Source organism: Anser anser, assembly GCF_964211835.1.
Source record: "Anser anser genome assembly, chromosome: 1".
NCBI classification, from domain to species: Eukaryota; Metazoa; Chordata; class Aves; order Anseriformes; family Anatidae; genus Anser; species Anser anser.
In genome coordinates, this window is record NC_139720.1 from 200,214,053 (window position 1) to 200,461,169 (window position 247,117).

The 247,117-nt window shown below is 46.2% G+C and overlaps 2 protein-coding genes and 2 long non-coding RNA genes across 8 annotated transcripts in view; 3 read left to right on the top strand and 1 right to left on the bottom strand.

Moving 5' to 3' along the window:
• The window catches only part of LOC310892134, a 102,654-nt gene extending 101,365 nt beyond the window's left edge, over window positions 1-1,289 (bottom strand). For both annotated transcript variants that reach the window (XR_014577891.1, XR_014577892.1), the window contains exon 1: window positions 1,199-1,289. This is a non-coding gene — a long non-coding RNA (uncharacterized lncRNA). The remainder of the gene's footprint in view (window positions 1-1,198) is intronic.
• Window positions 1-15,867, top strand: part of CCDC82 (coiled-coil domain containing 82) — a 15,895-nt gene extending 28 nt beyond the window's left edge. Inside the window, exons 1-8 of one of the 4 annotated variants that reach the window (XM_083819485.1) lie at window positions 1-707; window positions 1,222-1,774; window positions 2,406-2,625; window positions 3,787-3,879; window positions 5,794-5,918; window positions 6,745-6,915; window positions 12,970-13,155; window positions 13,720-15,867. The exon at window positions 1-707 is cut by the window's left edge and continues 28 nt beyond it. In XM_083819485.1, coding sequence (XP_083675611.1) covers window positions 1,229-1,774; window positions 2,406-2,625; window positions 3,787-3,879; window positions 5,794-5,918; window positions 6,745-6,915; window positions 12,970-13,155; window positions 13,720-13,785 — 1,407 coding nt within the window. In that variant the 5' untranslated portion in view covers window positions 1-707; window positions 1,222-1,228 and the 3' untranslated portion in view covers window positions 13,786-15,867. The other 3 variants (XM_083819487.1, XM_083819486.1, XM_083819484.1) reach the window with 3 other exon arrangements.
• Window positions 15,868-20,977: 5,110 nt separating this feature from the next.
• Window positions 20,978-234,549, top strand: MAML2 (mastermind like transcriptional coactivator 2). Its single transcript, XM_083821031.1, has 5 exons — window positions 20,978-22,799; window positions 165,855-167,306; window positions 220,348-220,551; window positions 224,332-224,443; window positions 229,873-234,549. The coding sequence occupies exons 1-5, from the start codon at window positions 22,335-22,337 to the stop codon at window positions 230,850-230,852; spliced, it is 3,213 nt and encodes a 1,070-aa protein (XP_083677157.1). The 5' UTR covers window positions 20,978-22,334; the 3' UTR covers window positions 230,853-234,549.
• Window positions 37,510-41,601, top strand: LOC310892808. The gene is made up of 2 exons (XR_014578469.1): window positions 37,510-37,588; window positions 37,664-41,601. It is a non-coding gene; the product is annotated as an uncharacterized lncRNA (long non-coding RNA).
• Window positions 234,550-247,117: the final 12,568 nt, after the last annotated feature.

Here is a 247,117-nt window from a genome sequence, read left to right on the forward strand (position 1 = left end):
GGGATAGGACAAGGGGGAATGGCTTTAAACTAGAAAAGAGAAGATTTAGATTAGATATTCAGAAGAAATCCTTCCCTCAGAGGGTGGTGAGGCCCTGGCCCAGGCTGCCCAGAGAAGCTGTGGATGCCCCATCCCTGGAGGTGCTCAAGGCCAGGCTGGATGGGGCTTTGGGCAACCTGGTCTGGTGGGAGGTGTCCCTGCCCACGGCAGGGGGGTGGAATTAAATAATCCTTAAGGTCCCTTCCAACCCAAGCCATGCTGTGATCCTATATGAATCGTTCTACGACCTGCAGCCTCCAGTGGCCACCAGAATCCCCCTTACCCCATGCCTCACAAGCCCACAGAGCCTCAGGAACACAACTGTATCAGGCTGAAAGACGATCACAACCAAGCCATCGCAGCCCAGCGCTACCCCCGCCTGCCAGGCGGTGACCTGAGGGCCGGGAGGACGGCGGAGCCGTGCCCCGAGGCGGGGGCAGGACTCGAACCGGCGACCCCCCGATCTCCAGCACCGCGCGCCAACCTGCGAACCCCGTGCAAAGCACGTGACACCCCCGCCTCCCCAATGACCTGTCAGCACTTCCGTAAACAGCCCGGGGGCTGAGTGACAGGCCGCGGCAGCCAATCGCGGCGCGCGGAGCGCTGGGTGGGGCGGCAACCTGCCCTCGGCCGCTCGCGCGGGCGCTGGGGCGCGGGAAGCGCTCCCGGTAACTAACGGCGGGGCCGGGCGGCGACAGGGCGCGACACGCCGCGATACGTTGCGATATGGCGCGACAGAGCGCGACAGGGACCATCGGCCTGCGCCGTGGCGGCGGGGGGAGAGGGATGAGCCCCGTTGGGCCCGGCCCGGCTCCCGTCGGGGCGCCCCAGCCCCACCGGGGGGGCACAGGGCCCGGGGGGACACCGCGACAGGCCTGAGGTGGCCGGGCCCGAGCTCTCTGCCTCGGCAATGGGCGGTCGGTGTGGGAGGGGGTGACGGACTTAAAGGTTTTTCCCATTTATTCAGGCTGGGTGGGGGTATTTCTGCTCGTAAGCGTGTTTTGAGGAAGGCGTGCCCTCCTCAGAAGTCCCGAGTTTGGCGTGGTGATGTTCGCTGCGTGTCTCACTGAAGGGCGCGTTAAATATCGGACTTTTACGTGGTAAAATATGCCAGCTGTCCCTCCTTCTTTGGGATAACGTATTAGGTGCGTTGTCTTACCGGTGCGTGTTGTGTTGTCACAGCTTCCCGATGGAGGTAGGAGCAGGTGTGAGAAGGTACGAAACCAGAAATAAGACGGCAGGAGCGGAACTGTCGGCCAAATCCCGCGTGGACTGGAGACGCACTAAAAGGGAGCTCATACTGTTTGACAGCGATGACGAATCCTCGTTTGCCTCAGAGGAGGAAGAGTCCGCTGAATCCACCGTGTCAGAAGACGGAGTGGGTGAAAAAGATGAAACTGTTCTGAAGAATGGCTTTGCGGATCAGGAGGAGAAAATCCACAGTGGGGAAATAACAGATGATGAATGCGTTGTGCCTGGGAAGCGTAAGAGGTTGAACAGCTCGGTACTGCACGACAGTGATGAAAGCGAGGACAGTGATATCCTTGTTAGGAAAGTTTTTGCCAAACGCCATTGTATAATTAATGAAGATGAGAGTTCCCAAGAACAGCAGCCTGATAAAACGTGCCCTGCAGAAGACGTTTCTACTAATAGGAAACAGAAAGTATTGGCCAAATTGAAAGGTCTTGCAAGACAAAGAGCATCTCGGACATCCTGTAGGAGTGAAAATTGTGAGGTCTGAATTTTATCTTTGAGCTTCAGTTCCACCACTAAATATAGGGGAAGATGGCAATTAATAGATATTAATCAGTAGGATTTGTAAAAATTTGTTTTGGTTTTTATTCATGACAAATCAGTAATCCTATCACATTTCAACAGTTGTCACGTGAACTAAATAACAATATTGACTGCTGAAGACCTTTAGTTCTAATTTAATTTTCATTGCTGAGGATTTAAGAATTTCCCTTCATTTGCTCTTTCAGGCTTTCTGATGACTAAGCAGCTTAGAATGCACATATCTATATTCTCTATGTTGTCAGAAAGGGAAAAAATATCTTTAATATTCCTTTTTCCTTAGGCTATCAGATTACTCTTATCAAGAAACAAAGTGCCTGTTGAAGCACCTTAGAAATCTCATGTTACCTTAATTCCTATTCAGTCTGTTTGACTGAAGAGAGGTACATGGAGATCGCTGATTTAAAGCAGAAAGTAATCGTCATGTAGTACAGAACGATGGATTTTTTGAGATATATTATTTCTTGTTAACAATTGTGGTCATTAGAAGGTCCAGTAGATGTAGTATTTTGATAGTGCAGACACTGAAAATTCTTGATTTGCTTTTGAAATATATTTTTTAATTTAATTAGGATACCAATAGTGAAACAGAAATAGAAGAGGAACCATTCTGTTACCTCACACCAACAGAAGAAAGTGAAACTGACAGTGATAGCATGAAAGACTTTATAGTTAATGATGAGGAAGAAGAAAGTGGTGATGACGACACAGAGCAAGTAAAGAGTGAAAAAAAGCAACAAAAAGAACTAAATACATCAAATAGCGAATTGCTGGCATACTACATCCCACAGTGTAAGATCAAAATTAGTTACAATTCTATATTTATAACTTGTTTTTAGTGCTGCAATAAATATTTATGGGCCCTAAATACAAAATAAGACTGTGTAACGGGATATGATAGTTTAAAAGCAGAAATTCCTGAACGGCTTTCATTTGTGAAAGTGCTCGTGGTTTCCACAGTAAACTTTTACAGTCCTTCTGTATGTTATTAAAGGGAGGGTATAATTTGGAGAGAAGGACAAGGAGCTCCATTGCCCAGATTTATTTTTTTTTGTCAGTCTGCTGTAGAATGAGGCCACCTATGATGGAATCATTCCTTTTGAGACAGCTGTCATCCTCCATCTTGCGATGTACCCCAAGAGCAAGTACATTAATTCTGGATCAGTTCTGTTTTGGAGAATGACATAAGAGTCTTGCTGTGAGTTAGGCTTTTATATTGTGGGTTGTTTTTTGTTTGTTTTGTTTTTAATGTATTTTTATTTATGGCAGTGAGACTTGGAAGCACTGATCTGTAGGGGTTTCTGAATTCATACATCAGTTTTAGACAAGCTGCACAGAATCAGAACGCTTGTCGTGTTGCTCAGGTTCCTTTTGTGAAAACTGGTATCTGGATGGAGGAGAAACTTGAACCAGAAGTTTATGCTGGTTTTCTTCTTGCATACTTTGTTGTTAGAAGGAGGTGTGTACTGACAGGATAGGCAGTGCTAGTGTAGATGGTTACATGCATTTGTCGTATTTGTTCCCCAGTAAAGACATGAGCAGAATTATGTTTATTTGAAAGAAAGTTAGGAAAATAAAAATCATAAGCCTGACCTTCTGTTGTTTGCATTACTTCCTGCTATTCATAGAACAATTTATTTTCTTTAGTTTGTGTTTATAGCTCCTGTATTAGGCTCCTGATGAAAGGACATGTGTGACTTTAGGACACTCTAAAATTCATTAAGATTATTGGGATGAGAAGCACTATTTAAATGCAAGATCTTAAATAAGGGGTTTTGATGTGGGACATTTAACAGTATTTTTAAATTCATATTTAAATGACTTTAAAATTCTAAATTTACAATAATGGAAAAAAAATCTTCTTATATGACAGTCACATTTGCTTACACTTTCTTTTTTACTTTCTTTTTTTTTTTTTAAATTCTGCTTATTTTTCTGCTTATTTCTTTCCAGTATCTCGCTGTAGTCCTTATGTACACTTCCAAAGGATAGTAAAGGCTTTTCTGATAAATGCAATTGATGACACTTTCCTGAAGTCGTTGTATGGTAAGTAAATTACATTTAAAATGTAATAGTGCATGCAAAGACAAACAAAAGCATTTATTCTTGGAAAAGATGGTCTCCCGATTAGAGTATAAGTTTGTGAGTTGAAATCCCTGAGATCTGTTTGTAGTTTTTCTGCTTTATAACTTTAGGAAGTTAATCTATCTGAAACGAGTAGAGTAATCTTGGAAAAGTGTGTGGACTTCATTCTTTTAAGCCCATTAGGCATTCTGAGGTGTAAGGAAGCGTTTATGTGTTGCTGATCAGTAGTAATAGTTCCAGCATGAAAGTAAAATTAATTTCAAAATAAGCATCTCAACGGAAAGATTGCAAGGTCAGGTGATTTTTCAAAATGTCGTGTTTCATAGCTTTTTCTAGGAAATTTGATAGATGATAATTTTAGTTATGGTGATTATTCTGTGTCTGAATCTTTAACATTTGATCTTTGAGATAAAACAAATTTCAACTGCAGCCAGGACTTCTTGGCTTGTTTTTACTGAGGAAGTGGCTTTTGGGATTTGGCCTGGTGAACTTTAATGGCAGCTTCTGGTGTCACCAGGAGATCAGGGTGAATGGAGAAACTGAAATACACCACAGGCTTTAGAGTAAAGGTTGTGTATTCTTGCAACTAAAAATTTCTTTCAGCTACCACTGCTGGTCCTTTCAGGTATTGTTCTGTTTTACCAAGTGCAACAAGCTTATGAAGAGTAACAAGTAAATCTTGCCAGATTTATGCTATGTGACATTCCTTCTGTTTCATATTGTATCTGCTGTAGAAAATTATTAACTCCCTGCCAAGGTGCTAGTGGTATATCAGCTATGAAGGTAGGTTAAAGGATGTATTCCGAAGAATATTATATACTATGAGCATTACAACATTACCTAGCATTACAACACATTTTCAGAACACAGAATGGGTTTTTCTCAGTTCATGGAAGTTAACACAAGTTAACTAGTTTGAACTAAGAGCCGCTAGTTTAGTGGTAGACTTGCTTTTTATTGTGAAAAAAATTTAAAAGTCTAGCACGACCTCTTTAAAGCTTTCAGCGTAACTGATTTATTGAAAACATGTAAAGCATATGTGGAAGAACTATAGATAGTAATTATGATAGCTATAATGATAATGACAATTAACTGTTTTTATAGAAAAGGCTAGATAGCCAGCCATCCTTTGATAACAGCATCGCTAAAAGATTAGGAAAGGTAACTGCACAAATTAGTGTTTTTCTGTACGTGCTGAAGCCTGAGACGGTAAGAATTGGCCTGCACCAGTGAAACTCCTGGTTAATTCCTGGAATCTAGCACATATCTGGCAGATAATTGTGGAATACTCATATTTTACTCATCTTACGGGTTTATTTCTTTTGCTTGAGTAAATATTTGGAAATATTTATGCTGCTTAACTCACGGCATGTGACTGGGCTGCTGAAGGCTAAAGGTCAGTTTCTATGTGTTGCTTAGAAGTGGTGAAGGAGAAGAGAGCTGTCAAAATTTCTGCTGGGAAGCTACTCGACAGTTTGTTTTCGTGGATTACAACCTTCTCTTGTACATTATGAACTCCTCACATAAGCTGGGCAAAAAGCAAGACGTTTTTTTTTTTTCCTTTTCCATTCCTTTAAATGGCATTGAGTGAATAGTTCTACCTTTGGGTTGACAGCTTTCCACTTTAACCTGGCTTGTAGAGTTTATTCGTGTACCTCTTGTGATAATTACCTGTAAAATAATTAAATGTATTAGTTCATCAAAAATGCATGTATCACTTTTCTGGGTAACAGTAGTAAATGTACTCAGTAGTAGTTTATTACAATTATTCATGGTTCTTAGTATGCAGAAGCATAATGTCCTTGAAAATTTTATTTGAGGAAACTTGTACAACATATGATGGTCAGCAAATCAGTAATGACTCTTGCTGAACAGATGGAACAAGGCAAAAGAAGTATGCACAAGATATGTTGCTCTCCCTTCATTATTTGGATGACCGTTTCATTCAGCCTCGTCTTGACAACTTAATCTCCAGAAGTCGCTGGAAAGATCGGTACAAGGTATGTAGCTTCTACTTTAAATGGTTGTCTCCAAATTATATAGTTACTGACAGATTTTTTCAATAGTATAATTTTGAATAAAGGTACAATACTCACTATATATGTATATATATTTTTAAGAGACTCATTGCTCTTTACCATCTGTAACTAGTTTTGATACTTGCAAATATCAGAAATATTTGTGTTTATAAACACACAACAAACATTCAGATAAACGTTCAGATTTTGTTTCCTGTGACCTGAATGCTTCTCCAGCTAACTTTAGCAGATGCTATTTAGAGTATTTTTTGTCACTTGTTCAATGTTATAACAAAAATTTATCCCCCTACCACAAAAAAACAGTATGTTCATCATGAATATTCTGCTACTTCAAAAATATGAAGCCAAGATACAGTAGCCTAGTCAAAATCATTGTATGGGAAGTACTGGAATACTATGAGAGTTATAGCTGTGGTGACCTTGTAATCACTGCAATAGTTGAGTATAAGCAGTGGTGAGATACAGTGTATTTATTTGAGGTAGACGCACTGATACAGTTGCCCTGATCACCACCCCAGAAAAAATAAAAACAGAGGGAGAGATGAAAGAAAAATAACTGCCTGGATGCTGGAGTCATTCTTTAGACCTGAAGCTAAATGAAAGAAAACTGGGTAACATGTTAGAAAATGATTGAGAAGGTATATACATTTGCAACTGAATGCTAAAAAAACTTCACGTTTGAATCTCTTTGGTTTCTCTACTGCTAACTTTGTGCTAATAGAAGGTACTCAGCAGTCTGTTCAAGTTTATGGAGATTCTTTAATGCTAACAGAAAAATGTTTTTCAGGAGCGTGTTGATTGTTACCCAAATGTTCGCATCATCTTGAAAAATCCAACAAATAAGTTTTGTCAGGCCTGTGGATTGAATCGGTATTGTAAGTTTAATGTGCTACTATCTGGAAAGCTTTATAATAGCAGAACCTTGGAAGCAGATGACTTCATGTCAGATGACAAACAGGTAACTTCAAACAAGCACCTTATATAATTATTTTTAAGCTTTGTCTAGTGTTACGGAAACTCATACAACAAACAGAAATCCTGTCAGCACCTGTAACGTCTATAATACCAGAGGCAAGAGTTAAGTTGCTGTACTTTGCATCTGAACTCCTGTTCATTTTTAAAATGTGAGGACCATTTTGCAATCTTGAGGAGTATTGACATGGATCTAGCTAGGAGTTATGAAGGAAGTTTCTATGAAAATGAGGAGAAATAGATGCTTCCCTCCATACCCCTGGCCCTTTCTAACATCTTGGGAAAGAGGTCTTGAAAAATATCTTCCAAAAAAACAACACCTCTTATCAAGAAAATAAATCAGATGTTTTTCTATGACCTTTGATTTTGCCTGCATCTCAGTCATTGGTGTTCTGTTTCCTCCCCACCTTTACTACTTAGTAGTATTAGTACCTGTTACAGCACATGCACTTGCACTGCATGAACTACTACTAAGTATATCCAATTGTGAGCTGAACATCATGATAAAAAAGATAAAGTGTTCCGGGACATGTGACAGATTTCATTGAAAACTATTGCCTTCAACCCAAAATTAAGATTTGCTTCAATTTTTCTTCTGTTTCAAATCTCTGCAGTCTGAGTCATATCCAGAGCAGGAAGGAAATGCTCTAGGTACATGGTGTCCTCTGCATGCTTGTCTTTTGTGGTGCATGTGGAGGCTGTTTGAAATTGTGTGTCAACCAGGCTGAGAGCACACACGAAGATTCACATGCTAACTGAGGTACTAATACAAGCACTTATCAATTACTTGTAAAGTAGTTTTTTTTTGTTTTGGCAGAGGATGTTCAATAGAAGATTGAAAATCCTAAGCATATTATAAAGAAGGGAGAAACAGCTCTACTGGTAAAGAAACTATACAATTGAGTGTTGCTCTGAACATGTCTGGCATTCCTGGTTTTTACCAAGTACATAAGAAATACTGTGACTTTTTTTTTTAATCTTGAATAGATCCTATCTCCTTGTGCCAGGAGTCTGAGGCTTTAAATCAGGAGTGACATTTGCCTCAGAGTTACATCTGTTCTAAATATCAGAATGCCTTTTCACTGAAATTAGATCACTTGAAAGCCCTTTACCTTTTTGTGTGCCTGTAATGCCCTTAAGACCTTCCCAGCACAAGTCGTGCATTGATTAGCTTTCAGAAACTTTATAAAAGTAACTGTATGTGTAATGGACAATCATCTCGCTGGAATGACTGCTTTCTACTTTGTTGCCAGTAAGGTTTGTTCTGCCTTGGGTCTCTAGGTTTGCTAATTCTGTGCCTACTGCTTCAGCATTAGGAGCGTCCATGTGCATTCTTACTGCTCTTGTTTGCTGTAGGTCAGAACACTGAGTGAAATAGTGCCACTGTCATTCGAACAGCCCAAGTGCAGCCTAGTCAAGATTTACTGCTTCATTCTTCAGATGTTTTCACATCTGCTGTTTCCCATGTAGCTATTCACCCAGGACAAAGTATCTCGAGATCTCAGTTGAAATGACACTTGAAATTGTTTATCTCCTTTTGGGAAGACTTGTTCCCAACTACTTTGGTACATTCTAGTAGAACCTTTTTTTTTTCTTTCTTGCATTATCAGAACAATTTGTCCAAAGAAGAAAATATTTCCACTTAGGTAATCTTGTATCTTTTTCTCACCCAGCTGCCTTTACTAGGACATTTTGGATTAAATTGTATTTTTTGTATGAAACATGTCTTTCACGTTGTTACACACTGTTGCACTAGGCAGCCATTCTAGATGACTTGAGCAGTCAACTTGTATTGCACAGCTGAGACTTTGGAAGAGCTTGAATCTTAAGAACCTAGGTGTTCCCAGTATTTAGGCACCTTCACATAAAATTTACAGCTAACAGTAATTGTTATGATTATGTCTGCATGTGGCCTTCCTAAGTCGTGTAATTGATGACCTCTTATGATGAACTCAAAGCGTGATTTGTCAAGGATAAAATGTTGTTGCATTTTCGTACCAAGCTGTTATCCAGCTCCTGCCTTTCTTCTTACATCTCTTTCTTTCAGGAGATGTATTTCAGGAGAAGCTATATTCCTTTTCTTTGTGCATGTAAAAGAGTTTCTGAATACAGATGAAGTTCTTCACAGCGCTTGCTGAAAGAAGTGTCAGCACAAGATGTATTTACAACATGTTTTGAAAAAGGATATAATAGGATTTCTTACAGAAAAATAAAGTGAAGCCCTCAACGAACTGGAAGCTTACCTTACTGAAGCTCAAGCCTAGATAGTTTGCACCTCTGTAAATATTCTAATTTAGACATGTGAGGGACATCAGTGTGATTATCATTATGTCATCATAATGGGCTCTGCATGTGATGCAGAATCTAGGTAAATCTAGGTAACTGACGGGTTTTTTTTTGTTGAACAGATTACAGAACCTGCTGAACAGTAGCCATTAATACTGTTTTGATAAATACACGTGTGTATGATAATTAAGAGAGCTTGGCTTTTCCCCGATTTGTTGAAAGAAAATACTAAGTACTTAGGATGCAGGGAAGCAATCTTACTAGCACTGCTACTGCAGACCATAGTACAGTCATTATTCTACATTTAGAGACCCATATGTCAGGAAGATCACTAACTTAAATCAGTTTTGCATGGGAAACATGTGCCTTACCTACACAGAAATAAGTGAACTGCACAAGAATTTAATCTTTACTCAACTTCCAGTTTAACTGTGGAAGTAACAGTAGCAACCCCCTCACTGCTGGCCAAATGTTGTCCCACATTGGCTGTTTTTCACTTTGGAAAACACTTGAAATATCCTACTGAATATTAAACTAACTTGCTGGTTCATTTTTATCCTCTTCAGCTTAACAATAGAAGACGAGGGTTTTCTTTACCCTGCGTAGCCCAGCATCTGGTGAGATGGTTGCTACGTGCATGCTCAGTAGAGCTCAGGGGCTACAGAACAGACCTGGGAGAGCGAGTGATTGAGCGCTTTCCAGTAATTTTTACTAATGGCTTGCTAATGCAACATTCCTATTCCTATGGTGACCTTTAATTGAGACTGTTAAAGGTACTGTTCTCAAGTTGTCTTTGAAGTTCTCCTGGCAGTGCATTGATCAACTTGTCCTGCCAATTGAAGGAAAAGAAAGAACAGAAAGGGCACACAGAAAGACATAAAACTGGCACTGCAAGAAAAATAATTCACTGAAAGGAGGCAGATCAGCACTGGCAGATCAAATTGACTGGAAATACATATTTGGACTATTTCTAAAGTTTTATATGAAAATACCCAAGAAAAGTGGATGTGTAGAGAACAAAAACAGACCTCCAACCCTCCTCTTCTGCATAAAACTTTCCTTTTCTCTCATCTCCGAAGTATTCTGCTTTGCCAATAGGCCTGAAGAGAAACAGCTGTTCCAGTTTTGCTTAGGCTTGCAGTGATTGTTGTGAGTAGCTGCCAATTCCCATCCCTCCATGGTCAGGGAGAATCGAACAGTTTGGAGTTGTAGGTGTCCCTTACGCTTCTCTGCTCCTGCGTCACCTGCATTATGAACTGTTTTCTGCTCTCAGTCTTGGCGTTGTATTTCCATTTATATCTGTGCTGAGAGGACATGAATTCAGTCACTACGTGTTAGGCTGTTGTCAGGCTGTGCTCCTGCATTCCGTACAAAGTGATTTAACACCACTTTGGCTGATATGGCCAGCTTGAGCAGATAAGTTAAGCATTAGGATAGAGTCACTGAGAACTGTGAGGGGAAAAAATTAGAATGTGTACAGTGCTGAGATTCTTTCCAAAGCTGCATTTTGAAATAACACTGTATTTTTAGATGATCTTCCTTGCTTTAAAAACACAATGCGTAATGACATTATATGATATTTAACTATTTTCCTCTGGCACCTCTCCAGTCTGGGAATTCTTCACACCACACACATAAATAAACTATGAAGCTCTTTGCCACAGGGCACTTTGGAGGCAAAAACTGTAATTGGGTCCCAAAAGGGATTAGACAGGTTCTTGGGGAAGCTCCTTCCACGCTATGGAATGTGATAGCTGAGATGATGCAGAATGTCTTAACTGTTGACTATTACAAGTTGTATGATAATACCATAAACGTTATGGTGTAAGTCCCGTATATTATACTAACTTCCTAAACATTTCCTGGTAGCCGTTGTAACAGGGGAAGAACTGGGCCAGGCAGAGTTTCGATCTGAGGCAGAATGATATCTAATCAAACAGTGTTCCAGATACCACACTTCATTGCTTGGAATGCTTAAAAAGCTATGAAACCCTCAGTGAAACACCACATTGCATTCTTGATTGTCTCAGTGTTCGAAATGGTACTTCTGGAAGTTTGAGTCAGTCAAGGCTTTGCCTTGATTGGTAGGTCTTGCACTTTAGAAGCACCTATAGCACCCAACGTAAGCCTTACATTTTCAGTTCGGGATGTGAGTAGGAAGTGGAGCTGCTTATAGGTACATGAACATACATGATCAGTAGAGAATTGCACTATAGTAATAGCATTTTTTTGTCTCAAGCTGGTTACGTTTTCAGTTCATAGACATCTACGTAGGTCAAATCAAAAGTCCTTTCAAGTGAGTGTGCCTCCGTTGACTTCCGTGACCAGTTTATATCACCTGAGCTGTTGGTTAATAAATATATTTAAGAAATGAAGTGTATTTATGTATTTAATAAATTTAAATTTGCATTTATATTTATAAACATGAGCTAAATATGCTTTTCTATCACTCTCATTGTCAGTAGATGCTGCTAGAGCTAGGTTGTACAAGTAGGCCAGATGTTTTGGGAGACTGCTCACAGATGCAAACATTTGGTCATGCATTTAGGAAAGTTTGCTGAAAATGCAGGATGTAAGCATTGATTAAAACTTAACCTTCTAATACTTTAAAAGAGTAGTCAGATTATTACCAATGGCAGCAATGAAGAGCGTCACTGTTGTGGCTCAGAAGAGATCATTTTGCAGTAAATAATGCGGTCTGTTGAAATGTGTGCGTGTAATCTGAAATAGCAATACAATCACAGCTTTTATTATTGACGCAAAGAATTTTGACCTTTAGCCATTTATCTGCTTGTTACTCTCAAAGATGTGACAAAACATCAATCCAAAACAATGCTGCCCTTGAAGGATGTTTGTGGGGTTTTTGTAGTAATGCTCAATCGGTTTCTCCTGTGTGCATCAGGAGCTGAATTTCTTCATGCTTGTATTTATTTTCCTGCTTTGGAGGGTAGAAAACCTGACTCCAAAACCCAGCCAGATGTAGATTTCTTATTTGATAGTCTTTGTCTTCATGGGTTGAAATAGTAATTGGTGCACCAATTACTATTGTGGGATGTCCTGAAAGGTAGGTGAATTTTGACTCCATCTCCCTGTGCACACCCCTGATTTCACATACTCTTAGTCAAAGTTTGGGATTTCTGAAGATTCGTATAAGCAATCTATGTGCATTGTATAAAACCTGGGGTTTCAGATATTACTTTTTTGAAGTCTGTATGCATTTATTAAGTATATATGTCAGTGCACATACCTATTTGTATTAATATGTATATACTAAAGAAATACTGAATATTATTCAGTCTACAAAACGCTAGAACTGGTTATTCCTGTCCCTAGAAGTATACTACATTTTAAGCAAAAGTCATCAAATAGTTCCTCTTCCTCTGCTTTCACAGTATGATGGGTGTCTAAAATGCTAGTGATTTTGTAACAAAGCTCCCCCAGGAGACAACAAAGATGACAGTAGTTATAAACATGGCTGTGTACAGCTTTTGCAAGAAAACAGTGCTGATAAGCTGCCATTGCTTAGGCTTGCTGACTGCCTGCTTGCTCCAAAGTTGTTCTGCCGTCGTAGTGAAAACTACGTGGTTTTACTCTGATTTTATGCATGTAGTGTCATTTTATTTATTTCATTATTAAAAAAATGTTTCCAGATTGACTGATAAAATTTTATTAGGTAGGCTGAGTTGGCCATTCGTTATATTGTCGAGATGATGACTGTTCTCCCTGAGAAAATGATTTGTTTACTTTGGTCTAGGTTTTGAAGGTTGGTGTAGTGTGTGCAGATCGTACAAGAGTTTACCATAATTTGAAGCACTTCAAATACAAGTTGTATGTGGATTGCAGCTCCATTACCAAGTTGGATGGTGTTGAGGATGAATCAGTTAAAGACACAGTCGAACGGCTTTACAGTCACCTGGAAGACACTGAGTGGATTCAGAAGGTATGACTGAGTTAGATGATGTATCCTTTTTCAAGGAGAGAAAATAAAGCTGAGATAAAATGTTTCATTTAACTGTTAAGTTCTGAATTATTGGTCTTTGATAATAAGAATTTAGCTTAATCATTCATCTGCTTTTGCCGATCGAGTCTCTCAAACGGTATGCCTGCTGCTTTCACGTACGGTTTGTATCAGCTTCTGACATTAAGCTTTCTGGCAGCTGCATGATCTCTGGGCTGTGCTGGGCAGGCTCTTGTTTCATTTGAAAGCAGCAACACAACAAACTCAAGCTGTATGTAACTCATGAAGACTGGAAACACGTACATGAGGCACGGCAAGAATACTTTTCGCTTTACGTTCAGTACTTTGACTTTTTCAGAAACACTTTATGAACTATTTTAAGACAACTTGGAGTGCTGTTGCATTTAACAAGCTTTTAGATATCTTTGCTTCTGAATTGTTATTGGCATGCTTGTTAATGTATTGAAGAAAAACACAAAAAGCATTCTTTGTGTAATTCAGTTATTAAACCTTGATCAAATAATACAAGTTCTATTTGATTTGCAGAAATACAATGATCTTGAAAACTGCATGAATGATGCAGACAATTTCCAAGACGAAAAAATGGATTAAGTGGTCATATAGCTCTTTGAAAGACGTCCTGTAAAGAACTGAATGACCCGTTTTATCTGCGTGCACTTTATCTCTGCCTGGTCTTCAGTATTCCTTTTAGGCTGTATTATGCTTAAATCCATGTGTCTGTAAACCACTGTGTAAGAATATGCTGTATCTTCTTTTCATCTGTGTAAATAATAACCTGAAGTTTTACCAAATGGGTCTTTCCAGTCTTACCGCACAGGTCACTCTAAGTTTCCTCTTATTCTTAAGTAAACAGATACTGAGATGTTACTTTTGTGAAATAAAACTTCTGCCTACCTATGCTGAGCTGCATCACGGGGAAGGTGGGAGATGCTGAGACCTTTGGAAGTAGGGATATTTGGAAAGATGAGGCTATGTTACACAAGAACATATGACTTGCATCGTACTTTCCTTATAAATTTGCAAGCAAGTCCAATCATTTAGAATGATAGTTATGATGAAAAGGGCCCAAATGCAAAGATTTATTTCCCCTCTGAGGTATCACTATAGACTGTTGCAAGGCAACAGAGGAACTATTCTGCAGTTCTGACTACATTTCCAGCACAATAGTCATTCCTCTCTTTAGAGACTAGGTGATGAGTCACTTTATAGGCGTCATACCGACTGAGTCTGGCTTAGCCATCTAACTGAACACTTGGGCCCACAATGCTGTCTCTGATACACAACTGAGACAACTTACTGAGATTTAAAATGTCAAATTATGTTGTACAAACATAATGGCAACAACTTGCAGTAACTAAACAATTAAGAGAGTGGATTAGTGTGGCCATGCAAGCTAAGCAAGAATTCCTTCAGCATAATCCGACAACAGAAAGTAGGAGTTACTCAGAGTCATGATGCATGGCCTACCATGCGGCACGGGGAGTAGATTTTTGAAGAGCTGGGAAGGGTTAAGTACTGTATTGTCCCTTCTGTCCCTTTACTTTGTGCTGCATATAAAATTAATTGGACGTAGCCTAAGAGAAGGTGCAGGGCACAGGGTTTTGAATCCAGGTAGGGGCTGTTACATCCTTCTGTATGCACACACTCTTATTAGTCTGTTGTGGCTGAGCAGCTTGGTAAAATGGATGATATTGTTAACTCTCCAGATTTTTTAACAAGTTGCTTTCTCAGAAGTAAAACTAATGAAGCCTAATTTTTCAGGTATTTGTCCATCAGAACTCTTCCTGCTCAATATGCCGCTTTACTGGTAACATGCTGATTGGGTAGGCAACCACTGCCACGTCTATCATGTCATGGTCAGAATCTGTTGGCTTTTTTTCTGTAGGAACTGTAACTTAAATTTGCCCTTTAGTAGCTTTTCTCCAGCATTAATTGTAAGTAATGAAGTACTTTCATATCTTCAGGTGTTGAAATTCAGCAATGGGTTTAGGTGGTGGTAGAATGAGCCGATATTGTCAGTTCTCTATCATACCATGTAAGTAACAAGATTTACAAACCATGATGAAATATCCCAGTAAAGAGGATGAGACGTACCCTAAAGTAAACTTATACTTGAAGACATTATTTTCATACCTTAACTGTCAGTTAAATATGTAAATATTCTGAGATTTTATATATCATATTTATCTCCCTGGTTACCAGAGCTGAAGAAACTTGTGCTTTCTATTCTCTTTCCTTGTCCATCCTTGTTATTCTGGGACTGTTGGTGGGAACACACCCATCAACTTAAAATTACTGAGGAATCAATCTCAAGCATATCCCTTTTAGGAAAATCAATGCCAGTTGAAAACCTGACTTCTTTCTGGTAGCGAAATCTCTGTACACTTTTGTCGGTATCTCTAAAATAATGACATTTGTTTGGTGTAACGTTTTCTCATGAAGGAAAAATGTTTTGAAATTAATGGGGTTTGTACCATTTAATGGTGTGGGCTTTTGCAGCCCTTTCAGAATAGTCTTAAATTCTGCTGCCTTCCGAATTTTCTGAAAGCTCTAGAAAATGATTTTTATGTAAAAAAAAAAAAAAAAATGCTGTTAGAATTAATGGTCAGTTTCTCATTTTGCCACGTTTAAACTGAATGCTACCACAATAAATAAAAAAATAAGTTTGGGAAATTTTGTCTTTTTGAGTAATTATAATATTTCAATAACACCTACATTTAGATTGAAAATAGTCAACATATTCCAGTGATGAATTTTGCACATTCCGGGATTTCTGCATCATTGGCTCGTTGGTCTAGGGGTATGATTCTCGCTTAGGGTGCGAGAGGTCCCGGGTTCAAATCCCGGACGAGCCCTTCTTTTCCTCCCCAGCGCACAAACCGGGGGGTGGAATATTATTGGATGCGAGGGCGGTCTGGCTGTGCCGTCTGTCACCTCACTGATCACCAGGGCTGCTTCAGCTGATGTGGCAGGCTAGGGGGGTGTCCCCTTCCTCCCTCACCGCTCTGTGTGCGTCCCTCCCAACCTTCCCCGACAGAGACCCTACAGTTCATCAGGCAGGGGTACAGGGTAGCTGCGCTCCCCGCTAGAAACAGGCTCAACCATTCTGTGGTCCCAGATCATGTTTCTCACCTCCTCTTCATTTGCATAAAAAGTCTCTGAGCTACTTCTTTCTTTTTCCTGCAGGCAGTTGTTTTTTTTCCAGTCACGCAAAAGTTCTTGGAAGAAAGTGCCTCCGCAGGCTCACCGATTTTGCCTGTGACATCACTAGTTGGACTAAGAAAATGCTAGTTAGACTAAGAAAATGCCTCGAATTGACATCACTGATTTCTATTTCAGCAGGAAACTGATAACTTGAGCTGGCTTGGCACGGGGCTGACAAAATGTTTGTGTGTGTATAACCAGACTTCACTATTCCTCTCACTGAGATTAGAGGAAGTGATAATATTTTTGTGGCTGTTGTTTTACCTGAAGAGTTTCTACAAGGCAGAGAACGTGAAGTATCATGACATTGTGTTTACATTCGTCTTCACCACAGGAAATGAAAAAATTGTTTAGAAGAGACATTTCTGTGAAAATTCAGGTCAAATTATCCAGGACAGGCTGTATGTAAATGCTAGCACTTGTACAGCATGTTGTGCTAAGAGGGTTCCCCCCCCCGACGTTTTCGGGTCCAATTGCAGCAAGAATATTTGTAATAGAGAAATGCAAACGTCAGCTGATGGGGGAAGTCAGAAATCCAGCCAGTCTTTCATAGTTTCTGTTGTACTCCAGAGATTTTGAGTGGATTTAGAGGGTGAGAGGATATAATGCTTGTACTGAGAGGGCATTTTTAATTGTCTTCAGTGTGAGTTTTTGAAGTAGTAGCTCTAATTAAGATAAAGCACCTGTCTTAATGGAACAATGAAGAAAGATCAGTATGTGATTAGACTTGGAGCCGGTGATTAATGATCATACTTGGAAATTACTTTAGCTCCTGTAGTGTTTGAATAATCTGATCTAGCTGAAGTTCTGTAGCCCGGGACTATGATAATGATAAAATTCACACGCGATGCTTATGCATAGGATCAGCCGTACAAATGTGGTGTACTTTTGGGAAATGAGGCCCTTTATGGTCTATATTCTGTGTCCAGTTCTTGCAGGAAGTTTGAAAAGAAGTGGTTTTCCTCCCCTTGTCCCTCAGTTTTCAGAAAGAGAATCATTTGTGGATCAAGTAGGATGGCAAACTTCGCTATTAGCAGATAGCTGATACTGCCTTTTTCTTTCTTTTTTTTTTTTTTTTTTTTTTTAGACAGTGAAAGCTTCTGTTTTCCAAAAGCAGCTATTTCTAGTAGTTCAGCAGGCAATTACAGGCAATTCCCATGCTTAACTCCTCTAGTTTACTTTCATTTGGATAAATAAAGGCTTGTAGTTTTATCCTTCTTTAAGTCTTCCTGGATAAACAGAGTGGGTGTGTTAGATAAACACATGTACATACAGTACCACTCCAAGAGAAATACCCAGCACACATGAAATACATTTTATTAAGTCGACTTGCTGATTCTGCTTTGAGAAATAGTAAATATCAAGTTCTAATTTGAATTTAGAGGTGAGACAAAAGAATGTCAGAAAAGATGACTGACCAGCCAAGGAATAATGTGAGAAATAATGTGAAGTGGTGTTACAAGAACCTGATGATAATGCCCCCTTCGTGGGCTACACTTCCCGGAATAGTTTATGTGAATTTGCGTATTTTTCTAGGTAATAAGGGATGGTATGGGTTGTTTTTATTTTGTTTGTTTGTTTTCCCTCTTCTTTGTTAAATAACACGTAGACAGTTTCTTTAGATTTTTCTGGAAATTGTATTCTTAATTCAGAAAGGTGTGTGTGTTCAAGATGACTTACCTTACAGTTTACACAGAGCAGTACTGCATGAGCCTGTGCCCAAACTTTAAGGACAAGAAAAGTGACTCAGGTGCAGTCAGATTCTGCTCCAAAGTTTAGCAATTGAGCAGGCGAGCTGCACGGTGCATCCTAACAGCACGCCTAGCTGGAAGTACATTTATCACGTTATTTATAACAGTAGTCATTCAGAATGTCTAAGAACCCTCTGAAAAACAAATAATGGGAATGGCTGAAAATTTATAGCCCTAGTTAGTCTTCCACGGGACTGTTATTAAGCACGTGCCATTTTGGTGGAGTTAATACAACTTTGAAGGACTTTGATACATGATTTCTAAACAGAGATGAACGAGGTATGTGCCTAGATTTAGGCACGGACTCACGTTTTTAGGTGACGGAGGTTCAGCATAGTCATTTTGTTCAACTTTTGGAAAGTTATCAGCACAATGGGACTTCCACGGTGAGAATTCCTGGCTGAGAAGCCAGCACCAGGAAAGGCTTTGCTCACCCGGTAGGGGCTGCTGGCTTGGGAAACTCAGAGCTGCAGCAGCAGGAGCAAATTCACACGGAAAAATACTCAAGGATGACAGCTCACATGAGACTACAGTATCATTTCAAGAGGTCACAGATGTTGGCGTAGGGGATAAAAGTAATGAATTATTCAGGACCCATTATGTTAATGTTTCATCACGTGTGGTTTTATGAGGACGCATATGACACGATCGCAAGTGACGTTAGGGTGATGTTCAGAACCATCTGCTTTTAAGAAAACTGACAAGTAGCCGACCCCAAAAAGATACCTGTTTCCAGGAGCTGGTAGCATTCAGCAGCGTCTCCTGGACAAAAGTTGTAAAGCTGAAGGATGGGTTTAGGGTATTTCCTTCTCAGAAACACCAGGGGCAGTCTTTGCTGTGTATTGCGCGGCTGGGGACTCGCAGCCCTGCAACCAAACCTTCTCTCGCCCTGGAAGCGGTCTGTATTAAACCACAAAACACATCAGATGCTGCTTTGCAAAAAGTGAATCTTAGACATCCAAAGTTACAGCTCAAAAATCTTTGTTTTGAAAGACCGTTCTCTGAGTTCTGCAGAAGCTCATAAGAGAGAGGATTCCTGTAGCTACCCGGGTATCTCCCTGGGCAGCACCATCGGTTTCATGTGCCCACAGCAACTTTGAAACCCCCATCAAGATGTCATTTGAAGTGCCCTTGCTTATTTTCCACGAGATTTGTGTTCGTGTGACATGTACGGTCCGTGGCTGACCCTCCTAAACACAGCGGTGACATCTGAGCTGTAACGAACGAATAAAAGCCCCAGAGAGGCCTGAAGCAAAGGTAACATTGTCTATTATTTTACAAACAGAAAAATGTCCATTTTTCCCCCGTGCCAGCCCATTGTTCTCAACAGATGCAAGCTACCGTTACGTATCAAATAATAACCCACTCTTCCTCAGTTGTTCAAGGTTAAACAAAAAAAATCCCTTTTTCCTGTTAGCAATAATGCCTTCCTCTGAACGCAGCACATCCCCAAACCTGGCGCCCGCGGACACCAGCCCGCAGTTAGGAAGCAAAGTCTTTGCTGGGACAGACGTGGGCCCGAACGGCCAGGTCCTGGGAACCCCCATGGGTGTTTGGTGCAACCTGGAGGAGATGGGGGTCACACGAATGTTTCCCATACGTCCAGCGCTGTGTGTTGTTTGTGTGTTTGGGGCGAGTTTAAGGAATGTGTCGTTTCATCAATGGCATTCAAAGGGGTTGTGAGCGGGACTTCAGAAGGTGATAAAAACACCTGAAAGGGTCACCGTTAGTTCCTCCTCGTCCTCAGCTTGCTGCTCTCAGTATGGTGTAATGAAATTAGTGTTGTTTTCTGATGGGCCGACTCATCAAATGAGACAATGTGTCCTTGTGTTAGGGGCTGTGGGGTCCTGAAAGGTTTTGTGTTAGGACTGAAAGGTTGGCGCTTTTGCATCAGGCTTGTATCTTCGTATGCTTCGGGCCATTTTTATTCCCAAAGAGGTGTCCCCGTGGTAGCACAGTGGTGTGTAGCTTTAATGTAGCTGACCAGCTCCCAGCTATTCCTGCATCCTCCTTCATGGCTCACCTGCAGCAAAACAGGGAGCCTGGTGGCTGCTGGTTGCAGCCTGGACAGTGTCAGGGGCCAGGTCTCGCATTTGGCCAACCCTGATTTTAGTCTGGAGAAGAGGAGGCTCAGGAGAGACCTTATTGCTCTCTACAATTAGCTGAAAGGAAGGTGTGGGCAGCTGGGGGTCAGCCTCTTCTCACAGGTAACTAGTGATAGGACTGGAGGGAATGGCCTCAAGTTGTGCCAGGGGAGGTTCAGGTTGGAAATGAGGAGACAGAAAGAGCAGTCAGGCATTGGTCTGCCCAGGGAGGTGGTGGAGTCACTGTCCCTGGGGTTGTTCAAGGAGAGGTTGGACGTGGTGCTTAGGGATGTGGGTTAGTGGGTGACAATGGTGGTAGGGGGGTGGTTGGACCAGATGATCTCGGAGGGCTTTTCCAACCTTGATGAACCGAGGAGACAGCGAAGAGAAGCACCAAGGCTGTGACTTTCCCGGGAAGGAAGCAAAGTGCCAGACACCCAAGAAGCTCCCACCAGAGCCTCCCCCTCCCCAAACCTTCCCTCACCCCCTCCCCCCCCCCCCCCCCCATGCACGAAATCACCCTAGAAAACCCCCTTTCCCTCCCCACCCACCTTCCCGGAGCAAACCACCCTCTTCCAGCCCCCAGAGCCCCAACCCGGCAGCACGACTCCCCCCCCCCCCACCCCCCCTTCCCACCGCGGGCTGAGGCCGGCACGGCGACATTTCCCTCTCCTTCCCCGGCGGGGCGGCCGCCCGCCCGCCCGCCCGCCTCCCCTGCGCGGCCGCTGGGAGGCTCCGGCGCTCGGCCCCGGCCGCTCGGTGCCACCCGCCCCCCGCCCCCGCAGCGCCCCGCACCGCGGCCCCGCACGCACCGCGGGCCGCGGGCAGCGCCGGCTCCGGCAGCCGGAGGCGAGCGGAGGAGACAGCAAGCGGGGCAGCACCCACCGGCAACCCCCCCACCGCCCCCCCCTCCACCACCACCACCACCACCCCGGGCCGGGGATGGAATATACAAAAAAAAACACAAAGGAAAAGTGGCCGGAGCGTGCCGGGGGCAAAATGCTGGAAGTTTGTAAGTGCAACTCGCCGTTCGTGATCGCTGTTTGAAGGGTTGGTTGGTGGTTTTTTTTTTTCTTTTTTCTGTGCTTTTCTTTTTTTTTTTTTTCGTGCTTTTCTTGAAACTGTACTTGAAACTATTCGGTAGCCGGGAGTCTAAGGGAAAGTATGCGAAAGGAGTTCTTTGCCTTGGGTTGGCGGCTCGCTGCTTTATTGCTAAGGGGGGAAATAAGCGCTGAAAGCAAGACGGATTTTATCCAGCGGCTGGATTAAGCGGAGGCGAAGCGTGCTCTGGAAGTCCAGTGCCTGACATTGTTCCGGAGCGGGGATCCGTCCCTCTCGTTCCCGGAGGAGCTGCCCCTTCAGCTGCAGACACTTGGATCCTGCACGAAAACCCGAGAGCGGCCGGCGCGGAGCGAGCAGGAGAAACGGAGACCGCACAAAGACCAAACTAACCCGAGCCTCCTCCTCCTTCCCCGGCTATTTGCACATCTACTGAAGACTTTATAAAAATAATAATAACAAGCCAACGAGCGACCCGCTCCGCCAGCCCTTGGAAGATTTTGGAAGGGGGGGGGGGGGGGAGGTGTCGGCTCCGTGCCGCTGAGCCCCGCGACCCCTTTTTCCCTGCCTAAATTTCCCCCTGAAGGAACGACCCCCCCCCCAGCCCCCGAAATGAAATAAAACCAATAAACCTGCCAAGCCCCGCTCCTTCCCGAGGGGGACCTCCTTTCGGCCGGGGATCCCTTTTGGAGGCAGCGGGTTAATTTTTTAATTTTTTTCCCCCTCTCCCGTGTGCCACCCCCCCCCCCCACTCAAGACCCCCATCCCTTCCCTTTCACCCCCCCCCCCCCCTCGCGGGCTCAGCCCGTCCCCGACCCCCTCGGCCGATGGTGGCCCGTCCCTAGCAGCCCCCCCCACCCCCGTTTTTTCCCCGTTCCCCTCTTTTTTCCCCCCCAAAACACCCCCGGTCGGGGGGGGGGGGGGGGACGGGGAGGGGGGGTTCTCGGTGCCGTTGGCGGTGTGGGGTCGCGGGGCCTCCCCCCCCGCCTTCTCCCCTCCATGTGGCACTGAGGCGGCCGGCCACCAGCGGCGGGGGGCGGCGATGGGCGACACGGCTCCCCCCCAGGCCGCGGGGCTGGGGGCCGGGCTGCTGGGGGGCGGCGGGGGCGGCCCGGCGGCCCCCCGGGTCCACAGCGCCATCGTGGAGCGGCTGCGGGCCCGCATCGCCGTGTGCCGCCAGCACCACCTCAGCTGCGAGGGGCGCTACGAGCGGGGCCGCGCCGAGAGCTCCGACCGCGAGCGGGAGAGCACCTTGCAGCTCCTCCACCTCGTGCAGCAGGGGCAGGGGGCCCGCAAGGCCGCCAAGCACCCCAAGGCGGCCGCAGGAGGAGGAGGAGGAGGAGGAGGAGGTGGAGGAGGAGGAGGAGGAGGAGGAGGAGGAGGAGGAGCGGCCACCCCGTCCTCCGCCGCCGCCGCGCCCCCCGACTACCACCAGCACCTCCTCAGCAACGGCGGCGCCAACGGGGAGCAGGCGGCGGGGGAGCAGCGAGCCTCGGCCCTGCTGGCGGTGAGTCACGGCGCCCCCTGACGGGCGGCGGGGGGCGGGCGGCACGCGTGGGCCCCGCGGGGGCACCCCCGGCCCTGAGGCGAGGCGAGAAGGCGGGGCCGGGGCGCTGAGGGGAGGGCGCCGGGGCTGGCGGGGGACCGGTGGGAGAGGGGTGTGGGTGCTGGTGTCCTTCGTGCGCACTCGATGCTGGGGTGGTGGCAGCCCTAGGAAAGCCCCTCGAGTGTCCTCGTGATGTCCTGCCGTGAGGTGACACCTCGGGTGTGGGTTGCGGTCCTGAAAGTATCCTCGTGTGCCCTTGCCACCATGCTGGTGAGACCCCTGGAAAAGCCCCTCGAGTGCCCTCGTGATGTCCCACCAGGAGGTGACACCCCAGGTGCCACCATGGTGGTGACACCCCTGGAAAAGCCCCTCACATGCCCTCATGACGTCCCACCAGGAGGTGACACCACAAATGCCACCATGGCGGTGACACCCCCCGTGCCCGGAAGGTCTCTGGGGGCCACAAGCATCCTCGGCTCGTCCCCGAGCAGCGGTGTAAGGTGGCATTAAACTAGTCCATGCTCAGAGCCGTGCCCACGGTTTCGCACCTCAGGCTTTGCGCTCTCATTTTGTGCCTCCTGTGCTGCAGGTGGGCAGGCAGCGGCGAGCACCGCGTGCTGGTGCCCCTGGCATACATAGCTTTATGATCCCCGAGGTGGGCAAGTGCTTGCAGAAGCAGAGCTCCTGAAGCTCCGTCCCGCACCCGTGAGCCCCACTGGCGAGGGCTGGTTCATTACTGTCACCCAGCGCGTTTCCCAGGGAGAAGTTACAAGAGTTTTCCGCACCCTGCGGATGGCACGTTGACCTTTTCCAACTGGAAGTTGCTCCGGAGGTGTCTGGGAGGCAGAGCCCTGCCTCCTGTTACTCTATGACAAGCCATTCGTGTACCAGGCTTTCTGCCTTTCCCTCCAGCGTCCCACCAACATGTGTTCCCGGCACACACGCGAAATATTACGAGGAGCGACTGCCCCCTGACAGGCCCGTGGCTGCTATTCGAACGGCCCAAAATAGACTGCTCCCTCCCTTCCCGACATAAACCTGTCTCTCTCAGTGCTTGGCGTATTCTAAAACGGGACCCTGGTGGTTATTTTCTCCCCTCTCAGCCCTCCCGGCGCTGGGGGCTGCGGCACCGTTTGGGAGGGCGGCGATGTGAGGGGCTAACGCGATAACAGCGGGGCGCTTCGGCCTGACTCGGTGCTCAGAGCAAATCTCCCCGTGTTTCTCATCGCAATCAAGAAAGCCATTATCTTATTTTTCCAGTGTGTATTAATGAAACAGTTTGCGCTTGTCTCAAGGAAAAAAGAAAAAAGATTTTGCATAATAACGTACATCCCAGCAAACTCTGCTTTCTGAAGTCAGGGAACATCTGAAGTCAGGGAACAGGCCTGTGTGCTTTTTTTGGTTTGGGTTGGTTTGGTTCTTTACTAGTTGTTACTATTATTATGAAATAGCTGGAGGCAGCTGTTCGAAACGGCTAAATGAAACAACTCCAACGAAAATACCAAAAGGTTTTCGTCTTTGCAGTGCAGAGAGATTGTCCTTGTTTCGCTCGAGATCCTAAACCTGCTCTTTTGCTGGACACTGCCCCTGTTCCGCCTTGCACATTGCCTCACCTCCCCGACAGCTCCGCACGCGCGTGTCTTTGGCGAGGGAGCGAGCTGACAAAGTCCCCCTCGGTTTTGCATGCTCGCGCTCGGCAGTCCTGCTGACAAGGTACGTGACTTCACCGAACATGACGTCTGGGGCCCCGGACCGTGTTTTGACACTGAAGAAGTGCTGGCTCATGAAGCAGCGCTGTTGTAATGGTATCGCTGCACATCGCTGATCCTCCCACTCTGTGCTCGGCACAGACATTCTTCATTTGCTGCTTCGGTAGGGCTGCCTAATTAAGGAACAGAGAAAGGCATCGCTTCAAAGTCACGTCTCTGCGTGATGGAGGCACATGTTCCCCTTGCCGAGCACCCCTTAGAACATTGTTGCATGTGCTGAAAAGGAAAAGGAAACCACGCCATGTCTGAGTGGGATGAATTCGAGTGGTTGAGGGTCGGGCAGCAGGTAGCCCAGCGTTGTGCTCCTCTTTTTGAAAATTCAGAGGGCGGTGATGGGCCAGGATAATAACGGGGTCTTGCTTTGTTCTGGCTGTAGCCGGAGGAGGAATTTGCTCTGCCAGTTATCCCAAGGGCACTTGAAAGTGGAAGGATGAGGCAGAGTAAGTCAGTTGCCCTGTGCACTATAAATGTACAGGGAAGAGTCTAAGGCAGCAGAATCCATCCTCTGGGGGTGTTTCCCAAGGGGAAATCCAGCGGAAGACTTGCTTGCACCGGTGGTTATTCCTCTAATTTCAGACTTTTTGCTCGGAGCAGATGGCAGATCGGAGGTGCGTGGGGTCCTGGAACATAGCGGTTCTGAGCATCGGTCGTGGGAGGTACAGCTCTGGCACGAGGAGGCACAAGACGAGAGCGTTTGTGCGAGTCTCACAGTGAGGAAGTGAGATTTGACACATCTCTGACTCCACGGGGGGACTGTAAAGCTCCACCTGCCTTGCTGTAGCTCCACCAGTTTAAAAAGAGCTCCACACACAGACGAGCGTGAAGGCAGTCCTGGCTCTCTTCGGGGAGTTCTGGCTCTCAGGGCGCTCTTTGTTCTGCAAAATCCGAGATTGTCCCCACGCTTCCTCTGCTGAAAATAGTTGGGTCGTTTCCTTCTCTCTGCAGATCCCACTGCTCTTGTTAGGAGCGCGCCTGCCATGTTCAGTGGCATTGGATGGGTCGTTTGCTCAGTTGGACTCCAGAGTAAATATTTGACACTCGATAACATTTGAAACAGCGTTCACTTGAACGTATCAGAGGGCCTGAAGTGATAATCTGATGCTGTTGATACTATTATTTGATAATTATCTGTCCCCAGCGGGCAGTTTAAAACCGGCAGAAGAAAGAGTTTTCAGTGGGATTGGGTTTGGGCTCAATTTGGCAGCGTTACTTTGATTTTTTGAGCAAGCAGCTTTGGCAGCAGCATTTTCTCACTGGAGAGTGGAGACCAGATTTTTGAGCTGGACTGCTGGGTGTGGGTGCATGTGAAAGAGAAATTTATTCTTCTGGACACAGCTAGGAAAGCTTTTGTGCTTTCTGCCTCCCTGCATTTCCCATGAGCTGACGTGTGTTTATTTATCTGGTGGTGTTACTTTTCATGGTGCAGAGTGGAACAGAAAATATTCTGTCTTTTATACATATATCTGCATGTATATATGTGCCCTCCAGCACTTAGCTGTTTATATTATTTGTGTTATATGTAAACAGTCAGCTCTGGAGGGCATTCCTCAGCGGGTTAAGCGTTGAACCGGTGATACCAAAGTTCTTGCGCTGCAGTTGCAAATCCCCCGCGGCCCTTCCTTCCCTTCGTTCCTCTGCCACAGGCTGAGCAACGTTCATTTCGCTCTGTGCAAACGAGGAGCTCGCTTTCACAGGCATCGCTGTGTTATTCTGGTCAGGTTGTTCCGTTGCAGCCACCACCCTGGTGGCCGATGTCTTCCTCCGAGTGTGTTAAGTGCTGTTTGTCACCAGTCCCAGGTGACTCGTTCTGCTTTTATCCCTCTCCAAGTCGCGCTGAATTTATTGTTATAACGATTGTTATTATTTTCTGTGCTCAGAAGAATGACTGCGAATGCGGCCTGCTCCCCAGATGTAGTCTGCAAGCAGGTGAAAAAAAAAGAAGGGAAAACAGTCCCCCAAAGATGGTGTAGGCGAGGAAGAGAGAAAGGACTAATTCCCCCTGCTCCCCTAAATTCTCATCGACAGCAGTCCAAACCTGGAATAGGCATGGGTTTGTCTCAGTCCCCTGAGGACATCACTGGGAGACAGGGTTGCCCGGGTGGGGCCGAGAGCCAAGTTTTGCTTGTAAAACTTTGATTTAGGTGGTTGGTGTATGTGGAGATCCTTTAAATGAGCGTAGAAACCCTGGCATTGTTTCCTAATAACTTTTTTAATGATCTGTGCTGTACTTGCTGAGGTTTGGACTGCCCTGTGCTGGCATCAAAAATCTTCACGTATTTCAAGAGGAAGGGTTGTGCACTGGTATCTGTGGGCTGATTTTATACTTCCCCCATATCCCAGGTTTTTTGCCTTCTTTGCTACTGGCCTGCCAGGGTACCCTGCAAAGTAGTCGTGTTTTCTGGTGCTGGATGTACGTAGCTTTGGGAAGCTCTTTGAAAGCAAACAGGACAAGGCGACCAGCTACGAGGTGAGGTGGCGTTAGGGTGCGGTGAACAAGAGGGGACTGCAGCACGGACCGTTCCATGAAGGTGGGCTGGCATCTTTGGATGAGCAAAGTTTGGTGCCACGCGACGAAACGTTCTGTTTGTGAGGTGGCAGACCGCTGCCTGGGGCTTCTGTGGGAGCAAAGCTGGGTTGGATAGAGACAATTTCTGTAGCCGAGTCAGACAAAATGAGTCACGTTGCCTTTGTGGGTAGAAAACTTTGATTTGCTGTCGCGGGCCTTGCTGCCTGCCGGGAGCCGTTTGGGTAGGACGGACCTGGGCACCACTGAACGTCTCAGTTCCCCTTGGCTCCGAGAGCGTTCTCTGCACCGAAATCAAGGAGACTCCCTGGCGGCTGCGTAAAGGTTATCATTTAATGAAAAGTTCAGCCAGTGAACGTGTTAAGTGTCTGCTAGTTTAGGAGCCTTTTCAGCCCTAATTCTCCAGCCAAATCGCTTACTTTGAAGCTTTTTAACCTCCGAATGCATTTAATGAAAGTCTCCGCCATTCTGAAACTGTGTAACAGACTGTTTCCGCCACCGAAGTTTCTGTAGACAGTGAGCAGTGGGTCCCCAAGGCCAACCCGTGGCCAACCCCTTAACTTCCCCGACTAGTACAGCTCGTCCTCTGAGCCTGCTCTCGCATCCCCTGCAGTGCTCAAATTGGGTCCCCTGGGTGTAGCACCATGACGAAGGATGGTGAAGCAGCTTCTGTTTCTTCTCTGCTGAGAAATGTGACTCCGGCAAAAATGTTAGTCGCTCTGTGGGAAAATCTGAACCTTAGAAAGGTATGTCTGAGTCAGACCCAGAAGCTGCTTTGCTGAAACTTTGACTTATCTCACTCTTATTTCTTCTCTCCTGGCAATGAACGCTGCCTGCAGAAGGTGTATGTGGTCTTCGGTTAGCTTGCAGTGGCCAAAACACCCCACAACTAGGGTAGTCAGTTAGCAGGTTCAGAAAGACCATAACATGCTTCTCTTCCTCTTCTTAACTGCTGGCAACGGTCCTTTCTACCAAGATACCATCTTCAGAGGCCAGTTGTAGTCTGCCTTCCTTATCAAGTCTGCGAGCTTATGAAACTGAAACTTCACCCGTGTCTAATTGCTGAACAGAATGGCTCCACCACGGTCCCCTTGGCACCTTTGGGAGGGGTAATATCGCCATTGCCCCATGTATGCTGCACCTCAGATGTGGTGTAGGAGTTGCTGGAAGCTGGCAGCCTGCTCCAGCTGACAGAGCACTGGGACAGAGGTGGCAGCTCTGCCACCAAGCTTCTCTGGGACTTTGCACGTGTTCCCCGGGTGCCACTATTTCCCTTCCATGCTTTATTGAGGTCTTCAGGCAGCACCACGTCAGTGCCTAGCCCGTGGGACTCTGGTCTCTGCTGGGGGCCCAACTCTACACCACAGTGACTTTACACCATCACTCCTATGGGGTGCTGGAAGGTGATTAAAGAAACCGCTGTGCAGCACATTACGGGGCACACGGTCAGTTACGAGGTACGTGGAAGAGCTTTAGCCTTTTGGCTGCTCCAAAGAGAAGAAGAGGAACAAGGTCTTGGGTCCTTGGCCCCTCTGGTGTCTGCATGTCAGCAGCTCCCTGCGTGACCTACTCCCAGCAGCAGTAGGATGAAGCTGATGGGATTCGTGGCAGGTTGGTGTTTTCCACAACTCTGAGTCCATGGCTGTAAACCCAGCAAGGATCTTACCCATATCATGCTGCTACGGTTTGGAACAGCTTTGAGCAGTGAAAGAGGCAGTGGTCTTGGCTGCAGAAAAGAAGGTGTTGGTGCCAACTGAAATTTGGATCACTTTTTCAACTTAACAGTATTAAGAGACAATTTTTTTTATTTTTTTTATTTTCTTTACGTGAAGGCACAAACTATTTACACCCCAGATTTCCCGTGAAAAGCCTCCCATAGCCACTTGCGAGCCAGTCTGTGAATTTGTCATACCTTGTCAAGTTCTTCCAAAGCATTCGTAGATGCAGGTAGTTATCCATAACTGTACTGAAGTGCCAACACTAATACCTAACACAAAATACAACTCTCAAGCAAAAGTTCTTAGGTGAGCGCACTGTAAACTAAAACCCCAGTGTTTCTACTCTGACTCTAGGATCTGTTCAGCAGATTACTCCTGGTATTTCACTTCCATAAATCTCAGTTTCCTCTATGAAAAATACTATTTATCACCTTTGCAAAGCGCATTGAGATCTGATGGTGAGTTTTATGGCCTAGAAGCCAAATTCATTATTGATGGAGCCTGAGACGGGATATCTGAACGTTTGCTTTGGCAAAGCTGCAGGCAACGTATATGTGTTGATGGATTCTTCTTATTTGACTTTTGTGTTTTGAGCCTTTGAGGTGCACTCAAATCACCTTTTCAGCCTTTGTCCCACAGGTATGAGGACTGGAAACATAAACTCAAACGAGTCTTTTACATAATGATGTGACTCCCGGCTGGGTTTTTATTTGAGGCAGCGTGTAGCCCAAGATTCACAATGAAAGTGCAAGATGTGGCGGTGCCTCTTATGCTTCGTATTTTCTTGCTTCACTTGCTCTGCATTCTGCATCAGTTTGTACTCAAATTAGTCTCCCAATTAAGTCGGCTGCGTCCAAGCGCGGTGTGTATTTGACGCTCCAGCAGGCCGGGTGCAGAGTGGGACTGGAACTGAGAGCGTATACCGAAGTCATCTGCTTTCTGGTGAGGCTGCAGCTGCACCCCAGCAGTAAGTAGCAGGTGGGAGCTGCTTTGTCCTGCACATGTTGCCTGCCATTTGGTAGGAGAACAATCCTGTAGTAACAGGGGAAGGTTCATGTCTATGGCTCAGGGTGGGAGGAAGGCTCAGAAGTATTTCTTAATCGAATAATGTGAACAAGCACAAAATTCCAACACGCTTAGTGAGGAATTATATATAAATCAATTTAATTCGTAAATACATCATGCCCGTGGCTTCACACACAGGTGTTGCCATTTACCTGACAAAATCCCTTTAGTTCAGAAATGGCTCCTGTAGCTATTTTCATCTGTGCCACTCATTTGTTGTGATGTGCTTTTAAGTCCAGCTGAATCAAGGTGCAGAGAAATTAGAACCTATTAGAAATCGGCATGAAGGCACAGCAAGGAAGCAGCTCTTGCAAAGCCGTGTACCTGCTGCCTGAGCCTGAAGCGGACTGAAAGAGACGGTAAGGTCTTGGACGTGCAGATGAAACCCCAAGAAGTTTCATCTTGGCTACTCAGCTTTGAAACAAAACACGCCGTTGTGCAACAGCCGTCGCTGTGGTACCCTGGCTTTCTTACAGAGCTCTTCAGGCACCTCCCCACAGTAGGTGTTACACAAACACCCAGTGAGAACCGTGCCCTTCCCTGCATACCTTAGGGCCTCGGGAGACAAGATAGACAAAGAATGGAAAGAGGAACAGAAGCACAGAAAGGTCAAGTGTCTTGCCCAAGGTCAAACAGCAGGTCAGTGGCAGAGCTGGGAACAGAGCCCAGATTTCCTGACTCCTAGTCCAGCGCTCTATTAATCATCCCCTCGCTTTGTGTTCTGCGGCCTGTTACTGTCCATAGGAAATGTGAGGAAGACTTTCCGACAGCTTCAGAGTAACTTCTCAGTTTTGGAAACTATTGATCATCAACACACTATTGAGATAAAGAGGTCGTGTACGGGACATGGGCACTAGGGGATTCAGAACTGAGTGCTGTAGGTATTGATTTCATTCCAGGACGCTGGAAAGCCATAATTTCATAATCCCAAACATTTACTCAGATTTTTAAAGTCTTTTTCTCCTTACGTTGTGTACCAAGTGGTCTGTTTTACAGACTTACTCATCACAGTTAACTCCTACATTGGCGCTTACCCTATAAATCATTTCTTCCTTGAAAACGAGTTACAACAGTTATTTAGTTAGCAGGACTTTTCTCCTCTGTGGAATTTACCAATGAACTAACGAAATAGTGAGGAAAGCAGAGAGTCAACAGTGCAGAGTCACTTGCAATTCTTGCTTATTTTCATTCCTCACTATACGATGTGTTCAATTTTCAAAGTCTTTTAATGGAGTTATCTTGATCACAAAGTTAATTGTACCCATGAGATTTTTATTTTTTTTTCCTCCCCAAATTTTTGACTGGAGGCAAAACTCTGGCTAGGGTGGTAATGAGTTATCGAGAGTCTCTTGTAAACAATAGTATAATCACTTTCTTATAGTCATGGCAACAGTGTTTAAGCAATGAGCTTCCCGAACACAATGTGCACTGTCTCCACTGAATAGCTATTGCAGCGCTGAAGTGTATGCTGCTCATTTTCAGAGGTCTCAGGGATATAAATTATTCAGCAAAACAACGCTGCTTCAGCAGGCGTCTTTGAATTTGTTGTGTTTTGTACTAGCCAAAGACGGGTGCTTATCTGTGCGGATGGGGCTGTGTTTAATTCTGCTCCCGCTGAATTCAGGGGTGTCTGTCTCAACCCCTTCCAGCACCGTGCTACCTGTTGGCCGTAGTGTTTGCCATCCTGAGAAATCTCTAACGGGGAGGGCAGAAGGGCTCAGGAGGATGCGTGCTGTACGTATGTGTGGTGTGAGATGAGGTTGCTAGGTGCAGTATGATGAATTTCTTTTAATTGGCAAGGGGTTCGTTACAACAGGGCCAATGCCTTCCGTGACCCAGAGGGTCACCTGCGTTCCTGCTCAGCGGGCTGGGGAGGCTCCCTGGAGAGTGGATGGCTTCAGAGGAAGCTTCAGAGCTGAACCCCAAGACAAGGATTTGCCTCTGACTTTTCTGTTTATTTTGTTCTTTACAGCTCTCTCATTCAAATAGCTAGACCTGGAGGAAAGACCTTGTTGGCAACAGTTGTTGTTTTGAGATGAGTCATTCCACCAGATTTCAGAAATGCCACCCCAGTGACAGTTGGCGAAAATGCTGCATGGGCTGTTCAGTTTATGTTTTTCACTTTGGAAAATCAGACCATTTATTTAGGGTTCTGTTGCTTTAGAAACCATCTCCAGACACTCCCAATTTCCTTTCCTTTCCTTTCCTTTCCTTTCCTTTCCTTTCCTTTCCTTTCCTTTCCTTTCCTTTCCTTTCCTTTCCTTTCCTTTCCTTTCCTTTCCTTTCCTTTCCTTTCCTTTCCTTTCCTTTCCTTTCCTTTCCTTTCCTTTCCTTTCCTTTCCTTTCCTTTCCTTTCCTTTCCTTTCCTTTCCTTTCCTTTCCTTTCCTTTCCTTTCCTTTCCTTCTCTCCCCTTTCTTCCTGTTCCCTTTCCCTCACTGCTATAGTATCTCAACATCTGAGCTTTCCAATATTAATTCTGATCTGATTGGCCTCTCCTGAAACAGTTTGTGAGAAATAGTATGGATGTGGCACTGTGGAACATCAGCCTAATGCAGGATTATGCTCTTTATTTCTGTAGATTATGCCAGTTTGTAGTCAGTTATTCTGTTTTCCAAAGAAGTGCATTCACTCTGCTTCTCCAATAGCTTTTGATTCCGTGTCCTTCTAAGCTAGATACTCTTGGTCCTCAGCATTGGGCTGCTTACCTCTGTGGCCCGGTTCCCGGAAATAGTTATGCATGTGCCTAATTGTGCACACATGGGTAATCATGCTGAAATCAAGATGTGTAGAATTAAGCAAGTCTCGAAGTATTTCCAGGGTTTGGTCTTTGTTCAACAAACAGGCCTCAGCCTGACTGAAGCCCACTGTGTGCTACCAAAATAAAGCTGAATTCAAGAGTAAGTAGCATATTAATTATCAGTTGACTTATTTCCTCAACACAGTTAATTTTATACTTTTAAAAACTATTTTCCATTTTTCCTACAAATCCAGTTGCCTTTCCTTTCACGTTCATTTTTCCTCCTCACTGCACGGCTCCCAGCAGACCTGAGCTGCTGGCCACATGATCCGCTTCCGTAATGATTCGAGTTCCTATATTTCTTTTTTTCCTACCAACTTTGTGCATTACCATAATGGCTCCTAGGACAGATTTTGGCCAGCTTTTCGGGAGAGAGAGCGTCACGGTGTTTCAGACCTTCATTTCCAAGTGCAGTATTAAATATAATCCTTATAATTACAGCGCTGCCGCTTGGACCACTGTAGTTCAGGCTGTGTCAATATGTCATCAAAAGCTCTCTTTCTCGGGAGCTGGAACTCAGTCTTGTTGATTGAGTTGAAATCTGATGGCTGGCAGCTGCAAACACGCTCTGTCCCCATCCCCCTGCCTCCCCTGCTTTTTTTATCCTTTTACCACAAACTCCTCTTGCTTTCCGTCAAAGCCGTGAGTTTACAGACCCGAGATAATGACTGATTCCAGGCGAAGTTATTCGGAGCCACCCCTCTGGGGCCGTCTAGACCATCCTGCGAGTCGTGCCCTGCCTGGGGCAACCTGAAGGCACAGTCTGCTGTCGGTGCCCGTGCCGAACCTGAGAGCACACCGCGAGTGCCGTCCCCAGCCCATGCTCAGCCCTGGCTCTCGGAGCCCTTCGGATGCTGTTAGTGTCACACTCGGCAGCCAAAAAAAATCCGGTAGGCACACCTGGGCTGACATCTGTGAGGCTCTCGTGTAAGCAGGGCTGGGAGCGCTGCAGTCTCCCCTCGGTCGTGGCCTTGGCCGCTCGCCACGCAGACCTCGCTCTTCATCTGAGCAAAGGCCTCAGGAGCAGGGCGCTTCCCAGCAGCAGCTTGTACCAAAAGTTTAGCACACGCTCATTTAGCCCCAGGGGGCTGGGGGGAGCGGGAGGGAAACAGCTTTGGAAAAAAATAAAATAAAAATTGGCATCCAGCAGTTGCATAACACGATCCTGTCATTTCGGGTACTTAAAAAACAAAACAAAACCCCAGCATTCATGACCCGAGATATTCAGGTTTTGAAAAGCGCCACTTGCCAACGCGCAGTAACTGCTTTTCATAAGGCCTTTCAGTCCGTGTATTTACAGGTGGACCAGAATAGCTCCGCAGAAGTCAATCCGGTCCGTTGAGTAAACAGTAGGTACTTCTAAAAGTTTCTATATATACCAGCCGTGTGTAAGGCCTCTAACATACATCTGTACCGTACACAATGCATCTGAGGGGCCCTGGCAGAGCCAGGATGGCTACTGAGGTCGATAACCCCCTCAGTGCTGCCTTGGATGTGTGTGCGTTCTGCCAAACCCGTGAAGGGCGATTGCGTTTGGATGGCCGGTGTGTTACTGAAGCGGCCCTTTATGTGGTTCCCAGAGCCCTCTGAGGACGTACTGTCTGTGCTCGGGCCTCCCAGCCTGTCATCTACGCACAGCCTCTTCAGCACGGGTCAGGAGGACTCTTCAGCACGGCCTCACGCCGCTTGCTTTGGTCACAGGAGTCACACACATCCCCTTTCCCTAGCAAAGTCCTTCTCTGCCGCCCCCTCCTCCACTCCCCAGCCCTATTAGCCATTCCGCCTCGCTCTCACCTGGGTTAATCCCCCTCCCTTCTCTCCTTTCATGCTCCTGACTCTGCTTCGTGATGTTGTTTTCCTAGCGTGGAAGAAAGGGCCAGAGGGCCAGGCTAAGAGAGAGATGCTGAACACATGGCTTCCACATGTGCTCCTCGTCTTCCCTCGCACCGCCTCTCTAGCTGCCTCTCTCTTTGCTTCAGCTGGGGGTCTAATGACCACGAGTCTGCTCTCTCCTTAGGTTTCTAAAGGATGAGCTCAAAGCTCCTGCATCGTTGTCACAAGAGTCTTAGAGCAAAAATTTCTGTGAGCTGACAGCACGTTAGTGGGCTCTGTGGCCGGTCACTGCAGGCAGCGGGTGCTCGTACGCTGGGCGTGCGGTTGTGAATGCTCAGGCTCTCGTTCAGGAAAATACTTGAAGAAGATGCTTAAACATATGCTTAAATGCTTCTCAGTTTGAGTGCTGATTGCTGAACTGGGACCCCATATTGGGTCCACATCCCATATTGGGTCCACACCCCATATTGGGCCCACATCCTTAATGGCCTGCTTCAACGAGTAACTAAGAGTATACCAAACTTCTAAGAACAGAGGTATGTGAGCTGCTTCGTGTTCTTAATGCATCATAATGAACAGGACAGGGTGTTGTGGGCAAGGCAGGAAAAGTGGAGGCTCTCCTGGTCATCTCTTACATTTTGACTCATGCTCTGACTGTTTCTGAGCTCTAAATACATTTTGGTAGTGATGATGCCTACGTGCCGCTGCGATGTTTTGTAACATAATTCTGTTGCATGCTTATGTGAAGATTATTTAAGGAAATTAGAATTAAATGAAGAGCAATTAAACCTTAGACAGGAAACATTCATGCAAAGTTAACACTATTTCTTTGTGTTTGATGGTGAGTTGTACCCTTGGATTCCTCTCCTGCATCCAGCATTAGATCAGTCTGGGAGCAGCTTGGAGTCCAAATCTTTTTGGCTTATAGCATCTAGGTATCTAATCTTTCCTGTATTGAACTGATACCAGTGGGAACTGGGCACCTAATTGGATTTTTGGATCGCAGCCTAAAATCTCTGGAGTGCTTTGGAAAATTTATCCCTGGGAGACTTTGCTTGAGTCAAGAACACAGACGGGAGCCATTTCTCACCAAAAGCAACCGTGTGACATCAGTACCTCAGTGAGTCACCAGTCGGTTCCAGAGGTCAAAGTATTCCTCCTATTTGCCTAAGAAGTAGTTACCTATTTACTTTCTGAAATGTGGTACTAACGTGACGTTTTGGCCTGCCGTACAGCAAAGGCACTACTTTGAAATGCCTTGTATAAAGACAGGCCTTGTCATTTCTTTAGAAGTTAGAAATGCTAGGGAACAAATGTAAAAGGCCTGCTTCCCTCCTTGCTAGCGTGTGTGGTCTAGGAAAAATCCCAAGCTGTGCTGGTAAGAGACAGTCCAGTCTCTTTTCTTGCCAATGATGTAAGTACTGCTCCTTCAGTGAAGGCTGGGTCATTATTTTATCATTGCCGCCTTCTGATCTGTCACTGTTTCTGCTTTTCCTCTAATTTTTTTTCCTTATTTGCTGAACATACATTTAAAAAAAATGAAGGCAATCATGTATTTAAAAAGGATTTACCTGCACAGGACTCTAGGCATACCACACACAGGCAGGTCCCAGCCAGGAAACCCAGTGCTAATGCCCAAATTCATTCTCTCGGGCTGTTTCTCACCGATGCTTGGTCCTTGCTGGGTCCTGGGACACCTGGGCTTCCAGGCACATGTGGTAACCATCGGTCTCAGCTTCGTGTCAGAGGCCAGCACCACGAGCCGAGGGCAGAAGCAGAGCTGAAGGGCAAGGGAAGAGAGTGAAATTTTGCTGTCGGTGCCTGAATGTTTCTCTGTACAAGAATATGACGCGTTAGCAAAGGAAGCTTCAAAATTACTCTGGGACTAGGAAAGCAAATCAGTACAGGGCAGGGTAATGATCCTTTCAAGGAGGATTCCTTTTTCAAAAAAAAAAAAAAAGACACTGATCCAGTTTGTCCACGCTCCACAGCAGCAGTGAAACAAGCTCTGAGTGGCCCGATCTCGTGTTTTGTGAGCCCTAGTACAAAACATTCACGTGTCTAAAAGTTGCGGCCTTCCTCCTCCTATGACGCTTCATCTGCTCAGGTCAGGCTTGTTAATCTCTTTTTCCCCATCCCCTTTTCCTGCCTCCCAACCCTCGGTGTTCTCAGTTTGAGCTCCCGTTGACACCAACCAGCTTTGGGGGGAGGCCGGAGCTGTTGCATGGCATGGAGCTGCCTGCCAGGGCTCCCGAAACGGGCTGTGAGGGTGCGAGACTGCAGGAGCCATGCACCTGAAAGCAAAACAAAGCTGCCTGTAGCGAGACACAGTTACGTTCTGTGTGAACAACCGTGCTGGTCAGAGTCTCCCATGAGCCTCTCTTATCTAATCTACCATATCAGTATCCTTACTGCATTTATTACCTTGTTATCAAGGAGTGACAGGAAAGAGATTGGGGAATTGGTAAAAGCACAAGGCAGAGAGGCAAAGCTGAGAGTTAACGCTGAGCAAAGGTTAAAAGAGCTTGACCAGCAGGGCTCTGGGCGTTGCAAACAGCAAACCTCGTCTCTCTGTGTCCCGACGGCGTTGTGTGGTCGGGACCTGGTGGCTCAGCCTGCTTGGGGCTGGGGAGTGTGAGATCTGGAGCCCAGGAATGAGTCGTTGAAAGGTTTCCTGTGTCTTGCAGGGGATTCGCAGCAAAATGCGCATGCAAGGCCACGGGTGTCAGTAATACCTCCGGTAATTCTACGCAGGAGCACTATTAATGAGATTATCTTTCTGAATAAATCCTGTGGTTTCTGCACCCTTGGATTTCACTCGGTTTGCCTGGTGAGAGTGAGATGGAGTTACTGACAGTGCTTGTCTCCACTTAGTTTTGCTGGTGGCATCCCTCAGCAGACCATAGTTAGGATACCCTAGTTAATCCGATCTCCCTGCCTTTTTTTGTGTGTCTGCTTTTGCACCACAGAAATACTTCCAGCAATTCCTCCTGCTGCTGAGGCAAAGGGCTGCCTACTTACACTGCAGCAGAAACTCAAGTGGGTAAGTGCTGAGGAAGATGCTTTACACAACAAGTAATTCCCAAACAGCAAGTCAAAGGGGACACTGCCCTCCTAGGACACGGCGTCAGAAATGAGCAGTGGATCTACGGGAAGCCACGCAGAAAGCTCCCTGCCCTCACAGGTAGGGGATACTGCGGTGTCAAGTCTTCCTGCAGGAGCCAGGACGAGCCACGCAGCAGCAGGCACAGCGCCTTCCCCGCTCACGGCAGGCAAAAAGTGCGCTTATTCATGAGCAAGCGGGACCTGGGTTTGCTGTGGCTAGTGGCAAGGGACGCTTTCTGTGTGAGGTGACAGGTCCTGGAGTGGTTGGGTACAAAGCGGAAAGTGAACACGTAGACCTCTGGCTGGGGCAGGACCCTTCGGTTTTGTACGTGAGCTCATGATTTTTGGATGAGAGAAAGAAGAGAATCCGTACCAATAGCAACAAGGCTGAAATTTCAGCTGGTTAATAAGCCATTTGATCTTTGCTCTCGTGGAATCCAATCTGGTCTCCAGCTGAGGCATCCCCTCGGGGCTCACCTCCTGGTGCATGTCTGCAGCCACCGCCAGCGGCCCACGGAGGAGAGAGGAGGGAACGTCACAGCTCCCCTTAGGCTCCTGAGCCTACCGACAGGAACTCACCCGCAGCTGAGGCAGATTAACGCAAAGCTCCGTATTACTCTTCTGGGTCTGTAGGATTTGTAGGTTCTGAGGCTGCTGTGGAAGTGCATCACGCAGTTCCCAGAGTCCCAGGAGGGAGCTGAGTGTTGTGGTGTCTGCAGCAGGCCCTGTGGCTGAACTGATGACAGCTGTTCACAGAACAGACGGTGGTCGTGTGTCCACTGAAGAAACAAGAACCTGCACCGAGCCTAAAATGAAATTTTATGTTCTTAAGCTAAGGAAAAATCATATTGAAAACGATTTTCTCAGCAGAACTCAGCCTGGGTTGACTGGCTTTGTTCAGGTCATCAGTACATAAACAGAAGATAACCTCTCTTTTTTTTGCGTCCTTGTTCAAGTTAACACACAGAGACTTGTGTGCTAACCGCTGCTTCCACCACCACCAAACTCTAGAGGTCAGGGACCTCTAGAATTAAATTTATGAGCTATCATAGTGTGGGCTGCAGAACCAGCTTTTTTAGGGTAGCAGCTGAGAGACTCATTTCCTCTGTGGATGAGCCACAGAAACGAATGCACAACACACCCTGGCCAGCGGGTTGTATTTTGGCACCTGTGCTGTGCAGATGTCATCCAGCAGCCGGGGTGAAGCAATCTTGAGATGGCATCGGACATAGCAGTAGGACCTCATCACACTTCGGGCATCGTGCAAAGTAATGTTGATGTCAGGGAGAGTTAAACTTGGCGTTAGTTAAGGGTATCCAGCTTGTGGTAGTAGCTGCAGCTCCGACCTGAGCCGTGTGTAGAAAGCTCACCCTCTTGGTTAAAGCACTTGCTGTCCACATCAGAAAGTCTCTGACCGAGTCTCTTAACCTTCTGAGCAGGTTAAATCTGGCTGAGGGCGTCCTTTAGTGCAGTTCTGCACTCACTCGGACCAAAACCCGTGTAACTGAGGTGCTGCTGGTAATGCACCAAAATCCTTCCTGCGATTCCTGCTTGCACCGTTTGCCCCAAAGGATGGACAAATTCACCCACAGGTCGTCCTGAACCGAGGCAGCCTTCAAACCTTCTGTACAAGGGACTGTGGCCCGCGGTGCCTTAGTCACACGTGTGCCAGCAAAGAAAGAGGAACAGTGGTGGGATTTTGTCGTGGAGACTGACACCCTCGGGTCACTGGTCCAGGGGAAGGTCTGTACCTTCGGGCAGGCTCGCTCCGACACCAGGCGTGCTGGAAGCACGCTATTACCTAAGCCTCCACTTAAGCCTCAGTACTCGGTGTATTATTTGCATTTTGAACTTTTTCCAGAGAAATCATTTTTTCGAATGTTATAAAAATAGCTAAATAATTTTGTTAAGCCTGAAAGACTTTTTTTTTTCCTTTTTTCGCATCAGGATTTGAATTGGAAATGGCTGTTTTGGGGCCAATTTACCTTCGAAATTCTACTTTGTCCACAAAAGTGAGTCTGCCTGTGGTATTTCCAGCCTACAAAGCTTTTTACTTTAATGAGACCCTCAAAGCTAAACCAGCAAAAGCATATTCCAAACAAATTATAATATTCCTTAAGCCAGGAAAACTATATCCGCTCCTGAATTTGTGCTGGTGAGGTTTAATGGCAGCGAACTTCCCATAGTCACGCTGTTGTGCATACTCTCACATTATCCCATAACAGGGTAGCTTTCCTCGCATGGAGCAGGTTCTTGATATGTCTACGATGGGCTATAAAAGCGTGCCTGTGAACATGCCTTTCGGTCTTTTACAAATTGTAGGTCCTCTAAAAGTTCTCCAGTGCAGATGACGGTTTGCTTATAACTAGTTTAAGCCTCAAGGCCGTTGACTTCCTTTCCAGACTTAGCTTTCACAGACCCTTCAGAAGCAGTCCTCAAACCCTCGTGGGTCTGCAGACCACAGCTTGAAAACCACGAGCCCTCACTTTAAGTAAGGCTTTTGGGGCCTTCTGGGCTTCACTTTCTATTGCCTTGCAGCTTGTGAGGTCTTACGTAGCTGTTCGGAGGGAGTAAAACGCTACCAGATGGGGACGGTGGGGTTCAGTCCTGCTCCTGGCCCTTATTTGCACAGGTGTGGAGGATGCCAACGCGAAGCAGCGGCAAGTCAGGCCCCTGCACTGCTACTGCTCCTTCCCCGTGGGGATCATGAGCGGTGCTGGGGACGGTCCTGTCCGCGGCATCCTCAGGCTGCTGTCATCCCCAGAAAGCCAGGCCTGGCAGAAGACACGGCAAGGATCAGACCCTCGGACTCCTCGGAGCCTTGCTTTGTGATGCTGTTTGCACCCTGGGCAGGCTCAGCGATGCTCGCACGTTCTGGTTTTCACGTCTTGTACACGCAGCAACAACCTTTTCATTTAAGCAAAAGTACACCGAGTTACGCTGAGCATTTCGGTGCTTTTTCCTTTCGATCTCACCTAAAGCTCCGCGCAGAGGGGATCAGGATCTCGGCCGCTGTCTCCTTTCTCTCCTGATAATTAGCCCAGGTCCAGGGGCTGGGCGCAACGCTCTCCTTCTCCATGCTAAGAGGGGAGACGGGCAGGGGCTGCAGCAATTGTTTGCTGTGTTGATGACTGCGGGGTTGCCATGGAAAAGCTGGAGACTTCAGGGGAGTTTGTGTTGTGGTGGGCAGGGAGCCAGCCTGCTCTGACTTATTACAACTGTGCGAGTGAGTGAGCCGTGCAGAACTTTATCCCTCTGTAGCGATTCCAAGGCAGGAACAACAACAACAAAAAAAGGACGGGCCCGCTTTAACGAGCAGGAGTGCAGTGCACTTTGCTGAGGCTGATTGCATTAAATACAGGAGATGCAAAAAAAAAATCCTTTGCTATTTTCCATATTTTTTTCCTTTTTTTCCTTTTTTTTTTTTTTTTGGCAGAATGTGTCCACTCTCTTCTAAGGACTGAATTCAGAGCAGTGCAAATAATGAGATCTCAAGTAATCCTCCTGGAAGCCAACAGGGCTCTTTAATTGGCTGTATCTGTACAGAAAGGAGCATTTAGAGTTCTGCTGAGCCCGAGTCCATTAAAGCCTTTGATCTGTTCCAGAAACAAAAGTGGAAGCAGACTATACTGTTTTCATTATCTATCCTGAATGAAGTGCAAAAAGTAAATACATAGTGTAAACAGGGGAAAAAAATGAATCGAGGCCCGGATCCAGCACAAAACTATCCTCATGCTGAACTTCCCATACTCTGAGTAGTGCCATTATTCCCTGGAGGTGGAATTAATAGCAGTGCGTGCCTTTTACAAAGCACTTGCCATGGGCAGATCTCAAAGCAATTTATTCCCTCCGAGCGTACAGCGACTAGGTATAGGTTGTCAGGATTATTCTGAAGTATTGCAACACAGCTGCATTGTTTTATTTGTTGGAAGGGCGACTTTTCCCTGCAACCTTGGCTGCCATGCCGTGTTCTCATGTCATATTCAATTGATCCAGAAGCACGAGCCTCTTCCAGGAGTGTGTCTGAGCACAGGTGGGGAATGGCAGGGTTGTGCTCGGGAGTCTTCTTGCTGTCAGGGCTTCTTGACATTGACAAAAAATCATTTTCTGTAGCAAACTACTCTCGTGGAAGTAGTTCTCTGATTTTTCTCTTTTTAATCAGAATTTCCTGCCTAACTGTTCAGTGTTTTAACAGATGCATCTAGAAATGTTATTTTAAAACACAGTGCTCAGGGAAAGGTGTTGTAAATATTCACCATAAATTACCATCTTGCAAAGCTCCGATTTCTAGAAGAGCAGGGTAAAGCAAATGACTTTCTTTAGGGTGTGATCGGAGAACACCCAGGGAAATCTTGGCTCCCTGGCAGTCAGAGACAAACATCTGATGCTTGCAGTCCTCCTGTGATCTTACTCAGGAGGTGAATCCCGCAAAACTTCTGGCAATATGAGACTCCTTCTGAGCAGCAGCCAAGAGCATCACCTGTTTACTTTCAAAGATTAAAAAAAAAAACCACCTGTGTGTATTGTCACAGTCACTGATGTTAGGCTGGCTGGCATTATTTGGGGATAGAGCTGGGAGCTCTAACCAAGATGTCGGGAATGGGTCTTGCCGACATGGGAAGTGACAGAAACACCTATTGATTTCACTGGGATCGAGATAAGAGCTAAAGAGTAGATACCACCGTGGGATCCAGCCATGGTTTGTCTGTGAACCCCTTGCCCCCGTGCTGTATTTAACAGGATGTATCTTGGAAACTGATTTTCCAGATACTTTGGGGGCTGCAACATCTCCAAAGGTTTACCGCTGCTGCAAAGAGAAGCGGACTAACCTTCTGCCCCAAACACAGTGGGACAAAGCAATTGCTGCAAATAGCCAAGTCTGATAAAGCTGTGACAGTTTGCACCAGCAGAGGACTTCCCCAGGAGGTTGGGCAGTTGTTGCTTTAAAGCTACCGCCCTGCTCAGAAGGGTTGCTTTTATGCTGCATTATTATTTTTTTTTCTCTTTTGCTCTTCACTGCCAGTTGTTTTGTGACGTTGCTGGTTCAGTACCGAAGTTTGTGTCCTCCACACAGAGGTCTGGTAGCTACGTGTTAAGCGACACTCGTCTTAATGAGCTCTGCAACATCTTTAATGTTCCCTCGCAGCCTGCTGTGCTTGGGATGCAGTGTGTGATAAAGACCAAAAGTGAGGGACGCAAGAAGTGCGTTCACACAGGAAACTGAAACTGCTCTGTCATTCATTCCTGTAGTGCAAATAACCCTTTCTATAACCTCAGCTTCCTGATTCTCGTGTGGCTGGGGCCAGATTTGCCGCTGGTGCAAACTGGTACAGCACTACTGATATCAGCTGCAACGCACTGGTTTACCCCAGGGGGTAATTTCTTCCAAGTCTTTTCAGCAACAAAAGTAAGAAAACAACAGATGCAGATGGACCTAAAAGCGGTGAGGTATTATGAAATAAAGGGATTGTTTTTAGCAGTTGGTGAGCATGAAGGCTGAGCTTCTTACTGACACTTGGAACCAGCTGTACCACTGCCTTCCAAAGGAAAAGCTTCTACTGAGTGCACAGTGAAAGTATCCACAAATATGTTTATCCTTAAACTGAACCACATCTTGAAAATGCATAATCTTTTGTGTGCTGCTCCATCCAAAGGACTACTGATGTTTCTTGCTCCGAGAACCTTAACACTTCTCAGCTTTTCTCCCACTAGCCGGAGAGGAGCTGGCTGGTATGAGCTGCAGCAGCAATTTTCTGAGGTTATGCACGCTGTGGTGGCAGAGAAATTTGGGAAGTCAGTTTCCGGAGCTCCTGTTTTATTTTCCTTCCCCAAGGGAGAAATGGTTTTAGCAGCTATTGAGTCAGGCCCAGCTAAGGAAATGTCCAACAGCAGGGCCAGCTCTGTTAGCTTATACCATTTCCAAGCCCCAGATACCCGTATCAATGAGCCTTGTGTTCCTCTGCAGGTGTTAGGGAATGAAAGCTGGCAGGACTGGGGTAAGGTGGGCAGAGGAGGGCAGAAAACCTGTGTGTACTCCTTCCCTTGGTCCCAGGGTGCAGGATCTGTTTGCATCGGGCTCCCGTGAGCTGCAGGGCAGCGGCAGAGAGGCAGCTGGTGAGAAGCCGTAACCTCTCCTCAAACCTAGCTGCAACCTCCTCCTGATGGCTTTTTTAGTAGGCAGCAACGTATAAAGCTGCTCGTGTACACACCGAAGTCTTCTCAGGTCGTCTTGGTGGCGTCTTCTCCCTGATGCCTTACCTTCTGACAGGTAGCAGCACTTCAGGCTAGCTAAGTGAGAAGGAAAGGTCACAATTAGGAGATTAATTAAAGCCAAGGGTGGTGGCAATAGCATGGACAGCTGCGGAGATGAGGGATGAGCAGATATCCGTATTGCCCATCTCCTCCCCACAGAGCCTTGCTGTGAGCTCCTGCAGTATTTCTTTATTCCCAGCCGGGCAGAAGGTTTATGGACGCACAGGCAAACTGCTTCATGTGGCATGTCGACACAGCCGTGGGAGTGTGCCTTCCTTTTCCTGGAGCTGTGGAAGACAGGTTTTCCACTTCCTTCGGATCACCTCTAATGGGAACTAGACATCGAAGATAAGTTTGTGGAGTGGATATGCTGGAAGTTCCTGGGGGCCTGGGAACTGCTTTCTGCTGTGGTTGGTAGATGAGAAGCTTGACATGAGCTGTCAATGTGCACTTGCAGCCCAGAAAGCCAGCCGTATCCTGGGCTGCGTCAAAAGCAGTGTGGCCAGCAGGGTGAGGGAGGGGATTGTCCCCCTCTGCTCTGCTCTCCTGAGACCCCACCTGGAGCCCTGCGTTCAGCTCTAGGGCTCTCAGCACAAAAAGGACATGGATGTGTTAAAACAATTACAGAGGAGGTCCACAAAGATGATCAAGGTGCTGGAGCACCTCTCCTGCCAAGACAGGCTGAGGGAGTTGGGGTTGTTCAGCCTGGAGAAGAGAAGGCTCCGGGGAGACCTTACAGCGGCCTGCCAGTACCTAAAGGGGGCTACAGGAAAGCTGGGGAGGGACTCTGTGTCAGGGGGTGCGGTGATAGGACAAGGGGGAATGGCTTTAAACTAAAAGAGACTCAATTTAGATTATATTCAAGTTATATTCAGAAGAAATTCTTCCCTCAGAGGGTGGTGAGGCCCTGGCACAGGCTGCCCAGAGAAGCTGTGGATGCCCCATCCCTGGAGGTGCTCAAGGCCAGGCTGGATGGGGCTTTGGGCAACCTGGTCTGGTGGGAGGTGTCCCTGCCCATGGCAGGGGGGTGGAGCTGGGTGGGCTTTAAGGTCCCTTCCAACCCAAACCATGCTGTGGTTCTATGATTATTCGGTAGCACCACTGCTTAGAAATTGGCCCACACACATGTAACCGAAGGGATCTCCATCCTGCCACATTCTTCCTGGTATGGCAGAGACTGCCGAAGTCCGTGAGGGCATCACGAGGCCTGCATTTCTTGTGTGCTGAAAGTTGCACGCAGTTTGGGTGAACGTGGCCACGCTCCTTTACCTTGAATGAGTGCCTTTTTGTTCAGGGCTGGGCAGGAAGGGGCAAGGGCTGCCTGGGGTGCCGCAGCACACATGCCCAGGAACACCAGCTGCAGGTGCAGATGGACATGGAGCATGTAGGGAGCGGGAGGCGAGAGGAGAAGAAGAAGAGATCTCACTGTTGCAGTGCCCTGGGCTTCCCTGGCAAAATTGCAGAGGGCTTAAAAGGCGCCATAGACTAGGTGGAAGCAGCATTAAAAATAATTGCATTATGCTGCTTTGGTAATAACCCTCCCCTTGTTCATAACTCCATCCGCGCCTCGAGTGCCCTGCAGTAGCTGGGACGGGTGACAGCTCATAAATTCATTTATTGCGAGGGCTGTTTGTTTCAGCCCCAGAACTGAAAGTTCACCTGCAGGTGCAGCGGGGCTGCGCAGAGGAGCAGCATGCAGATTTACAGCTGTTGTGGCTTACTCCACTCTCTGCTACAACAAATCATTTTGTTAGGGAAAGAGGCTCTGCTGTTGGCCAACCAAGACGTGGTCAGGAATTTGAAACGCTGCTTTGTTAGTTTGAAAGAAAACATCGGCGGAGATGTCAGGGTGGGCGTTTTTTTGTGTTTTTTTTTTTAAAGATTTAGTGAAACCTGTCATAAATCAGACACCGATTAAAACCGAACAGAATGTGCCGTGTTTTTCGCCGTCGTTTGCTGTCTTCTTCCTTCGCCGTCGTGAGGGTGAATCAAGAGCAGGGTTTTAAAGTGCTCAGCTTCGCAGGCCAGTTATTACTTCCGCCTGTGATCCTGCCTGGTTTTCTGAAAATGAGTCAGGCCTTTTCTGCAAGGGTTTGGTGCAGGCTGAGCCTTTTCTCCGCGCTTCGCTCTGCAAGACAAAAAAACATATTGCTTCACAGGCAAAGCAAGTCTGCACAATAGAAGACTTCCTTACAACGAGGCTCTGCCAAGTCTGCTCTCAGCCCTGCACGGAGTCATGTTACTCCTCAGCAAGGTCATACAGGCCTAAAATGATCACTGATGTTTATCTTTCCCAGAGGATATTAAGCACCCCCAAACACCAAGGCAAGAAAATGTATGAATCAAAAAAGAAATAATAATAATTAAAAGCAGAGTTTGTACCTCGGCTGTCGGTAGGAGAAGAGCGCTGTGGCTTTGCCTGTTCCCATGAATATTTGGTGATCTCACGTGTGCGGGGCTGAGCTACGCCGGCAGTGGGGGAGGAACCGCGTTGCAATGTTTCATTGATGTTACGTCTCTCTATTTACTTCGAAGCAGGCTGTGTGCGTTTCTAATCATTAATGCTGCACCTTGGTGCGTGCTTTTCTTACGCCGCTTTTGTCGTAGGCAGAACCAGAGGGCAGCTTGGGGCTGTAATGTAGCCTGGACACTCGCCTAAAGGTGCATACCTGGCCGCTAGCTGCACGCTTTCTCGATCTACATCTCTGCAAACACCCTCGAGAAGGAGCAAAGCGCTGTCAGCCTGTTTCTGCAGACGGAGGAGGAGGAGGCTTGGGAGGAGCAGGGGCTGGCAGAGCCGTCTCCGCTCCCTGCCCGGCGCCGGTGGCTGTCACACCGCAGCTCCATCACCTCGCCGCTGCCTCGCCGGCTCCCGAGCGGGCTGGAGCAGCTCCAGCCGAGCCGAGAGGCTGCAGGAGGAGCTGGGAGCCAGGAAGAGAGAGTAAGAAGGGCTCGCCCTGAGTCAGACTTGCAGGGGAGAAGCAGGAGCCTACAACCCTGAGGCCCCCAAATCACTGGGGTTTTACCCCGTTCAAGGGTGCCTTGTTAACTACTTGCAGTGCAGGAAAGCAAATGTCCAGCCTGCAGCCCATAATCCCCCGCTTTTCACGCTGCACTTGAACAGCCATTTATTTCAGCCTTCTCTCCAACGCTCCTCCCATGCCTACATCCCCAAAATTCAGATTTCCCCCCCCCCAGCCAGCCGGCGAGCGAGAGACGTCTCCCTGCCGCCGCTGGTGGGATGATGCGCGTGCAGGGGGATGAAGCGGGCTCCTCGTATTTTGACAGACCTTGCTGGAGGATCTCGCTCCGACCGGAGGCAGTGGCGGTGCTGGCAGATGCTGTTCGAGCTTCCCACACAGCGCTGGCAGCGCCTGTGACCCGCCGCCACCGCCCCTCCCCGGCCCCCCCCTTCCCTCTCCCCTCCGAGCCCAGGCCAGAGTCTATCTTGAGCGGCGAGCGCTCCCCGTGCCAGATTGCGTGGTGGTTTTCTGATGTGAACAGATGGGACTAGGGGGGCAGGCTACATCTGCTCGCTGAATTCTTCCACCTTCGCAATTGTTTGCAAATGGGGGAGAGCTCGGGGAGGCAGGGAAGCTGCGGGTTCGGGCTGAAAACGCTCTTTTTCCTGTAACGTGCCCAAGGGTGAACCTGCGCTGCGTAATTAAAAGTTTCAGGCCGATCAGGAAAACACCTACTGGTGCGAAGAGCTTCCCTTTCTCCCTGCAGAAGCACAGATTCCCTGCAGGGCTACTGCTAATGCTTTCTTCGGTCCAACTTTAAAAGGCCCAAGCTATGAAACTTCCTCGGGATGCAGTCCCACAGCCTCGTGCATCACAGCATCAGGGTGTCTTTTCCCAGATTCGCATTCCTGTTTCCATCTCTCATTGCATTTACGTAAGTGATCTTCAGGAGGGCCCAGCTCTCCTTTCTCTGTGTGTACCAGACAAAGGCCGATGCAAATAGCTAAAGGAGGCTGAGCGCTTTGTGGAAGATGGGCCCTAAATTCTTTGCCTCCCAGTTTGTTTTTTATACCCTTCAAATATTTGCAGGTTGTTATCTCTGTTCTCTCATCCCACTTATTTCTTGCCAGACTGTCCATGCAGCTCCTCAGTTTTCCTCATAAATCACGGTTTTCTTGCCTTCTGGCCCCAATCCTACCTCATGCCGAGAGGAAGTTGGGAGGAGGTGGAAAAAAGGTGGGGTTTGGCCACTTTCCCCCCTTCTTCATCCCGGGCTTGCCGGGGGACGATCAGTCCCCATCCCTCTCACCCTCTCCAGCACAGCACCACCGTAACGGCTGCCCAAAGCCCTCAGGGCTGGAGCTGAGCCCCAGCAAACCCACCGCCCGCCAGCACAGCGAAGGGCAGCCCCGTTGGCTCGGCCTCGCTCATGGATTCCCTCCTGGGATCCCAGCACCGGTGGGATTCAAGCACTTCAACTCATTCCTTCTGTCCGTGCTCACTCCTCTTCTGCCTGTCTGGGTGGGTTGAAGACGGATGCCCTCTGCTTGGTGATGCTGTGCCATGAGTCTAAGTTCTTGGAAGGACAGAGGGAGCTACCTCCCGTAGAAATGAGTGCCAGCTGGCACCCTAAATACCTTTTAGGCTCCACATCTCCGAGTGTGCCTGTTTCGGGCACTCATTTGCCCATCCTTCATTATTTTCAGCCTCTTTTCAGAATCTGCACTTGGACTCCACCTTGCTGGGTGCACATAATCCGAGTAGTTATCTTCCACAAGAACAAGGTGCCGGTTTTATGCCTGAATTTAATTTCGGCTTCTTGCATTTTCTCACTGCGAGTTTATTTCTATTTGCAGTATTTCTCTGTTTTCATTGTTCCTTGCGGTTTCTCCCATTCTGTTCACAGTCGGCAATTTCATTCCAGAACTGTTTATTTCTCCTTTCAGGTCATTAATAAGTACTAAATAAAATCTACCTTAATACACTGATTCATGCGTTGCCTCACAGGGCAAAACTCATTACATTTACATGAGCACCAGCCTTCGGTTATGAACCTTCAGCCAGTTTTCAAACCACATCACAGTGGCCCTATTCTGGCATGCTGAATTATTTCTCCTTTTCGATTTTATCCATTGGCAACTGCGTGTTTTTAACAAAAAAGGAAACGCTCATTTTAAATCTATGCTGTCTATTATTTGGGTTTCCTTTCCCCTCTAGATGTTTAGCAAATTATTATGTCTTGACATCATTTTCATTACTTTACTGTGAAGAGCAGCCAGATAGAAAAGATTACGGTTACTACAGTCACTCCAGGATCAAAAAGTAGTACTGTGCCTCCTTTCCATTTTTTTTTTCCTTCCTCACCATTTTAAACTGACTTTTGGAATATTTTTGAGCAGGTTAGTAAGTCTTTGACCAAACGGCCAGTGCTTTATGATGCTGCTGAGCAAGGCAGTCAGCCCTGTGGTCGAGCCCAGCATTAGAGGATTCAGAACAACAACTGCCTTTCAGTCAAAGCCTGGCTTGGCATTCTCCCGGAGTATTGTGTAAGTTCTCCCTCTCTGGAAAGCAGGAGTATCAATATTTTGATCCTCTTGGTGACGTGGATTCCAGCTTTAGCCCTATCAGAATCAGTCCTTAGGCTTCCCACCTGGGTTGACCATTACGTTTGTTCCTAGACCTGAAGCAGACTGATGTGCTGAGGAAGCCAGGGTGATATTCTCATGTGAAATGTGCTCCCTAAGTTCAAAGGGCATCTTTAAAAACTTCCTTGGTAGTGCATACGGACAGGCTTTCAGCTGAGCTCGGTGCTGTTACGTGTGGTCACAGTCAGCACCCATAGTTGGAAATGTTCTCCTGTGCCTATTCGGGCTTCCCAGATGTGACACGGGCTACTTATTTCTGTAGAAAACTCCTACAAACATGAGCAAAATACCGAGGACAGCAAAGAGCAGAGGTTATAATAAAAATATCTGTGTCTTTTCACGAGGAAAAAACTACGGGCCCATAATTCATACAGCTATGGCCAAGTTCTCATTGGCTTTAGTCAACTCCTGTTAAGAGCTGGCTGGGGACAGCGGTTTTGATGTGGTCTGAGGAGTCCAAGAGGAGACACATGACGCTATAAATGACATTTTAGGCATAGTGCTGTTTTCTTGAGCACAGAAACAGTTTGTATCTGAGCTGGATGCAAACCTTACTTTGTTGGTGGTTACAGGCTTGGTTTTCCCCGTGGTTAGGGAGTGACTGGGGGCTTTGAATGATGATGTAGGAAACGGTCATCTCTCCTTGCTCCTTAAGGAGGCAGGTGCCAATCCTATCATATAACTGTGTAGGAGGTTTGGCTTAAATAAGTCTTAGTCTGCATGCAGCTATTGAGTCCTCCGGTGCCCTCCTCCAACAGGCATCTCAGGCATCTACAGCAGAGCTGATCTCCCTGGGTTCCTTCAGGGTCTGTGGAGAGGAATAAGGACACCTTGGGAAAGATTTGGTCTGCGAACATCCAAAATAGGTCAGAGAAAGCGTACCTTAGAAATACTCACTCTCTTCCACTATGTTATTTATTTATTTATTTATTAAAAAGGAGTTCAGGGTGAATAGCTCCTGCCTAGAGCTTTATAAACAGGTGAAATATGCCCTGCCCCTCAATGTTTGCTAGAGGAGAAAGGCAAACAAGGCTATTTTAGATAGAGGTAAAAGCTTTTGGGATACTTCCATGATACAGGTCCAACAGGCTCTAAGGCATCCCTTGAGGTTTATTCTCCATACTGACAGCAAGCTCACATGCAGGGCTTGGACCCAACCAGAATACATCCTCTGAAGCCTCGGAGATCTCACCTGCCTGGGCTTGCCCCATGGCTCAGCATGCCACCAGGCATGGCCAGACAAGCTCCGTGCCAACAGAAGGGACAGGAGGTGGCCATGGGCCATGGCACAGAGCACTTGGCACTGGAGACCACATGGAGACGTGGCATGGAGCTCTGTCTGCACGGCTGCTGGCCATAGGGAGAGGAGGCCACCACGTCCTGGACTCGGGATTTATCCCAGTGTCTTGGCATTGGGACGTGAATGTCCTCACATCCCAGCGGCACCTCCAGAAAGGTAGTGAAGGCTTCACAAAAATAGGTCTCCAGTGCAGTCTTGCTGTAGACAGCCATGCTGGTCAGCAGCGATGGTTTAATGAAATGAGTTTGATCCATATCAACTTCAATGCACGGGGCAGAGGTTGAAGGATAGGTTCTCTTGATGCACAAGGAGAGTTTGTTTAGAGCCTTTTTAACATCTCACTGTTTTTCCCTTCCTTGCCAGGCTTTTAACGGTACGAGAAAAGTATCATCCTTGCAGCGTTGCCAGCTCTGTGATTTTATCATGAGCCAGTGTTTGCTATTTTGCTTAAAACCCCAGCTCCTAGAAACAATGGATTATGTGAGAATCTCTCAGCTCTGATTTGAAAAACAAAGAAAATTTCTAGTCCTTCTGGTGTCAGAAAACTGGTTGAAACATGACCCCAGTTATATCCTAAGAAATCCAAAACCATATTTGGAATTGATTACGTTTTTATGTGTATGTTTTGAAGCCAACAGTCTGATTTTTCTTTTGGAGGGGGGCATCTGACTCATGATTTTTGAATGCTTGGGGAGTGGTGCTATTACATTGGAGATACCACTGGTGTTTGGTCCAACTCTGTTGAATGATTTCTGACATACAGAACTTTAGAGGATGAAAGTAAAGAAATGTTTTAAATTTGTAAAAAAGTGCAGGCCAGATCCTTCTTTTAAAATATTCAGATCACGCTCTTATTTTGTTTGTACTGAATAGCGAGGGCATTGAGCAGATCCCATTCATAGAATCAGAGAAGCATAGAATATCCTGAGTTGGAAGGGACCCATAGGGATCATCGAGTCCAACTCCTGGCACCACACAGGTCTACCCAAAATTTTCATTCAATCCCTAAAGCCCAATGGTAATCCTTTTTAGTGTGCGCAGAGTACCTGAGTTGACTACAACATAGGCTTGACCGAAAGGTCCCATCCTATGAACGTTCAGCCACTTTAGGGATGGTGCCTGGGGCTTTCATATTTCCCAAGCAGCCCCCTCTGTGCCTTTCAGAATTAGGCCATTTCATGACAACTGTGTAAATACTACTCTCAGGCAGCACAGTTCATGGTCACAGCTGGGCAGTACTGCCGTCTGGGGAAAGAGGTATAGCGTGAATTGCTGCCACAGGGTGCAGTGATTCACGTTTATGTGGCTTAGCTCTACCTGAGGCTGTGAGCCAAATGTTGGACCCCTGCCTCTGAAAGTCTCTGGCCAGCCCACAAGAGACTCCGTGAGTGCAGCGTTTGGGTGGGATGAGGATGGGGCTGAGCCTGTCGTGGTGCGTCAGGTGGCAGAAAGCAATACCAGCCTTGAGGGCAGCAAGAACAATTCTTTTTTTAGGGCTGCGTTTCTCAGTTTCTGGGTTTAAACAAAGGCAGATGAGAACACCAGAGGACATGGATAATGAACCTGCTCCCTCTGGGAGCCCTGTAACACACACAGTGCCAGCACCTGGTAGATGATGCCATTCACCGTGATGCCAGTGTTTGTCCAGAACACATGGTAGGTTTGGCATTGCTGCCATGCGTGCAAGCACCACAAAAAAGAGTCTTTTATTTATTCGGAACATATCCTCACTTGAGCAAAGCCCCTTCTGAATTACCCATAAGACAGGGCTAAAGAGCATTTTCGTTGCTGAGAACTCCACGGGCCTTTCAGATTTTTTTGGTGAGCCACGCGTTTGTAAAAACACTTCTTGGGTGTTTGCCAGTAATAATGTGAAAAATCACACGTGGGCTATAACGGTTCCAAAGGCCCAATATTCTTTCTCCCAATGTAATCAAGACACGGACTGAGCCCAGGAGCCAAACTGTGTCCCTGATTACTTAATTTGATGGGGTTATGTATATGGCCCTGTAATTAAATGAGGCTGGCAAGACTGGTGCTTGGCATAAAATTCATTACACTCTCGGAATGATTACACCTAGGGGGAGTTTGGACTGTGCACTCTCCACTCCTGTCCCCGTCTTCATGTACTTCTTTCATTATTTTTTACCTTTGTTGCTTTGAATAATAATTACCAGACGTTAATAACCAAGAGGCACAAATTAGCAGCACGACTGCCTGATCCATAATGGTGAGATCTGGGACGTTTAAATTTTGCAGTGCTGCCAGCAGGCGAGGTTCTGGTTTCTTAGCCCAGGGCAGAAGCAGATCTGCTGGAAATGGATTCCTGAAGACCCTGTGTGGTGGATGAGGGTCATGGCATGGTGTGAGGCACCCCTTCCTTCCCTGCACAGGGGTGAGAAGCGAGGTGAGAGTTGGGCAGTGGCACAAGGGCACCCACTGCCCTTGATCGGTGCGGGAGGCTCATGGGTCTAGAGGCCAGCTGGGGGTCTCCCATTTGGGCACCATTCTCTGGGGTGGTCTTGAGTCCTGATGGTCCTTTGCAGTGCTGGATTTACATGGACACAGCTGGTGTTGGGGAAACATCCCCTTGAAACACATCCCATTATTCTGTGGGCAAGTCGGGCCCGGCTGCCTTGAGTAGATTCACCGATGTTTATTAAGGAATCGGTCATCTTGCACCTTTGCCTTGGTGGGATCTTGAATATGCTTCTGCTTTCTCTTATCTATCTGCCTGTTGCATATAGTTACCTAAAACGGTTTCAGATTCATTGATATCTGAATGTTTGGGTTCAAACTGGCCAGCAAAGGTAAGAATTGCAGGTTAATGCTAGGCAGATGCAAGTACACATGGGACAGGATCATATGCACTTCTTTTCTTTAGAAAACCAAGAAAAAAAATAATCCCTCCCTAGTAAAAGAGGAGGCCGGGGAATACCACGATGTGCTGCGTAAGGAGAATTTGGTGGTGGGACCTTCAGGTGTGTGAGGGCCTCGTCCTGGCTTCCTACACACGCCACGATCAGAGCAAGCACCAGCGGTGACTCAGCTCCCGCACCGCTCGCTGCGGGCACTATCTGTGGTGAGTCTTCCCCACCCCCGGGTTCTTTTTCTTTTTTTTTTTTCAATTGCATTTTTTCTTCCTTAGCATTTGGTATAGTGGGCTACAGCAGACACTTGGATGTCGTGTCCTTTTTGGAGCATACCCAAGAACGCTTAAGCACCACATTTTTACCTGATGTGTCTCGAGTAGTCAGCTAGCACGCACAGTTTCCACGTTTGTAGCTGATGGTTGTACTATATTGCTTGAGCACCCTTTCATTTCAGCACCCAAGAAGAAAATCGTGCTCGTGCCTAGGATTGCAGTTAGCCATTTTGGAAGCCTGAATGCAATCAACAATCCCTGCCACAACTGCTGATTCTGGGCCAATATTTAAGAAGACAAGCCATTGATAAGGACTTAGTGCAGCAAAAGGTATGGTCTTCAGCCTGCACTGGGTGCCAGCACCGAGGAACAGACCATATTGTTTGTTTTCATTGACTTCTGTCACCAGAGGGACACAAAATATTTGGTAGGGATCCTGCAAAAATCAGGTAGGTAGCATAGATAGGCATCACTTTTAAAACAACACAGCCCTATCCAATTCCCACCTCCAAATTCTGTTCTAGCTTGCAGAGTTTTTAAGGATATATTTAAGGTAGTTTTTAAGACTGCTGTGTCAAAATGTGTTTTTTTTTTTTTCTGAATCAGAGGCAGGTCCTTTAAGAGTGCTGTCTTTCTGTGTGAGAGGCATATTCAAAGCTGCGAGTGAGAAATAACTTTCTAGTGCTATTGTTTTCGGAGAGATTCTGTTCCTCCTCTGACATTTTTGGTAACTTGCTGACAATTAGCAGCTGAGGTGTTTACTGTTTATTATGTTGCCTGCTTTTCCACTCTGTTAAAGAAATGATCCGAAGTTACCTTACAGATCACACCTCTTTGTTCGCCGTTGTTGATGGATCGTTTTCTACTCAGAATGGAAATGATTAAATCATATAAGAAAGGATCATGCTTGCTGCTTATTCTCTGGCATCATGTATGGAAAAATATTGCAGTTGGTTGAATTGTCTAGTCGAAATTAGCCTTTAAAGGAAAACAAAACAGAAGGGAATTGTGCAAGTGGGTTCATTAGGGCTTTATCAGAACAAGGAGTGAGTGGTGAAGAGGGAGAAAAGATGACGGAGTTCATGTTCCTGCAGATTAATTTATCAGTCTTTATGGGTACATGAAAAGAAAATTATGGCTACCTATAAAGGTCTAATTAGGGCATCTAGTGTAAATTCTCTGCAGCTAATCTGGTACAGTTCATAAAAAGCTAACAATAAAAACATAATGATGTGTTGCATTAAATGGGCAATCTTCAGCAAATGGGGCTAAATTAAAAAAAGGTCTATTGGAAAAGTAGACTCTTTACAGGCCTTAAACTGAGGATAACTCATTAAATACACAGCATGTTTTGCTGTTTAGCCCAACAGTGACTAATGTACACTAAATGTGCATTCCTGGGAATGTTTCTGGCCTTGGGAGCAAGTCAGAACTTCTGGTAAAACCAGTGCAAGTCACACCACAAGCACTTGGGGAATAGTTTCTTTTTTTAATGTTTCTTCACAGTTCTGAACTTCATTACGCAGCCCAAGTGCCGCCGGTGAGCGTTTCTTGGTGTGAGGGACCTAAACTGGAACAATTCTTTATTAAAATATTATGTTTTAATAGATAAACTGGGCAAGTGCTAGATGTGGCAATGTCTCATGTCATTTACTGTGAGGGCAGTGAGGCCCTGGCCCAGACTGCCCAGAGAAGCTGTGGATGCCCCATCCCTGGAGGTGTTCGAGGCCAGGCTGGATGGGGCTTTAGGCAACCTGGTCTGGTGGGAGGTGTCCCTGCCCATGGCAGGGGGTTGGAATTAGATGATCTGTAAGGTCCCTTCCAACCCAAACCATTTTGTGATTCTGTGATTCTGTAATTCCTGAGACCAGGCCTTCATATTTGGGCCTGGAGAGTGGGCATTTGAGAACTAGGCAGAGGTATGAGTTAAAAGGCTTGTGTAAAACTTCAGCTCTATCTGAAAGGAGCAATTCATCACTGTAATTTGAGAGTGCAGAAAGTGCACTCTGAAAAGCCATCTCTAGAAAGCCTCTAAATGGAAAAGCGGTGTGAACAGAAAGGAAAAGGAGTTTATTGCAACTGCTGTCAAAAAGATGTTTTTCTTCACTCATTGCTTTGACCAGACCACTGTTGTCTGGTCTCATGATTGGCTTCCCCTTCTCCCTGCCACTGGTTGTGAGCTGCATATCTCTGCTTCAGGGGCTCCCTGCTTCAGGGGCTCCCTGCTTCAGGGGCTCCCTGCTCCGTCCCCACCTGCTGTGATTCTGCTGCCCTGCCTTGGCATCCTTGGCCACTACTTGAACTTTCAAGGAAGCCTCTTTGCAGTTTGGGGAAGAATTTTTCAAATGCACCTAACATTGAGTAAATTTTTTGCCTCTACCTTCAAGTCCTCTGTAAAAATGTCATGGGCAGATGCTCAGGCACAGCTGAACAACCGTGAGGGTGGGGATGCTTTGGGGACTTAAGAACCACGAGTGCTGGGGCCTCTCTGAAACGCCCTGTGGGACCGGGGGCTCCAGTGCACACCTCCTCCTAGAAAAGCAGTTCAGCTACCTTTGAGAGAAGGCAGCTCCATTCCCATGTCCCCGAGCTGGACAGGAAGAGCATGGAAAACTGCAGAGGCCAGTCATACCTTACAGGTCATCGTTTCCTCCCCATACCTTTCACTGCATGCACAAATAGTGATCAGCTTGCTGCATAGCATACAATTAGTGGTGAGTAGATTTTTTTTTTTTTTAAAGTAGTAGAGTTTTGTGCATAAATTAACCAGATGTTATCCTTCTCACCGTAAAAGAAACAGATTTAGCAATTATGTTCACATCCACACGCTAGTAGGCCGTTTTAGCAGAGGTCCCTGCTTCCCTGGTGCGACTGCCAACAAAGAGAATTTTTAGGTTGCGGACAATTGGTCTAATTGGTTGTAAAATAAACTATTTCAAAGACCTGGCACTCCTTACATGCGCCGCTCTTGCTCTAAATGTGTTTGTGATGCATTTGCTGGTAGAGAAAAATGTTGCTGTACGCGTGTGAGCTGGAAAGCTGTAAATTGTTTTTCCTTTCTTTTGTTTCTATTTATCTGGGTTTGCAAATATTAAGCAGACGTAGTTCTCAATATGGACAAATGCACTGCAAAATGCCACTCAGCTGAGGAGATCGTAGCTGCTTTTCAATTATTAAAAGCATATGCAGAGGAATAAACTGCACAGCTAATTTCAGAATGAAAGCTTGCAGCAGATGCATAAGCCCTTGTGAGCAGAGGTTTAGGTACCAGAAATGCTGATGCCTTCGAATACATACAGCGAAATCCCCAGAGACAAGGAGGGCTGAAAGTTGGCACAATCATCAAAATAATACCCTGTGTTTCAGAGCGAGTGCCTGGTAAATGCCACATAGCCCAGCTCTTCCACTGCTGACAAGCATGGAGTTTCATGTGTGTTTGGGCTGGCCTGAAGAGAGAATATGTCCGTACAGGTCGTGACTGAGATGAACTCTGGGTAGCTTGATGAAAAGCGGTTTTTCTCTTCCTCTGCACATGCTCCTGTATGGGCTGGGCCTCCTTTTTTTCTTTCTTTTCTTTTTTAAGCCCAGAGGAAATGCAAATAATTCTGTGAATCTGGCACTTCTGCCAAAATTAAGCTCTGGAAGTAGGGCTGAGATAAGGGAAACGAGAAAAGACGCGGCTTCATTACCACCCTCCACCCCTGAATTTCTTTTTAACAGCCTCCCTGGGAGAAGGGAGAGGGATGAACCTCGGTAATCAACGTCTGCCTCAAAGCCAGCTCTTCCAGGAGCCCTCACCGGTGTCTGAGAGGCTGTAACTTTGGAATTTCAGCCATCAGTTGGGATGTTCAGAGCAGTTTCAGGGGGAGATGTCACGCACCCAGTTCTCTCTGCTCCTTGTGAAAATCTGGGCCTCTAACCCAGGAAAGTCTCACAGCTTCCAGTGAGCAATGAGAGCCCATGGGGCGCTTACCCACCCCAGGAGGAGAGGATGCCCAGGCTGTTCCTCTCACTGCAAGGCAGGGTGTGGTGGTTTTCCCCAGTGTACAGGGCTGGACCACGCACTTGGGTGGGGAACCTGCCCCATCTCTGTACCCAGGAACCCTCCACAGCTTGCTCATCGGTAGCAGTGGGGGCCTCTGAGCAGGGACTTTGGGTTATTTTGTTGGTTTAGGAGTCAAAATACACAAGTGACCTCCTTGAGCTGTGTGTCGGAAAGGACATGTTTGGGTTGGCTGAAAGGTGCAGCAATATCTATAAATTTCCTTTCTTTTGTCAGTTTGTGTCGCAACTTTCATGTTGTTTAAGTGTGCAGGAGGGTCCTTTTGTGTCTACCAGAGTCATTCGTAAGCATTTTTCTCCTCTTGTCCTTATCAATTATTTACAAAAGTAAAGCAGTTTAAGGACAGCCAAACTTCCAGGATATTCAAATCTTCTGGCACCATCCAATGGATAAAGTAAATATTTTTATACCTTATGAAATCAAGGGGGTCCTGGATCCTTTGTACTTGACGAGGTAGTGATATTCCCCTTACGTGCTTCTTGTAGTATGCTTGTTCCCAAACACGTCATCTTCAGGAAGGATCTCCAATATAGGTTTTAAGGCTTCCTGTAGGGGCAAAGTCCTTCCTTTTGCTTGTATGGCTTCGTGTGCTGGTGATACACGGTGGAGCAGGCAGGTGCACAGGCCTCTAGGGAGCTGCCCGTGCAGGACGAAGCTCCTTTCCTCGAGACGGGGCCTCCTGCGTGCTCGGGACTGAGCACACCTACTCCAGGTAGACCTGGGCCAGAGTCACCTCCTGCTTGGGCTTCAGCCCTTCCAGAGGGGCCTTACAAAGCCTCCACCAGTCACCGGCCTACTGCAACCTCAGGGAAGGTACACAACCACCATCCCAAGGCCTAGAGAAAAGATTGCTTTGATACATTTTTTCTACAAACTTTTCCAGCCCCAGCCTAACACTTAGGCCCAAATGCTGCTCTCAAGGTAATACAGACAGAATTCCAAGTATGCGAGACAATATTTTTCTCAAGCAAGTGCAGTCTTTTCACCTCTCTATCCATCTTTGCATGCCACTTGTACCAGAGATCCATGGAGGCTCGGAAATCAAAATTGACATGAAAAAAAAAAATCAAAATCAATAACAAGAAGGTAATAAAATGGACATCTCCAGGCTGTCTGCAACAGGCGCTTATCTTAGTTCTGATTCAAGCCACCTGCTACCCAGGGTTGGCTTACTCCAGCTCCCTGTACAGGCCATGGAGGGGAAGAGGAAAGCAGGAGACCAGTTGTGTTTTTTACCTTGTTTAAATGTCCCGATTACTTCTGGACAGCTTTATGCTTTCCCCACTCAAACCCTTGGACACCACCTGACTAAGTCCCTAGCACAAGTAGGTTTCTTAGTTTAGACGTGATGCCAGGTGAGCAGATTATGTATTGATTGCGCCCAGAGCCAGGCAATTTCCATATACATAAGCCCCTCTTTTGAACTTAGGTACCAAAGCAACATGGTGCTGTGTTAGATACCTAGAGGAGGCAGTCTGAGTAGAGCCCAAAATATTTACAAAGAAATGAGTACCTTTGTGATGGGAACGTCATGTACAAATACCAGAAGCTGCATTCCTTTCCCAGAGGATCTGCTGGAAGCTGTTGGCTGTGCTGTCCCATTTCCAGGACTGAGCAGGATTTGGGCTGCACAATTCACACCGGACACTGGTGTTCCCAAAGCCAGCCATCCTTCACACAGTGCCGCATTTATACGGGATGCTCCTTTGCTCTCACTTATAGTTCCACATCATCTTCACCAAAGACCATTCCTTCACAGACCGGAGTTATTCCAGCAAGCCGGGTTTTATTGTCTTGCTCACAGATCTTGTGGACAATTATTCACAGGGAAAATATTTATCTTGTTTTTCCCAATCTCATTTCTACACCTGCCAAATTGCCTCACCCTTTCCAACTCCTTCTAATGTCCATGAAGATCCCATTGTATGATTTTGGTCCGTTTCATCAGCCGAAGAATGTATTGGATTGGGCAGGTCTGGCTTCTTTGCCAGCTATGACAACTTATTTGAATGGCTGCTAGTATCCGTGGGACAATATAATGCTCTGATCTTAACCAGAATGGCATCAGACTTCTGGCACAACTCCATCATAGTCAATGTCATTATTAGCAAAACGATTCACCCCATAATGGTCAACTTCATTTGGTATGTGCAGTGAATTCATTCATTTGTGACAGCCAGTTCTAATCCGACTAACTCATTCATTTATTTATTTATTTTCAGCCCCTGATAGAAAGCGATAAAGTAAAAATTTTAAGCTTGTTCAAAACTATTTGACCCCATCATGGCTGTGTAGAAAAACATGTGAGCATTTGAGCAATGTCTTAACATTAACAATTTAGCTTCAGAAAGCTGGTAGTGAGTAAATGTTGTATTCTTTTCATTATTTGCTTTCTTAAATCTCCTGGATTGCTTTTTTAAGTCGGTCTCGTGATTTTGTGGTCCAACTCTTGCATTTTAAACCCTGGGGGTTTACAGTAATATATGTAACAAATTTTACGGCTTATTTTAAAACAAGTTTTATAAACTATGGATCTTAGGCCAGCTGCCAGATATTAGGAATATATGGTTACTTCCTGATAAAAACTTGCTGTCACTGAAGAAGATTTATGATTGCAACAAGATATGAACTGATAGCTGGGGTTTGAGTCCAGCCCATGCAATAGCAGAATTTATGTGCAGCTTCCTCCTCTTTAATGAGTAGGAATGTGATGCATTCGAACCAGTTGGTGCAAACTGTGCTTGTGGGAGTTACTTATTCGACATGACCGCGACTGGTTACGACCTTCACCTAAAGATTTCAGCTGGATGAGGCTCCACGGGGGATGAGGCTCCACGGACTAATCTTTGCCGAGTGCCCGCTCAGTTGCGGTGCTACTGTTTCCCACATACCTGGCCGTGGTGCCCCGGGATGCTGAGCCTCCTCAGTACCCACTGGCACGGTGCATGAAAGCACCCCAAACTAGGGCACGCGTTGACTGGCCTCCAGGCACAAAGCAGTTTGGGTCCCTGCCTGCGGTGCTCTGGATGTAACTGGGATGTGCTGGGAAGGAAAGGAGCCGAGCCAACGAGAGCAGGAATGCCAAAAGAGATCCAGCGGGTAGGGTCCAGTGTCCAAGCCCTTGTCCTGGGACAGTGGCACAAAATGATGAGGCTGCTGCACAGGGAGGCCGGCCTGAAGGAGGGACCGAATGGGATAAATAAAAGCCTGATGCGGGGTTGTGATGTATGGAGTGAATTCACGGGAGGAGCTCATGAAGCAAAAGCTGTGAATGAATGTAAGTGAAGCCCTTGACTTCTTTACAGAAAAGATAATTGATAAGTGTGTTGAGAACACGAGGTGAGATAACAAACAACCAAAAAAAGGGGAGGTGAGCTGGCCCTGGAGCCTGTCCATGACTCTGGCTGTGCCTTGCACTTTGCTCAGAGCAAGGCATATAAGGAAAAAGGGCAAAGAAGCTGAAAAACTAACACCTCTGGATGGATGTGCCAGAGGGAAAGGAGGCAGTGACCCTGCCTAGGTGACCCACACGGCGTTGGAGGGAGGGCAGGGAGAGCCACCTTTCCTCCGTATTCTAGGTTACACTTTGGGGTGCACCTGGTACACAGGTGATGGCAGGGAGAAGAGCAAGTGGCAGGGAAGGAAAGAAAAAAAGCTGAACCAGGAAGGGAAGGGAGAATGGAGAAAGCACAGCCACACAAACAGAATATTTTGTCTTCGGCAATGTTTGCTGCAGCACTCATTTGCTTGAAGTACAATAGAGAGGAAATCTCCGAGCTGTGTTATAAACACATCTCCCAGTGCTGGTTACACACACACGCAGAAAGGGCTCGGGTTTCACTCCTGCGAGTTATTATTGTAGCACCGCAACCTTGAACTGTATTTATAGTCTTGTAAGCTGCCGAATTGCAGACCTGCTCCTTGTTTTTTCCTGGTTGCAGGCGGCATGGCCTAGAGGGGTGAGCACAGCTGAGGGAGGCGGTGGCAGAGCTTGGAGCCTGGCCGCTCGGTCTCTGTGTGGCCGTGAGCAAATCCGTGGCTGTCCGTGCCTCAGTTTCCCCACTGCTACCAACAGCACGGGCTGTTATCCCCGAGGCAATTGTGGGCGCTTTATTAGAGCTTCTTGGATTTTGGTGTACCTGTGTCTTCGTGGAGCTCCGCACACCAGGGCCCTCTGTCCGCTGGGATTTCTGGAGGGAAGATGCAAAGGCTTGAGAGGCTCAGAGTGATGGCTAAGACACCATATCTGCCTGCTACAGGAAACCTCATTTTCTCACGGAGACAGGCACTAGAAGATTAATTATGTTAACCTTTTCTTTCCCAGCCTTCGGTTATAGGTAGGACAAGGCGAGAAGGTGCCCAAGAGGGAAGCAAAGGTCCCCAGGTCCCTGCTGGAGCTGCGGGTGCCCGAGGAGGTGGTGGCAGACACCGGAGCTAGCCCTGGGGTGGGGAGCTGTGCTGGTGAGGCCACCTGCAGTGTTCGCCACTTCTCATTAGTCATTTGAAGCCTAAAGTCTTAAAGACCACAACACAGCAGAGCTATAACTCCCAACTCCCAGGCTGTCCCTTCTATCGCCAGCTCCTTTATCTCTTCTGGATCTCCTCCCTCTAAATATGAAGCCCATGGAAACCGTTCTCCATATAATCCTTCTTATCAGGCTTGTGATGTGAGGAAAGGGTTTGCACGATTAGATTATTACACATGGATATATTCTGTTGATTTTTTTTTCTTTTAACTTTTTTTATAAACAAACAGCTAACTCTCTTTTTTAAATTTTCATTCTCCTCAAAGCCTCTGTCACATCCCCGACCTTAGGGGCTGCTCAGAAGTAGAGAGCGCTTTCCTTTTTCAGCACATTCCTGTCCTCCGCTGTGTTAAGTCCATGGGCCAAAAGATGATGTGATTCTGGCAGCCCCGTCTTCATGTTGAAAGTGTGCATTGTGCTAAGGCTCCTTCCCCCTGGAGTCCTCTTTATGCACTCCACGAAATGATGAAATCCGGGACTGTAACTCAGCAGCTAATTAGAAGGATGATAACACCTTACCCCCGGGGGCTTGCCAGCTCGCCCAGCAGTGGCAGCAGTCTCGCCTCGGAGGACGGTCTCACTTCAGTCTCCAGACCCTCTTGTGCCATGATTCCTCCAAAGGTGCCGGTCTCTCCCCAGGGCCCGTTCCGCCCCACAGCTGAGCCCCACAGGCTCCCTCCTGCTCTGAGATCCCTTCGGCAGGCACAGCACATCCCTGAAACAAGCTGTGATGTTGCATTGCTATGAGAGGGAGGATTTTAGGAGACACAGCCCTCACAGTGCTTCACTCAAGTCCCTTGAGCTACCGTGGCTCCTCCTAGGCCACATCATACGTTTGAAATGTAGATTTTCACGATTACTTAGTGAAAACTTCAGAGTTGGTCCTTTCAGGAGCAGAGAAGAGCTTGGAAAGATGAACATAGTGATTTCAAAGCTAGGAGTCCAATAAAACACTTCCCTCCTCTACTACTACTTGTTTTTCTGGGGGAAAAAACGAAATAAAATAAAATGAAATAAAAGAGGAGAGGAGAGGAGAGGAGAGGAGAGGAGAGGAGAGGAGAGGAGAGGAGAGGAGAGGAGAGGAGAGGAGAGGAGAGGAGAGGAGAGGAGAGGAGAGGAGAGGAGAGGAGAGGAGAGGAGAGGAGAGGAGAGGAGAGGAGAGGAGAGGAGAGGAGAGGAGAGGAGAGGAGAGGAGAGGAGAGGAGAAAGGAAGGAAAGAAGAGAAAGAAAGAGAAAGAAGAAAGAAAAGAAAGAAAGAAAGAAAGCAAAAGAAAAAGAAAGAGAAAGAAAGAAAGAAAGAAAGAAAGAAAGAAAGAGAAAGAAAGAAAGAAAGAAAGAAAGAAAGAAAGAAAGAAAGAAAGAAAGAAAGAAAGAAAGAAAAGAAAGAAAGAAAAAGAAAGAGAAAAGAAAAAAAAAACACTTTTTGAGTCAATTCCTGATTGTAATTTCTGGGGGTGGGACAGGAGAGGCTGAGTCACAATTCCTGAGCACTCAGCTCTTCCATACTGCTTCACCATCAAGGATCTTCCAGTGCTTTTGCTCTTTGAATGAGTTAAATTTCATCACTTCCACAGGTCAGGAAAGCCTTTGCTGGGTTCATTCGCAGATGAAATGGAGAAAACCTTTAGGTCCGAGCTTTCCAGCCTGGATACCACATTAGATACCAAAGTTAGAAAAAAAAACATTAAAATGTATTGGGTTAGAGTGCATTCATCCAGCCTTCTACTGTCAGAGGAACAAAGTATCACCTGGATTTATTTGGGGTTTAACCAGGACTGTAGCCTGCTACTGGTCTGCTAACACCAGCCACCTCCTCTGCCCCCATGGCTATGTCGATGACAGCCTGAAGGGGGGGATTCTCACAGCGCTACGCAGTAGCATCCTCCCTTCTTCCCTTTTTCCTTCCCTCCCTGTTGTCCTCTGTGTCCAGGACCGTGGCTCCTTGAGCTGCCTGTGTGGCGAGCCTGGGGGGGTGCTGACCTGCTGATCTTCACGGAGGTGTCAGGACTGCTCGCCTTGGCTGGAGATCTCCAAAGAGCTGGCACCATTTGTGCACCTCTAGCTTCCCTGCTTGGGCCTGCCCCAGCTCAGCTGGGGAGGAGCTCAGGTACCCCCTCAAAGACCAACAATGTCTGCCCTCAGAAACTTCAGAGGGGTCGCTCTGGGCACACAGGACCAGACACAAACCTTTGGCTGGGGTACAAGACCTCCTGAACGGGCTGTGTTCTCTTCTTTCAGCGCATGTCTTGCAGGCAGTGCTGCGCAAACTGGATTTTTGTCACACTGGCATAATACAACACAGTATCCTCAACCCGCAAGGCCCTGGGTTAAAGTCTGTTTTGCCTCTGTATCCTGTCTATCTGAGCAGAAAGACTGGCTTAGCTTGTAAATGTGACTTCATAGAAACATGGCAAAAGACAGAGATACCTTAAGCCAGTAAATGCTTCCAGATGGGGGCATTTCTGGTGAACTTTTTACTTCTGCCTCTAAATGAGGCACTGTAAGCATTTTACAAAGATTGAAAGGATTTGAGCTTTAGGGTTAAGTGGGGATGAGTTCTTTATCCTTTCCTTTCCTTTCCTTTCCTTTCCTTTCCTTTCCTTTCCTTTCCTTTCCTTTCCTTTCCTTTCCTTTCCTTTCCTTTCCTTTCCTTTCCTTTCCTTTCCTTTCCTTTCCTTTCCTTTCCTTTCCTTTCCTTTCCTTTCCTTTCCTTTCCTTTCCTTTCCTTTCCTTTCCTTTCCTTTCCTTTCCTTTCCTTTCCTTTCCTTTCCTTTCCTTTCCTTTCCTTTCCTTTCCTTTCCTTTCCTTTCCTTTCCCTCTTTCTCTCTCTCCCTCTTTCTCTCTCTCTCTTCCTTTCCTTCTTTTCTTTTTCTCTTTCTCTCCTTCCCTCCCTCCCTCCCTCCCTCCCTCCCTCCCTTCCCTCCTTCCTTCCTTCCTTCCTTCCTTCCTTCCTTCCTTCCTTCCTTCCTTCCTTCCTTCCTTCCTTCCTTCCTTCCTTCCTTCCTTCCTTCCTTCCTTCCTTCTTTCCTTCCTTCCCTCTTCCTTCCTTCCTTCCCTCTTCCTTTCTCCCTTTTTATTTCATTTTCCTCTTTCTCTCTCTTTTTTCTCTCTTTTCTCTTTCTCTCTTCCTTCCCCCCTCTCTCCTTTTTTGTAAAACAAGGCAGCTGAGAAGACAACAGGAAGGCCACAACAATGCCTTTTTTAAAAAATGCAGCTTAATATATTCCTAGAAGCCTGAAATCAGAGAGAGAACAGGCAAAAGAGGGAGAGCAAGCGAGTTTTGACAGTAATAGCGGAGAGCCAGTGGAACATCTTGAAAGGCACTCCTCGTGTCTTAGGAAATTAAAAAGACGTGTGTGTAGCTGCTAAAAAGCCTGAGAAAAGTGTCCGTGGCTCCCAAGTAAGGCGGCTGTGCAGAAGGAAGTTTACAAGAGCTAGGAGTAGCAGTATCCGTGCCTTTAATCTGGTCTTGGAAATTATTAGTTCTAAGTATGCTGGAAGGAATTAAGACCAAACAAGGGTTTTCGGTTTAGAATCTGAGTCTTTGATGCTTTAGGCAAGTAATTTGATTGCATCAAATGGGTCCCAGGGATAGGAACCTTAGTCCATAAATATCACCGATCCACATCATTAAAAAAACCTCAATCTGCACTTTTTTTTTCCCCCCTTCTTTTTGCAGTGCTAATATTCTTTAGACATAAGAGGCCCACAGCTGAATCAGCAGGGAGATTGATTTCTCTCTCTCCCTTTAAAAGAGAGAAAGAAGGTCCCTTTGGGTCAGGGTTAAGGGCTTGGAAGGGGCCTAATGGGAAAGTTCATCTCACAGCTGCCAGCGGTATATAGTACCAGGCCCATGGATAACAACAGGATGTGGGTTTTGAGCACTGTCAGCTCCTTCATGATATATTTCTTTTTAATTTTCTCCTTTTAAAATAATACACCAGCAAAGAACATTCTTTATTATCATAACAAAATCTCTGCTCCAGCGACTCTGAGACGTTCCTAATTGTTTTCAATCTGTCAGGAGCGCTTGCTGTTTGCATTTCTGCAACCACTCAAGACATTGCTGTAAAGAAAACAAAACAAAACAAAAAAAAACGGCCCGGGCTGACTCAGGGGCTGGGTAATGGGTTGCAGCGCTTTCACCTCTCACTCGCCGCCTGCATCGGGAGCTAAACGCTGAATTGCTCGGTACCGACTGCTCCGCGCCGCTCGAGCTTTGCGACAGCCGATTTGGAGCTGCTGTTGGTGCCTGAAGTCACCAGACACAGTGACAGCCAGTGAGCAGAAAATAAATTCTGGTGGTGGTGGAAGGAAACCACCCCAGTCAACCAAGGGAGGGGATGGAAAGGGGAGGGGAAGAGTGCCTGCAGCATGTCCCAGCATCATACTGCCAGTGCCCTGAATGACAAGCAGCAGTGCGCTTCCCTCCGAGAAAAACCCCTCTGATCTAACCTTTCGCACTGCTTTGTTAAGAGTGATCTCGTTAAGGTGAGAGCAGAACGGTTTCTGGGAATGGCCTTGTCCCGGCTGGTTGCTGTCGAGCCCGCAAGAGCAGGCACCACCGAGCAAACGTCCTCCTGCCTACGTCCCATGGAGGGCAGTGCCCAGGGGGCCCAGGGCCCCCCGCAGATCTCTGCTGGCAGGGCTGGGGCACGCAGGCCATGGGAGGAGCGCCGAGGAATGTTCCCAGCATCATTCCCCATGCGTGTGGGTGTTGCCTCCCACCGCGGGGCCGGCGTCCTGTTACGGTTTGGTATCACAGCGTGAGCTGAGGGGTCCCCGTTGTACCTCGGGCTGTATGGGACAGGTCCCATCCACCCTGAGGAGCTGCACAGCGAAGGTGGGAGGAGGAGCTGCCCCGTACAGCTAGCAGGACGGGCACTGGAGGCAGTGTTCACATCGCCCACTAGAAGTGCTCAACGTACGTATCGTGTCTGTCCCTCTCTGCTGGAGGTGTACTGGAATATATGATGGGCTGTCTGCAGGCAGGCTGGATCTCTTCTTGAGCTTGGTGATGAGACACGATGGTCATGATAGCGCTATGATATAGCCCATAGCCCTAGGGAAACCTGAATCCTGGCCTGGCGGACATGGAAGGCAACCAGAAAACAAAACAAAGCAAAACAAAACAAAAACAGAGGGGCTGTAGATCAATTCTGTTGAGGTCTATTCAGGATGACCCAGGAAGATGCAGACAGGACCGAGCGCTGAGCTCCTAAATCACGGTGCTGCAGCCGCGTGTCCCACTGGGACCGTCCTCCCGTGGCTCGCGCTGGCCATCCGGGCTCCAGATGTCTTTCAGAGGAGAAGGAGCTGAAGAAGAATCAGGGCTGGATTCGCGTGCATAAACAAAAAGCAGAACCACAGGAACTGCCTATCGGTGTGTTTGGAAGTCGCTCATCACCCTGGCATTTCGCATGCTCTGAGGTGCTGGCGGCTACCAGTACCGAGAAGTCCGCGTGGAGCTCAGGGCTCTGACCACCCCTGAGAAAGGTCTCGGTGAAGAGAGGGTCAGAGCAGAGCACCCGGAGAACAGGGTGAAGGGCAGGAAGGAGGGCCTGTGCCAGAAAGGACTTATCCTGCCAATTTGGAAGTCACGGCTCCTTTTCTTGCTCTGCCACGGACTCCCCGCAGGTTCCTTAGGCACATCCTTCAGCTCTCGATGGCTCCCTACCTGCCACATAAAATGGAGGTGCCTCACCCTGCCTCATCAGGCAGCAGTAAAAGATGCCGCACTTCCCATTTGCAGGGCTCTCGTGGTTGCACAAGTATCTTAAAAACTTGGAGCAAACCACCCCTGGGAATCCTGCTCTGTCTCAGCACTCGAGAGGGAGCTGAAGGCGAGAGAAAACATGAGATTCCAGCTCACCACTGCTGTACAGAGGGGGCCGAGGGGTCTTTTAGGAGGTTTCCCACCTGTTTTGCACCAGCGTGAGGAGCTCTGCTAAACGCAAGGCAGCAGTCAGGCCCCTGCCTTCCCACAGGAAGCGCTGGACGCAGAGATAAGCTCCTCCACGTTAACACACGGATAACAGCAAATCTCCAGCAACCAGGAACGTGGAGCGTGGCAGCCACGGTTGCTGCGGGCTACAGGGGGGCTCTGTGCCATATTTTATGAAGAAGCAGAATCGCCTTCCCCTCTCACCTTCTTGGGAAGGGAGAGACAGATCCTTGGCTCGCTTTGCTTGCCGGGAGGGCTTCTGCTGCTGCTCCCTGTCCTCCTCGCGCTCCCCGACCGCCTTCGCTCCCTGCGGAGACACGCGGAGTGGCCACGGACAGGAGGGGAGCAAACGAGCTCTAGAACAAACCAGAAAGTATGCTCTCATGCAGGCCTCATTAATAATGGAGAGCGAGGGGAAGAAACGCTGAATAGAAGTGATATTGCTGGTTGGGAAGGGAGGGAATACACTGCACCGCCGCAAAGAGGCAACAGGAAAGGTGAAACCTTTCAGAGCTTAGGTCACTCTCCCGTAAAACAAAATTGAGGTAATTTCTCAGTTGCTGCAAGGTGTAACCGGGCAGTGGGATGATAAATATCACTAATAAATAAACAAAGAAATCCCTCCTACATTGAAATTTTTACCGTCTCCGTCACTTTTCTCCCTTTTCAGCTCAAAATCTCCAATTTTGCCTCTCGCTGCTGCCCCTCCAGAGCATTCAAGTTCCTGCTGCCACGCTAACGTGTCCCCTCAGGTTAAGTGAACGCGGGCCACGGAGCGCCGCGCAGCGGGTGCGTGCCTCTCGGAGGCGTGCTGCCAGCAGTGGCTGGGGCTTAGCAAGTGCTATGGTTTAGTGAAGGACTTGTTAGTGTTAGGTCAGAGCTTGGACTGGGTGATCTTGGAGGTCTCTTCCAACCTAGACGATTCTGTGGTTCTGTGTAATTCCTCGTTCTGGGCCGCTGTGCTGCTGGCTGGCCCAGGGGCCCAGCGAGGTGCTTCAGAGCAGCAGGTAACTGCGTGTAGAGAGCACACGTTGCTCTGCCCATCGGTGTCTGCCATAACGTGACATAAAGACCTCTTCAGTTTGCCGTCCGGGCGTTCTTCCTCTTTTATGCTGGCCATTAATCTCAGAAATGCATACGAAATTGATTTCCTTTTTACAACATTGTTTTCAAATGACTCTTCTGTTTTCTGCTCGGTTTTTGGCAAGCTGAGCGGCTTGGGAGCTACAAGGAACACAGTTCAGAGCTTCTCCGAGTGTTTCAGTGCCTGTTGCTTTCTGTGTTTCATTGCTCGTGGGTGTACCAAGGAGCCCGCAAAGAACAGGAGCATCAGGCTGGTAAAACACTGCAAGAACTAAATACTTCCAAATCAGAAATGAGATCCTCCTGAGCTTCCAGAAGTAGATCCAAGAGCTTGGATCCTAAATCTGCTAGTCCTATGGGTGTTTTTTTTCTTTTTAAACTACAAAATCCAGAAGGAGAACCCAGAAGAGTCAATCGGTTTAATACGCACGGCGCTTCTGCAGAACAAAGTTCCCAGATAGTAAAGCTCCCCCAGCAGCTCTCCCTTCGGCTGCGAACAGCGAGCTTACATGCAGGGAGGGGGAAAAATGCAGCCACATTCCTTTCGCACTCCCACTCGCCTCTGAGGTTCTTCCACTTCCTTCCTATGGCTTTTTTTAGAACTGTAGTGTTTTTCTCACGTCCGGCAACAAAGGATGTTTTGTGCTGCTGCCGAGGTTGTTGGTTTCTTTTTCTTCTTTTTTTTTTTCTTTTTTTTTTTTTTTTCGTGTTAACTTCAGGCGCTGCTATCATGTTTGAAAATATCGCTCTTGTTTTGTGTGGGAGCGCAACATTTTTTTTTGGTCTCTGGTACCTTGCAAGCGTGATCAAATGCTGGGAATTTGTTTAGTTGGTTGAATTCTCCCACCAGAGTTGACATTTGTATTTTCCTGGAACGTTCTTGTTTACATAGAAAAACCGCTGTGTTGCAGCTCTGAAGGTAGAACAAAATCTGGGAGCTTGCAGGGATTTCTCTGCCCTGTTACCGAATGAGCAATGGCACGCCTCCCGAATTACCGTGCTGCAGCTGTGAGCAGAGCATGGTGCATAAAACGCATAGCTCATAAACACCCCTCCCTCCTCCCCAAAACTCCTGTGGTGTTTTCAGTAAGAAAAAAAAAAAAAAAAAAAAAAAAAGAATAATTAAATGAGGGAATAAGGAGGTGCTGATCAATAACAGGATCCCAGTCTCCAGCCTCTAGGGGCTAGAGCTCTCCCGTTTTCTGGTAGGGGAGAAATGCATCCAGGGTTAAACCTCTGGGGTTTGATATACCCTTGTCCCCAGTCACTATAGCTGGGTCTTTGTCGCGGTGATAAATCGACCGTGGTCACACGCATCGACATTACTCACTCTGAGAAGGGAAACTCCAACCATCACCCATCACTGTGTTAGGGACCCTGCGTATTGGCTATTCCGGTGTTCAGTGTTTCCAATTTATTATAATCTGTAGGCAGCTAGACAAGGTCGGGGGAAAGCCCAAAGACAGCCTGGAATTGTACCATAAATCTCCAAAAGCTTGAACATAATCTTTAAGCCTACCTTCAGATCCTCAGACAGGGAGCATGAGTTACAGAGTGGGCTTGATTGGGACCTTTTGCTCGGCAGTGCTGCACAGGTATTGTCACACCGTTGGCTTTGGCTTCTGCAGGAGGTGGTGCACGAGCATCTCGGAGACAGCATTCGGCTCAGGGGAAAAATATAAGAACTGCTATCTCAAGTGCCTGCTTCATCTCAATAGTCACGGCCAAGCAAAAACGAGAGGCTGTGATTCTCCGCTGCGCGATGTGGGAACTCCAGGGTTGTGCTGGTGAGGGTAGAGTGGGGTGCCACACTGAAGACACCCTTTATGCTGCATGGAACATAAGAAATATGCATACCCATTTCGCTTGCCGGGAGTTTTCCTGTATTTCAGAGCAATCCCAATACTAGCCTTCTGAAACATTGTCAGCAAAATTCAGGATCCTACTGGAGCTGTTAATCAGAGAGATCTGATTAAGAAAACTATTTGATTGCTGCTTTCATTGCGTGTCTGGCTTCCTAGGAAGGAGGAATTCTCCCCCATTAGGCTGCAGAAGCCTTGCAAGAGCACTGGAGCCCACTCTGGCTGATGTGAGCCCTTGGGTGTGCTCCAGGGCATCACAAGGCCATGCAGACAAATGGGGGTACCTGTGCAGAGCCTGGATGTCCCTGTGACCTCCCCACCACTCGACTGTTATCCTGCTGCTCATCTGCCACATAATACGAGGCCGAGCGGACAAGAAAGGTTGCTTGAGTCACCTTCTGAAAACCACCCTCACTCTCGAAGCCTGGCTCCAGGAACTTGCACCGCAGTGCTTTAAGATGTTGGTCCTTTTTTCCCTGCAGCTGTGCCTCCTCCCTTTTATCCTAGATTATCTTTCCCCAGCTCCCCGGACAGCAATACAACACAGGCCGCAAGCGTCCTAGCCCAGGACTGAGACTTAGCACGTGGAGGTTGTTTCATGCTAAGATGCCAGGCAGTGAACTGGGAAGCCCAGGGCACGTTTGCCTGTTTTCTCCTGCCAGTTCTGCTACGAGGGCTGTGACTCCAACAGAAGCGAACGCCTGGGGTGGTAATATCTTAAACAACCACAGCTGTTTACCAAAAGTGAGTCAGTCTGCCATCGGGTTTGGCTAACATGAGCTAGCAAACCTGATTTAACCTCAGCCTTTTCCTTGGTGTAGAGACAGCCATTTGCAGCTGCTTTTAGAGAGACGTTTGCGCTCGTGAGCGGCTGGGTAAGGATACCACCCACAGACAGGGCACGTCAGACGTCCCCAGCAAGACCTGGCCGCACCACAAAACCTCATCACCAGAAGCTGCGTGTGTCACTGCAGTGGGGCACGTCATAGCAGTCTGACGGAAAGTCCTGGCCAGCTTTGCTGCGACCCGAACAGACTCACAACCCTGAGCCATCAGAGGTGGTTTCCAGCCCAGCCAGCACCATTTTTTTAATGCCAGTCCCACTCCGCAGAAGGGAGGAGGTGGCACCCAGTGACAGCAGCCAACGTGCTGTGGGGCGGCAGCACAGCAAGATCGGCCGTGGGGATCCCAAAGCACTCACAGAAAAACTCAGCGCTGTCCGCACAGCCTGGGGAAACAACCTGCCAGCCTGTGGTCAGCTCGCTCCGCAGGTCACAAGAAATCAAAAAGCAGGGAAAGGTTGCTACTGTTTTAACTTACAGGACAGAAATACCCAAAACTACTTGCCCTAGTGGCACTTTGAACAAACAGCACCATGGAGGGAGATGCTGGGTTCGCTGTGGATGGCTTTACCCTGCTGCGCTGCCCTTGGCCGGGCATCACACCTGCCCTACTGCTACTCTTACTTGAATGTTGCTGGCTTGCATTTATTTCCATCCCATTAGAAAAAATACAGCTTAAATCTCCATCCCTAGAGGCGACTGAGATCCTTTTTCAGTAAAAAGAAGCAGGTGCTGCTGCCCCTAAATCTGGCTGGGACCTGCACTGCTTCCCTGCTGCTGGGACACCCCACCGCTGGGACACATCCCAGTGCTCAGAAGGGTGATGTCTTTATGGCCATGAAAGCCTGGCAGAAAGAAAGGAAATGCACCTTCTTTGCCCCTTCCAGTAAATGGACTTTATAGCAGAAAGGATCCACCTTCCAATGCCGGCAATTGCAGGAGGCAGAGCTGCGTCGAGCCCAGCCAAGGTAGCACCGAGGCTGCGGTGCTCAGTCCTGGATTCAGTGGAGCTGCAGCGAAAGGGAGGTCGGAGGTGTGTGAGCTGTGGCCTACCTTCACAGAGGCCCCCGGGCTCTCTGAGAGGTTGTTAGTGCCGATGCAAAGGGCCATGCCCCCAGGGAACTGCGCTCGGCAGAAAAACGCAACCCCTGGATCTACCCTGCAAATCCCGAGCAACCTCTGGGTAAATTTCAGCTGAAAACTGGCTCTTTCATGCCCATGATAACTGCACTTGACAGCCAAACAGAGACCCTTTCATATTTAAAAATAGAAAAAGCAATTAATTATTGGAGTCAATATAAGCCCGGAGCTGGCACAGGAGCAGAGCCGTGTCTGTAGTGATCTGACTGTACGAGAGACCACAGTGGCTTTGGAGCGTGCTCACCCATCAGCCCGGGGGGGACCCCCCTGGCATTTGGGCACAAAACAGATCCAAGCCACGTGGCAGCAGGGTCAACAAGCAGCAAAAAGGGAAGGCAGCCTCCTAACACCCCCCAGAGCTCGATGGAGTCAGGGCTACTTCGTCAAAGCCAGCCTGGCTCCGCATTCGGGCGCACTCGGGCCAAGCAGCTCTCGTGTCTCTGATTTCCTCTGCTCCAGCGGCTGCGTGCGGCAGTGCCGGTGAGTCAGAGGCAAGCCTTGGTTTCCTGTCTGGTGGTGCAAACGCCAGCCGTGAGGTTACCGAGCAAGCCCTGAGAGTCAGAGCCACGGACTTCTTCTTTCCCACAGCTGGATAACGTGGCTCAGTGGGGGAGAAGCGCCGCACACCAAAGCCAGGCTCATCTTCTGTCCTGGGACAGGCTGTGGGGTGAGGTGCTGGTGGGGACTCCTGGCTAGGTGGCACGAAGGATCTTGGTAGCGTTTGGCCCTCGCTGGGCTCTGAGTCCTTTGTACAGCAGTAAATGCTCCACAAGACAGCTTTCCTGGGCTTTTTTTTTTTTTTTTTTCTCTTTTTTTCTAGAAAGCCCAATTCTTGCCATTCGCTCGCGACAAACTGTCTCCTCAGATTAGCCACTCAGTGAGGTAATGAAATTCAGCTGCCTGAGACACTCCATTGTCTGCTGCGAGACACTTGCACACGTCTGAGCCCGCTGATGTTCAATGAGCCTAAACCCAGTGTAGAAACGAAAGGAGAAGCAGGTCCCGAGCCGGAGGAGACTGTGGTTAGGGAGCCGGGGCGGTGCTCCGACGAGAGCCGAGCAGAGACCTTTGAAGCGCAGTCTTTGGGCAGCTGCCTGGGCCTAAAGCAAACACCGCGCAGGACTTCCACTTTGCTAACGATAATGAAAGCAGTTCCTGGAATGATTTGCCTGTCCTGACAGCAGCCCAGTTTGGTTGAAATATGTACAGATTAAAAACAATGAATGAAAGAGGAACTTGTCAGAGAGGCCTGTTCCTCGGACCGGCTCGTCTCACAGCCTCCTTTCCCTGTCCAAACTGGCCTGTGGCTGCGCTTTCAGCATCATCAAAAGAATAATTTCACGGAGTGGAATCCTCCGAACACAAAAATAGTGTCTGATCCATGAAGGCTGTGCCGCATGCCTGCGGAGAGCCCCCATTTGCTCTGCAGACAGCAGCCCCAGGCTGCAGCCAGGGACGGATCCTGCCGGCCCCCACCAGCTCCTCCTCGGCTGATCTCCGCCGTACAAACCCGCTCGCTTCTGTAGGGCCAGGCCGAGCTGCTGGCAGATGGGAGATCCTTTACTTCTCTGTGTGCTCAGGGGAGAAGGGGGGGATTTCGCTGAAAAGCGACCGCTGCTCGCTTGGTTCATCCTGGAGTGGAAACGTTATTTATAGACGCCACAGCAGCAACAGGCACCCTGGGCCCTAGCAACAGCGAAGGGAGCTCCAGGGTTTCTTATGGGAAATACTGCGAAGTGCTGCAGGTTTCGTTCCTGGCTGCCCTCTCTGCGCCTGTCCCATCTCTTCCTGGAGCTGTGGGCCCGAAATCCAGACCTTTCTTCTTCCACTGTAGACGTTTCCCTTCCTTCCCCGCAGCTTCAGCATGGTGTGGTGCCACACGTTGCGAAGCTCAGCGGGACGCTGTGCTGGAGCCCTCCGGCCTACCCGCATCTGCTCTCCCCACACCACACAAGCTCAGGGCCATAGGAAATGGTGGAGCTGCTCACGTTCCCCTTCTCCTGCAGGCCATGCCAGAGCACACACTTGGAAGGCAGCAGGGCCAGTCCGCCCGTTATCACGTATATATGTCCTGCCTCATCCAAACTCTTCCTGACACGCCTCCTCACTTTTCATTCAAACACTTAGGATGAGCATCTGGGCCCAAGACTGCCCATGTAACTGATGCCTTACATAGTGAGAGGGAGTTTTGGAGTGGCCTTGAGCTCAAGTGAGTCACCCTCTGTACCTTTCTAAATGGAGTGTGTCAATGTACACAGTTGGCCCTAGCCTTTCGTTTTATCTCCTCCTCTCCGTTTGATCATTCCTTAAGCTAGCCACCAGCTCAGACGAGTACTGCGAAGATGCTGTTGGCTGCGTGGCGGCCCTCACTGGATCGTCTTTGTCAGTTTTTCATACCTCCTTCTACATGTGGCTGTAGATTATCTGGGTTGTTTTTGTTAATAGGAGACAGATGGGAATTGGGTGTCAAGTTGCGATTCTGAGGCGTAGGAGCTTCGTAGCCTTTTTTAAAATGCATGATATTAAAGATCATTTAGAATGAAATTAGTTTCTGGCATTTAACAATTGGTGAGACAAAATAGATATGTGTGCACAATAAAGAGGGCAGGAGGGGGGAATTCTGTGGTCTGGACCCCAGGCCGACATAATCACGTCTGGCACCAAAGGTCAGGTTCTTGCATGCGGTATGTCTCCCATGTTTGCTCTGGCACCGTGCAGCGCCCACTTTGCCTTGTTAAATCAGGTGATACATGCTGCAGGATCAGTAGGGAAAGAGATGGCTGGCAGAGATATATCTAGGACCTTGGACATTCGACAAATTGGATTTTGTGGAGCTTGCTTTGCTTGGGTCTATTAGTGGAGGGTTCAAAATCAAAAGCAAGAGGGTTTGCTTGGAGTAAGGCACACACAGTACTAACATGAGCGTCAGGACTTAAACCTAGCTGAAGAACAACCGTAGTGCATCTGAAAAGGATATGTTATGTCCAGGATCCTGTCCTGTTCTGGCCAGGATTGGATGCTAGACAAAAATATGTGAAAACAGACAAACCCAGCACAGCTCTTTTCCTGATGCTATCATAGGGCTGGGAGTTCCTGAACCAGGGACTATCCTTGTATGTAGTCATTCTAACGAAGTTTCCCTCCACAAGTTTGTTTAATTGCTTTTCTAACTTTTGGCCTCTCCAACAGCGGATGGCAATGAGTTCCACTGTTTAATTTGCACTGGATGGAAAAGTGCTTACTTTGGTTTGCTCGAAACCTGCTGCCTGCTAATTGCACTTAATGTCTTTTTTTTGGACAAAAAAGGCAGGGTTGGAGATTCCAAACTTGCTGGGTCACAAGACCCAGACACGTCTGCAGCTGTGTCACCTGCAATATCATTTTATTTGTCTCTTATTGTTGGTTCTAGCTTAAAGTCAAGTTGGTATGGGCTGGGATTTTTTCCTATGTATGCATCTGCACTCGGACACCCGCCCCATGCCCTTTGGAGGTCAAATAATGCAGAGGGCATGAAAATGGGATGCTTGAGAAGGGCCCCAGCTTGGGTCAACTGGAACAGAAGAATATTGCAGATCTTCAGTACCTGGTTTTCGGATGCCCGCCGAGTACCCATTAATTCACTACCGCAGTTGCATGGGCCGCCACAGAAATCTTAATGTGACCATGTGGGGATGTGCAGCAAAAGCTCTGACTGAGCTGACAGCAGCTGTCTGCTTATTTACTTACAGAAAATAATTTATGCTCCTACGTTCTCTGTCAGCTCTATTTTTTTCTTTCTTAATTTATATCCTTGGAGGCGTTCTTTTCTCGTGGACAAGGAGGAGAAACTACCCTCCCGATTCAGACCCCGAGGTTGAGCATCCAAAGTTGGCATCTCCCTGCTTGCCCTGCTCCTGTCTGGAAGGATGCACTCCCCCGCAGGTTTCACGCTGCGTCCAAGAGACGCTTGTAAGCCCCGGGAGGTTTTTTTATTGGGACAATAATACCATAAGATTACAGTAGCGAAGCAATCCTCATGTGGAGACATCCAGCAAAGCTGGACGGGTATTGTAAAACCATTTTTCACAAGCAAAACAAGGTGTACCAGTAGAAGCATGGCTTTGTCACTGTAGCTGTATCTACCCTAAAAACTGCCGGCTCAGGGCACGGTGGGAACAGGCTCCTGTCTCCTGTGATCTGGAAGAGAGGGTGGGTAGTGAGGTGGCAAAGTTTGCTCTTGATAATAAGCTATTAAAGGTAATAAAATGAAAGTTGGCTGAGAAGACTTCCAGACAGAACTCGCTATAGTTAGGAGGGATGCAATAAAAGAGCAGATGAGATTAATTTAGGAAAATGTGAAGTGTTGCACATGGGAAGAACTCTTAACTGTGGATGCCAAGTGATGGACTGTGAGTTAGCCGTTCCTCTTCAGCAAGGAGACCCTGGAGATGTCATGGTTATGTGAAAACCTCGGCTTGTTCCGTGATAGCAGTGCAAAGCATCTTATGAAGTTATTAGGAAAAGAGAGAAAAAAAACAGAGCCATGTGAATTTCCTAGTTTTGCCTTTGCTTCTCAGAAAAAAATATGCTAGAAATAAACAGGTATGGAAGTTACAAGGCTAACCCCAAGCAGAAGACCACTTCTAGACGACTGGGGCTCTCCTGTCCAGATGACTGGAGCGACTGAGAGGATATGACAGAGGTGCTGAAACTCCTGAATGCCCGACGGCGAGTGGACAGGAAGCAATTTGGGCTGTTTCTTTCAGTACAAAGCCTATGGGACATCCAGCGAGATGAGGCAGTGCCAGGCTGGAGACAGGCAGAAGGACTGCTTGGTGCTTCACGTGCACACAGCTAAACTGCAGCACTCCTTGCCGCGTGATGCTCGACGTGCTAAAAATTTGCAAAGTAAAAAGCAATTAACCGTATCTCAGGGAGAAAAGTCCATTGACAACTACAAAATGCCAACAGCCCAGCTCTGTCTCAGGAGATTCCTAAGCTGCAAACTACTGGCAACTGGTGGAAAATACAAAGGATTTATTCCTACGTGTTTACCCCACTCCCATCCTCTTCCCTGTGTTACTGCTGTCAGCCCAAGCTGGAGACAGAATGCCGCGACCTGTTGGACTGACCCATTGCAGGAATTAAGTTTAGGACAACCCTAATTCACATCACTTTTATTCAGATATAATGGTGGGATCATGAGGTGAAACTGCGATAGCAAAGAATCAAAGTAAGACGGGTGCTCCTGCAGGAAAAGTCATCTGCACTTCAAAAGCAATTACATTAAAATCAAAATAAGAAAGCGTACAGTGGAAAACTGAAAATTAAAAAAGTCATTTAAGCATTGGAAAAGCATCATGCAGGCATCCCTCATCGTTTTCTGCTCTCTTCTCTCCACAGCCTATTTCACGTGTGGTCTTAGCTTTCAGTCACTTGCAAAAATGCCTCATGTTTTGAAACCTTGCGTGATGCAAAAGATGTGAAAATTTGCAAACTGGACTGGCTCCTCTTTTTCCAGCTCCTCAGAATGGGGAAGCATAATTCGACTCCCCATTTTTGCAAGATAGTCATCTGCCCCTGGCATGATCGTTCAGTCCCACAGCATCACCCTCCCTCTGACGGCTGTAAGAGGAGGTGAGGGTTTGGCCCGTTGCGGGAGTGCTATTGCAGCCAGGCCCGTGGGGATCCTGCTGGTTCTCTCCAACACGGCTGCATCTTCCCTGGCCCTAAACTTTCCATCCTAACCCCTGAGCTGGGGTTTTCTGGGCACTACGATTTTGGGGGGTAATTCTTTGGCTTCCCCCCAGCGTGAGTTGCATTGAGACGCCAGGCAGTGGATCGCTACGATACACAGATTTCTTTCAGAACTACAGAAAGTAGGTAATTAATTATTAAGAATTAATTAGCAAAGAAAGAGGTTTACTTCAAAGTAGGGATTTAAAATTTCGCCAGAAGACTGGTGTTTTGGTTTTTTTTTCCTTTCTTTAGAAATTTGAAGTGCGGATAGAGCCAACCGTGCATACAAATACCCGGGTGCTGGCTGGGGATTTGGGAGAGCGCTCCGCACGTAAGGACGGCAGGAGGGGCCTGCACAGCTGATCCCCGTCACTTGCACAACCAGACAAATAAAAAGCCTAGATCCGAGACACCGAGCGGCCACAACTGCGAGTGCCGGCTCTGGAAAGGGCAAGTTAAGCGGGGATGCTCTCGGTTTCTCTCCTCGCCCTCACCACCTGGGCCAAGTGGAGTGGCGGCGCTTCCCGCAGCCCGTCGGAAGGAGCGAGGAGCTTCGAGGGACCCCTCCTGCGTCCCCCTGGCCCGGGATGCGGGCTGCCTGACCGCTCGGCCTCCTCGGAGAGGAAGCAGCTGCCATGTAGGGAGCCGGAGTGATTCTTGGCAGGGCCTGCGGCAAAACATCCCGAGCCATCCGGGTCCCGTGGGCAGAGAGGCCGGGGGCAGCGCGAGCGCGTTCCCGGGCTGGCGCTTCAGAAATGCCTGCTTTTGTCAGCTCGAGGTTTTCCAGAATTTCAAAGCGGAAAGAAAGAGAGGGGTACGAGGAAGCTATTAGAAATATATAACATAAACTCGGGGGGGGTGGGGGGGGGCAGCGTGTTTCGTTGAGGAACCGTGCACTTGGTTCGAGGGAAGGATCGGTGAATGCTTATTATTTTAACAAAGACTTTTTCTGTCGTGAACAAGAGAAGCAGATGTTTAAAAGACGGACAGGAAGCGGCTGTGACAAATGAAAGGATTTTTGATTGAATTCATGAGCTGTGTTTCCTGCCAGTAATTCATTCAACTCTGGGCTAGATCAAAACATAATATTATGGTTTAATCACCATGCTTTTTAACACAGAGCCAGAATATACAAGCTCTTGGTGCTACAGGTAAAAAGCCATTAGTACACTTGGCTCGGAGGCTTCTTTTTAATTCATTATTCATCCTTTTCCCTTAAAGCAAATACGTTGTCTATCAGCAAACACCTGAGAGCCTCCTAGAGAGCAGTGTTTGGGAATTTGCACAAGCAGGTGTAGAAAGGGTAAAGCACTTTCGGGGCACGGCGGCTGAAGCACGCTGCGTAGAAGCACAATCCAACTTCTGTTGGAGTCTGAGAAAGCTCGGCTTCCTACCGACTGCAGGGAGTATTAGATCAAGCTGCTTTTCCTTGGGGAAAAAAATAAAAAGAAAGAAAGAAAAAAAAAAAAGCCTGGCACGAGGATTTCTCTTTCTCAGCACCGTTGTGAAGAGCAGTGTGTGCACGCGCTGGACAAGCATGCGCGTGCGCGCATGTGTTAATTCTGATGTTTTCTGCTCCTCTTCCTTCCTCCTAATGAATTCTGTTTGTTTACAGCCTCAAGGAAAGCTTGTCACTAGAAATTTCCTTTTGAGTTTTCAGCTCCGAGATTTCACAACCACAGAGCCATTGCAACACAGTGATAAACAAGCTGAGGGAGGCAACTCTGGAGAATTGAGGCTTCTCTTTTTCACCATTTAGTTAAGTAAATAGCTACCAAATGTGCCGAGAGGTAGAGAACTTTATCCCTATCTGTAAGAAGTATTAGCAAAAGTGTTTTGTTTTGTTTTATTTTGATTTGATTTGTTTTGTTTTGTTTCTCCCAGTCAAACACTTAAGAGTAGGCACAGAAACCGTCGGGAGCAGCTTCTCCTTACACCACTGTCTGTCAGAAATGGTCGGATCCTGGCGTGGTACTCCTGGCACACAGCACCTGGCTGCTGCAGGCTGTGTGGCAACAGGAAAAACTGGAAAGAGAGGTGGCAAACGCTGCCTAAAGCTCAGTGTCACAGCCCTGGATTTGCACTTCCCAGGGCCGAAGCCTAGGAGCAAGAACCAGGACAGGGAACGGCCTCAAGTTGCGCCAGGGGAGGTTTAGGTTGGAAATGAGGAGACATTTCTTCTCAGAAAGAGCAGTCAGGCATTGGGACGGGTTGCACAGGGAGGTGGTGGGGTCACCGTCCCTGGGGGTGTTCAAGGAGAGGTTGGACGTGGTGCTGAGGGACATGGTTTAGTGGGTGACACTGGTGGTAGGGGGACAGTTGGACCAGATGATCTTGGAGGTCTTTTCCAACCCTAATGATGTGATGATTCTGTGATTCTATGTCCCATACACAGTCACCAGGTGCCCTGCACCCATCCCCCCATAAGATGTCCCTTCTGCAGCGCGGCTGCAGTGTGGGTCCTGTCCCGCATCGAGCATCTCCTTTGCAGGTCTTGGTCCTCAGATTAAGCACAACATGCACAGGGATCCACTGAGATAATCAGGTAGGCTTTCTCTGCTGCGTTTAATCCATTGTAAAGTTCCTGCAAGTTACCCTCTCATTATATAAACACGTTGAGGGAAGCCTTGCCGTCATCATTTCCAGGGTGCTCTGGGATAACGCAGATAAAGGCAGCGATCTGGAGGGTGGGATGAAATTCTAGGACAAGGAATTTCTTTGGTGAAGGAAAACAACAGCTTTGGATCAACCAATATTTTTTACCAATAGTTGTGAAATTTAGCAGGTGGCTTTGGCCATGCAGAGGCAGAAGAGAAATACCCTGACATTTTCCAAATAACTAAAAGTTTGTTTTTTCCAATGGGACTGAAAGTTTGTTTTGAAATTTGTCTCAGCTTTGTAATAATAAAAAACAGGATGAAAGAAAAATCCTTCCGAGGAAACAAAAATGTTTCTTTTTAAGTTGAATGAAGGTTTCTTCTGCTTGACCCAAATTGAATAGAATTTTTGCTTTTTTTTGAAGAAGAAGAAAAGGAAGGGCTTTGGACCACCAAAACCCAAAAGAGATGGTTAAGAAATAATTAAATATATATATAATTTGCTAATTTCTATTTATTTGGTTGTGCACTATAATTGCTGATACCAGGAAACATCCGATGCTGAGGGCCTGATCCTTCACCCATGCACAGAAAACACGGCACACATTTAAGGACCTAGACAGCAGACCAGTTGGGCTAAGGGATACAGATAAGGGAACTAAACACATCTCCCCCCTGTTTAGTAGTAGAGCAGCCGCCTCATCTGCCCAACTCACAACCTGATCCCGCATCAGAGCAGCTACAGGAGGTGCAGCAAGCTCTGCTGCCAGCCTGCTGCTTGGGCTCAGACAAATGGTTGGAGCTTTCCAGGCAAGGCAAGGCAAGGCGTGCGTTAATCCTGGCCGTGGTGTATCTGGGCAGGAGGCTCCCCGCTTCTTTTGTCCCGTGCTGCGTCTTCACTGCCAGCCTTGTGCCCAGTAAGTGGCTGCTCCTTGGTAAACAGCGTAATCGTTAAATGTCAGCTACTGCTTAGGGTTTAATTGCTTTTGAATTTTAGCGAGCAGCTCCTCATTCATAGCAAATTGGCATCTTGTACATTCAAGGCTGCGCTATTAGCTGCACAATAGAGAGGCTGGTTTTCTGTAAATATTGAGATTTGGTAATTATAACCCAGCAGTTATTAACATAGCACGGCAGATAAATGCTTCGGCTGCTGAATCTGCTGTGGGCAAACCTCCTTCCGGTAAGGAGCGCCTTATCAGCGCGTGGAGGAAGGCTCGAGCTGCCATGTTCCATTAACACCACGTTAATGAGCCAAGTGCCCACGCACCACGAGGAAAACATACCCTGAAGTGTAGCAGATGGGCTCGGAAGCCAAAGCCACACAATGGGGAAAACCTAGGAAATCATAGCTGAATTCAATAGAAAACAAAAGCTGGGCAGCTTGGCCCTCCTCGTAGTAAATATCCTGGAGCAGCAGGCATCCTTGGATCTCGCTGGGTGCAGTCGTGGGCTTTCCATTGACTTCAGGAGGACCCAGGTCTCATCTGGTTGCAGTCAGCATGTCAAAACCGATCCAGAAACCGCTGCTGATTGACCGAGCTCTGCGCCGGCATCTCCAGCGAAATCCTTCAGTGGTGCTCACGGAGGACTTGTGAGTCAGTCCTTCGGGTAACTGCGCTGCTAGCCCACAGCAGGCCTGCCTGCATCGTGCAGCTTAAAATGAAATAAACAAAAGCAAGCTGACAAACGTGACTGAATCAGTGTGGGGGGGAGCACCGGCGAGTTCATCGCCTAAATGCTCAACAACTGTCTTGTAGCCAGACGTGAATGACACGTCCCCACACGCTGGTGGAAGTGCTGCGGCGTCCTTCCCGACAGTGATGGTGTCAGAGCAAAAGAGCACTCAGATTTATTTGTTTGCTGGGAGGCAATGGCTGTTGCACATGGTTGTAGGAACATTTCTTCTGAAGGGCAGCCTAAGTCTGTTAACCCTCCCACGAGCGCTACATCACTGCGCCTCACTGTTAGTGGGGATGCTATGTACACGAAACACAACTGAAATTAAGCTAGCTTTTAGTTATACACGTCAGGCAGAGCAAATGCATCCCCGAAGTCCTCTGGTAAAGCTGTGCTTAACTACTGTTTTTCGGGTGCTGTGGTTTATAGGCAACAATACAAATATCACTGTGAGCATTCGTTATGTTAGCCTGGCAAAACTTCCCCTCTTTCTGTTTGGGAATGCAAAATGATTTCAACGTGGGGGAAGATGCTCCTTGTTTTCCAGAGTTTTTGTTACGGTCTGGAATTTTTGTTACGGTCTGAATTTTTGGACAAAATTCCTTGCCTGCAAGTTGTACAGCCATCGGTGCAGGTTTTGGCACAGCCATCATTAGGAAAAGGGTTTTAGACAAAAAATGCAATTTCCAGTCATATGGAGGGATGCACCAGCCCCAGGTGCAGGAGATCCAAGGTGCTGGTGTGACGTAACAAGGGGCTGGAGACGCCTTTCTTGCCTCTTCTGACGATGGCTGGTTGTGTTTTATGTCCCTGCCCTGGTCTCTGTGTCAGCGTGCCTGGGGAAAAGGCAACCGAGCCTCTGCACCATGGAGATCTTCAGCCTGCGCCTGCTTGGAAGGGGGAGCAGGCACATAAAAAAGATTATTAGAAACAGGTTAGGGAAGGGGTGAGGGCTCCAGCGTACATCTGGCCCCTCAACAGAGCTCAGCATGGGGCCGGGATGGCTCAGGAAAGGAAGGCACTTGGCTGGAGTTCATGGTGCAGGGGTTAGCGAGGTGGGAAGGCACCCTCAGACACATGCTTCCAGTTTCCAGCGGCCAAGAAGAGATTTTGGTTCATAACACACACAGAGGCCTGTATTAAATATATTAAAGCGATAGTTGGCTCTGTGACCTGCGTCAGACCTGCCAGAGAGCCACTGTAAGGCTCATTCCCTGTGCTGTTCCAACCCAGGATTTTGGCTGGGGTCGTTTCCTGATTAGACAAATTCTTGTTTCCCTCCCTCTGCTACAAAAACAGCTCGTCACCTTTTTCTCATCTGTTTTCATTATAGAGGGAAAGTAATTGGTACATCTGGGCATTATTGGAGAAATGGCTTGGCTGAAGCCATAATGTGGTAATTAGAGGCTAAGCTGAGCTATGCTGGTACATTGCAAATACATTTGCCTCTGAGTGCGGGGTATCATCGTGTGTCCATTCAGATGTCTTTTGGGAGAGGGAGGAGAGAGAGGGGCGGCGTGAAAAGCCGACCACGTCTTGCCTATCCTGGGCGTGTGTGGTAAACCTCTAAGCTGCAAAAACCCTACCATCACAGCAGGAAAACAGCAGCGTGCCCCGCTGTAGGACGGACCAACGGCTCGTTTTCCAAAGGGCTCGTTTTCCCGGGGATTCAATTATCCTGTGTACGACAACGGCTTCTGGTCTTCTGTAGCTGCAAGAAGACACCACACCGAAATAGCTCCTTTTCACTGCTTTGGTGGTGCTGCCTGCTAAATAGCAGCACATGGCTGCTGGTACACCGCAGAAGCCAGCAATCTAATGCAAAGCCTGACGGCAGGCTCCGGCAGCACCCCGCGCCCTCCGAAGGAGCAGGGAGGAGAGCACAGGGAACCAGAAACCTCAAATGGCCCTGTGGGTCTGTGTGTTTGTGTGGTTTTTTTGTTGTTGTTGTTGTTGCACGGGGCTCCTAGGCACATCTTCGCCAAGACCCAGCCCTCCCTCCTGGAGGTGACACCAAACTGTGCCGTGGGTGGTAGAGGGACTTGGGTCTTTGGTTGTCTCTCTGTATGCCATCGCTGTGCTGTAGGGTCAGAGAGCTATAGAATTTCAGAATAAAGGGGAAGGACAAGCCTTCTGGAGCTGGGCATGTTTCTGGGGTCACCGTGACCTCCAAAACAAATGGCTCAGTCTGAAAGTTTCCGTACATCCAGCCCCCGTGGCGGTGGCAAAATGCTCCATGGCCAGCAACCCGCGTCCCTTATGTAGCTCTGTTTCTGCCTTCCCAGTGGCACACCACGGGCAGGAAGGGTTTTTTCCCAGGGTGAGGCTCATCCTCCACAGCCCGTGGTGTGCCAAACCCTGCACTTCCTTCAAATGCATAAACTTAGCTGCGTATTTTTGGGGCAGCGGCAGTTTGTGTTCATACTCCTCCCTGCCCATGTGAAATTGGCACACCCCTGGTCTGTAGCGAGCAATATAGGATCAAAACTATTAAGGTAGATTGATGTAATGGTCTTATTCTGTACATACAGAAAAATCTGGAATGGGAATGGGGAATTTTATTCAGGGTACAGTGAAAGTGGCATTGGCAGAAAGCAGAAGATGGGGTCGCAGCCAAAGTAGAGCAGGGCAGCGCTGGGGCTGGACCTCTGCAAACTCCACACCAGTTGAATATCCAGCTTTATTTCCATAGCTACAGACTACCATTTCTATTTCTTTCTTTTTCTCGTTTTCTGATCAAGGAAAAAAAAATAATAATATATCCTTTTGGGCTTGACTAAAATGGAGCGATCTGTTCATTTAGCTGCTGAGAAGGGAAATTAACTTCATTCTTATCCGTCTACCTTATTAGCACAAATATTGCGTCTGCATTATCCTACCCCACATAAAGCCCTGTACAGTAGAGCCTTTTAATTGTCTGGCTAATTGTTTGGCCTCGGAGCTGTCTATTTCCGATTGTCTAATTCTCATTAGAATGCCAGCTGACACCGAGTCCTCCAAAGCTCCTTTTAGCTGCTTTTAACCACTTCTGGACTAATTTGGTGGTGTTGAAAGCACTTACAGAAAGGCAACCAACAATAAGAAACACAGCGCAAATGTTTCTCTTTTCTAATGCATTCAACATTTTAAATCTTGGCCATAAAAGAGTTTTGATGCTGGTTTAAATGCATGTATCCCTACGGAGTCACAGCATTGTTGTTGGTGTTCAGAAGCGTGTAAAATGCATGGACTGAAAATCTAGGCACAAATGCTTCAGTCCTTGATCTGAAATATCTCCTCCTGAAACCAATGTTGTGTGTTTTTTTTTTCGCTCCATGAATAAGGAATGAATCGTGATGGCAGGATGCAGGCCCTCGGCTAGAGAAAGGATCGGTCTGTATTACAGTGCTCTTTGTTAACCCTGCATTACGCACTTTTGAGGACAGCCTACAAAACCTGAGTGAGACAAAATCTTTGGTTCACACTCTAAATTCAGCACTGTTTATTATTGCCATGCAGCCCTTTTATCACTTCGTGAGACTTCAGTACCCAGAATTTAGCTTAGTCCATAGCCATAGTTTTTTTCTGGTGTCTGTTCCTTCGGTTATCTTCTTTGAACAGATCTCAGTAATCCAGTGGATCACATGAAATTGGAGCATGGCCATGGCCACAGCAGCGCCCATGTTGACATCAAACTGAACAAACACAGGCAGGTATGAAAACTCAACAGGGCAGGACCCCTGACGAGTCGCGTTCCCCACCACCACATCCTGGAGAGCAGGGAAAAAAAATGTGTTCTTGCCAGATTTCGAGTGACATTTGTTAACCTAAAACCTAGAGAGGTGTTAAAATGTGGCCAGCTACTGAAACTGAGGATATAGATCTGCTGTGGTTTCCTTATCAGTTTTAGCACTGGATTCCTTGATTGCAAATACAAGAGAAGAGAAGGAAAGGCTTCGGTGCTGCATGGAGGGTTTGCTGGCTTCCTGCAGATGGGGAAGATGGGTCCCTCTTGGGCGACGAGGGACCCTTGGCTATTGGGAGCCAGCAGAGCCAAGCTGCCTTTGCTGCATCCTACCGGCTCGTTAGGCAGAATGAAACGTTTGGGCAAGCCTTGGAGTCTGGGAGGCCGTCCAGCCCGGTGAGCAGATGCAGGAGGTGAAGGAACACAACAGCAGCAGGCACCGTCCAGGGCACAGGGACAGCCAGCAGCAGGTCAGCCACCCCCTGGCAGCCACGGCAGCGCGTTTCGGAAGCATCACTTGAAAGACAGGGAGACTGCCGCTTTGAGAAACTGTGGCATTCGGGGATTTCCCTCTCAGTTCTTCAAGGAAAAAAATAAATAAATTGAGGAGCCAGCTATGGAGTCGATGAAACTCTCGCACGTTCTCCCAGCCCGTCCTAGGACTCGTGTTGTGTTCCCCCTCCGAATATCTTGGCACCGCTGTCCCCCGAGATATGTTAACTGCGTATCGCAATGCTATCTACAGCCAAAGCTGTTAATGCTATTTCCTGCCAGCGAGGGCAGCTGAGCCGCTATGTCTGGCGTATACACAACTTCTGTTTATATCTTGTTCGGAAGATGTAGTGGCAAAATTTTATAGCAACAGTTTCTTCTTATGTGGAAGATAAAAGGGGGGAGGAGAATAAATCTTTTCTCTTCTTGCAACTTGGGATGTTTGGTCCAAAAACTGGTCCCGGAGACCACAACCAAAGTTATCACGATTCAAAGAGAATACAAGGCCACTGATTCAGCCTGGCAGCTCTTCTTCCCGTCCTGAGATGGGTTGTTTCCTACGTTTTTCCATTCAACTTCCACTGCTCTGGCAGGCTTCGTTTTCAACTCATCCTTTTAAAGAAATACTTGAGCTGCTTTTGCCACGGATTTCTCTTCCTCACTTTCTTACTTTCTAGAAAACTCTCGTGTTCTCCCTTGACATTTTTGCCTATCTGAAGGGAGAGGATACCGGCTTACTGGTGTCGCCTTCAGCTGTGAACACAGACGGAATGTATGGCTTTTGGGGTTGTATTTATAACTGTTTTAAAAGCATGGCAAATGTCATCTGCAAAAACTCCTGCTATGCTGTTTCTTCCCCCGGCACTGAACGCTCTGCAGCTTCTGCGGCACACGAGGCAGGGATCCTAGGCTTGGCATGAATTATTGATTTTCTAGCTACAGACGCTTCTTCGTGTTGTTCGGGGATTTACCTGAACGTAACACTTACTTGAATCGTACGCTTCATGGGAGCTGTGTGCTTCCCAGCTAGAGGAACTACCCACACTGCTGCTCTCCTGCCTCACACGGGGATAGGTTAAAATGGAAGAAAATGCCACATATTGTCTATTGTATTCTTTTTTTCAGGTCTGTGCCTGCATTTAAACCCCTAATTGCCTTTAGGTCTCATGGCCTTTGAAGTTTTTTTGGCTTCATCTTGTAGATTTGGGGGTGGGGGGTAGAGGATGAGAGGGTTATAACTCGATTCTCTAGCCTGATTTTTCCAGATATCCACAAGTATCTGATTCATTTTCCCTATTAGCTTGGGTTCCTAAGGAAACAAATCTTATCTAGTCACGTTTCTTGTCCATTATAACTTCCGTGCAAATCTTCAACCAGATTCGATAGAGGTGTAAAGGTCTTCATAAGATCCCGCAGTTTCCATGAAAATCAGCCTGGTTAGAGGAAGGAGGAGGAAATCAGACTGGCAGTGGAGGAAAGGCAGCTGTCACATAGTTTTCAACAGCAGCAGACAACTGCCCAGCCAGCATGCTGGCTCTGGCCACTGCGATTTGTCCCAGCAAACAGGCTGGGAGCACGGGAGGGGGCTGAGCTGAGTGCTGGTAGGCGGTGGGGTTTTGAGGACACCGGACAACCAGCCCTCAGACAGCAGAGTTTACCAGCTCCATTGCTCACGGGATGATGTTGTTAAATAGGAAGGCTAAACAAACATTTTCCTTCCTCCTGATTTTTGTGTCGTTTCTTTTCAAGACAACGCTGCTGAAAACAGGAGCCTAATGTTGCTACAGCTTCCCCAGAAGAGGTTTCCAAGACTCGGAGCTCCCAGCAGCTTGCACTGAAATTAATGGGAGCTGCCGGGGCTCGGTGCTTCCAAAAATAAAAGCGCTTTGCCAGTGGTACAGATGCAGATGTCTAAATTTAAGCTGTAGCTTTTGAGCATCTAGGGCCTAAATCCACGTCTGAGCACTTCAAAACAAGCGGTCTGACTTTTCTAGGTACTGAGCAGCTGTACTGAAGTCCGGGGAAGTCAAGGGGTTGATATAGGTAGCTGAAATTTAGGCACAGGAGTTGGAGCTCATGGGTCACACACCTGAGAGTGGGGGCTTTCAAAGCATTCAGCCCTGGTGTAAGCGATCTCATTGAAGTCACTGGGGTCCAGAGGGAAAGAGTTAAGTCAACACGGAGCACTTCAGACGGCTCCCGGCGCAGCATGTACATCTGTGTTTGAGAAGGATGCCGGAATAAAAAATACTTTGCAGGTGCAACACGGCCAAATCAGCGCGGTGGAAGAAACCGTAGATTTTAAAATCCTCGGGCTGAAGCAGTGGCTCTTCCAGCTTAATGCTACACGCATACCAGGGGCTTTTGGTATTTATTTTCCCTGTGTGCGTTGTTGTTTTAAGAAAAAGGAACAAATAGAGAGCAGTTGGCTCGCGGAGCCTGCGAACTCGGCGGGAGCTGCCAGTGGCCTTGCTAGCTCGTTGCGCTGAAAGGAGCGGGCTTGTGGAGTTACAGCCGCCCTGTGCACCGCTCTGCCCTGCTCCTGCCCCGCTTCAATGGGGCTTTGTGTGCAGGCAGGGGCTGCCCGGCCAGCCCTACTGATTCACTGCCTCGCCGGGCAGACAGGCTGCCTGTAACCCTTTCCTAGCTCGGCAGCAGGATTTTGATCAAAGCTCACTTTTTTGTTGTTGTTGTTGCTTTTGTTTTCCTTCTTTCCCCAGGAAGCAAAAAATAATAATAAAAATATATCGCATTCTTAAGGCCCTGATTCAGCACAAAGTAAACAAGCGGGAGTTTGGATGTTGCTGAAGAGGGAGCTGCTCCAGGAGCCCTGAGAAGGTCCCGTGGCCGCCGCAGCACCGCGGGGTAACGCGGGAGGAGCACCGCCGCTGAACCGAGGGAGGCAGGATTTATTTGATCAGAGGTGGATGATTGATCACCTTCCGCTTGACAGCTGCAGGATTAAATGTACTATTGAGTCAGAGGTGGCTGCCTATAAGGAGATTTACCTGTAAATGTGCCCCCAGAGTGGAGCAGTCTGGATTTAATAAAGATGCCAGATTTACCACAAGCAAATGAGAGGCTACGCAGGCCCGCGTGATTAAGTGACAAAATGGAGGTGGAAACTGGGAGGAAATGAGGTGAAACGCAAGGGAACGACAGCTCGAAAATAAGGACTGAAAAGCAGAGGAGGACAAAACACCTGGGTAGGAGACTTGAGAGGCTCTTAGGTGTAAAAAGGCAGCAGAAACACTGTTCAGATACCCTTATATAGCCTTGGCCTTGAGTCTTTGCTTGTCCTCCGCTGGAAAATGTGGCAAAACATTGCCAAAGGTTCCTAGTGCTATTTATGGAAATGAGATAAAATTGAAGCCAGGTTTGGGGGTAAGCAAAACCTCCTTGTTCCAGAGCTGTAAAACCAAAACCCTGGTTTGGATTAAGGGCCCGCAGGATCTGCATCTTCCGAGCTTGGGAGAGGGGAGCTCACGGGCAAGAAATCCCACCGGTGCGCCTTGGTAGCTGCTGGGAGCCGGCTGTCACGGCCGTGCGATACTGCAGAGCTCTGGTGCTCTGTGTATTTGTTTAAACTTGACAAAAACTCAGGCCTTTAATCTGCAGCAGTTTATTTGAACAGGCCTGGAAGACAAGGTTATTGTTGTTGTTGTTTGAAAACCCTGTAATTGAGAAGCTTATCCCGGAGATTTGTGGATGTGCGTCCACCTAAATATTTGAGGCTCTGCGTGTGGAGGGCCCAGCGTTCAGAAGCAAAAACTGCTTCCACATGGGGAAGAGCTGATCTCCAGGTCACAGTCCCAAAAAGAGGCACTGAGCAGTTCCCTGTTCACAGATGTGCCTGTCCCCATGTCCTGTATACGTGCATCCATTTCCCCTTTGCACATGCAGCTTGGGAGCAACCCGTCCCTTCAGGAGTTCACATGCATGCGCGCTCAGAGGACGCGTCTTTGGTGCTGCCTTCAAAAATCTGGCCCTAATTTTAGGCCAATTTACTATTCTGATGAAACAAACCTGCAGAACATGTGGCGCAAATAGCGTTCGCCTAAGTGGACTGCACGGTTCAGGTTTGATTCGTGATTTTTCTTTGCATTCCCATTCATGTGGGAGCCCGCGATAGGCCTTTAAACGGAACAAACCGGAGCCGTCCGCAGCTGCCTTTCATCACGGACACGGCTGCAGACAGGCTGCGGAGCAGAGAGCCTCTGTCTGGGGCAAGTGCTGGGACTACTGTGGAGGACGGCGCACGCCACAGGCAGCAGGAGCGCTGGGGAAGCACGCTGCGGGGTCGTCCTCGAGGCAGGAATCGCAGCCTGTTGGAAATTCAAGTGGAAATTCAGTCCGTACAGAGAGGGGGAGAACAGGAGAGAGAGAGGAGGGAGGAAGGAATCATAAAAAATAATAAAAAAAAACATACACGCGCCACAACGCTACGATGGAGATTTGGTAGTGGATTTTAAATCACATTTAGACATAAATCCTTTGAGTTCACAATTTCCATAGATTACTGGCATCTGTGGAGCCCAGATAGAGTGTAATCACTGAGATTGTTCTAATCTTCCTATGGGAGGTTTTCAAAGGAAGTATTGAATTACACCAATTCTTAGCAGGGCCGGGTTTTGACTTGCAAGAAAGTGCCTTAAACCTAAATGCATACATTAGTGCCAGGGCTACAAAGTGAGGGTATAATGCTTGTAACTTTCATACATCCTGATGTGTAATTCGTGATCCGGACAATAAAACTTCACAAGAGAGACGTGCGCTCAGCTGCGCCCAGTAGTAAGCATATTACAAACCACCAGGGCAGTGATGCCATCTCTGGACCTTCTGTGTCCCTCGCAGCATGTCTCTGCTCTTTGCAGAGCAGGGCACGGCTCCTGCACCAAGGCTGACACGTTGCTCCTTCACTGAGCCTAATGGGATCCTGCCGCAGTGTGACATTTCGTGCCATTGCCCTTTTTGCCTGCCCCTAAACCCAGCCCTCATCACAGTCTGATTGTAAAGAGATCTATTTGCTATGGAAAATACGGTGTAGAGGGAGGAAAGCTGTGGTGTCACTGCTCGTGACTGGTACATGCATAGGAAGACATGAGCAGAATAAACCTAATTCTGCCCACACCTGTATAAATGTATGCTGAGATTGTTTCTACTGAATGTGCTAAGTGGATGTGGGAAGCTGGTATGAGATGGAAATCCCGATTGCTGTGTCAGATTCATCACTGGGAAGCTAAAATGAATGGGGTTACACCAGGGATTATACTGTCCCTATACGGGTTTTTATGCCTGGTAACTCCTCGACTTTAATGGGTATCAAATTTGCGCCTGCTATACTGGGTGCCATGGCTGAATGCTTTTGCTCCAGTGCTCAGGGATTAAACAGACAATTGAGGTTTCTCAGAAAGGATGCAGGAAACGTAAATCAAAACGAGAGGCCCTGGCACCGGCTGCAGCGCTGACAGCCCTCACAATGCCAGCTGCCTCCGGCCGCTCGCAGTGACCAGCGGCGGCCGCGCCGGGCCATGGGAGCCCGTGTGTCCCCGCGGCCTGCTCCGAGGGATGTCACCTCCCCAGCTGGGCACGGCCTTCCCGTGAGGCCAGGATTGCTGGCCTGTGACCGGAGCTGGTGGCGTGGCCGTGCTGTGACCAGCAGTGTCACCGTCACGGCGTCACAGCTCGCTGGCTCTGCCCTATTCAGCACGGTGGTGCTCGCGAACCAGACGCCGGAGTGGGGAAGTGTTTGCCTTCGCTTTGCATTTCAGATGGCTCTGAAATGTTAGGGGCCTGTCAGGAGAGTTTGAAGGACTGTAAGGCAGTGCTGTATCTGCCCCGAGCAGGAAAGTGCTGAAGGGAAGGAGCTGACCTTGAGACTGGATTCATGCTGGGCTGTGGTACTTTGCAATCAGGATGATCTGATTTACCGGAGGGTAAACGTTTTTGGTACCTGCTTGGGAAGCAGTCAGCACTTTTTTTAATGACGATATGAGTTTCCAGTTTGAGGTTTACTTAAGAAGAAAAAAAAAAAAAAAAGACTTTTTGGTTTAATTCATTTTGGGGTTTTTGTTTGTTTTGGAATAGCACTGCTTCCCTGCAAGGCACCACAGAATTTCATTCTCCGCAGCTGTGTGAAAGCCACGCTGTGCAGAGAAAACCTGCTCCGAGCACTTGTTGATGTCCACATGGACTCCGTGTTGCGTGGTGGGACAAGTGGTGGCCATGACAGAAGGCTTTAAGCATAACTCGATGCCTGACGTGAGTGTGATGTTGTGACTGTGAGGCTGAGCTGGCTGCCTTGACAAGTAGAAGTAAAGAAGATACAGATGTTGTGTAAGGCAGTGCCAAGCACCACCACAGCATGCTCTGTGTAAGCAGCTCTTTGTTGTCTTCCATGGCACAGTGGTGTGAAATGCATCCCTGGGGTGACCTGTAGGGTGCAGAGGATGGTGTTGGGCAGCGTGGTGTGCAATGCCAAGGGTCCCGAGAAGAAGACGGTCACACTGCAGTGTGGTCTCACGAGCTCTGTGCAGTTTTGGCAGCCACACTTACTGAGCTGCCTTTCCTGTGTGAGGTTTACAAGGTGACAACCCCGTGCTGAGCTTGGCGTGGGCCTCCTCTCCATCACCTACCTCAAGGATCTGGGTGTCAGTGTGTGCATGAATGTGGGAAGGAGGCCGTAGCTTGAGTTGTGAGTGGGGTAGGCCTTGTGGTTTTCAGGGTTCTGGGAGTTTTTTCCCCTTTGTCTCCCCCCAAAAAAACGTTTGGGTTGATTTTGTGTGTGGAGCTTAGCCTGGTTTAATTCATGGCAAGCCATTTCCCAGGGTTCCTTAAACTACTTTAGCTCTGAGTGGCCTGCTCCGTCCTAAGTGTTCTCCAACCTTCATCCACTTTTCATGTGATCAGGTTGTGAACTGATACAGACTGCCTGCTGGCACGTATGTCCTGGCTTAACCAACTTGCCCTACAGGAGGATATAACCCACCTGTAGTGCATGGGTTGATTATCCGTGTTGCCTCCTTAGCTGAAGCAGTGCAACTCCTGTCCGTAGGTCAGCCCTCTTGGCTGGAAACTGCAGAAATGGCCTGCCGGGAGCGATGATAGGCCTTTGGGCTTCTTGAAAAGCAGTCAAACAGTTGAGGAGACACTGTATATCCCAGCTGGCTTAAGATGGGATTAGAATACAGGGCTGGTGGTGAGCTCAGTCCCTAGCTGGGTCTCCCCAGCTGTGCTATGGCAAAGTAGCTTGCTGCCTTTCCTGCACATATTCTTGTATTCTGCGTATCCATATTCTGCATGTCCTGCAGCACTCCCATCTTGGTGTTGGCCTCTCCAAGAGCACTACACGAACACAGGTCTGCAGGAGCCGATGTGCTCTGTGCAGGTGGTTTGTGTGGCTGGAGGACGGAGCAGGGGCTCATTGCAAGTGCAAGCACAGTCTGAGAGGTTGGATTCCTTCTCTAACACCTCCTTGCTCTGTGGGTCTTCTCCTTTTCACCTCCTGTTTATTTCCTCCATGCTGTCAGCAGATCAGCAGGACGCGTTAGCTGAAGCATAATTCTGCGCTAGAGCTGGCTGCCATCCACTCCTTTTGGAGTCGCCTCGCTTCACACAGCCATATATGCATGTCCAAAAACATTCTTTAACTGTACCAAAGACGTATGGAAGAGCGGCATATATACATGCAACAAGAGCAGTGCTAAGACTGATTGAGCTGCCTGAGTTGTCACAGGTTTTGTACAGACCTCTGTCTCTCAGATGGGACCGCATTCATGATGTAAATGGATGCTTTAAGTTGATTTACTGAAGGTTCACTTACAAATACAATAGGATTATGAAATACGGGTATCCTCGAGAAGATTATTCTTCACAGAGGGGTTATTTTCTCTGCCTCTTACCTTTCTGAGTTTAAAACCCAATGATTTAGTAGCTGAGAACTATCAGGGGAAGACAGCAGTCCTGATTTTTCTCTGACATATGCTACGGTGAATTAATAATAATTCTGTGGAAGGCAGTGAAATGGTAATAACCAGGATAAATCTTGGTGAGTAAGAAATGTACGAATGCGAGTCCCATTTATTTTCCATAACACTTAGGCAAAAACTTTACCCATTATGCATGGCAAGTTCCACTTGTATCCAGTTGGAAAGATGTTTCTTCTGTGGTCAGATTTAGGCCCAAACTACCATGACCGAAGCCACTACACCTTAGCCGAGGTGCGGAGTTCTCCATGTGCATACACACTCTTAGCCCGGGGCCAACATAAAGTACTTACACTTATTTCAATCCCACTTAATTACAGGCTGAAGTAGGACAAATTACCTTGCTCCAGGCTTCCAGTATGTGCAAAGTGAGTTACCATGGCTCAGCTGACACATGTGGTAGGAATCCAGATTGTAGACACATCAGTGTAGTGTCTGAGCTGCTTCTTTATCAATGGAGACCTAGGCAATTCATTCACTGGAGTCCTGGGAGCAATTAGACCGACCAAACATTACCTTTTCCTACCTGCAAGTAGAGTTGTATTCGCCCACCTCAGTGTGCTGTGCATGTTAGAGCATACCCAAACTCTGAGTTACCCGTTCATGGTGTGCAGCATGTTCCTTGACTTCCCCTGGGGCCATTTATGGAACAAGGCTTTATACATCCTGGATAAGGGTATCAAATACTTTGAGAGACTCATATATAAAGTACCATGTCAGGGCACGTCCTTACTTTTGTTTGAGCTGTTTCTGAAGGGCTGCATGCTGTCAGTGCTTTGCGGTTCTGTGGCCAAGACTGTAGGATGTGTAGCAGCCTGTGTTGACTCATTGGATAGAATAAATCAGAGGCGTGTTGGAAGAATGCAGCATGTAGTAAGATAACACCTGTATTGATCTTTCTTACTGTGATTATTTCCGTCACAAAGGTATCATCCTAACTCCATGCCATAGGGGCAGAACGGCTGTGATCCTTCATTTTCAAATGGGGTGCGGAGGGCCAGAGACCCAGCACTATAAAAGCGGTGGCACAATCATGTCCCAAAGGAGTAGGACATGATTGTTCACCTGTTTGAATGTCCCAAGATTGGTTTCTGTCTTGACAACTCAAGCTCTCCCAAACTTTTAACTGGCACATCTCACCACTCCCAGTAAGCAGTGTGAATGTGTATTCAGACCCTACTTGGGAAGCTAGAAGAGTGTAATAGTTTGGATGCGGTGTGTGGTGTGTTGTTGGTAGTGAACATTAGAGAACAACCAGCAGGTTAGTGTACATGACAACCAACTGAAGAGAGAGCAGAGCATGGCTTATATGGAAAAAGTCACAGCACCTCCTCTCCTTGGTGAGGAGTGCAGGGCAATGGTGCCCAGCGCAGTGAAGATCCATGCTAATGAGTCTTCATGGTGCAGCACAGAGCAGTGCTGGGAGCCATGAGAAAGCTATGGGAAACAAGTACGGAAAATGTGGTGTTTGACCTTTTCCATGTATTATTTTTCTAACAGAACATTGTCATTTTGCTTGGTGGAGTAGAACCATGATAGTCACAGACTTTCCATAGGCTTTGGTGATGCAAGATGATTCTCTGAGCTTGTCATTTGTTTTCCACACAGACAAATCATAACATTTCCCTGTTTACTGTGGAGAAATCCAGATAAAAACTACATGAGGAGAAAAACACAGTCCATCACCAAAGAGCTGTGCCACTTCTCTCCATTTGATGACTAATGGTGGAGTGCCTTAAACCTCATCCCTTCGTATCATTTGGATTCCTGACAACTCTACTCTCTCATGGGATGAGTAAATATCAGTCTGTTCCCAGGAAGATTAGCTAGTAAAATGATGGAGGGAAAAAACAAAACAAAACAAAACAAAACAAAACTTTTCAGCATGTTGCACTTAGTTTGCCCTCCAGACTTCAGGCTTTATTTTTAAGATGCTTTTACTTGCCTACATTCATAAAACCCTGGAGGTTTTTTTTGTTTGTTTGTTTTTGTTTTTAAGGCATATTTTTTCTTGCCAAAACAGCAAAGTTGAGGAGGGATTCAGCACTTTGAATAAAAACCTTTGGTCTGCTAGGGACAGAAGTTGGTAAAACTACAGTCGGTTATAAGGCCTGCTCACAGCAGCACAGAATGTGTCTTTCTTGACTTAAGTCAGAGCCCTCTGTACTTGAGGAGTTACCTCTGTAATGATGTGTGGAGCACCAGATGGGGATGAAAGCAATCCTGTCCCATTGCAACTCAGTGGAATTCAGTAAAGCCATATTTCCCCTCAGCATCCCTGGGAAGAAGGATTCACTGTATTTTAGTGATTAGAAACTTGGGCCTTTAGTCTCAGCTGCTTATCTAGACTCTCTCTACAGTCAGCAGAAAGAGATGGATGCCTTCAGAAAGCATCCATCCTGGCCACTCTCCTTTGGGTGAGTTGAATTGGCCTCAGTAGGTGCTTCTGTCCATGCTGACCAAGGGACTGTACTTCTGGGGCATGGAGGTTGAATCACGTGCTAGATGTCAGCACAGCCTGAAGGGCTGTTGAGCGATGGGAATAGGAACAGCAAAGCTTAACACAATCTTCATCACTGCCACCTTTTCTGTAGACCTCTCAAGGGTTCTTTGGAGCACAAGGCCTCAAAGCTGACTCCAGCTCTTCCCAGTGTCACAGGGAGGCCGGAATCATCCACCCCTGTTGAGGGGACGCTGGCCTTTCTCCTCCTCCAAGATCTGTTTTGTAGACAGGACTGGGGTGTGTATGTCCTGGGGCAGGGAGAGGCTGTGGCAGGTCATGGATGGCTGTCATGGACCTCTTCCGTGCAGTTACAACCTCTTGGTTACATGGTCAACCTGATGTCTCGCTGACTGGGCCTTTGCTCATGTGGTCTTTCCAAACTCTCCCAGACATTCAGAAACCAGGATCTCAGGCAGATATTTCACTTGGCTTTAAGACCCAGTTCACTGTTGCTGGTGCTATGGAGACATGAAGCACTAGTGAAGGGAAAGGCTTCATTTCACAGGCACTTGGCTTTCCCTTTGCGTTTGCAGCAAAGTATCAGGATCCAGCATTCTAAACTGAGTTTCTTAACTGCATTTCACCGAAGACAGATTAAAATAGACATCTCAAATACAGTCAAGTGATTTATAGCATCTGACTCTACAGGCTTCTGAGATCCAGTTTATATAACAGATGCTCTACATACACAAGCTAATCCCTGCCATTGACACCAGCTGAGGACTGTTGACTTCATTACTCAGACATGATAAACATATGCTGCCACTTCCCCAGGTCATTTTATCCAAGAAATACAAAGCTCTCTACTACTGTTAATGAGTTAATCAGTGTAACACCCCTCTGTAAGAGCAAGTTTGCCCAAGTGCCAAATGAAGCATTGAGAAACTAGAAGACCTGTGCACAGACAACCTGTGCAAATTGGGACAGAACTGGAAATGCCACCAACCTTGTCCCTAGTTGTTAGGAACTGCCTCACCTAAAGTAAGATAACTACACACAAAAAGGTAGCTATCCTTTTGTTGTTCTGTTGTTGTTGTTTTTGTTTGTTTTTAATTATAATGCTATTAATGTTTAGGAGGATCACTTTTCATCTACTAGGCTAGGTCTTTTGCAGTTGCAGCTAGCAATGACTTGGCTCACTGAGCACCAAACTGAGTCATTTCTTCTTAGGTTTCTGCTTGGGACGACATATGTAGTTTTGCTTTTGAGATGCATAAGCCACTCTGGGACTCAAGGCAGTGCTAGGCATTGAGGACAAAGGAGAGGAAAAAGAGGACTTGGGCTTTTTCTTGGGATCTAAGCTTCATGTCAGGTACGAAACAAATTTTGTGATTTCAGGAAATTCACAGGTTTAAGAAGGGGAGATTCAGGAGTTAAATTTGTACTTGTTAACTAAATGGAGCGTGCACATCTGCCTTTGAGAGTGGGTCAGGAACATGGGTGCTAATATTTTGCTTCCGTTCTTGCTTTTGTCCTCTCCGGTGCAGCTGATGGTTTAGAATCGTATGGTCAAAACTGAAACACACATCAACCTGGGTGATTCCTATCTGATCACAGGGAAGGTTTCTAACTCTGCAAGAAAGCTTTACGCCCTGTGCAACAGATGGAAATCTCTCTCTACCTGTTGTCTCTTCAGCAAGGAACAGCAGGCACAAGGAAGCCGCTCTCCCAGCAGCAGCTACCGTGCTTGACTTAGCTTGTGCCTTCTTCCTGCTGTGTAAGAGTTTGTATGTTAGAAAAACAAAGTGCATATCCTAAAGCCGTGAGCAATACTGCATCTGCTTTGCATTTCTGCACTAAGCTGGCAAAACACTTAAGCATATGCTTAACTTGAGCTGTGGCATGTGGGTTTTATCAGCCTAAATAGAGCTGCTCACCTACAATCGGAGAAGACAGGGTTGGAAGGGACTTCAAGAGGCCCAACTCCTACTTCTCCTGTCTTACCTCAAAGCAGGATCATCAATTTCTGAATTAGCTACCTGTATAGCCTATTCCTGCAAACTTCCAATGATGAGACTCCTCTTCCTCTGAAGACAGCCTCTCCTATGCACGTTTCAGTCCTTCGGCGGCTTAGGACCAGATTCAAAGAAATTATAGGATATTATATTTCAGAGAGTAACTTTATGTGTGGTTTTACTCATTTGCTTATTTCATATAGAAACATGGCTCTAAACATTGTTGATTCAGTTTTAGAGAGGTGTTTTTTTTCAGGGTATCCTGTGTTAACCTTTATCAGAGGGTAGGGTGCACGTTTGACAAAGTAGCATTGATATCTAAAGTGCTTGTGACAAATATAAGTGTAAACTTTGTAATGACGTCTCTCTGTGTCTGGTTATTTTCCACCAGCAGCTTCCTGGAATGTACTTGGAAATTAAGTAAATTTGAGGTAGTTTTAAAAATGGGTGTATTTAGTAAGAGGGTGCCTAATGGTTTTTAGTAAGTCTTTCAGGCAAGTATGCACATTCATTTTGCAAGAAAGCTAGTTGTGTGCAAGAGGTAGCAAATGCCGTTTTAAGCAGAAAGAGGTGTTATTTACTTCGAGTGAATTACTTTTCACATTATCCTGCCGCATAACACAGGTATTATTAGACACACACACAAATATATGCACAATCACAAGCAAACCTCTTTACACTGAGGTAGGCTGTGAGTTTGTTGATGCTCAGGAACACATGAGGGAGACCATGTCCCCTCCGGGCAGGACACTGGTCTGTATTTGTCATCAGGGATCCTTCTTAGCAAGTGACAGAGGAGAAGCAAAGCCAAATCTTTACCCTGTCCCTTCTCTTCAGCAGGGCAGTGAGGGCAGCCAGGCCTGTGGAGCACCGGCTACTTGCGGCCATGCTGCCACCAGGCCCTAAAAATGCAGCGCCTTCCTTGTGAAGTGGGGGCAGGCCTCGTGTCGGCCGTGGTGACAGGAGGGGTGCCACCCAGCCCTTCCTCAGGTGGCCCAGGGTTACAGCTACTCTCTCGGGTTGAGCAACGGCAGACAGTGGTTGATTTCGCTTCAGCTTCCAGTCAGCCTCTAGTCTACGTGGCCTAGATTTGGCTTTGACTGTAGACCCACAAGATGCAAATTTGGCCCTTGCAGGTTCGAGGATGCAGTCTTCATTCAGTAGGGAGCTGCTCTCTGTCCTCAACAGGTTGCAGCCAGCCCTCTGCTAGAGGGTGGTGGATGCCAGCGCAGATGGACCTGGAAAGGGCTCTGACATGGTGTTACCAGGATGCTCCATCTGTCCCATCCAGGTGCTGTACTCCTGGTGAGGGACACCCCAGTACCGCTCCTCCTGACCACAGGAGCAGGTCAGGCATGGCCAGGACAGCCATTTGGTTAATTGTCCTGAGGTAGGCTCTGGTGATCAGGTGCTGGGCTCTGTGTAAGGTCCTCCAAGCAGCATTCCTCATACACTTTGCATGCCTTAGGAAGCCTTTTCCCATTTCTTGACCCTACTTTTCCTCACCATTTTAACACCCTTTCTCCACCCAACCCTAACAACTTTTTCCATAGTTGGTTTTGGTGCTGGAGTGCACCAAGCTCTTGCACTCCCTAGCTCTTGCATGAAGCAGAAGCTCCCAGCTACCCCAGTCACCCTTCAAGAACAACATCAGGCAGAAAAAAAAAAAAGAAAAAAAAAAAAGTTTCTCCTAACAAAGACTGAGGTCCCTTCCTACAGGGACCAAGGTGCTTCATGGGCAGCCAAGGTCTGGAAATGGCACCAGTGCAAGGCTGCAAGCAGCACCATCTTTTGGATGCAGCAAGGCAGGCTTTGCTCGGTTCAGGATTTGTCAAAGCATCTAGAAAATGACTCATTTATTTTTTTCTACTCGTCTCGAGAACCCACTATTGGAATACATCCCTGTAACTGCTCTTGGCCAGGTCTTTCACAATGTTGTTTACAGTTCATTTTTAGGCTTGTTGCATGCCGTAAACTCTTGTGTCATTTCAGGCAGCAGCAGGTGAAATAGTGGGGAAGGAAAAAGATGAAAACTTCTGGAAGAGCACTCTGCCGCACTGTTGCTTAGCCATGCATGCGGTACATCTAAAAATAACAGCTAATGGAATGGGAAGCCAACAAGATCTGTTGATTTATAATGGCTTTTTTCCTGGTTTATTGCTTGAGTGCCCTGCCCACTGAAATTTGACATTGCAGCCAGACTGCCATTAGATAATAAACGAATGCTCTTCTCTTTGTTACTGTATAGCCCTCTGAATTTCTTGGCATGAGCCATTCTTTTCTAATATCATCCAGGCAAATTAGAAAGATGACTTCTAAACTAATTAAAGGATTTTGTTCCCTTGCAGTGATAGCTATTAGGAGATACGTGTAGGCTAAGAACCAGTACAAGAGATACACGTTTGTATCTGACCTGGATCTAAGAAATGCACTTTGGCTGGATTTATATTTAATTTTAAATATGTGCTTGTATCATTGGTTTGCATCGAGAAACACGGAGATAATAAAGTGTAGGTGTCCAGACTTTCTTCCTTTCTACTTTCAGAATTAATCCCCAAGTTGTCTTTAGAAAGAATTTTGTCACTAGTAAAACAAAAACATGTGAGACTATTGATCTCTTTGTATATTTTTATTTTTAAAGGCACAGTAGATCATGCACTGAGAAAGTAATGTTTTATATGGTTTGTAGAAAATAAATCTGTTTTATCACTGCAATAAAAAAGGAGCCAGATGTTTAGAGGAACATGTTCCATATGGAAGAGGCTTAAAGTTGTGGAACTTGCTAAAACCATGCAAAGCTGCAGTTATGGAGAAAACAGGAAGACAACTTCCTCCCTGAACGTGCACCATTTCCCAAGGAGGAAGCAGGCTTTTTTCTGCACTCTTTGTTGATTTTGAAGCCGAGAGACAACTATTAGGTCAGGACCATAAAAGGCTTATGTTGGCAATGACATCAGTGGTAAAACCGCCCCCTCCCCACCCCACAACAACTCTAACTACACTTTTAAGAGACTTCTGCTTCCCCTATAAAAAGGTGGAAGATGCATTGATTTCTCTGTTTTACAGCCAATGTGCTGTTTAATATGAGGATACCAGCACCGTCCATTTTATGAACACACTTCCAGCTTCGCAGAAAGCTAAGGTGCTTCCTAAATTTCCATGAAAGACAAAAAAGTGCCTCATTAATTAGCTAATTTGATTTCACTTTATGACCCAAAGCCCCACTGTGCCGTGGTGCGGCCTGCCACATCTCCAAGCGTGCCCAGCTGCCTGCTGGTCTCAGTGGAAGTCTGTGACAGGGAGACACCAAATGTTTACTGCCTAAAGCGTAGGCATGAATAAACATTTAGGCCGGGGAAAGCAGCAAGGTACGACGTGAAGCTCATGGAGATCTTATCATTGCATTTGTTTTTTAATGGAGGTTGAGGAAGGTCTATATGCTGCTTGAGGAGACTGGTGGTGATTCCACCGTGGCTTTCCAAGGACTTCTGCTCTCCTCTGATGCTACTGATGAGTGAGGTTGGGTGGTAATGTCAATGCTTGTGACTTAATCTTAAAGCCTAAACTCTAAATCCTGAAAACTGGAGCATTTTGTTCCGGTCCCTAAGGTGATTCCATGGGAAACTGAGGCTTTGAATTCTCAAATGCCCTGGTCACATCGCAGTGGTGAGCTCAGTGCTACACACACAGGGAGTGCTGCATCTTCATCTTACCTTTCAGTCAGCCTCTTGTTAGCGTAATACATCATTATCTAATCTGGAAGTGCCACAGGGAGGTGTGAGGAGCAAAGGAAGCCTTTTTTTTTTTTTCAAACCCAGGCTATCTAAACCGGAGTTAAAACTTGCATTTACAAAGTATGCAGTGAAGCATCTGATTTTTGCCTGTCATTGCAGTTGTAAGTTTTGAGTAGAGAAAGGAGGCAAAACATGAACTAAACTTGATCTTTGTACAAATATATCCCAGAAGGCCTAAAAAATAATAATAATAATAATAAATAATCCAAAGTCAGTTGTGCTGCAGGTACCTCTGGTTTGCTACGTATCTGGGGGGACTTTTGGGGTTTCATCCTTTGCCTTGTAAATGCTTGCAGTTGGCCATGCACTTCTTCTCCTGCATTCCAGCTGGGCAATTCTGAGTGTGTGTTTGCGAGAGGAAATATTTTATCTTTTTAACTCGTGCACTGGGTGTCTTTTCCCTTGTGATGGATTTCCTCGTCTTGCTGCTAGATGCTGCTTGTTCTTGATGCTGTATTTTATTTCTAACCCCGAGTCATTATCTGTCTGCTATACGGGTTTCTCTGCATTTTTTGAGTGCCGCAGGGACCACCTTGCACGCTGGTGACCACAGTGTGCATGTGACACTAGCAGAGATGAGGAGATTGATGAAAACGATACCATGATATCCAGAAAATGTTCCAGCTTGAGAAGGTACAAGTGGTCTTTTGAATCATGCAGTCATGAGGGAAGGCATCATTTCAGGAGTCCCCACCAGCAGCATGTGACTTGCCGCTGTCTTCCACCCGAGGCACAGGCTGCAGTCTCTCCCAAGGAGGACAATGCAGATTTGGTCCTGCTGAAATTTTGGGCTCACTGTAGGAGGATCTGGGCATTGATAAACCAGAAGATCAGACTAGGTAATTCAAGAGGCCTCTTTATAATCAACAGCGCTTGCAGGAAAGGGCGGTATGTTTGTGGCCTGGAAAGGGGCCAACACGAAGCGTCACCATCCTCAGCTCAATTTAACTAAGAGCATTTTTGTTTCTAGCTCGTTTTATCACACCAGACCAGTTACTTTCATGGGATTTGGAGTAAGTGCTGCCGCACTGTATTGGAAGTTTTGACAGTTCTTTTAGTACCCTCTAACAGGCTTAAGAGATAGGCCGGCAAGCAACCAGGATGACATCCTCTGGAGCACGGGGCTTCAAAGCAAAAAGCTTCCCCCTTCCCTCCTCCCCCTTGAAGCGCAGCACCTCGATGACTTTAGAGCTATACATTTTGCAGCTGCAGTGAAAAAAAAAATGCTGCAAGTTGTAAGGAAGCAAGAAGTATTTTTGAGATCAGAGCCAAGAGACTTATGAAACAGTAGAAGGAAAAGATGCAGCATCTTTAAATTCTCAGGCATGAATTTCTAGATTATAAAGCGCTTTTTTTGGTGGGGGAATCGTCTTTAAAATCCCCATCTTTTCTTCCTCCTGTGTGAGTCTCAATACAACTGAAGCAAATTCCATGCAGAGATTTTTTTTTCTTACCCCAGTGTCTCTGCCTTCCCCAGATACGTTTGAAAACTTTAGTTTTCCCTTCTTCAGCATTTTCATTTTTAAAACTTTAACATAGACTTAACTGTATAACTTTTATTCTTCGTATATTTTCCAGTATTAGCATAAATTAATTCCTGAGAGAGATTTCTTTCATAGCCAGCGATAGAAAGGAAGACACAACAATTTTGAGCTCATTTTGATTTTTTAAAAATAAATTTCATCTTATTTATTTTTTGATTGCGCTGGAAACTGGGCCTTGTTTATGAGCTAAAAGGATGTCATTATTAATGTTTACATGTAAGATAGAATGAGCTACAGTACCGGTCACAATCTTGATTTAAAACAGCAAGTAAATAACTTTAATTTAAATAATCCTTTTAAGTCTTGGTTCGCTCTGTATAATTTAGATATTTTCCAAAGGAAAAGTTGAAGTTAGTGTTTCACAGTGACTAAAATATATTGATTTGCTACTAAAATGGATTTTACACTAAATTTGGGGTGGTTTTAGTAATTATGAGGATATATAATATATGCTTATTGAAACCACAGCATAGTTAGACATATATATATTCAAATTATAATGTTATCAATTATAGTGTGAAACAAAGTCATTTTTATTAATGAGATTTTGCTAGTAATTTGTATCAAATTGCATGAGCATGGACTCAGAATACAACAATAAATTTAGAAGACCACGATATTAAGTTGCCTGCTGTTAACCAAATATGTTAGATATTTCAAGAAGAAGTACGTCAAAACTAATCTATATTTTAAAACTATTTGACATATTAAACAATAGGAGAAACATCTTTAGAAACGGAGCTGGACGGATTATTTCAGGCCATCTTGTCCTTCAGCTTCGAACTAGTGGGTGAAATCGTTGTGTGCAGTTTTTGTTCCTAGTCTAGAGAGGGAAACTTGGTCTGCTTTTGTTGTTGTTTTTTTCTAACTCTCAAGTGGTGTCTTAGCACTGAGTGAACCAAACTGACGGAACCAAGAGGAAGAAGAAGTGCTTTCTGCACCTGCAGAACAAGTTGCAGCTGTCAAGAGCTGGTTTATCACTTCAGCGAATTCTTGGTCCAGGTGCTCAGACAGTGAGTGACTTCCCCGAAGTCTGTTCTTTTACTTTCTTAAGACTTCAGAAGCAGCATGTGTTGCCTGATTATTATTTGCCTTTTATTTAAATTATAGGAATCGATTGCTTAAGCATCACATAAAAAATGTCAAGATTTTAAATATAATGTAAATAGGTTTATTTTTAAAGAAGAACAAATTGTATTTAAGTAACACTGATAGCTAAATAAACTGAATGATAAAGTCAAGAAAATCCTAAATAACCCACATATTCCCACAATTCTCCTTAGGAAAAAAAGAATGAAATAACATTTTTCTGGAAATTAACTTCAGAATGTAGTCCTTTTTTTGCTTAATTCAGTTGAAGAAATGTGCGAGTGACTGAAGATTTTTGTCTCTCCTGTGTTCTGTTTATTAATACATTACTGAAATTTTAATTCATTTTTTACAAACCCAGAGACATCTTGGCTATGACATGTAGGTAAAATAAAAAAACAAACTTGAAAAATATTATTTTCACCGGAAAGAGTTCAGATGGCAGTTTGCAGAACATTCCTCTCACTGCCTGTGCTAAAAATGAACCTTAAATTCAGATTTTTCTTTGATTTATTTATTTACATATGTACTTTTGGGAAGAAGCCATGATCTCATCAGAACAAGACAACATCTATTGGGGCTCACTTCACACTGCGTGTAAGGATATCCCTAGAGGTAGAAAGCAAAAAGCCCGTCTGCCTGTGCCTGGTAATGAGCAGGAGTGGCTGTTTAGACCAGGGTGTAGGAAACGAGATGCTCCTTTACCTGGTACACGCTCCCAGTTTGCAGTAGTCACCAGCTTAGCGAGACCAGATGCAGACACCGCTGAAGCAGTCCTCTATGAACTCATCTGTTTGCGTTTTGAACCCACTTCTCCTTTTGGCAGTCAGTTCCCACTACGTTACGCACACACAATTTAATTAGCTGGTGAGCAAGATGGTTAAATGGTGTAAAATAAACGTGACATATTTCTGCTTTTCACAGTGTCATTGAGGGGTTTGGGGATGTCTCCTCATTCCTGTTGATGGCGATCATAGCACGGAGTCTGAGAATGGCATTTGGCTGCCTGTGAGGATGGGTTCTTGTCCACTCCGGCAAGCCATGGTCACCTTGAAATTGTTCGGTAGGTGATGCCCTTCTCAAAGCGTGACTGGCAACTTTCCAGTGTTATTGCTGCCTTTGGAAGTGCTAAGTGGCATGTTGAGTACAGAGTGGGCTTTCAAAAGGACCCGGGAATGAATTTCCCACTTCTTCATGTATGAAAGGATTATGGCAAAAGAAGTCTTATTCCCCTGTGCTGTGAAACGTATAGACTACAGAGCGGCTCAAAGACCAAGATTTTGGACCACAATCTGAAATTTCCTCAAATCTGAACTTAAACCAGAGCTTTTGGTTTAGATTTACACTCTGTGTGCGGGTCTCTTGCTCCAAGAACTGTCAACACCCTACCCAGTAAGCAAAAGGCAGCAAGGAATAAGGGATCACCCGGCTTTTGCAGTGTAGTTAATTACTTGTATAATGTATAATGACTTCCTGAGAGAAGCAAGAAGGCCAAATGTAGCAACTACAGCTCAGTTCCCTGTAACTCCAGCTGACAGACAAATGCATCCCCCTCCAGCGGCTTTCTGGAGCAAACAGAATTTTGTCCATGCAATCTGAGGTGCTGGTCAGGATAAAACCACATCAAATGTAGACTCAAAGTTATCTTTGCTCAGATTCTCCAAAGGACCTAAGGAGCCAGCATGCGGTCCTGGCTCTCTAGGGGGACCTCTCTGGGGACAGCCTATTGTCTGACAGCAAGGTGGGGCATGATGCATGCCTTGGCTTTATCTCATTGTGATGTCAGGAGAGCCACAATGGTCATTCAGTGCTTGGAGGCACTCCTGGAGCTTCAGCTCTCTTCCCTTGGAGACTCCCACCCCTCAGTCATCTGAAATTATTCAACTTTTCTGAAACTCCTGGAAGGGACGGTAAGGCAATAGGACAGGCAGGCAGCACAGCCATGTAAGCATCATTCCAGCAGGAGACCAGGCTGAAGAAATGATTTTGGGGTGTCTTTGACTTAGATGAATAAACTGGTCATGCAAGAGCACTGGCATGAATAGATTTAAATGAACAGGAAAAAATTACCAACTAATATAAGGGTGAAAGGTGAGACCAATTATCCTTGAACCATAAGTGCCTAGTACTTACGGGCAGACTCTCAGCTTTGTACAAAGGAGAACATATTTTTCCAAAGAGTCAAATAATTTGCCTTTGCAGTCATGTACCAATGAACGCTGGGGGTAGCTGTGGGGAATGGGGGTTGCTGTCGGCCAGCCCACATGTGAAGGCCTTTTTTTTTTTTTTTAGCAGCTAAGGAAAATAAGTTTTACAGCCCAGGAACAACTCAACACTTCCTCCCCTGAAGCATTAAAACTTCACAGAAACCAGCGGGGCTTCTGGCTGGGAAGGGAGCAGGCTTCCTGGTGGAGCGCCTAGCCCCGTGCAGCGTGCTGGTGTGTGATGTGCTGCAGACCCACGCTTGGGCAGGCGAGGACGTGGAAGGGACTCTGCGGTGCACACGAAGATGTTGAACCTCGGCAGGTGGCATGTGGTGGTCCGTACGGATTGCTGGTATTGCCGTTGGTCTGGACCTGCGTTCCCACACTGGTGTCCCTCAGACACCGACTGTGGAGCACTGGCTGGCAGGGGAGCAGAGAGCTCCCCTTTCTGAGCCCAGAGACTCGGATTTCTCTCTGATTTCTGAGCCCATAGACTGAGAAACCACACACCAATTTACCAACCACTCCTGCCCGTGGAAGCATGCCCAGATTTCAGGTGCTGGCGCAGGAGCTCGCACCCTGGCCACGCAAGGCCCGAGGAGCAGCTCGGCCCGCGGCCTGCACGCTGCCCTCGGCACCCCGCCATCTCGCATCAGGCAGCACCGCGAGGCAGGCAACGCCAGTTTAGGAAGGAGAAAGGCAGCCAGAGGAAAGGCAAACTGACAGAAAGCCCTGAGGAAGCTTGCTGGGGCTTACGGTGAGGAACTGCCCCAGCTTTCAGCCAGGTGGAGGGAGCTTCACGGCAGTAAAAGGCGCCATGTGTACGTCTGCACGGCGCACGCTGTGGGATGCAAGGATGTGGCTGGATTCCAAAAAGGAGTTTGCTTTGTGGCTGTCGATACAGTCCCTTGATTCATGGCTGGGTTTTGTTTCTTTCTCGGCTTGTTGTTTGAAACACATGTGCAAACTGGCCAGAGTTTTGCTTTTCGTACTGTTCAAGGATGATCAGAACACAAAGTGCTGTCTCATGAGTTTTGCCGACCCGATTCCCTTCCAGAGAGTTGCTCACATCTGATTTTGTTTCCTCTGCCCACTCTCTGTAGACAACCAAGTTTCCAGTGTCGTTTACCTCCTACGCACGCTCATTAACCCATTTCCCTCCACCTCCGATCCTACAATGCCCATTTTATCCAATTAATGGTAGGAAATAAGTGGGGGTTTTATGACAAGGGTGTGAAGTTCCGTCTGACACTTTGCATCTTCCCAGAGAACAATGCTTTCTTAATAATTATGTTCAGATGACCATTAAGTTGGTGCTGCCACAGTTCTCCCTTCAGATTTAATGAATATAATAAACAGGAATGAACCTCTGCTATCTGCAGCTGCTGCCATTGTCTGTGAACCACGCGGTGCTTCAGAGAAGTTTATTTTAGCTTTAAACCTTTTTCAAACAATGTGCACGAGAGTGAAAAAAAAAAAAGAAAAAAAAAAAAGTTGGTGCTTCTTTGTCAGCTCTCTGCTTTCCCAGCTGTTTTTGGCATGACAAATGCTAGAGTGCAATTAAAAAGAAGCCTCATTTTCAGAAGTATTTGGGAAGCAGGACCCAATTAAAGTCCCAGGGGTCTGATAGCGCTCAGAAAATCATCTGCTGGGGTCTGAAGTCTCTCCTTGGTTATATGACTGTGCAAATCCCAGCTTTATCAGTGGTAGGGTATCAGTGTAACGCAGTGCAGGTTTTTCAGTCTTATTCAGACAGGGGAGAAAATCCTTGCCTGACAATCTCCTTGTTTTGGGGAAATCTCTTAAGCTTTTTAAAAATGTCTGTCTATCCCCATAATGCTTTGCACCTAGGACCTTTCCTGTGGGGGTTTCAGAGCACATCGTAATCATTTCCAGCACAGGGAACAGACCTGCATGAAACTGAGACGAAGACCCCAAGAGTTGTGGTACCTGGCCCTTGCTCTAAGCACTACCACTTAACCGGCAGCACCTTGCAGATGGAAAAATATTTGTTCCCAAATTGAGTTCTCACCCTATGTATTTTGACTTTTTTTTTTTTATTTTATTCTGTATTCAGAAGGAATCTGTGCTGTATATGCTACCTTTAGTCACCATATCCAAGTTAAGCTGCTGTTCCCTAAAAAATGTGTGTCAGCTGTGGTATCTGTAGGAGTCCTGAAAAGTTCCGAATGCTGGAAACATTTGCTTTAACATTATTATTATGCGCATACAGCTTTTGCAGCATTGTGATTAAAGTTGTGTCAGCAAGTAACATTTAAAAGCAAAGTTTAGGGACTTATAACTTGCTGAAGAAATTCACTTGGGGCTAAAAGTTGGCTTTTTGAGCAGTTCTGGGGGAGTTAGCCAATATCTTTGAATTTCTTGGCTTCTTTTGGCTCTGAGTCACAATGTTACTGAAACATGAGTTGCTTATTTTCTCTGTTTAAAAACTGATCCCTTGTCTTCCCACCCATAATATAAGGTAGCCCCAATTGTTAATGTTTGACCTAAAACTAGTTATGTGTTTCTTATTCAGGGGCAGAAAATTGGTCCACTGCAGATGGATTAACTAAATAACCAAACCCACATTGTGCACTGTTACTTGGGTTTATTTCCCATGAAAATGCCCAATACATCTCTTTGCTGTGACAATTCGTAATGCCATTTCCACAGGGCTGATCACGAACATTGTCAGGTATTTTGAGGATGCATTAACTCCCCGAAAGGGAAGTATACGTGCGTAGTGTTGTTATTTGTCTTCCACATGGGTGACAGAAAAAAATCCAAACAGTTTCACCTCCCAACGAAGGTGCTGGGTGAGGACTTTAACTACTATTTGGTGGATTGGCACTGTTGGTGGTTGGTTTTTTTGTTGTTGTTGTTGTTGTTTTTTCTTTACGCTTTTATGCCCAAAGGGCTTAAAACACTGTGAAGCCTCTTTCCTTCTTAGGTTAAATTAAGGCTTGCAACAGCCCTGGGAGGCAGATTTTCAAATCACCAATTTTAATGAAACATATGCTGATATTATCCCAAGAGTAGGTAGCTGTGTTTGCTGTGGCGACACTTACATTATTGTAGGGCTGTGCATAAAGTTATCTTAAATTACTGCTGTAGCGTTGTCTTTTGGAAACCTCACACTATTTTGCTTAGAACTAACATGAAAGCAGGTTCTGATTAGGACTGTATAGAGCTGTTCATTTTCCCTTCCTGGAGCTGTTTGAAATCCCTTTGGAGTTTGATGCGGAGGTGTTCAGAGCAGGATTCAGTTCTCTTGTGGTCTCAGAAATTTCAGGTTTATCCCCAGCCCCCTTCAGCAGCCTCTGATAGCATCTCTGTCTTTTTCATACAGCTCCCTGACTCACCCCTAGCCTCGCCGTGTCTGTAGGTTTGGTCACAAATGCTCTCCTCTTCAGGAACCCATCAGACACTTGCTCAGGAAACTGGGGACACATCCTCAGACAGCTGTGTTTCCATAGGAACTTGTGAAAGCAGGTTTGGGGTTGTGTCAGCTCTGGGGCTGGCAGTTATTCTCAGGACTCAAACTCCTACTTGACGGGCCCAAAGGGGTTTTTGGGCCAAAGTGGAAGTCTGGCATTTGTTAGAAATATCTTGAGGGGAGAATCTGTCTTTTGGGAATGGGACCTGTAAGAATTGGCAGTGGTGGGAAGGAGCTGCGGAGGATGTGGCTGGAGGTGGGATGGGGAAGCCCGCACCTCCTGAAGAGGAGGGTGCCAGGGAAGCTGGCGATTTCTGATGCTGTTGAAAGATGTACTCCTCGGTCCTCTCTTCAAAGCTGAAGAATGCAGGTTTCCTTCCTTTCCACATTCTTCTCCACCGTGTTTTCCTTTATATCTGCATGTCTGTTCATTCGTCTTCACCCTGCCCCTTCACGTAGGGAAAGGGGGTGACTTAAGTGAGATGTTACCTCTCCAAAGTAATCCGTGACTGTTCTGGTTGCACCACTTCTTGCAGTTGAAGGAGGGGACCGACTCAAAATGCCTTAACTTTTTAACATGGTTAGCTTAACTGTTGTGCAAAGATCGCCATAAGCATCACTGCTGTTCCACAAGCCCCAGCAGCACTCACAGCCTGAACCCAGCATAGTCCCAGGGGATGCTGGAGATCTATAGGGACTGCAAGGAAGTGCATGGTGTTTGTGGAGAGTGGGGAAAATCCCATGGATGGTGGTTACCTCCGCAGGTTCCTCCTTCCCGGACACCACAGGCGAAGAGGAGCTGCTTCTCGGAGAGCTGGGACGAGGCAAAATTGCTGAGTGACCCAGCTGACGTGCCCACTGCATGCAGCCAGGCCACCACGGCTCTCCCCACGGCCCCAAAGAAGGACCACAGCTGGCCCAGTTCTGGCACAGGGTGCTGACGGCGCTGTCCGGCTGACGAAAACTCAGCTTCGCAGTGCTCTGCTTGGGTGAAATGCTTACCCATGGCTATTTCCTGGGATTTTGAAAGAAGGCGGCCAGCAGTATTTGGTACCCACTAATTAGATGCAGTTTGAACTGTGTTGTGGTAATGTAGTGAAAATCTGGCCCCTGCTGTGACATCTGCAGCCAGACAAATGACACCACCCAGCCTCTGGTCAAAGCCTATGTTTTCAATTCAGCAAGAAAAAACAGCAAAAACGCTCTAGGAGCTCTTCAGAAAGGCAGACGCGTATAAAAGACCAGTTCCTGTTTCTTCCACAAGGTGCTAAACAGAGCAGGAAAAACGCATGCATTTTTTTTTTTTTTAGAAAAGTTCTTTCCAGATAGTAAATATTTTTAGTGATTTATTTATATTATCTTTCGAGGGGAAAAAAATAAAGTGCTACTAATTCTGTTGAGGAGTTCCATGGTTTAAAAAGAGAGAAACTTCCTTGTAGAAATTAGAAGATCTGAGTATGTGGGAGTCATTTGCTTTAGGGCATGTGAGCTCTTCTTCCTAGTGTACGTGTTATTTAATTAAAAAAGCCAACAGAAACCTTGCACATTATTCACTAAAACATTACAAAAAAAAGTAATTGAGGTTCACAAGTTGATTTCTTTTTTAAAGAAGCAGTGGTGCTGTCTCCCTCCAGCACAGCTTAGGGGATTTCAGATTCCTCAAATCCCAAGAAGGAGGACAAATGCCAAAAAGAGGAGGGATGTCGTGAAAGCTGCAGCAATATCAGAGGGAGTGAAATGACCTTCCTGCTGCCCGAGCTGAGATGAATCCCTCTGTGAGGGTGCAGGGCTGAAGATGTTACAAGGATTGGCCTGAGAATGGCAATGCAATGAAATGGATGCCATTCCTCATAGAGAAACCATACGTTTAGTAACAGGGAAATCTATCATAAATAGCATTTTAAGGCCCAAAGAGTTCTTGAAGGAGAGTTTAGCACCTGGTTGCATGATCCTTCAAGAACTCCCAGCTGCCCACTAGCTCGTTTTGGACCACAGCACAGAACCAGAGGCAAGCAGAAGAGCAGAGAGGATCAAGATTTCTTCAGCAAAGCGCCGTGGGCACCAAGGGGTCTGGGTACCAGCTGGCCTGGAGCTTGTGTAGAGCTTTCGTAAAGGCCGAGTGTGTTGGCACGGGGAAGGGAGCTGCTGGGCAGCCCAACGCACCGCTCACCATCGATTACCACCGCACAAACCATCAGCATTTACTTGTCAAAGCCGGACGGCCCTTTTGCAAAGGGGACCTCGGCTTCTGCAGCACTCAGCAGCCTTTATCACATTAAATTCCAGCACTCACCAAAGGGGTCCTACTCCCCTTAGCAGCAGCTTTTGACCTCCGTGGTCCTTGCCTAGCAGGGTCCTGCCATGGGAGCACGAAGCCGTGCACCCCTGTGGCCTGCTGATGCCTTCTGCAAGCCCGGTGCTGACTTGGGGCACGGAGGCGTTTCGGAGAGCAGCACGCAGGCAGGGCTCCGCGTCCATCGCCGCGTTACGAAGCTGGAAAGCACATGAAACCAAATTACTCAGATTTTCCCATCTGTGCACATGTGCTTAGCTGGTGTTAAATTATCAGTGTAAAGGCCTAGTAGCTTCGTAATGTACACACACACAAAGATTCCCACAGATTTTTCCCTTTTTTTTTTTTTCTTTTTTTTATTGAAGCCAGCTGAGTAAATTCATAGGAAGTTGTAACAGGACAAGTGAAATGTATACCCACATTCCCTGGGAATCCAAATGCCTTTAACACATACTGTATTTCATGTGAAATTTATTTTAGAAGACACCAGAACAACATAACTTTTTCATCACTGCGTTTTAAAGCTATCAGTTTTGAATGAAATAAGGTGACATGAAGGGAAAAAATAAATAAATAAATAAAGCGAAAATCCCAGGACTTGATACCCTCATCCCACACATTAAGAGAGGCGATTAACTTCTCTGTTTTTCTGGGTCACTTTTGAGTTTATTACTAATTACAGAATAACTTTAAAATGCAGCCCCAATTTAACCTACTGTGAGTGAGAAGCAGCTGAGCCTTAATTTACTTTGGAGCTGGGTGATGTCTTGCACTTATTCTCTATTGAGTCTCAGAAATGGTTGAATGCTTGCAATCCCATTTTGTTTAAACGGAAATGATTTCTGCCCACGGCAGGAAAGGGCTCGCTGGGCACCGTGCGAGCGGGACCACATCGGGGAGGACGGGGGGAGCTGTCATTTAATAACGCGTGGGTCGGTCAAGCCGTGGGAGTGGAACATCCGCGCCGATCTGCACGGGTCTAGCAGAGCTGGTGGTGGTCCCAGCGGCCGTGCTGATCTGCGTGGTCACGCTGGCAATCATCCTGATAGCTGCCAGCACCTCTCTGGTCCCAGTTTTTCCGGGCTGGTGGTGCCGTGCCAGCTTTCACCCAATTTCCATCTCGGCTTCGCTGCCTTTTGTGCTTAGCCTCATAAAAATCTGGGAGCCAGACCTCCAGCTTGTTCGAGTCAGGGGCTGATTTATGCTATCTGAGGGATCTGAAGGTCTCTGCAGTCGGTTCCTCATTTGTAAAATAAACTGAGCTGAGCTTAATGAGATTTTGCGAGATGGCTTTGGCGAGCTGCGTGCCGGGCGCAGCAGCGCTCAGCCTGCAGGAGCGAGGGCTGGGGCTGCCCGTGCTGCCTGCAATGCAAGGACGGGGCAGCAGGAGCCCAGGTGGGGGAGACGTGCAGAAACAGCACCTCCTGGCACCGGCACTGCCCGCTCGGATGGCTTGTGATGGGGATAAATGCTCAGGGAGGCATTATCCGCCTCCCGTTGCAGACACTGCAGTGACCTACACCAGGCTGGGTTTTCCAGAATCGAACAGTGTCTATGTTCGTTCTGAAATTAACTCAAGCTACACGATAACCTCATGATAACTGTAAGTGACATTTAATACTGCAGGAGCTGCTTCTGAAATATGTTGCCCCTGAGCGCTGCTGACCTGTGGGGAATTTCTTGCCTGAGCAAGCGCTGCAGGGCTGGGCTCCACGTGTTTTGCAGGGCAGCAACATTTCCAAAAGTGCACGTGCAATGGAAGGATGAGTCCCACTTTGTGCAGAAAGCTGGACCCACTCTTGTTGGGCTCCCGACCCCTTCCCCTGTTGACCTGGAGCAAGAATGAACTTTAGCCGTGCTGAGAGGTCAGGCTCTGAGCCCGGGAGGTACTCAGCAAATAGCTTTATTTGGCGTGTTCAGCAAACACAGATCCGACCCCTTCTCCCACACCTTGTCCTACATCAGTGCTGTTGCTTAATGTGAAGCCTGATTTTGAAATCACCCCTTTCCTCCAAATGAGCTCAGTCCCAGCACGCTGGTCATCACATACAAATCTACCACGGAGTCCCTGCTGCCTGTTGTTTAGCTTTCTGAAAATAAAAATCAACACATTTAAATGTGGAGAAAAGACAGTGATATGAAGTCTTTAATTGCAAAATAACTTGCTTTGCAGTAGCTGAGGTTGGTTTTTGGTGGCTAAGATAAAAGTTTGGGATTCTGGTAAGAGACCGAGCTGCCAGGGAGACGTGCACCATGGATCTGTGCTCTGGTGTTGTAAGGCTGGGGCTTGCACAAGGGCCACGGGGGATTAGTCCTTGAGTTCTCCCAGAGACTCCCGTCCCTCAGCCATTTAGCAGAGTGCAGGGTTTCTGTGCACGGCTGCGCTCATGGCCATGCGCAGAGTAAGGGTTTGCTGTTCATTGTACAACAAGTTTTGCTCCCTTGGGCAGCTTGTGGTGGTTGTTGGCATCGGCTGCATCCCCTGCGTTAGGACGGGATGAGCAAGGTCTTCAGTAATCTGGTTTTCCAGCAGGACAATTTATTTCTTCCCGTTGATTTTACCCCTGTGCCACCTCTTTCCCTCGTGCCCACGCCCTCCTCTTCACACACTCTCCTGGTAGGTTCTTCTGCACTATATTACCTTGGGCCCGGCTCGTGGGGACTTTCATCTTTGGGGAGGGGACTCAGCACTGGGCTGGATCAGGAGAAAACACAGGAAATGGTGCTTTTCTCGTGGGATTTGCTAATTCAGACGATCCTAGCTGCCTCACGGAGAGGCTGTGATTTTGGGGCAGTTCTGCTGGAGTGTGGCGCACTCCTGCCTTCTCCCCTTCCATTCCCCACTCCTGGATGGAGCCAGCTCTTCTGAGCTATCCGAGGTCGCGAAACCCAGCCAGCCCCACAGCCCAGCTCCAATCTCTTTCCTGGAGCATTTTTGAAGCATAGGGTATCCTTCTAAATCCCTCAAGAAAAAATAAATCCTAAGAGCAAGATCCTCCTTGAAGCTGCCCCTGCCCATCTTCTCACCACCCCTCGTAGGAGAGGTAAAGGGGATGCTGCTTCCTTCCTCTACATCATCCCTTTGCTGCTTCATCACCCCTCCTTGCAAAATAAAAGCTCTGGGGCCTTTTAGCTCTTCTCGTGGAAAGGTAGGCAGCTGCAGCCTTTCCCTGTTGGAAAAAAAAAAATAAAAAATTGAAATTTGGGGGCCTGGATGCATTTCCCCCTTCCTTCTTCTGCAAGGAGGAATTCCTTTCCCCTTCATCTTCTTGACCAAGGTGAGATGATAAGGGCCTTTTGGGCAAGAGTAAAAAATGGGCTGCGTGACCTCAAACTTGGGGTTCTTGCTTTTCTTTTTTTAACGAGACCACCTATTGTCCCACAGAGCTACCTGCTCATGTGCACGCTGAGCAGAGCATTAAGAGCATATCGGGTTTGGTTTTAGGGGTTTGCTTCTCCTGCACTGCTTTCTTCCCTTTGTCAAATGCTAGGAACTGAGAAGGTCACGGGGCTGATCATGTTGGCTACGTGCAGACAGTGCTCAGGCTTCCCAGCAGAGCTCTGTCAGTGCAGTTCAGGCCTGATCATACCCCCCTTGAGCTAAATCTGTCATTTATGCTTAGTTTTCTACCCATGAAAAATATTTACTAGGGCTTGAGTTGAAGTTGCCAGATAAAGCCTTTGTTGCACCCAACAGGCTGGTAGATGAGGAAGCTTCCTAGGATGCATGAGGTGCTCATCCTAATACATTCATGGCACTAAATAAAATAAAACCTCTCCTTAGAGCAGCTGAAATCCTCAGGTGCTCCCTGTCTAGCTTAATAACATCATCACTGGCTTTTCTTGGCTTGTCTTCTTGAAGTGCACCACGCCAAAATACTAATAACAAGGGATTTTTTAGAGCCCGTGATTTGTTACGCTGAAAAAAGGATGAGTGTGGAAGACAACAGTTTTGGAAAGCAGACACAGAGCACCAACCTCTCTCCAAGTTTTAGCTGAGACCTTGTGGATGCATACTGTCAAGGTTATCAGCACGTGGACAATAAACAGTTCAGGAATGCAAGGTTGTGTGGGGAAGATAGGGCTTTAAAATATTTGCTGGGAAGACCTTGGAGGAGGTTAGGTTTGAGACCTTCCAAAGATTAGCAGCCGTAGCAATATTTATTATTTGCATGTCGCTACCAACCCTCTTTCTTTTACAAGGGAGGAATCGCTCTGCAAGAATTTGAAATAAAAGCTCACGTCTAGCTGCTTCTGGTTAGGTTCTCACCGAGAACACCTGGCGGGTGGCCAGGCACTGACCCACGCTCCCACCCATCGCCGGTGCAGGGCGAGACCCCTCTCTGGCACCACCACCGCCAGGTTGCCCAGAGCCCCTCCGCCAGAGCCCTCAGAGCCCGTAGAAAAAGGACTGCAGAGACTTCTAGCTTGAAACAATTCCATTTCAACTCTTGTAAACCTACGCGTTGCACGTCAAAAGCCCTTTAAGAACATATAGAGGTTTTGGGGGTGTTTTTTCTCCTTTCTGTCTTTTGCTTTGTGACATGTTTGTTCTGAGATCACCTTCTAGGCATCTTCTATTAAAATATATGTGACAGGCACCAGATCCACTTTCATGCAGCTGTGCAGTGTGTTATTTTTCATGCTAATGCACTGTTACAATTCTACCGAGTACAGTTATCTGGAGATCAAATTCTCCACATGTGCCTTGTGTTCTTTGGCTACCAGGTCAAGAGCGGCGCGGAGAAGGAGGCGAAGCTCATGTGTTAACTGTTCGTGCTGCCTTCGTGAAACATGGGCTTCGTTCTCAGGGAGTCGGAGGAGCTTTTGCTTCTCCCACCTGCCCTCCTGGTTTTTGTTTTTCTTTTCTTTTTTTTTTTTTTTTTGACTACTTCATCGAGATTTAAGACTAACCGGACTGTTATTACACGAGACGGAGTCACTGTCTGCCACCGGGAGATGATTTAATGTTATGTGATACTCAACCTTACTCTATGCCCCCCTACTGTTTTCCACACAAAAATCATTCTCCAACTTGCTTTGCTGTCAGGTCGCACCTAGGAGAAAATTTGAGTCACTGACTACGGCAGTGGCAGCAACCAGAAGTAATGATTAAAGACCTCCTTGTCGGCGTTGTGCCAGGTAGTCGTGGGTGAAGCGGGCTTACGGAGACGCATCCACGTCCCATTTACCCCCAGCCCAGCAGCTGAATTCTGCCTGAGATAAGGACTGCATGCAGAAGGTGATAAAATAGCCCCAAATGTCCGCTTCTGCTGTTGAAACAAGGACGAAATGCTGGCTTCGGTGAAGGACTGGACACCACCATGGTCCCAGTCCCGCTTGCTGTTTCTTTCTAGGAATGCAGAGGATGCTTTTAGGGTTGCAAAAAGGGCTCAGAGCTACAACAAACAAACTATCCCTCATATATCTGATCCCTCTTACAGCTACTGGTTGCTTTCCTGCTGTCTGAGCTGAGACCTGCCACCACGCCTCGTGCCCTTTCTCTATCACAGGTTACTCAGCTTGTCTAAGTATGAGCCGCAGCTGGATGGGCTCCCTTGGAGAGAGAGATTTGAAGTCATATTTATCAATTTCTGCCTTTGAACAGGAATCATTTCTCCCTGGAGCCTGCCTCGTTGCCTTCTTCAGCAAAGAAGGAATCTGCAAACTTTCTCCATCTTCTGAGGGGAGATTTATCTTTTACGGCTTCCACTGCTTTGTTCTTTCTTCAGGTATCGGGAAGCACCTTGCCTGTTTTCCTTTCCTCCTTTTCTCATGGTCTGAGACTAATACACAATGACAGTGGAAACTATTTCCCAGACTTTGACTTCTGGATTGCTGCGTATACTAGAAGATGCCTTTTAAGTTTACACTTGATAAAAAATCATGTCTCGTTCATAAGTTAATTATATGAGAATGTCACAATAATAAACTTTGACTTCTTAACCTTTTCCAGAAATGATGCCAAGACCAAATCCTGAGGCTGCTTTCTAGCTACTGATTAGTAGCTAGAAATCTGACCTTTTCTGCCTATATAGAAAACAGAGGCAGCTATGCAGCTCTCCATGCTGTTGGAGTCAGCTCGGTCACAGCTCCACCTCTCTCTCTAACTAACATTAGCCCCTGGGTGTCCTCGTCTCCATTTTGTCTTTTGAAGAAAGACATGGACCTGAGCTAGACTCTGAAAACTTCAAAACGTCACTGCTGCTCGCAGATTTATTGGGCTCCGTCTTTGCCTCCCCTCACTTCTTACAAGTCTCGTGTTCCTTGCCGTCACATCTGACCACCTCTGAGTAGTGTAGTGCAGTGCACGAAGAGAACTGTGCCTTGGATGCACGCTGTTCTGTCAGCCTCTTCTCGGGGAAGTGTCAGTGGTTGAGAGCTTGGGAAGAAGTCTAATTACATGTTTGTTAAATGAACATGCCAAAATGTGCATTAAGCATCCTTCTGAGATCAGGCTGAAGAGCAGCATCCTGCCCTGGAGCAGGAGGTGGTGAGGTCTGTGGTACCCCATCATCGCTGTGAGAGCTTGTAGCGCCCCGTGGACCGGACCCGGCGCACATGCCATCTCCTGCTCAGATGAGCTTGTGTAAGCAGCTCCGTCTTGCAGAGGAATAAAGTTGTCAGAAGGATTCATTTTCACCGTAAGACCCACACTCCACGCAAAGCTGCTCTGCGGTGCAGAGCTGGCAGTGATGACTGTGCTGAAGAGCTTTGTTTATCACATTGTTGTGCTCTAATGATTACTCAGCCTCAAAATTATGTGCGCGACAGGAGTGATGGGTTTGGGGGCTGTCAGTCAAAATTTGTTATGATGAATGATGTTGTTTTCATCCCAGTTTAGCTAATGCCAGTGAGGATGTTCCAAAAATTGTTGTGTTTGTCATGTATGTTTTACAGTTTAGAGGTGATCTCCTTATGCTATTATCCCCCTTTCACTGTTGCAAAAATAGTGTCTTCTTTTTAAGGTGTTCAGAATCATCTCCCTAGCACTGAGCTGATAACAGCTTCTTATTTGTCTCTGGAGGTTGCCTGGAAGTTAACCCCCCGGTGTTTAGCTCATAGTGTGCCTTGTCAAAGCCTCTTCTTGGAGATGCCGGGTTTGGGTACAGCAGGGCTTGGTAGGGCTTTACCAAGGAGGCTGAAAGATGAAGGATGCCTTACCCAACATCAGCCACTCCCAGAGGCTGAGGTTTACAAGCCCAGAGGCTGAGATTTACAGAAGTCAAGGTGCTGGCAGACAAAACCCTGATCAAGTTTGCTGGAAAAGTTGCAGCATCTCCCATTTTCAGCTCTCTGCTTACTCCTGTCCTGGGACTCCATCTCAGCACAGGCAGGACAGAGCCTCCAGCTCAGCCTCTGCAGTGCTTCGTTCAGCACAGAGTGAGATCGTCTTTGATCTGTCCTTCAAACACCCGTCCTGCGGTCCTCCCTGCCAGCTTTGTGGTAGAGACGGTAGCATGTGGCTGAGGAAGGAGAAAAGCTGGTGGCAACATCCTGAAAGTGCCGCCGCTGTGTGCCGAGTGGCAGTGACTCAAAGCCTTTTGGCTCTGAAATTGCAAGCAACTGCACCTCGGTGGGCAGCGTGATTTCTCGAAGTGCTGAGCAGCTCCCCCTGACATCAGTGGAAACTCTCAGGGTTAGCATTTATCTGCACGAAACCAAAACAGGAGAGGGGCTGCTCTCTGAGCGCATCAAATGCAAAATTACTCACCAATTTTCACAACATAATTACTTCTCAGTTAATCAAGTCCCTTGGAAAGGCTCTGACCAATTTTTACAGCCGTAGCTAGTGAAGTCACTTTGTGTTACCAACAGCAATTTCGGTCCTTAATGCATGTTGATTGGGAGTAAACCCTCAAATGCTCTGTAAAATGAGAGCAATTTATGCAAACCTTTGGAATTTGGACCCAAAATATTTTTGCACCTGAGGTATAATGGAGTAAGTCCCCATTTAGTTCTGCATATAAGCAGAAAGTCTTTCAAGTCAGTTCTGTGCTGCAGAGGAAATCCATGAAGTTTTCCCTGTAATGTGAGTAATGAATCTTGGCTGGGATGAGCATTTCGGAGCCGTGGTTCTGCAAAAATTACAAATCCCTGAAGGAAGCACTGTAGCATGGAGGCCTGCAAATAATGGATTACAATAATCCCGCCAGGAAGTGATAATGGCATGTATAAATATTTGCCTTAGTTGATTGCAAATTATGTCAGCTACCTTCCCTCCTAAAAGATGTTTGTCACTGTTGTTAGCCATTAGCATTTCTAAATGCTTTACCAGCCGTGCTGTCGCTCACAATGAGGTCTTCATCTCTCCCAAACACCACCAAAGTGTCTGAATGGGATCAGATTATTTATTTTTTTTCCTAATGTTTTTATTCTGCTAATTAAAAACAAACCAAAAGCCTGTGTTGTCAATCTGGAATATTTTCCTGAACAAATCAGAGCATGCAAGCTATGGAGTGAAATCCTGGCCATGCAGAAGGCAGCATCTGCACAGGGGCTGCAATGGGTTTGGATTGGTATGCAAAGGGGGGGATTTGTTGCGTCACAAACTATCACCCGGTTTTGCAGCCGTGTGGCTCTGCAGAGTCCTGAGAAGGTGGGAATGGCTCCGAGGACTGGGAGCGACCTGGACCAGCAAACAGCTCTCGCGTTTCCCCAGTCGGAGCCCCGTCAAGCCGGGCTAACTCCCAGCATTTTACACCTCACAAATTCCAGGAGGGATTAAGTCTTCATTGTCAGTCTTGTGAAGCAGGTTGAAACTCAGCTGAAGTTTTAAAGAAAAAAAAAAAAAAAAGATCCAACAGTCTTTGACAGAGGCAGCAGACTAGGAGAGAATGGGATTTAGAACAGAAGCACAGCCAGGAATCAATGGAGCTTTTATGGCATTCCTCCTCATTTATCTATAAATCCCATTCTTTCAGCTATTTAGGCCTTATCTCCGCACAGAAGCTGAATTAGTTTTATTTTGTAAACCAATTTAGGAAAGCTAGAGCAAAGCCCTGTATAGACACCCGTATTTCGGTTTCAGAGTGGCTGCAGAGGTTTAGCTGGCACCTGAAACAAAACACGAGTTAAAGTGGTACCGCTTGGGCTTATCTGCATGGAAGATAAAGCGAAATAGCTAAAATGTGAATTTGAAGTGTTTGAGGTAAAACCTATTAAACCCCTGAGTGGATGCTTTCATTCAGACATAAAGGAGCCTTTAGTTTGCTTGATTCATTCCTAAAGCAAATTACAGTTGCGTTATTTCTGAATGAAACCTTCCATATAAGGAATTAATGTGCTTTAACTAATCTACTTTGAGTTCACATCTGTAATTTGACTTAGTTTCCTGTGTGTACAAACCCTTTGTGTGTCGTCCAGGCCTGATTTGCTGGAGGAGGAAGAGGAAGGCAGGAAGATTTCCTCACTAACCCCCTGTGATAATTAGGTACAAATTTCTCAGTAAAATGAAATAAAAGGCACGGGTAGCTCCAAAGCATCAGTCAGATGGGTTCTTGAAACCCCTCAGCTTACACCATTTGAGGATCAATCCCTTTGCCCATGGTTTGTACTGCTGCTCCCGGCTGGGGATGGCTTTGTGGGCCTTCTTGGAGAAGAGAAGCCGGCAGCCAAATCTGCTTTACGGATGTGCCGTCTCCATCTTTGTGGAGATCTGGGAAGACAAAACATATTTCTGAGATATTTCTTGTCCTTGGAAGTCTCGAAAACGCCTCGCTTGTCTTCTCCTGCGTTCGAGCCATCCCACCTGAGGGCAGCTTTGCTCTCGAGGTCCATAGGGCCGGGCACGTGGTGTAGGCCGCGCGGTGCTGCAGCTGCTCCTCTGCTCGGGGAACTTTCGCTTTCACCAGCTTCTCAATGACAGGATGTGGTTTTCTGTGTGAATGTAAATGAGAGAGAAGGATCTGGCCCAGTAGGTTTCTAACCCACGTCTAAAATACTCCAGGGTCTTTGGCCGCATAGTTTATCTGGCTTTTTTTCTGCTGCTGTCGTCCATGCTAGAGCTGTGGTGATGACTGAAAGCTCATCAGAACATTTCCTACTGCCTAGAAATTACCCTGCTGCTTCAGGGGAACGCTGATTTACCGAAACATCCTCTCCATGACACTGATTATTGGAGGCATTACAGGAAAAAGTGCAAACAAACAAACCAATAACCTTCAGGGTAGGCAGTTCTGGAAGAGCTTGCCAAGAGGTGCTTCGAGATGAGTGTTTAACGCGTACCTGAATTTATTCATGTGGCGGTGTCACAGCAGAGTTAAGCTGCTGAGTCAGTTGCTAGAGGAGATGCCACATACAGAGGTCTAAATACAAAGTCTAATTCTGCTTTTCTTCGCAAATTAAGGGAATTAAAATTTTAAAAGTAAGAAATAAAGTACTCTGAGAGGAGAATCAGGCCAGCATTTGGTATTTGTGTTCTAAGTGACAGGCATCAAACTTGTGTGAAGACCACGTATGAGAACTGGTGCTCATACTGCTGACATCTCTTCCCTCCTGTGGGCTGGCCAGGTAAAAGGCAGCCCGTGGCTGGAATCACACAGCTGTGTGCATCTCCAAATTGTCAGCGCAACAAATGGGCATAATTTTAAAATCTCCAAAACATGTAAAAATAGCTAGGGTTTGTTTTTCCTCTCCTCTCTCTTTCTGTCTTTCCTTCTCCCCATTTCATGTTTCCATGCTATACACCCTTTGTGATAATCTGATCACATTAAGTAATGACAATAACCTACGCAGCAGGTCACTGCTTCCTCCTTGAGCAATTAGTTATTTCATAATTTTTATATTTTTTTGGAGATACATTTTTTTCTGCTTAAAGGTGCATTTTTTTTCAGCACACACCTTTATCATAGGAAAGAGCAAAGGGACAAAGTGTTGGTGTTCAGAGATTCCAGAAAGCCCACACCACAAGCTTGGTCAATCCCGTGCCAAGTCCTGCATCTGGCACAGGCAGAGTTCACCCTTACCATGGGCACCTGCGTTGGCCTTGCTGGCTACTGCTCAGTGACCTTTCTGGGTTTCTGATCCATATTCATCGGGCACCTTATTCTTAGGGGCCAAGCCTGTGGTTTTGACTTTCAGGTCTCTGTGCAAGCTTGAAGCATTCTTTTCTTTCTCACTCCTGATTCCCATTTGGACGTGCTGTGCCCACGTGGCAGCTCTGGAAACTTATTGCACTAACAAATGTGCTCCCTCCTCTAAATCTCTTCAAACAGACCTACTGCAAAGGCAGTCTTAATGTGACTTCCCATGTAGCGTGAGTGGGTACTGCAGAAGTGAGAGTCAGTGCTGCAATCTCCGTAACAATCTGCACAGGCCGACGGGGGAGCCGGATCTCAGCTCTTCCAAAGGCTGCAGCAGAGTTGCCAGAGAGCATTGCGAGATCCTTTTGTAAGAAAGGCTGCTGTGCAATGGGCACAGCTACGTGTAGGTACGCATTGGGAGACTCTATCGACTCAAAGCCTACGTGCAGACCCTTGAAACGTAGGTATTTTCTCAGGGGAGAACAGCGTGAGTGAAACCTACAGCGAAACCCACAGCCGGAGTGCACCAATGGATGTCACCATCCCATGGCACATCGTGTTGGGGCAGATGGATCCCACCTTCAGAGTCAAAACTCTGGGGAACCCTTGCTTGCCCCACTCCAGTTCCCCCGTGCAGAAAGCGGGTTGCGAGGCGGGATTTGCGAGGTGGATTTCATCTTCAGAGAGCACGCTTCCAGTTCCTGGCCCCGGGAGGACTCCCATTGAGATCCGGGGAGGGATCAAAGGGCTGGGTTTTGCCCTAAGGCAGCCGTGGGGCAGCCCTGCTGTGGGTGATTTAACACCTGCAAATTCCCAGAGCTGGCAATCAAAGGCTGCGTGGCCCCCAGGTGCGAGTGTCTATTTTTTGTTGCCAAACTCGTAAGTTCAAATAGAGTTGGGGAGGTTGCTTTGGTTGTTTTTGTCTCTGATTTTTCTATAGATAACTTTTCTGGTTGTCTCAGTCACATGGATCATGACCTTTTCAGCCTCTAATTAAATCCAGGGGTTACAAAGTATACTGGGCAGGATTTGCAGGTGGTGTAAATCAGAGTAAGCCCACAGAGCCCAGTATCGTGCCCATCACACTTTTTAAAAAGGCAGATGCTTTTTTTTGTGTGTCAGGAAATAAGACCTAAAAGGTCCTGATTCACCATCACACTCCCCTAGGTTTAAGCCAGTACATTTCCGCTGCGATCAGCTACAGCCAAGTCACTGCACTGTCGGGGAGTTGGAGTAACACAGATGTACATCAGTTTTCTTCTGCATTGTCCCGTCCAACTTTAATGATACCCCAGGCATCATGGTTTGAGCCAAAAATGCACTCTTTTCATATGATCTCTAGTTGATGTAGGTTTTCAACATCCCAGTCTTTATACTGCAATATTTTAATTATTGTTTACTTTCTTTAATTACTGTTTTCCTTGCTAATTCTAAATATACATCTTTCCTCTCTCCTTCAAGGTTTTTGGGATTTTTCCAATCACTCCAGTATCAAAGAACGTTTACAGTCTCATGTTTAAGCTTCTCATGTTTGTACTAAAATCTACGCAGCCCCAAGGCCAACGCTCTGGCTGTGTGTTGTAGGTGGTAGGGTTTTTTTTAATGTATATGCTAATCTGTTAGGAAAAAGGTCCTTTGCAGAAGTGAAAATCTTATCAGAAAGTTTGATGTTTACATTTTCTGATTTGGATGAAAACATAAAAAGTGTGGAAAAAAAACTGAAGCTGATAAACGAAATTTCTTCATCTACTTTTTTCTTTCTTTTTTCCTCTTTGTTCTTTTTTTTCCCATGTTATCTCTATGAAAAGGGTGTGAGAAGAAACGTGTAAAAACCAAAGACCTTTCCATTTCATGTTGAAAGAAAAGAGGTTTGTTATTCTACTGAACAGAAGAACATTTGGGAGATTTCGGTTTCCTTTTGGACTAAATATGCATATATGTATCACGGAGGTGAGACGCCCCCAGGCTCCTGAGGCACTTGGGTACTAGTTGCACTCTTCCCATAATATTTTGCAGGGTGTCTTTTGGCTGAAGAACTCAAGGCACTTGCCATGAAGGAGATCTTTAACACCGTGTCTGGTGGGGAAGCGGTGTGCTAATTAAAGCCTGTGAAGTAAGGCAGAGAGAGGCAGCATCACCGAGATGCTCGCACGAGTAGACGTGGACCTGGTCATGCTATCGGCATGTATTAGCAAGAGGTCCTGTGGGTGCCAGGGCCTCTCTGTCTACACCATGTGTGTCGTGGGGTGTTTTGCTTTGGACTGATTTCCACACGGTTGCACTGGCTGGGCAACCTACTGGTGTTTGAACACGTGAGGTGTGTCTCAAGCACCGCTTCTGCATTCATTCCACTGGAAAGAACGGGTTTGTGTGCTGTGGGACTGCTCCGGGACGTGAAATAAAGTGTGGGAAGGGGGAGAAAAAAAAAAGAGATCGCACCGGGGAGTGATGGGCAGCTTTCAGGAACAGCAGAGCATGGAGTCAGTTCTGGCGATGCTGTAGCACTGAGCAGCACTTTGAAGGATGGGGTCAGAAATCTCTTGATAATAAACTTTCTCACGAGGTTTTTGGCAACCTTTGCGTCTGGTCCCAGCTGGAAATGCTATGAGAACATCTTTTCTCGGGGTATTTTGTCACTCCCAATTTCAGACGGAAAGTGGGAAAACATACTTCGGAGAGCTTCAGAAAATGGTCCGGTAAACTGAATCTACAACAGAAGGAAAATGCAGCGGCTTTTGTTCTCTTTAAACCAGTTCACCCAATGCTCCGCAGAAGGTCATCTGAAAGTTACAGAAATAAGAGTTGAAGAAAGCTGTCCAGGCCATGGGGACATCTAATTAATCTCCTTGCTCCTTCGGAGTTATTCCTTCTAGCATGCTGTCTTGTATTTTGTCAGTCTAGTTTTAAACAACCCAGGCAGTAAGCCTTCCGCTTCTTCCCAGAGACGCAACAATAAAACCCAGCAGATCTCACAATTAGGATTTCTTTTTGCTGATATCCAGAACTTTTTCTTCTATATTTTTTTGTTAACTCTTGGCCTCACAAACAAGTTACCCTCCCTGAGCCCTGCTGGTGTCCGTGTGCCCCCTCCTAGCAGGCAACAAATGCAGTTTGGCTTGAACCTTTTTCAGGATGGTGAGGGAAAAATGGACTTTGGGGCTAAAAGTGCCCAGGTAAGGAGTTACCACAGCTCTGCTGACACATGCTAACTTGCCAGCTGATGTATGCCATGTGCACGTCCAGGTTTTTAAATCCAACCCTGACGTTCCCTGGCTTCAAATGCCGCTGTAAATAACAGCTCTGCTCCCGAGGCATTTATATCAGCCGGGCACTTTAACTCAGTGCTCGGGCAGGCCGTACGTGGATAACTTTCTCATACATTGCACCTTCCACCTGCATCGTCACTTTGCTGCTGCCTTGTGGTTTCCCTGCAGGGTTTCCCTGTCCCTCGGGCACCAGCAGCACTGCTCCACGTGCTGCTGTCACAGCCCCTTATGAATGCATGGTAAACAGGAGTTCAGTTTTAGATATATCCATAGCTTTGGGTGACCTGAACGGTGCACTTTCCATACTTCCAGTACTGATTCCCCTAAGCTACTATTCCGAAGTAACACGTTGTGCATTGTTCTCCTGGTTTCCCCGTAGCCATTTAACAGCTGCCCTTTTCAGAAGGACACGCATCAAGCACGCTGTTATCTGCAGATCACTTATGATCAATGAAAAGCTCCTCTGCAAGCCTAACCCGGGATCTCACGATGCAACCAGGATCTTTTGGGCTCACAAATCATTCCCAGGAATCCTGTTTCAGACTGAGCTCTATTATCAATACAAGGGAGCTGAATTTGAGCTGGCGTGTAAAGTTTTCAACAGTTCTTTTACACGACCTTCGGGCTGGGTCTTATTTTCAAAAGTGACTTGGTGCATTTGGGAACCTAAGCAAATTGATTGTCTATCAGATGTGTGTTCCCTTATAATTTAAATGCTTTTGAAAAGGAAAGCTGGGGTTCCTGAGGCACTCCAGGCATTTCTGACAAGACTGCTAATGTTGTTTAGGCACAAATGCAGCACACCTCAGCTGGCGCAGGAGAAATGGGAAAGTACCAAGTTAGATTTTCAAATTGCAGTTTGAGTTTGAGGGGGGTAATGCTCAGGAAAAGTAAGCTGGAGACTAGGAAAATTTGATCCTGAAAGTAGTGAGCATAAATACGAAACCTTTAAGTTTGTTTCTTAACTGTAGTCTCCCTGTAAGAGCCTGAGACACATCATGGCAGCTGCTGTATATCCCCAGCCAGGGACACGCGTGGCAGTGTTGTGGTTTAACCCGGCTGGCAGCTAAACACCACACAGCCGTTCGCTCACCCTCCCCCCTCCCTCTCTGGGATGGGGGAGAGAAACGGGAAAGTGAAGCCTGTGAGTTGAGATAAAGACAGTTTATTAAGACAGGAAAATAATAATAACAATAATAATAATAATAGTGATAATGGTAATAGTATTAACAATAATAATGTGTAAGAAAACAAGTGATGCACAATGCAATTGCTCACCACCCGCTGACCGATGCCCAGCCTCTCCCCGAGCAGCCGGCCCCCCCACCCCGGCCAGCCACCCCTATATATTGTTTAGCATGACGTCAGATGGTATGGAATACCCCTTTGGCCAGTTTGGGTCAACTGTCCTGGGTCTGTCCCCTCCCAGCTCCTGCTGCACCCCCAGCCTGCTCGCTGGCAGGACAGAGCAAGAAGCCGAAAAGTCCTTGGCCTGGTGTAAACACTGCTCTGCAACAATTAAAACATCAGCATGTTATCAGCGCTCTTCTCATCCTAATCCAAAACATAGCACCCTACCAGCTACTATGAGGTACTTAACTCTGTCCTAACTGGAACCAGGACAGGCAGCTAAGGAAGGGCCGGGGCATGGTGACAAATAAGACACTCCATTATATTATGGCACATTTTACTTCAGCCTCTGGCTTTTGCTGTAATGGGCTATTCCTCCTGGTGGTTCCTAATGGGTTTTTATAAATTTGTCTAGTAAGAATGAAATCTTTAAAATATGCCAAAAATACAGCAGAGACATGAAGCTGCATTGTTCCATCTCGCTGTACTGATTTACTCCTCTTTGTCTTGAGTTTCGCCCGGGAATACTATTAAATGTCCTGAAATTGAGGTCAAGAAAGATTTCTGCTCCAAAGTTTTATACTATGTCAACTAAATAGACTCTGATCTTCAATCAAAATGCAATTTTAAATCATTTTCTGTTTCTCAGTTGTGTTCACTGTCGTTCTTCCTTGCTTATATTCTCTCATCAGGGAACGTTGCTCACAAATGGCTACTGAAATGCTGCTGGATAAAACACACAAAAAATACATCAGGAACAACCTTTAGCCCAACTGGGCAAATTAATCTCCCACAAAACACTGGTAATTCCCTTGGAGCTAGCACCGTGTTCATCAGTGTTATGTGTAATTGCCTTCAAGTGCGATTCACATCTGAACTCGCGGTGCACATTATCCTGCACTGCCAGAGAAAAGAAACAAGTCCAGTAGTGACCCCGTCCTACCTAGGAGAATGATATGAAGAAGTACGTCACTTTAACAGATTATTTTTTCCCTTTAGTTTCAAGGCTTTAATTACGCTCTCATCTCTGTGTCACTTTGCACATAGGGAGGAAGGAGCAGAGGCCCAGAACAGGAACGGCAGTGTCCGGGAGAACAAGCACTGCCGTACTTCTGTAGGCAAATGACCAAATCATTCAACTCGCGGTTCAAAACGAGAAATTTATTTTCAGGTTTCTCCATTTTTTGTGCTTAAACTTGCTTCTGATCTTGTGGGGTACTCGTTTCGCTGTGGTTGGACTGCTCCCAAAAGCTGGCGCGACGGCGGGAGCAGAAGCCACGCCGCTGCTGGGAGTTTGGTTGAGCACTGGGCGAGGGGTCTGTGAGCCGCAGCGGGACTGCACCAGCATCAGCAGCTCGTCCCCAGGTCTTTCGGGTTTCTACGTGTCCGATCTATGCGGTTCGATGGCGTTGGGATGCCAGCCCCTCAGCTGGGATGCGGGCATCGTTTGATTTTTCGGCGAGGTACATATTTCGAAGTGGTTCTCGGTGTGTTTTTGTAATTAGGCATATTTAACTGTGCCCTGTTTTACTGCTGTAGGAAGAATCTCATTTGTCAGCAGTTTTAAGCTTTGCCAAATAAAGGCTTATTGGCAAACTGCATTGAGCACTCTGATAATAACCCAACTTTAGAAAACACACACCCTGCTGTGTTGTATTCAAGCCATGGTGCTGTTGAAATTAAAAGGGGAGACAATGCCTGCTTTCAAAAACTAGAGGTTCTTTGTATTCTAATAAAAGCCTAAATTAATGTTTTAAAAGGTTATTGCTATTTTTTACCAGTTAGCTGGCACTGCGTATAAATCTTATTTAGGCAAGGTCCTACTTTATTTCACTGTTTTTAACACGTCAGCTAGTATCATACTGCCACGAATAATCAGTTCCTGAAATTCATTAGTCCAACCCGTTAAATCCCTTTTGTTTAGTTTTAATAGCAGGGTATTTCTGTGAATTCAGGAATCTAATATGTGATGTACGTTCTGACAACACCAGCAGGGACCACAAATATTTCTTACATAACCTAAAGGACATATGTTTGGCTTATGGCAAAAATAACCTCATCATTCCCGTGTTTCAGGTTGAGGTGTCCATGTGAGGTCCTTTTATAAGAGCAGAGTAATAGGAACTATGTATAATTTAATCTTGTTGGCTTTTAATACATTTCCTTCAGCTTTTAAAGAGTGCTCTAGGAAATGGAAAAACACACAGTCAGCTATGAAATTCTATGACACTGATGCAGTCAGGCTATAAAATATTCTTTGCATCTTAATTGCATTTTATATAGCCGTATAACCTTGTGTAATTCTTAACTCTATAAATCCTAGCTTTGCATCCCAATCTGGCAGCTCAGCAAGGGAGGCAGAGGAATGTTTCCCACAGTTCATTGTTCACTTGGATTGTGTGGGCAGAGCGCAAACGTCAGGGCTGTGCAGGGAACTTGCGCTGAACTTTTGAAAACTGCAATTTGCAGACAAAGAATTCCCCCCGTCCCTGCGGATGAACCTGATCCCGCACGCCGAGAGCCGTGTCGGAGCCCTCTCCAAAAGCAGTTGTGGTCTGACGGCCGTTCGAGCGACAGAGCCTGTTTTATGCAGCATGCATGAATTTAGAGGGCAGTCTGGGGGGAAAAATGAAGGTAGTTTTACTGGCGTATGACCGCCAGAACAAAGCAGAGTGCGTCAGAAGCGAAATACCTAGCAGGTGAGAAGTCACGCCAAAGCCGGACTCATTTTTCAGGCACCACCAGCCATGTGAAACATGGACACGGTGCGAGTGTGCCTGCACCGTGACAGATGCACTTGCTGGTACTCTCTGCCCTCTGACTGCCTTCCTTCGTTAAGAGCTGCCGTCTCAGCCTTGTGCTTGCTTCCCTGCTGTAAAATAGAGGCTGGGAACAAGAGACCCAAACGCAGAGAAGGGTCTGTGGCTTAGAAGTGAGGAAAACAGTGGGAGGATCATAAAGCTGTGATGGATGTGATCTGTTCAACTCTGTCACTAATTTCTAATAATAGAAGGTTTTTAGAATGGGTAGACAGAGACATAACAGGATCCAGTGGCTGCAAACTGAAGCTGGATAAATTTAGATTAGAAATAATGCTCTGTCTACACTGCAGCTTGCAGCGCCGCGTTGAGATACATAAACGTCAAATGAGCTAATTCAGATACCCAGCGCGGTCCAACGGCAGCAGGCAGGGAGATCCCGGGTTGATTTAGCTCAGCAGAATAATCGAGCCTGCCCGAGGTCCCTGCTGCTGCAGCACAGCATTCCCAGTGCTTTACCTGACCGAACATCCCAGTGCTTGACCTGCGGTCTGCAGGGGAGGCACAGAGTCCTCGGGAGCAGGCGTAGCTAATACTGCAGCATCTCACCGAGGAGTGCTGAAATTAGTGCGTGGCATGTTGTCTCACACTGCGCGTAGATGTAGACGGATTTTTCCTTGCGGTCCCCTCCTGGCTTTGAAACTTCCGCACTGCTGCATAAAGTGGCTGCTGCTGAGGACCCGTTGAGAAGGACTCAGGGAGGCCAAGCTGCGCACAGGGATGAAAGTTTCTGCTAAATCAGCTGAAACTCAGAATTTCTATGCCCTGGTGAATTTTGGTATTTTAATATTTGGCTTGATTTTAATTCAGAACTCTCTTCTGATTTCTTGTAGTGCTGAAATTCTATAATGCTTCTTGCTTTTGGAAGCACCAAATGTATTGGTTTTGATGAGTTGGTACGTCTGCAATGGAAAACCCTTTCTGACTAAAAATTTCCAGCTCCCCATCCCACAGTATGTATCGAACCTCACGGGTTAATCGCCACTAAGCTCTGTAGGACCACCCTCCACAGGAGGGACTTTTACAGCCTCTTCTAGAGAACAAAAATAAAGAGGAACTTACTTTGGCCTAGAGGGATTAATTGGTACCCTTATTTCACTAGGTTATTTAAAGCAAAGATCTCATTAAACTTTCATTGGAATAATGTTAGACAAAGTAAGTAAGCTGCAGCTGTTGGGGAGAAATAAGAGGTCAGCAAATTACCAGATGATAACAAAAAATAGTATTAAAGTCTGAGAGAGGGAGAATGGAGGGAGACTGAAGTGCAGACTGGAGATTTGGGACCTTTCAGTTCTCCAGTTTTGTACTTGTTGGGCACGTTGGAGCTGATGTGCCATTTGCTCTGTGCAAAATCTGTTGAGCTAAGGAGGCTTTCAGGGGCTGAGGAGACCTCACAAGCCCGCAGTGTCAAAATAAGACCTGGTTGTTCTTGTGGCTCATCACTGAGGCAGTTTGGATTTCTCTGGCCTAATTAGCTGCCGTGTCGGGGATGATTTATGTTCCTTCAGCTCACCCTGCTGAAACCGCTCCGCATCCATCGAGCAGCACTAATGGATTAGTCTTGGCGCCCCCAAAGGGGCCACATGCACGCTGGGGTAAGACCAGGACAGCCTGGCAGCACGGCGAGGAGAAGAGAATAAACCTCTACACCTCGTGTCTTGTCTCACCTGCAGCCTTTATGTTTCTGAAGCTGGGTTTTTGGGAGGTTTTTTTTGGTATTTATTTTGATTAGTCACCTGAAAACTCAATTAGGGAGCCTTTACGTTGGTTTAGCGTGAGGGAGGGGTGGATGATGGTTACCTCCTGTCACTGTCGGTTAGTTTGGGCCCACTTTCCCTGCTGCTTGGGTTGGTGTGACGTGGATTTTGGGTTGCAGGAGGTCAGACTCTGTACAAACAGCCTTCTGGGGTCTTCTCTTCAGTGGTCCAGCCTGTGCTCAGCCTCTCTCGGAGGGTTAAGCAAAGCCCTGGGCTCATCTGCTTGGGGTAGGGCACCCAAAGAGCTGCACACGTGGACTGTCCGCAGCTCTCTGCTGGGCTCTTCCCTGCACCACCCTGTTCCCAGAGGGCTTGCACAGATATGACCACCAGTTTGTGTTCATGAGGATTCAGGGAAGAGAAAGGTTCAAAACATTGTCCTGTTTCAGCCCCGTCTGCCAGCACTGCTTGCAGTACGCAAAGCGAAGTCGCTTATCGTCAAACAACTGGCTAGAAAGATCAGATCTGAAGCCTTAAGATGTAAAGTTGAATTCATTGTTCTTCCTTTGTGGGACAGGAATGCTAATGGTGTCATACTCTGATGCTGCTAAGCTTACTTAATGCTTAGCTGCTGCCAACAAGGAGGGCTCTGCTCCTTTCCCCTTCCCCTGCCTGAGCCCCCCGCCGCTCCCCTTCTGCTGGCACTGACAATTATCTGACCCCACCTGAAAACCTGTTCAGAAAGCTCAGTCAGCAGAACACTAACCCCACGGAAACGAGCAGAGAGCCAACTCAGATCTCCAACCCAGCTCACCCAAGGCCAGAAAAATGCCAATGCACAAGGGAGGGAGGGAGGAGAGGAGCAGGGCCACTTTCAGCGGCAGCTATCATTTAATTCAGAATAGTTTCTCTACAGAGCCACAACCTAAGGCCTGAAAAAGATTGGTATCCTACTCTTACTGAGCCTCCTAGGCTGTCCGGCAGTTCCCACCCTAGCAGCCTGGACACCCTACTTGCTCTTCTGCAAGCCCCTCGCCTGCCTGCAGCCACCAGCCCTTGCCACATCAGCAGATCGCTCCGCAAGGATTCTTGGCTGGGGGACCATCCCAATTTCTACTTGATTTTTTTGTACACCAGCATTGCATTGCAAATGCTGATTAAGTTTTTCCCTGAAGACTCTAAACCCTAACAAAGTCCACTGAAATCATCAGGCTCTTGCAGTCCCGGCCAAAAGAATTTTGTTATTTCTGTGAGTGAGGTTAAAATCCTTGCCTGAAATTTGGCAACTGCTGAAGACCTGCGTAGTATCACAGAAAAGGGAATAAAGTAGTCGTCGAGAAAAGGCAGGAAAATCTGACCTCTGTCAACCAACACCTCCTCTGCAGCCTGTACGTACGTGGAGCTCAGATTCTCGAGTAGGTTACCACAACTGCAGTAACTCTGCCCTTCTGATTGCCAGTAGCGACCGTTCATGTGCACACTCCTGGTTCCTGACAGATACATGGAAATGGGACTTAGCACACCCCGCCGTCATTGAAGTATAATTGAGTGTGAGATAACTTGAATTGCATCCCATTTGCTCAGGTCTGTGAACGCACAAACACGCACAGGCAGAGGTGCCGTGACTGAGCTGACACGTGCCGACGTGGCAAGCTGGGGTAGCTGAATTGAGTCTGAGGTCATACAGATATATCCTACTGGGCGAGAACTGAGTCTGAAGTCATACAGACGTATTGAGGTTGGACTAGGTGATCTCGGAGGTCTCTTCCAACCTAGATGATCCTGTGATTCTGTGATATCCTACTGGGCAAGAACTGAGTCTGAAGTCATATAGGTATATCCTACTGGGCAAGAACCAACATATCTGTAATTGGTTTAACACCGAAGAAACTGCTTTTGAATTGAATTTTGGTATCTTCTAGCTTAGTTTGTTTGTTTTATGAAGGAGAAGGGTGAGAACTGACTTTGTTAGTGGGCAGGTTGCTGCACAGGGCACAGCAGACGGGTAAGAAAGCGCCGCAGCCACGCAGGCAGAGCTAGAAAGGGCTTTCATGGCTGGAAGCTGAACTTAGCCAAATCAGTCTGCATGCCAACTGTGATATATATACACATATATATTGATCTTCATGAGTCTGCCAGTGAACTTACATCGATGGAGGCTCAAATTCTTAGTTGAATTATAATGAAGTGCAATTCCATTAACTTCAGCTGCTCTCTGACATATCTGCATCTCCCTCTCATGGCTGTTAATAGCTTGGTTCTTCAAGAACAGACTTGCTTACTCTGTTGCCTTTGAAAAACAATCCTTGTCCTTGATGTTAGCTCTGTTTCACCTGCAGCAAAGCAGTGGGATTTGCAGGCTAATGCAGTGTGTTCCCAGAAATGCGTATCTGCAGTGAATATGTGTGGAAGGTGGAAGGCTCACACAGCTCACTAGAAGACTTCTTCTTCTACCAATCCATCATATATGATCAATACTTGCCTCTCTTCCAGGTTTTGCATTATTCAGGGAGATAGTAAGAGATACTCTTAAAAAGTTTGGATAAATAGAAGTGGTTTCTGTCTTCTGCCTTTGGCCTTTACCTCAGAAAATGCGCACACAGCACTTGAGGTAGTCCAGCAAGAGAAGCAGAGATGCCTTTGTCCAAAGCTCCTTCGTGTTTGCACCTGTAGTGGTGACACAGCCAGAAGCACCATTTGGACAAGGCAGACCTTCGTTTTGGGTGTGGGTGGTGAACTGGCCGTCCTTGAAGGCCAAGTATGTGGATGACCTCCGTGGAGTCTCTCCAACCCTGGTCCCCTGTGCACCACACCGCGGGGCTTCAGCTGGCTCTGCACGCCGTGGGGAAGACAAACGGAGGGCGGCTCTGACATTTCCCTCTGCTGCTTTTTCCCTTGATTGAGAAAGCAGAGCATTCATGAGTCAGTTCCCGAGCGTTGCCAACCTCGGTCCTTCATAAATCATGAACTGGGCATGTAATATCATGACCTTCGGGGCTTGTAGGGCTCTTTTGGTTTTTAACTCTGCATCTTTTGCCTCCGTGATTGTAAGAGTTTGGGGTACCTTTGTTTCATCGTTACCCATTTAAACAGGCAGTGGTTCCACGCTCAGGAGCGGTCTCAGCTGGGATTGAATCTTCAAATGTAAGGCAGCAAATTGGAATATGTACACAGGCTGCAGTTTAGGATTTCTTCAGCCAGATTTTGGTCTCCTGGCTATTTTTCTAGTCCCAAGCCTGGCTTATGAAATGTTTGGGTTTATGACCAGCCTATAGACATTACAAAGGGACATCTTGTGCAGTTAATGCACTTTTTAATATGTTACAGTCAGTCAGGATTGCAAATACACAAAAAAACCCTACTTGCTGCATTCATAAATGCCATTAGAATTGTCATTTTACCATTTTGCCATTTTGCTATTATGAATCATTAGACTCTAACCATGTAATGCCCATTAGATCATCTAGTTCGTCTCCCAATCCGTGTCAGATTGTTCTCTACAAATATTTTCCTCGTACGAGGTCTTGCATTCAGTTTACTACGTCGTAGACTTTCCACTGCTTCCCTTGGAAAGGAGCGGATCAAGAATACTAGGAAACATCAAATCACATTGAATATGTCATTCCAGACTGTAAACAAACAAAGCTAAAAATAATTTGAGGACCACGTACAGCGGAAAACTTCCACTTCCAAAAAAACAACCAAACAGCTATTCTAAGGGAGCCCTTGCATATCCTTGTACAGTCATAGCCTTTTCTTTGTCAGAAATTTTTTATATAAAATGCAAGGGGAGAAGGAATATGCTAGAAGCTCAGAACATCGGTTTCTCTTGGAGAGACAGACAATGAAGCAGACTTGTAGTTCTGCTGCTTGTTTACATGTCATCCTCCCTTATTGGCAAATAATTGTAAGCAGAATCGAATGATATATATCTTCTGTGCTGAATTCCACTGATCTGATTTAGTTACACCAAGCATAGAGGTTTTGAGTCTGATTTTTAAAACTGTCAGGCGCCAAATGGCATGCTTCACATTAGCCTGCAGTTCTGTACCTAATTTGCATTCAGTTATGCAAATTAAACATTTGACTTGAGTAATCACACACAAATCAGCATGTCTGATGATTTGCACACATGCTTATTCACTTCATTTGCTCAAATAAAGTATATACTCAAACTAAGTAGACAGCTTAGTCCCCAACCATTTCAGCAACCGACCTCAGCCTGAAGCTGATAATGTTGTTTTTTAATAGAGCAGCTGCAAGCAGTTAATATTATGGGCATCCTTCAATAAAATTTCCACTGTGCATTTTTGCGTGCCTTCAGAATCTGCTAGTGATGTACCTGAGGTGCCTGAATGCGTGGAAAGTCAAACACATGGACGTTTGGTAAAGCTGACCTTCCATTGAATTCCTGAAGGTGTGTTAAATCAAGTGGGAGAAAATAACCCTGAGGACTGGTTAAAGATACCCACAGAACATAACCTGGTTTGTACAGATTAAGCAAAAAGTGCATTTACACATATGCTAGTTAGAAATGTGCAAATTTAGCATTTTACTGCAGTAAAGTAAGTTAAAAAAAATAAATAAATAAAATGACTTCTGTAGCTAAATATTCATTCTGTCAATAACATTCCTCTGTTCCAGGAGGTTGCAATAATATGGATTGCTATCTGATGAAAGAAGGTCAAATTTTGGAAGAAAAGTGAAATTATTTACCAAGTGAAGCAGAAAGTGGGGGTTCAAAATATTTTAAATACATTCAGTTCTTCAGGGAAAACTGGCTGTTGGCACAGGCGAAGAAAACTGCCTTGACACACTAATGCTCAACAAATACCTCGTCTGTGAAAAATGCATTTGATAAGCAATGTCTTTTGAAATTAAGATGGTTTTATTATTTCTTTGTGTCCAAAATTGGAATGTAACCAGTTCCTGTAAATTAGACAAATAAGCAGTTTAGGAAATAAACCTAAAAAAAGATTCAAAGAAAATAATATTATTCTCTTGAGGTCACCATAGCATTTAGTGCAGCTGCCCATTCAGGTGGTTTAGCACCAAAGCTGCTTGCCTGCATGGTGAACCCTGAAGGACTCTGGAGGTCTTTCACCACGGGCAGACCATTTTTTATATTACATTCAAAACTCTTCAGGCTTAAACAGGGCAGAGGGTAGGGGAGACCAGGGCCAAACCTGATGGGGAAGGCTCAAACACATTAAGAGAAAGGACATCTGTAGTGAACTGCAGGAAGTTAATTCCCTCCTAAGCTGTAATGGCACTGAGGTCCCTGCTTCTCTGTCTAAGCTAGGATGTATTGGGGCATATTCAGAAACTGAGGAAATGGGCTCTAACTAGTAGTAGCTGTAATTTTAGGGTACTATCATGAGTTAGGTGGTTGAGATAATCCGTCAGCATCCCTCTTGATCAGGTACGGTAAATCAGCAGTGGTCAACATGGCCTGACGATGGCCAAAATAATCCACCGTCAGGAAAAGAGCTACAGGTTTCTCTCCGGGTATACATAAGGCATCTTTATTCACAAACAGACCCTTTCTCAAAAAGTCCAAGATGGTCATGGAAGTGACAGATGGCCCAGGAACCAGGGCCATGTCCCCAGCACCCATCCACACCGTGCCACGCGCTCCCATGGAGGCTGCAAATATTGACGGCTGCAGGGAGCAGAGGAGCAGTAAACATGCAGAAGGCCTCAAATTAATAAAAACATACTATATTAAGCAAACCTGAAATGCAGTTTTTGTTGGCAGGAGTCACGGAGGCACTGAGCACTGCTTGACTCCGAAGGAGGCTGGGAGGCTGCCTGGCGAGAGGCTTGCCCCGTTACCTGTTTACCTCAGACATAACAGCCCCGTTACAAACAATGTGGGCGAGCGATAAGTTGGGCTTTGTTTTGGCCCCCACATTAATCGTGATTAAAAATAGAGCTCTCGGCGGCGGCAGCAGGGAGCAAAACAACAGCAGCATTGTTAGCTTTATCAGGGAAAACAGAGGGCGCGAAGGATGAAAACAGAAGGCGAGCGGAGGAACCGGGAGGAGAAAAACACAAGGGCTGGGGCTCGCTTGTCATGCGGAGGGTAGGGGAGACCAGGGCCAAGCCTGAAAGGTGGAGAAGTCAGACTGACTGACGGGAAGAAATGTGATCTTCAGCTCCAGTCCCGGCTGACACCAGCGGGGTATCGCAGCCAGTTTGCACCACAGGAAGGGTGGGAGATCTGGGGGGCAGCTCAGCCTTCAGTGCGACCACTGCCGTCACATGAAGCTGGCTAAAACCAGTGGGAAACCTCCCCTGACCTCACTTGTGTATACATCCTAAGCCTTTGCTTTCCTAAAGCAGGGTGTGCAAGTAGGAATGGGAGCAACAGCAGAAATGTGGCTTCTTAAACGCAAGTAGAGCACCAGCCTGTCCCGTTTTGGAGCCTCCCTAAAAGCGATTGTAGCTTTTGATCAGATGGTACAGAATAGGATTCTCCCGCTGCAGCCAAAGAGGTCGATCTGTGTGCTTATTTTTAGTGCAGAACAATAATATCTGTTTTTACCCGTGCTTCAAGTTTAAATGAAGGTTTTAACCTGTCGGTATTTAGTGACTGGAGATGACAAACCTGTTCTTAGATCACCCATTCCCTCCTTCCATTTCAGAATTACACAATTACAACTAAATCATTCGGTGTTTTCAAAAGTGAAGCGCTGGAAGTAAAATCTCATCCCCAGTGGGATTTCCAGTAACAACATATCCATCAGTTTCAATGGATTTCACCCAGGGGAAATGGCATTCCAGCTTATTCTGAAGGACGTGGCTGAGCTGATCTCTAAAACATGAAGACTGCAGCATCGTGAACTCAGTCTCAGATCCGTGCAGATGCTTCGGACAGACCAGAGCTTATGTCTTCTCGTGGTTTGTTTCAACACTGACACGAGATAATTTGGGCTTAGTAATGAGAGAGGAGTTTGGGAGCTTTCATGTAAACAGTATGGGACTGTGTATGTGCTAAGGTGACCTAAATTTGGTATCCTGTGCCTGTCTTGGGACATTTCTTAGGTCAAGTGTTTTACATGGCAGAGTCCAAACGTAGGCGTGTGAGGCCTTATTTTGGCATACAAGACCATTTCAAGCCAGTTAGATGTCTCTGATGTTCCAAAATGGGGGAAAGTTGTTGTCTTCATCTGGAGCTATTATTTTATGAAATGAAAGCACACCTCTCACTCATTGAAACAAAAATGTTCAAGGAAATGTAAATATCCACTAAGTTGCTCTGCTTTTGGAGTAAAATCACCCGTGTCTGCAGGAACAGATGCCTTCATTAATACTTATTAATGTTACACTTCACCAGAACCCAGTGGTCTTCACCAGGTGACAGCTCAGTTCTTCTGTCTCTGATATAAGCATATAATAAATGACATTTGCAGGTGAGAAGAGATGAGAACCCCAAAAATTTATTGTATTCCTTCCCAATGTATTTTCTAAATCTTCAACACCAAACTGAGAGCAGTTTGAAATGAACAGAGCTAGCAAAAAAAAGGGATTTTTCATTTCGTACGCAAATAAAAATATGTGACTTAAAAATTCAGAGTAATCACAAATTAGAAAGTAAGAAGTCTGGACCAGCTAAGAACAAAGGTTTGCCTGGTTCTGTATCCTGTCGCTCTTAGTGGTCATTAGTGGAAAAGCATAATAATCAGATGAGCATACATTACATTTCCCCAGGATGCTCTCCCAGCCTCCATCCATCTCTGGCTAAGCATCAATAAATGGTGTCTGTGCATTTAATAGCTTGAATGGATTTTTCTTCAATGAATTTGTCCAGTTGCTTTCTGAACCCATTTAAACTTCTAGCATGTATAACGTCTTGATAAATATGGCCCCATAGCTGTACTTCACATAAAGATCTCCTTGTTTGCTCTTACCTTGTCGTGTGTTCATTTTACGTGATGTCCTCCAGCTCTTGCATTGGAAGACTCATTGGTCATTGTTCACCTTCTCCACACAACACATTTTATATGCTTACATCATATTCGCCCTCAGTTTTTCCTTTCCTGGGCTGAAAAGTCTTAGTCTATTAAACTGATCCTTCTGTAGAACCCGGTGTTTTGATGTTGTTTTTGTTGTTGTTTGTTTCTTTGTTTTCCTTTGGCTGTCCTTTTTGTCCTTTTCTGCATATTTTTCATTCTACTATGTTCTTTTTGAGACAGGAGAATGAATTTTAACAGTGGCAGCACGATGTGACTTTGCTTTGCTCTCTGTTCCTTTGCTGGCATCTGGCTTGCTGTCTGGATACTTGCACTTGTGAGCGCTGTGAGATGGCCTTTATAGCACCGTCTACTCTGACCTTGGCTTCTCGTTCCCAGGAAGTAAGCCTGCGTGTGGAGCCCATCCCCGTAGGCAGAGTAAGGACAGTTTTCCATGTGTTGGATTTTATATTTGTCTACACTGAATATCATCTGTTCTTCTATCACCCAGTTGCTGGAAATCTGATAATTTCTTCGTATCCTTCCACTGCCTTTTAACCAATGTCGTATCGATGTGAAGACCTTCCCTCATACCCTACAACAGCTCAGTTTATTAAGCACCTCTAACAAGTGATCTTGCTGAGTGCCTTTGGGCACAAGCTTTCCAGTTAAGCTATGTCAACTGAATTCCCCGTGGCCACATGCTTGTTATCTCCTTCAGAAAACCTTACTAGAGTCATGAAGTACAACTTTCCTTTGCAAAAGCTGAGCTGGACTTCTGCAGTATATCCTATTTATCCAGGTGTCACCTTAAGCTACTCTTTAGTATTCTTTAAATTTTGTTATGTATAAAATTTGTTTGGTATAAGCATTTTCCCTAGTACTTTTTTTTTAAATGGATGCCATATTTGCCACCTTCTGATGCCAAACCATCTTCAGCCAAAAGCTGCACACTATAGTTAGCAGTTCAGCTAAATTGAGATAAAAGTAGAAAAATATAGATTTTTTTTTTCCTGGAAAAGAGTTTGGTTTTGCAAGATTCTGAATGATCTGGCATTTTAGTTTGCTTTTAATGCCAATCCATATAACATTTAGTGATTATCTGCTAGTTTATCTTTCTGCAGTTTGACAGATTTCATGATAAAGGAGCTTGGCCAGTCAAAGAGCAGAGAGGCTGACCTGTGCTGAGAGCACTGGCAAACCTGGAACGAAATGATGAACTCAAAAAGGAAGGGTACACTTGAAACAAAGTTAAATAAAAGCTAACAAGAAATAGAAAACTTGGAAAGAAGCAAAATAAAGCACTCAATTTCATTTTTGAGTTATTCTCAGCATTTTTCCATTTCAAAGAAGTCACTCAGTGAGAGCGCAACTTTGCCATAAATGTTTTTACCGCTGTTAGAACTGAGCTTGTAAGAAAGCCGCATGTTCAGCAGTATCTATTACTCATCAGGGATGTTGTATATTTAAACTGACGTAGGACTGTGCTACAGAGGCTGGAAACATTAAATAACATGCAAGTTTGCGTTTCCTTGTGAACATAATTGCCTGACCTCTACAGCAGATGCAATTTGCCAAGATTTTCTTAACAAAGGCAGTGACCTTAGTTTACTGCATCATATGAATGCATTGAAGCTTTGGCACTGACGTATGCTACATTCCCTTTCTTTCCTCTGCAGTTTTGCCTATTGTTTAAGTCACTCGATTTATGTGAAGCCCAAAAGAACCGGCACAAACTACCTGTTCCACCCGATGTACCACACACATTGATTCGGCTAATATTGAATTACAGTTCCTTATTTTAAGAAGCTTTGTCAGTGTGCAGTCCCGTGGCCGTGCCAGCTTCTCCTTCGGAGTGCTCTTTATGAAGTCAGGCTGCTATAAGGTCATACGACCAGCAGCCCCGTGGGACGGTAAATAGCACTGCAAACCGTATACTGTTAATTATTTAACATGTCTTCAGATGAGTGATTTGAACTGAACCGTCTCATCTTTCACAGCTAAATAGTGAAGATGACTCAAAAGCTTTTATGGCCCAAATCACCCAGGGTAATTTACCTCTGAAAACTGAGACAGTAAAGAAACAGAAAACGAAGCTGGGTTTCTTACAGATTTTAGTCCTTTGTCCCTTTGCATCCCCTCTTTTTACCAACCACGATGCACCTAGCTCCTTCTGTGTCCTGTAACATCCTCACCAGGCAGAAGATGTCAGATGCCAGCTGGGTCAATTTGTCACTGTGCCAGTCTCTGCTGAACAAACACGTCTGGGTTCAGACAGCATCTCCCAAGTCTGCATCCCAGGTTGTATTTTCTCCTCTTCCCAGCTGCTAATTCTCATGCAATGTGTAAGAGCCTTGTTTCTCTGAGACTTCTGCTGGTCTGTCACATCTGACTGGAATTGGCTCGGTGTTGTCAGGGCGAGGAGGGAAATGCTATGGAGGGCAGAGACCCTAAGCAACTAAAGCTCAAATAGCATGGTGAGCTTCCATGTTCATCATCTCGGGACATCAAATGTCCCCAGTTCTAATCATAGAGCCAGGAACACACTATTTTAATATAACAGTCATACATAAGAGTGGATGAAAGCATGGGTGCATCATGCAAGGGTTCACAAATTACAAACTTCACGTATAAGCTGCCCCTTAAAACTTGAGGGTAGTGAAGATCTGCCTCCACAATACAGAAAAACAACCTCTTGGGGCCTACCATGCTTTGTTCCTTCAGTTCATTCATTCTTCTTCAGTTCTCTGGGGTCTCGTTGCAGATCTCTGCCTTCAATGTTTTCTGTTTCTAATATGCCTCAAACTGAATTATACACCGTCTGTCACTGTCACTCACCTCTTCTTCATTCTCTCAGGTGGGTCATTTCCTTCTTTTCCCATATCCTTTAGAGTGTTTCTTTCCTTCCTCGTCCAACCTTCTCATCATCTTCTCTTTTTATCTACTAGCTTTTCTCCCCAAGGCGCGTCAACCATGTTGTTGGAAAGGCAAGTGGGACTGCTTGAGTGGGCACCTTTTAACTCAGCCTCAGATCTTCCAGAGGAGTTTAGACAGCTGCTCAGCTTTGATACTTAATCCCCACTGATTTTGAGTAGGATTTAGGGACCTAAATCCTCTGAATCTCTGGTCCCAGGTCACAAACATTGTCCATCCCATACTGGAGCAGCAAGACTCACTGATGTGATCTCGCAAAACTTACGCTGTTAATGACAGAGGTGGCCAGTGCATGTGGGCACTCTTCACTGTGCTCCTATCACCTGCTTCCTAATTAAATTGCAGTTGTGCTGATTGGCAGGGACGTGCTTGGGCCTGAAACCACGATAAAAAGCTGATGGGGGAAAAGGCTGAGAGGAGAGAAGGCAGAGTGATATGGAAACCTAGGCACTATGGGGATGTAGGACTGGCAGTTCGTGAGTTGCCCAAATTCGCTGGTTCTCAGGAGAATTAAGTCTCCACGCACATCCTTCTCCCCTGTGCTCTCTCCAATGCTACAGCTACTGAAGGAAACTGTGAGTAGGAACACAGATTTTCCAGTCCCCTTTGTAGGAATGACCCACTTAGCAGATGATACAATCAGGGTATTTACTCTTTCTTGCCACTTCCAGTAAAGGATGTTCAAAAGCGAAATGGCCATTCATTGAAATGCCCAGTGTCCAAATCACCCTGCACAAAGGAGCTCGTCTTGTCCTCAGCAATCCTATCTGCTCAGGTGCAAGGCTAGTGCCTGCAGCAGCTACCAGTCCAAATACAGATGTGGGGCCTAGGAAAGAAAGAAAGAAAAGAAGAAGAAAGAAAGAAAGAAGGCCATTTCAGACAAGCCATAATGAGCCCAAGCAAGTTTCAAGTAAATTAATTGTGGAATGACACAGTGTAAGATTTTGGCCTCCTAAAATGGAACATATTCCTTATAAAATGGGCATGCTGTGCAGCTCTCTGACATTTCCAAGTGAAACAATAGGACCACTAGAATGGAAAGTCTGCAGGAACGGCAGACAAGGAAAGGAAGTTTAGGTTGAACAAAGGTTTTGTTCATTTTTACAGCCCCTAGAGGAAGAGCAGTGCTGTACAGAAGCTGTTAATGATGGGCTGGATTGGACGGCCGAAACTGGTGCCAAGATCTAAATGTGTTTTTACTCCAAGCTCCTCCCCAGCTGTCCAGATACCCCGCAGAACTTCCAGCTGGTGTGAACCCCACGGGCTGCTTGGGCCAGCAAAAAGAAAGTGGGGGGGGGGGCAACCCTGCCCGCTGCTTGCACTCCTCCTCCTGGCTTGATAACTGCAGTTCTCTTGCATGAAATAGCAAATCGTTGAGCTTTGTCTGAAAAATTTGCAAGTTGACCTAAACTCTCAGGTTCTAGGAAGTAACTGTGCCTGCCGAGGGTTTGCACAGGTAACTATGGCAACTCTCCTTCTCCATTAGGCTTTGAACGAACTGTTCTTAAGTGAAAACAGCTTCAGCCTACCATTGCCGTTTAATAAATAATCCACCAGCCGAGGAGAATTCGGGCTCAGGAGAAGCTGTGCTCCCTTTCAACTAGGCACTACTAAGAGCTGGAAAAATGCAAAAGTGAAATTCAGCAAAGCCGTCTGCAGAATTTCCATGACATGACTTTGTTCCTGCGGCATGTAAACAAATCACTCACGCTCACCCCCCCCCCGGCTCCGCGGAGGGGCACGGGGCTCCGAGACGAGCTCCTGGCTGCTGCGTGCTGAGCAGGTAAATGCAGAATCAGAGCTCGTGATCTGCTTTTGCTCGTAATCTCCCTGCTGTACTTGAAGTCATTTCTAAGCCGTATGTCATCGTTTTAGGTCTTTGTATTAGGCAGGGAGAGAAGGAAACAGGAGAGAAAGCGGGCAGCTCGTTTTGAGATTTGTCATTCGGGACTGACAGCGCGAGGTTCAACCTGCTTAGTTCTGCGATATGTCAAAGTGCATCAGGGTCAGAAAATAACACTGCACAGTTCCTGAGTGGGGATGATGTTTACAGGCTTTTCTTTTACAAGTTTGAATTCTGCCAGGGACATTACACGAGAACTTACAATTTGTTCTTTATAACTAAGAGCCATTTTGAATAGTTGCCAGGCAGTCGGGGCCAGGTTCTTCTTTTAAGCTCTGAAGCAGTAAGGTCTGTCCTCGGGGCCTGATATGAGTTTTCCATTGACTTCAGTAAGGCTCTGGCCTACTAGGACCTCTCCAAGGCATAAAGGTGGGACACCTTGGTCAACAGAGGCCTCGTTTCTCCTGCCTGTCTCTGCGGTAGGGTGAAGGAGGGCTGGCAGCTTCTCCCAGCAGCTTGCCAGAGCATTTTGAAGCCTGAGGCACCTCTGTTCCAGCACACACGTTGTACATGGCTTTGAGAAGGCCATACGACCCCTACTTCACAAGGTAGGATGGGCAGAACAGTGTATCTAGAAGCGCTGTCAGATAAATAGAAGAAAACCTCTGGGGGCTGTGTTCCTGGCGGCAGCTGAGTACCCTCCATCGGGAGGGAACAGGCCTTGCAGATACCTGACAAAGATCTAAGTGTTTCAAAGCCTGCCTTCAGCCCAGTATCCTGACCTGCGAGGAGAGGCCTCACCCCACCTGTGACCTCCTTCCCCTCATGCTTTCTGCAAGGAAAACGAAGGCACTGAGGGCCACAGTGTGCCCTTTCTTCCCTCCCTGCCCTCTCCCTGTATGAATCCCATCCAAGTTTGCTTGCCAATATCCACTGGTTTCTGCCAGCACAAACAGTGGCAGAGGGCCACAGGGGCTGCAATTCCACTTATGAGGAGAGGAACAATAAGAGATCAGTTTGGTCCAGAAAGCACATGGAAGTGGCCAAAATGGAGGCGTGAGCAAAGTGAAGAGAAGACCTACAGAAACGCTACCTGCCTGGCCCCTCTGAAGTGCTGCAGAACCATGATAGGGCCTCCTCTGCCTTCCCCGGCTCCATAGTCTGGGTGGAGACGGGCAGCTCAGATCCTTTTCATTAGAAATTGTCATTAGGAAGATGTATTCCACCCTGTCACATCTCTGTTTTCGTGGGATCTGTGGGATCCTGAGATGAAGATCAAAGCTTGCAGGCTCATAGACGCTATCTGGTTATTGTCAGCGAGGCTGGGATGTGAAGTAATTAAAAATAACTCCTTTTGCCACTACCCAAATAACTCAGTAGGGTTGAGTGACTGTAACCCAACTTGGCCTTTTGTCATTCTAAGTGCCGCTATTACAAGGCTGCACTTTCACGATTTGTGGAGAGCAAATTCCCCTCCAAACAAAGGCCAAAACACAGCCAGGGCCTTGTGCACGTCTTGGGGAGAGCGGAGTGCGGTGGCCATGCCTGGTTCCTCTGCATTTCTGGGGGCCTCTCCCACCGGGGCCACCTGAGCACCTTCCACCCAGAGCCCGGCCTGCAGTAAAGGAGTGAAGATTTATCACTTCAAAATATCAACATTTGGGCAAAGTGTGTCTTTTTAGGTGGGAGATGTTTTTCAATCCTTACTAAAAAAAAAAAAAAAAAAGAGGAGGGGGAGGAAGGGGAAAGAGATTCAGAGTCTAAGAATCCAAACACTTATATGTCTTAATTAAAGGTAAACTTTTGCTTTGGGGTGGCTGTGGTTAGAGCAGCAGGCAGAGACCTGACAGCACAGACTAAACGGAAACAAAAAAGGCTCTTTTTTTTTTTCCCAAGCATTTTTTTTTTCCAAGGCCCCAGTCTGAAATGGCTTTGAAACTGCAGACACCTTCATGTAAATGTTCTTAATAAAGAAAAAAAAAAAAAGAAAGAAAAAAAGAAATCCACTGCAGGACATTTGTAATCCTTCTGATTTAGATGTTTTAATAATGTGAGAGTTTATCTTGGAAGATGGTGGCTGACCTGGAATTAAAGCTACGGCTTTGCCAACGTAAGACTAAAAGCTCAGACAGAAGACTTAAATATCATAGTGTAATATGCATCCGTTCATATACATACACATACACAGATGTATACACATATATGCATGTGCTACATAAACACATTTCTAAATAATCACCAGCTTCCTTTAAAAATTATTTCAACCCAAATTAAGGTGTAGACAAAATCTGATTGGCTCAGACACTACAGAGTGGTGCCCCCATGATATATTCATTTCCTATTCTGGTGTAGTTAATTGGGCATTTCGATTTAATTACCTCAGTCAATAACACTTTCGGTTGAGTGTCTTAAGTGTTCATTTAATTTACTGTAGATTTAATAAGGCAGCGGTTGTATGCTAAAGCTGTTAACCATCTGGATGGGCTGCAAAGCCCATCTCTTCTCTTGGGTAGCTGGGGCCTGATCCAAGACACACTGATGTCTACAACAGTCTTTCTGTTGACTTCAGGAGCTCCAGGCTAGGGCTCCTTGGGGAGTAGGGAGATGGGTTGCAAAGTATGTAGGCAAATGCCTTTGGCTGTGGGCTTCCTGGCTGGCATATGTGAGGGAGGTTTCAAGATGCCGTTTCTTTTCTGTAGACAATTTTATAAAGCAATGATAGCAGGAAGAGCAACCCATGACTTGGAGCTTGGTAATTGTTGACTGTGAGACAGATCCCTTCTGGTTTAGGACTGAAAGTGAAATTTCAAAATGTTCCTCAGCTTGGGAGAGGATACTATGAGCTGGGTCACACCTAGGAAAAGGTAAAATAAACACACCAGTTTGACAAGCCCCATCCAACTGAGTGATATATTTTACTCTTGCCGTGAGGTCTGGCAGAGCTGTTCACCCTCCCTCCACCTTGTATGAATCACAAGCTCATGCTCTGGGCCAGGAAATATGCAGGCCTGCATGTTTTCAGATCTCCAGTGTACTGGGGAGCAGAAAGAAGCAAACAGCATTAATCAGCACTGCCTCTCTTGATTTCAGAGGCTCTCTTAAATGGATGCATATTTAGTTTAGGCAAAGGATGATATAGTATAGGGTTGTGGTTGTAAGATCTGAGGACCGGCCTGTCTTGTCTGTCTGCACAGTCCTATGTACTAAGCAGGCTTTGGTAAAATGGTAAAATACCACAGTACTGGATGGTTTAGAGATATGATAGTGCCTAAAGATGCTGGTAGATATTTGGGGGAATTTCCTGGAACACCTGGGTTGGGAATGGCCAAACATCACATGTTCCAATATCTTCACAAGACCGAGAGCCTTGTGACACAAACTATGTGCCTTGGACAGATGAGAAGAACTAGAGAAAGAAGAGTGGAGTTTAGGCAGAGGATGAGTGCCACTAATCTGCCATGGGACAGGCAGTAAGACAGTGTTTTGGGGAATCCCAGAGTAGCCCATCCATGTGGGCCATGGTGTCCCTATTCCTTGTTTCTTCCTCCAGACCACGGTTGGGGTTATCCAGCAGCCATCAACACCTTACTGCCAGTTATATGGTGTTGTCCAGACCCAGGGCCATAGCTGACTGGCTTGCAACCTGCACATAGGAGCCATAGGTTGGCCACAGCTGTCATTATCCTTTCATGCTTTCCCAGTGATTTACTGCCTCCTGCCTCCTGGCACCCCACAGGTTTCTGCCTCCTTTCCAGACATCTCCTGCTTTTAGGGGCCACAGAATTCCGTGCACCCCAGGCCTGAAGCCAGGCTGTGTTTAAAAACAAAGCAGCAGAAACATCCGCATGAACAGGACTCCATGAAATTGAGTGGAGGGAAATTCTGCTGCTGCAGAAAGTAGGCAAAAGGCAACTGGAGATGAATAGGCTGCCTGACAGTTGGCAGACACGCAGGCTGTCTGCCATAGATGGTAATATAGGCACTGCAACAATTATGGCATCTAAAGTCAAAAAAGCAATAAAAAAGCTTTAACCTCTGCTATCCGGGAAAACAGGCTTTGGTTCCAGATGCATTTGGTAGGGAGAACCCTTTGCAATGTTTGTGACAGGCAAATGGTCTAGAAAGCTCTGCCAAGCTGTGTTAAGGGCGAGGAGTGCCTGGGTTCATCCTTTATTTGTACTAGTGACACATCAAGATTAAAAAATTATATTACTGCTATTATTATAATGATATTGTTATCACTACTGTTATTTTCTTAACACATCAATGGAGCCTGGGCAGCTGCTCTTTATTTCTTATGTGAATGCAATCTGCGTTTAGATTTTTGTGGAGATCAGACACCAGACACATTCCTACATTCTTGTCCGATGTTCAATATTTTTCCATGAGTCAAGGAGAACAAGAATGGGCATATTGTGTAAATGCAAAACTCTGCCTTTTTAAACTGACACGATGAATTTCAGCCCTGCCTCTTTGTCTCTCTCCTTGGAGCAGGGGCTTTTCAGCCTGCCAGATTTTGTTACTTACTATCTTTGAAAACAGAGGGAGGAAAAAGTCAGCCCTTGTTAATTCATTGTCCCAGACACCTAGCAGTGTGGTATCCTTAAGGACTGCTTTTTTTTTTTTTTTTTCTCCTGAGATGGTGAAGAGCTGTTGCTTTCCTGCCAGCTCCATTGTGTTCTCTTAGCAAAAGCCTGCAATACTAGAGGCACTTTAAAAATAAGCGAGGAGTCTGTTGCAATAGACATCCAACAAAAGTTCCTGCTGCAATCCACTCTTCCAGTAAATGCTGGTTCATAATCCAGATTTAGGGCTTTGGGACTGGTTCATTATAAAACACTATTACAGGTCAGTTTTTTGCATCTGTTACAGCAACACTTTTACATTGAGAAGGACATTTATGCAGACAAATACTAGTTTATAGGGGGTCCCTGGAATTTGAATTCCGCTTAGGAAAATAGGCAAAACACTCTTCTACCTCTATTTTTTTTAAAGTGCTAGTGAAAGGTACCTGTTTGATGGCTGAAAGACTTAGCTCATCTGTACCCACCAGAGCAACAACTGCCCTGGAGACTGCTCATATTTGGTCCACATCCCAGGCAAGTCTTCATGGCCTGCCTTTCTAAAGCCTTTTCCTAAGTACAGACCACCACAGAGAGAAGCATGTGTGCAAATTAAGATTTTTTTCCTAGAGATCTTTGAATTTTTTCAGATATTTTAATAGGCTACAAAATGCTTATTCCTGCAGAATAGATGCGAACAAATATGTCTCTACCAGAGCAAGTCTAGTCTAAGCAATACACAAGTGAAATTTCACTGAAGTGCTTCCATAACTCTGACTATTTGACTGGTCTTTCTGAGAGTGCTAAGTCACTGAGTGCCCTCTGAGCATGTTTGACCCAGAGCTTCCTAGCTAAGCTTTGGCTTTTCAAAGAAAGGGGAGCATATGAAGAGTGAAAGGAACTAATTAGCACCAAGAATGATGTGGTCATTTGTCCACTCTGAACCGGTCTGCTACCTCTGGAGTTTCATACACAGCAGTTTGCTGTGCAGCCTTTTGGCTGGAATGATTTCTAGTCACCATTAACTGGTGCTGTAAAGGTGAAAGGTTTCACATCAGTTATTAAAATGGAAAATTATTTTTTATCCAGTCTAGTGTTTTCTAAAGTATATTGGATGCCATATTTTGACATTTAAAGAGATATCTGCTTTTCAGAGGTGCTGAGTGTGCATTGATGTCTTTTGGAATTTAGCTGGAAAACAGGTCTCATTATTAACATGTTTGTCATTGTCTAAATGAATGAAGAAAGTTTTTCAGAAAAATATATCAAGTGCTTGTCATGGACCCTTATAGTCAAGGGGAGAAAGCCAAAGTTCAGCAAAGTCCATTTAAAAACTTAGATATTTCTATGGTCTTTAGATGGGGCTTAAAGAAAGTCATCATTTAGCAACTCTGCTTCATCTGATGTGGAATCAATTTGCTTGGTCAACCCTTCGATTTTTTGTTATCAGTTAAGAGCTACTGATCTGATGCTTTCTGTGAATGATTAAGACAGAACAGAAAGAATATCCCAAGCTGGAAGGGACCCACAAGGATCATCGAGTCCAACTCCTGGCTCCACACAGCACCACCCAAAAATCCGACCCTGTGTCTGAGAGCACTGTCCAAACACTTCGTGAACTCTGACAGGCTCGGTGCTGTGACCACTGCCCTGGGGAGCCTGTCCCAGTGCCCGACCACCCCTGGGTGCAGAACCTTTCCCTAACCCCCAGCCTGACCCTCCCCTGTCCCAGCTCCATGCCGTTCCCTCGGGTCCTGTCGCTGTCCCCAGAGAGCAGAGCTCAGCGCCTGCCCCTCCGCTCCCCTCGTGAGGGAGCTGCAGGCCGCCATGAGGCCTCCCCTCGGCCTGCTCTGCTCTGGGCTGAACAAACCAAGGGACCTCAGCCACTCCTCATGCATCTTGCCCTCCAGACCCTTCACCGTCTTTGTAGCCCTCCTTTGGACTCTCTCTAATAGCTTTTTGTCCTTCTTATATTGTAGCACCCAAAACTGCACACAGTACTCGAGGTGAGGCTGCACCAGCACAGAGCAGAAGGGGACACTCCCTTCCCTTCCCCAGCTAGCAGTGCTGTGCTTGATGCAGCCCAGGGTAGGGTTGGCTGTTTTGGCTGCCAGGACATGCTGCTGACTCATGTTCAACTTGCTATTGACCAAAATCCCCAGAGGATTCCTCAAAGGGTTCCTCAGGACCACTCTCCAGCCTCTCTTCCCTCAGTGTGTGCAGCATAATCCACAATTATGCTGTCCCAGGTGCAGAATCCGACACTTGCTCTTGTTAAACTTCATGTGCTTGGTGATTGCTCAGCCTTCTAATTTGTCAAGATCTCTCTGCAAGGCCTTTCTACCCTCGAGGATAGTGGTCTAATCTGTGAAGATTAGACTTTCTACCTTCGAGGGAGTCAACAGCTCCTACCAATTCAGTATTGTCCTGAAATTACTTAGTATGCATTTGACTCCTGTCTCCAGAACATTTATAAAAAACATTGAAGAGTACTGGCCCTAAAACTGAGTCTTGGGGAACCCCACTAGTGACTGGCCACCACCCTGCAATCTGCATACAGATCTGCACTTCTCAAGTGCATTGTCATTTATGGTTTTCACCTCCTCCTCCTCCCTCACCTTATGTGATCTGGAGACAATCACACTTATACATTTGCTCCATTCACACTACATTTAAAGTTTCTCAGTTACACGCTACCAGATAACATACGGATTTGTCTTAGAGATGAATAACAAAAAAATGATAAGCAGTGAACAAGAAGTTGCCAACTACACATAAGGTAAAAAACGGGAGCTGTCAAACACTGGAATGGGGCCTGGAGAAGTTATGGTGTCTTCATCCTTGCGGGTACTCAACATTCGCCTGGACGAGGTCCTGAAGGTATCTCTGCTTTCAGCAGGGCCTAGATGGCATGATCCAGAGGTCCCTTCACAGCTCTGTCATTTTATGATCTTAAATGCCTTCTAAGGAACTCTCCACTAATGCTATTGCCACAATGCTTGTATTTTCTTTCTGTGATTAGCATGGTAAATGAATAAGTAGCAAAAGAACTCTTTACTATATTAGTGGCCTACAGTGATGGAATTTAAGACACCCGGCTATGGAGCTATATCATTGCAGCGGGTTTCCTCTGCATGACTCTTGGTGGGGACTTACTCCAGGTGACTGGATTGCCTTATCAAAGCCAGCAGAGCCGCTGAACAGTTGTGCTTCTGCCCACACCTGGTGTATCGTGGAGGTGTAGGGTACAGAAGTGATGCAACAGCAAGCTCTGTGGTAGTCAAGGGATCCTTAGTGTTCTTGGCTGAGTCATTTTCACTGTGTAGCCAAAATAATGCTGGTTTTAGTGATGTTTGTGATACCTGTGTCCAGTGGGTTCTTTTGTCATGGCTGTATTGTTTCAGGAAAGCAATGCTATTCCGCTCAGCCACTGCTGAACAGGAAATTTTTCTCATTCTGATATTACAAAGCCAGGGATAACCATTTACTGTAGAAACAGGCCCATGGCTGCTGTGAAGGAAAAAAGGACTTCGAGAATGCCTGTTATCTTGGAGAGGCTCATTTTTCAGTGCTATTTCTGTTTGCATGAATTCACACAATACATGATTGCTTCACATAGGGAATAAGCCATATAGGAAGCATCAAGTGTTATGAATCCGCTTCCATCCCACTCACTGAAAACTATTATAGTAGCCAGAAATACCTGTAAGTATTTTGGTGTCCCTCTGTGGTTTACCACCACAGAAGATGTAATGCATAGCTTGCCCAGAACTACCAGGAGCATCCCACAGTGACTCCATGGAACTTAGTGCTGAGTCTAGGACCAACTATCCCCTTGAAGAAAGCTGTAGTCAGGAGAACAGCGTACAGTACAAAGGCTCCTTGGAGACTAGACAGCTGCAGAGACGTGAGCCTGTGCAGCAGGGGATTGCACTGACAGTCTCAGACACTGGCATCACTGCTCAGAGCCACAAACCACAGTGTGTGCTCAGCAGCAGGGTTTTGCGTCGGATGGGCAGGACGAAGGAGCTGAAAGGCTGCAGTGTGCAAACGGCATCACCTCATCACTGGGGAGGTTTGCAAATCCTGCCTCAGTGCTAACTCTTTGAGCGTCTCCTCAGTCCATTTGAGGGTTGTGCAGTACACTGTCATTGTGCCCGTCTCCTCCAGACAGGCCAAGGCACAGCTCTCATGTTCTTTCCCTCTTTCATCCCTTTCTTGCAACCAGATTTGATCTTCACATTATTTTCCTACCTATCAAGGAATCAGGGGAATGCTTGTCAATGTTGGATTTTAAACCATATGATGATGGCATCTGGTGCAGGATCAACAGCTCTTGAGATGCACGAACCCTATTGCAATGTCATCTTCTTTGTGAAATACCTGGTATTGTCCACAGGTATTTGCACATACAAAGCCCCTGGGCTTAGGCCTGTTAGGGTTGTTGGTGTATATTTCTGACACCACTGCTCTGCTCTTTTTTTCCAGAGGTTAAGAGCCCTTGTTTTTGCCAAATCAAATCTTTTTGCAAAAGCCAAGCTTTTGCTAGATGCTCTGTGCTATAGAATGTTCTCTTTGAGAGAAAAAGAAAGCCAGGAAACTTATTTTCACTTTATTCAGAGACATCTCTATACATTTGACTTGTCTATTTGTTGAAACATCTTTCAATTCTCATCTCCACTCCTCTTGATGTTTCTCACATTCCTTTTAAGCATCATCTTGTAAGCTTTCCAGTACCTGAAGGATCTGTTGTTATTTTTTGGTTTGGTTTGGCTTGATTTTTAGCTTGTAGGTACCTTTTTCATACCCCTGATTGTTCCTGAACCCCTCCATCTACTCTTACTTTTTCCAGCTCCTGGAATATTCCTTGCTCAATGGTTGCCCATTTCCAAGCCTTTCCTTCACCCTCTCTGGCCATTTGCTTGTGTTTGGATTATTTCAAACATCTCAGAAAGTATCATGAAGATGCTCCTCAAAGAAAGGCTAAATAATGAAAATGCAATGACATGGCAACATGTGCTAGTCCAAGAGAGTAAGGCATTTGGGGCTCCTGTAACCTGGTAATGATCTCCCATTGTCGCAGACTGATTTTTACGATTCATTCTTGTTCTGTTGTTCTGTTTGTGTTTTCAGGCTAAAACTGAAATTCAGGAGTACAACTGGTGGAAAATATTTAGATACTGGTCAAATGACTTCCATTGGACAGTTTTCTTCCAGACTTCTGAACAATTGGAAATACAGGAGCTGTGCGACATGAACAGACATGTCTTGTCTGAACCCCTACAGCATCTCATCAATAACAATGACAAATATTTCAGGGGAAAAATATATGATCATCTTGGTAGGCCTGCAAATGGTTTAACACTCTTCACCACCATGTCTTTTCCTCTCCTGCCCACCAAAACCCTAGCCGGTCTCTATGATCCATAAACTGGTTTGAACCTTGATGTTTAACATTTCACATCTTCTTTTGAATATTTTGTCATCAGCGTTCTTAAGTCAGTGTCTTCCATATTCCAATCAAATACCGAGTCCCTCTTTAAATCTTGCTGTATATTTCCTCAGACTCTATCCATGTTGGAAGAAAAAGGTTTTCATTTAATTGATATTTACAGTTGTACATCTTGTGAAATAACCTCTTGATCTGCAGTTACTCCTTAGACTCTTATTATATAAACTTTCATAATTTTCTCTTTTATTTGTCCCTTCTATTGTCTGTTCTCCTCGTAAGACTATCTTCTAAGCTCTTAAATCTTGTTACTTTTCTCCAAAATCCCCTGACATATTTGTCTATTCTGCTAATGTAGGTCAAACTCTTGATGGGGTGCACTTGGCCTGTCCTGACACTGCAGGTTTAAGCTGAAGGTTTTGGAAATGGCTGTTAGGTACTGCTGATACTTTATGTCCTTCTCACTGGGGGTGAACATGCACGCTGGGTAGAGGCAGGGGACAGATGCTAATACAGGTCAAACCAAGCCATGAAGGGAGTGCACCATCCTTGCTAGATATGTTCCCTTGCCACTGGCCTGCATTTGGTCCTGAATTCCTAAATTTCACTTCTCTTCTGAAGTTCTGGCAGAGGATCAGAACTCCTTCCTCCTAACAAGAAGCCATTTTGACCAGTTGTTTATTAGGAGTCTTAGATGAAGCAGTGATGGAAGGCACTTCTCACTCAAGCAGGTCCTCCTTGTCCTGGCTGGTGGATTCAGTGCTGGAAGCACAACTGGGTAATATGCTGAGGAGATTTTTTTCCCCAGTTGATGACTCTATCTCCCATGAACTGTAACTTATCCCACAGAAGGTCTCAAGGCCAAACAGTTGGTGTGAGTGCCATGTGACGCATTGATTTGCAGGAAGAGCAAAACAATCTAAATATTTCCTTATTTTTCCAAGGCTGTCTGGATGGCTGCTGTCTTCTTTCATTGACTGAGCTTTTGAAACAGAATGGTTCAGAGGAGATAGGTATTTAGGTAATTAAAGTCCATGTGTGAGCATGGCGGTGTGATCTTAATGAAGCTAGAAAGCCTTTGTACTGCCAGTTTGGAAGGGATGCTGGGCAGAAAACTAGGACCAGACTGCTCCCAGCAGTCTTTCCTTAGGTGAAATCTGCTATGCCATTGGTCTCTAAAAGGCAAATCAAGTAACAGCCACCACATTTTTAAGGATTAGGAGCTTCCTGTGCAAGACAGTATGTGTTTTTAATGCTTTAAGCTGACTTATGAAACTGGTAAACAATGTGGAGGGTGGTGTTGGATGACCTCTTTTACATGTCTGATCATCCTGTCAACATTTATAATGCAGTTGATATTTTCTTCTCATCAGGACAGGATCAGTTAAGCATTTCCCAAAGCTCAGGTTGTATTACGCTTTGTTCCACATTTCATGGTAATAAATGTTGACATAAATTTCTGTAGATTTCATATAAAGTGATTGATTGTTAATTTATTCATGGTAGGAAGGGAAGGGAAGGGAAGGGAAGGCAAGGCAAGGCAAGGCAAGGCAAGGTAAGGCAAGGAAAAAAAAAAGGAAAGGAAAGGAAAGGAAAGGAAAGGAAAGGAAAGGAAAGGGAAGGGAAGGGAAGGGAAGGGAAGGGAAGGGAAGGGAAGGGAAGGGAAGGGAAGGGAAGGGAAGGGAAGGGAAGGGAAGGGAAGGGAAGGGAAGGGAAGGGAAGGGAAGGGAAGGGAAGGGAAGGGAAGGGAAGGGAAGGGAAGGGAAGGGAAGGGAAGAAAAAGAAAGAAAAAGAAAGAAAAAGAAAGAAAAAGAAAGAAAAAGAAAGAAAAAGAAAGAAAAAGAAAGAAAAAGAAAGAAAAAGAAAGAAAAAGAAAGAAAAAGAAAAGAAGGAAAAAAGGCTTTTCCAAAAGACAAATACACAGCTTTCAGGATAAGAAATGCAGACCTTTCATGCCTTTTTTGTTTTGCTCACAGTAATGACTGCTACATTCTGATTAGCAATCTTGACCTAGTTAAATTGCTATTGTTTCTCTGTGTTCCTATTCTTCTAAAAGACTGTGGCTAGACATGATATTTTATAATCCATCAAATGTAGAATCTGCATAAAAATATAATTATTGTGCTTCAACAACTTGGACCAAAGCCCTGACGTTGTATTTCTAAGCAGTACACTGTGAATAATATGGATGCATTTTTAGGTTGGTATGTTCAGTTGGCAAGATATGTGATTTTTCCATAAGTGAAGGTAAACTGTGGCATTTCTAACACACTGATTACTATTCCAGCCTTGTTCCCCAGCTAATGAGAATTAAGTGGATACTTGTCAGCCAAGGAACTTACTTATTTGTTGCTATAAAGTCAGTTTTAGTGGCACTTACTGTAGTGAACAGGGAGAAAAATTTGTACTACCTCTCCACCACCATTATTGACAGTGTTGATTATGTCTAGGGATCACCCAGAGGTGGGATGCCTGTGCACAAGGCACTGTATAGATGCTCCATCCCAGAGCTTATGATCAGAAGTACAGTGGTGGGAAGGTTCAGGGCCTACAGAGTGAAAACCTAATGGCAGCAAGCCTTGCACCTTGTGATCAAAGTGGTTTTAGGAGTGGATTAGCAAAATGAGAGAGGAGCGGGGTGGAATGGAGCTGTGGCGATTTGAGCAGAGTCACTCATGAGCAGTGTGAGGCTGAAGGCACCTCCTCCTCCTCACAGCTCAGCAAAACTGGTCGTCTCCGTCCTGCGGATGCGCTCCAAGGAGGCAGCATGGAGGAACACGAAGAAGAGAAAGCATGCAGAGCTGAGCCTGTGCCAACCAGGCTGGGGCGAACATGGCAGGGCTTTAACCCGACAGTGATGCTGTGCTGCTTTTTGGGGGACTCGGTGGCTATCGCACTGCTCCCCACAGCATGGCCTGCCCGAGGCTGCAGTTCTGTCACTTGGAAATGTTTCCAAGATCAGCATCACCCAGCAGATCAGACTTTCTCAACCTGGAGCGCTAAAATCTTTCTGAAGACAACTGTCATGCTTGCGTTTCCAGCCATGCCAGGTAGAAGTTGCAAATGAGGATGAAAGATTAAAAATAAATATCCTTGGCTTTGCTTTCTATGCAGAAAAAGAGCACAGAGCAGGGGGTTGGGGATGGATGCTCATAAGAAGACCTCTTTAGGAGGTCTTTAGGAGATCTTGAAAGCTTCGGGAGAGACATCAGAGCAAACCTGCTGCTCTGTGGCACTGCCCTGGACATGGGGAAGAGTGGGAATGGCCGAAGCTGTCAGATGATATCGGGAGCTGTGTAGAAAAAGTAGTAATGGGAACCATTCTGCCTGATCCTAAAAAAATGTCTGTAGTCAGGAAGGGGCTGTGAGGGTGCGTGTGTGACCCTGGCGATAGGACCTGTGATGGCCGAGGAGGCCTCTGAGGCCTGGGGGCAGTGGCTGGAGTCCAGGCCTCGCTGCAGGCCTGGGATGCAAAGGTGCTTTCACAGCAAAAATGAGAAGTAGCATTCAGCATGTTTTTCTCCTTTGGAATCAATTCCTGTTTCTTTTCTCTCTCTCTCTGTCTCTTTTTTGGAAACTTTCATTGTTTGAATATTTTCTGTATTTTTCATGTAATTCCTTTACCCCTTCCCCTCCCCAGATACTTGAAGGATTTTGTTTACAGTGCAGCTATAGATACAGTCAGCACATATTGTGAGAAAGTCTAAGAAGTCCAAAAGGGACCTTTTAAAGTGGATTTGACTGTTCTATGTTAAAAGCATAAAAACCAAAGCTGGGTTTCTAACATGAGAACTATTATTCCACACCAACTGTTAACACTGCCTCATTGCCTGCTTTACAAAGTGTATCAGTCACTTAATTTTCCTTCCCCTTGTTCCACCACAGAAGCTAAGAAAGCTGCAAACCTTGGCAGGAAAATGTGAGAGAGAGGAGAGCAAAAGCAGTGGGAGATCTTTCTTTTACATCTTCAGCTACTAAGGGAGACTGGAGACTTAAAACACAAAGTATTGTGATATCTGCTCTGTAGGTTGCGTGCAGTGCATTGGTGTTTTGGTCCAGTCGTCGGGGTCTGGCTGTAAAAGTTTTGAGATGACAGCTCGAGATGTTGCTGACACCTCTGTGCAAGGCCAAGGACGGGTTGCACTGGGAAATTAATTCCTTTGGAGATCTCCAGGTGCCATGGAGATACTCCAGCAAGCTGGAGGGATAAGCTGTGTTTTACTTGTCCTAAGAGCTGTGAAACCCTGTGCTGCTGGATAGTTAACTTAGGACTTTCTCAAGTGCTGTTGTCCTATGCATTATTAAAAGATGAAAAAAAGAAATCTAAAGAAAATAAATCCAACAGAAGAAGCTGAGTGAAGCACACACAAAAAACAAGACTGTCAATGAAACTGAAATCATATAGTCCTTAGCATTTCCTGCTGTCACAGACAAATTATTTTCTTGGCCATTCTTGACCACTTGAAAGCAATACAAGTGAATGTACATGGGTAACGTCAGAAGTGGATCAAAGATGTGCTAATAAAAATACTGATAAATATGGATAGTTGGAGGAAGAAATCCCTAAAATTTCTCATTGTAAAATTGTGCTTTTGTACCAAGGAGGTTTTTGTTTCCAGTCTCTGGAAAAGCTTTTGAAACAGAAAAAATAATTAATTTTCATCAAAATCCTCCAGTTTTGCATGTAGTAACAAATTTCAACCAAAAGAAAGGTGAAGCAAAAGTTTTTGGGTTGGTTGGTTTGGGTGTTTCTCAGAAAGATAATGATTTGATGCCAGGGTTTTGATGAGCCCTAATTATTAGCTCAGTGGAACTCCTGCTGATTTGGCTGTGTGTCAGGGAGCACTGGAGAAGAAGCTGCCTCTCTTAAATCCCTTTAAAGACTCAAAATAAGTTTTAAGGAGGAATTAATTGTCCCTCTGCACAGGAGGTGGTGTCATACCGTGCTGTTTAGACTGTGTCATCTCCAGAGTTTTGCCCTTGCCTGATAATGTTGCTGAGAATTTTGTTTGCGATGTCTTGCAAACCTGTTCTCATGCATTTAACTTCATGCAGATCCCCTGCAGTTTTAACTTCAGAAAATCAATGCACCCAGCATTGCATGGCTGCGTGCTGACTCACCAGAGCCTGCTTAGCAAAAGGTCTTACAACAATACGGGCTGCCAGGAAATGCATGTACTCTTTGATGGTTCACAAAGTCCTGCCCGCCTGTTGTGGGATGGAGCCGTGCATGGAGAGCTTCTTCCTCTCCCAGTTACTGTCATGTCACACATTTCCCATCACAGAGCCTTTCAGTATTACACAGTTTGAGTGGTTTGAGATGTGTAATCGTGAGCCTGTTTGATCTGAGGAATGTGCCTCTGTTATGTGCCCAGGAACTTCTGCGTTACATTTACTGACCCAAATCAATCCTGGCTTGCAAATTGGAAGAGATGGAGCTTGAAATCTGGCGAGCTCTTTTTTCCCCTTTCTGAAGAGTGTGTGTTTTGCTTGGGGAAAAAGGGCTCTGGCTGATGAAAAAGTGATCGGTAGCTGAAAAATGCAATTGCTAGAAAACTGCAAAGGTTTGAGTGATTGAATCACGTCCCTTCAGAAGACAAAGCAAGCATAATGCTTGGGCATCGGTGCCACATAAAAGACACTATTTAGTGTCTATGAAATAGCAAGACAGAGAGGCTTGTGATGGACACTGCTTGTCGTGCTGGAACAGAGTCTGGTCCCAGCAAACCGCCCTGCCATGTAATTGGTAACATCTCATGGCAGGGATGGAGAGGGGGCTTTGTCCCCGAGGGCTGCTCACAGCTTCGTGCCCTAACCCTCCACACCCCTAACGCATGCATTGACCAAGGTGTTATCAACATTATTTGGATGGTTTGCAGAGATGTAATAAGTCAGCACTTGTCATTTCTTCTTTAGAAATCTCTATCTGGTGGGCATTTTAGGAGAACACATGTAATGAAACCCTTGAGTGCTCCAGCCCATGGCAAGGGAGGGCTGGGTGAAGGGACATGTTTGGAGATCACGGTGCTCTCCTTGGCTCTGCCGCTGACTTGTGCAGGTCACTGGGAAAGCCACGCCACACCTCTCCCGTATCTGCGAGTGGTTAGTTGAAATGCAGAAGAAAAACAGCCTCTATGCACAGCGCCGTGCAACTTTAACTGCGTCGGAAAGCCTGATGCAGGTGCTCTGAAAATGTGAGGACATTTTAAACAGCTCCCTCTGGTTCAAAATGACACGCAAAAGTAAAATTAACTCAGAAAGACGTATTTACCACATAAAGCACATACATGCAGAGGATGCATTATTCATTATCTGTTCAGCCTTTTTGTCAGCAGCACATCCGAAAGCAAAACATGCTGCCAAGTCATGTATTCTGATGATCAGGGGACTTCCCCATTTCCCAGGAAGATGAATTTGGGGGCATGAGAATGATTTCTAATAAACACACTGACAGCAAAGATGATGGTAAAAGGAAGTGCACCTTACTGTTTTTTTCACAGAGGAAAGTACAGTGAGTCATGTGTCAGGAGGAAGATGCTAACCAAAGGCAGTCCCTGCACTTTGCCACCTAAAAATCCCTCCCCAAGGACAGCTAATGACAATTAGTTACGCTTGTAGGTAAAAGGTCTTGGACTTGCACAAGTAGGCACCAACATATCTGTCCTTATAAAACGGAAACATGAAGCTGTGATTTGAAAGCTATGCTGGGAACTTGACTTCAGATATGAGGTGAGATTTTCAGTGTCAGAAAGAGGAATTACAAGCCTTAGCTTTAAGGGGTAAACTCAGTGCCCTGCTGATGCAGTAGGAGGATAGATGGGTACCGAGGAAATATGTTTGTGAATTCAGCTCTTCAACTAAAACAACTCCAATTGAACCCGTGGCATTCACTCTAGAATAAAAGTGTTCACACATGGAGTTATGTGGGAAGAGTTCTTACCAGTAGATAAGTCTGAAGCTGAGGGGAATGGGGGCCATAACAGAATACCTGCCCATGGACCTGAAAGAGCAGGGGTACATGAAACAGGGTACCTGAAACAGCAGGGTCCAAATAATGTGATCTAAAGATTTCATAAATCATCCTTCCTCACGTAACTGCAAAACTAGAGATCTCAGTGTCTCATCTGCCCATCGTGGTTTCCCAAGACATCACACTTTGTAATGGGCCCGGTTTTCCCAGTGGTACACACAGTTACTTGTCAGATGACATTGTCCTGCACTCTCCTCGGTCGCTGCACTTCTGCCCAGGCACGAGATGAGCCGAATTTCCCTGTGGAGTTTCCTGACATTGCTCACAGACCTCTGTGCAGCTGAAGCAGCAGCAGCGTGCACGTGGGCTGAGCTAGGTCTGCGTACGCCCGTGGTTGCTGTCTCTGGTGCTTGGTGCCTGCCCTTAATGTAGAGACCTGAAGGTTTGACAGGTGTGTTTGTTTAAAAAAAAAAAAAAAAAGTGATCTATTCTTTTATGAACTGCCTTTCTGAAATTTGAAATAGGGTATATACATATATTGATCCAAAATTTCCAGCTTGTGGGACTACACCTTTGTTTTGTGTACACAGGGTGGGAATTTGCACGTACAAGCATGGCAGATGAATACAGATCAGGCAGACAGGGCTGTGAAGCTCCTTTCTTTCAGCAGACCCACGGGGTTTGTGAGCAGATGAAAGTATCGCTGTAAATATTCAAGGAAAAGGAAGTAGATTTGCCGTTCTCAGAGCGGTGTTGCGTGTACTCTGTGTTTTATAGCAGATGTTTCAGAACATAAACAATTAGGGCTTAATGTATGAATATACAAATCTGGAAAATAATCCGGCAGTACATCATGGACCAGACCCTTGGCTGACATAAACTGACATGGTTCCAGTGGCTTCACTACAAGTTTTGAACAAGTTAACATCTAATGTCTTTAACTACACCGATCTCTGGTCATTATAAAGCTGTGTGAGATCAGGATGGCTAGCTCTCACTTGTGCCATTAAAATATCTCCTAGGACCTTTGGACTCCGCTGTCCAAACATGATCTTTTGGATCATGAACCAAAATCATTACAGTGAAATCCTGCAGTATTGGGTAGACACACGGGAGGATTTCATGGCTGCATTAGTCTCTGCTGTCTGAAAATACACCAGATCTGTCTGGCATAGATAGACAGGAGCAAATCTGGGATGGATATGCCCTTGGCTTTGCCAGCTACAGCTCTGGCCACCTCCCTCCACTCACACCCACAAGGAAGGTGGGACTTCTGGTCAACAGGAGGCAGTGATGCCCAAAAACTGCTGGTGGCTATAAAGACAGGGATGGCGGTGACAGGGGGATGTCTCACTCACGTATTTCCCTACAGTTCTGTACAATTTCATTGACTGTTTTCACTGACCTGTGCTGCCCAGAATAGCTTTCTGTGCTGTGCAGTGCTTACTTGCCTGTTGACTTGCAAGATCCTTCTATAAGCACCAGATAGATATACTATAGCTTCTTTCTTCAGTTGTCATCTAACGATTATTATTTTTTGTCTCTGCTTCCTTCAGCTCCAAGGCTCCTTGAAGAGAAAGCTGGTGGTAAATCTGTCACCTGTCAACAACAAGAGGCCAAATGGTGTTTCGGACAACTCTTTCCTTGATATTAAGAGGTTAAGAGTGGGTGATAATATCCCAATGGGACAAGGTGGACATCATGCTAACAATTGCCAAAGCCAGTCAATGTCTGGAACTATGCCTGTGGGGCAAGGATCACAAAGAAAGACCAGTAATCTAGCAAACAACGCACATGCTAGTGGGAATGGCATGTTTAATATGACTTTGAAAGAGGTAAAGAAAGAACCAGGAGAAACAATGTCCTGCAGCAAACACTTAGATGGCCAGATGTCCCATGAGAGCATGTTCCCTAACAGATATGGGGAAGACTCAGGAGAACAAATGATGGATCCAGAGCTTCAGGAACTATTTAATGAACTGACTAACATATCAGTGCCACCAATGAGTGATCTTGAGCTAGAGAATATGATAAATGCCACAATAAAGCAAGATGAACCGTTCAACATTGACCTTGGGCAGCAAAGCCAGAGGGGCCCTGTGAGATCTCTGCAGATGGATAAGATGGTAATTAAGAGCGAATACGCACCAGGCATGAACCAGGCTTCTGTGGGTTCCCCACAGATGAGGCCTTCTTCTACAGGTCCAGCCTTCACTATGGCCACTGCTGCCATGTCCACCTCCTCACCCATTCCTTCGGTGCCTCAGAATCAAACACAGGTGTCGCAGGTCTCTACTGCATCCAGTCGGCCATTGCCTAACTGGCAGGAGGTTTCTCACGCACAGCAACTCAAGCAGATCGCAGCCAACCGTCAGCAGCATGCCTTGATTCAGCAGCAACAGCAGCAGCAGAACCAGACAGCCAACTGGTCCACCTTGTCTCCGTCAGGTCCTTCCCCCGGACCCTTTGTGCAAGAGAAAATCCCCAGTCCTTCTTTTCGCCAGCAGCAGTTCAGCCCACAAAGCTCAGCAATGCTTGGGGTGCCCGTGAATGGAAACCAGTCCAAAGGGATGAATAACTATGTTTATAAGCCAACCACTCCCCAGAGCAATCCCATGGACATAATCATGCAACAGAAGCCTCAGGACCTCAACAGAAACTTTATCAACAGTGCTCAGCCACCACTAGAGCAGCATCATGGCAACACAAAGCCTTTGTTTCACTTTAACTCAGAGCAAACAAACCAGCAGATGCCTTCAGTTTTGGGTTCCCAAAGCAAGCCTGCCCTTCTGCACTACACGCAGCAGTCACAGAGCTCAGCCCCAGTGCAACAGCCGCAGCAGCAACAACAGCCACAGCCGCAACCTGCTCAGCCTCTCCCAAACCAGTCTCTTCAAAGGCCACCCAATGTACCCCTAGCAATGCAGCAAAAAATGATGCTTCAGAAAATTCAGCAAAGCCAGCAAATCTCAGGTTTGCAGTATCCAGTCTCTCAGCAGCATAGACAGGTAAGGCAAATTCTTCCTTCTTTGTTACATTCTGGTCTGAGTGGTAAAAAGGGTTTTCCAGCCTGGCCTCATTCCTCCAGGAGATGCGTACTGGTGTGTAATGACCTCAGGACATACTTCATCAGAGCTACTGATGGCCTGTTTAGTGCCTATTCAGGTGTATCACAAATGCACATTTGTAAGAATTTCAAGAAAGACATGCTCAGAACTTATATTTTTTTCTTAGAGCAAGAGTGAATATGTCACTGCTATATATTATGTAGATACTTGTCAGAAAGGTGAGATAGTAGGGCAGATGTAACTGGACTCCTGTCTAAGTTTCCTAGCTTCCAAAATTTTTGGTTCTTTTGAACGGCACAATTGTAATGAATTCCTGTGTTATCTTAAAGAATGCATTTTACAATGTTAATTTTTATGTCATCGATTTCCTCAGGGAGGCAGGGTTAGGAAATTCTGTTTTTAGATATCGTTTGACTGACATGACAAAAATACTGTTTGCACATTTGTTATCTGTTTGGCAAAGAAAAAAACTAAGACTTATCTGTGAGCTTTATAAACACCCATCACACTTCTGGGAATATTCTCTGCATAAAATACATGCTTAGATATGAAGGTGAAGGCTTCCACGGATACATCTACAATTATATACCACATGGCCAGCTCCCACTGTTTTATCATGAGACATTGCTTTGACATGATCAGTTATTATAGCTCAGTTACGCTCTGCCAAGTCACCATGCACCAAAATCCCATGTTTCAGACCTGTCAATTGAAGTTCAAACATGTAACCTCACTGTACCCCCGAAACTGGAAACCACATGCAAAACAGGTAAAACGCGCATTTGATATTGGGATGTTTAAACCATTCTGAGGAGTTCTGGTGGGTTCATAGCATTTGAAGATATGGAAAGGTAATACAGATGTAGAGATTGCTCATGAATTTCTTCTATATGAGAAAGAGCTATAAGAAACTACTGAGAAAGTGAAACCCTAAATTTTCCATAAAGTCATTGAGAAGCAGCACAGTGAGTGAATCGTTCATAACTGGCATATCTTGGCCAACCTGTTTGGGCGAACAGTATGAGTTTTTGAGATAAAGTAAATATAGTTGTACACATGGAAACCTTTCTCCTTTTAACTCCTTTAAACTCGCTGGCCACCTTACCATGACTTTTTCCAACAGAGGATCCCTTGGTAAGAGGCACCAGGTGAAACATTTAGGCAGACTGGGTGAGGAGGAGTTGCTTTGTTTGAAGATGCCGGAGGATTAACAGCAAGCAGCAAGCAAGCACAGCTTTGCTGTTTTACAGGGACTCTGCTGGCTGTTGCTCTCCTTATTCAGCCACTGTGTGCTCACTTCTCAGGCACATTTCCCCATTCTCTTAATAGACTGGCAGGCAGATGAATTTTAGCAGTTCCTTCATTCAGCCATGATGAAGCTTCCAGCAATCTGTCAGTACAGGGGAGACAGGCAGGACTCCTGCAAACCCTCCTGTTTTTCTGAAAAAAAAAAAAAAAAAAACATGCAAGGTCACATTCTGGAAAGGAATAAAAACATTGAGAGTAACGCTGCCCAAGGCAATGTTAGCTCCCTGTTCTGTGCCCTCTTGGGCTGCTGCTGAGGGAGGCAAGCCAACAAGATGGTTACAGACAACATGGCCATGGCAGTGGTTTCCAAATTTATCAGGAGTGTAGTGGGATCTATCACCTGCACAGCTACAAGATTTTTTTGGTTTAGGAAACTTTTCCTAAATGAATTTTGCTAACTGCCAAGCTTTAGGTATTACACCAAGGAAGGAGTTTTGCCTATCGTCACAGACTTCTGCAAGAAGCTTTCCAAAGTCTAGCATCACCTGGCCCACAGTTTTGTCCGCGGGATGTGGCTATCTGACCCGTGGCACAGCTGAGAAGTGTACTTTTGTAGGCACAGGTTACAGGGCTTTCACAGCAAGAATGCTGTTGTTTCTGTGCTCTAGAGAAGTAAGTGGATTTGTAAAGTTCCTTCCTAACCAGTTGTTCTCAAGTTCTGCTGAAATTCAGAAAATCAGGTAGGTCTCTCTCAGTAGAGTATTCTGTAGCTGCCAGAATAATACTGACAACTGCATAAACTTGGTCCATAAAATTACAGGATTTAGGATCATTTTGAATATAATTGCTCAGCTGGCAATATTTATGAGTTCTGTGAACAACTTTAGGGCCTGTCTGCACAGACGCAAGAGCTCATCAACCCTTTGGTCAGGGCTGCTTGTCCCCACAGGTTCATCCTGAATATTAAATCGGAGTGGGAGGAGACACCCCAGCATTATATTCCAATAAAGATCATGAAGCTCAAAACGAGCTCATGGGTCAATTCCTGTTGATCTTAGCACTGGGGACATCACCTCATTTAGGCTACATGGTCTTCTCTCCTGGAGAATCATCTTCCACCTCTGAGGATTTCTAATGATCATTAACAGTGATCCATGATTAATTACCAGCATTTACTAATTAACTTCATGATTAATATATATTTTACTCATGCCCTATTCTTTTCATGAGGAATCAAGGTTTGATTCTGCTAGATATTGTTCAACTCCTCCTTCGATCCTAAACTCATTATAGATGTGAACGATAAGGACCATCTCAGAACTGGCTGAAATGCTTTGTAGCTGGAATTGCAAGTGCATTCATAAATAGCTGCTGTGACATTGCCATTAGATAACACTGAATGGGACACTATAAACTCACATTTTTAGCGGAACCACCTCACTCTCTGGATTTTTACTCCCCAGGCTTTAAGATCCCCCCAAAGCATTTGAACTTCACTTGATCAGCCCCGGCTTGCTAACTGGAAATGCAGGAGTTATAATTTCTCTGCCTGTCACATTCACTTTGTGTCAAATTGGAACAAACTTGTAGTGTGATTTGCTAATTAGATGTCTTTTGCCTCTAGGGAAAAGTCGTAAAAATGATGGAAATCATCTTGGTTTCCTGGAAGAAGGTTGAATTGAATGAAAGTTTGGTTTGCTTCTCAGTTTTGTTCTCCATTGTTGTGGGAAAGGTTCACCTTTCCATTGTCTGTCAGGATGTAACATATGCACAGGCAAGAAAAAACTTGTACAGGTTCAACACTGTTTAGGGAATAATTAAAAGCTCCAAATTCTGCACAGGTTAAATGGGGTTTGCGATACTTATCCAGAACCTGGACTGATGTGGGGGAAATCTGTAACTGGACTTGGGGAGAAGTTTGAAATCTTTCTCTCTGTGAAGAAACAGAGAAATGAAAGATGCTTCTGGAATAAGACATAAGGTTTTTGAACAAACAGCTTGGTGTTTTTAAGTAGTCTGAGAAATTCTGCACATATTTTTAAAGTTTTTGGTCACTCATATGACTCATTCAATACGTTCCATCAGTCTTCTATCAAGAAGTTAAAAAAAAGAAGCCAATATCTGCTAAATAAAATATTATAAATATTATTCATACCCTTCTGTTTTCGTACTAAAGCCAAATTAAACTCAGAGGTTTCAAGATGAGTTTTTTTCCAATATTTTTATTCAAATTCACTCACTCAAAGGCGGGGAGAAAAGAAGGCTGAGCTCATGAGAAGAGGAACCCTAATGAAGCAAGGCCACTCCATGTGGTACTTGTGGCCATGTGCCCTTGGACCACAAGAGCCCTATTTAGTGTCAGCTTTGGAGGCAAGGAGGACACAAGGGATCATGAGAGCTTCAGCCCCTGCTTTATGCAAACAACCAGTGGTCCTTGATTTAAGGCTCTGAAAATGCCGGTGTTGTTCGTGTAGTTACCGGTGTTTTCCCATGGAGAGCTCAGGACCTTGTTAGTCCTCACTCCTTTATAATGTCTTTGAGGATGGGATCATCTTTTCTCTTTATTTTTTTTTTCTCCAAGACCCAGAAAGGTAATGTGATTAGTTGCAGTTTGGGGGCTTTCTTTGCCATTGCTTTCCCTAACTGGGGTCTACCTTAGATCATTTTCTTCACCAGATCTTAACAGGCTCCTTTTAAATCCAACCATTCTCCCTTCCTATAGAATACCTAAAAATATCTCCTCTGTTACCTGCCCCAGGCACGAGTGACCCGTATGTGCCTCTTGCCTGATGCACTCCTAAGGTGAGACTTTGTATTTTGCAGCATGTGGCCAATGTCCTTTCAGATGCTCCATGCCCCAGGGACACGACATGGGCACATCTGGCTGGAGAGGGGCCACGATGCAGCTCAGAAAATCAATGCTTAACTGATATGTATGCGTTGCTCTTCAGTGTCTCCAAGGGGTGGAGATGGTAGTTTAACGAACCTGGCAGCTCTGCGGAGATTTTCTCCAGTGTGCACCCAGGGTAATTTCATTTATTTTGGGAGAGCATAATTGGACTTACAGCAGCGTAGTAAGCAGCAGGATGTGGCCTTCTTTAAAGCGTAGGCACCATACAGATTTCATGAGAAGTGTATGTTAAACTGTCAGATTGTTAGAGTGCTATGCAAGGAAGAGGCACCAAGAGCAAAAGATCTCATGGTTTCTTTGAAAATGCAGCTAGAAAAACTTTTTTTATCGTTCACTGCTGAGCGATTACTTACACCTCTAGTTTAGCCTCTGCAATCTCTCAAAGAAAATGTGGCTTCTTAGGATGATTCATATCAAAACAGTATTTTCCTAGACCTTTGTGTTTACCACTGAAGAAGAAGAGAGGAGCACATTTTGGTGAGGCAACCTCTCTGTTTTCAAGTGTGAATGAATTATTTTGCAAATATTTGTTAAATGAAGAGAGAAAAACTAGAGTGGCTTGTGGTAATTGGTACAAACCAGGACTTAAATGTGACTGAGATCATAAATAACAATGATTTCCAAGCTTTTGGAATCTGCAATAATAGAAACCGTTCCACAGTGTAAGGAAATAACAATGTGACCTTTCTTGCAATGCTCACTATAAAAATAGTGTTTGGATGAGAGCTTTTCTTGATAGCTCCATTTTGGTTGCATTCCTTCATGCAAGGGCTTCTGAATTAAATATTCTGAATAAAAACTTGAGGACGTCCTCATAACTACCGTCGATTGAATGGTCATAACTGATTTATGAACACAAAACCAGAAAGAAAATGTCAAAGGTTTCTGTATTGCCATAGTGGACAGTTGTGTTGGTGTCTTGCTGGTGCCTTATATAATTCACTCTGTTTACTAAATCATATATATAGACAATCACACTGTGGATGGTCATTCCCTGAGGACATTATAATTCAAAGGCTCGGTGACATTGCCAGCTTCATAAGCTTTCTTGAACTCTTTTCATAAACTATTTATGCTACTAGAATGGTAGAATATTAGCCACTTAGGTCAAATGCTTCTGGGTTCATGGATTTGGGACATAGCTGAGATAGTCCCTGTAGTCTCATTTGGGCTGCTTTTGGAAGGTACCTCCGTGAAGATACCAATACAAAACATCATTGCACTTGCCTGGATGTGTTCTGTGCTAATGTCAGCACGCTTGAAGTCTTATTATTTATTAGCTTTGTGAAATTGCCTGGGAGGTCCACTGACAGGACAAAATGTCATTCTCTAAGAACTGTAGAAATGGTTTAAAAATGGCACCTGTCTCAAAGGGACAGTTTTGATCTGGCTTCTGTAAGAACCAAGTAAAAGATGAGTTTCACAGAAGGAATTTGAAGGATATCAGCTTCTAGCCACCTGCACCTCTACAGATGTTTGTTTGAGGTCTGCGGTGATCCAGGAGGTACTTTGTGGGCCAGTCATTTGTCCTGGCTGTGGGGAAAAACAAGGTTCAGCAAGAGTGCTGTGTGCTTCAGTCCTCTGATTTTACTCCACTGCCACCTTGAAGCCATGGGAAAACGTGGGGAAGCAGAGGGACACCCAAGGTGCCTGGTGCGTACCTAAGAGAAGATGTAGGGGCTGCAAGGAGGAAAGGGCAGGTGAGAAGATCCACAGTGCTGGTGGCAGAGTTTGCAGTTTATAGGCCTGGTATAGTAGGGTAAAGTAGGGAACCAACACCAAAAACAGGACATGAGTTTGTGTTTATGGGATTAACTGGAAAGGAGAGGTAACAAGGCAAGATTGGGGTAAGAAGCTGTGGTGATGCAATGGGAGGCAAAGAACCAAGGATGTTTCGGGTCTGGCTCTCTGCTACAAGGCAAGTTAGTCTGTGTTGACCCATGATCTTATCAGTGAAGCTGGGATATCTGTGAAGGCACGTTACCTGGTTGAAGTGAAGATTTCTGCCATTGCCATGTTGTGCATCCAAGGCTGGAGTCAAGCCCTGAGTCAACTTCCTGCAGGGATTTTGGAAAGGCAGTCTGGAAAAAACAATATAATTCCACAGCCATTGGGAGCTGGCATGGTGAAAACCCCTTTCCTGTAAGTTTTTGCTCATTCGTAGGCAATTTATGAATACCTCAAGAAGTCAAGGAACAAAAAAAAAATTAACAAGACCTAGCTCTTATTTCTCTCCCTAGAGTCTTTCTATTATTTTAATTCCCTGAAGTCTTCAAGAACAAGTCCCAGTAATTTGCCTCTCTAGGGGTTCAAAATGAAGCAATATTCTAGTGGCAAATATTTGTTTCTTCATTCCGCCACTTTTACTGCTGGTGCTTTTATGGTGGAGACCTACCCCAGGCCACAGATGACTGTCATTAAGACAGCAACAGACCTAGTAATGTTCCTTTAATATGAGTTTTCATGGGTGAATTTACCATTTGTATGTGATTCAGATCCAGAAAATCGGCCAGATGCTCCAACAGAACTAATCCAGAACCATCTGCCTGCTTCATTTGCTGCATGCCTGTTTCTGATAACGTACACATACAATGTAAGAGACAGCTTTTGCCCTGAAGAATTTATAATCTGAAAAAGCAAGCCAGACAAAGCTTGAGAGGAAGGAAATGTTACTCTACATTTTATATATTATTATATATTTAGGGAAAGAGAGAAGGAAGATCTCACCCAAAGCCATTACAAGCCACCCACGAGCTGTGAGATAGGGACGTAAGTAACACATTTACCATCACACAGAAATTCACTGAGTCTGATGTTGAACCAGAGCAAAAGTCAGTCTCGGAGACACTGTTGCCGTGTCCTAGGACAATCCCTGACCCCACCACTGCTCATCTTGACCTGCCTGCCCTCTGCCCCTTGCCTCCTGCTCTGAGATCCTTCCTTACTGACCCAGCATCCCCAGCTCTCAGCCTTCGCAGCCTGCACAATCCCCCAGAGGAGACCGCTGGAGCACTGAGAACAGTTTGATGCTTCTTTTCCCCATCGCACCTGTGGACAGCCCACTGAGGTGAACCCGGCAGCTTGCTAACTCTCCAAAGGACCTGTGAGACATCTGTGGACATATTCTGGCTGTTCTCGAGGTTCTGCTTACCTCACATGCACGAGAAAGGAATGGGGCCTCGAGGGTAGCCTCACATCACCCTTTGCATGTTGAACAGGCCAACCATGTTGAGTGTCTGTCATCTCTTCAGAGTCCTCATTTCTCCATCCCCTCTGACGAGCCTCTGTTATGTCAAGCCCCAGCTGGAATTCAGAAGGAGGCTGAGTGCTGCCAACACTTGGTTCCTCTGAAAAGCCAAATGGCTTTCAGAGAGTCTTTTAATAGTAATACTTAGTCTTGACATAGCTGTGGAAACATGTGAGTTTAATGGTTTTCTGATTTTGTGGGAAGAGGTGAAGAATTATTTGAAGTCCACAGCATATTGAGAGTCAGTAGAAAATGCAGAAAACAGGTAAAAGGGGGATATTTATCCCTCTCCTTCATATCACTTCTCTGTATTTAATGTTAATCCCCTAACCTTCCTACGTAGCCAGTGAGGAAGGTGCAGTTCAGAGTACTTAAGCTGCACACATCCATGAGGCACAAACTCGCTGCAGGAGACTCTCACTTCCCTGAGTCCAGCCCTGCTGCTGAAAGAAATGAGCAGACTGAACTCACGGTGCGCTGAACGGCATGACGACATGTCGCTGGAAGCCCTGACTACAGCCTGAAACATGACATTGCCCGGCGCTGGAGGCAAGGGGCAGTTTGGCTGGGCGTCTCCTGGGGCAGGGTGGGAGGAGAGCGAGTCGGTGGTGGGTGCTCAGCCTGGACCCCAGAGCACCACCGGCTGGCCCAAGCCCCCAGAGCTGGCAGCCCTAGGCCCAGCTAGAGGCTACCCGCTGCTCCCGTGAGCTGGGCTGCTACGAAAGCCCCTTTTGGGGCTCAGGAGGGGGAAGCCAGGAGTGAGTCTGGGTTCAGAGGTGGGAAGGGGGACTCGAGGGTGGGAAATAGCGTGGGAGGAAAGGGAGCAGGATGGGAACTGTTGGTGCACAGGGAACAAACTTGCGAAGAAGAAATGGGGAAGACTGGTAACTCTTAAAAAATACCTATTTCTGTATCCTGTGGCAGGAACTAGTAAAGGGGCATAAGGGGCCTGTCGTCTATTAGTTCCCAAAGTGTCTGCAAGAAGTCGTCAGCACAGGGCAAGAAATGCAGCTTTCCAGAAATGCTTCTCTCAGAGCCCTTCAAACTGCCAGCTGAAAGGATACACTGCCTATTTCAGCCCGTGCTATTCATCCTGCAAGTCTCCACCAATCAGAGATACAGAAGAACCAGCATATTTGTCCCACTAGGAAAAATGAACACATCTGTTCTCTGGTTCTTCCTCCATTTGACCCTACAGCTCTTGTAGCACCCCCAGATGAAACTGGAGCCATTGAACCACCAACGTGGTGTTTTCTTCCTGTCTTGCAAAAGATGCACAGGAAGAAGGGTGCAGATTCAATGGTCCTCTTGGGCCTTTTTAGGAAGCTGGATAGTCCACCGTGAAGGAAAGGTTCCCTGTGATCGACTTATATCACAATACTTGCAATGACCAAAGCGTGAAAAATAAAAAAAAAAAGCCTATTCCTGTGGAGGAGCCAGTTTGTTCTGCAACCTGTAAGAGGAAGAGAGAGACTGTGAGGGCTCTCTGCAATTCTGTGAAGCTGGGTTAGATGTACTCGCACAATCTTGTCTTTTTCCAGACCTTTCTATAATTTGTAGTGGTTGCAAGCTGGGCCACAGCCTGACTCCAAGTGAATGATGAATGACTAAAGGATTTAGTGCTTTGGTTCTGGTTAGAAGAGCATCCAGCTTTATCCATTGCAGAACTAGATTTCTCCAAATAACTCTAAGCTGCAATCCCAGCTAAAGCAGGCTTTGCTGGGGTGACTCCAGCTTTTTCTGGTTTCAGCTATAGTGGAGAAAAAAAGAAAAAGAAGAAGAAGAATGGCTTCTTTTCCTCCTAGAACTGGTAAAAGACATGGGAAACCATAGGGATTAGCAGAAATATTGAGAACTTCACAGCCTGAGTGCAAAACAGAGTGGGAAGAGGGAGGGTGGGAGTGAGTTCTGGCTATCCATCCTTAGTCCAAAGCTGTCTGCTCCTTCCCAGGCTATACTTCACTGTCATACACTTGCAAATTCGCTCCAGGAATGAAAACAGACTAACTTTAAGCTTGTTCCCAAAGCTGCAAATTTGTCCCTGCTGGGTGTTAATTTAACTGCTTCCAGGGCACCAGGATGTCTACAAGCATTCGCTTTTCTTTCTTTCTTCTTTTTTTTTTTCACACATCTGGTGTTGTGAAAACTTCCAAGGCACCACACAGCAGAGTGATGAACTGACCACTTTTAACCCTTTCCACAGCATGCCAAGTAAGATGTGCGTGAGCCGGCCTCTGTCTCTTTCTCCAGCTTTTTCTCCCTATAGCAGTCTATTGGCCTTGTTACTTATCAGAGCCGTAAGCTCTAAAGACAATCTTAAGAACGTTTAATGGGTTAGAAATTGAGTCTTTCTTCAGCTCCATCATTCTCGTTTTTCCTGTGAACAAACCTGACTAAACAATAATATCGGACTTCAAAAAGTTCCAACAGGAAGAAACATGTTTGGAGCAGGGAGGATTTTTGCAAAATATTTCTTTTTTCCCCTTGCTTTTATCTGGTGTTACCACTTGCCAGCAGGGAGGAGGTTCAGCGCAGTAGTTTTGCTCACGTTATGGCAAGTGATGGCCTTTTCCTGTTGGTTTTTGATTGTTGCATTTGTTCTTTGATGGCTGCATTAACTGTTTATCTGCTACATTGACTGAGCCACAGCTCAGACTGAGCAAATTCAAAACAATCTGGGTGTCTCATTTCCAGTCATAGCTGTTGTACTTTCCCTGAGTTTCTCGACTTTCTTTTCTTTCCATAGAACAAGCTGTTTGTATGACCAGCTCCCTTGTTTCACCGACATGTTCCTACCAATAGTATACATTTTGGCTTTTTTGTCTTTGCTAAAGGTACTTGAAACCCAAATTCCTCTTCAGTTTTGTCCCTTGCGCAGTGCAATAAGCACGCAGAGTCCTCCTTTCCTGTCTCCCTCTCGTCTTTATCATTCCTTCTAACCCCACAGCCCTCCTTTTGTACTTCTGTCCCAGTGACTGCCCCTTCTCAGCCCTGGTTCCTCTTCAGCACCTGACTCTGGGAGCTGAAACACCATGGAGAAACATCTCACAGCCACGCAGGCTGCTGAACAGAGCAAGAAAACAGAAGTATCTGTCACATTCAGATGCAGGAGACCCAAACACGCCACAGGCCTTGATTTTGGCATCTTCCCTTCTTCATGTAGGGTTTTCGCTGCTGAGTTTTATTTTTAAAAGAAGAAAATAACTCTCAGTCCACAAATTACAGGCCTCTTTGGTAAACATGAAATCTACTTCATGTGCTAAGTGCAGCTGTGTTACCAAAATCTTGTTTCATATTCAAAGTATTATCAAGGGCAGCCTTTTTCAGAAGCAGCACTTCTCTCTGGGCCCAAGCCAGATGGAGCTGGGGCCCCAGGAAGCACTGTGGCAGTTCTTCGGAAGGGTTTTCCATAGCCATATACATGCTACTTTTTTTTTTTTTTTAAAAAAAAAAGCCTCTTCAGATTTTTAATCCTGTCTGAAATGCTTTCTGGCGCATTGGGCTCACCACCTGAAAATACTAATGAAATTTGGTCTGTGGTTTGTGGAGATAGAATCATTCATCTCCCCATTAAGCTGGAGCTTTTTAAAGCTACACAGTAGGACTTAGGTGTCCATAGCCAAATTATTTATGCAGCTCTAGAGAATGTCAGTCCAAAAAACATATAGCTTTAACATTTCCACCCCTGTTTTTCTTCTGACAAGTTTTCCAACCGGTGCACCTAGTAACCACCTTTGAAACTGGCCATAAGTAAATTTAGGCTGGAAATCAGAAGTGCATTCCCAGCAAATAGAGAAATTGTTTGCCTTTTCCAAGGAGAGTGCGGGTGGCCAAAAAACTAACTGCTTAAAGATAAAATTTAGTAAAAATGTGATAGAAAGGCACTCAGTTTAAAAAATGGGATCCCTTTCTCCTCTTTCCTAGCACAGATGCAGTACAGTTTTCTACCTGGGGCCTCATGTGGGCCTTTCCTTGAAGGAACCAGGCGGGGAGCTGTGTGGGCAACTACTAAGGAAAGTTGAGTAACTGACATGGCTACACACACCAGACAGATTTACAGACATTTAATTGTAACATTCATTCAAATATATGGTCTACTGTTGTTATGAGCTCCGAGCATATTTTTCCTCTCTTCCTCTCAAAGAGCCCAAAGCAAATCGAAAGCTAGACTGCTAGCACACTAATTGTATATGAATTTGCACATGAATCATTAATTAAAGTCAAGCTGTGGAAAAAATTAAAAAGTCTAAAAGACCTTTGGACATTTGTGTGAAGATCACTGCACTTAATACCAGGGAATACAGAAATATTTGGACTGTTTGCTCCAAGGGGCGCAATGTTAATGAATCATTTTAATCACCTTCATTTTAGTCTTCCAAACAGAGGAGACCACAGCAGAAAACCAAGCCTGACAAAAACAACATACAAAACCCAGAGGCAATTGTGAGGCTACTAATTAGATAACTTTATCTTGATATTTGCATTTGAGCTTGTGGATCTGAACAACAGAGTAGTATGTTACTTTCAGGGCAAGAAACAAGCAAAGGGGTGCTGTCCTGCATCGTCTCGAGCAGCATTTTCAAGGTGCCTCCACCTTGGTCTCTTGCATTCTGCATGGTGAATACTTGGAGTCAGAAATCCCTGTGGGTAGCCTTTGTTGTGTTTCTCCCAAATTCTTCTTACATCTCTGGTCTTCTTGCAGCAACAAAACAATGCAGGAGCTGGAATTATTCTATAAATGCTAGTGAATAGAAATTATGCAGAATGCCCAGATTTTGTGTTATTTTAGCCACACAAATGCTACAAGCAAAATATAAACTAAATTAAATTCACACATAAATATCAGCAGGAACACTGAGACAGTAGTGATAACAGAAGTAATGAAATTATGTAATATATGCAAATTGTTTTCTACACAGTAATTCATCCATAAAGCTTCTGTTAAGTGAGTAACTACTGACTGTTCTGTAAAGGTTGGAAATGGAGAAAGTGAGATGAACGTTTTTTTCTAATGCAACTGGTGAAGTCGAAACATTAGAAAACACATTTTGAAACATTAGAAAACACATCACATGGAAAATAAGGAGGTGACTGGTGACAGCCAACATGGCTTCACCAAGGGAAGATCATGCCTGAGAAATCTGGTGGCCTTCTACCATGGGGTTACAGCACTGGTTGATAAGGGAAGAGAAACTGACATCTTCTACTGGACTTGTGCAAAGCATTTGACACTGTCCCCTATATTCTTGTCTCTAAATTGGAGAGAGATGGATTTGATGGATGGACCACTCAGTGGGTAAGGAACTGGCTGGATGATTGCACTCAAAGAGTTGTGATCAATGTTTCAGTGTCCAAGTGGAGATCAGTAACACGTGGTTTTCCTCAGGGGTCAGTATTGGGACCAGTATTATGTAACATCTTTGTCGGTGACATGGACAGTGAAATTGACTGCACCCTCAGCAGGTTTGTGGATTACACCAAGCTGTGTGGTGCAGTTGACAGACTGAAGGGAAGGGATGCCATCCAGATGGACCTGGACAGGCCTGAGAGGTGGGCCTGTGCAAACCTCATGAGATTAAACAAGGCGAAGTGCAAGGTCCTGCGTCTGAGTCGGGACAATCCCAAGCGCAAATACAGGCTGGGCAGAGAATGGATTGAGAGCAGCTTTGAGGAGAAAGACCTGGGGGTGTTGGTGGATGAGAAGCTCGACATGAGCCAGCAATGTGTGCTTGCAGCCCAGAAAGCCAACCGTGTCCTAGGCTGCGTCAAAAGCAGTGTGGCCAGCAGGGTGAGGGAGGGGATTGTCCCCCTCTGCTCTGCTCTTGTGAGACCACCTGGAGTCTCACAACTCTCCACCTGGAGCCCTGTGTTCAGCTCTGGGGCCCCGAGCACAAGAAGGACATGGAAGTATTAGAACAAGTCCAGGACCACAAAAATTATCAAGGGGCTGGAGCACCTCTCCTGTGAAGGCAGGCTGAGGGAGTTGGGGTTGTTCAGCCCGGAGAAGAGAAGGCTCCGGGGAGACCTCACAGCGGCCGGCCAGTACCTAAAGGGGGCTACAGGAAAGCTGGGGAGGGACTCTTTGTCAGGGGGTGCGGTGACAGGATAAGGGGGAATGGCTTTAAACTAGAAAAGAGAAGATTTAGATTAGATATTCAGAAGAAATCCTTCCCTCAGAGGGTAGTGAGGCCCTGGCCCAGGCTGCCCAGAGAAGCTGTGGATGCCCCATCCCTGGAGGTGCTCAAGGCCAGGCTGGATGGGGCTTTGGGCAACCTGGTCTGGTGGGAGGTGTCCCTGCCCATGGCAGGGGGTTGGAGCTGGGTGGGCTTTAAGATCCCTTCCAACCCAAACCATTCTATGTTTCTGTGTGGTGCATCTAAGTGCCTGGGTACAAAAGGACTGAGTCAAGGAGAGATGAAATATCTCAGTATTTCTGAAAATCTGTCATCAAGTTAGATGTATAAGTATGGCTTCAATTTTCGTCTCCAAATGGAGGTTCGATTCAGAATTAGCATGAACTTTGCAGTTTTTATACATTTTTCAATTTATTTATTTATTTATCTATTTTATCCAAGCTCTCCTCCATCAGACATTCAGATAGGCAAAGATCACTATCAATGTCAATGAGTATTTTCAGAAAACTTCTTTTAAAAGATTTAGAGGTTTTAGCAACTAAAGCAGCCAGAATTTCATTTCATTAATATTTAAATATGTATAGTTTAATCCAGTTTAAAAATGCAGAGGTTTACATTCCATGCTGAGTGAGGCTGTATGTGTCGATACTTGTGTGTGATCAAAATGAGCTCATGTACACTAGAGTAGCACCTTAACACTTCACAAAATGGCAAATAGATGTAAAGGTTGGAGCTATACTTTCAAGTGTAGATCACAGGAGAAATTGATTTCACACCAGGACTTCCGAATTTGCATCTCAGCTACATATTGTGTGTCCATTTACACAGAAAGCAAATATATTTTCCTGCATGGCTTGATGCAGAGGGCAACCTTATCATTATTGAACTGGTAATCAAAATCTTATTCATAATTTCTATGTGTGGTGGTTTTACTCGGGTGGGCGGCCAAGCTCCACCACAACCACTCTCTCACTCCCCCTCCTCAAAGAGGAACGGGGAGAAAATACGATGAAAAGGGCTCAAGAGTTGAGATGAGGACGAGGAGATCGCGCAGTAATTATTGCGACGGGCAAAACAGACTCAGCATAGGGAGACAGTAAGATTTATTACCTATTACTAACAAGCTAGAGAAGTGAGAAACAAAGGAAAGAAACCAAAAGCACCTTCCCCCCCATCCACCTTTTTCCACCTCCTCCCCCCAAGCGGCGCAGGGGAACGGGGGAATGGGGGTTATGGTCAGTCTATAGCGCTTCTCTGCCGCTGCTCCTTCTCGGTCACTCTCGTCCCCTGTGCTGTGGGGTCCCTCCCACGGGATGCAGTCCTTGCTGAACTGATCCGGCGTGGGCTGCCCACAGGCAGCAGCTCTTCAAGAACTGCTCCAGATATGGGTCCGTACCACGGGGTCCATCCCTCAGGAGCAAACTGCTCCAACCTGGGTCCCCCACGGGCAGCAGCTCCTGCCAGGTCACCTGCTCCTGCGTGGGCTCCTCTCCACGGGCTACAGGTCCGGCCCAGAATCTGCTCCGGCAGGGGTCTTCCACAGGCCGCAGCCTCCGTCGGTGCAGGTCCACCTGCTCCACCGTGGTCTCCTCCACGGGCTGCAGCCTGAAACCCTGCTCCACCGTGGTACTCCATGGGCTGCAGGGGGACAGCCTGCTTCACCATGGTCCTCACCACAGGCTGCAGGGGACTTCTGCTCCGGCGCCTCGAGCACCTCTCCCCCTCCTTCTTCACTGACCTTGGTGCCTGCAAGGCTGTTCCTCACTCCTCTCACTCTCCCAGCTGCTGTGTGGTGCAGCGTTTTTTTTTGTTTTGTTTTGTTTTGTTTTGTTTGTTTGTTTGTTTGTTTGTTTGTTTTCCCTGTCTTAAATATGCTCTCGCAGAGGCACAAAACAACATCACTTATTGGGTCAGCTCTGGTCAGCAGTGAGTCCCTTACCAAACATGGGGCAGCTTCTAGATCCTTCTCACAGAAGCCACCCCATGGCCCCCTGCTACCAAAACCTTGCCACTTAAACCCACTACACTGTGCTACATAAACAACAGTAAATAAAGGTACATTTAAATGTTGTGTTTCAAAATAATGCTCTCGAAGATCAGGAATATTCTTGGTTTTTTTTTTGCTCTCGATTCAGACTTAAGTCTCCCTTCTTGGCCATCAGTTCATTGTTATTGAGGTTCTGTGAGAAACACAGGACAAATCCTGTAGTGAATGAGAATGACGTGAAGCCTGCATTCATTCACCTGGAGTTTCTCTGAAATACCTCCCTGAACTTGCTCAAGAAGGCAAAGTGAATGGTAGGAACCACTGTGGTGAAAATGGAGAGCATGGACACACACAAATACGCAATGCCACTGTACCACTAGAGCGTTTGCATCCCAGATACCATCTACAATCTGTGCATCCATCTCAGGCAACATACGGAAGGGCAGAAGCACCTTCCTGATGATTAATCTGAGACTTTTCAGACAATGGGGAGGTATGGGAGAAGAGAGATGTAGAGAGATCACGAATGACTTAGGGACGGTGAATAGGGAAGAATTAATCACTGTTTCTCTGAACAGGAAAAGTTGTAGGCACCTAATGAAATTGTCAGGCAGCAAAACAAGCAAGAGGAAGGGCTCTTACACACAATGCCAGGGAACACTTACTGTTGGTGTCAGCTTTACAACATTATGAGTACCAAAAGTGGACAAAAACAGGGATTGGGCAAATTAAGGAGAAATATTTGCCATGGGCAGTCAAACACCATGATGCAGATGCAAAGCCTTACTCAGAAAATAACTGAAGGGTAGAAGCTGGAAGATGAATCGGGAACAATCACAGCATACATCCCTATAGTCCTTCTCTGAACATTTTGTAGGAACTCCGAAGTTGACCACTGTAACACACAGTTTGTTTTAGAGCCACAGAAATAACGCTGCTTGATGATGGCAGAAGAGGTTATTAATGCAAAGACCACAAGGGGCATGCTTTGGCAGGAGTTCGGCTTAGCCGTGTCTTCCCACTCAAGTTTAGGATCACCTTTACCCACCCACCTTGCGCTGCGATGGTATTTCTGCCAGTAAACTGGTCTCCAGTTGACCTGGCCCGTTTTGACCCAGCAGCCCCAGGGCCTGTGGAAGTGGATCTGTCATTGGCTTTTCAGCTGTGAGAGCAGGCACAGCGATGTGGTTGTGAGCTGCGCCTGCTCCAAGGGGTCTCTAAAGCTGGCAGCTCCACGAGGCTGAGCACCCCCAGCAGTTTCTGCTGGCGCATGTGTGCTCGCGCTGCTGCTGCCAGATCTAATGGCTGCTTTCACAGGGTGGCAGAAATGTCCTGAGGAGCACAAGCAATGGAAGGGAAATGATGATTTTCAGCCATCTATAACGGATCCAGGCTGGAATGGCATTTCATGGAGAAGCCAAAAGCAATAGTGTCAAGGTACTAGTCTTTCTCACTTCCAAAGCTTTCTTGCAAAAGATGGAGGAAATTAGATTTCTAAACTAATCATTATAGGATCCCTTTCAAGTAGAGTATGTAAAGCCCCCATAATATTAGTGCCCGCTTTTTACATTACGTTCAAAAGACTTCTGCTGATTATTAGGATGATCTGTGGAAACAGTGACAAAGATACTATTTACTCCTCCCTGCTATTGCAAGCTCCTGAGCAAAGGTTTGACGTCTAATTCTTATTGAAGCTGAGATCCCATTTATGTCGTTAGGGCCTTAGAAAGGAGCCTGTAATAGAAGAAAAATTTAATTACATGTTCAGGCCTCTTCGGTGTTAACAGGAACTTAGTGTTAATAAGAATCAGGCTTTAGGTGTTCCAAATGCTCTTAAAAAAAAAAAAAAAGAAAAAAAAAAAAGAAAACAATGTGCAAAGTAAACTCCGAGTTATTAATTCAAGAGCAGCCTGAGCAGCAGGAGTGGTGAAGAAACCCGATATATCCATCAGTCAGCGCTGCGGAACCCTGTTTGTTTGCACTAGTTAAAGAGTGATGAATAGGTCCTCTGTGTAAAACATTCAGCTACAGTGTGAGAGGGTAATAAATTATGTTTGTTAATTTTATATGCCATACGTATAAAAATCACTAAAAATGGTTAATAGTCTGTAATGGTGACAGAGAGCTCTGGTGCTGCAGGAACCTTAACTCGGTGCTTTTTCATCTCCATGAGAGAAGTTCTCTTCTGGTATTTCCTGCATTTCGGGCAGTGCAAGGCCTGCAGGAAGAATTTTGCCTGCTGATCACTCAGGTTCACAGCTGTCTCACTGGACTACGTTTATCCAGAAGTGATGCTTCTCGCCTGCACTAATAAAGCAACGTTACCCAAGCAGTCAGCGGAGAGAGGCAGGGAGCAGCAGGAGGACGGGCTTCGTCCTCGCGAGGTGCCAGCAGAGGAGATGTGACTTGGGTTTTGGGGCAAACTGTGAACCCAGCCTTGGAGCACCCAGCACGGAGCAGTGAGGGTTTGGTCTCAAACCACCCCATTCTGGCACGGCAGGACAACCTGCGTGGACTACCCACACACCTTAGCTAGGCATTTCCCAGGCTTCTTTCAACCTGCAGTCATCAGGCACAGCTTTTTAAGGTTAGAGTGCTACAATTCAGTTCCTCTTCATCTGCATGAGCTCTTCCCACCTTTGGCTGTAAGCCTGATCAGGACAACTCTTTGCATGTACACATCTTGCCTTCTGTCATACGACTACACCATTACATACACATTTTTACATCCACCACTGCTGCAGCCAAGGCTAAGTGAAGGCAAGTGCAGGCTCAGTCATGCTCATATACACAGAAGTTGCTTTCCAGAGACCTTTCCTCTCTAGATAAGCCAGTTGCTGCTGTCTTGTGCGTACTGCCAAAGGGTACAAAGTCTGCAGTGACACTAAGCAGTGCAGACAAAAGTATGCTTGAGTATTTTTTAAAGCATTGTCTCAGAGGAGAAGGGCAGCTTGAGAAACTGCTTTGCTTTCCGGAAGCTTGCTTTACGGCAGTATTTATTTCTCAAGTCCGTGCAGCGAGGAAATGAGCCTAATGCATGAGAACATTGCCATGTTATTAAACGGTGGTGTAAAAGCTGCGCTGACTTTCATGGGAATTAGGTCCTTTGCCAAAAACGAGATGCCTGAGTTCCCCCCTGGGACTGCATCCTACTTTGGAGGGAACAGAGGAAGTTGCAGAGAGCGGTCAGAGCAGGCAGCGGGAAGGATTGTGCCTTCGTGGCAGCGCGTTGGGAAGGATGGAGGAGCAGTAGGTGCTCGCCGGCTGATGCCACAAGCATTGCAGGGGCTGAGGCCAGCAGCCGCATGGTGGCCCTACCCTGGCACCCCAGGCTGCTGCTTGGCTCTCTCTTGGCTGTTGCTCTCGTTCATGGGTGCAAATCCAGAATAATTGCACTGACAACCATATGCACATTGCAGGGTGCTGGGACAGAGGGCAGAGACCTGTACATGTAAGACAGCACAACGTGGAAAATTCTGGAAAATCTTTGCTGATGGCAGCAGATGTTAGCACCAGGTTTTGTACACTAGTCCGTACATTAAAAACAAATGTAAAAATAAGACCAACTTTGTTTGACTTGCTAAATACAAATCATTTCAAACCCCCCAGTCAGCAAAAAGTAATTTTTCCTAGCTATTTTTATTTTATCGGGAAAAGGGAGAACTCATTAACACGGGTGTTTTGAACTGTAGTTTAATAGAACGCAGACTAATGCAGTTCATTAAAATATACATGTTTGATGTTTGAGGTAATGTTTGCACAAATCCTTGGGGAGAGGATACTGTAAAGCTGAAATGATGTTTTTCACAGCCAAATGGCATAATCTCATTACCAAAGTTTTGTGATCAAGATGAAAGGTACACTTAGTAATTGCAAGGGATAAACATTTTTTTTTCTTCGTATCTGCCCTTATTACTCATGGATAACAGAGCCAGTGCAGACTGTCACATTTTCTTCTTTCCTTTTCTTTCTTCTTTTCTTTACCACCCACTTTGTTTGTGAATCACCAGCAGTGTCTATGGACTAGATATAAGGAATGAGAGAAATGTATTTGCCTATTTCATGGCAAAACAACATCCTGAAGAGATGCGTTTGCCAAGATGTAGCCTGGAGATGCAGATGCTGCACGGAGGGGGAAAAAAAAAGTCTGAAATTCCTTTCCCTGACTCTCCTCCAGCTTCTAGCTTTCTGACGGGCTGCTAGGCATGCTGTGCCTCAGCTTCTTCCCGTTGGAGAACCCAGGTTATTTCAAGGCAATGCTCAGACGCAATAGAGCTAATAGAAACCTTGCTTCTCATAGTTACCTTTTGACCCTCGGAAGCATCTGATTTTACACTGAAAACTATGGATTTAAGAGATTTGAAGGAGCAATTGTACGTCTGCCAGAAAAGTGTAGCACTTCTAAACATTCCTCTGACCACATTGTCTTTGGAGTGGAAAAAAAAATCCTTACCTGGTTTACAGACTGTGGGAACAATCCTTCTTCACTCTTAGTTCATTTCTTCTGTAATGGTAACTGGGGTGGCCTTGGGGCTGTATTGTTACAGAGACCTCTGAAATGAAACCATGACACAGTCAGAGCACTGGACCTTGATGTGATCTGGTGAACTTTCATTTGATGTGTTCTGGTGAACACTTTATTGTCTACCCACCGACAGTTTTGGTTCAGAATGCCAGATAAATTGCACTGTATTTTATTTTATTTTATTTTCTTCCTACTGCTGCTTTATGCTGGCATGTCATAGTTGTAAATGAGGCCTCTAAATCAGGTACTGACGCTGCTCCCATGTCCTAAATGATTATATGACCCTTTAGGATTGAGCGATGTGTTAATCTTTTCTAATTATGCTATACTGTATCTATCGCATTCAAACACGATCACGAACAGGGCTGTTTCTGCTCCCATAGACGCAGGTGGCAGAAGGCCAGCAGGAGCTGCGCCAAGTCCCATTTGCAGCCCAGTGACCACGTGTTTGGGGGAAAATTGAGGAACTTACGTTCATGGAAGACACAAGAAATAGAGAAGGTGGTTATCTCACGGACGGGAGCAGTACGAGATCTAAAATGATGTTTTGAGGTTTCTGCTTCTCTTGCTATATGATTCCTCGTTCCTCATGCAAATTTATAGTTTTCACACAACTGAAAAAAAAATTCATTATGAAGGTGAGTTTGATTAGATTTTACAGTTGACAGCTAGTAAAGCTGTGTGAAAAATTCATACACACTAAAACTTTCCTCCTGGTGGGAAATTCCACTTTTTACTGGAGCAAAAGGCATATTTTCCTCATCATAAGCAGAGAGGGAGGATGAGGACTTGTCCTCACTCATCTCAACATTGGCTTTAACCGGAGAACTTTACGTGAGTGATGGTGCTGTGATATAAAGCCGTGACTCAGGAATGTGCCCAGCTGGGTCCTCACTGCCACAGTGTACAAGCAAATTGAATTAGTTGTAGAAATCACAATCACTCCTCATCTTGAAGTTCCTGAAGTTCCCAGAGGGACGTACAGGTGCTACTGGGTAAATAAAGCCAGTCCCATGAAACTGCGATACGCAGTGGTCTGACCCCCAGCTCCACGGTGTATCTCCATGGTATTGCTAGCACAGCAATGCTGGCTGCAGCAGCGAGCATCTTCCACCATCCCTTCTCCTCCAAGCTGTTCACAGCACTGGCTGAAGCACTGGGGTGGATGCATCCACGCTGACAGAAGAGCATTGTTATTGGCTTAGTTTGTGTCACTCAGCAGCAGGAAAACTGCAAGCAGAAGAACTTGGGTCGTCATTTAGGACTAGAGGGAATGGACTCAAGTTGTGCCAGAGGAGGTTCAGGTTGGAAATGAGGAGACATTTCTTCTCAGAAAGAGCAGTCAGGCTTTGGGACGGGTTGCCCAGGGAGGTGGTGGCGTCACCGTCCCTGGGGGTGTTCAAGGAAAGGCTGGGCCTGGTGCTTAGGGACATGGTTTAGTGGGTGACACTGGTGGTAGGGGGATGGTTGGACCAGATGATCTTGGATGCACCAGCATCACACAGATTCCCAGGTTCAGCCCTCGTGTCTCACTGTGTCGTGCCTCTCCAGAGGCAGGTCGGTGTTTCAGGGAGTGTGAAACGGGGAGCAAGTTGCTGGCAAAGCTTCTCAGATGGATTTATGACCTCTTGTGAAGTGTATGCACTGCAGGCTGGAGGGTCTAGGGCAGAAACCAGGCTATGGGCAAGCTGTGCTGCCGGGGACACACCACATGTGTGCTCAGCGGCTCCAGCAGCCTGGTCAGAGGCCTCGCCATGGCCCAGCTCGGCGCTCTGAGCCATCTCCCTGCACATGACTCAGGCATGAGACCAATACACCAGACGAGTTCAATGTGACTCAGCTCTGTGGAGCTGTCTAATGCTGGAGGGAGCTGTACATGAGAGCTATTGTGTGCTAAAAGCTTGCGAAAATGAGAACTCAGCCAGTACTTTTTTTTTTTTTTTTTTTAATGGAGAAGCTCAGGCAAGACGGAGGTCAGGTTTTCTAGAGCTCTCAGCTTGACAGCTGTCTCTCAGATGCACGCAACTTGATTTTAGCAGCCAGCACGCACCTGCCATATCCACCTCTTCCAAAGGCGTCGGTGCCAAGAGTCAAAAATGGGAGCTTTTGAAAAGCTGATCCAGAGCTGCTAGTGGCTGTCATCCCAGGTTTGATGCTGAGTAGCTACAGCTTGAAAGGGTGGATGGATGACTGGCTCACGTAACCGAGAGCTGCTACAGAGGCGTTAGCTACAGACTACTTACTGCTGCTTAAGCACTCCGTTTAGGCCTCACTGAAGTGTCTTCAGAGAGGGGTTTGGACTGTTGGCAGCTCGAAGAATTCAGTGATCCCAGCCAGCAGGAATCTTGAAGCTGAAACTTAATTTGATTCCAGCCCTTGGCAGCAGGTCTCTATCATAACCCGATGCAGTCACCCCTGGAAGGAGGAACAACTGTATTCTTTTGTGTTAGAAGGAGATCTGTTGGAAGAATGGGAAGAAGAAAGTAGAGAAAATAAAGGAGCAGAAGAATGAGTCTCTGTCTTGTCTACATTTCCATTTGCCTTCCAAGTTACAAGGTTTTTGGAGAAAATCATTTAAAATAAGTTTCTGACTATATGTAGCCCTATTGCAACACTCATTTCGAGGCCAGAACTTCACTGGTTATGGACAGAAAGGAAGGGAATGAAAAAGATACCTTCTTACTCAACTGATTTGTCCCCAGTGTGCATTATGAGTCATATCTGCTTATTTTGCTAACAGAAACAAGTTTTTACTCTTATTTTCCTTTCCTATTAGCAACGCATAGCACTTACAGCTAAGGGAGGGCTCACTAGATCATATTCTGGCTCTCAGATCAACAACAGAATAGTTAACTACATTTTTTTTATTGTGATGATGCACAAGCTAGAATAACAGAGTCTGACTTTCAGGCCTCAGGTAATGTTCACAGACCTGGCAGCTAGAAGACACAAATGAGAGATTTCGCAATGGAAAGAAAATGTAGTCCCAGCCCTCTGAATACCCATGCTCATGGCAGCCACTATGCAAAAGCATGGCTATATAAAACCCCACAGATAGGTCAACAGATTGCTCGGGAAAAACAAAACCAAAACCAACAAACTGTGGGACAAGTCCTAGCCTACCCTTAGTAAACCCTAAGCCAGTTCATGCCCTTCTTGAGGACAGATATGTGGTCTTAGGTGGGCGGAAACAAAGCTGAAAAGGAAGGCGATGAGGCTCAGCGAGAGGTCATATAAAAGGTTTAATGTTTTTTTTATGGTCCCAAGCCCAAGAGTACATTCACTCTACCAGGCATCAGCAGCTGGCTTTTGGTGCCGGAGGGATGCCCTTGTCTCCCTCGCCAAGAAAATCTCCATAGCTGGACCGGGGCCATGCAAATGGCTTCGTGAATGATAAAGTAAATGGTAAAGTTGGTTGATATGTCAGGTTCATGCCAAGAGAGTCCGGCAATTGCATTGACTCGGCATTGGCAGCCTAAGGGCCAAGGACCCCAATCTGTTTTCAGCAGGAAAGGAAGATTTACCAAAACTGGCTGGCTAAACTGTGTTAAAGGCAAGTTATTATCATAGGATTATGGCAATTTTTTATCACCAGAGCAGAAGATGCCAAATCCCACTGTTAAATCTGCCTTTTCTGTTTGTTGCTAACCAAAACAGATCCTATTTAACCAGGGAACTAAGCTGGGCTAGTAGGTAGCATGAACTTTATACTCATTTTATTACCTCTATCAATTCAGCTTTCCATAAGTATCATATATGTGGACGGATGCTGGTGCCAGCAGTCTTTTTCCCCTCCGGTTTCTATAGAGCTGTTCACATGCATGCTATGTACACATATTTACATTCACTAGGAAACGCTCCCCATGGAGGTTGCTCCCAAGCACGCTGCCAGCACATAGCAGAGGTGAAACCACGAGGCCGCAATAAAAAGTTTTGCCCTTGAGGCGAAATGGGGATGGAGACAAAAAGCATTTATCATTTCCTGTCACTATTATTGTCTCGTGGTTCCTTCTCAGCTAATGCCAGACCTCTGGCAGTGGAGCGAGGAGGGATGGGGGAGCTCATGCTGTGCGTCCATTGAATTAGCAGTTGGAGGAAGAGGTTTCCAGTACCTCCTTGAAGAATCGGTTAGAAGTAAACCTCAGGCAAATCTCCTGCTCTTTAGGTAGGTCCCTTTAAAGGGTAGGATTTGCCTTGGGAATTATTTTATTTGGTTTAACTGAATGGTTTCAATTCATTCTATTAAGTGCACTGAAATCTGCAGTGTCATCCTATGGACTGCAGTCAATGGGAACCCTTCCAGTGACTGACTCCAATGGTTGCCGTTCTATAAAATAATTTCTCTTATTGTAGTTATTTAATTTATTTAGTTGTGTTAAAGATTTATGGCTTAGGAAAAAAAAATCTCTTGCTTCTTGGATTTAATACTAATGCTAAAATTAAAATTATACATTCTAAAAACCATGTTTCACTGAAAGACTTAATTCCCCTATCAAACCAAATGAAACACCAGTGAAGTCTGAGCTCTTCTAATGTTTATCAGATGTGGAGGCAACTTTAATATGTACCAGAAATAGAAGAAAGAACTCCTTGCTATCAGAATGAGAATTTAAAGTTTCCCTCCATACATTATCTGCCTTTCAAAGCTGAATATGTAATTTAGACTGGAAAGAGACCCACCACCAAACAACAAAAACAAAACCCTCAAAAAAAAATTTGAAATATCAGTGTCTCCACAAAACTTTGATGATTTGAAAACAATATGCTTGACCCTTTCAAAATGTGCATCCTCGCTCCAACAACAGCAGCACTTTCATTTTTGTAGCAGCCCCAGCTCTGGCCAGACAGTTCTCTCTCCCACTGACATCACTGAATCGTGGATCAATGCAGGTATGCTGGAAGCTTGAGATGAAATACCTTCATGCTCATACCTATACATTTGCCTACGTGTACTCATAAGAATAATCCAATTGCCATCAGACCCTTTTGGTTCACAGTGTAACTACAAGAAATTATGCACGGTTACCATTTCACACTTCTTTTTTAAAGTAGAAAAAGGTGAGCCAGGTCACAAACTTGATGTCCTCAATGCACTCAAATATGAAGTAAATGGCAGTCAGTTTACTAAAATTCTACATGTTTTTGTACTCATTTATAAACTGATATTTCATTGTGGTATTTCCTATGTGTATAACAACCAGAACTACTCATGCACATACTGCTTTAGCTGAAAGTGCTGCAAAAGTGTTTTAGTTACCTATCCCTGAAGAGTTGCCTTTGGGGTGGCATCAAGTTGAGGGGACAACAATTTCTCAGCTAGCACCAACCTGATCCCTTGCTCTTGTCTTCCTGTGCCCTGACCAAATGCTCTTGTAGGGCATTTCTCTGCCCTGGTATTGCGATGCCCTCTCTGGCAACTTTGTGCACCCCAAGCTACAGGGAGAACCATGGATGAGATGGTTTTGCTTAGCCTCATTTTTCACTCCTGCTTTTAGTACAAGAAGTGGTCCCAGCCATCCTGTAGCTCTCAGCGTTTTGCATTTTTGGTATAAGCTTTTGTTCTTTCATACTTTTGCAGTGATGAGGGAGCAGGGTCTTCCTGCCAGACGTGTATGCATAAGCAAAACTATGTCAGGCTTTAAAGGCTGAGCCCAGGACAAAGCATTCCCAGGAAGATCTCTTTCATGCACTTCTCTTCTGAAGTACATTGATCGTGAGGCATTAGGATGGGGAGGAATATCTTTTCACTTGATCATTCGTGGCCAAGAGGTTTCTTGTAAACTTGATTCACTCTCTTGTCTCCAGACTTTTTATTCTTCTATCTCGCTCCTCATTTGAAGTAGCAATCTGCTACTTATCCTGAAAACAGTCCTTTCCAGGCCAAAGGAAATGGTATGAAGCTGCTTTTTCCTTCTCCCAGGCCTGCGGCCAGGACAACTGAGTCCAGAATCTCGCTACTGAGTGTCAGATGCAAAGTCCCAACAGGGACGGATGCTGTCCAACTCCACGACCCGATTCAGATGTGGGGAGATGATGTCTTTCCCCAGCTGCAAACGTCTTGTTGCCTAAGGAAAAGAACTAGTCCACTATTTTACTGTCAAAACAGAAAAGAAATCTGGTGAATTATTTTCCATAATGTTTATTTTATTACTTACCTGGCCGGCTGGGTGATGACTCTTAGGAAGCTTACAGCTTTTCTTCTTTGCAGTTGCTTTTTGGGGTGATGGGACCCCTTTGAGTCAGTAGGTCTCTGTGATCACCCTCGAGCTAGAAAGGCAAGGAAGAAAAGAAAGAATTAAAATTCTGTACAAAGGTCAGAGAAAGCTTAAAGCCTGCAACTTGAAACCACTGGCATGGAGCTGCGGCACTTCATATTTCTGCTGGGAAGGGATCCCGCTTGCGGAATCAGAATAAAAGAAGTTCTTGTGAATCCTCAGAGCGAGTGCAGTGACACACAAAATTATACATGTGCGTGTATACACATCCACATGCATGCTTGATGTATATGTGTGTGCATATAATATGCATATAAAGGCAGAAATCTTTAGGGGTAGTTTTCGTTTGAAATCCTTGCTTACTCCTGGGTGATTAGAGAGGATAATAATAACAAAAAAATACCCTCAAATGGGGATTAAATCCTCAGGAGAAGAAGTGCTCCATTTATTGGAGCCTTGCTTATCTTGCACAGAGTAAGGGGATTATGCGATTGCTTTTGTGTTTGAACGATTGTGGCTAGACAGTTTCTGACATAATAGACTTGCCTACCGAAATAGAAACATTACTGTTATATAGATTTGCAGCTGGCTGCAGAAACGCGTTTGTCTGAACAGAAATGTCCCTTGTAACTCGCTGAAACACTTGCTCTGACTGGGGAAGCCAGGCCTTTGGGGGAAGACATACACTGCCTTTTGTTGCGCTCGCAAGACGATGTAGCCTCCGGAGGCACCAGCGCTGGCACGCCGCGCTGAAGGGACCTGAGTCCATAAGCCCTTTTGAACTGAAAACGCAACCCGGCACTGAGGCTGAGTATGTAAAAAAAAAAAAAAGCTGGCTTTTGGGATGTGTTACTAACGTGCAACAGCACTAAGCACGGAGGTTGGGTCGTAGAGGAGCACAGCGGAGTTACATGGTCAACTGTCCCGGCCTGTCCCTAAAAGTAGTGTTTGGAAACACTTCTGTGCCACAGCCCCATCTCTCTGGGCATGCAGAGGACAGGCTCCTTTGTGATGAGCTTCAATAAGCTTTGTGTTATCAGCTTTGATTACTGCTTGTGAGAATTTGGGCAGCGGGGCTCCCTGCTCCCCACCTTGCTCTGCTAATCAGGCTGCACCGTGCGCTCTCCTCCAGGGCTGCCCGTCTGCATTTTCTGGGCACTAACGCCCTGCTTCCCTCTGGTATCATGATCAGAAATGAGCTTCTGAGTGTTGGAAGCAACTTTTAGAGGAGCAGGAGGGAGTATTTGCACCCTTTTCCAGCAAAAGACGGGAAGCCCCTCGCTAAAGGTCACACTGAGGCATGCAGGGCAGGGCTCGGTTCCTCTCGCTGTGCCCCCTGCGTTCCCTTGGGGCACTGGTTCCCCCACTCCGGTAGGTCAGCAGATCCCATGTGAAGGCAGAGGTGCTCCCATCTGGAGTCACCGCATGGCAGCAAAGCCAAAAATCATGGGGAAGGGACAGCATGGGAGGGATGTGCCCCAGGGTGCAGCTCCCTGCGGGACAGCTGAGCCCAGCCACCCCTTCCTAGATGGAGCACCCTCACCTGTCAGAGCATCTTTGAGGCAGCCCAAAGCCACAGAGGAGGGTTAAAAAGGGACAACAAAGGGTTAAGGTGTTTGGGCCATCGCAGCCACATCAGAGCTACTCTCCTTTCCTGTTTTCATTCATCTCTGGCCACTTCCACCAACACACCCACTCCCACCCCTTCCCATAACCTGGCCACTTTGTTTGGCAAAGACATTAACTTCTGCACTGTTTCTTTTAGTGTGCTTTAAAAAAAAATGTATTATTATTTTATTTTTTAAGATTATGTCATTTAAAAATCATTTCACTTCTAAAAATGACAATAAACTTTACACTTTCCTGCTGTAAAACAGGCCAGTGCTGTCACTAGTCTGCTCATTCTCGGGGATTTATGGCCCCGTGTCTGATGTGATGCAATCCTCTCAAATGAAAAATCATCACGACTGAGCCCGTAGCACAAAGAGACGATTTAAGAGGAACGGGAATAATTAAGGCTGCCCCTTACAAGCCCAGCACAAAGGCATTTCTCAGAGCAGCCTGAACTGTTAGTGAATAGGCAGAAGGGGATCTTAGTTTTCCAAGACTGAAATCTCCCCCAGTCCCCACCACATCTGTGAGTGAAGGCAAGCCTGTGTCTTTGGATTTCAGCTGGTGCTTGGGGGAAAAATGGCACTGCCATCCTGGGGGGATTTTTCCTCCCTGAGCCCTCCAGACCTTGCCAAGCCTTTCTTGGAGAGAGGACAATGCTGAGCCGGTGCTGGATGGTTGCAGCACCCGCACAGCTCCGCATCTCCCTGTTTTCAGGTGCTTTCCTGAGGAAAGGACCTAGAGCATCCTGTGGTCCTGCTTGTTTGCATAATTATCAGGTAGGACCTCAGTTCGGCCACATCCATCAAATCGTCCTTCTCTTGTTGCTGCTGTCTCTCTGGGGCCCCTGCTTTGAGTTTGGCATCCGTGGCTTTGGAGACTGCTGCCTCCAGGACTCCTCTGTGAGCTGCTCAGGAAGCTGGGAAGCACCCTGGTGCCAGCCCAGGGCAGGGCTCTTCTCAGTGCCCACAGCCCAAAACCAAGAGCTGGTTTTGTAACTGGTCTCAGAGACTGCAACCTTCTGCGTTAAACCTCCCCAGTATCTCTCTTCCCCAAAGGTTGTGGGACTGGGAGGCTGCATCTTGGCACCCTCCTCTCAGGGACCAAGACACCAGTGACACCTCCTGCTGTGCTGCTGGTGCCTCAGGAAGGGTCCTGTGGTGCTCTGATCTTCACCTCTGGCTTTTTGCTGAGGCACTGAACTGCCTTCGGGGTGCAAACCTGTCCAGCAAGCGTACTCCTACCCATTTATTACGTGCTCAAAATCAGAAAGTTGATAGCAACTAAAACTCAAAAAAAAGCCGCTTAAAGAAGAGAAAAAGCCGTCTATAACTGAAATAATAATGTAGTCTGTTTTTTGAAGTCCCCACCAAGATAGTTTCCCCAGAAATTTAGGGGATTTTAAACTGCCACTTTAAATGAACCACGGTAGATGCTCCAAAACAGGCACGTGTTGCTTTAGCAGCTCCTGCTGTTGAGCTACTGTCGCTTTGGGAGTGGAATTCGTGCCCAAAAGTTAAAGGAAATGACCACTCCAGTTAAATGACAGGGTGGTAATTTCAAAAACACACAACTTTAGGTTATCTGCCCATCTTCAACTGAAAAAAATGACCAGTGATTTCAACAGGAACAGACTTAGGCAGAAAGCTTTTATAAAATTTCACTCATTATCTAGAAATGTGACCGAACTAGCAAACACATTGTAGAGATCCAATTTATATTTACACAAGATTTTGTACTAAATGTTATATATTTTCTTTCATCTGCAGTTTCTGGCACGTCTTTGTCTGTCTTTCCAAGAGGGCAGCTACAGATTATAAAAGCCTTAGGTCAACTTGCGGCTGAAAGCACTCTAAGATCATTGTCTTTGCAACACCGTGCACACAAGTGGTGCAATTTAATAACGATAATAAATGTACCAAATCTGAGAAGTGTGCCAGCGCTAATCACATTTCATATGTGCAGGCTTTTTTAGCCTTAATGCAGGAAAAAAAATGTATCTTTGGTGCAGCTCCTCTTGTTTGTTATCAGCTCTGTGATTATTGTTTTATGTACTTTCTAAATCTAATTATGAATGTGACTCACTGGTATTCTCAGCAGACTGCATTCAGGGAGACTATCTTGTCGAAAGTTAGGCTGAGAAAGTGGCTCATTTACTCTGCATACTCTCATTTTCTGTTTGTAGGGCATCCGTGCAAATTCCTGATATCCCAATAATTGCATTATTTGATTTTATTTGGAGGCATGATTTTAAACTTTGGACTGATCATGAAGAATTCTCTGTGAGCATTTTATGGTCGAATTGTGATTGTAAATTATATTTATGGTCACACCAGCCCAGTACTATCATTTCTATTTGTTCATTTGATAGCCATAACAACTAGGTTTGAAAAGGAAAGGATCTGTATTCCTCCAGAATACTGTTTTTCACTGGTCGGTGAAGCAATGCCAAGTGGAGACAGAGTGGAGCTGGCTGTAGGCAGCACGGTGTCCCAAGAAGCAGCAGTGCCCTAACTTTTTCCTTCATTGCGTCCCATCATTATGTCTTCACATTGTCTCATCCCTCCCAAGGCTCCTTCTAAGCACATTTTCCACCTCCTCCAGCCTTTTCCCATCCACACCACCGCCCTAAAGGTAGGACTAAACCTTTATTCTTCCTAGGGGCTGCTCCCATCCTCCCCTCCCCAGTTTTACGTGCCTTCTCCCTCCCTGTTTCTTTCACAGCCTGCAAAGGAGCTGGGTTCCAAGGAGCAGCTGGAGGTGGATCTGCGCAGGTACAGCGTTCAAAGCGCTGCTGTAGCAGCGCTAGTCGAAGCTCGATGCAAATCCTGCCAATTTAAACTTCTTAAACCCCTGGGACAAAGGTTTTGGGTGTCAGTCATGCTCCCATTGTTAACCTCAGAGGTAAAATGAAAAACCAGAATGTGCCTGCACAGGAGGGCCCGAGGGAGTGCCCTCTGCTCTGCGTGTTCCTTCAGTACCTGGCTGAGGGGTTGCAACTGCTCCAGCTCTTCGGCTCCTGCTAAAGAAGGGAAGATCTGATACTCGCACGGCAGCACCGTTGCCCTTGCTGTTGTTGCTTCCATTTACCCATGCGGTTAAGTAGCAGATTATACTCCATTTTAGAGCTCCTGTTGTAACAGACGCAAGCGATCTTCATTCTTTGGTTGCTTTTGTTGAGCTGACCTGTGAAAAAACTCTGGTGGCAAAAAAACCTGTAGCCATCTGAACGCCGAGAGAAAGGTAGCAGTTCAAGCTGAAGAATGAGCACATAAGGGGTAGATTCGCTTGCACTTTCCTTCAGCACATTTCCTACACGGATAGAACGTAAAATTGTTTTTTTGGGAAGAAAAGCATTTGTAGGCTCTGTCTTCGGGCACATGGTGAGCTTAGGTAGAAGTTAGGGGGAGATGCCATCTGCTGGAAAGTCTGGACATCGTCAGGAGGAGAAACGGAGCTGGAACAGCTGTGAGCAAACGGCAGAGGATTAAATAAGCACCCAACATCCATGAGTAGCCACCGGCGAGGGCTGGGTCCCACCTCCTGCTCTCCCTGAAGCCCTGAAGCTGGGCTCCCGTCCTGGTGGGACATCTGTCCAGCCCGTGCTGGCCGGGGAAAAGGACTGGAAGGAGGTCATGGAGGGGGAGAGAGAAAGAGGTCAACTAGAAAGATTTAGGGCAGGCAGTGAGAACAGATCTAAAGGAGAATAAAGAGTTAAGGATCTAGAAATGTAAGCGGGAAGAAAAATAAGCCTACAGAAGGCTCGGAAGGGAAGGCTTTTAATAGCAGGAACCGCAATAACAATAATTGTCATCAATGGGGACTGATAAATGTGTGTCTCCAATCCAGCAAAATGCTGAACTTCACTGGGTAATGCTACTAACACCTTAGTTAAGCGCTTATGCAAATGCTTGAATGATAAAGATAAAATGAAACCAAGTGCAGGAAACAGCATGTCAAGAATAAAATTGTTAATTGTTTTCTGATTGAATCCTCTGATTCTCATTACTGCTTCTCTCTACAACCCACTGTGTTTTCAGTATAACTTTCAAAATTTCAAGGTGGTTGTAGAGAAGTAGGTAGACCTTAGCGCTTTCTTCATTTCCCCCCAGTGTGTGATTGCACTAAATGTGTTTTTAATATTGCTTTTTACCACTTTGATATTTTGTTTTGTTTTTGTTGTTGCTCACATCAGAAAACCACAAGGTAGACATTACATATGATTTACCAGGAAATATCTGGGGCTATGCCAGCTGATTAAAAAAGAAAAAGAAAACAAGCACAACACACATGGGATGCGAATGAGATTCATTGGGCAGCAGTCATGAGGGAAGCTCTCTGTAAAGTGGAACGGGATGAGCTGACAGTAACAAAGATAACTGTGTTGGTTTGCAACACAGAAAAGGAGAAATGATACCTCATAACATATATCGGTAGGAATTTAAACTAATGGGTTCAAGCATCCTTCTTTAGAGTCAGAGTTCAAATATATACAAATATATATTGCTGTGGGGTCCCACTTTCATATGGTACCTAATATCCAGATGGAGCCTTACAGGAAAGCATTTAAATGATGGATAGTTGCAGCGTGGTTCTGCTCCTGTTGGAGAGGATGGGGAAGGACATGTTCTGGTGGAAGCTCCCACTGACTTTATGGCACATACTATGCCCTTGGGAACCACAAACCATGGGGCTTGCTTTAGCAGGAGGCCCTGGTGTCATCCGTAGGTGAATCTTGGAGCTGGGGAGTAGAAGAAAGATGGCCAGGGCAGAGGAGAAGAGAGTGGGAGGCAGAGAAAGGAGAGAACAGAAATGTAGGTGCATCATATATTTATTTTGTTTTGTCAGCTTAATTTAACTTGGAGCCTCAATGTCTCCCTTGCACTGGCAGCAATCAATAGCTCATAGTAATGACTTGCAAAACTGTGAATCATTAGACAATCGTAAGGTTTAATCTTTAAAGGTCTTATTTCAAAGATCATATCTTAAAGATCTGGAGGAGTTAAGATATAACGGTGATGAAAAACAGGTAGTCACATAGGTAGCTGGGTAGGTGGGTATGTAGATGGCCAACCAACCAGCCAGACAGGTTGTGATTTAAATAAGTGACCTTTGGATGATCTGTGTTTCATTTATTCAAATGTTCAAATCTCTGCTTCCTCTCCTGGATCCCGGAATTGGCCACTGGAGGACTTATGGCTTGCAGGGAATATTGCACTGGTCTCCACGAGGGTTTCACTCCGTGGAGCACATCACCCTTGGGCATGGGCTCACCTGCTCCTCTGGTCAGTGTGAGTGAAAGGACATGTTTCTCCAGAGGGAATCCATGCTATTGGAAGCGTAATTGCCATTCCCAGCTCCTCTCAAAACCAAGGAGATATCATGTGGAGGATTTCTCCCAGCATGAAGACCACTCGTGCCATCCTTATCGCACCAACGTGTTTTGCATAGGCTCTGGACAGCAGCTCCATGGGAAGCTGAGGGATTGTGCCGGTGAAGAGGAGAAAAGGGGATTGCAGGGAAGGGAAGGCAGAAGACAAACACGTCTGTTGAGATTTGCCTACTACTGAAAATACTACTAGTGCTGAAACTCTCCAAGGTTCCTGAATTTAGCTCTTATATCTGAAATGTTTTCTTTGTGCTTGTCCCAAGACTTTAACACCATAGAAGAAAATAACACCGGAGAACTTCAGCAGAAGGCAATAATACACCCAGTGTAACTAAATTAAACTAGTACTGTGCAAATAACAACTCCGATAATTATAGTAGCCAGAGGAAGAAGGGAGGTTGTAAATCCTACTGTTTGAATCCTTCGTACACTTGGAGCCCATGAGCAACATTGCTGTTCTCAATGCTGCAATGCTTCTTCTCCCACCTAGTGAAAAATAAGGTATGCTGTCCCACTACAGAATACGCCAAATAACATGTGAGTCAGTCCTAGCACTCTGAAATCCTATCTGGAATGCTAGGGGAGTAGTTAAGCAGCTGCCTTCTTATTGTCATAAAACTTGATAGCTTTTTGCAAATATGTACAAGCAAATGGTTTGTTTGCTTTTAATGTGTTTGAACATGCACACTGCCAAAAATCTAAGTACCTCCAACAAAGCTTGGTATTAATTCCTTCCCATCTTCATTTGGTAACTCATAGATTTGGCAGGAGAAGGAATTTACAGGACTTTGGACAAAACAAAAAGGAAGCATTTGTCGAACATCATTGTTGAACTTGAAAACTTTTAAGAAATAATGAAAAGAGTGGACATTTGAAGTTAAAAACTTGTATTTTTCTGATGTTGGAACAAAAAAAAAAGGGGGAGGGGTACTGAAATACCTTCATTCACTGTAGAAAACAATTGCTCCAAGCAGGAAACTTGGCACTTGAAGCTTTTATTAAATCAATTCAGAGGGATCTGTTTTCAACAAATGAGATAAATGTCAAGATGAAGTTTTTAGCCACTCACAGTACATCACATTTTCCTTCCCCTAGAAAGTAGAACAAAAATGTGCACAAATAAATTACTTACATATGTAAAAATCACATTCTGTTTAAATAATCTTTTCTTCCTGCCTGAATGTATCAACAGTGTATCAAAGCTTAATATAATCTTTTAAGAGTATGATTATTTGAGGATGTTTTCATCCTCTCTACTCCTTATTGTTAACCTACATCAAAGCAAACATGTAAACACAATTTATCTGGATAACATCTTTATTTATTATTATCCAGACTATTATCCAGAACTGGATGCTTCCTATGAGTATATGGAAAGGGACTTTCAGGTAGATCAATATCAATTCTTCACTGATTTTTCTTTCATCTTACCCATTTAGCACCTCTGTCTGTCTTTTTCTCAGTCTCTCATCTGCCATTATGTGTTTTTCAGATGGTTCTAGCTCCTGGAAATCTCTGGGTTTTGGCTGTCTCCTCTTTGCTAGGGCCATGCAACCTCATGCTGTTGGGTGTATTCATAGTGGTGAACAGGAGGGGAGGCCTGACATGGAGCTCCAGGCATGTTGTTCTCATCCACAGCCTTCAAACTTCCATTCCCAGTTTGTCCAGAGCCTGTCTGGCAATTTCGTTGCATGTTGGTGGAAATATGGCAATGGTCTGGACGCCTACCTGGGCAACCTGCTCTAGGGAACCTGCTTTGGCAGGGGGGTTGGACCCGATGGTCTCTGGAGGTCCCTTCCAACACCTACAATTCTGTGATTCCGTGGTTCTGTGATTCTGTCTCGGGAGTTTATGTTCCCCTTTCTTGGAGAAAAGTGACAGAAGGTGCAAGCTGAGAAAATGCTAAGACACTTCTGGGTCTTGTGAGGTCGGAGGCTGGATAGTGCTGATCTTGTCACACTGACTCTGCTCCCTAAAGGTCCCAGCGTCATGCCTAAGCAACCACAGGAAAGAAGGCAGCTTTATTTCCAATTTCTCCTCCGAGTACCACCTGATTATGCTTTTGCAATACGGGGGAGAGAGGGTACGAACGACTAAAGAACTGGGAGGGTGCTGAGGGACTCTTTCAGTCCCAAAGCACTGAGCTTTGTAATCCTTACTCAAGCTAGGGAAGGCTATTGTCAATAGTCCCTTGATATTTAAGCTCTCCAAACCACTGAGTCATTGGGCCTACTCATCTGAGTCACTGCAGAAGGGAGGGAGCGCTGCAGTTGCACAGAGGACTTTAGCAAAGGCCAATTCTCAGAGAATATCCCACTGGACAAATGTAAATGTGAAGAAAGTTCAAAAGTCAACAAAGTGCAGCAAGAGGGAGTAAGGTAGGGGTTGGCAGGTGGGCAGTGATGAACACAAGGGGTCAACTGACTTCTCTCTTCTCCAGAAGGCATTCGAGCCATTTTCCATCCCTGCTCCACATGACCCACGTTTTGCTCTCCCAGTGTTACTGATGGGAAACTCAAAAGATCAGATAAGGAATGAAAAGAAAGTTTGCTCTTTGCCAGGTCAAAGCATCAGCCAGGAACAACATAACTGCAGGAAAAGCCATGGAAAAGTGGAATATATGGGCATTTGTCCTCAAAGGACAACTGATACACAGACAAGTAGCGAGGAAGTAGCAAGAAAGCCAGCATAACCAGATTTATACTGCCCACTGCTGTTGTAGGCACAGGGAATATCTCATGGCTGAGGTCATGCAAGAAGGGTCTTGGCCAGTGACAGTAGTCCCTGCACGATCTTTCTAGCTCGCGTAGGTTAGAACAGACTTTAAGATGCTTTAGCTCACCTGTAGGATTGCTTTGACATCTCTAAATGCTGGAATGTAGGATATTGGGATCCTTGGGATTTATCCTTGGCTGTGGAAGTGGTCCAGTGGTTGAGTACAGAAAGTACAGCCAGGGATGTAACCTGGGACTATCAACATGGATGTATTTTGAGTGGGTTTTAGAAGATACCTGCTTTCTGCTCCCTGTCTTGCCTGAAATGATCTTCTGCTTCCTTTCAGTTCTCTTATGTAAATAAGGAGAGATGAAGGCTTTTATCTAACAAAGTTTGGAATATCAATGGGCTAAGAGACAAAGTCTGATCAAATTAGGAAAGAAACTGTGGGGACTGATGATCAGGTTCATAATAAAGGAGTTATATCAGTGGGATTAAGGGCAGGGCCTTTGCTGTGCAACAGACAAGTAGAAAAAGGGGTAAGTTACAGAGTGAGAAAGTTTGTTCATAACACAAATTATTCATTGTAAAAGCAAAAGCCAGCTCGAAAATGTTGAGAAAAGGTTTGTGAAAACTGAATGATTGTACGTCTATAGATGCAAGGTAATACACGACTTTCAAATAAATAAATAAATAAATAAATAAAAATAAAACCCAACAGAAAACAAACAAACGAACAAACAAAACACAGGTCTGCTCTTTTATTTGGGATCGATAGCAGAAAGCTCTTGTAACCAATGATAACTCATATGGGAACTTGTACTGATCCTTGCGTTGTGTTGTACCACTGATTTTCGCATGGTATTAAGGGTAACAAAGAAGGGCAGGCCAGAGTTTCTGCTGAGACATCAGTTACGACGAAGAGAAACAAGCTGAAGCTCAGCTTGTGGGCAGAAATTTCCCAGAATACATTGGCAACTGGGCAGAGTGAGTGCGTTGGCTTGGCTCCCGAGCACATTGGCTCCCCGTTCCAGCACAGGAACAAACCTAGGCAGTGTTTTGTAAGTCGGGTCAAATTCCTCAGGATGGACATGATTCAAGAGTCTCTGATAGTCCATTACTGTGCCTGAAGCCTAAGCGTTGTAGTAACTCTACTGCACAATAGGAAAGGGAATCACACGGTGACATTTAATGAAGGTATTTCGGGTTTATAAAGTTGTCAGCTACCTATCAGCAATTCAGAGAAATGCAGAAATTACAGCGGTGGTGTTGTAATTATTGGTATGCATTATCTGTCATCACTAGCAACACTCAAGTAGTTAACGCGCCCTTTGTTAAGGAGCATCGTGAACAATTGTTTTGTCACACTGATACTTCTAATAACAACTAACACATTGTGTATGATTACTAGTGCTGTCAAACTGTGTTCTCGGTTGGTATTTCAGATATCTGATCTACAGTTCGTGTTATTTTATCAGCAGTGTTAAGTGACTGCAATTTTCATGTAGGACCTCCGTTCAGCTGAGGGTCTCTCCTCACCACCCCAGTTTCACAGGATTGCAAAGACTCACCTTACTGGGGCATCGCCTTCATCCCATGAGAGATAGAAAGTGATAGGAGGGGACAGGGTGAGCACAGCAAGGCTTTTGCTGATGGTGGGATTGGATTTGGGGTAGACCTGGAGTGCTGAAAGAGTGGCTCTGATGCTGGTGGACATGGCTTCTTAACCAGGGAGGTTCACCTCTGGCTGAGGAGTAGGCACCTTAGGGTTAACTTACGGCACTGTTTGAGGCTGGTTGGGAATTTCTGAGAAGCAAATATGCATGCTGGGAACAGCGTGCTGGAAACATTAGCTCTACCCAAACTAATTTTGCTTGTTTCTGAGCTAGCTCAGAGCTATTGCAGCATCTCTCCAAGGCACAACATTGTTCAGCTCTGTGATACACTACCTCCAGAAGTCAGAAGGATGTGCTCCGTTAAAAATGGGAAGGAACTAAAGGTCCTTGCCAACAGACTTTAGAACTGACTATGTCTTAATTTGTCCGTGGCAGAGTGTCTTACTCAGTAGGTGAGAATTTAGCTATGAGTATATTGAGTAGCAGCCAGCTTGGAGCATGAGTCTAATTTACTGTAACTCTTGCTACATTCTGTCTGATCATTATCGTGCTGAACAAAATGTTTTTAAGGTGTTTTTATAGGGTTGAGTGACTTATTCAATAATTTATATGATTTTGGAGGGATTAGAGGATGAATTTAAGTTATCAGATAATGCCATTATGGCTCAATGGCTACGTTATTATCAGGGAAAAAAAATCAGTTGTAATTACACTCAAAAAGACAGAGACCCTTTATTCAGCCATTCCCCCAAGAACAATGATATCAAAGACTCTGATAGGTCTCTCAGCTGTAAAAAGGGCTGTCCTTCTTTGTTAGGAAGGAATATATCAGCTGCCGTCTGCTTATCTGTACAACGATTGTGCCATTTATGCCACATATTTTCAGTGTGCCATGCTTTTAAATATCCTCTCCTCGCAGAGGCATGTGATCCTTCAGTGTACAGAGCTGTGCAAACTCTCTGAGATGCAGAAAGGGAGCGCATGGCTTTGCTTGAGTTGGTTTTGCCTTTAATTTCAGCAAGTTTCCCTCTGCAAGAGCGCATGGAGCAAAGAAAAGGCACAGTCCTTGTTGTAACTCTCTGGAGACCTTTACTTACACTAGATTGTAAGGTGAGAGTCCAGCTCTTAGGAACTTTTTAATTTTTTTTTTTCCATTTATTTATTATTTTTACTCACCTAACCTAACAGCTGCCCCAGCTAGAGGACCACTGCTATCTCATGATAGATGTGCTTTCCACTGGTGGGCTGAGCACTGCAGGATTTCCTTGGAGCCACCTTCTGTCGAGTGCTGGCAGACTAGGGGTGTCACCCAAAGCTTTCATTTTCTCCTTAAAGGTATCCAGTGAAATCATGAAATCCTGCTCACTTGACCTCTAAGCTGGCTTTTCAGACCAGCTTTTAGCAGCTTAGGAAGACTTATCTCAGAGAGGAAAATCAGGTCATGCAGTGTTTGTGGACAAAGACTAGATAAGTCTGATTTGAGCAAGGGAGGAAAATACATTAGATCATCCCTTATCCTTGCAAAATGACTGCGCACAAGATGGGCATTAGTTGGAGTAATTCCCCCAGAAAACCTTGGGAGGAGCAGGCTGGAAGCAAACACGTCTGCGTTAGGGCGTTTTGATTTGGAGTCCTCTGCACATTGCTCTCCGTGTCCCTTACTGACAGCACCAGCCACTATCAGGATGCAAAACAAAGCTTGTATTAGAAGCAGGAGCAATAAATAAGGAACACATCCAGTTTTATGTCTAAAGGAATGTAAATTACTACTGAGGTATGCGCTTGAACGGAGTTTTATTGCAAGCATTCCCCTCCATGCCATTTGGTGTAATAAGACTGTTCTAAAACACACTTTTCATCCCAAATGCCACCTGGCTGCTCCATGTCTGCGTCTCCGACCTTCCAGCTCCCATGTACCTTGTACCAACAGCCAGTGGAGCCTGGAAATCTCTGTGTCACACAAAAGGAAGCATTCCCCTCCCCTGCAGCCATGCTTTCACAGCTTGAGCTCTGAAGGAGGTTGGGGCTCTGAGTTCCCCAGATTTGTTGCCAGTACCAGGATTTCTGCAGGCTAAATGAAGCTGTTAATGGCATGCTTGCTGCCCTTTTAGTATCTTAATATTTTCAGAGGTGTGTAAGGAATGGAAATGTTGATAACACGAGATAATAATACCATTCAGCTCTCTTGTCTGATAATGGTTTCAGGGTTTGTAGGAATCAAAGGCAGAAGAAGTTGATATTTTGGCCCCGATTCACCTAGGCACTAGTCTTCCTTACTTCTCTCTAGGGCACCAAAGGCTCACTGGTTTTCATCCTGGCCATCCCAAACAGAATAAACTTCAGTTCATCCTCACAACTGGGCAAAAGAACAAAACTGCAAATATGGGAACTCTCTTTATGTGGTCACTGAAAATACCCAGAACCGTGCAGAAGGATATTTGAAATGTAATTATGAGGAGCTCTTTGGATTGTAGAAATATCCCACTGATATCAGGATGAGAAAATTAAGAAATTTAAACATCTTGTTGGGTCATGGTCTCAGCAATTGCTAACTTTGATGTACATAGGATCATGATCAAAAATTGTTGCTTTTTTATTTATGATTTTTTAAAGGCAAAGCCAGTCTCTTTCTAATCCATGTCATTACACTACCTCATCCTTTTCTACCAATGGTAGAGTGAAGGAAGAGCATGACAAAGAAGCTTTGCATGTGAAGATAATGCATTCAAGGGTAGTGGCACAACACGCCTCTTCTCTGCATTTCATTTGCTTTCTCTCTTCATGAGATGAGAAGAAGTACAGCATTTTTGTGCATCCTTTGGCCTGCTTCTCCTCCAGCGTGTCACAACAGATAGGAACTTATCTTTGTGACAGAGCCTGGTCCGAAGCCCAGTGGGATCTTTCCAATGTGTTTGAATTTGGCTCCTGAATCTGTTACTACAGACGTGGTGTCCGCGCAATGCCTTATTCCGATTTCTTACCATCACACAAGAATTGTCTCATTTTAACACACAGTGTCGTGTCCAAGTCAGCCCTCACGCTCCTCCATTCAGTAGAAGCACCTCCAGATTCATGTCACACCATCCATTTCAGAGGCCAGACTCAACCAGGCAAACTCTGGAGTCAAGGAGTCGCCTTCTCTCCACGAACACCAGGGAGAGCCTGGGTGCCTGGACTGGGTGCCCAACTTTCTAACGGCACGAAGTGAATCCATTTCAGGCTCTTACATGGGGCAGTACAGCAGCTCCTGCCCATTGCACGTCTAGGAAGGCAGGGACTGGTGGCTCTGGGCATTAAAATGGCTGTCTGAATCACTCAGCACTCTCTTCAATGTCGATGCCGTTGCAGTTGCGACACCTAATTACCCATTATAGTAGGTGGTCCAAATTGGAGCGCACAGCAGAGCAGCAGATGTGGGTTGCTGCTGTCAGATTAGATTGAGATTAGATAAAGCTTAATAAACACTTTATCTTTGTTAGATTCAGCTCTGATTAATGACACAAAACAGTATTACAGAAAAGCACAGGCTGAATGAAGAGGCACGGTTAACATTATTATTAAAATCAAGGAAGTGCTTTTACAGAGCAAGACCTTTCTAGTAAGAGGTTATTCCCTGAATTTGACACCTCTTTAGTCTGGAGAACAAGATGACCCTGGAAGGAGCTCTTTAGCATGCCAAGCAACTATTTCTTAAGTCTGCCCTTTCTAGACCTACACATCCCAAGCCATTCAATTTAAATAATCGTACGTATTTCAACATATTGGTCAAAACTCACATTATTTGCCATCATATCACTTCTGTATTTGTAATAACAAGAGGGTCGCAGCACTGTAGAGGTGCTTTACTCCTACAGTTCGTCAAGGTTCTTAGTATCAAGCCAGTTTCACCTCACAAATGTCACATCAGAACTCCTTGCCACCCAGCATCAAATCGTTATCACAAAATTTTAAATATTGTGAACTCATGATCACAAGATTTTTGCCCTTCAGCTCAGGTAAATTCTTCTGTGTCAGAGGCTCCTTCTCTGAAACCACAAAGCCTCCAGCCCGGTAGACTTCTCCTGCCTGTAGCATCCAAAATATTTACCAGAAACTTTTATTTGGCCCAGACACTTGCAGGAAGATCCATTCGCTTGGGATAAAATTTATTTCTGTACAAGACAGTACAAACCAGTGAGCCAAGTAAATCGCACTTAAACCTTACTTTGAAGCTAAAGGAGGAATATGCTCGCTATTGCCCAAGATTGAATCCAACTTTTGCTTTTCAGGACAGGAAAACGAGTGTCAAGATCATTTTTCAGCAGAACAAATATGCAGACTTAGAATGTCTAAAATCCTAAATAATCCAAGTTTGCAATAAATGAATGTTTTTCTCTTGTCCTATATTGTTGTCCAGCTGTCAGGCCTGCAAACAGATGACCTCTGGCCAAGCCAAACCAAGCCAAGCCAACTTTTTTTTTAACTTCCGTGCTTTCTAACCGAGTATTTACAGAACGTAGTGCAACCCCGCTGAGTTTGTTTAGCTCAAGTGCCTTCTCCTTGTAGTCTTCCTTTTGCTTTCTCTCCTCCTTTTTATGAAAGCACAGTTAAGGGTGAGTTGAGTGTTTCTACTTCGGTATTTTGTCTGAGCCGTCTGGTCCAACGCATCTCCAGAGGCATTGCAAATGCCTATGAAAGGCTCCTTATTGCATGGTTACCTCCTCAGCTCTGCCGCCAGGCAGTGAGAAGGATATACTCTGTCACCTGAATAGCCTGATGCCAATAAGCAGAGTCTTTTCTTAGCTTATGTGTTTAGCAACTTGTGTGGCTGTGACCATCAGGGTGCTGCTTAAAGTCCTCATTCTCAAGTCTGTTTGCTGTCTTCTTCCTGGACTGTATTCAAAATCTCCGAATTGTTGGAGAAAAGCTGAGCAGTGTAATGTTCACAAGGGATTTTTATATTAGTTGCTTCTTAAGATAATACTACTTATATATATTTTAGTGGAAATGCAGTGGAAAGGGCTGGGGTGGGAAATATAATGACAGCGGGGAGCACGGTGAAGAATTTCCCCCCGCTGGCATCGGAGGCTGAGTATCAGTCGAAGCCAGGCTATGCCTTCAGGAAAGTGAAGTTCACAGTGAAGTTTCCTGCATTTGCATTTTTGCTGACACATGAAACAAGGAGCAAAGGACCTCGCCAGACAGAATAGCAGGAACGTGGAAAGCTAAAGCAAAGCATTTAGCCACAGCCGCGTTTAGGAGCAGGAAAGAGAACCTGCTGGTGCCAGGATATGCTCACTAGCACTCACGGTAAGTTAATTAAGAAGTAGCGTTAGACAAAATGAGAGAAAAGAAAGAGGTGAGGTCAATCTTCCAGCCACAGACCAAGTTCCGCCTCTGTAAGAAGATGGGGAGAACCCGCATCTCCCTGGGGCCTCTTTGCCAGAAGACGATGCAGTTTTCCCCTTAATGAAAGCTTAGAGCTTATCTGGTACTGACCTTTGCTATTTCCCAAAACATGGGAAACACCACAACATAATTGGAGGATGATATGTAGGCACAGGCAATTGCGGTTGCACTTTCCCCTTGCTAATAAAAAGCAGGGGAAATTTATTCCCCTGTGAATAAAAGCACAGCCTGTGATACCCTGCCCACCTGCTCTCTTTTATACGTGAGTAGTTCTATTTTTAAATGGTGGACGCAAAACAAGTCTTGCACAAGAATAATGCGGAACGAGCAGAAGAAGCACACGAAGGTTTTTGTTGGCACCGACCTTCCCATTCTCCTGAGTCACGCTTTATCTGATAGCTGGAATATGGCAGGCCCCGGATAGTCTGTTTTTCTTTCCCACGCTGCAAGGTTTAGGCAGTAAATAGCTTAAATAAATGCCAGAAGTAGAATTCTTTTTAGCTTCATCTGATTTCAGGAAGGCCTTCCTCAGATTATTCCTCCCAGACATGCTGTCCGAGGCAGGACTAGTCCCTGGTGGACCGAGCTATGCTGACCTCTGCAGCTGGCTCCGTTTCAGCTTTCTGAAGGTTGGAGATAAAAAATAGAAGAACCGGATCACTACATCCACACAGTGCTGGGCCTTTCTTTGAGCTGAGCGAGATGCCCGGTTCCTTTTGCAGGGCCTGTGCCATTACACAGTGGTTACAGTCCTTCTGCCACCTTTGACCGACCTTTTCTTCTTCTGAAACTGGATAAAAAAGGCACTGACCGTGCAGTAGTTTGAAGGCAAACCTCCTGAGAACTGCCACAGGCAGCGATGCCACCAGAGGGGCAGCGAGCAGCAGATACATCCCATGGTGGGGAACCTGGCCCTGCAGATGGCCAGGCTGAAGTCAGAAGTGGGTGAGCTCCACCTGGCTCTGCTGCCCCTCGGACCTGACGTGCTGAGAGCCCACAGGATAGCCGGTGAAGCCACGCTGCTTCCTCCATCTTGAGTTCATGACGAAAAACGAGTCAAATCTTGGGAATGCTCTTTAGGAAACCTGATGCTTTCACATCTTAGTGAAACTTCTGTTGGCACGGACACACAAAGGATATGTAGATCTGTCAGGCCGCTGTGGCCACTGGCATCATTTTGTCACGCTCACCAAGACAGCGAGAGGGGATGGCAGGAGCCTAAGTTTTATGTCAATTCCCACGGACTCTCAGCCCTCAAATTACTTTGTGTTACACCATTTTAAGGGAAGGAGAAGGCCGTTGGGCAGGATGAGGGGAGGCTGCAGTTCGGGCTGCGTGCTGGGGACACATTTACCACCGAGTAGATGGGCAGCCCTACCTCTCACCTCGAGCCCCGCGTTGTGCACTCGCAGAGCACCCGGTGCTGGAAACAATTTGCTGCCCCCCCGTGCCCGGTGCCACTTGTCCCCCAGCCCCAGATGCCGATTTCTGTTAGCATCCGTTGTCGTCAACGTGGAACAAAGAGATCCAGCCCCACCGCCCGCCCCAGGGCTGCCACCCGGGGCTTTAATCAGCGCACGGAGACACAGGTCAGAGGCATTCCTCCGTTCCTCCCGCGCTGCTTTTCAGTGTTTGGCATTGTTTTCCATCAGAGCTCCGAGCCCTTAGCTTAGAGAGGAGATCCCAGGAGGCTCCGGTTTAAAGATGCTCATGTTCTTGCTGCGTATTCTCAGCAGGAGGGCTTTGATCTCCGTACGTGTCCCTGACAGTCATGTCACCCATGTTGTGCCCATTTGTATTCAAGTGTTTGGCTGCAGTGATGTGGCTTTTTCTGTTGTTGTTGCTCTTTGTTTAATTATTTTTTTTCTTTCTTCATTAAACGTTTCGTTCAGGTTGCCTGCTCCCCCTTGCCCTCCTGCAGAAAAACAGGCGTTTTGTGGTGTTTGCTTTGCTTTGTTTCATTGTTTGAGGAAAATTTTCACATTATTTCACCACCCCCTTTTTTGTGGTTGTTATTTAGAAGTGACACAAATGTGTTTAAACTGGAATTAATGTGGAGGGTGAGTCTTATATGAGGAGAGAAACGGAAGGTGCAAAGAGAACCTAGATAAATGCCAGTAGGAAAAGTTAATGAAACTAGAGAATAGCGTGGAAATCAAGAGCATAAAACAGTTACAGCAATTCTCTATTGAACTTTGCGTTAGTGTTTATGATCAAGAAGAAGAGGCACAGACTGTTTTACCCCATTTCCATTAGGTCTCTTAGGAAGTAATTGCTTTGTAAATACAGCATTAGACCTGACCCGATCCTATAGTGACGACACGAGGCAGGTTCGTGCTTGGAAGACGGCTGCGTGCACGCAGCATCCTCCTGAGCTGAATGTCCCTCAGCTGAACGTCCCCCAGTGCAGCTTACCTTTGAGCACAGAGAGGCCTTTGAGAACACTCCACGCTTAGCTAGTTCGCGTGACATTTAGCAGCCCGGAGCTCCACAAGCTCGGGGATCTTTGGACCACGCTCCCCTACATGGTGCCCATCTGCCCTTGGGTTAGTGGGACGGTCAGACTCACTGCGGGGAGAGGAACATGAGGATGGCATGCCAAAAGAGACACGAGATTGCTCTCTTGCCTGATATATGTAAGTCTTCGGTGTCATTTTTAGCACTTCTCTGCAAACCGGACACTTACGTGTAAGCACGTGTACAGCAGTGTGCCACCTACTACTGGTTTCACCCAATGCTTCCTCTTCCAAGCCCCTGTTTTGGATTGCTTATGGCTTTTCTAAGAGGGCTGAAATTTTCCATGCTCTGTATCATCCCCAGGCTAGCTAATTTGGGGGAATGATAATGAACGTGTGGCAAAGAGACAAGAATGTTTAGACGAATAAGGTATGCACATCCACAGATAACATATACCCGCATTAAAGATACAGACAGATAATCACGAGTGTTTAATTCAGTCAGTTTAGGAAGTTTTCACTGCCTCAACTGGAAATTACCACTCCTTTGTGGAGGCAGGGAGCCTGCAAGCATGCATGTACCTCATCCTGAAGGCAAACCAGGTCCACTCACACCAGCTCCTGCTCTAGCTGGAGGAGTGGCAGCTTCTTAAACCTCTCTAATTTGGTTCCTTGCAATTGTGTGGTGATAAAGTGAAGGGCTTGGCTTGCTGCAGCATGGGTATTGCACATTACAACCGCTGCAGATGATAATGCTAAAGTAGAGAGAATCAGTATGTGTCTGATCTTGTAAAAAATCTGATAGTCTTCATCATTTACCCTATTGGCACACGTTTCGGTGGTGGGTTAGAGCACGTGAGGCATTGAAAACCAGCGCTCCCTACAGAGGAGAGTCTGTGCCCAGGTGCACTAGTGGAGGCTCTTTGCTGGTGTCTGCACGAACCAGGATCTTGTCCTGGTGTAAGCTGAGGTCACTCCAAGCCAAGAGTGCCACCCTGCTCCCGTGGCCGGGTGGGGACCCGAGAGGAAATCGTAGCCCCGTCGAAGTCATCTGGAGCTCTGCCATCGGCTTCGGTGGAGCCAACATTCCTGTGCTGATGCAGAGGTTTCACAATAACCTCCTCTGTTGAACTTTCAACACGTGCGTGCTATTTTCATTACAAATAAACAAAATCTTCACGAGACGGAGACCTTCAGATACACCTTACGCCCGGAGATCGCATTAAAAGCTCACCGCGGTGCACGCGGCGAAATGCTAACCGTCCATCCTTGGCGGCTCTGGGGAACTTTCTGACGTGAACAAACCCCGCTTCGGCTGAACGTGCAGCGATCAGACGCACAGGCGAGGGTTTATTGTTTTTGCAGGATGCACACGCGTTCGGAATTCGCCGTGCTCGGGAGCAGAGGCAGCCCCTTCAGCTGGGCTTTGGGAAAAGGCGGCTCTGTGCATCCAGCCGCGGGCCCTGGTACGAGGCAGACAGGAAACATGCCAGACTGCCTCGGCAGGAGGCTGCCTCCAACACGTGCAGAAGGGAACAAGGAACCGCTTAATGATTAATCACTGTCAACCTTTGTTCTCGTTAAAGGCTTGCTTGTCGGACAAGGCTGGTAATGAGGCTCTGTTCTGGGCCTGTTGCTATGCGGTTGTGCAAGGGCTGGAGCTGATCCCCGCTCCGTGCAAGACGCAGCTCCCACTTTGCCCAATTTTAACGAGTCTGGGTGGAAACGTTGTTATAAGAGTGCCTGCTAGCGGCTATAGGGCTGTGCAGCTCTCCTGCAAGTAGCCTCCTCCTTCCTGGGGATTACGGCGAGACAAATAAATCACCGACGGCTGGAAATCAGTTCACAAGGACCTCAGGAGTGAGCAGCTTGCTTATCGGTGCTCAGAAGGCAAAAAGCTATGAAAGGTTTCCATGAAGAACTACATAAGTAGCTATCTATCTGTAAAATTCCTTTGGTTTCTCGTCAGAAGTAGGATTGGCTCCTTCGAGATAGCAGGTCACCGACTTGCAGCTAGGATATTGTGCACGGTATCTGTTTTTATTATTTGAGGTATAATTTTTTTAAATATTATAGGTTTGCATCTGCTGGAAAATGCAAAAATGTTGCAGGAGTCCAAAAAAAAAAAAAAAAAAAAGAGAGAGAGAATCTTTTGAAACATCCCTCACTTTTGCCCTCTTGCTGTCCCATGGGACTCTGCAGGCGAGCACGGCTCCTCGGCTGGCCTGCATGTGACTGGAAGGGAGATCCGGGATTAATGGTGGTGGATGATAGGATGATGGACGGGGGCTTAGGAGAGCAATGCCTGATTTCCTGCTCTACCATGCCGTTTAGGAGATGGCGCTCTGCTGTGTGGCAGCGTGCTGTACCCCAGGAAGACACCCGCACTACCTCGAAGAGCTGGAGCAGCTAGCTCCTGGATGCAATGTGGGAGCAAAATCCTTCCTGGGCAAGCACAGCTGGTTTCACAGCAGGAACAGTGCTCTCAGACACATTTCGGGGCCAGTGGAGGGTTCGGTGCAACTTGTTGGCAGTTGTCTGGGGCAGCCCCACGTGGTGATCCACCTCCCTTTCAGTGAGTCAGAAAACGCTGCCCTTTTAGAAAGCGTGGCCTGCCTGGCTGTCCCAGCAGCTGGCTGTGCTGAAGAGCATCTCCCCCTGCACGTTGGGTGCCTGCTGCAGCAGAGGTGTCCCCCAGCCTTGTCACTTCGGCGGGGCTGCAGAAACGAGGCACGTGCTCCCCACTGTCACGATCTTTTCCAGCGTTGCAGCACCTGGGGCGATAGGTCCACGATTCCTCTTTGAGCTCCGTCGTTTGGAGGACTGACACAGCATTTGCTTCCTTTCCCTGGTTGGATGAAGGCACAAGTATTTCTGGCGGATAGCCTGGGCTTGTGAAATTTGCCAGCGCTGGTGTCCATGATTCCTCGTGCATGTGCCTTGAAAACATGGTTGGCCATGAAATATTTGTCCTGAGAGCTCAGATGGTCAGAGGAGAAAAACACAGGAGATGGCCTCATGTGGCTGGGCCAACTTCTTATAAACACTCCACAAAATTACTTAATGGAAATGTTTTGCACTCCTCACCCAGCTGTATCTCTAGATATTAGATGTAGAAAAACAGGTCTTGGGATCTTGCAATTTCGTGGTGTTTTTTTTTGTTTTTTTTCAAATGCTATTTCCTCTGATTTTGGCTAACTGAAAGGCTCAAATATATATATGAATGTGAGTTTGCTAGAAACCATAAAACCCTCTCTGGCAGGGTATTAGGTGAAATTCAACCTGTAACAATGCCTTCTGCATGATTAAGAAAGGCTTTTGGGTCATTCTGTACAGCATCCTTAAAAAGCAGTTCACTAGTGCTTGACTGTTCACACCCGCTCTGCCAGGCTTAGGTGTGACTACAGGCATCTAAAATTAGGAGTGTAAGGGAATGTTCCTATCATCTAATTTGGGCTCCTAGCTTGGTTGTCTAAATTAGGCACCTAGAGCCTAATTATACAGCCCGGTCCCTCTCTGTAGTGAAGGGAGGGCTCCAGAAGACACTTTGGAGGGAATCTGCTGGAAGTCAGAGCCCTAAACTCAGAGGAGATGCACTTTAGTGCTGTTGCGTGCCCATGTGGAAAAAGGTTCAACGAGTCCGAGGTGCTCAGAGAGATACCGAACAAGCAATGAGGCAAGGCAGAATCAGGCTGGCTGCATTTCTGCCCGGTCTGTGTTATTTCCAGCCCCGATACGTAAATGAGATCCTCAGCTGTTGCAAATTGGCGTAACCTTGGGAGCTGCCTGGGGCTCTCGCAGCGTACCCTGGCGCGGGAAGCAGCCCTCTGCATTCCAGTCACGAGTGGGAGTTATTCCTAAAAATAAGAAAACACTTTTGCTTTTTTTTTTCAGTATAGCTGAAAGAGCTCTTACTCTGCAGGCAGCCTGCCACGGCCCTGCCGCCGTTTGGTTTCCCCGTCTGAGGCCAGGACCTGGTACCTGGGGTCGAGACGTCCGTGGAAAGCCCAGCGCTTTGCAGAAAGGGGTGTCTGCGTGTGCACGAGATGCAGCAGAAAAGAGGTGGCTCAGAGACCGGTTTTTCTGTGTAAGCACGGTACTGCTCTGAGCTCAGCCCTGGGAGCTGCTGGAGAAGCTGAGTTTTGGGCTGTGGAAAGGAGGATGCCAGCAGAAGCAGGGGAGGTGCACACCAGGGGCTCACAGAGGGTCTGGAACAAAAGGCAAAGGACGGGTCACTGGATGGACACAAATTCACCCAGCTCCTCCCCTGGAAAGTGCTGGGGAAGCAGCTTTTGGTGAGACACACAGTCACTGAGCGGGCTTTGGTGAATAACTCTGAGCCTGTCACTTTTTTTTCTTTTAATTCCTTGTTTTGGAAAGGAAAGGAAAGGAAAGGAAAGGAAAGGAAAGGAAAGGAAAGGAAAGGAAAGGAAAGGAAAGGAAAGGAAAGGAAAGGAAAGGAAAGGAAAGGAAAGGAAAGGAAAGGAAAGGAAAGGAAAGGAAAGGAAAGGAAAGGAAAGGAAAGGAAAGGAAAGGAAAGGAAAGGAAAGGAAAGGAAAGGAAAGGAAAGGAAAGGAAAGGAAAGGAAAGGAAAGGAAAGGAAAGGAAAGGAAAGGAAAGGAAAGGAAAGGAAAGGAAAGGAAAGGAAAGGAAAGGAAAGGAAAGGAAAGGAAAGGAAAGGAAAGGAAAGGAAAGGAAAGGAAAGGAAAGGAAAGGAAAGGAAAGGAAAGGATAAATACTTGTATAAATACAAGTCAGCTGCATCAGGGAAAGTGAAAAGCAAACCCAGTCTTCAGTGTTTTGATTTACTGCTAATTTAGACATTTGAGCATAATGTTCTTTGTGATGCTTGCAAACAAACCCCCAGTTGTGCTACCAGCTCTGCAGCGCTTTCACTGCCCCTGCCGCTCTTCCTGCTTCTCCTTGCTCCTGTATCTCACAGTAACATCAGGGAGGGCTCTGCCTTGGCACCCCGAGCACTGCTGTGGCTGTACTCCAGCACCAGGGATGGGGGGGCAACCTCGGAGGCGTGGGGCTGTAGCCAAGCGGGCTGTGGTGTGGGATGGCATGGTTTGGTGAAAGCAGGGTAGCTGCAACCCCAGTCTGCTTTTCCCTTGCGTGGAGGGCAGCATGCTTTGTCCAGGCACAGGGACAGAGTGCCGTGTCACTGGCGGCATGTCAGGGACACCTTCTGGTCCGTGGGGATGTGAGTGAGGGGGGGAGCAAGGTGCGGGAAGGGGGCCGCTGGCACACAGCTAGCCCCCGGAGCCGTTCTGCCCTCTCCTGCCTCATCGCTGCTACAGAAGAGCAGCGGGCAGGACGAGGATCACGCCACAGCCCCATCGGCTCACGCTGACATTTCACGAACCGCAGAGAAAGGACCGAATGCAAAAAACCAAACTGGCTCCAAGTTCTTGATTTTTGCTGTTTTCTCAGGGCCCTTTTGCCAAGCAGCCAGTGCTTTGCGCCAGTTGCTGTTAGAGAAAAGCTTTCTTTTATAGGTAGCGTGAATGGACACTGCCCAGTTTATCTTAAAACAAAGTCCCTTCCCACAGCTCACATGAGCTGGCAGGGGATGAGGGAGAGAGAGAAGGTTGGGCTCTGTTGTTGGTTTTTTTTTTAGGCTGGACGACGAAGGCGCGTTTGGTGGAGCCTGCATTATCTGTGCGAAAGCACAACAGATGAAATCTATTAATGGATGTAACATGTGGCTGGGTTCAAGCTAGAGTGTCATTTGAATATAGAAGTCAAAGCCAATTTATTGTAACATATTTTTCTTTTCAAAATATTTTAAGAAAGACAAAAAACTTTGCGCAACAACTTGGCAAGCAGGTCTGTTGAGAGGAGGTATTTTCTATCTTGCAGCTAACATAAGGGCTGAAAAATGTGGCAATGCCGAGCAGTCCTGGATTCCTTCTGGAACTGAAGGAAAGTGTGCGGGATATAATTGTGAAAGAGCCCAATAAATTTTCAAGGGTGGGTTTGTAACACTGCCTTGGGGGCTGCAGGTGGCTCCAGCAGAAAGTCATGGTTTTTATTTCGTTAAGAGACGTCGAATACTTTTATCTAGCTAGCTATGCACTCGTGCGGCCCCATCTAAAAGCCACAGAATTATTTTAAAATAGAAATAACCATAACAATCACTCTGTTTCTTCCATGCCAGATGGTATAAAGATAAGTTGGATTAGTTTGCAGTATGCATGTTACTGTGTGTGAGGGGGTGCATTTGTGTGCTGAACGCACTGAGCAAAAGCTAAGGCACAGAAATGAGCTTCCCTGGGGTTTTCAAAGCGATCAGCATCAGTGCCCCATGGTCTTCAGGGTGTGGGTAGGCTGCACCTTTCCAGGCAGCACCAAGCTGCAGTTGTCATCGGTTCCTGTGCTCTGGGGCAAATGCACTGCTGGCTGTTAGGTTGGACAGAATCCAGCAGTTGGGTTCCTGCAGTGAACCGCACCAAAGCAGGCAGAAAACTGATGTTTCTCATGACTGTCGTGATCGCCCCAGTCTCTGCTGTTTTCTTTGCAGCTGGGCAGCTAAGGAATATGTGACTGTTGAGTGATAGCCAACATAGGATGAATGTTTTTATGGGCTAACACATTTTTGAGTGTGGACCGAGAAAGCTCTTTCCCACATGCGGTGAAGGTCCAAGTACCAAACCCTGGTGGAACAAGCAGACAGAAAACATATTGTGCCAAGAGAAATCACGAGTGAAAGAAAATGAACAGCATATTGTCATGCCAGGTCTGTTTGGATCCTGGATGTTCATGGTCTGGAGTTCCCAAATACTTTCCCCATTGCCTCCGGAGATGAGTTTTTGCCATCCCTTCCTCATGAAGCTGCCCATGGGGAAGAGGAAGCAGATCTAGATCCATAGCAAAGACTGGAGAGACCCTAAAACCCTCTTCAAAGACCAGTCCAGTTACACATTTGTTTTACCAAGGAAGGTGACAAGCTCTAAGCCTATTTATTTAACCCTGTGCTAATGGGAGACAATTAGCAATCTCTCAGAGTTTGCTCTTGTGAGGGAGGTGAAGGGACAGATGGAAACGGCACCACTCACCCCACCGCGAAGTCACAACTTGTGACTTCTGTGTTTTCTAACAATAGATGTCATTTGTAGCAACGAGTATCTTCCAGCAACGAGGCTCTGAACAACTCTTGCTGCTGCTCGTCAGATGGTAGAAGCCAGCAGATACAGAGTTTGTTCCCTTGTGGTCAAGCAGACTGCCATGCAGCCCAGTGGAAGTTTCTGGAAAGATCCCCAGGATGGCTCAGTTACTTCTGTTAGCATTTCCCAAGCTCCTGGTACAACGTTGAGGTTTGCCACTGGAACCACCTGGCAAGTTTTCAAAGTCTTCCACGAGCGATAAAGTTACCCCATCACTTTCTTATTTTGTCGAAGCCTTTGTGTCGGTCACTTGTCCTGAGAGTCTGTGGGCTGTGTCCTGTACTTGAGCAAATTGTATAAAAAGGATTATTTCCTTTTCTTGATGCTTGTTATTATTTTCATCCTTCACAAGCCATTTCTTCTGTTTCAGGATCAACACTCTGTGGTAGGCCAGGGAGCTGGCCCCACTCCAAGCTCCAGTTCTTGCTCAAATCCAAACACTGGAAGTGGTTACATGAACTCATCCCAGCAATCAATGTTGAATCAGCAATTGATGGAAAAGAAACAGGCTCTGCAACGGCAAATGATGGAGCAAAAACAACTCCTTCTACAGCAGCAGATGTTGGCAGAAGCTGTAAGTTTTCCAATCTCTTATTTTATAGGAAAAAAAAAAAGATTTTCATGGAAACAATAGAAAAGAAAGCTAAGACAGGGAGAAGAAAGCCCACAAGACTTTGAGGTCATTTTGGCAAACCCTAGACCTTCTAGAGTGTGCCTCATATTTTTCAGCACTTTGCTAAGCCCTTTTGAAACCTACTTGGGTTTATATGAAACAACTCAAGTATCTGAGCTACTGTCATTTCATTATAAGAACAGTCTAAGCATATGCTAAATTAAAGGCGTATGAATACTTTATGTGGTTTCCCAAGTAAGGTAAGCTAAGGTGCACTGCGACACCGCTTTGACCACAGAGGAAAGCTGACTTCCAGGCCCTGCAACCTAGGCAGCATGGTATGAAGAGCCTTTGTGTACGCAAAGATTGGGTACATTGATTTTAGTGTTCAAGACAAATTTGTGTGCTTGCCTGGGATCGTCCATGAGTCTTCCTTTCTCCATTTCTCTTTATGCATTTCCAGATATTTGTAACCAGTTCCTCTCTATCCCATGGTATCTGAGAGAGCAATTGGGAGTTCCTTGTCATTTTCTGAGGCATGGAGAATACGTGTGGTCTTGTTAGGAATGATAAATGCTAGAACCCACTAGTTTTGTTCCACTAAAATAGCACTGCCATTGATATCACCAGAACTGAGTCAGCTGAAGGTGCTTCATGACCCATCATCCACGGGCAGTGCAATGGGACATCCCATCTGCCCTAAACACTATCACATGCCGTGTGCATGCTCGTCTTCACCATTCCTCAGTAGTTCTGCTTGCCAAAGCATGGAGAAGAAAAGTCCTAGAAGAAGAGCAGAGCTTGTCATGTCCTTGGGGCAAGCAGAAAGTAACACTGGTGGCCTGCTGCAACTAGGGAAGGGCTGCAGGGAGGATGCTGGAGAAGGCTGGAGGTGACACTGCCACCTGCTTTGCTTCCCCCAGGCTGCAGTGACAGCAGACCCCCAGCTTATGTAGGACAGCCTACAGAGTAGACCCTATCATGCTGACCTGGTATTTTGAATCCAAACTTTCTTTTCTCTATAAAAACATAAGTTCATAAATACTGGCATACTTAATGAATGATGTTGGATAATTAAAGAACACAGAAATGGAAAAACATCCGTGGTTTCATGTGTTTTCAAAGCAGAAATTATTCAGGTTTTATAGGTAGTATCTCGTTGTTTACAAATGTATTTCCATTCCAAAAATACAATTTAAAAAGCTTGAGTTTGAAGTTAAGGACTTCATTTGCCCTATAAAGGAAACATTGGTTGGCTTTTTAATTTATGCAGAAAAGAACTGAAGTGTCAAGTCACCTCCGTGCTACAGTTTTCTGTCAGAATTTTTATCAGAATGAAAATGTAATTGCTCATATAGCTATTTTAAAAAATAAGTAAAAGCTAAAAAAGAAATTTAAATAGCTCTACAGAATGAGATTTTTTGATCAGTTTTCATTTGCTTTTGTGTTATGGACATAGAAATACACACTAAGCCTAGCTGCAGTTTTTGCAGGTATTACAGGGATTTCCTGGAAGTTAACTTCCCTTTCTTCTTTGCAAGGGTTTGGGCTGGCTGCTATGTTGAAACAAGCCCTATAAATCTTAATCAGGCCACTCACTCACAGAATGTGTTAGGGAAATGCCTAAATACCACAAGAAAGGCTCTTCACTCTGCTTTTTTAAGAGCCCCTGGCAAAAGAGAAAAAAAGATTTTTCACAAGAAAGTCCACTTGTGTGCTGTTTCAGGCACCTGAATAACTCTGATCGGCTTCAGACACCTGCCAGGCTCTTCCACACGGGTGAGCTGGTTTGCTGTTCAGGCAACTCCAAGCTCCTTGAGGCAAATACAGGCGCAGGTTGCACCTGCTGTTGGTTCGCTGGATGCCCTCGGCCTCTGCCCTTGTGGAAATGTCATTTCCCTTCCTGCCCAGGCTGGGACACACCTTGGGGAGAGCATGGGGAGCCTTTGAGATGGCTTCCTCAACAACTTCTTCAGCCCTCCAAGCACAAATCACGGGCCCGGTGGGTTGCAGAGAAGTGGGTGAAGCCTGACCAGTAAGCATGACGCCAGGAGGCACAGACACACCAGCAATGTGACAAATTTGTGACTGAGGCAGTCAGAGTCACGTTTTCCTGCCATGGTGCCTCATATCACAAAATCAGAATCCCAGAGGTCCCAGAATGGTTCAGGTTGGAAGCGACCTCTGGGGCCATCTGGTCCAACCCCTGCTCAAGCAGGGACACCCAGAGCAGGCCGCCTGGGGCCATGGCCAGGAGGTTTTGAGGGAGGGAGACCCCACAGCCTCTGGGCAGCCTGTGCCAGGGCTCCATCACCCACACAGCACAGAAGTGCTGCCTGGTGGCCAGAGAGAACCTCCTGTGTGCCAGTTTGTGCCCATTGCCTCTTGTCCTGGCACCGGGCACCACTGACAAGAGCCCATCCTCTGTGCACCTTCCCTTCAGGTGTTTACAGACACTGATGAGATCCCCCTGAGCCTCCTCTTCTCCAGGCTGAGCAGCCCCAGATTTCTCTCAGCCTCTCCTCACAGCAGAGGTGCTCCAGGCCCTTCATCATCTCGGTGGCCCTAAATCCCTGTCTCCGTTGTACTGAGGAGCCCAGAGCTGCACACAGTATGCCGGTTGCAGCCTCACCAAGAAGTCCTTGGGCGGTAACACTGCAGACACCAAGTCACAGCGTCAGGGTCCAGGAACAGGGACGGCTTCACCTGGTGCTGCTGACTCCAGTGCCCACACTTAGAATCACAGAATGGGTTGAGTTGGAAGGGATCATGACTTGCGTTTCAATCTTTCCTTCACCAGACACGTGCCGCTGCAGGCCCAAAATTAAAAATATCCCCTACTACTTGGCTTTTTCAGCTTTCTTTTCTCACTGCCCTTTCCCCAGTGCTTGTACTCCCGGTGTAAGAGGTAAGACAGTGCCGTGTACGTGTATGGGGAAGCACAGGGCAGTGATGAGTGGTATGAACAACAACCAGCCCAGCACAGTCCTTGCTAAACCTTGGCCATGCCTCCTGCCGGCATCCCTGGTGAGGAAAGATATGAGGGATGACAAAGCAACGGATTTTGTTGATTTTTGTGGCAGCTCCTCCAATGTAGGAGGAAGAAAAAGAGGGAGGGATGGGACAAAGCATGTTTAATGGCAAGCTGAAATCCTTTAAATTCTTTTTGCCAGCTGTGCACATTGGCTGGTCAGCCTGGGTGAAATGGGCTGGTGAATATTGACGCAGCCAAGGGCAGGTGTGGACCTTGCAGGTCTGGTCCTTCCTTGCTCCCCAGCTGCATCCCGGCTGCATGTTTGGGTTAGACCTGGGTGTTTGCTCTGCCTTTGTGCTCTCTGTCTTTCTCTACAAGCAAACCCAGCTGCACAGGCAGGGAGGGAGCCATGGGGAACCATCAGCCCCTCTGTCTGATAAGTGAGGGGAGCAGGATGGTGCGGACGTGAGAGGACACTTTGTACTGCTGTGCAGGCATGGCCGATGTTCTCAGAGGTTGAGCAGCTCTCTGTGATTTTAAGGAAAGCTAGAACAAGCTCAAACACAAGGCAACCAGCAGAAAGATTTCCATACAGGCTTCCGTGTGTGATGGCATGGGTTTGCAGATGCCGTTGAAATCCTCTCCTGTGATAAAAGGAAGGAACACTTCAGCTTGTACATACTGAGAAAAGAAAGAGGCAGGTAAAACACAGAGCCAGGAAAACATAAAGAAAAGCAAATTAATGTATTTCTACTTCCATCCTCTAGGAGAAAATCACTCCACAAGATCAGCTGAACAGACACTTGACACGACCGCCACCCGATTATAAAGACCAAAGAAGGAATGTGGTCAATATGCAACAAGCAAATCAATATCCTGGTAAGTGCCCATTTGCTAAACGAAACTATTTCCTTCCTTCCAGTTGTAGGGCCATCCAGAAGAGCCAGGCATGCACTAATAACAAGGGGTTGATTTTCTAGATATCCACTTAGATCAGTGCAGTGAGCGGTGGCTGCTGCTCCCATGCTGTTTGCCTTACTGCCCCCACCACTGAGATGGATGGGCTGGAGAAGCAGCTGGTGGGTCATTGGGGCTGACACTGCACCTCTCAGGCACAGGGAAGAAGAAGGTGGTGCTCATCCCTTTAGCACTGCCTGGGGCAGATGTGCACCCAGATACTTGATACAGAGGTTTCTTTGTGAACGTGCAGCCTTGCTCCATCCAGATGTTTCACGTACATGGTATATCTTGCTTCAGAGAGTAAGATGAGGAACATGCCTCCCTTCAAATGGTAGACCATGTACAGCACGAGGACCCTTATATTGATGTTTAAGTATTTCCTGTGACACCATCATAGGCAACCAGTGACCATCTGAACTTTTGATCCATTTTTTAAATATGCCATGGTGTGGCCTCGTTGCTGCTCTACAAGCAGCATTTCAACTGCTCAGTCAACCAGCAGGGTGAAAGCCCCTGCTTTCAGCCACGAATGCCCAGGGCAGAAAACTCCCAGCAGCTCAGGAAAGGGCTTTAGTTTCACCTCCTCAGCTCCTCGGAGAGCCTACTTTGGGAGCACAGGACTGCCTGCTTGGCTTTTCGTGCTGCTCACCTTGCTGGTTAGCTGCAGGCTGCTTGGAGTCCAAAGGCAGATTAAGGAAAAGATGATGGGAAAAGAGAGCAGGTCTGGGGAATGCAGCAGATGGGATCAAAGGATGTTCTTTATCCTGCAAAGTGTCTGTGCGTTTAAGTATAAAGGGATCCTTTGGCTTCTAGTGATCTTTGTATACAACACACTGAGGGGAAAAAAGAGGTTTTGGTTAGTTTGTTTTTCCGTAACTGTTGGCTCTGCAAATTCCACAGGGATCTGAGTCATTCCTTCCTACCTGTCCTTTGTAGCAGAACTTTTCCACCTTGTTTTGTTTTCAATGGATTCCCAAGTGCATCTGGCTCCTACGCCACCCCTGCCCAAGCTGCTGGCCACTGCACCAACAGGCCGTGTATGCGTGGAAGGGCTGGGTTGCTCAGGCCACATTCAGTGGCTTTGCTGTTTGCACATCCCAGCAGTGACAAGCTTGTTGCAGTCTGGAAAGTGCTGCTTTCTGACAGGTCTGGGTGTTTCCTGTCTCAGTAAACTTGCACAAGCATCACTGATGCCAGGTTAACAACCCACGGTGAGGACAATGCCACAGGGGACAGCGAGCCCCATTTGCAGGCTTCATACCTCCTGTGCTATTAAACCAAATGCCTTGACGACACTGGCAGTTTGCTGGGGAATCCTGTGATTTGACATGTTGTTTAAAAGCTCATTCCTGGAATCAGATGATTAACTGAGATTCTTGGCTTTTACTTAAAAAACAATACAGAGAGAAAATGGAAAAGACTGCAGCCACATCTGTTAAAGGCTCCAAAATAAGTAGATCTCCATTGTTATGTTGCTCTCCTTCTAAATCTGATGGACTCTTTGCCAGCCTCATGGTATTTGGAGTCACATCTCCTGGGTTTGTGACATGTGGGATTGGCAGCACTTGCCCATTCAAATCTCAAGTCCCCACTGAGTAAGCCCAGGCAGGAGAGCAGCTTTTTGGGCGAGCCTGGGAGAAAGGGCTGTGCTGGGAGCTCGCAGCAGAGCTACCAGACAGGGTGATTAGGAAACTCTTGCATAAGGGAGGAACAGCAGGGAATCTGTTCCCTTTTTCTGGGAATAGCTTTGCTCAGGTCAGGGAAGAAGAAAAAACAAAGTTAACTAAAATACCGGAGGGGCCTGGAGACACATGGTTAAGCACTTTAGTCCTCTGTGCTTTTCCCAGTAGTGCCGTGTGACAGCAATAAACCCCCGCGATGCTAGCAGGTGGATCGGGCAGTAAAGGAGTTTCGCAGAATCGCCACAGCCCGGGGTGTCCAGCTGCTGTACGCAGCACTGCTGGGGAAGAAACGTCTTCCCATCTGGAAGAAATCTGGACGGAAAATATTTGTGTTAAAAATAAAAAGGATAAAAATAGGAATACAAAGAAAGAGGAAACTTCGTCTTTTGCACAACATGTACAACCCCTGTCCCGGCCACTCGTGCCCTTTAAAGTGCGTGGCATTTGCACCAGGAGTGCAATGTCAGCTCCTGGGGCTGCCCCACGGCTGGCAGGGTCACCCCTAGAGGGCTTCGTCCCAGCAGCAAGTGAAGTGACCCTCAAACGTGTTGCTGCTGTTTCAGTTCTGCTGCAGGGGGAGGACTGGCTCTCCCCAGACACTGTTCCAGGTCTTTGGGAACACCACTGATTTCTGTGCCACTCCTCCACCTCACTACCAGCCTAAGGAAGCAAAGGATGAGGGCACCGATCCCTATCACCCCTACAAAGAAGTGTGACAGTATTTCAAAGAAACAGAGAGCAATGTACAACCAACTAACAAAGCCAAAGATGAGGCTAATTGTGAGACTAGCTGCTTAGCACTGATTTTCTCCATTTCCAGAGCTCAGTTCAGTCAGGTGGCTCCCCAGCAGCAGCCTAGGACCCAGGTGAGAAGCCAATAGTGGGCTCCTCAGGGCAAATCCTGTCCCAGGGGCTGAGCAGCTCTGGGGCTGAGTTTGGATTTTAGATCAGCAGGGACAATCTCAGTAGGCTATTTATAAATAAGTACCTCCTGCTTGGAGACAGTTTGTGAGCCTGCCTTCCAGAATAAGGTGAGCTTCTCGGTTTAGGTACCTATGTTTATATTGACTTGGAAGAAGCAGCTCTGGTTGTGAAGTCACACTCAGTGTTAATATTGAATTGGGGGCAATTATTTTCAAGTACTTAAAGAAACAAGGAACCTTTTGCTTCTATTACTAAACAGAAATAGCATACATATAAAAATAATGCAAAAACGGCAGAAATATATGATAATTTTTTCTTCAGTTCCAGTCTGAGGGAACTGAACATCATTATGGTGAAATTTCAACAGAAACAGTATATTAAACAGCTGTTACTAAACATAGACTTTTTAAATATGCATGTACATGATTTGTGTTCAAGAGTTTTGAAAGAGCTGGCTAAGAGGTTCTCCAAATTCTTAATGCCACTTTCTATTTAGTCTTGAAACTCCAAGGAAGAAAGCTAAAGCCACAACAAAAACTAAAAGAGTAAGTAGGTAATTGATACTGTAATGACCTAATGCAGAGCTCAGCAAAAATACTGGGGAGCTAATATAGCCTATGTAATAAAGAATTTAGGAAGGGAATATAATTGATGTCAGGCCATATGGCTTTATGTAAAAGACATCTTTTCAAACTAGCACGGTATTTTTTTCAATGAAAGCAAAACTTTGGTTGATAAAGCTAATAGTTGTTCAGGTAGTGTACTTTAAGCATCTGACTTGGTACTGCATATTTTGATTAAAAAAAAAAAAACAGCAGAATGATATAAAATTAACATGGCACACAAGGAAATGGCTGATAGGTGTCCAAATATCACTGCAAACAGGCTGTGTGATTACAGCTGAAAGGACAGGGTCTGAGGTCGTGCTGAACAAGAAAAAAAAAGAGCTTACTTTACATCCATGTTGGAGTTGTGCAAGAGCCATTAAATACTGTGGGTAGCTGTGATGTACAGCCTTGAAATCAAAGGCTGAAAACTGGCAAGTTTTGAAAAGAGCCAAGAATGAGTGAAGGGCTGAGAAACATGCCACACATTGAGACTGATGTATTTGGAGAATGCTGCAGACAGCCACAATCTTTAAGCACCTGCACAGTAAGAAGGGTTTGGTGATGGACCGAGTGATAAAAATAGTCAGACAGACTGATATGTAATTAGGTTTGATGATGAAGTTGAAGTTAGTCAAATTCAGCCTGGGTTTGTGGTATAAGTAGGATCAAACTAAGACAGTGTCCAACAAAATTGCAACTATCTGCTGTATAGAAAATAGCAAAGCTCCAGCTCTGTGCATAGTTAAACCTCCTCCGTCCCTCCTTTGGAAGATGCTGATGGAATTACTGAAATGTGAAGACAACTTGGTGGCAAGCCCCATTTGTCAGCTTTTCCCACACTTTGGGAACCAGCTCAGCATTTAGCTCATACAGCACCACGTAGCAAAGAATTCCTCAGCTGACCCACATGTTGTGTGAAGAAATACCTCCTTTTGTTTGCCTTGAACTTGACTTCTAGCAGCACTTCTTGTAGGACTTGGTGGTCAAGGAGGCCAAAGACATCCTGGCTTGTATCAGGAATAGTGTAGCCAGCAGGGCCAGGGAGGTGATCGTTCCCCTGTACTCTGCTCTGGTGAGGCTGCACCTCGAGTACTGTGGTCAGATTTGGGCCCCTCACTACAAGAAGGACACCGAGGCCCTGCAGCGTATCCAGAGCAGGGCTGCGAAGCTGGTGAAGGGCTTGGAGCACAAGTCCTGTGAGGAGCGGCTGAGGGAACTGGGGGTGTTTGGTCTGGAGAAGAGGAGGCTCAGGGCAGACCTTATTGCTCTCTGCAACTGCCTGAAAGGAAGGTGTGGGGAGCGGGCGGTCGGCCTCTTCTCACAGGTAACTAGTGATAGGACTAGAGGGAATGGCCTCAAGTTGTGCCAGGGGAGGATTAGGTTGGAAATGAGGAGACATTTCTTCTCAGAAAGAGCAGTCAGGCATTGGGAGGGGTTGCCCAGGGAGGAGGTGGCATCACCATCCCTGGGAGTGTTTAAGGAGAGGTTGGACGTGGTGCTTAGGGACAGGGTTCAGTGGGTGACATTGGTGGTAGGGCGATGGTTGGACCATATGATCTTGGAGGTCTTTTCCAGCCTTAATGATCCTATGATTATAAAGGAATTGAAGCTGCAAAGCAGGTGTTCATGGGCAGAGGGGGATTCTCCGTAGTGTCATCTACATGTTGATCTAGATCTACATCTACATCTAGAAAATGTTTGGTCTTCTTCAACTAGACAGTGAGGCCTGGAATTAATTCAGACCCTTGAAGTGCATAAGCAATCAGCCAAGATGTCACAAATGACTTACTGTAGCCTTAGAATAGATACTACGTAGCTGCAAATCTGCCACAGAAGTGAGCTTGTGTTGTGGTTTGGTGGCTGAAGAGAAAGAAAACCTCTCTTCTTGTGTTTTGCTGGTAGAGGAAGATCCTCCGCTGGGTCAGCACTGGCCACAAAGCATAGATAAGTGGTACTGCCGACTCATAGTTTCCAGCTTGCTGATGCACAAAATATGATGTTTATGTGCAGAAAATGCTTCAGAGCAAAGCATCTCGTTCAAGAAATTCTGAATTTTTAACCTGCTGGTGTTTGAATGACACCATGCATCAATGCACCCACATTTGTTTTAACACTTCTGTTTTCTCCTTTCCAGGTGGTTCACCAGCTGTGAGCATGAGCTCCAGCATGTCCTTATCAAACCCAATTTCAACACATAGCATCATGCCCCAGAACTCCAGCCTCATGTCCACCCCTGCTGGGACCCGGATGCCTTCTGTCCCTGCCGCTCGGAGTATGGGGTGCTACGGGAACCTTCCCTGCAACCAACCGAGCGCATACAACGTGACTTCAGGAATGAACCAAATGCAGCCACACAGAAACCAAAATCAAGTCCTGCCCAGTCAGAACAACCCCCTGATGTCTCGACAGCAAACCATGACGCAGGGGAACAACGTAGCTACTTTTGGGACTGGGTCGGTGGTCAACTCACAGCAAGTGAGACCCAATTTGAACCACGGAGCTACAGGTATCCCCGTGCAGAGACCAGCCAACGTGATGATCACAGCTACAGCCACTGCTCAGAACTGGGCCCCGCAAGAAGCTGCTGTGAAGCAGCAGGACACACTGAAGCCCGCAGGGGTCCGTTTCCCCACGGGCACTCCGTATCCCAACCAGTCTTTGCAACGCAACATGGGCAACCCCCATTTTCCTCAGCGTGCGTTGGCACCTCCTAATCAGTTAACAGCGGGAGTCCAAATGAGGCCTCCCCTAAACCAAATGCACCAGACTCTAAATGGACAATCAGCTGGTTCACTACGAGGTCTAAGCATAAGACCTAACCAGCTCAGAGGACAGACTGTGCCTACCCTGAATCAGCCAGGAACGAGTATGACACCTCCGTCATCTCTGCCGTCTACCAGTTTCACATCTACCAACCAAAACTCTCGGGCTTACCAAGGAGGCGACCACGGTAATGACCTAGCGTTTGACTTTCTGAACCAGCAGGGTGACAGTATAGGGCCTGCGCTCAACAGTGACTCAGACTTTATAGATTCTTTACTGAAAACGGAACCTGGTAACGATGACTGGATGAAAGACATCAACCTTGATGAAATTTTGGGGAACCACTCGTAAGTGACAGTACCGAGGGTGAAACCGATGAAGAAGCAGTAAGGACATTAGCTTTTTCTTTAGATGCCAACAATCTGCTCTATTAATTTACACTCCAATAACTGGGCTGTCCTTTAAAATACCAAGTAGGGCGATTGCCCTGGTTGAAGAGTTGCTCAAGGAACAACACTGATGTCTCCCCTGATCAAACGATAATGTAAGTGATATTCATGCCTGCCACAAAGGAGTGAGAACACGTGAAGGGTCTGTTCCCCACGCTGGTGCCCAGTGCATTGCAAACACATCAGTTCGTCTCATGGGTGCTGTGTGGCAAAATGTGTTTAGCTTCCCGTGAGCGCAAGCCCCAGACAGTGGTATGGGCTGTGAGACATCATTTTTGTGAGTGCAAGTAACAGCCCAAGTGGTCCAGAGCTCTTCAGTCACCGTCTTCACAGCCCTTAACTGCCTTGGGACTACTCAGCCCTGACAGGATCAGGCCCCGTGTAAATCTCATTGCGTTGCAAAAAACTGTTTACTGCTACATAGTACAAACTCATATTTGTGTTTCCAATGATTTTGTTTTAAACCCTCTTTGTTTTGTACCACACGAAAGGGTAAGTGGTCCCGTCCAAGGAGAGAAGGAAACTGATCGTGTGACAGACATCAGTGCATAACTCGGTGTGCTCTAGTTTTTGTTGTCTGCCTTTCTCCAGCACTTGCAGCCGGTACCAGAGGAGGCTGCCCTCCTGTCAGCAGCACAACCACGCGGGGAATTGAGGGAAACATGAGAAGAACGATGCCAAAGCTCAGGAGCCTCGCTTTGCTACCTTGCCCTACCCCAGGAATACTAGTGACTTAATGGACAAATTAAATGAGAAAGGTGCTCGTGATTTGACCCTCAGAGGCTACTTTCCCGGTCCAGCTTAGAGGAGGGCAAATACACACTGCTAAGCCACAGCAGCTATCCTCATTTTCATCTTAACCCATGGCGTGTGTCAGGTAGCTCAGCCCAGTCCTCTTCTATAGAACAGGCTCATCCCTGCAGAAATGCCAGTCCTGCTGTCTGGGGAGAGGCTCACGTTTTGATTGCACAGCGTTTTGGCTCCATCCCACTTTCCATAGCCCTCCTTTTCCATATGGGGGGAGTTGAAAGAGGTCCACCAGTGGCCCAGGTCACCACAGTCTCCTTGAGCACAGCATGCATGTGCCACCCCTCACACACATGACTCAGCCACGTCTATGCTTGTAAATGAAACAGTTTGGGGGAATATTTCTGGGCACTGGCCTACGTCATCTGTTCTGGGTTTTGGGATGGCCCAGATGATGTTGCCTTGACCAATTTCTATGCATCACTAGGGAGTTAACCTGGGCCATGGAGAGTTTGCAGCCACTTTGCCTTGGAAGCTAACAGAGCAGAGTAGTAAGGATATGGGTTGTTCCACACCACTTGACCTCGTTGCTAGACAATAGTCTTGACCGTGTTAGATTTTCTTCTATAGGCTTGTTAGCAAGGACATCAGAAGGAGGTCCTATGTCACTATAATACAGCTCCACCATGAGTCTGACAGGAGAATTCATAGATGGGAACAGATCTTGCAATTCAAATGAAAATGCTGTTCTTTAAAATGATGTGGTGAGACGTGTTTCACAGCCTCCTCTGGATTAGCTAAAACTAGATGTGGCAAAGGAATACAATGCCTACGTTCACATGCTGCAGCGCCAAGAGGCACCGCTCTACCCCATGCAAGTGCTTTATTCATCCTTGTTAGTGGCAGTGGGATGAGTAGGCTATCTGACAGTAGCCTCTGCACTTAACTGACCTAGTTCTCAAGAGAGGTTTTAATAAGGCTTTTCTAGTCGTTTCGCTTTGTCGTTTCATGTGGGCACAATTTTTTGTGATGCTTCAAGAAGCACGGTCACACGCACAAGCGCCAGCACCTCCGGGAAAGGTGTAACATGGGCATTTAGTTAGACTTGCCAGCTGAGGTGGGCTGGTCCATGATGCTGCTCATTCCCAGACATTTGTTCATAAGAGGGATGAGGAACCATGCTGAAGGGTCCCTTCTGCCCCAGCTAGTGGTGGTTGCACAACCCTGCATTGCACAATGGCTCAGCTGCCCAGAACGCTGCCTTTTCTCCCCAGTTTTGGCTGGAGTGTATGCAGTCCCTTTGATATGCCAGTAAGAATTTTTCCAAGTCTTTAAGCAGCTTTTCAGCTCAGGCCACTGGCAACCCACCTCAGTTTGGGATGATACAGATGCAGTCTAACAAATGAGTCCTCTATAAATTGTGCAAAACTAGGCTGAAATAGTAGCTATGGGAGTTTAACGTGGAAGGAAGATCGGCTCATCTATCTTGTGCACAGGCACACCACCCATGAGCAGTGACTGCCGAATTTCTTGTACGAACAGACAACTGCGATGCTACTAAGGCTGAGGCTGAGTTAGTCTCATCATGAGCAATGAGCACGGTAGGCTGGTAACCTCAGCTACTCTCACATGCCATTAAGAAAACCACCACTGGTTTCTGTACTAAGACCAGATTGTTTTCCAGATCCTCAAATGATGTAAAATAAATTGTTCAGCCGAGGTCCCAAGCCTTCAAGCTGTCGTCCAGTGCTGGACTCAATGCTGAGCTTCGTCCTGTTGGCCTTATCCTACAGTGGAGAAGGCACTGGGCTGTCAGGGCCATGCCCAGAATCAGGATGTCATTCTGTCTTAGTAAATTCAACAAGGTAGAGGTCATTTGCAGTCCTATAAAGATGCCTGATGCATTTCAAATGTGAGCTTTTGAAAGACACTTGCAACCAAAACTTGAATCTGGTATCATTTCTTCAGAACACCTGTGTCTGAACAGAGTTAGCGTCCTTGTTTCTCTTTCTTTGCAATGGCTAAGTGCACTACCCTTATAGTCTATTTTTCATCATCAGCTGGGCACTCTTCGCAGTATTGGGTTGTAAATATAAAGAATTATTTGTTTTGTAAACTTTTGTAAAAAAAAATCAAAAAAACAAAAAGTAATAATATTTTGGTAGGAATAATAAAATCATATTATTTGGGTTATATTTATACATATGTGAAATAAATATACTATCAAAAGTTGTATTTTATACAAAAAGTCAATGGTTACCTTTTGTATTCTATATACAAAGTTTTGTATGATACGATTGTTTATTTTTATCTGCGGACTTCAACTTTGGATTTTGGGGGAGGGCAGAATGGGATCATGGTTAAATAGCTGGGCCTGACCCCAAGCTCACTGAAACCAATGGAGTCTTTCCATTGCCTTCACAGGGCTTTGAATCAAGCCTTTAAATCAACTTCAGATATATTTGAAATCTGAAGCTCTCTGGAAACCTCAACATGAAAACATTCCAGGTTTCAAATTTTTTTCCCTGAAAAAGGCTTTTATTATTATTATTGTTGATGTTGTTGTTGTAACTCTCGGGAGGCAGGTGGGACCTATGTAACTGTCACGTCCTTGTTGCATGTATGTCTGCTTTATATTTTCCCCATATTATAAACCAGTGTTCGCTATACAGACTGAAAAGAGAAGTTGCTGTACAGAAATGTTTGTGTTTATGCATTTTTACATGTGGCTGTATATACCTCCTAGTACTATGCAGTGACACTTATTTGACTCCATTTATTTTTCACCTAAACATAAATAGTATGTTTTTCAGTAGCTATCAAAACTCTGCCAAGTAAATCAATCAAAATTATCCCAAGTGTCTCTTTTCTTAATGTGAATTTTAAAATTAATGTCTGTTTAGTCAACTGCTCGTTCGCCTGGGTAAATTAAAATTACAGTGCTATTTTAGGAGGGGGTGAGGAAAATGTGCATCTGGCAGCTTCTGGGAGTACTCTCTGTCTCTTAGCAAGAGGGCTGGGATTTTTTTTCTACTGACTGGTTTCCTTACCAGTTTCCTTACCAGCACGGGTTAACAAACAACACATGGGTGTTTTTGCTTCTGGAGTATCAGTTGGTGTAGTCTTGCAGCACAGCAGTTTGCATATATGCTCCTAAAGCCCTGCAGTAGCAACGAGCTTGCAAGTATCTATAGACCCAGACCATTCACGTGTGACATGATCCGACATTTTAACTGCCCTCTTCAAGCCATTTACCGAGGATGTGAAACCTAGCTTGTGCATCGCCTGAGACACACCTGCAAAACAGCCCCAAGGAAGGGATTTCTCATCCCTGGGGAGGCTTTCCTCACTAGCTGGGCTCCATTTCCAAGCGGATGGAGGTGAGGCAGGAGGCTGCTGGGGAGGGATGCTGGCATTTCCCCTGCGCCCCACAGTGCAGGCTGCCCCCGCTGCCCTGTCCCGCATCTCCTGCGGATCTCTCCTTGCTTCGACACCTCCAGAGCAGGTGGCAGACAGCGAGCAGGGAGCCTGGGCTCCCCTCGCACCCGAGAGTGGGAAAGATGGCACGGTCTTGCCCATCTGAGAGCAGCCTGGAATAGGTCGGGAGACATGCCCTAAAGGTGCCTCTTTGTCTACCCCAGCTGTAAAGGCAGCCAGAAAACTTCTTCAGACACCTGCCCTGGAGGCACATCTGCTTGGATGAAACCTCCCTAGAGAAAGTAGCAGCGGCAGGACAGACGGAGGGAAGCAGCCTCCTATTTACATGGCTTGGTGCAGGCTGGTTCCTGCCAGCGCTCCGGTGATGCTCACCGGGCAGAGGGCACTGGCACCTCGTCCCTTGTGCCCAGCCATGAATGAGGGCAGGGCCGGTGGGATGGGGGAGCCTCAGGCAGGGCTGCTGCTTGGCTGAAAAAGCTATTTCTACGTTACTAAGCTAAAAAACAGCCAAGGGGGCATCCCAGGCCCTGGAGCATGGTTGTCTGTACCGCCAACCTCTGAAGGTCCCCAGCAGTGCCAAGGTGCAATGACCCAAGCAGGTCCCACATCCACCGCCAGGAACCATTCCCCCTGTGGATGCAGTCTCCCTGCTCTGAGAGATAAGAGGGTGTGATAGCACGGCCACAAGACACCCTGTGCCACGTGGCCTCAGTGCTAGCAAATGTCCCCAGACATATTTTGTGAGCCTGGGCAGATGTGGCCATACAGAGGGGCTGGGGGGCAGGGATGGCAGTGAATATTTCCCCTGCCTGGACATTTACACAACAGTGGGAACCACACCAGGTCTGGGTGTTGACGTTCACATCGCTGTCACGTAGTTACAAGGCTGGATTCGCTTCTTCCTCACCCCCAGGTCCAGCAGTGGCAGAGCCCGGCGGGGGCTCCGGGAGCTGCGTGGCTCATGGCCGAGTGGCTCCACTGGCGTTCGACTGCAGCCCTCGCTCCCCAGACGCGGCGTGCATTCCTCTGCATGGCTTGAGACAACAAAGATGCACTATCTGCGTGTTTTGGAGGGCTGCCTGCGATGTTTTTCCTCTGGCTGACTGGTCTGCCTTGTTCTGCGGACACAGTAACTCTTTTATTCTACGTGTCCGTGAGCATCAGGCAAATCCGGTGGTACTGCTCAGCTTTTGGGTGAAATGCTGAGTGTAGGGGCATCCGCGAAGCTCGTGCTAAAGTTAGCAAAAGCTATCCCTCGGTATGAATTTGACTTGAAGGAAAAAGTTCCTGGTGACAGCGGTCAATGAACAGCACGTAAGGGCAGTTATGTTGGCGTGACATGGTGAAAATAAAACCAGGGAATCCATTCAGATTGCCTTTTGTGCTGACCTGGTCTCTAAATACAACAGGGAAGTTCAACTCCAAATGTAAAACTACTCCAACAGCTAAACTTCTGCTAAATTAGTGCCCGAAGCACCCTAAGCTCAGGCTATGAGTTGACTGAGAAATCCTTATCAGGAATTATTATGTTATTGTTTGAGGATCTGGTTTGGGAAGCTCCTTCTCGCAGGAGTAGCCCATAGGACTCATTCCACGCGCTGATCTCATGACAAATGACTGGGCACACAAGGGAGTCAGGTCAATATATGAATGTCGTTCATATATGAATGTAATTTCCATCAACGAAAAGCATCTTTCTCTAGGGAAGGCATACTTGAGCAAGTTGGCTGCATCTCTTTAACTTTATTTTAGAAGGAATTTGATAAATTTTCCAGGAGTGCAGTTTTTAAGAAGAGAAATGTGTCCAAATGCACCTGGCACATTATTCTGATTCATCAAACTTCCCAGTAAATTTAAGGTAAATAGTGAGGAATGTCTAAGAACAAACTCATTGGCCCAAACATCCCTTTATGAATCTGCATATGAAACTTGCCAAGGATGGTCTATTGCTTTTTTGAGTTCCTTTTGCTCAAAAGGACAATGATTTTTTTCCATGTTTTACACTATAATCTGCTAGCTTCTTATATACGGATACCAATAGATCATCAACCTTCTTGTAGAAAACGACTGGAGTGTTTCAAGAGGGTTACAAGGAGAAACTTTTACATGCTGGAAAAGAAGCAAAATAGTTAAAAAAAAAAAAAAAAAAGGAAAAAAAAGCCATCCCAGAGAACATTTCATTACTTTCTCAACATTGAATATAGCCTTTCTGCAAGTGACTAGAGCACACAAAACAGTACAAAACCCCAGAAATCTCCTTTTGTTATACCACTTTTAAAAGCCTCGACACTGGCCTGTTTTGGTTTTCTTTTTCATTTTTCTTTTCATCTTTTTTTTTAATGAAACTGTGTCCTTTTCATACACTTTGCTGTGCCCCCTAAACCTCTCGCTATTAGATCAGACCTAGCTTGCAGTAAGCGAGAGCAAGCAGTAAAGACAAAACTCCTGACAGTCACCACCACCACGACACAGCATAGCCGTGCATTTGGACGGAAGATTAGCTCCAGAAATGCTACTTTTTATTAAGCTAGCCAAGCTTTCATCAGGCAATGCCTAAAGACCGGGACTAAATGTCTTCCTGAGTCCTCACAGGAAGGCAGTAAAACCATGGAAAACAAGCAGGAAGTTTTCACGTCGAGGAAGAAACGGAAAAGAATCAGTGAAGGCAGTTTTGTGGGGTTGAAGTCAATGAATACTCACAAATTCACACAAACATCATGCTCCAATCCTGTAGCACAGTTATTTGAACCCCTCTCTGCTTCCATATCATAAAAACACCGCAGGAGGCCTGAGAGACATTTGTCCCGATGGTCTTGCCTGCTCCATCAGTCTTTTTCTTGGGGGATGACGTTAAGGAAATCTTCCATTTGAGCCCCCTTCCTGTAGAGAAGGGTTTTTATTCTCTGCTTGCCCCTTTGTGCTAAAGTTACCAAGGCACGCTGGCTAATCGCTGGAATGATCAGAAGGTCATCAGGATACCCCAAATCCAGCCCTGAGCATGTCTAAGTTGACGTCTTTGTTCGCTTCACGAGACCAAACCGGAGGAGTTTGTGTGCGGATTAGGTATCTGCAATTCAATCCAGATGATCGCTTTCTTATGGAAAACCTTCCCTCTCCGTACCACCCAGAAAGACAGCCACCGTGGGACGAAGCATCACGGGCTTCTGTTCCGCCCCAGTAGAGGCTGCAGGCTTTAAAGGCTGAGCTAGAAGAAGACGTACAGCTGCGAAAGGGGGCAGGCTTACAAATGTGTGAGCACCATGTGCTTGTAAGGGTATTTAAAGGATTAGGGGAGAATTAAATGTTTGTCTGTCTTTGTTGTTCAGCACAGCTTCAAGGCTGGAAGACGGTACTAAAGGAGATATTTCCCCTTTTACGATACAGGAAGGGCACTCCCGAAACAATATGGAAAATGCAGGAGTGATCTAATAGATTTGTACACAAACACGCTGGATGATTCTGATCGGACGGGGGAAGAACACACTATTCATCAGCATAAAATGGTGATATAAGTTAATAATTTAAAAACCAGTGAATAAGTGACACTTACTCACAAAGTGACACTTGCCGTGGCCAACCCTAGGAGCAGTTCTCTTGCGTAGGATGGGGTGGGCAGCTGGGGGTGGTCGCCAGCTCAGCTGCTGCTGATAAATCTGCCTTCCATCCGGAATCAGAGCTCTTAAATCCCAACACAGTGAACAGGCGCCACCACTGCTTTCTCTGCAACCTTTTAGGAAAAAGAAAAGAAAAAATTAGATATGTTTCTCGGACAGAAACATAGGTGGTGAGGCTTGCAGGTCAGCACCTGCTGTTAAGGATTCAAGTAAATTCAGTGCCTCAGCTTGCAAAGGGAGGGATGGAGAGTGTCTAAAGGAGAACAGACATCTTTCTCAGGTAGGTTATGACATCAAATCAGATTTTTACTGAACTGAGAAACTTGCAGCTCTGGGAATAGGGCTAAAATGGTCTTAAGATACCATGGCATGTTCCCGATCCCGAGCTATTCTGCATAGATTTGGCCACTTTGGGGACCTGGGATAAATCGTGGCACCCAGACGACAGGAATTGCCCTCTGGACACCATGGCTTTGCCGGGGACAGCCCCATGCTGCGGCTGCTCCTTGTGCTGGGCCTTTGTCTCCTCCATCATCTTCTGAAAATACCAGGGCCAGTGCTTCTGAAAGAACCTTTAGAAGGCAGACCAACGACTGTTTTCTGCATGAGAGGACATCTCTTCCAGCTGAATTTGGGGCTTTTATGGATTCTTTTTCACTGCTCTTATTCTTTTATTCATTATAGAAAGAGCGGAGCAAAGGTGGGAAGCTCGCTCATTATATCTTTCCCCTCTCCTGCTCCAGCCTATCTGTCTGAAAGGTGTTACCACTGAAATGGTTATTTTGAACTAGTAGCAGTTGATATTATCCTTGGGGAATAAAGGAAAATTCTCTGCAACAGCAAATATTCATTCTGAGAAAAGGCAGGCCAGATTCCCTAAGCTGCCCATCACCGAGATGTGTTATTTGTGGCTTCACAGGCCCAACAGTGAAGAAAATACCTTTTTTCATCTTCACTGCAGCCACAGGATAAGTTAAAAATGTGTTAGGTTTTGTGTTCGGTTTAATCAGAGTGGGAATGTGCTCTATAGAATATTATCCAAGTATTTTTACAACAGGCGCTGAACTAGTGGATATTCAGGTGATTGAGCAAGATATTCACACAGCCAAAGGCTTTAAATCTTGTCCATGAAGAAATGCCTGAGTGGAACAAGGGCATTTCTCTCTTCCTTCTTTTTCTTTCTAAACCTGAATGAACCTCCCTTACAGGGGACACTGGTTCACCCTACATTAAGGTTACTTAATGCTTTCCTTTTCAAAGGATTCTCACGAGCTTTTCTCTAGGAAGGGATCACACCTCCGTTCTTTGGAAGCAGGCATTTGATATCTGGTGTGGGCAATGCCCTCGGGGCAAAGGAGTATCTTCACCCTGGGAAGTTTCCCTCTGCTTCAGCTGAGACATTTAATGCTAAACTTCTGTTCTTTCACTTTTCTCAATTTCCTCACGCTGGAAAAATAAAAAATAAAAAAAATCTGGCAATGTGCCCGAGCAACTGAAGCATCTGAGGGAGCTGTGAGGCACGCCGGCAGTTCATGCTCAGGCTCATTCTGGATTCCTCCTGGTTTCAGGCGCTGCCAACCCCACAAGCACCTCTGCTCTCTGCCGTTGCTTTCGTAGCAGCGCTGGCCGAAGCAAACGTGTCCCAGCCAAAGCATCAGACTCCGAGCTGTCTCCACTCACGAACCATCAGAGCTCGTCCGTCAGCACGCTGAGGATGGGCTGAACCCGTTGGCAGAGCAGCAGCAGGTATTGCCTGCAGACACTGCCGAGCCGCAGGAGCAACCGCAGCTGGCAGCCGGAGAGCTGTGCTTCGTGTCACAGCCCGGCCACGGCACCCCGAGGCCCCACGGATGCACCAAGGGAACAGGGCAGGGACTGCAATTGCCGAGAAACGTTGCCGTTGGCTTCTTTCTTCTCCCTCCCCAGTGGTGCCACCAGATCCAGCACTAAAACTGACTTCTCATCCTTCCCCTTCCCCATTGGGGGCCAGGAGCTGCCCAGCTCTCAGGGCTGAGAAGTGAGGGCCATCATCTTCCTCTCATCGGCTCCCCAGCAGCAGCACACATCCCTCCCGGTCTCCCAGGCAAAGTGCCGGGACACAAGGCCCTGGTCTTTCAAGGGCAGCAAAGAGGACACTGGATTGTACTCCTCATCGTCATCCTTTGAACCAAAAAGATACAGTGAGCATTTTCAAACATCCCAGACCCCAAACCCACGGACATACACAAAGAGATGAGGTGTCAGGACCGTCAGCCTATGAGCTACAGTGCTGCACGCGTGGGGCCACTCACTGCAGACGATAGTAAGGTGGCTCATTACACCCACGTAGATAATTGATGCCTAGTTTTGGCCTTCAGAAATTACAGGAGCTTGTGTGTCAGCACTGCTTTAGTGCCTTGTTCTTCGGCGTTTAAGCGGTTGACATCCCAATGCTGGAATACGGCCAGAAATGGCATATTTGGAGTTGCTTGTGAGACCTGAGTTCAGCCGATGCTTATGTGCAGCCACTAAAACAAATTTTAGTTACACAGCCCCGTCGTGCTTTTCTTCCTTTTGAATCTTCACTAAATCCAGAGCACAGATGGGATGTCTGCATGGCACCCATTCAGGTTATATGGGGAAATTAAAGCCAAGCACTTCCTAACTTTTGGTACGCATGGCATCGTAGCCTTAATGTTTCTTTCATGCTTTCATTTGTTGAATGCAACACAGATTTGACTACAAAACAAGTGGCAAGATAGGCACAGGCTGGCTGCTACCCAACTCAGCCTTGTCTTTAGCAAATGAAACAACGCACAACAAGGCCAATTAAGAACACCCTACGCTGGTCAGCGTTTCCTGTGCCAATAGGAACAGTCTGAGACTGCTTGTAGGCTACCGCACACTCATTTTTATTTTGGGGGATGCTCCAGACCAGCTGCTACAAATGGTGACCCACCAAGCAGGTATTTTCGTGGCAGGAAAGGACGGGTATGCCGTGCACATCTGGAGGCACTGGGGTGTTTGACAAGGCACAGCTCGGCGGCACTGTGCCAGAGGATGGGTAGGGTGCAGGGACCTGGAGCAGACCCATCCCTGGCTCGCCCAGTGGTGATTCTGAAAAGGCAACGTGTTTGTCACAAAGGCAGCAGGTTGAAGCGGTCTCTCCACCCCAGTCAGTAAGCTCACAGTTAAGCAGTGTGATTAATCCCGGCTCCAGCACTTCGGTTTTTAGCTCGTGCTCTTATTTGTCAGCATTGACAGCGCTGTGATCTGCCATCTCCAAACGCAGTACCACTGGAAATAGAAATAAGCCATTTCCCTTGCTGCGTCCAGCGGCGTAGCGTGCCCTCGCTACCTTCCTGAAGGTTTTCCACAGCTCGCCCAGTGCAGAGAGGTTAGCAACACAGAGCAGATATTCAAATGCCTCTCGAATACTTCACTTTTATTGCACTCGCTGTTAAGCCTGCAACTTGCCAGCCCTTTCATCACCAGAGCTGCACACCCTATTGCTTCTAAAAGAAAGCCGGGCAACTGTACGAGCCTTCCACATGGAAATCTGAGTCATCAAGTTAAATAAAAGGAATTAATTCCTACTTCATTTTATATTCTAGATGCATCCTTCTTGCTTTTAATATCATTTCCAGATCTTGCCATCATCATTTCACTGTTTTATTAAAACAATAACACAAATGCACATTTTCCTTAATAGGAAGAGAAACGTGAATGAGATAAAATCAAGAATTCTTAACCATTTCCCTAATTGTAGCTATTAAATACACCAGTTGTAGATTGAGATCTCACTTTGAGAAATCTGTGCACACATACACAACCTGGAGACAGTACTACTTCAGATAATGCAGACATAAAATTACCGGTATTTAAAATGAATGCCTGAAAATTGGTGTATCAGGATTATCAAATAGATTAAAGATTTGTGATCCAAGAGGTACAGAGACTCTCGCCCTGCATATAAACACCTCTTACTGTTAATCTTAACGGGAATGCTCTCTGCAGATGCTGTGATCTCAGAAAATCACTCTCCTAATGGTTGATAATGTTAAAAAAAGTGTTGCCTAAACGTCCTTCTGTCCTGCCTGATCACCCTACAAGTTCTGGAAATGCACTTATTTCCAGCAGTGGTGGTTTAACAAGTGCCAGAACTTTCAAATTTAACTCCTGTGAGTTATTCTTACTTAGCCTTTGCCAGACTGGAGACCATTACACAGATGGCAAGGAGCTGCTGAAGTGTTGCAGCCCAAACCTGTAGACAGCCAGACAGCTGCTGTGATGTATTTAGTCCTCCAGGAAGAAAGCTACAATGCCACTTTATTCAAAGTGACATTAAAAATTGATCTCCTAAAAGGACGTTGTGTTTCACAGCGTGTAATGGAGGTCCCATCCCGAGAGCCCCCGGAAAGCAGCACGCAGCTGGTGAGACAGCCTCCTGCTCTCCAGAACGGGGTGTCTGCACCTCCAGGCTCCAGTCTGCGACAGCGCTGAAGCACCTCCCTCGCCAGCCTCGGCCTGGACTGCTGTTGCTTAGCCATAAGCAAACGCACACTGCGCTATGCTGCAATAAATCAGTGTCTGCAGATGCCATTAAAAATTAAAAGCATAAGGCAGTTGAAAGGCGGGTGAAGTGCCTGGCTCCAGGCAGCGGTCCGTACACACCGAGCACACGTTGGAATGGGTCCTGCCACAGTCATTAGCCCGTCTGATGTGTGATGGCTCGCTGCTCCCTGCTAGCTGGTGTGGGGGGGTGAGGGCGAGAGACCGCTCCCCAGGCAGAGCAGCAAGTGGGATAAATACTCCGCCTGTCAGCGGCGCTCGGAAAACAGGCAGCAAGATATCGCATGCAGGAGTAGGCTCCTGCACAGATCTCCGCATCTGTAGCACCCTGGATATGTGCACAACTACATAAAAAAGGCATCAAGTGACAAAAAAATAATAAGAAGAATGTGTCAGAGGCCCACTGGTCATTAGCTTCTGCTTCTATCAGGCGTGTGGGCTGCAAGGCAAAAGCACGCTCTGAGTGTCACCGCAGCCGGTGTATCACACCACGGGTGAAGCAGGGTAACCACTCCGATCAGGATAACCTCAAGAACAGTAACCCTGGAGACATGGTGACAACTGAAGCGTGGCCATAAGTCCCTCTCTGGGTTTTGACGAGATTCCAGCTTTGACGGCACAGGCACCGTGCATCAGCTGGACCGAATTTGTGCCCCATGACCATCTTGTAACAGATGTTCTTGCAACCGCAAGCGGCTCTAACTCCAGATCGCAGCCACAGCATGTTGTTCTTCATCAGCCTCTCTGTGTGTGCCAAAGCTCTCGCTGTTTCTGACCTCATACTCTATCAGCTGATGGGGCTCGACAAAAGGAACACATGCCACCTCCAACGTGCTTTGGTGATCATACATCACAGTGGGATCCAGCCAGAGACAATCTGCCCTTCCCAAGGCACTGAGAATCTTTTATCAGCTGCCCACTGCCCTTAAGCTGTACATCAAGGAGACAAGGAAACGTAATAAATCTGAGAGCCATTTTAATGAATCAAAGGGAGAGACGAGGGTGTCTCTGGCTGTGTGGTTTTCAGAACAATTATGGGATTGAGTCATGCTCCAGATTTGTTGGACCCACTGATGTGGACTACTAGAGAAGAAGGCACAGTGTGTGGAGCTGCTATTGCCATGAATTATTTAGTGTTGGTTAACAGGGCACAGGCAGGGGTACAGGAATGCATGAGTAGCATGGGGAAGACATGGGAGATCCACAGAGCTCCATCGAGGAGAGCGAGTTTTAGATTGGATATGATTTTAACATTGGGGTTGGAGTGAAGGAGACAAGGGCACCGTTTTCAAAAGGGATTAGGGCACCCGTCCCTTATTATTTACAGGCTTTTCAGATAACTGTGTTGGGTTGTGTGACGGGGAGGAGGGGGAGGGAAGGGAATGCCTGATGAGCTGTACCATGCAAGGGCAGGTTGTGACAAAGATTGCAGTGGGAAATGCTTTTTTAGAATTGATTCAGCACGTGGTCCTGCCTCACGATGCACCCTTTGACCAGGGTAGAAGCATGACTCCTCCGCTCCGGCACCCGATGCCCCAGCTACATTCAGTCAAGGAGTCACAGACCTTGACCAAACATTCCCACGAGACCCCTGTGAGCAGGGAGACAGAGCCAGGTTGTGCCGGGATGCTGGGCAGCGTGACCGACCTTAGCTTTGGGGAGCGCTGTGCCCACAGTGTGAGACATAAGGCCTGTGTGTGAGACATGAGAGCCTGGGTGCTGTGCAGCAGCAAAGCCAGGGAGTTCCAGGCATGGGATATTTGTAACATCTGGCACATTCATCTATCTTATACCAGATGTATGCGCTACACGCACACACGGAGCTAGAAAGGCCCTTACTTAACAGACACGCAGTTTAAATACAATGGATGCAAACACTATCTCCCTTTCACACTTGAAGGACTGAGCCAAAAATTTTACTTCCTCTCACTTAATCTTGTTTTACGTGGTACATAAAATTATCCCCTTTCCTCTGTATACACTGGAGTTTTGACAGCCTCTAAACACCTAAGAAAGAGGGGCTATATATTTTACACTTCTTTTGTGTTATAATCCAAAGTTAGAACCAAGTACAATTTCAGAACATACTGGAGGATGTCTGCTCATCCGTTACTTGGGATGTATCTTTCATGCCCTTGCTTCAAGAAACGTTCTTGTTATTCTTTAAGGATTTAAGGATTTACTTCAGCTGTGTCAGTGACATGTCTTTAGAGATGAATACAGATCATTTTATTATTTATCCTTCATATTAATGTTCTTCTACTGTTTCCTGTGCTCAAATCACAAAATGATGGTGCATAAAAAAACAACCGATGATACTTGTAAAATAATGGTAATAAAAGGGGTGTGGCAAGCAAAAGTAGGCTAACATACTGAAATGTGCTTATTTTGTATCAGTTATAAAACAGTCTTGTGAATTGCCCTTAATTGGTTTTGGTTATGTCAGGGCCTTTAGTTAATTCTCCATCACTTTTAAGAGCCCTGAGGTAACTCACTTCACAGACAGAAAATTCTGACTGACTCTGAAAACGTGGTATTGTTGAGCAAAAAGACTCGCTGGGCAGACTGGTAGTTTCTTTCAGCAGCAGGAGAGATCCAGGAGGTGATTAGCTTTGTTCTCATTTACAAAGCACCAGTGGGAATTTCTAAAGGGCTTCACAGGCCCTGGGGATAAGGCCAAGAACAAAACAGGGCAGTGAAAAGCAAATAGAGCACTTCATCAATAAACTACTTAGAGATGCCACATCAATGGCAAATTAGGAAAAAAGAAGGCACTCTAATACTTCCACATAGCAAAGGGGGCTTATATATTGTTTTTATTCCTACTTGACTTTTTTTAAACAACTGCACCACTACCAAACTACCTTGGGCAGTGGGAGTAGAGGTAATAGCAACTCACCAGAAGGCTATCAGTCTGATAAGACTTGAAAGGGAGCCCTGCACAGCTCCACACTACTTCTACAACACCGGCCTCTCCAAGGGGTTACCACTTTGAGGAGCTCAGTCCTGAAAGAGGCTGGGAAGAGACTGCAGGAGGGGGAAAAGGTTTCCAGGAGCTATGTGACTGCTTCCCACAGATGCACGTCTACTGCTGCTACAGCACCCCCTGCCAGCTCCTCTCCAACAAAACGCAGCGGCGGCTCTGGAAGACGCAGCCTGCTTGCCCAAACGCAGGTGGGGATGGAAAGACGAAGCAAAAAAGAGTGGGGGGAGACAGTATCGCATTTGCCATTAACAAATGGCACTTCTGAAAGGTTTCCTGCCTCAAACTAGGGGGAAAAAATCAACGTCTGAAAAATTTTTACAGCAAGAACAAAATCAGCGCAGGTCTATTAATCATTGTGATAATGTTAAAGCATTTTGTTTTGATTTTAACCCTGCAATAAAACACTCATAATTGATTTTAATTAATTTTAAAAACAGAAATCTCACTTCTAAACAGAAAACAGTTTGCATTTTATAAAAGTTTACCCGAGTTCTGTTTTTTACGCTAAAAAGAAAGGCTAGACAAACTCATTTGCCAATTTATAAACTTTTTTTAGAACATTAAGTAAAAAAAAAATACAGTGAAAAATTGCTTTAACAAAGCTGTGCTTTCAAGTTCAAACCAGCTTGAAAACCATCCCACATCCAGCTTGCTCAACAGCAGCCGAAAGACACTGCAGGAAAAGCGAGGGAGGAAATTTCACAGCAGCTTAATGCTGTCTCAGGCGGGGCTGCTTCAACATCCTGCTCGTCTTCACCGGCGTGCGAGTGACTCAAAGTGCTCTGGAGTTATACCCCAGTGACAGGAACAGAACGGGAAACAGGCGGAGAT

Coding starts and splice junctions, on each gene's coding strand:
- MAML2 (XM_083821031.1), top strand. CDS start 22,335: ATGGGCGACACGGCTCCCCCCCAGGCCGCGGGGCTGGGGGCCGGGCTG. Junction 22,800..165,854: donor GAGCCTCGGCCCTGCTGGCG/GTGAGTCACGGC, acceptor TGCTTCCTTCAG/CTCCAAGGCTCCTTGAAGAG. Junction 167,307..220,347: donor TCTCTCAGCAGCATAGACAG/GTAAGGCAAATT, acceptor CTTCTGTTTCAG/GATCAACACTCTGTGGTAGG.